This window comes from Schistocerca cancellata, chromosome 2 (genome assembly GCF_023864275.1).
Source record: "Schistocerca cancellata isolate TAMUIC-IGC-003103 chromosome 2, iqSchCanc2.1, whole genome shotgun sequence".
In the NCBI taxonomy this organism is placed as follows: Eukaryota; Metazoa; Arthropoda; class Insecta; order Orthoptera; family Acrididae; genus Schistocerca; species Schistocerca cancellata.
Genome location: NC_064627.1, coordinates 476,553,516 through 476,841,873, shown reverse-complemented (window position 1 = coordinate 476,841,873; position 288,358 = coordinate 476,553,516). Strand labels below are relative to the sequence as shown.

At 42.1% G+C, this 288,358-nt stretch overlaps 1 protein-coding gene across 1 annotated transcript; it reads left to right on the top strand.

Annotated features, from left to right (window-relative positions):
* Positions 1-54,450: 54,450 nt before the first annotated feature.
* LOC126155368 (acyl-coenzyme A thioesterase 9, mitochondrial-like) lies at positions 54,451-236,378 on the top strand. Its single transcript, XM_049916223.1, has 5 exons — positions 54,451-54,540; positions 58,236-58,457; positions 103,608-103,827; positions 178,745-178,956; positions 236,289-236,378. Exons 1-5 carry the CDS (start codon positions 54,451-54,453, stop codon positions 236,376-236,378), a joined length of 834 nt encoding a protein of 277 aa, XP_049772180.1.
* Positions 236,379-288,358: the final 51,980 nt, after the last annotated feature.

Here is a 288,358-nt window from a genome sequence, read left to right as displayed (position 1 = left end):
CCGACTGTAGAGTGTGTTACCTCTGATACAAGGGGTATCTTTGAAGTTATTCTCAGTGTCGAGTTATCTGTGCTCGTTTTCGAGTGTGTATTTGTGTTGTTGGAAATGAAACTTCATTCTGTAAGCTTCAGTTCTGTGCACATTATTTTATATGGTGTGCAAGCTTTACCCATATAATTGGTGAGCCTGAAAATGAAGAAAGAAGTGTGATGAGTTCACTTTGTCGACAGCTAAATATGGCTCCCAGACAATGGAAAATAACCACAAGCGACTGTGGACAATCAGTGACGAGAGTCAAGAAATTCTCAATGAAATTCAGCTTTTGGGGCTCATCCTTCCCACAATGTAAAAAGCGGACACAGTACAAAGAAACGAACGCTAAAACCGTGTATAAGCAAATGCCACTTCAACGAATCCAGAAAGCAATGCCGACTATTTACTTTCGTGTATTTCATCTTTCCACTACGCCAGGTGTTGATGCTAAGCCAGATATGAAAACGTCAACTGTTCGGTCATTTTTTCCGTGTCGTGACCAGACTGAGGAACAAAAACTGCCCATCAGTCACATCAACCGGTTCTTATACATTTGCAGTAATGCGCCCCAGTATTTATGCCCAAACAACCACACCAACAAGCTACTGACGTTCATAAATAATTTAGGCTAGTGATCAGCAAGTTAGACCATATGGCGACAGCACTGGTGTCTGACACTATTGTGCACCCATCACATCAGCAAGTTTACCTTGTTTTAAAAACTGAATTAATTGTTTGCTGCCCCAGACTATCCGACTAAATCTCAGACAAGTGCATTATCAACAAAAAGAGTGACAAAACCCCTTCAGAATTCCGACAGCACCTGCTATGTATGATAGTCATATTTAGTTTCAAACGATTTGTTATTGCACATTTGGCAACAGCAGGCAGCATCACAAGTACAAGTATCATTGCTAGTGCACGACGATCCACCAGTAGACGAGTTAGTAGAAGTGGCTGATAGAATACACGCCACATTGTAGTCACTAGCAACAGTTGCTGTGATGTCATCAGCACTTGGCGCACCAGCTGACTTCACCCAGCGGATGCTAAACCGGTCAACACAGATGACACCAGACAGTGCTGCGATTACTCTCACCTGCTGGTCGAGCATTTTTGAAGAGCTCCACAGTTCACATGCCACAGTGAGATGCTGATGAGTGCAGGTGCAGATGGGTACAGATGAAGCAGCAATGGTGGGAAGGGGGGGGGGGATAGGAGGGGGGACAGACGCTGTAAATAGATACGATCCCAGTACACTACAGTGCTACACCGCCAAGACTACTGGCGACCTTGGGACAATTTTAATAAAATTTGCTGATACCACAGACGTTTTGGTAGACAAGCATCGAAATGCACAAAACCCTGCAACTACCCAAATGACAGTCGCGACCTGAATTACGTACAACAGATTGCAAGTTGAACAAAAAGTGCCGCCAGCCAAGGATGCAAGATAAACAACAGATGGAACATCGTCAGGCAGCAGCAAACAAACCACGCCATAACAATTGGTACGTCCAGGACAGCTGTATGGCGCCTACACAAGCTCCACAAACGCTACAGCCGCCGGCGCATCCCCAACTGCGTCACAGTAGTTGTACGGATCACACAGACATACAGGCAAGACCTTCCTAACCGACACCAGCTCAGATCACAGCACGACGAAAAGCTAGCTGAACATTCACGCTGGACAGTGGTAAACAGCTGTGTGCTCACCACCTTCTTCCATAAGGTGCTGACTACTGATCTAGATCTTGCCAGCAACTTCAGATGGACATTTGCAATCAGCAATGTCACCAAGCAGATATCAGCCGCCGAATTCTTTGCTCATTATACTCTGACAGCTGATCAGAGCGAAGTAAACTACAGAATACACTCAACGACAGCACAGTAACTAGCATATGAGGATGCTCCACCTACTGCTCTGTGCAAAGGATAGACAACAACCAATACCTACAGCAACCCACAGAAGAAGTCTCTCACAGGTTTATGGATACAAGCACGGTACAGTAATATCAAATCCAACGCTGTGCATCAAATCTGTACCACAACTGGCCAAGCCATGTCGCTGTACACTCGCAAAACCTACCTGGAGTGGCTAAGAAAACTGAAGGTCATATTTGAAAAAATGCTCCTAGCTGTGATAATCCATCGTTTGACAGCCTGTTCACAAGAAACACAACTCATGGTGCCCCCGTGGTTATCACCACGCTTTAAACGCCCTGACGGTTTCATGTAGCTATCCTACATCAAACGTTCAAGATTTAACATGTGCATTAAATGGTGCAAATGTTTTCAGTGTCATACACTGTTGATGCAAAGCATACATCCTCATACCTGTGGCAGTGTGTGACATCCTGAAGACGGTGCTGACCTCGCGCTTTGGCATACTTGAAAATTTTTCATGCCATTTGGTGTCAAAAATGATGCAGAGACATGGCAACGTTTTGTGGATGAAGTGTTAAAGGAGCAACTGACCAGGCCATGTCGCTGTACACTCACAAAACTTACCTGGAGTACCTAAGAAAACTAAAGGTCATACCTGAAGAAATGCTCTAAGCTGTGATAATTCGTCGTTTGACAGTCTGTGGTCTTGAACAGCAGCTACCCCATATCATTGATCATCGCTGATTCTTCCACCTCTAGGGGCAATTTCCCACCACAAGGGCAAGATAGTGCATTGAACCTCTGTCCGCTCCTCCGACCTCTTTGACAAGGCCATTGGCAGAATGACGGCTACTTCTCATACCGGAACTCTTTGGCCGCCAATGCTTATGAATTTTTACTCAAAAATTAAGTTGTGCCGGGGTTCGAACCAGGGACGGAAGACATTTTGATTACTAACCAAATACACTACCTCCCCCTTTTTTTGTTGATCGTTGGGTTTGGTCGTTGCGAACGTCACATGGCATCCGTTAAAGTTCGTCTGTTGATCCTTCCACTCAGTTTTTTTATTACAGACGCCAACCAGCTCTCTGACCGAACACGTTGAGCTACCGTGCCGGCTTCACGAGCTCGGGAGAGGCCCAACTTGTGATATCGTGCTATTAGCCAAGGCACTTGCATCGGTCGTCTGTTGCCATAGCCTATTCACGCCAAATTTCACTGCAATGTCCTAACGGATACGTTCGTCGTACAACCCACATTGGTTTCTGCGATTACTTCACGCAGAGTTACTTGCCTGTGAGCACTGACAACTCTACGCAAATGCCCCAGTTCTCGGTCGTTAAATGAAGGCCATCGGCCACTACGTTGTCCGTGGTGAGAGGTAATGCCTGAAATTTGGTGTTCTCGACACACTCTTGGCACTGTGGAAATCGGAATATTGAAATTCCTAACGATTCTCTAAATGGAACGTCCCTTGCGTCTAGCTCCAACTAACGGTCCGCATTCAAAGTCAATTAATTACCGTCGTAATGTAATAAGTAAATGTTAATAACACAAACAATATTATGTCAGTGAACAGCTATTTCAAATGCTTTAAAAATACGTATGCACGTCATTATAACAACGTCGCCCCAAGAATGCAAGTCGATGGGGGAAGTATCATGCCATGAGAAAAATTCACCAGGGCTTCCAAAGGATATGTTGAAGTCGTAGGAGGCACTATGACAGCGAGAATATTTTTCCCCACAAGCGAAGCATTATATGCCGCTCCGACCCCCACCCCCTTCTCCCCCCGCCACCTTTCTTAGACAGAGTTACCTTTCCTTGGGCTCTTGATAAGACTTTTAAATGTAAATACAAATCTAGTGACCGTGAAAGAGGGTTGTTGTTGTACCTTTTAAAATAAGTACTACATAAATATTCCTCTTTAACACACAAAAATTTCTGTATCTCATTTGAGTGGTAAATATTAAGAAAAGACACATTTAATTTGTATTTAAGGTAATTCCTGAGATCCTCACAATCTCTTATTAAAAAAGAAGGTATTACAAGTGCAGGGTGGGTCACAGTTAATAGCGAAAACTGACACTGTGGAACTATATGATAATAGAAACAAAGCTGTTGGATTTTTATGTCTGAGGTCATCTCGTAACTGAAGTACACTCCCACTGATATGGTTGAGGAACTGGGGCCTCGAATTGTGTAGTCTTGCGCAGATTTACGAGATGACCTGAGAATTCGTAACTCATTGCAGAGATGAGTGTGACATTGATCCAAATGCAAGGACACTAACATCTAATATATACGAGTAGTTTGCTAAAGTAATATTTTATATCTTATTGAGGAAGGTCTTCGGTGAAATGTGAACCCAATTAGAGGGCCCTTGGTCGAAAAGTTCATGCCGAGTGAGGTGGTGCAGTGGTTAGCACAATGGACTCGCATTCGGGAGCACGACGGTTCAAATCCACGTCCGGTCGTCCAGATCAGTTTTTCCGTGATTTCCCTAAATATCTCCAGGAAAATGCTGGGATGGCTCCTTTGAAAGAGCACGGCCGATTTCCTTCCTCATAATTACCTAATCCGAGCTTTTGCTCCGTCTCTAATGACCTCGTTGTCGATGGGACGTTAAACACTAATCTCCTCCGCCTCCTCCTCGAAAAGTTTACATTTCAGAAACATCTGGAATAACTAGGAAAACTATTTTACACGGAAGTCAGTGGCGACTCGCAAGCACTCATTCGCATTCGTCTCGCAAACAGACCGTTCGCGGCCCCATGTTTACTAGAGGAGGAGGAGGATATTGGTGTTTAACGTCCCGTCGACAACGAGGTCATTAGAGACGGAGCACAAGCTCGGATTGGAAGGATGGGGAAGGAAGTCGACCGTGCCCTTTCGAAGGAACCATCCCGGTATTTGCCTAAAGTGATCTAGGGAAATCACGGAAAACCTCAGTCAGGATGGCCGGACGCGGGATTGAACCGTCGTCCTCCCGAATGCGAGTCCAGTGTGCATGTTTACTAGAACGTATTTTCTTTTACGAGTATTAATTTATACTTTCAATTGTGTCAATTTTCGCTACTAAGTATATTTGACCTCGTATATAAGTTTTGCGCTTGCTTAGGGGGGGGGGGGGGGGAGGGGGGTGTTCCAAGCGTCGATTTGGACTTCTTTAAACTGGGCCTGGGAGTACGTGAACATTATTGTGGACCACCTGCATTCCTACGTGCTTGTCGAGAGAGGTGATGCAGTGGTTAGCACGCTGGACTCGCATTCGGGAGGATGACGGTTCAAACCTCCATCTGACAATCCGTGTTAAGGTTTTCCATTATTGTCCTAAATCGCTCCAGGCAAATGCTGGGATTGTTCCTTTGATAGGGCACAGATGATTTCTTTCCCGATAGATAACTAACTCTGCCCGAACAAGTCGCGGAAGGTCCAACGGAACCGACCGACCGCCAGGTAATAGGCATCACTGGATGTGCATATCGAGTCGAGGGGCATGTCGTCGGCACACTGCTCTCCAGGCCGTTGTCACTGTTCGTGACCGGAGTCGCTACTTATTCAAGTTGCTCTTCAGTTGGCCTCTCAAGGGATGAGTGCGCTCCGCTTGCCAACAGCACGCAGCAGGTCTGAACAGTCGCCCATCCAAGTACTAGCCAAGCTGACAGCGCTGGTATGACCGGAACTGGTGTTACCACTGCGGTAAAGCCGTTGTATTTCGTTTCCCATCCTTGAAACTATTCGAGCTTGTGCTCCATCTGTAATTACGTCGATGTCGAGGAGACCTTAAGCCCTACTCTTTCTTCATCCTTTATATCTTCCATGAAGGGTGTGACATCTTCTAGTAGGGCAACTGTGCGTGTCACAAGGCCATATCGCGCTAAAGCATGCCCATAAACCACCGTCCCATAATTTGCGAGAACTGGGTGATCTGTGCGTCTACAACTCGTCCCCATTCCTCCGGAAACCTACAAAGGACTTGCCGAACCCATCCCGCACATAATCGCTACTGTTCCGTTCCACTGTCTAATGGTCTATTAAGCAGCATATATATATATATATATATATATATATATATATATATATATATATATATATATATGTGTGTGTGTGTGTGTGTGTGTGTGTGTGTGTGCGCGCACTATTTTAAGCAATTGGGAGTATTAATCACAGATTCCCAGTACTTCTGCTCAGAGATGAAATTTGATTTGTCGTCAGCACGATACGAAATAGACTGTGTTATTAAGAAGTACAATGCAATGTTCCTTCGAACATGTATGCATGTCCATACTGGAATATATTGGAATGCACCCATGCATTCATGCGTGTCCAAAGGAACATTGCACTGTACTTCTTAATAATACGGGCGCTGCTACTTCGTATTTATTCACCAATGCACGGCCGTCGTCTCTCAATAAATATGTTGTCCTTCCTAGAAGAGAATATACGTAACGTACGAGTGCAGGTTGTGACACATAACGGCACATTGAAGTTCGGGGCTGGCCGTGATTCTCGGACGGATAGCCGAAGCGGTTAAGATACTGCTCGCATAAAGCAGGAAATCCGGGTTCGAGTCCTGATCTGGCACAAATTTTCGCTGTCGCCATTCCAACTACAGCCGATAGTGGTTCATATTTGCAGCTGCAAATACGTTTCCTGTATTGTCGTCAACAGTCCATTCCAAAATCTGAGAGTAGTTGGGATTTCACAAACAAATCACTCTCTTTTTTTCTAGGATCTAACGCTGGTACAGAAAGGAGTAAAATTCACAGCTGTGAAACTCATTATAATTTGTCATTGGAAATAAAATGTCTGTGAGATAGAAGTATTTCCAAATGTCAATAAAATTTGTTTTTCGATAAAGGAATTTTAGAATGATAGTAAGAAGTCAATTGTAATCATGTAATAGGCCAGCAAGTACATGGAACTAGGTAACTAACGAATTAACGACACTGTGCTCTAATCGCTCTGATCACAGTGGTGTCGATGAAGGCTTGTAGACTCAAAGAAGTAGGTTCAGTCATGTTTTCCTACTTCGTACATGCCTTTTCTTCACGAAAGCTCACTACGCTTGTTAACATAAGAAGTTTGTGTACCTAGTATAACCATGTTACCATGTTTGTCTTGTCAATAACGATGAGAGAGGGAATGAAATGAATAAGGATAACTTTCAAGTAGCACACATTTTAACGCTTTCACTCGCCAGACGGTTCACTATCAACAGTGTCATATGTCTTCACGTTAAGAGATAATATGATTTCTGGAATTTAATCCGTAACAATGGCGTATAATGTGTTGTTCGAGAACTTCACGCCACTATTTCTTCACCTCTCACCATGATTCTCGCTGGAAGGTCCCGGGTCACTATGATGATTGGCAGACGCACTTAAGACGCAACAACTCCACATCGCAAAGGAAGAAAAGTTTCCTACGAGGCGGTTACACAACCACACAAAGCCTTCCAGATAACATTGTTCTCTTTCCACTCCTCTCACCGAATCTCGTATCCCTAAAGAAGGCAAGAGCATACTGCCCATAACAATACAGTATCACTCGTAGCTGTTCATGACTGATTAGTTGAGTACTTCGTCACAGCACTGCAGCTTACCTCACTTCTGATATACATCATTATAAAGTGCTGTAACATACTATACCCACTCCCTTTATTCTATCGATTCCGCTAATATCTCTGATTTAGTCATAGGTTCAGTCTTTCTTGGCCTTCCTACATGTGGTAATAACGATATATCCAGAGAAAGCACTGAAATACCTTGTACTTTCTGTTCTTCAGTGAGCTGCCCAAAAGAAATTATTGTGTACAGACAGCGTACTTATTTTAGTAACATAAGCCTACTGTTAATTATTCAGGGATTATATTTCTAATTAGAAACACGAAACCTCTTACGTCCCTAATGAAGGAGCACATAATTAAAATTAACTTAATAAACATTAAACCTCTTAAGCGGTAGGGTAGCCTACGTCAGTCATAACTTAATGAGATATGACTGTAATCCGAGGGAAGGCTCGGCAGCGAACAGTATTTGCAATATGTGTGGACATTCAATTTCTCGCAAGATCAGCGTATGCTTGACTTGGCGTCGCTGTGAATCAATTTGAAGAACAAAAATGCCCGTTCTAAAATGAAATTCAAAGTAATAAACCTAATACAGTATATATAGGTGTATCCTGTGCGTGCCGCTAAAACTCAGAAACGAGTCCCGGTACGATCAAGGGAGTTATATGGTCTGGTAGCCCTCTATTCCCAATCCATGAAGAAGATTTCCGTTTTTGCCTGAAGGGTGTGCTTCTGAAGATATAAGGGCTGGGAAGTTTCGCCCTCTAGAAATTTCTAGAACATTCTACAACATCCTAAAGTATTCGAGAACATTCCAGAACATTCGAGACTATTCGAGAGCAATCCAAAACGTTTCAGAATGTTCCGGAATGTTTCACAGTGATCCGGGATGTTCTGGAATGTTCGGGAATAATCTGGAACATTCGGGATGATGCCAGAATGTTCATAAACACCCCGAAAAATCTCAGATCATTGAGGAAGTCTATAGAACGCTCTCGAACGTTGTGGAATGTTCTAGAATATTGTGAAACATTCGAAGCCATTTTGATATGTTCTGGAATTCGGCACTAGTGGGGTATCCGTTGCTAGGGGTATATCATGCAAGACTCCGGGTTTGAACGTCAGTTCCTTACCAGTGACGAAGGGAGGAACCGAAAAAGTAGTGCCATGAATAAATAAAAACAAACAGTGAAGTGTGAGTAGTCAAAGTGATACAGTGACTGCATATAAATCTAAAATAAAGTGTGACAATTGTGTAAAGTGTACTTAGTGTATACGCTAATAAAAAACTGATTTGATTTATATTTTAGACAATTCCCAAACGTAAAAGAGGAGGAGATCTTGTCAGTTTTGAAGAAAAACGGCGAAAACAAAAATAACAGCGGAAAAACGAAACAGACGAAGAACGCGAAGCACATTTAAGTTCCAAACGATCGACAATCAGCACCGTGAGAAGCAGCGAAACCGAAGAACAACGAAATTAACGGTTTAAAGAATAAAGAATTGCGACACAATCTTATAATAAGAATCCAAACTCAAGCCAGCCATGAAAATATCACCCTGCGGGAAGCGCGGACAAGGACAAGAAACAGTGCAACTTAACAAATGTACCATTACACTACGACAAGACGAAACAAACACGTCGCAGTCGGAAGAATGGATAACATCTGCCAATTCTGCAACGCGAAAAAATTCAGTAGATAAACATCAGGAAACTGCTGCATGAACGGAAGAATTCGATTATCACCACTGGTAGCACCTCCAAAGGAATATTTACATTACATGATCGGGGAAACCCCAGAATGAAAGCACTTTCTTCAAAGTATAAAAGCAAACAACGTCTGCTTCCAAATGACTTCTTTCGGTATCACTTCGATCAATACTAACGGAGATGAAATCGATTACGTTTTTCCATCCACAGACAAATCCATCAAAACGTGGGATCATTACTACCACTACCCAACGAAGACCATAAATTTCTACAAGTATATTTAATCGGAGATGAAGGATTGAAACGAGAAGTAGTCTAAGGTGTACAGAGGATCTTGCACAAATACAATCAACTGATTCACATATTCAAAGCACTGGACCGAATGATTTACGATGACTATAAAGTTATAATTCGAGCTGACGAAAGACTATCTAGAGAAACGGAACGTCGATTTAATGCAGCTTAGACAGAAAAGTCACCATCGTAATTGTGGATAAAGAAAACATAAGCCGTGCCATAATTGTACAACGAAGAAGAGAAGGACTACAACGCATTGCAAATACACATCGTCCATATGATGCCCTCCAATATCGATTAATGTTTCTGCACGGAGAGGACGGAAGTCATTTTAATATGAAACAAATCTTAGCTGAAACGGACGTAGAAACAAACAAAATTGTCACATCTAAGGAGTTCTACGCTTACCGCTTATTGATCAGAGACAATGAAACATACAGTCACATTCTCAATACTCACCATTTACTACAAAAATCCCTGGTAGATACGCGTGCAAAAATAGAAGCGGATGCTTTACATAAGACTGAATCAGAAGACACTATGCGCAAAAGATTACATCCACGTTCGAGACGCAGCCATAAATGACGGCACTGGAACAGTGATAATCTTACACTCATACATAGGAAGTTCGAGACACATACGCGAATATATTCAAGATGCCATAACTTACATAAGAAAAATTGGACGAACTGACTTCTTCATAACATTCATATGCAACTCGTCATGGCCAGAAAACAAAGAACAACTAACATAAGGGCAAGCCACCATGCATCGACACGACATAATAGCCCGAGTTTTCCAACAAAAACAAATTAGGTCTATTGAAGTCACCACAACATACAACATCTTTGAAACTGTTAGATATTGGATGTACACAATCGAATGGCAAAAACGAGGACTGCCTCGCTCACACAGTCTCATATGGCTACACGACAGAATTCATCCCACGCATATCGATAGAATCATCCAAGCTGAATTTCCCAATACACAAGAAGATCCGTAACTGTACGACACAGCAGTGAAAAACGTGATCACTGGCGATGCGGACCATTAAACCCCAATTTGCCATTTATGAGTGATGAAAAATGTACAGAAAAATAGTCAAAACCATACTTGGACGACACACAAGCCGGAGTTGACGGCTGTCCTAAATACAGAAGACGAACACAAAAAAAACTATGACTTCACAGCAAAAATACGAATACGAGGCAGCGACGAGCTGAAAATAGGTAACGATGGGTAGTACCATATAACACATTACTTTCCGAAATCTTCCCACACACTTAAGAGTAGAATATTGCAATTCAGTGAAATCCACCAAATATGTCTGTAAGTATGTGAACAAAGGCAGTGACATGGCAGTATTTAAAGTATCCAAAGGCAGCGAACAACAAAGCAGAAACGACGAGGTCCTCATGTACCAAGTGGGAAGATACATCAACAGTAACGAAGCTGCGTGGCGGATTTTGGGTTTTCCACGCACGAACGCGAACCAACTGAGAACTTCTAACAGTACATTTGGAGAATGGACAGAGAGTTTACTTCATAAAAGACACCACCAGAAAAATTGCAAGCGAACCACCTCAGAACACAACGTTAATAGCGTTCTACCAACTGCGCCAAATGGATCCTCTCGAGAAAACGTTACTACATGTCGACGTCTCTACCTATTACATGTGGAATACAACAAGAAAAATATTTCAACGTTGAAAACAAGAAGATCCAATAGGAGATCATTCAGAAATCATGAAAACTGGAGCACTAGGCCCACCGTACATCCGAACAACGCCGAATGTTTCCATCTCCTGATGTTGCTATACGAAGTACGGGGACCAACGAGTTTCACAGATCTCAAGGACATTGACGGTTGGTTACCTATGCCAGACGTACAGAGAAGCAAGCCAACGCTGTGGACTACTGGAAAACCACCGCCACTGGGAATTAACAATCACAGCCTCAACTGAACAAATGAGAGACTTCCTCGCCATAATTCTAACAATATGTAACCCATCGAATCTAAAACAGCTATGGGAATCCTTCAAAGAGAGTATGAGTGATGACATACTGTACCAAATCCGACAATTTCATCCTGAAGTAACCATCAAATTCAACGACGACATCTTCAATGAAACACTCACTCGCCTAGAAGATACATTTTTAGCAATTAACAAACAGATCTTAGTACAACTTGGGATGCAAGCACCACGAAAAGATGCTAAACTTCGAAATTACAAAGAAAAAAGGTACAATATCAACAAACTACTTCAATACATTGCTATCAACAAACTACTCTTCAATGACAATCGAAAGAAAATTTACAGCGTTATTATGGACCGGATCGACAACACCACTTGCGGAATTATTTATTTGGACGCACCAGGCGACACCGGAAAACGTTTCTAATAATTCTGTTGGTGGCGGAAATACGTGCTGCACAACACATCGCACTTGCACTGCCATCATCCGGCATTGCAGTCACACTTGTGGTAGGAGAACGAACTGCCCATAAACTCTCAAGAGCATCTGGACGGGGCGAACTTCCAATGCAAGCTAAAATTATCTTCTGGGACGAATGCACAATGGCACATAAAAATCACTCGAAGCCATGGACAGAACATTACAATACTTGCGGGGAAACTCTGAAATGGTGGGAGGAGCTCTGCTCATACTCTCAGGAGATTTTCGACAAAATCTTCCAGTTATCCCCAAGTCAACACCAGCAGATGAGATCAATGCTTGCTTGACAAAATTTAAAAAATATGAGAGTTGAACTATCTTAAGACGAAGCAACAGCACATTTTGCTCAACAACTTTTACAAATAGGCGAGGGCACTCATCCCACTGACCAGACGGCCGGCCTTATTAGACTCAACAGTGATTTCTGCAACACACCCGCTGCTGATAACGAACTCAACGACCAAATTTATCCAAACATTTTTCACAATTTTACCAATCCGGAGTGGCTATTTAAAAGGGAAATTTTAGCAACTAAAAATTATACTGTCGACGATATCAACTTTAATATTCAAAAGAAAATTTCCGGTGGAGAGAGAAAATACAAATCGATCGACACTTTGAAGAAAGTGTGAACTTTCCTACAGAATTTTGAAACTCTTTGCAAGTACCAACAATGCCTTGCTATGCCTTCGACTTAAAAATGGATCTCCGATCATGCTACTCAGAAATCTCAACTCACCAAGACTACGTAATGGAACACGGATGGACAAGGATCGAATTACACCATGACCGGAATTTATGACTGGAAAGTACAAAGGACACACACTATTTATACCCGGAATATCACTGATCTCTACTGATCTGCCATTCTAATTTAAAAGACTGCAATTTCCAGTCAAAATAGCCCACAGTTTTACAATTAACCAAGTTCAAGGACGAACTTTAAAATATAGCGGCATCAACCTCCTCTCATGGACAACTATACGTAGCTTGCTCTTAAGTAGGAAATTCGAAAAATTTGTACATTTACACCCCGGATAACAAAATGAAAAATGTTGTTTACAACCAAGTATTGTAAATAGTCAGAATTGTTTTCAATAAAATTATTTAACTCTTATACTTTAACAAGTATTGTAAATAGTTGGAAAATGTTTTCAATAAAATTTTTTTGTCTCTCATACTTTAAAGTTTATCCTTTTATTCCAGCTACCACACTACCTCGTATCAACTCCCTGAGCGAAGCCGGGTACCCCAGCAAGTAGGCAAGCTGGCAACGCCGGCCTATTACACAGTTGCTTTCTCCTGCCGCTCCAAAAGCAATGTAAAAACCGTACACGTTATTCTAAACAGGTATAGTCCTGTATGACTTCACTGTGACACGCGCCTGAATGACTCGATAAATGTACTTTACTGATATGTGTAGAAACCACGAATTCATTTTCGCAAGGGTTGTTTCTATGTTTTACATACCGATGGTGTATGTGACGAATGCTGACGTGAGCCATATAATCTCACACCATTTCCACTTATTTTGCTAATGTTAACAGCTACTGTTTTTTCAGCACCGGAATCACTTGAAATTGACTGAAAAGTCGAAAATACAATGGTGAAAATTAAAATAAGTAGTGCGGTCTATGGCCCAAATGCAATTTATAAGTTCATTTAATCAGCAAACCCACGAAAAATGCAATTCTACAAGTAAAAGTTCATTACATAACTTCCCCTTGTTATACCTCATGTAGGACCGATATTGTTAATCTCCGAAGATATTGTTTCACTGTAAGGATAAAAGTATACTCGAATATCGTACGGGGACATTTCTTGTCTGTCACCCAAGCCTGTTGCGCTAACGCTGCTCGTCGCTAGTAAGTTATTCAGTAGGGCTGTAAATATTTGAATATCGATTTCTTGGAAACGTTTGAACAGATTATCCTACCAGAGTAACATTTTGCTATATTTAAGGATGTACTACAATCAGGCGAAAGATTAACAAATTCGGAAGCCTTTTGGGCGAGGAATAAAAATTATAGTTATGTATGAAGAAATAGGCTATACGCAAGATGGAACTTCAAAAATTAATCCTAAATTCTATTATGTCCAATTCCTGACTATTTGAGATGAATAATTTTTTTTCTTGGCAAATATGGCTACAAGAATTCGGTGATGACCAGAGTAGACCAACATGTGTAGAAATGTAGATATCAGGGCATCGCTGACGAACTATGTGGAGTGACAAGTCTCAGACAGGATCATTTTCTGTTAATGAGCGTATTTTTTGAGCCCTTAGTTTATGAGTTATTAGTCTGAGCGAGCATCATTGTTCGTGGTATCCAACGCTGCAGTAGTAGTCAATCGTTTCAGTTACTCACTTGTGAGGTCTTAGAGCTAATACCGACTACAAATATTTGAACTCACTGGTATGAACCTGTTTTACACTGAGGTGAGGAGCAACGGAAAAGAGATGGTATCAATACGCAGCAGTTTCCTAAGACTGGATACCAACAGCACAGTAGCCTCACTGGATGAAGTAACAACCACACCCGCAAAACAGATACTTGGCACGCTTGTAACACAGCATTTAAAACAGAAAGAACTAAAGCGATTAATTTTTTATTTCGTTTTAAATCACAACATTTACTATTAAAATATTTTCTGCAGTAGGATAATGAGAATAAAATACTGTTATTAAATGGATATGTTCTTAAGACACACAAAAAGACAGGCTACATGTTAATATATTCATTACACATATAATACTAAAATGATAACAAGGAGAGTCTCGTTTTATTTGTTCTGTACATGGATAAGAAAAATTTGTGGGCTTTAAAAAAATGAAGTGTGGTTTAGAATAAATAATAAATGAGGTGTGGTGGCCCTCAACTACGTACCCTCCGACTCAGAGCTGAAATATAAAAAGTTTTGTCTGGTTTCGTTGTCTAGGGGCTGGGATACGTAGTTGCCGCATTACAAGCTAAATACTGCTGAATCTACAGTATACGATATGAATAGACACATAAATCGATTGGTCGAAGGTTCCTATCACTCGGAAATTGCAAATTTTTAATGCAGCATAGTAATTTATAAATGAAAGACTGCAGTTAAATAAAAGCTGCAGGTACTATCTTAACGACTTTCAATGATGAGTACGATAGCAGAAGTACCTTTTAGAATGCCGTTTATTACTGCAAAACACTTATTGGTGTCGATGGTCCAGCAATTAAATAAAATATAAATTGAATAACAGGGAAACAATAGATTTCTACTTCACGTAATGAGTTACGAACAACAACATAGCTCGCGAGATATTCACTTCCAAACGCGTACTACGTCTTCACTGCAGAAGCCACGGAAATCTCACAAGTACACAAGTCGGCACTACGAAATATTTATATCTCTCGCGATTGTGCGCAAACTGCTCCACTCCAGGTCATTCCCGCGTCCATGCGTCCGTCGCACCGTGCCGTCCAGGACCCTCCGTGTCCTGTCCCGTACTGTCCCTCGTGCCGCACTGTTCCGAACTCCCCTCCATTCACTTCAGTAGCCGCCTCCCTTAGTAACGAGAGCTGTGATTGGCGATAGCGCTCCCGTCATGTCTCCAAGCCAATGCACACTCACAAACATTTTGAAACACATTGAAAATACTTGATTTACATTTAAATAACTTGAAATTAAATAAATATTCCTTCGGCTGGACCATACACACGCTCTAACACACATTATTAAATACATAAATCAAATTAACATATATCAAAGGAACAGAAACAAAAAGTAGGCCCATAGCCTAATGTTACTGTGCTTTCTAAAACATAGTAAATATTTAACCAATTTCTTCATGAATAGTATATATCAGATATAAACAAAGACATACATGAATAAATATATTTATAAGCATGCTGCTACCGTTTTTTCGTGTGACTGTGGAGTACTTATGGCCTGATGCGATCGATAGTAATCGGCCACTTCGACTTCCAATAACTTATGTACTATTCAAGTTACATGCCTGTAATTTATGCCATTTTAGGTTTACACTAATAGCTTTCTAAAGGGACGTCGATCGACAAAATCGGATGAACCGTTTAGATGTTGGAAATTCCTTGCTGGGTGTTACTTGTACGAGGGTCACTCCAAAAGAAATGCACACTATTTTTATTTAAATCCATCTTTTATTCCACATGTTTGAAAGTTTTACAGTGTGTAGATACATCCTTTAGGAAAAATATTTTCATTTCTCCACATAATTTTCATCCCTCTCAACTGCCTTACGCCATCTTGGAACCAGCGCCTGTATACCCGTACGGTAAAATTCTGGACCAACCTGTTGGAGCCACTATTTGGCAGCGTGCACAAGGGAGTTATCATCTTCAAACCTTGTTCCACGAAGAGAGTCTTTCAGTTTCCCAAAAAGATGATAGTCATATGGAGCCAGGTCAGGACTGTAAGGCGGGTGTTTCAGTGTTGTCCATCCGAGTTTTGCGATGGCTTCCATGGTTTTTTGACTGACATGTGACCGTGCATTGTCGTTCAACAGCAAAACATTCTGCTTTTGCCGATGTGGTCGAACACGTCGAACACGACTCAGTCGAGCTCGAAGTTTCTTCAGTGTCGTCACATATGCATCAGAATTTATGGTGGTTCCACTTGGTATGATGTCCACAAGCAAGAATCCTTCAGAATCGAAAAACACCATAGCCATAACTTTTCCAGCAGAAGGTGTGGTTTTGATTTTTTTTTGTTTCTTGGGTGAATTTGCATGATGCCACTCCATTGATTGCCTCTTCGTCTCTGGCGAAAAATGATGGAGCCATGTTTCATCACCTGTCACAATTCTTCCAAGAAATTCACCTCCACTATTCTCGTACTGTTCCAAAAGTTCGCTGCATACCGTTTCTTTTTGTTTGTTTGTGAGCCACCTTCAACATCCTGGGAACCTACCTGGCACAAGCCTTTTAAACGCTAACACTTTCAGTATTCTGCAAACACTTCCTTCCCCTATCCCAACGTAGTGCGACAATTCGTTCACTGTGATGCGTCAGTCAGCAGTCACCAATTCGTTAACTCTCTGCACATTGTCTGGAGTGCGTGCAGTACGAAGCCTGCCTCAGCGAGGACAATCCTCAATAGTGCCGTTCCCGCTTTCATCACGTAACCTGCTTGCCCACCGACAAACTGTACTGCGATCGACAGCAACATCTCCAAACACCTTTTTCAATCTCTTGTGGATGTTTCCCACAGTCTCGTTTTCACAGCACAGGAATTCTATGACAGCACGTTGCTTCTGACGAACGTAAAGTGTAACAGCCATCTTGAAGACCCTCTGTGATGGCACCACTCACGGGAACAGGTTGAACTAAGTTTGAAAACAAGCGGGAAGGATGTATCTACACGCTGTAAAACTTTCACACATGCAGAATGAAAACTGTATTTTTACAAAAATAGTGTGCATTTCTTTTGGAGTGACCCTCGTATAACTTACAGTCAGATACTAAACTTTAAACTAGTAAAGATATTGAAAATCTGATTACTCCATCAGAATCGTCGTGCAAATAATGGTAATGTGCATGTTTCTTTTTAAGGTATCATGATTCCTCTGGCTACTATTAATTTCTATATGAACTGTGCAATGTCTGCCATTAAGGTTTCACAAAGTCCACCATCTTTGTCACTCCCTGCATGTCTCCTTCATCGACACAGTGTCACCAGGGAATTCCCAGCCACGCAGTCCCTGGACCACGTGCTGGGGCTACCGCTCTTGCTCAGCTAACGTTCGGCACCATGTGGTTACAGCCGGGCCCTGGATTGCCGAGCGACCTGTGCGGCCATGCCAAATCTGAACTTACGAGTAGAATATTTTCAGGGCTCCACAACTCGCCTATTACCTCCCAGTACCATGCTAGTCCTTTGTTGGTTTCTATCCTGGATAAGTTTTGAGAGACTAGTGACACACAGTGCAACAGTTCACATGGTCGAAATGCAAAACAAAGCCACACATTTGACGAGCATGCTGGATAATTTCATTGGTCCATTCTTAAAATGATCGAACGTACCCTTTCGAGGGCCAGTTATATGGCGCACCTTGCAGTGATCGAGGATAGAAAATGGCAAATGTTTTTCATTGGTATTCTTGCGTTTTTCATTGTAAATCTTTTAGAAGAACGATGTACGTGTTACTAGGCAGAAGCAGCGCCCAGCAATTATGTGGGAGGATTAAAAACCTTAACTGATTAATGTGGCGGCTGTGTTACTGATTACATTAATTAGAGGTTTTGTTTTACTGTTAGCTTTAAAATGGTTCAAATGGCACTGAGCACTATGAGACTTAACATCTGAGGTCATCAGTCCCCTAGAACTTAGAACTACTTAAACCTAAGGACATCACACACATCCAAGCCCGAGACAGGATTCGAACCTGCGACCGTAGCAGTCACGCGATTCCCGACTGAAGCGCCTAGAACCGCTCGGCCACAACGGCCGGCTGTTAGCTTTAATTTATCAAGCTAACTAACAGTGTTTCATCATTGTATGAATTATTCACTACTGTTTGAGGTGAGTTGAAATCTACAGCATGCCGAATTTGATGGTGTGAGGGAGCGTCATGGAGGAAGTTCTCAGCTGGGTGGCAGCCACAGCCACCATGCTTTTAAGCAGGAGTTTGTTACCGTAAGGTGTGCGCCTGGCAACACCTACAATACGCTTGCTACTTCCGTAGCTACGTTCTGTGGCACATTTACCAGTTCATTTTAATGGCTATCACCAGGCACCCAACATTCATACTTGGAAAGGTGTGGTACCAATGTACGTGAAAGATTACTTCCAATAAAGCGGATTAATCAACCGGTAAGGATCACCCAACCGTCAGTGTCATACGACTTCACGGCATTCATAGTCCGACGCCCCGCTCTCACAGGAATTATTAAACAACAAAGTATCATTTTCAAAGCGTGCGTTCTTCTTCGAAAAAAACAAACCATCATTAATTGTTTAATCACACAGTATTTCAATGTTTTGGAAGTCTCTACTGTGGATAAGAGTAGTGACGACAGAATAGTTGGACGGCAGTGAGTGCATCTAGGTAGTGTCGTGAAAGAGGCAACAGAATGAACCTACATCAGCAAGAACAGTACGGGCACTACCACAAGAAACGTCCGGCAGATATGGATCCGTCGGTTTGACAGTCATGGTATCGTTATGAATTACCTGAGTTATTTCAATTAACGGTTTCAAATTGCACTTCAACGAGCATTTTTAGGTCTGAGGCAATGAGACAGGCACGACTCGTACACTGGCTGCTTCTTATAAGGATATTACGCACCATTACATAGTCTATTAATGTAATTACTGTACCAAACACTTAGCGAAATGACAGCGAAAAAGAATTTCTTCACAATTCTAGGAGTTCTGAAGACAATATATGTGAAAGAAACTTAACGATATTAATAGATTGAAGTGATAGTGTTTATGTAGCAATCCCTAAGTTCTTGTGTACTCTAATAAATACACTCCTGGAAATGGAAAAAAGAACACATTGACACCGGTGTGTCAGACCCACCATACTTGCTCCGGACACTGCGAGAGGGCTGTACAAGCAATGATCACACGCACGGCACAGCGGACACACCAGGAACCGCGGTGTTGGCCGTCGAATGGCGCTAGCTGCGCAGCATTTGTGCACCGCCGCCGTCAATGTCAGCCAGTTTGCCGTGGCATACGGAGCTCCATCGCAGTCTTTAACACTGGTAGCATGCCGCGACAGCGTGGACGTGAACCGTATGTGCAGTTGACGGACTTTGAGCGAGGGCGTATAGTGGGCATGCGGGAGGCCGGGTGGACGTACCGCCGAATTGCTCAACACGTGGGGCGTGAGGTCTCCACAGTACATCGATGTTGTCGCCAGTGGTCGGCGGAAGGTGCACGTGCCCGTCGACCTGGGACCGGATCGCAGCGACGCACGGATGCACGCCAAGACCGTAGGATCCTACGCAGTGCCGTAGGGAACCGCACCGCCAATTCCCAGCAAATTAGGGACACTGTTGCTCCTGGGGTATCGGCGAGGACCATTCGCAACCGTCTCCATGAAGCTGGGCTACGGTCCCGCACACCGTTAGGCCGTCTTCCGCTCACGCCCCAACATCGTGCAGCCCGCCTCCAGTGGTGTCGCGACAGGCGTGAATGGAGGGACGAATGGAGACGTGTCGTCTTCAGCGATGAGAGTCGCTTCTGCCTTGGTGCCAATGATGGTCGTATGCGTGTTTGGCGCCGTGCAGGTGAGCGCCACAATCAGGACTGCATACGACCGAGGCACACAGGGCCAACACCCGGCATCATGGTGTGGGGAGCGATCTCCTACACTGGCCGCACACCACTGGTGATCGTCGAGGGTACACTGAATAGTGCACGGTACATCCAAACCGTCATCGAACCCATCGTTCTACCATTCCTAGACCGGCAAGGGATCTTGCTGTTCCAACAGGACAATGCACGTCCGCATGTATCCCGTGCCACCCAACGTGCTCTAGAAGGTGTAAGTCAACTACCCTGGCCAGCAAGATCTCCGGATCTGTCCCCCATTGAGCATGTTTGGGACTGGATGAAGCGTCGTCTCACGCGGTCTGCACGTCCAGCACGAACGCTGGTCCAACTGAGGCGCCAGGTGGAAATGGCATGGCAAGCCGTTCCACAGGACTACATCCAGCATCTCTACGATCGTCTCCATGGGAGAATAGCAGCCTGCATTGCTGCGAAAGGTGGATATACACTGTACTAGTGCCGACATTGTGCATGCTCTGTTGCCTGTGTCTATGTGCCTGTGGTTCTGTCAGTGTGATCATGTGATGTATCTGACCCCAGGAATGTGTCAATAAAGTTTCCCCTTCCTGGGACAATGAATTCACGGTGTTCTTATTTCAATTTCCAGGAGTGTAGTTCTGAGTTTTGATTTTGCGTCTGTACTCCATAGCACATTTTTGATTACATCTGAATTACCGAACAGACAAGAGTCACTAAAACGAGTAGATATTTTGATTTGCTTATGAGTCGTACCGTTCATTGCTGGTGTTGTATAGAGTTCACTGGGTAGTTGTACCACAGAGCACAGAAACACTAACATTATTCATTTCATGCTACGTCACGATACTCTTCCCATCTTCCAACCTTAACAATTTGACTGGCCGTTGATAGCGATAAAAATACAACGCATTAGATTTATGTGTTAAGACATTTCCAGGGGCAGATGTGGACTCTGACCACAATCTATTGGTTATGAACTGTAGATTAAAACTGAAGAAACTCCAAAAACGTGGGAATTTAAGGAGATGGGACCTGGATAAACTGACTAAACCAGAGGTTGTACAGAGTTTCAAGGAGAGCATAAGGGAACAATTGACAGGAATGGGGGAAAGAAATACAGTAGAAGAAGAATGGGTAGCTCTGAGGGATGAAGTAGTGAAGGCAGCAGAGGATCAAGTAGGTAAAAAGACCAGGGCTAGTAGAAATCCTTGGGTAACAGAAGAAATATTGAATTTAACTGATGAAAGGAGAAAATATAAAACGCAGTAAATGATGCAGGCAAAAGGGAATACAAACGTCTCAAAAATGAGATCGACAGGAAGTGCAAAATGGCTAAGCAGGGATGGCTAGAGGACAAATGTAAGGCTGTAGAGGCTTATCTCACGAGTGGTAAGATAGATACTGCCTACAGAAAAATTAAAGAGACCTTTCGAGAAAAGAGAACCACTTGTATGAATATCAAGAGCTCAGATGGAAACCCAGTTCTAAGCAAAGATGGGAAAGCAGAAAGGTGGAAGGAGTATATAGAGGGTCTACACAAGGGTGATGTGCTTGAGGACAATATTATGGAAATGGAAGAGGATGTAGATGAAGATGAAATGAGAGATACGATACTGCGTGAAGAGCTTGACAGAGCAATGAAAGACCTGAGTCGAAACAAGGCCCCGGGAGTAGGCAACATTCCATTAGAACTACTGACGGCCTTGGGAGAGCCAGTCCTGACAAAACTCTACCATCTGGTGAGCAAAATGTATGAGACAGGCGAAATAACCTCAGACTTCAAGAAGAATGTAATAATTCCAATCCCAAAGAAAGCAGGTGCCGACAGATGTGAAAATTACCGAACAATCAGTTTAATAAGTCACGGATGCAAAATACTAACGCGAATTATTGACAGAGGAATGGAAAAACTGGTAGAAGTGGACCTCGTGGAAGATCAGTTTGGATTCCCTAGAAATATTGGAACACATGAGGCAATACTGACCCTACGACGTATCTTAGAAGCTAGATTAAGGAAAGGCAAACCTATGTGTCTAGCATTTGTAGACTTGGAGAAAGCTTTTAACAATGGTGGTACCTGAAATTTCGTTAGAACACTCAGTTGTAATTTACAGTTTCCATTCTTATAAGGTTTCAATCAGTTGAACCGACTTTCTAACAAAAAATGTACCTATGAAACTCAACTCGTCTGGAGGACATTAATTTCACATTTTCTTTCGCGTTGAACTTTTTCCGGTTAAGAAGAGGATTTTGTCTTAATGGAAAAGAAAATCATTTTAATTTATCCACTATGAAATAGTGAAATATTCATTTCACTTTAAGGCAACGTTGCAAGTCCCACACGAGGACAGATTTTAATTTTGACAGCAAACGTTACATTTAATTTTCTTCTTTACTTCACGAAGAAGTACTCCTTTTCTTTACTGATACCATTTCTAAAGGAAAACAGATAATTGAAAGGAGGCGTGCTGACAGTACACCGCATCCTTTCTCTGTGGGAACTATAGCGGAGAAACGATGGGCTAGAGAGAGTGGTAAGGAGCCCCGAGAAAAGGAAAGAAAGAGATAAAAGAAAAACATACTATAGCACTACGCGCAGCGGGCTAGCTTGCTAGACAGACAGGTAAAACAAAACGGTAAGCGTCATTGCCTTTGGTGCGGAAGGACCAGAGTTCGTTCCCGTTACCTACTTCGACTTTTGTGAGATGTGGAGGTCTTCAACGATTCCACTCAGCCTCTTGAGGCCAACGGAGGACCAGCTAGAATCTAGAAACAGCGGCGTCTGCAGCATTCATCTATTGGCAAAACGGTTGGAAGGACTGGCGATATGCTGATCACATGTCGCAATATCACCGATCACTCCTCATACTGCTTTGCTAGCAAAAGTCGCGAGCTGAAAGGGGCGTCAGTGGTTTTAGGTTTAGCAATTGTCACAATATCTCATAGCTGAAACGCAAGAAATTGTATATTCCACGATGTTAAGAGAGAACATGCGTTCTATTAGGTTTTTAAATGACTGTGGGTCTGAAAAACAAAGTCAGTGCAACAGCACTTCAGAACGTAAATGATAGCGTTCACCGCTCCCATCCTTATCATCTTACAGTTTACACAAATCGAGTCTATTTGATCAATGAAAGTGGTGCAGTGTATCCACGAATACTGTAAGTAGTTTTCAAATTGCACATTAAACACTTTAACAGACCGTCATCTCAGGTTCAGTTTGCGAAAGGCAGCTGTTATTTTTTAATCGTTTCTCCAGCAAGGATTTACTAGTTGAATATACCTACAGGCTAAAGCGGCCTTTCTCAAGCAGACATGAGAAAGCAGTGCAAGGACGAAGGCCTGTCAGCAGAGGAGCAGTTGATTGGGCGCTGACACTCAACAGTTATTTGCACAGGAGCGCTTCTGTTATCAGCAACGTAGAGCGAGCCTGCGACCTCAACAAGCCTGGCGCTCGCGCACAGATAACGCCTTTATCTGGCTATCTCACCACTATTCTGACAGCCTGGTAAGTACAGAGGCTCTCCATTGCGACTTAAGACGATGTTAATCAGGTGCTGCATGTGCCCTTCCACAAGACTGTCAGAGGGACATAAAAGTGTATAAAATGTCGCTGGACTGCAAACTAGCCGGCCGCAGTGGCCGAGCGGCTGTAGGCGCTACAGTCTGGAACCGCGCGACCGCTACGGTCGCAGGTTCGAATCCTGCCTCGGGCATGGATGTGTGTGACGTCCTTAGGTTAGTTAGGTTTAAGTAGTTCTAAGTTCTAGGGGACTGATGACCTCAGAAGTTAAGTCCCATAGTACTCAGAGCCACTTGAACCATTTTTTGACTACAAACTGTCTTTCTGGCGGCATCGTTATATTGTTTAACAATGGAACAATTGAAGGCGTAGTGCATGCTATGCTGGGTGGTGTGACCCACAACTGCTCATCGTATACTGCCTTCGCAGTGACACACTCGATGTTGATGTTCCGTATGCCACCGGCAGCGAGACATGACACACAGTAACTGCCACCAGTGCTGAATGGCCCGTTCTGGAATAAACGTTGTACTCGTGTTCTTATTATTATGTCACTATGTTACGTGACAGCGAACAGTATCGTCCTTCCTCACATATTTGCAGGATTTCGAAGGCCCCTTAAGTTGTGGTCAAGAGCAGAAACGAGTGTCTTCAGCTACAGAATTCACGAGTGTTACTCCACACTGATCAATAAGCATGGAATTTACTACTGTGCGATTAAAATTACTAGACTGTTGACGTCTGTCACTTGCCTCTACGGGGTTGTCGGCTAACGGTTGGTAAAAGGCGACGCACGAAGACGGCGGGTCACTTCACAAATGCTGTTTGTGTGTAACGCGGTGTAATGTTGGAAGCGCTTGCCGCGAGGTATGACGGCAATGCAATTGCTCTGTCTGCAGCTGACTTTTAAGTGACTAATGAGTGAAATGCGATAGACGACGCGTTTTGTAGCCCTGAATTGAAACTGACATCCTATCCTACCGACAACTTCGTGCTGTGCGATGTATCAGAGAAAACTGCGGTCAACAACCTGCTGCAGAATTAAAGTCACGATCGCTTTGCTCACGGCGAGTAAACCTGACCTCTGCGCGCAAACTCAAGGCAGAAAAATCTGTTTCAAGGGAAAAATTTCTCGCTATCATTGATTATCTGAAACTGTCCTCACACTGGTTATACGAGCCGACGCGTTACCAACCGATGAGCGCTCCCTGCTGGTACTTGATTGCAGATTATAGGAGACACAGGCAGATTACAAACTAAAAAAGGAAAATAAGAGCCAATAAAAAAGTCCATACGATGATGACAATGATGCGGCAAAGTATTACAAACAAAAAAGTTGGCTTGGTTCAAATGGCTCTGAGCACTATGGGACTTAACTGCTGTGGTCATCAGTCCCCTAGAACTTAGAACTACTTAAACCTAACTAACCTAAGGACATCACGAACACCCATGCCCGAGGCAGGATTCCAACCTGCGACCGCAGCGGTCGCGCAGTTCCAGACTGTAGCGCCTAAACCGCTCGGCCACTCCGGCCGGCATAAAAAAGTTACATTAAAACAATTAATTAACTAAAAATAGCGATCGAAGTATTTTGATTAGCTTTAGGAATTAATAAAATAGCAGCAGTAGAAGAGTTTCGATCCTACGATCTTCTGCACGCCACGTTAAAACGTTACTAATGCACTACTTCACTACACTGCTGCAGGTGGTTTCGTTCATGACACTGGTGAACTGCAGTCTTCGAAAATTCGGCTTCACGGAATGTCTTATTTAATGCAAGCCGATCTCTGTGATTATAATAACTGTATTCGTGACGGTGAAACATGTCATGTGTAGAAGTATCCAGTAGAGTTTGGTTACTGCTGTGTATTAAACGTGTGTATTTCGTTAGCATCGTTTTATATGTGTGCGTGTGGTTTTTGGCGAGGTCCTCGTGTGTGATGAAATACGATTCGGGATTCACACACATCAAGAAAGAAAGTCAGACAAGGAATTGGAAGTCAAATGACCACTTATTGTCGCAGGTCGGCAACGGCGAACGGTTCGAGCGGGACGTTCAGCACTCAGATCGGAGGAAACCAGCTTCAACGCGTCAAGTGTCAACTATCAAGTAATTTTATTCGGACTAGGATATTATCTGTTTCACAGGGTATGTCCGCTAATGTAAAACTGGAATATAACACAAATAATTACTTTTCAGATCAATATACAGGGTGTTACAAAAAGGTACGGCCAAACTTTCAGGAAACATTCCTCACACACAAATAAAGAAAAGATGTTATGTGGACATGTGTCCGGAAACGCTTAATTTCCATGTTAGAGCTCATTTTAGTTTCGTCCACCTACGCTTAATGGGGCACGTTATCACGATTTCATACGGGATACTCTACCTGTGCTGCTAGAACACGTACCTTTACAAGTACGACACAACATGTGGTTCTTGCGCCATGGAGCTCCTGCACATTTCAGTCGAAGTGTTCGTACGCTTCTCAACAACAGATTCGGTGACCGATGGATTGGTAGAGGCGGGCCAATTCCGTGGCCTCCACGCTCTCCTGACCTCAACCGTCTTGACTTTCATTTATGGGGGCATTTGAAAGCTCTGCTCTACGTAACCCCGGTACCAAATGTAGAGACTCTTCCTGCTCGTATTATGGACGGCTGTGATACAATACGGCATTCTCCAGGGCTGCATCTGCACATCAGGGATTCTATGCGACGGAGGGTGGATGCGTGTATCCTCGCTAACGGAGGACATTTTGAACATTTCCTGTAACAAATTGTTTGAAGTCACGCTGGTACGTTCTGTTGCTGTGTGCTTTGATTCCATGATTAATGTGATTTGAATAGAAGTAATAAAATGAGCTCTATCATGGAAAGTAAGCGTTTCCGGACACATGTCCGGCCCCATAACATATTTTCTTTCTTTGTGTGTGAGGAATGTTTCCTGAAAGTTTGGCCGTACCTTTTTGTAACACCCTGTATTTGACATAACTAAAGCACATGCAGATTTTGGAGAAAACAGAAAGCGTAAACAATGGGAGCATCTGTTGTAAAATATACTTTATCAGCGTATTGCACTGCTGAATTGTTCTCAGCTGATTAACACAATCTCAGCTGATTAAAATGGTCGCAACGTTTCTGCAAGTTTCGTACTTGTATCTGGAGAAATCTGACAATACATCGATCAGTGTACTCAGATAATATCCCGAGAAGGATTTGGCAGTATCTCTTGTGTCATTCATGAAGTTTGTTCCAGTATTTCATCTCTGAATTTTGTTTGGAATGTTACGTACGCATTTTTAAGATAGTTTTAATAAGAGGTCCGAAAATGAAAGCATTCTAAACTGAAACATTTGGTCCTCACTGGATTGAGAAAGTATCTTAACCCGCCTGTTACTCTGTATCATGCGATTATATGGATATCTATTTTAAATCTGGTAATCCCATTGCGAATAAATTGTAAATATTTATACTAGCCGTCGACTCTGCCCAGTAAGTAGAGAATACGCCCCAGAAGACACAAAAAACATGGTAATTATGACATCATATCATTGGCCTTCGTCATTATATTGATTAAGAGAATTTACTGCACCGGGGAAAAAAATTCAAGATACAACTACGATCCTCAGTGCTGAATTATTACCATTTGTAAAGAATACGAACAAAGTAACGGTGTCGTAAAAGAATCTCTACAACTGTATTGGATACCGGAGCACACAACGTGTTTTTTAAAAAAAGTTATTTATCGTCGGGAATCGAAGCTAATCTCGCTAAATATAATTTAGCTATGTAGCTGAAGTGGAAACTGCGATACGTACATACGAATGTACGTATGTATCAGCAGTAAATCGAAACAGTTATCACATTAGTGCAGTATAAGTATTTACTGGAAAGAATCGATTATCGCAGCTCGATAGATACACAATACGAACTAAAAACTAATCGAAGGTAGTAATGCAAAATACTGTTTAGCTCTACAGATCAAGTGGAGGATGCGATAGGTCGTTAAAGCAGTTCTTATTCCCTTATGTCTCTACAGTTCATTATTAAACTTGGCCTCTTCAACAATTATTCTTCTTCAGTTATCACAACACAAGCAATAAAACTAATCGAGTATCGTAAAGAAGCAGTACAGTTGTAGTGGAGACCGTGATATACAGAACAATTTATTTTAAAAAGTAACTATATGTGGTAAAGGAAAGACTGATAAATCGGCTAAATATTATAAATCAAGTCCAAACAAGAGAGGCAGCATTTCGTTTCTCATAAACAGCAGGGATTAAGAATATAATATCTCTCGAACCGAACGAAAGTATGACAATGAAAATCAGCCTAAAGATATTTAATTCAGAATGTGCATCAAGAGGTGACGTCACAGCAACCATTACCATTCCGTCACTCGTCAAAGCCCCGACGACTCGTAAGTTGATTTTGACCCCCTCCCCCTCATCTATTCCCAAAACGTAAATTTTCATACTTCAGCTGCAGAAGAAAACAGGAATAGGCCTACTTACTTCCTTTCTTTCTTCTAGATCTATCGTTCTGAAATGTCCTTGGACACAGCACTTACTCTTATTTACAAAATCCGTGACATAGTTCAGAACGTCAAAGATAATATGCGATTTAGAGCCAAACGAAACAACTGATTGCTATACTGTCAAATGGGAGCTATGTCTCTCGCTGTTATTAGTAATTACATCGAATGATAATTGTCTTATCAGTGACATTTGATGTTATTTTCAAGAGAGGCTTGCCTAGATTTAGACATAGATGCTGCATTCTGCGCTCCAACAATTTCATCGAGCAGTGCAACGTCGGACAAGGTATTGTGTCACTAAGTTACTCTTCGTGGAAGTTTTTGTATGGAACGACTTGTCCACCTCGCATTCATTAGCTGATTTTATGATTGTTAGAAGTGTAGATCTATATCAGAGTGCAGGCTGAGGTTAGCGGAGAATGTAGAAGTGGAAACAGTGTAATTTTCTCTAATTATTTATTTTTTATTACAACAGGGCATTTGTTTTGACGATGTGCTGTTCCCTGTGCTACGTTTATTCTTTTCTTGGATTTGTTTCCTTGAGCGCAAAAGCACTATGATAAAGTCTCCTACACTTTTAGAGTATTTAGAGTATCACAGATTATTTTGTAAGCAATACGAAAACCTCGGAGTTTAAGTGAATATCTTCATAGGTGCAGTACACACCTCGGATAGGTGAGCTGTAACTGGTTTGCCCAAGACGTTATGCCACAGGGAAATGTACGCTAATTTTATAGTATGTGTAATATGCGACCTGTGCCTAATATATTAATAACTATAACTTCAAGAGATTTAGTAATTATTGAAACATGCATAGTATATTATCAGTATGTTGTTGTTGTGGTCTTCAGTCCTGAGACTGGTTTGATGCAGCTCTCCATGCTAATCTATCATGTGCAAGCTCTTTCATCTCCCAGTACCTACTACAACCTACATCCTTCTGAATCTGCTTAGTGTATTCATCTCTTGGTCTCCCTTTACGATTTTTACCCTCCACGCTGCCCTCCAATACTAAACTGGTGATCCCTTGATGCCTCAGAACATGTCCTACCAACCGATCCCTTCTTCTGGTCAAGTTGTGCCACAAACTTCTCTTCTCCCCAATCCTATTCAATACTTCCTCATTAGTTACGTGATCTACCCATCTAATCTTCAGCATTCTTCTGTAGCACCACATTTCAAAAGCTTCTATTCTCTTCTTGTCCAAACTATTTACCGTCCATGTTTCACTTCCATACATGGCTACACTCCATACAAATACTTTCAGTAATGACTTCCTGACACTTAAATCTATACTCGATGTTAACAAATTTCTCTTCTTCAGAAACGCTTTCCTTGCCATTGCCAGTCTACATTTTATATCCTCTCTACTTCGACCATCATCAGTTATTTTGCTCCCCAAATAGCAAAACTCCTTTACTACTTTAAGTGTCTCATTTTCTAATCTAATTCCCTCAGCATCACCCGACTTAATTCGACTACATTCCATTATCCTCGTTTTGCTTTTGTTGATGTTCATCTTATATCCTCCCTTCAAGACACCATCCATTCCGTTCAACTGCTCTTCCAAGTCCTTTGCTGTCTCTGACAGTATTACAATGTCATCGGCGAACCTCAAAGTTTTTATTTCTTCTCCATGGATTTTAATACCTACTCCAAATTTTTCTTTCGTTTCCTTTACTGCTTGCCCAATATACAGATTGAATAACATCGGGGAGAGGCTACAACCCTGTCTTACTCCCTTCCCAACCACTGCTTCCCTTTCATGTCCCTCGACTCTTATAACTGCCATCTGGTTTCTGTACAAATTGTATATAGCCTTTCGCTCCCTGTATTTCACCCCTGCCACCTTTAGAATTTGAAATAGAGTATTCCAGTCAACATTGTCAAAAGCTTTCTCTAAGTCTACAAATGCTAGAAACGTAAGTTTGCCTTTCCTTAATCTTTCTTCTAAGATTAGTCGTAAGGTCAGTATTGCCTCACGTGTTCCAGTATTTCTACGGAATCCAAACTGATCTTCCCCGAGGTCGGCTTCTACTAGTTTTTCCATTCGTCTGTAAAGAATTCGTGTTAGTACTTTGCAGCTGTGGCTTATTAAGCTGATTGTTCGGTAATTTTCACATCTGTCAACACCTGCTTTCTTTGGGATTGGAATTATTATATTCTTCTTGAAGTCTGAGGGTATTTCGCCTGTTTCATACATCTTGCTCACCAGATGGTAGAGTTTTGTCAGGACTGGCTCTCCCAAGGCCATCAGTAGTTCCAATGGAATGTTGTCTACTCCGGGGGCCTTGTTTCGACTCAGGTCTTTCAGTGCTCTGTCAAACTCTTCACGCAGTATCGTATCTCCCATTTCATCTTCATCTACATCCTCTTCCATTTCCATAATATTGTCCTCAAGTGCATCGCCCTTGTATAGACCCTCTATATACTCCTTCCACCTTTCTGCTTTCCCTTCTTTGCTTAGAACTGGGTTTCCATCTGAGCTCTTGATGGTCATACAAGTGGTTCTCTTATCTCCAAAGGTCTCTTTAATTTTCCTGTAGGCAGTATCTATCTTACCCCTAGTGAGATAAGCCTCGACATCCTTACATTTGTCCTCTAGCCATCCCTGCTTAGCCATTTTGCACTTCCTGTCGATCTCATTTTTGAGACGTTTGTATTCTTTTTTGCCTGCTTCATTTACTGCATTTTTATATTTTCTCCTTTCATCAATTAAATTCAATATTTCTTCTGTTACCCAAGGATTTCTACTAGCCCTCGTCTTTTTACCTACTTGATCCTCTGCTGCCTTCACTACTTCATCTCTCAAAGCTACCCATTCTTCTTCTACTGTATTTCTTTCCCCCATTCCTGTCAATTGTTCCCTTATGCTCTCCCTGAAACTCTGTACAACCTCTGGTTCTTTCAGTTTATCCAGGTCCCATCTCCTTAAATTCCCACCTTTATCAGTATATAAAAAGAATAGTGTAGTTAGATTTCAACTTTTATTATTCCAGTTAAATATTAAAGTGCAAGAATCTCAGTGTAGCATTCGGAACCGATAGCGAAACGGTTGAGAACTGTAGAAAAAGTATTAGCACTGTTGGAGCAATGTAGATGAAAATTTATTCAGATTTACACATGCTAACATTTTTGTCACGTTGGTAAACTGGACACGCGTGCTAAAACGAAGGACACATTGACATTCCTCTAACTAAAATTCTGATCTCATTACATACTTGTAAATGATGTTATGATTCTTGCTGTAAAAAGTATTTATAAAATGTACCCTTTGCTTCTTTAAACATTATTATTATTTTTCATATTAAAATATAGTTGATGGAGATAGTCTTCTCAGTGCAGATAGCGGTTTATGTTTTGTAAATGTAAAGAAACCTTATTTTGTCCACAGGGTTTGCTACAGCACGACCTCAGAACAACCACTGCCAACAATAAGTCAAGGTAAGATTTTTATCGTGTAGCACTTTATTTCGTTTCGTTAGTAAAACTAAAGCGACTCACTTACTATGAATGCGTATGTTTTGATGTATTATATTTTCGCACAAAGCTCCGGAAAAAATAAAATTTTATTCTGCCAACAACGCAGATTCGCACTCGACATTCATGTCGCATTTCCACTTAGATTATCCGTTGTGATGTTACTTATCGATTCGTGATATAATTCACCACGATAACATGAGAATAATTAGCAAATTAGTTTGATTCTTCTTTAGCACGAAAATTAGTAATAATTCCATGACAAGTTGGATAAAACAACATGACATAACGGGTGCCATAACAGTACGTGCAGACGTTACATCTCACATCTATTAACCTGTAAGTTACAACACATGACGCCTTACGGGCGAGAGGTGCAGAACACATGCACAGCCCATAATTGAAGGCACTGGTGTAATAACCAGATATGTCCACTTTTGGCTGAAAATAACATTTTACTACTACTGTATAGTTATAAAATTGCTTGATCGTATAGTGCAAGAATGACACCCGCCCCTGCGACCAATTCAGAGTAACATAGGGAATGAACTTGTCGACTTCGTGTGTTTGGGGCAAGAACCAGACATGTCCAAGGCTTTTTTAATCGTTGTACCAAACAGTAGTCAGATCATGGCGTGTGAAATACATACAAGAAATTCACTGTGGTTGACGTCACACAAAATTTATTTTTAGTCTTCTCGTAACACCTGAAAAAAAAAAACTGTTTCTGTCTGACATGAAGAGTGCTGATAATGAGAATTGTACAGTTTCAGTGTACAGGTTCTTCACTGCACACAAGCATGTGGGGCATAATTATCACAACTTATCTATTATGATTTCGTCATTCAGAAAACGTACGCTACGTTGACTTTACAAAGCGCTTCTGTCAGTTGAATCAGAGAAATATAAAGATGTCATGAAGCTTGCCAAAAGTATGTGCCATCCTCAGACATGGAATTTTATAATAAGGTAGCTTTTTACAGAAACGTTACGGATGCTACATACAGTTCACCAGAGGGTGAAGCGCAATTAACTTCTTATTAACCTTCCAGACCTATGAATTTTTCTAAGATATCTTTTTTTTGCAATTCATAATATTCAGTAACGTGTAAAGAACTGATGAATGTTGTTCTTGTAGTTACTTATTTATTTTTTGATATCATATTCAATAATCAAGGTTTTGGTTCAACAGCGAGACAAGTTCAGTTTTTTAAAATTCAATGAGTATCATAATAAATCTTTATTTGGTTATGTAACAAGCTATTACGGTATGTTGATGTCTTAAGTAAAGGCTGTTTTACTCGAAAGTTTGTAAACGTGGTGCCTTGTCTAGTTATTACTCTAATGTCTGCCATTGAATATTCGTTAAATGTATGGTACCCTACTCGGGGTGGAATAATGTCATGGAGCCTACACGAAGAAAAGCTATGCGAGTGGTCGTAAGCTCGTTTTGCTGGTCAGAGAATGTTGCACAAATGTTGAAAAATCAAAACTGGGAGACACAAGAAGAAAGATGATTATTTTTCGCGATAACCACTCATAAAATTAAAAAAAAAAACGGTCTCAGAACCTTACGTGTAGACGTCGCAGAGACTTTGCACATAAATTTAGGCAGGTAACAGTTCGCATAGAGGCGTACACGTATTTATTCTTCCCACTTTCCATCCATGAGGGGAGCTGCAGGAGACGTTATTAGATAAAACAATAAAAATCACGCCCTTCCCAAACTTCGTGATGATTATGTGTAGGTAGATACAAAAAATACAAAATATTATTGTGATTTAAACCATTTCTGTGCTAAGACAGGAATTCATTCTCGCAATTGTTCTATGTAAGAATACAACTGCAGCCTACATCTTCCTCAAAGATTTCTTATTATTCATGCTTAAGTGTTGATATGAAGTCGCCGGCAGGCAGGTTTACGCGGAGGCGGAAATGCGTGACAGTGAGTGCCAATTCTGTATAATTTAGGCATGTAACAGTTGTTACACGTATTTATTCTTCCCACGTTCCATCCATGAGGGGAGCTGCAGGAGACACTCCTGGGAGTGTAAAATGTCGCGGCATGTGCTAATGACATAACATCCGACAGTGATTCAGAGGATTTCGTCGCGGGTCCTCATGCTATGCTTTTTATATAATACTGAATACATCGTACATCATTACAAAAGAATTGTCAACTTTGTTCGCAGCACATAGTGGTAGTCGAGGTTCAGTGTGGAGGTGAAAGGTAGACTGTGGTCCATCTATATCCAATACTGGCAGAAGTAAAGCTGTGAGGACGGGCCGTGGGTCGTGCTTCGGTAGCTCAGATGGTAGAGCACTTGCCCGCGAAAGGCAGAGGTCCCGAGTTCGAATCTCGGTCGGGCACACAGTTTTAATCTGCCAGGAAGTTTCATATCAGCGCACACTCCGCTGCGCTTATTCTGGATATATCCAATAGCCCCACGATATTGATCCACATGCAGGGATAATTACAGAGGTGGCCTTTTTTCCTGTGGGAGTAACATCATAATATTGATTGATATCAACGATCGCTCTATCCTTTGGCATAGTGTACGTACGAGCCATAGAGGAGCACTTCTGAAGACCAGTCTCACACGTATCAGTAGAGACCGGGAGGTTGCATTAACATAGACATATCTGTTGCCAAGTGCAGGGAATTTCGGAAAATTTGCAGCCGATTGGTGTTGGGGTATTTAACATTCAGCGATCACAATGAAATTTGTGTATAGACATCAGAAAACAGCAGTAACTGCACACACTGAGAGCTTCCTGAAGAAAATTTGACCTGAAAAGGGCTGATTAAGACAGGTGAAGGGAAACAATTGCTGATTTTCCGCTCGAGCGAGTGGGAAAGAGGTACAGGCTGCCTAGAGCATGTGTTAACAAAACTACTGCTGAGGGCACAACTGGGAGCCATCCCAACTGTGTGTCCACGTGTCTCGGTCGCCCGTGAACACAGAGAGAAGTATCTAAAGTGATGGCAGAATGCTCAGACGCTTGTATCAGAGAACAATGACCGTCCGGGATCGCAACTTTCGGTTTCAGTGGTACCGTCAGCAGAAATCTGTCTCTGAAGCAAAGCTATTCAGGGTACGACAAGAACACCAGAACTACATTCATTCGCAATTTGCGCTAGATCTTTGGGGTTGTTGGCATAAATTCCTTTGGAAAAGGATTAAAACAGCGCTGGTTTTTCCAACGCTTACTCCGGGAGATGGAACTATCACTCGGGGATGGAAACAAGTCGTAAATTTTCTACTAGGCAGGTTCCTCTCTGGTGGTTTACAACGCAGATGGGAGCCATAACATCGCAGTCCAAGAGTAAACCTCGACGATATTTACACTTCAAAGGGAAGCACCCCCTTACTCGTGTAACAGGACGTTGCGGTGCCGTTGGCAAATTGTAAGTCAAAGACGTCCCTTCTCGATATATTTGAAACATCCTACGTCTTCCTTTGAACTAAACTGAGTATACAGATGTACGACGTCAGTGACAATGATCACCTTTTTCTGCCAAATTTTGATCCAAGAATGAATATTAACGCGATCTGACTTTATTTTGATTTATGTATCAGAAGAAGGGAGAACCTCCATATCGCAGCGAAGAATATAAGCAGGGCTTGAAACATATTTTTAGTGAATGCGACATGATAATCACACCTAATTTCCTGACAGAACCTGAAAGTGTATTTGTGTCTTCCCTTATAGAAAGAACACATGCTATGAGCATGTAAGGCCTGCTCGCAAATGACCTGAAATACGGCAGCCAGTCCACACATATTCGACATCAGCATGAACCTCTGACGTTCTTGGCAACACTCTTACCTTATACAGGCTACAAGATGCATGAAAAGAATTGAAAAATGTTGCTGCTGATGGCAGCTTGCTTGCAGAACGATTCCGCCGAAGGAAAACTGCGTTTAATAGTTTATGCCCTCATCAAATGCAGATTTAAACAAGAATATGCACATGGCGACAATCCATAAAAGTATTATAAATTTCATAAATAGTTCTGGAATGAAAACGAATCAAGAGAACATTTAAATGACTTATGTCATTATTCAATAATCCAACCAGAAATTGCAACATCAGGGAAGTGCAACGCGAAGAAACTGCAACATCAAGAAATTACAGTCCTCCAATGGACCACGTGGATTGCAACTTCACTGAACATGACAATCAGTACAAAAGAAGACCCTTACAATTAGCAATTCCCGTAATTGTGTTCAACAAGTGCGAGGTTAACGTGTATCAGGTCATACACACACGGATGAAGAAGTGAAATACCGATATTGATCCTTGAACATGGTGCAAAGCTTCTGTCTTTGAATAACGACGCTGATCTTGTACAGAAAAGAAAGTTTATTTACGGAACTGATAACTCTGCAACGAAATACACTCCTGGAAATGGAAAAAAGAACACATTGACACCGGTGTGTCAGACCCACCATACTTGCTCCGGACACTGCAAGAGGGCTGTACAAGCAATGATCACACGCACGGCACAGCGGACACAACAGGAACCGCGGTGTTGGCCGTCGAATGGCGCTAGCTGCGCAGCATTTGTGCACCGCCGCCGTCAGTGTCAGCCAGTTTGCCGTGGCATACGGAGCTCCATCGCAGTCTTTAACACTGGTAGCATGCCGCGACAGCGTGGACGTGAACCGTATGTGCAGTTGACGGACTTGGAGCGAGGGCGTGTAGTGGGCATGCGGGAGGCCGGGTGGACGTACCGCCGAATTGCTCAACACGTGGGGCGTGAGGTCTCCACAGTACATCGATGTTGTCGCCAGTGGTCGGCGGAAGGTGCACGTGCCCGTCGACCTGGGACCGGACCGCAGCGACGCACGGATGCACGCCAAGACCGTAGGATCCTACGCAGTGCCGTAGGGAACCGCACCGCCACTTCCCAGCAAATTAGGGACACCGTTGCTCCTGGGATATCGGCGAGGACCATTCGCAACCATCTCCATGAAGCTGGGCTACGGTCCCGCACACCGTTAGGCCGTCTTCCGCTCACGCCCCAACATCGTGCAGCCCGCCTCCAGTGGTGTCGCGACAGGCGTGAATGGAGGGGCGAATGGAGACGTGTCGTCTTCAGCGATGAGAGTCGCTTCTGCCTTGGTGCCAATGATGGTCATATGCGTGTTTGGCGCCGTGCAGGTGAGCGCCACAATCAGGGCTGCATACGACTGAGGCACACAGGGCCAACACCCGGCATCATGGTGTGGGGAGCGATCTCCTACACTGGCCGTACACCACTGGTGATCGTCGAGGGGACACTGAATAGTGCACGGTACATCCAAACCGTCATCGAACCCATCGTTCTACCATTCCTAGGCTGGCAAGGGAACTTGCTGTTCCAACAGGACAATGCACGTCCGCATGTATCCCGTGCCACCGAACGTGCTCTAGAAGGTGTAAGTCAACTACCCTGGCCAGCAAGATCTCCGGATCTGTCCCCCATTGAGCATGTTTGGGACTGGATGAAGCGTCGTCTCACGCGGTCTGCACGTCCAGCACGAACGCTGGTCCAACTGAGGCGCCAGGTGGAAATGGCATGGCAAGCCGTTCCACAGGACTACATCCAGCATCTCTACGATCGTCTCCATGAGAGAATAGCAGCCTGCATTGCTGCGAAAGGTGGATATACACTGTACTAGTGCCGACATTGTGCATGCTCTGTTGCCTGTGTCTATGTGCCTGTGGTTCTGTCAGTGTGATCATGTGATGTATCTGACCCCAGGAATGTGTCAATAAAGTTTCCCCTTCCTGGGACAATGAATTCACGGTGTTCTTATTTCAATTTATAGGAGTGTATTTCGCTAAGCTGCGTTCGCTAGCAGCTTTCTCTCCTTAAGCTGCATTGTGTTGCAGCATGAAAATGGCTATCGAAAGGGAACATCACACAAATTAAAAGTTCGTGCAACGTCCTCGCAGCGATGATTAAGCAGATCACAGAATCTCTTTGTCTCAGCAGTCAACCTGGGCACGTTATCAGCAAACTCCCGCGCTTTCAGACTCTTCCAAAGTAAGGGTGCAGATGTTTCACTATGCTGCAAAGTTTATAGCATGCTTTAGCACACGAGAACTCAAGCATAACCTTTGCACTTCGTCAACGATATATAACACACGACTGTGATATTATTCGACTGTTTAAGACTGTGAAAGATTCAGGACTCTTGGATAAATTTAAGAATAATAGTGATTGAGAAGCCCGAAGACAGGAATCCAACGAATTGTAAATCCTACCGTCCAGTATGCCTCATCACTGTGCTGGCTAAGGCTCAAGGGTGCCTCTTGTGTGACGGATTTCAGGAATACTGTAAGTTTCGAGACCTTAAGCGGTGTCTGCTTGTTTTCAGGAAGCGGTGTTGTACTAACGATGCCATCAGTCAAGCACTCCACTTGGTGAGTAATTCGGTCCTCTAGTATGCAGTTACAGTATTGATAGACATTGCAGGTGCCCTTGACAACTTGTGGTGGCCTGCAGTGTTTGCTCACTTAAGAGATCTCCAGATTCGTGTGAAGTTATTCTAGGAGCGCTCTCAACATACAAACTTGAGCAATTGGTTAGAAAACCAACTGATTCAAGAGATTGAGAAGGTCCAAAGAAGAGCGACAAGATTCGTGACTGGTACATTTAGCCATCGCGAGAGCGTTACAAATCTCATAAAAAAGTTTGAATTGGGACACACTTGCACATAGACGGTGCGCTAAACGGAAGAGGCTGCTCACTAAATTCTGAAATCCGATCTTCACTTAGGATGTAGAGCATATATTATTACTACGAAATTTCGAATCGCGCAATGATCACCATTCAAAGATAAGGGAAATTAGAGCTCGTACTGAGGTGTTCAGACAGTCGCTTTTCCCTCGCGCGATCCGCGAATGAAACAGAGGGGGGGGGGTGGGGGTGGGGGGAATATGACTTTGAAGCGAAATGTGCCCTTCGCCACACACCGCTTCGTGGCTAGCGGAGTATTTATGTAGATGTAGGTGTAGGTTCCCGATACAGTGTACTGTAGCATCCGACATACTGTCGGTGGAGGGGAGTAGAATAGAAGGCGCGAAGTCGTAAGGGTAATCAAACATATTACCAAAGTACACACACAACGGTCGGTTTGTATCGATTTTTTTGGGACATAAGCAACGCTTCTAACGATTGTGTGTGGGGATCAGTTTACTGAAGTCGTAGTGGCATACGGAGACACTTGTTGGTAATGCTTCCAGCTACCTACAGGACAACTTTGGTGGAGAGGGCAAGTACGGTCTTTGGTCGAAACAGCAATGGTGCAGAGACAATTGGGAGTACCAGTTAACAAGATGACGAACCGCCCCAAAAGGTAATTTTTCCGCTAATAGGAACATGTGTTGGCAGTTGTTAAGCAGAAGATCCAGGTGTCGCATTTCTTCGCATTAATTGTCGATGGCTGGACAGAGTTGTCTGCCAAAGGGTGCTTAATTTCATAATAGTCATTATGGATCCAGTATTATATAAGAAAATACGTCCTGGAGAGCAAAACGCAACTGCCACATATTTTGCGGGTAGGATCTCCGGTGTTATCGATGAGGCACGCAATGAAAAGTTTGTTGCTGTTATGACAGACACTGGTTGAAACATGCCGGCGGGAGGCAACATTTTACACCAACGATATCCGCACAACGCCAGTATACACTATTTAATCGATAATATTCAGACACCCCTATGAAATGCTGAACTAACCACTAGATGTCGCGAGAGGTGGACCACAAGCATAAAAGGGGGCATGGAGTATTGTGTCGTCACTGGAGAAGCAGTAACAGTAGAATGGGTTAGTCGGGAGAGCTCAGTGACCTCGAAAGTGGACTTGTCAACTGAGTAACAAATCCATCAGGGACATTTCATTCTCCTTTTTACAGCTGTCAAAGTCGACTGTTCCTGATATGTCCTATACCAGGACCAGATGGATCACATGTAATACCAGACAGGCACCGCCGAGCATGGCGGAGGATAGCTGTAAAAAATAGCATGAAATCATTGGATGGAATCATTCGTAAGTGCCAAGTGCTGCCAGCAGTCCAACTAAAACAATGGCTGTGCGTAGACAGTTAAAAAGAATGGCACACAGTGGTTGAAAAGATACTCATAAGCCACATATTTTTATTGTCATTACTAAGCGACGCTTGTGGTGGTGTAAAGAGCCACGATATTGGAAAGTGGATGACGGCAAACGAGCGTTTGGAATGATGCATCTCGCTGTACCCTGCGTCAGTTCGATGGAAAGGTTTGAGTTTGGCGAATGCTTGGGGAATGTTACCTGACATCATGTATAGAGCTGCGGTTACGACATAGGGGTATTTTTCGTGGCCGGCCGGGGTGGCTGAGCGGTTCTAGGCGTTACAGTCCGGAATCGCGCGACCGCTACGGTCGCAGGTTCGAATCCTGCCTCGGGCATGGATATGTGTGATGTCCTTAGGTTAGTTAGGTTTAAGTAGTTCTAAGTTCTAGGGGACTGATGACCTCAGAAGTTAAGTCCCATACTGCTCAGAGCCATTTGAACCATTTTTTTATTTTTCGTGGCAAGGGTGTGGTCCCCTTATTGTGCTTCAGAAAGTGCGTAATGTAGAAGGTAAGAAACACGTTTTACAGCAGTTTGTATTGCGTGCAGAAGAGCAACAGACGATGAATGTATCAGCATGACAATTCATCCTGTCACAAAGCAGCATCTGTGAGGCAATGGTTTGTGGACAGCAACATTCCTGAAATGAACTAGCCTGTCCAGAGTCCCATTCTGAACCCATTGGGACACCTTTGGGATGAGTTAGTACGTCGACTTCAGTCCAGAACCCGGGGTCCAGCGTCACTAGGTATGAAGAACCCAAGAAATTCAGATCCCTGCTGGCAGTGCACCATGTCTCAACATACTTAATTCTTAGAAGAGCTCTACGAAATAAACCTGAGCGTAACATTACTAAAGACAAGTTCGATAGCGAGGTTAAAATAAAATTTAGAACAGGACTAAAGGGCAAACCAATAGTTAACAATGTTTTACAAGTGTCGCCAAGAGTACGATTACCGCTGCTTCAAAAAGAAAGCGTTTTTATTCATTTTGAATCTCTGTATATCAACAACTTTTTTGCTGTAGAAAAATGTTTTAACCCATGGGGCCTCGGTCACCCATCGAAGCGTTGCGACAAGGACCCAGTATGTGGGAGACGTGCGAAATTGGGATGTAAAAAGTCAGAATGCAGGCAGTAGAATCGTATAGACTGTATACCATGCAAACACAGAAACAGAATATGCGATAAAGCAGGGAGTGGGGGGAGGGAGGGGGCAGACTGTCCTACATATAAACAGTTCTACGAAACACAAATAGAGCGTACCGAGTAATAAGGAGCGCTACCATTAACTCTCAGAAACCCGCCCCCTAACACACACAGGAGTAGACGTAACTAATAACACAAACAGGCAAAGGTACAAATTGGCGTGGACAAGGCTGAGAGGCTGGCGGCGAGCCGTTACCTGGCGGCAACACATGGCGTTATTGCAACCCGGAAATGCAGATACTAATACCAATGTAATGCCTCAGTTCTGGGAGACAATTCAGTTAAGGTACTTCAGCATTACCGATTATACGATATGTGCATGCAGGGTGCAATTGAATATGAAGTGGCCAGGCACCTGAAACATCACATATTTGATTGGGCCGTCTTCCAGGCTGGTCTCCTTTTACGAGTTGACGAACTGGAAGACGAAATACTGCGAGATAGTACAGAGAAATGTACCGACGTTCTTGAACATCCTGAGAATGAAGATGTCGCAGAGTTCAAAAGAAGTGCAACACCACAGGAAAACGCAAACAAAGACAATTGCACACTACTGCACAACAAGTAGAATATGATACAACCAAATGTAGACCATATATTACACCAGTTCGTTTTGTCTACCGGGGTGGCACACGCAGGCACTACGAAAAACAAAACAGTAAGGTAGCTTAACAGAAAGACACCTCCTGCACCGGCACAGTACCCGGCACAACCACCCCAGAAACGGACATACAACAGTCAACTTCCACGAACGAGTCCCCGGTAGATATAAAAAACAACACGTTACTGTGAGGGGAAACGCTCAGCGAAAACACATCAAACTGCACACTACCAGAAACCATAAAGCGGGAACAACATGCTACACTACAAAATTAATCGGAATAGGAGCAACAGACTAACAGTCGAGAACACCAACCAGACGCAACGAAGGACCCCAAGATTAATACCGCTAATCACGTAAACTACGAAAACTTGGAAGTTAACGCATGGCTTAGCAGACTAGAAAACAAGGATGTGTTTCGAAGAGCTCTTCGCTAAGTAATACGAATTAAGCATGAAAACGGGGATAAAATCTGCTTCCCAACTACAAAACCAACTGACAGGATGATGCTAAGAGTTGAAAATCTCGTAAACAACTCCAAAGAACTATGTCAGTTTTTAGGGGAGGCATGTGCTCAAAGGGGAGAGGGCCTGAACCTAGGGAAAGTATACAAGGAATTCGTGAGAGCACATGGAGTGTGTTTCTGGATTTTAAAGAACCGCACCCAAGTGTTTTTCCTTCACTAGGTACCCCTTCTGAAGGTGACACAAATAAATTGCCAGGGCAGCATCCTAGTAAACATGGAAGACTTTTAGACTAAACAAAAGCAGACATCACCTGCGTTCAGGTACCTTTCCCGCGAGGCGGGAAGATTTCAGTGCTCCCCTTACATTACATCGCAATTAGCTGGAACTTCAAACGATAAAGCCGCGTTAGTAGTAGTTAGTAAAAACCTCGTAGTAACACAGATCACCCAGTTTTGCGCTGAACACGTCTCCACAGCAGAAATAACAGACGGACAGCAGCTCGTGGTCGTGCGGTAGCGTTCTCGCTTCCCGCGCCCGGGTTCCCGGGTTCGATTCCCGGCGGGGTCAGGGATTTTCTCTGCCTCGTGATGACTGGGTGTTGTGTGATGTCCTTAGGTTAGTTAGGTTTAAGTAGTTCTAGGGGACTGATGACCATAGATGTTAAGTCCCATAGTGTTCAGAGCCATTTGAACCATTTTTTGAACAGACGGACGGGATGTATGCCTCATGTCGTCTATTTACGCCCAGTACTCGTATGATACAGTACCTTTCTTAGACAAAAGACATTGCACGACACTCAAAATAAAAGAGCTTCGCATTCTAACCGATATCAACGCAAAATCCCCCTTGTAGAACTCAGACAGAACTGACGACAAAGGACAACTAGTGCTTGACGTGGTAAATGAATGCAATCTCTTCATCCTCAATAGGGAGGGTCAGCCACCTACCTACCGCGGAGACGCCTGTGGTGTAAGTAACGTAGACCTTTCTCTAGGGAACGCAAAATCTCTTCCACTAGTCAACACAAGGACGATATTAGATAGAACCACACACAGCGACCACAACGTAATTGTCATAACCACAGACAGATATGCCAATACACAAGACATGGACCATGAACAGCAGCATTTACTCATAGGAAGAGTTGACTGGCAAAAATTTCGAGATATTGTTGAGGCGTCATCACCACATATTGTTTAAGGCAGTATAGATTACAAAACGCATGTACTGACAGAGGTCCTATAAAAATCACAGGAAGCAGCTATACCACGGGCAAAAACTGGATGGGGACAGAAACAAATGTGATCGACAGAAGTGGGAAGATTAGAGAAGGATTCACGCGCCAAAAGAAAGTGCTGCCAACAAGCAAAGACAGATAAGACTCGACCTGTATCTTGACGCTAAACAGAAGTACCAAAAATAACCAAAGACAACAAGGCAATACTACTGGACCAATTTCGTCAAAACCTTGCTATAGAACGACATCTGGGGACTACCATTGAAGATAGAACGAGTTAAGACACCGACAGTTCTGTCAGCACTAAAACAAGCTGACGACACAACGCCCAGAGGATGGAGTAGCACAGCAGAATATCTCCCGAACAGGCTCCCCACTCCCCTCAGATGACGACCCCACACAAGACGAGCGACACCATGCTGATCTAAGAGAGAGGATGAGGCAACCATACATCAGTGACTGCGTAGCCATACCATTCTCACAAGAAGAAGTCGCGATGGGAATCAGCAGGCTTAAAAACCGAAAAGCACCTGGCCCAGACAAAATACTTTCAGAAACATTAAAACGAACAGTAACACAAATCACACCTTTTATTACTAACATATTCAACGAGGCACTACTAACAGGCAGAATTCCAAACCTCTGGAAAACTGCTAATTTTGTAATAATCAGGAAATCGCAAGACAAAGAGCCAACAAATCTAAAAAGTACCGACCCATCTGTCTCTTAAACACTCTCGCCAAGCTACTGGAAAGGATAATGTGTGACCGCTTGTAACCGCACAGGCGCCTCCTCGGCCTAACGCACCATCAATTCGGATTTAGGGAAGTAGATTAATAGAAGACGCCGTCAGCCAAGCACTGACAGTCACAAACAGCAACAGCGACAAATACGTGGCCGCCATACTAATCGACATACTAATTGACAACTTGTGGTGGCCGTCCCTCTTCGCCAGATTAAGGGAAATCAGGCTACCAGCTTCCCTCTACAATAGCCTCCTCGACGACTGCAGAGGCAGAGTAGCGGAATGGAGGGCTGGTACAGGAAAGGTTGTCAAGAAAGTAACAAAGTGATGCCCACAGGACTCGATCTGTGGACGAATATTTTGGGAAATCGCAATCTAGCCCTTGCTGAATAACCCAGGATGGTGACGACAGGGTAAGAGATGTGGTGGCGTAGGCAGGTGACCTGCTCGTAGTGGTGTCAGCCAGCTCGAGAGCAGCGCTAGAGACAAAAGGCACGCAGCTGCTTCCGAAAGTTAACAATTGGTGCAAAGAAAACAAACTAAAAATAGCTCCCAACAAAACTGTATATTTACTGCTCAGAGGGACACTACAGACGAATCCAATTCTGAAATTAGACAATACAGGCATACAGAGGAAGCAAGATGCGCGTTATCTAGGACTGACTCTTGACGAAAAACAATTGACAATTGGCAAAGACTCCAAAATTATGCAAACACTAGGAAGACTCAATAAACGCAGTACAAATTACGTATTAAGACGATAAGGACCTACCACATTGCGATATTTGAATCCATCTCATACTTCGCCACAAGTGCTTGGGCTCATAGAATGTAAATACAGACTAACAAGACAACTGCAAGACGAGGTCAACGTAGTGTACTGCTGAGAATGAGTGAAGCCTTCAACACCGCACCACTTTGCGTTGTGATGGGCACTTTGGCAGTAGGGGAGAGAGGAGTGTGTCACCCCAAACGTGCGAGGTACCGCCCGTTCAGGGGCAGTGTGCGGGTTGCCTACCCTTAAGGGGCTCTGACGACAGCTGATGACGCGAGTACGTGATGTCACGTGATGTCAGCTGATGACGCGATTGATGTCATTCAAGATGGCTGCCCTGACGCCATCTGATGAGGAGGATACCATTATTCAAGATTGCAGCTTTTGGAGGGAGGTTTGAATTATGTGCTTCTACAGGTCACCTGGCAATTCCCCCCCCCCCCTCCCCCCCTCTCCACTTACCTACTTTTTGTAATATGGCGTATGGAAAACGGGCGCTAAATTTGAATTTTGGAGGGAATACAGCTCTAAGTCCTTACTCTCGCAGCTGAGGGTAGTTAGTGCGTTGTTGACCTAATTTGTGTTATTTCTCTAGACAAAATGATCCTACACAGAAATGTCACGCACGTTTACGCTCGTAAATGCACGTTTACACATGTTACGCTCGCACTGTCTGACAAAATGATCCTATATAGACGCGAGTACCATTACCCAAATAGGCAGGAAAGTGCCACGCTCCATAGGATCCAACGCAGGTATGAAATGGAAAGACTTGATTCCAAATCCCAGACAGCATTTTCTACCGAAAGCGTAGCACTAGAGATCTGAAACGCTAGAGTACATTTCTTACGATCTCAATTAGCATGTCATCTACTGCTGTTTGTGATCCTTCTCAATCTACCATCGCCTATAACCCAGTCGATATATGACTGAGCATCTGACATGAAATCGAGACAGAATGCGTTACAAATACTGGAGAAATACCTAGCGCTAGCGGCGTGAGGGATTTGCAAATACCGGTTTCGTACCACACTCCTTAGCCGAATCACTTTCAAAATTCGGTAATTTTTTTTTATGAGGTTGCACCATCGGCGAAGTGTAACCGCGCTGTCAGTCTGATACTATACACTCCAGCGATCAATGTCTATATCCAGTGTCTCGGTATTTGTCTGGAAGAAAACCACTTCATTCAGAGGTACTGCCGTACCACGATTTGCCGGCCGACGTGGCCGTGCGGTTCTAGACGCTTCAGTCTGGAACCGCGTGACCGCTACGGTCGCAGGTTCGAATCCTGCTTCGGGCATGGATGTGTGTGATGTCCTTAGGTTAGTTAGGTTTAAGTAGTTCTAAATTCTAGGGGACTGATGACCACAGATGTTAAGTCCCATTGTGCTCAGAGCCATTTGAACCATTTTTTTTACCACGATTTATAAAGTGGGTATAGCTTTTAACATGGATACTTGTGTGCACCTGTAGAACCAAGATCGCTTGTGATGGTAATGGTTGTGTTTTTTAACATCTCGCTGTTTGTAAGACGATTATGCCTCTCTTTCTATGACACATGCCCACCCATTGTTGATTTTCGGGCAGTATTATTTCGTATCGCTGGCAATCAGTTACAGACAAAGTATTATACTTAGTAGTAGGGGATATGTGTGATAGGTTCGCCTTGAGCATCATTCTTATAAAGTATGTGTTTGTGTTCCAACATGTGCAAAGGAAATGACTATGTCCAGTCGTAAGGAACGTATGGATTTGACGTGGTATACTGCGATAGCAAAGGGAGGAGTATGTCAGGTCATAAGAGTGGTACAGATATTTCTATTCCTAGAGCCACAGCTGTCAGCAGGGTGTATTTCCGATACTTCGCTCATTGTCGAATGTTGTTCAACTGGAACCGCAATCCTAACATTTAATTGTAAGTGTAGCGGTCATATATATATATATATATATATATATATATATATATATACGGTGGCCTGGTGGCCTGTGGTTGACTAGCGAACTAACACATAGTATGTGCTGGACAGTTTTTGTGATCAAGTGGAAATTTGAGAAGATTCAATATGGGCGCATGTTTGCATTGGGCCATTATTCTCTCCCATGTAAACTGTTCATTTGACTGCTTCTTCACAGTTCGGTTCTTTATTTAGTTGAGAGAACATCGATTGTAGTGTGTGCATCTAGTAGGCAGAAGACATGTTTGCTGGTTCTCTAGACAAGAGAAACATCTTATTTGACTTTGTAAATTATAGGGGTGATTTGGAATATGTTACATCACCCACATTGGTATTTGCGAGTGGAAATATCAGTTGCCTCTATTTTCTTTTTTTGGGTTTCCAACTAAAGGTCTTTGCAAACAGGATAAGTTTCTGTCTGCTGATCACTTGTGATCAGTGGCAATACACTTCACTGAATGTCAAGAAATAATGAGATGCGAGTGCAGTCGAAGGTGAAAAGCTATACCGATTTTACTCATAAAACTAAATGAAAATGGACTTTGTCTATTTTTGTGGAAAGAGGAGATTTTTTATCGTCACGAATGTTTTTTTTAATACTTGCTTTATTATAGGAGTCTAGTTGATGTTAAATAATTGAGCGCAGAATGGCTGGCGAGTCCTCTATGAGAGTGCAGCCCCTGCTGGACCGTCCCACATGACGTTAAACAAAAGTGTTTTCCACCCTAGAACAAGAGGCATTGGGGATCTGTCTAAGTCTATGACAGCGGCGCCTCCTAGCCATTAGCGGCGGCTGCGCCACTATACTTTAGACGACCAAGTTGAATTTGGAGAAAGCTGCCCTTTTATCTCCCAGTTAACTATATCTGCTATGTTGGTGAAGCGCAATCGTATCAATGTGGGCAGTAGCCAGCATGGGCCGTGAGGCTTGTGGGTGAGTAGCTCCATCCCGTAGGTTGTGATTGTACACGGAGGAGAACGCATGTTCAACTGCAGTATTTTAGGATGACGATTTTCCCCAGTACATATTATGCATTATGACCTGTTCAGTACGACATACGACAATTTAGAAGTGTAATTATAACTGTGATGCATTTTTTCCATCAGCTGTGATAGCGTGTATTGGCTTCGGTTAGCTGGGCTGTAGGGTGATTTTTAGTAGGCGTGTGTAGTGAACTCTGACGTCTAGCAGGGATAGATGCTATATGCTTGCATAGAATTCACTTCTTTTTTTAAACTCCTCTCTCTCCAACACCAGCATCTAGTCAGTTGTACGTATTTCCCACAAAAAAGAATAAAGATTGTACCTAACACCCCAGCTTTTTTCCCCCTAGCTTGTAGGTCTAGGGTAGTGTTTGAGTATTTCTGTTTCTGGTTTCGAGTGGTATTGCGAGATATCTCTCCCAGCAGGATAACACTAGTTCTATGGTATCGTCAGTTTTTGTGGCATATTGCCGTCCTTGTGAAGAACTATGCATATAGTTGTGTAATTAGGACCGATCTATGTGATTAATTATGTAATTATGATTGATATTTGCGTCAGTTTAGAGTGGTATTGCGACATTTTTTTTCCAAGTAGGATGAGACCAGTTTTATGGTATAGATAGTTTTTGCGATTTTACTTGTGCAGCGCTATGCATATAGTTGTGTAATCAGGACCAATCTTTGTGATTGCTTACGTAGTTAGGATGGATATTTGTGTCAGTTTCCCGAGCAATACACTAACATAACCTTACTCTCCCGCATCTGGACAGTTTCCATGTGTTGCGGGGGGGGGGGGGGGGGCACTTAGGCTTTCAATCCAGTAGAATCAGGGTTCGAGTCACTAGTGTTAGTGCACTGAATTATTTTCGGGTGTTTAAGCGTTGTGAGCGTGTCTGCATTCATTATTTTGGTGATCTACGAGTAGTTGGCACGTATGTATGCTGTGTACCGGATTATTTCGGTGATTTACGAGTTGTTTGCGTCTCTGCACATCAGCATAGTGCATTATTTGTGAGTAGTTTCCAGGTCTGTGAACTGTATATTGTGACTCCAAGCACTTCAGGCTGAGTGTTTTGCATCAGCTTAATAAATAAACTAAGTGAAATCCGTAGCTAAATAAATTGTTCAGCAGCTCAAAACAGGCAGATTCCTTTTTCACACCAGTTTCCCCCTCCAGAACGCCGGCAGGGTGAGTGTTTTGTATCAGCATAATAAATAAAGTAGGTGAAATCCGTCCCTAAATAAATTGTTCAAGAAATAAATAAAGTACACTCATTCCTCTCACCAGCAGCCCAGAGCAGGCTGATTCCATTTCGCGCCAGTTTTCCCACTCCAGACCACCGGCAGAGTGAAGAGGCTGGGGCAGACTTGCAGCTGAGAGAGAGAGAAAAAAAAGACAAACATGTGATATCATCATGCTCCTATGGACTGAACTGCTCGATCATGTGATCTATCGCGGCACCCTCTAGTGGTGAACTAAGTCAGTTCTTTGGTCTGGTGGATCGGAGGCAGTTGTCTCTTGTGTGGTGGGAGCTTATATGTAGGTTTTAGACATGAGAGACAGTTCAAACAGAGAGAAATGTTTCCATGCATTGTGTAATGCGTCTTTAATGTAGAGCGTTTATTTGCTGGACTGTATTCTTCTTCTTCATATGTTCAAGCATTAATGCTCACTTCCATTCTTCATGCAGCGAGCTATGGATGCACGCCTCAGTTGAATGAGTGCATGTAATACAGTTATTAAAACTCCCCCTGTCTGGCACCAACATATCGCTAATTGAACATCGACTACTCAACAAGTACTGATATCTCAGCCTCTTGTGGTAACACCGAACTAAGCCGCTACTGCTGTAGGTAGATAATAAATTTAAACAAATTTCATCAAATTTAAAGAAATGCATTCAAATTTAAAGAAATTCATACAAATTTCCGAAAATTTAAGGAAATTTAAACATATTTAAACAAATTATATGCGAATTGAATGACTTTATGAGCAGCCCGTAGTGGGGGCAACATCATACGAACTGCCCCGCAGCTGTAGGAGGAAGCGCTTAGAGCAAAATTCGAAATTCACGCCCATTTTCCAAGACGATGACGTGCCAGGACCACATGGTGAGCACAGTTGATGGTGGTACTGCCTCTAATTGTTTAAATAGAGACCGAAAATAAAGACTTATGTCCAGCACGGGTCCAGCACAGGCCGAGTCCTTTTCCCCTTAGTTCCTAGGAAGAGGTGGCGGTCGGGGTTACTTGGGCTAGTAGAGGTAGGCCAAGTGCACTTTCTTTCCCACTATTTTCTTAGGTTAGTAGAGGTAGCCCAATTGACCTATCTTCCCTCCAAAATTCAAACTTCCCACCAGGGAGGGGGGGGGGGTGGCACTTTCCCTCCTATTTTTTGGTAATGGTACTCGCGTCTATGTAAGATCATTTTGTCACAAAATGCGAGCGTAAACATGTGTAAACGTGCTATTACGTGCGTAACATTTCTGTGTAGGATCATTTTGTCTAGAGAAATAACAAAAACACAAATTTGGGCAACACCGCACTAACTACCCTCAGCTGCGAGAGTAAGGACTTAGAGCTAAATTCCCTCCAAAATTCACATTTAGCGCACGTTTTCCACACGCCATATTGCAAAAAGTCGCAAAGGGGGGAGCGGGGAACTGCCAGTTGACCCGTAGGAGCACATTATTCAGTTTCCCTCCAAAATTCAAACTTCCCTCCAAAAGCCGCCATCTTGAATAACGGTACCGCGTCATCAACTGTCATCGCTGCTCCTTAAGGGTAGGCAACCGGCACACTGCCCCTGAAGGTGCGGCAACCCGCGGGTTTGGGGTGACGCTCTCCTCTCTCCCCTACAATGGGCACCTGCCCTGTAGATATAATACGTTATAGAGCTGCACTTCACTGGCTTAAGAGGGACAGGCTCGATAAAGTGACCGAAATTACGGAAACCAACATAATAAACAAAACACAAATGAAACCATGGTGGATTCAGACATGGCAGAGAGGGTAGGACGCATCCGCAAGGGTCGCTGAGTACACTTTTTCTCTACTGACGTACGCGAATGATTACAACTGAAACAATGTGACCCAAGTTTGGGCATGGTCCATTTTCGGACGGTACACTTAAGCCACTTGGGACTAACTAAGGATGAAATACGCATTTACGGAGAAACTGGGACATCAGAACGTGTTACACTGCTATGCAACATGCTAGCACAAATGAGACCTAGACATCGCCTGAATAATACGTAGTCCCGATGATTGGACCACAATAAACAGCGTAGCCGATATTGTATCAAACACACTGTATGAATAATACAAAAGCCAAAACCCATATGGAAGGAGGCGTAGACAAGCACAAACAACACAACAAACCACGTAGGAGGACACAAGCACTACTACAGGTTCCGAAACCGAGAAAGGAACCAACACACAAAGCGACAACACATGACATTGCATGCTAAAACGCAGTCACAAACCTCGAAACATACAGTAACAGTCATAAAACAAACACTGACACCATATACTAAGACTCTAGTAATAAGATAACGTCGCTTGGGAGGAAAAGACTCGAAATTTTCTTGTGAGGCTCCTCCTCCCCAATGACACACCGCGTATTTTTTAAAGTATAGGCTACTGCAGACAGGCAGTAATGTATTATTCGTCTTATTATGTGTAGACAGAAGTATATTATCTTCTCTGTTTGATCTATAATCAATGAATTTTATATATAAAATGTATTTTCTGTATAAAGTATGTACAAAACTAGAAATGCAATGTATTAAGTTATTTAAGGAATAAGGCATTCAAGTAGCAATGAACTACGTTCTGTTTCTGCTAACAGATTTACAACCATAAGTGTATTCCTCACGTAAAGCTAAAATTCATGTATTCCTTGTATCAAATACTCAATCAGTATTTAATCTGTATAATGCTAGGTGTATGTATCTAAGATATTACATAGAATATATCACAACTATCAACAATAAAACAAACAGCTACTGAATATCATGTGTTTTCCTGACTTGCAACACTCCCAGTTATATATCAATACACACAAACATAATAAATATAAATAAACAACAGACCATTCCAGATGAGACTAGCTCTAGGTTCTACCGAGACCTTCTCACGACCGGATAACATAGCTGCTGGTAAACCTTTCAGGATGTGAGGTCGAGGTCCAAGAAACTCTTCCGTTCCTGACGTTTCGCCTAGGACTGCGCTGGACATCCTCAGAGGCGTTCCTCCGCTGAGTCTAGTCGACTGACAGCTCGGACGTCCGAGAGCGAAATATATACAGTAGGAATGGGGGCGTGGTCGAAGAACACGTGATTTTACTACCATTAGGATCGTAAATACGCGGCTAGAAAAACACAAAAGTCTTCGCCGGATAGGAAAAATAGAGAAATCATCTGTAGCAGAGCATTCTCTTTAATCAGGAAACCATGAAGCGAGCCGGCCGCGGTGGTCTTGCGGTTCTAGGCGCTGCAGTCCGGAACGGCGGGACTGCTACGGTCGCAGGTTCGAATCCTGCCTCGGGCATCGATGTGTGTGATGTCTTTCGGTTAGTTAGGTTTAAGTAGTTCTAAGTTCTAGGGGACTGATGACCTAAGATGTTAAGTCCCATAGTGCTCAGAGCCATTTGAACCATGAAGTGAAGTTTTCTGAAACAGAAATTTTGATCTACAATGTCAAATTGTTATCCACGACTATGTAGAGAAGCCATTTAAATTTTTGAGCATCAGGATAATTTTAATAGGAAAGAGGAGGGAATGAAACTCAGCGCCATATGGACAGTACCTCTGCAGAACTGCTACACAATTTTATCTTTGACAAGACGACAATCGATAGTTAAGTTTTATCTTTGACAAGGATTATCCTACTTCGACCACGTCCCCTTTCCTACTGTACATATGACGATCTCGGACGTCCGAGCGGTCAGTCGGCTAGACTAGGCGGAGGAGCGCCTCTGAGGATGTCCAGCGCAGTCCTGGATGAAACGTCAGGAACAGAAGAGTTTCTTGGACCACGACCTCACATCCCGAAATGTTTACCAGCAGCTATATTACACATCCAAATATAGTATATCACTTCCCTGTACATACTGCAACTTAATTTCACCACACTCATTGTATTACATTTTTTAACATTTTTCTTTGACATTTGCACTATGTGAATTATATTCTCATCAACTAGGCAGAAACAAATTATATAGAACCACTTTCACGACAGTTAAGCCTTCAGTTCTGTGTAACCTTAGAGAAATTTTTATATGTTTTGTTCTTTATATTATTTAAAAAACGTTAACAACTGTATACCAATAAGACTGTAATAATGAGAAGTCTTTGCTGTTAGACTTAGAAGCACCTGAGCCACGTTACATTCTAAGGCTGTGGGTTACTTTGTACCGTTAATGAAATAAATAAATAATTAACTAATAAATAACTCACTACCTTCTCTGGTTTCTGCTGCTGAGGAAGTATGAGAAGCCATGCCTACACAGACATTCAGATACCGCATTGAAAGTGTCGCCAGCAGAGCTGAAGCCGTCATAAAGGCAAAGGGTGGATACACTCCTGTTAATGTTGACTAATAGATGTCCGGAGACTTTTGATCAGAAAGTTTAGGCTGCATGGCGCACAACGTCAGTCTGCTGATAACCATCTGACTGGAGATGGGAGTTTATATCTTCGCTTCTTCTTTTGTTTTCTATCGACAGAATAGTTCTTTTTGTACTATTGAGTGTTTTTTTTAGTTTTTGGTTTGTGAACATATTTTTTTCAGTCCTAAGTATCATAAAGTTTTTTTTCGTTTTGCTATAAATACTGCTAGCTATAAATTGATTAAAGTAATGAAAATGATTGCGTGATGCAAAATTTGCAAACACATTAATGAGCTTGCAAAGCGTTTTAGATAACAAGGCAGTGGGTTTAACAATTACAGTAATAAATACATAAACAAACGTCTCAGGGGACTGCATTCTTAGAGAGCATTCAGAAAACATATTATTACCCATACTTGGCATATGCGTGAGTAACATTCTGGACCACGGTGGGATGCTTAGGCGCCGATACTACATCACATTCTTCCTACATAAATCGTGTGGGATCATTTCGGTAAACTTCAACCTCTGTCTGTTTCCGGGATATCATATCTTGTGAACTAGCCAGCTTATTTCAGGAGTCAGTTAATGTGTAATATGTCTTCTTTCCCTATCGCATTAGTCCATGCAGTCCAACTCGGGGAATGTCTTATCCCTCTGATGTGAGATACGTAGGGTGTTCGCGCTGTGCCCCATTCACTGGTTGATGGTATATTGTAATGAAGCATTAAAGTCAAAAAATCTCTAAGCGCACTTTGTTTCAGTTTAGTCCAGTTTTTTTTTTCATTGACTGGTATACTTTACGTTTCCCTGAGTATAAAAAAGTGCATATTATACGAGAATACGATAATGAATCACGCTTCATATTTATGATTGCGGTTTATGGCAGTGTACATACAATGGCAGTAATTTTGAAAACTAGTCTGTTCTGTATTTCTTCCTATACAGTGCGTAAGCGGCTGTTCGAGCAGATGTCCAGTCCGCTTATCGTCAGGGAGAGAGAAAGACCATCAGGGGCGCCTCCCGTGAGTCAGACACAGCTGCCGGAGAGGACGGTGCAGGTACGCCTAGCGGTAGCTAACGATAACTTCACTATGCTTCCGTAACCTGCAATTCATTGTTCTGGGACAGGTGGAGAAAGAAGAGAACTCGTATGTACTGCGGTTCATCATGTCTGAATCTGCTCACTTGGGGAGCCCACAGTCAGCTTCAGAAGTCTCCACTTTTACTTAAAAGACCCATTTCTTACGTGTGGCCTGAATTAAAGATAAAGATTACTGATAAACTTTCTAAATTAAGTTGCATAATTGCCCTGCTCATTCTCCAGTAACTTCTTCATTATTATTTCTCATTCAAGCAGATCAGCCAGACGTTAACAACAGTACCGTTCCACTATGCGGAAGTCAAGTAAATAGGTAACTTGAGATACTGTGTGGAGCATGAATATATGATTTCTAGTTCATCCACAAATACGAGATGGAAAAATGTTTTGCTGTTAACATTTGTTGATGCAGGTAGGTATCATACGAGCGGCGAATACAAAATCTTAATTGGCTATTCGCGTATGATTAATCGGAAACAGTGATCGAACGAAGTCGTGAGGGGAATAACACAGCAGATTCTTTTTCGGTAGAAGCACACTTGTTATCCACTTCCAAATACCTGGATTTAAATTCTCCATGGTATTTCTGAATCAAAAGAGGTGAATGATGGTACGGTTCCTTCGACCAGCTCGTGGCCGATTTCCCGCTCTATGCTTGTCCAGTCTGAGCTTGTGCTCCGTCTCCAATGAGCTCGATGTCACCGTGAGTGAGAACTCTTACTTAGTAAGTCCTCCTACAAAACTATTTTCACTTTTACTCATCTTCTTTGAGATCTAACTGCTCATGTTCTTTTTGTGTGTCTTATTTGGTCCTTCTCAACATGAGGAACATGTAAAAAAGCGAGCTCCTCGTCCAGGTCTTGAAGGACCAAGGGATGTTGACCGGCCGCCGTGTCATCCTTTGCCTTGCGGCATTACGTGGTCCGGTATGGAGGGGCATGGGGTCAGCACTCAGCTCTTCCTGCCGTTTTGCCAACTATCCAGACCACGGTACCGCTACTTTTCATTCAAGTAGCACCTCAATTGGCATTTCGAGGCAGAATGCACTCCACACCAGTTCTCCCACCAAGGAAGAATTCTTAACAATACCGGGAAGCGAACCTGGGCCCGCCGTATGACAGCCATCTAAGCTAACCACTCACCTACGAGAAACATGTGAAGCTTCGTAGTAAATGTGTGCCGGCGTCTGAAGATACACAAAATTTGGTAGAGAAAAATAAATCTTTCAACAGACAGTGTTATGTCTGGTTTAAGTATTTTCTCACTGTTGTACTATTCATTTCAAACTTTAATTCACATTCTTGAAAACCCTAGGTAGGTGGAAGGATGTCAGTGTACTGATAACGCCCTTCATATGCCACATGTGTGTATATGTGACGTGAGAGGCATATGCACATGTGACAAGAGAGCCATGTCTGTGTGTTTATGACACGGGAGCCACCTTTGCGTGACAGGAGAGCCGTGTGTGTGTGTGTGTGTGTGTGTGTGTGTGTGTGTGTGTGAGAGAGAGAGAGAGCGAGAGAGAGAGAGAGAAAGAGAGAGAGAGAGAGAACAGAGTCTCATGTACAAGATGTGATGCAAAGTGCGGCGCATAATTTTATTAGAAACAAAGTAATAAGCTTGCATGAAACTTGATTTAGTCTCCTTCAAAGTATTGTCCTTGGATAGCAACGCACTATATGAACATTGAATCCAAGACTGGGAGCATTCATTTCTCTAAGGCTTCTTTTGGAAGGCTGTTCAGTTGCTCTGCGGTGCCCCCCCCCCCCCTCCCCCCCGTCCCTAATGTCAGGAATGCTGTCAAAACGTTTTCCTTCAAGCATAGTTTTAATTTTTGGCAAGAGCTATAAGACAGGGACAGTCTTTCCGGCCAAACACCTGCGAATCAAAAGCGAGGTGTTGCACCTCGCGTTGCCGTGATGAACAACGAAGTCATTGGCCCGTTTTTCTGTTCTCTCTCTTCGTACATCGTTTCGAAAGCGTTGCATCGGGCCATTTTAAAATCCGACGTTAACAGTTGTTCCCATTCGAACGAACTCTGATCATATTATGCCCTCCGTTTCGAAAGAAACAATGAGCATGACTTTGATATTCGATTTTGACTGACGTGACCTTTTAGGGACATGAGATTCTCTGCTTTTCTATTTGGAACTCTGAAGTTTTGTTTCAGAGTCATTCTCAGAGGCCCAAGATTCATCTTCAGTCACAATTTTGGACATGAAGGTCGGGTATGAATGAACACGAACCTTTAACTCCGTGCAAACTGATCACGATTTTCCTTTTGTTCATTAGTGAAAAATCTGGGAACAAATCTTGCACTCACTCATCTCGTTTCCAAATTATTCTTCTCTAAGATCTCGAATAGTTATTTGCCTGTTTGAACGAACAATTTTTGCCACCTATTGCACGTTGTCTTCTCTTTGTGAGGTTAATGGACGTCCTGAACGTTGCTCATCTTCAACCAACTCAACCGCTTTTAAATCGCTCATACCACTTGTAAACAATCTTCAGAGTTACAGCATTATCACTATACGCCAGTTTCAACACTTCATTACTTTCTACGGCATTTTTTTTTTTTTTGCATTTTGGAATAGAATTTAATGTTCACGCGTTGTTCGAAATCCATGATGCGCGACTGACACGGTAAACACAATCTCACTCTAGTGTCTCTGGACGCTGACAGACAAGTCAGAACATGTTCCATCTTTACGCTGACTGTCTCAATGGACAAGTTGAATCCGTTGGTTATAACGTCAGCAGCTGCTTAAAAAAAAAAAGTTCATTCACCGTAATTTTTTGATCACACCTCGTATTTGTTACAAGAGATCCACTTACGACGTGTACGACAAGAGAGCCTTGTGTACTTTTACGTGTGTGTAAAATGAGAGCTACTTATTTTTGTACGAAGACAATAGTGTTTGACAGAAGAACCAAATAGTGTGACAGGAGAGCAACTTGTGTCTGACAGGAGAGTCATATGTGTCTGGCAGGAGAGACTCATGCACCTGATAGGAGAACCATAAGTGTTTGAGTGGAAGTCCAATCGCGTTTGACAGCAGTGCCTAGCTTGAGTCATAGGAGAGACATGTGTACGTGATTGGAAAGTCAAGTGTGCGCGATGGGAAAGCCACAGTGGTGAGATGAGAGAGCTGTATGTAAGTATCAGGAGAGATACATGTGTGTGACAGGGGAGCCGTGTGTGTGTGTGTGTGTGTGTGTGTGTGTGTGTATTTAGAGAGGCATGTGTGTGTGTATTTAGAGCGCCATGTGTGTGTGTGTGTGTGTGTGTGGTAAGAGAGCCATGCGCCGTTTTCAGGAGAGCCATGTGTGTGTGTGTGTGTGTGTGTGTGTGTGTGTGAATTCGTAAGGGACCAAACTGCTGAGGTCATCCTTCACTAGACTTACACACTACTTAAACTGACTTAAACTACGTTATGCTAAGAATAACACACTCACCCATGCCCGAGGGAGGACTCGAACCTCCGGCGGGAGGGGCCGCGCAATCCGTGACATGACGCCTCTAACCGCGTGGCCGCTCCACGCGGCACGAGAGCCACTTGTTTCAAGAGAGCCGCATGTATATTTCAGGAGAGCCACGCGTTTGTTTCAGATGAACCACACGTATATTTCAGGAGAGCGACGTATGTGTTTCAGGACAGCCTCGTGTCCGCGACGGTCCCTCTGGGTAGCGACGGCGGCATTCGCGACCTCTACCGCTCGTTCCTGGGCACGGTACGTGTCGGCCGCCTCATGGAAGACATGGACCTCTTCTCCGTGTGGACCTGTCGTGCCTTTCTTCTCTATCCTCCAGGGTATTTTCCCCTTATCGTCACCGCCTATGTCGACGAGTTCGAGTTAACGCCCTTTCTGCCACAGGTAATTTCGACAAAGTGTGGTTGCCAACAAGAGCTTTCTGCCTATTCAGTATTCTTTATATCCTGTCGCTTATGTATTTAAATAATAGTAGAGTCTCTTAATGCTTAAGTGCTCCTATAGTATCAAACATTTTCGATGTCAGAAAATGGGGCTGGACAACACACATTGCCTTACAAGACTGTCGAAGCTAGTTTGATGTCAGCTATCCTATGCAACACAAAGCGATCGTCTATAGTCCCAAGAAATCATCGAGGAAAGCTGGATTTGACGACATTCGAGAGATAAAGTTTTGGTAATGTCCGGACAGTGACACTGGAGGAATGGAGTTGAATTCTCGTATCTCCTTCCAGATTTATGTTTTTTGTATTGTTCCTAATGCACCTGAATGGAAGACGTGGTTGGTTCCTTCGGTAAGACCTCAGCCGATTTCCTCTACTAGTCCTGCCTAGCAGTTTCGTAGATGTTGAGTAGAGCTTAAATCATAGTAGTCTTCCCTCCTTACTTGTCGCTTTGTTACTGATGACTATCGAAGCCATGTTCTGCATACCAAAGTCAAAATAACTTCATTGTGACTGCATAGGTTTGCAGGCTGACTATTTTAAGACAAAAGCATTATGGCTCTAGGTTAGCCCGCTCGGAATGCAGTTCGTCAGCCGAGTGATAGTTAATGTAGAATTTTAGGGTTTCGAAACAGAGCATGAAGATTCAAATTGAACATACTGGTTGGTTGGTTGATCCGGGGGAGGGATCAGATAGCGAGGTCATCGGTCCCATCGGACGAGGGAAGGATAGGGAAGAAAATCGGCTGTGCCCATTAAAAGGACATTTGCCTGAAGCGATTTGGGGAAATCACGGAAAACCGAAATCAGGATGGCCGGACGCGAGTTTTGAACCGTCGTCCTCGAGAATGCGAGTCCTGCGCCTCCTCGCTCGGTTTGAACGTAGTGTTTTTCAGGATTGCATCAGTAACGATCGACAGAGCGACTAAGTTTTAAGACAAAATTGTTAAGGCTTTCGTGGCCACATGTTGACAAACTGCCTATTGACTTCTGTCTCGGGTTCTTCGGCCGACGTTCATTTAACATTATTCTGACGTTTCGCCAGCACGAGTGGCTGGCATTGTCAAAGCATCACCCTCCATTGCCGGTGGTGAACTGGAGCCGAGCTCTCGGCCGCAGACTATATGTACCTGGCGCGCCAACGTCCGAGGGCTTCTCCGCGGTCATTTCCCGTGCGGTTCTCCTCTTGCTACCTGCGACGGTCGTTCGCTGCAGTACGGGAAGCCAGGATCCGTTTACCTTAAGGCTTTCCTCTTTCTTGTTGAAACTGTTCGCGCGTTTTTGTGTTTCTACAGCTTCTCTGAACAAGCGCGTGTGATAGTGCTTCTCTACAGCCAGAACTTCCGTGTCGGCGAATTTTATTACGTGGTCGGCCTCATTCAGTGCGTGCTCTGCCACGGCCGATTTCTCCACCTGCCCCAACCGGTAATGTCGCTTATGCTCTTTGATCCTGGTGTTAACTGATCGTCCAGTCATTCCGACATAAACTTTTCCGCATGTGCACAGGCACTGGACTCGGCGACTTGCAAACCTAAGGTGTGGTACAGGTACGTCGATGATACTTTCGTGATGTGGAGCCATGGTGAAGAACAGCTCGGTGACTTCCTAAGACACTTGAACAGCCTCCATGCCAACATAACATTTACGATGGAAGTAGAAAAGGACAAGAAACTGACATTTCTAGATGTGCTAGTCACAAGGTACGGCGAAATCCTGGGACACAGCGTGTATCGAAAACCGACACACACGGGCCGATACCTGCACAAACTGTTAAACCACCACCCGAGCCAGAAAAGAGGCATGATTAGTACGCTCGTAACGAGAGCAGGACGAATATGTGAGCCGCAACACCTCAAACGAGAAATGCAACACCTGGAAACTGTTCTGAGGAGCAATGGGTACTCCACAAATTACATTAGAAGTTTAACAGAGCCAAACACTCGGCGAAGTAAGGAACCAGAAAAAGAAATGTCGGGTACGGCCTTTCTGCCATGCATTCCCAGAGTGACGGACAGAATCGGCCGTATATTGCGCAAACATGGCGTAAAGACGATTTTCAAACCGACAAGGAAGATCAAAGAGTGTCTTAGATCGGCGAAGGAGAATAGAGACCCATTTGCAATGTCGGGAATATACCGTATACCATGCACATGCGGAAAAGTTTATGTCGGAATGACTGGACGATCAATTAACACCAGGATCAAAGAGCATAAGCGACATTGCAGGTTGGGGCAGGTGGAGAAATCGGCCGTGGCAGAGCACGCACTGAATGAGACCGACCACGTAATAAAATTCGCCGACACGGAAGTTCTGGCTGTAGAGAAGCACTATCACACGCGCTTGTTCAGAGAAGCTGTAGAAACACAAAAACGCGTGAACAGTTTCAACAAGAAAGAGGAAAGCCTTAAGGTAAACGGATCCTGGCTTCCCGTACTGCAGCGAACGACCGTCGCAGGTAGCAAGAGCAGAACCGCACCGGAAATGACCGCGGAGAAGCCCTCGGACGTTGGCGCGCCAGGTACATATAGTCTGCGGCCGCGAGCTCGGCTCCAGTTCACCACCGGCAATGGAGGGTGAAGTTTTGACAATGCCAGCCACTCGTGCTGGCGAAACGTCAGAAAAATCATTAAATGAACGTCGGCCGAAGAAGCCGAGACAGAAGCCAATAGGCAGTTTGTCAAAGCTTTAAGATTTACATGTATTGGATAAGAAGCGTGATTACTGAGTTAAAGGTAGTCATAAAGCAAACGAGAGTTAACACAAAACGCCAGTACAAGGAACTGCTGCAATATCCCCACCCGAGGTTCGCAATCAAGGGTCGGAAATAAATCGTGACTTATAGGATAGTGGATTGTACTATCATTATTAAAACATTTAGCAAGTGTACACATCCTCGTCATTTAGTTCCAAACGGTATCTGTTCATTGTCATAGATTTTAATGCTCTAATCAGAAACATACCAATTTAAGGATGCTATGAAAAATCTTTCACTGTAAATTTAGAGGGGACAACAATACATATTAGATTTAATTTAGCTGCTCCTATGACACATGCTGTTATCTTCACAACACTCAAGGCACATGGAATGGCTTGCGGGAATATCACACTCTGTGGAAGATGTTGGACATACAGTGTAATTAAGCATGTCAGTTGTAGATACATTTTGTCCAAAATCATAACTAAATTCACCCGTGTGTATGCTCCATGTAACCACACCATCGATATCTATAGATTACCTCCACATCAGGCTGTAATACTTCGGATACATCTACCTGTACGAGGTTAGAAACTCCCTGAAACCGTTAACCAACACCAAACTAGACGAATTCTTGACTGACTTCAATAAGAGAAATCGTGTAGAAGAGGAATGACCGTAGTTGAAGTGGAATATCCTTTGGAGAGACGTGCACAATCGAAATTTGCCACCATCCGTAAGATCACAACCGTATCTCACTGCGAACATCTAGATTCCAACAAACGAGAAAATGAACAAAATTCGTCTGTGCCCTCCTCGCACACTGGCAGTTACAGGCAGAAGATCATCGAGATCGTATTGACTTGAACGAAGTTATTTATCCCGAGAAGCTCTGACGTCTACCCGCTAAAAATAATGCTGCAACATATTATGGGATTCACATTGACTTACACGATACAGAACCGCTACGCTAACTTCGACGATTATTACTCCTGCGTGGAACTAGAACATCATAAAACAAGAAACGAGGAAAAGTATCAGGAAGCGTACGATAAAATACTACAAATTAAACTCACCGGATAACAAATTAGTAAGCCCTAGAGAAACCATTACAAGCGTCATTTAATACCGTGAAAATCCGCCCCTGGGATAATAACCACCTGAATTCGGTTAGGAAGTGAGTGCACAAGGATGTGCAGGTACGCAGCATCCAGGTTCAGTCACTCACTGAGGATCTGATCACGCAATTCCACCAAATGACTGGGATACTGATGTCGGCGTTTTACCCGCTGTTCCAACATGTCCCATAGATTTCTCGTGGAGTTCAAGTCAGGTGATTTTGCAGGCCAACCGAGTTCTAATAGGGTAGGGAGTGTTCAGAAAACAAGTTAAATATTCTTCCAGTCAAATGAACCTTGCTGCTGTCGCCTTTATGTGCTTGCGTGAGAAAAGGCGTCTTGCGAGGTGACCGACTCCAAATGTTATTTTCAAGCTGTTTCAGTCGCAATGTTCTCTCAATAATAGGTTGGCATGGACCTTCATTCACTGCCTGCAGCCTGTCGGGTTAGGAAGTGATGTCGATTCACAAGCTGTGGCAAGCGTCTCTAGTCTCTCTCAGGCAGGCTCTTTTTCCAACCACAAGTCTGACGTATTTTATGTGACTGGATTTGCGATTTCCTGTCAGAGAGGTCACAGTTCGTAGTAATTGACAGAAAGTCATCGAGTAAAACAAAAGTGATTTCACGCGTTCTCCAAGGTAGTGTTATAGGCCCTTTGCTGTTCCTTATCTATATAAACGATTTGGGAGACAATCTGAGCAGCCGTCTTCGGTTGTTTGCAGATGACGCTGTCGTTTATCGACTAATATAAGTCATCAGAAGATCAAAACAAACTGCAAAACGATTTAGAAAAAATCTGTATGGTGCGAAAAGTGGCAGTTGAGCCTAAATAACGAAAAGTATGAGGTCATCCACATGAGTACTAAAAGGAACTCGTTAAACTTCGGTTACACGATAAACCAGTCTAATCTAACAGCCGTAAATTCAACTAAATACCTAGGTATTACAATTACGAACAACTTAAATTGGAAAGAACACATAGAAAATGTTGTGAGGAGGGCTAACCAAAGGCTGCGTTTTATTGACAGGACACTTAGAAAATGTAACAGACCTACTAAGGAGACTGCCTACACTACGAATGTCCGTCCTCTTTTAGAATACTGTTGCGCGGTGTGGGATCCTTACCAGAGAGGACTGACGGAGTACATCGAAAAAGTTGAAAGAAAGGCCGCACGTTCTATATTATCGCGAAATATGGGAGAGAGTGTCACAGAAATGATACAGGATTTGGGCTGGACATCATTAAAAGAAAGGCGTTTTTCGTTGCGACGCAATCTTCTCACGAAATTCCAATCACCAACTTTCTCCTCCGAATGCCAAAATTTTTTTTTGACACCGACCTGCATAGGGAGAAACGATACTACGATAAAATAAGGGAAATCAGAGCTCGTACGCAAAGATATAGGTGTTCATTCTTTCCACGCGCTGCCAGAGATTGGAATAATAGAGAATTGTGAAGGTGGTTCGATGAACCGTCTGCCAGGCACTTAAAAGTGATTTGCAGAGTATCCATGTAGATGTAGATGTAGATATATTTCGTGGCCATGTGTGTTACATCATATCTTGCAGACCACGATGAAAAGTCTGCTGCGAAACACCAATGAATCCAGAAACTTCAGACTCCGTATGGCCATGAGGAAGGCCAAAACCGATTGTCCCTTTTTGCCACCTTGCCGCGTCCTTACATTTACCCACCTTTACGTACAATGTCCGCTTGAAACAAATGTTTCACTCATCGCTACTGCCTAACGCTCGCGTAGAGGCAGTGCGCGCGTGATTGAGCACGTGACTCGATCGCTGCGCCATGCGTCAATGCTTAACATTTAAGCTGTTGAAACGTCCCCTTTCAACAATTGTACAGGACTATCCTTAAACTGACACACAATATTTTTTAGCGCAACGCAATCTGACTTTCAGAAATCCCTACAAAGGAATGGCCCTGACTAACATTAACCTGTACCTTTCACAAATCACTTACCTCACAAAAATCTTCGTTACTCAAACTACTGCAATACAGTGAGCGCCTCTACTGGCAGCTAAATAAAAGATTCAAACTACAGAAGGCACTAACTACTGATAGGCATAGTTAGCAATTGAAAGATGTTAATAGAGAACAAACAATGTGTTTACCTTAACAGTCATAATATATATAGTAGTTCATAACATCCAGTGTTACAAATTTCAAAACTCCGCCATCTCTCTCCCCACATCCACCACTGCTGGCGGCTCACCTCCAACTGCGCAACGCTACGCGCTTTTAACATCCAGCTGCCCAACACTACAATGGCAGACAACAATGCAACCTAGCCACAGACTGCACACAGCACAGCCAGTGATTTTCATACAGAGAGCGCTACGTGGCGGCGGCGTTACCAATATAAGAACCTAAACAGCCTACTTACATAGCCCCAATGCTCCCCACAAAAAATTTTACAAATTGTTTTGGGCAGTGGCCAATAATGATTTGAAAAAATTTTCATAATTACAATAACAAAGATATCAAATGCACACACTTATTGATACAATGTTGGTCAAAAGCTAAAATGTTCTCACAGTCCATAAAGACAGTCCTGATCATTCATCACAGTGAAACTGCCGTTTCTTTTCTCAAAGTCTGAGCAGTAAAAGACAATGCAACGGAAGTAGTGGATTTCGATCAGTCTTGAAGAAGTAGTGTTGTCCTTCTAACGGAAAGACAGTGCTGACTCTTGACATGCTGACAGGTAATGGGCCACAACAGAGCAAACCCACAGCAGAGTCATTCGACGTTTTGAAGAATATTGGTAGGTAGGTCATCACAGAGCAAACCCACTGTAGTCCTGGTAGAGATTACGGTATTGGTGGGCCACCAGAGGTGCAGACCCACTGCAGTCCTTGTAGAAATAATGGTATTGGTGGGCCATCAAAGATGCAGACCCACTTCAGTCCTTGTAGAGATAGCTAGCAGCCATCTGTTGCGACTGTGCAGGTGCACAATCACCATCGAAGAGTCTTGCACAGAATATAGCAAGTCCATAACCACCACTTGTGCACTCACAAAGTTTTTTGGAATTGTCCTTAGAACCAGCAATGCTGTTATCCAGTCCCTTGCTGAATTATTAACACACATGCAAACACTAACAGTCCCTACTTCTCACATATTGTCCATATACTATGACCAACAGAAACGTGTGCAGTGAAATGGAACTTACAAGTTAATAATATGATGAACTGGTGTCAATTACAATTTTATAACATAAGAATACAATAACAAAGGTACAAAATACATCATTAAAAACATAACAATACAGATAACATTTGTGGTACAGGCTTTACAAAAGAATCAAACTAACATATACATCAGTGTTACAGGAATTATGACATAAGTAAATACATAAAAGATCAGAATAACTTTTGAAACACCAACTTTACACATGAGCATTAAAACAAAACAGAATAAATAATGTCTAAGCATATTTACAAGGTAAATAACATATTATTAATGCCAATTATATTTGAGGATAACAGTATTCCTCATCATAGTGAATGTAGCTTAGTATTAGAAGAAGAAAAAATTCTATGAAACTACACAGACAGGAAGAAAACAAATACACAAGGGTACACAAACACATAGTGGGTTATCACAAAAGGAAAGGACAGGGTTCGTTTTCAGTGTAACATTTTGTACTGCAGTCCAACCCAAAACTTCATTCCATAGATCTTTCGTCTTATTTCGATATTTGCTCCAGCCAAAAAAATCCTATCCAAGTATGCTTTCTGTATTTTTCTCGTATAACCTCTCAGTGCATTTCTTCAAATTCATCGCAACTCATTCTCTTATAGGCTACTCCCTCTTAAGCTAACTTCAATCCACTGAGCTCAGATGCTAAACTAAGGGACGAGGCAATGCAGCAGCACAAAACAATTAACACGAACAGAAATGACAAAAAAATTCAAATTGGCAAAGTAAGCAACAATATTACAACTAATATAAGGCAATGAGCAGCAAACAAGAAAAATAAATCAGTAGTAAACTGGCTTAGCAGAGTAACACAAAGTCAAATTCAGTAACACTATGCCTGGGAAACAGCAGAAGCAAATTAAATAACTCATATCTAAACTTGACATAGCTCAAGCAGAAAAAAACATTTCACTAAAGACAACAATGCAGACAAGGGAAATGTATATTCACATCTTAATGTCTATGTAATTAAAGTGGTGCACCACAAGAAGTTATTCACCCAAAAAAAATTACCAAGTAGTTGAAAAGAAAATTCCATATGCAATTCCTGTGAAGGGAAATGTCTTTGTGCTCCCCCATTTTTGGGAAATGTATTACAAAATTAGTATTTACTGGATCTGTAGACAGAAAATATTTATATTAGTACATCTATAAAATTCCATTTTAACCAATGCTGCAGTGCAGCTAGAAACTAGATATTAAAAAAATGAAAATATGTACAAAGGAAGGCATGAAACATCATTCATTAGCCATATGGCATTTCATAAGGTAGTAAAAAATCTCTCAACTATAAAGACAGTAGTCATAATCAGGTGTATGGACATAAAATATTTCTCGTCATTTCATTAGGCATTTCAGTAAATCATAAATTAAGAGCTCCACAGTGTAATCATCTGTTTTCAAGTTGAGCGTGTTGTATTTGGGATGCTTTCCACAAAGGAATGTCAATAACGAGGATAAGGGCCTCCCTTTTTCTTTTCTACCTGTGCCTCTGAAAACACACACACTAATGGCTTTTTCTCCAGGCGTCTGACGCAGCTGGGTGCCCACAACGCATTGCGTGCAGGTGGTCACTTAACTTTCTTACGGAAATATTTATGACAGCAGTTTCCGCTACAGTGACAGTCTCATATACAAAATTTCACGGGTCGAGAATTTGCGTTGCAAATGTGTAGAAACAAAATCTTATGAATATAACAGTGTCCAAAAAATTTTCGCCGGCATTGTGATACATTCACGCATTTACACACATTTCATAACTCTGAAAGTACGATTCTTGGTTTCCAACATCCTTTTTCACAAGTCAGAGTCCCTAACCACTATTCATTACTTCTTACCTTATTACACATATACATATTCGGCGACACGTCAATCTTGCGACGACACTTCAATATTTCATCATAATAAATACATAGCATAATCAAATTCCTCATATAGCATCAGCTTATAGATCATAAACATACCGCAACAGCATAATACACATAGTCATCGTAATAATAACATCATAACACCTGAGTCAACTCTCAAAATCGTCGTAGCTTCCTACAATAATTTCAAAACCTAAAAAAATTCTCTGCTCATGTCAAAAGTGTCATCTGCCTCAAATGTACTTTAAAAATCGTGATCCCATACCAAATATATCATTCAAAGCTCTCATAATATCACAGTGGGTCCGAAAAAATATGAACAGTTCACAAAGTACAGACAAAATACAATTTCGTAAGTGTGAAGTAATCCAATTCTGTAATTGCGTAAACATGTGTCACTGACGTAGTAAAAAAGTTCGTATCTCTCAGTTAAATGATCAGATAGCTGTGTAATTATGTGTTAGAGAAATATGTTACTGATGTGTAAAGTTGTATAAGCAAATACCATATTAGCTAGGGCTCCTTGTGCTTGCCAAACACATGGTACACAAAGAAGGCGTGTACCCCCCTGAGGATTAATGTAATTATACCCTCAGGTGTTACAGATTACAAGAATGGAATGAAATGTATTACGGAAAACCTTTGTATCATTGTACTTCAAATATCTTTTAAAATAAATGTTTTAAGTACAAAATTAATCACTCAAATATGTGTACTGTAGTGCTAAACTGTGTGTCTTGTTGTAAGATAATCTCTGTGGAAACGTCGTAGTTATCATCCTCAGAAAGCTAAGTTCTGCAGAAGTCAATGTACTTACCTCATGATAAACAAAAGTGAAATGCTTTGCGTGTAGATATCTTAGTTATTACGCTTATTGTTGTGATGAAGAAATTACTGTGCTGTAACGTATTGTTGTGCTACGGAAAAGGCTGTCTCATTGTAGCTATACCACAAAAGTTACTACTAAAACATGTTTTACTTTCCAGAATAATACAGAAAAACTGTGCAGATATGAAACAGAAACACCGCAAAAGCAACATTGCAAATTGTCACTCATTAGTAGCGTCGTGATAAAATCGTGTAGCTGTCACATAAAGTAACCACTGTCTCATCTGGTATCTCACAGAAAGTACCTTAAATCCAGAATGTATTTTCAAGTAAACCAAAATGTTGCATTAGAATCTCATTAGCAGTACCAGTATATGTTCTAAGTATGTGAGCCTTATAGTCGTTACGTAATTGTGCAACTAACAAGCAAGAATGTACACACACAGTAACACTGTGTCGTCTGTTCGCAATAACAATGCATTCGTAATTTCTGTTTAAATAAGTTCTCTTGCTTCTTGACTGGATATTTAACTTCAAACATTGTTGCATGGTAACAGTTTCTAAAGCATACTAGTAACGTGAAGTGAAACGTTTTATGGCAAAGACAAAGTTAAAAAGCAGATTATCTTTCAATAAACGGTTTTACATGTGAAATGTGGTGTAAACCTTTACTCTTCCTAGTACGCAGAGTTTCAACTTCAACGCAATTATCATGTGGTATACGTCAGATTCTGTAAGGTCCATTGTAAACTAGAAAGAATTTGTGACTCAAGTGTTTCTTCTTATGTGACAATGAATGAGCTTTAATGAGAACTTTTTGACCAATATATAATTTCTTTGCATTTGCTTTACCGTGTAGTTTTCTCCTTTTGTCTGCTGCAGATTTTATATTTTTAAGAGCCAAATCAATTATGTCTTTGTGTCGAAGTTTACGTGTATTCGGGAAAGGTACAAGCTCTCTGATTCTGTTCGGTGGTTCTTCATTCTTCAGTACAAGAGTAGGTGGTAAAGCAGTGGAGTCATGAGGCATTCCATTCAGCACGTTTTGAAATAAGTGTAAATATCTGTCCCAATGCTGATGCTTTCTGTGACAATAAAGTCTGCAAAGCTTATTGATTTCTTTCATAATTCCTTTTGAGGGGTTACAATGTGGTGAATACAATGAAATAAAAACAGGTTTGATTTTATGATTCCGAAGCATGCGTGACCAAACAGCAGATCTGAATTGCGGTCCATTATCTGAAATGACTTTAGCAACGTGGCCAACTTCACATAAGAAATTTTTAACAAAGGCGTTGGATACAGACCGTCCAGTGGCTTTACGTAACGGAGTGAAAGAAACAAATTTTGAAGTAAGTTCAACAGCGACTAGAACGTACGAAAATCCATTCGATGTTCTGACAAGGGGTCCAAAGAGATCAACAGCAGCAAATTCTTTTAATTTAGAAGGAATAATAGGAAACAACGGAGCACGATGTGAGATAGTAGATGGTTTCGCCTTTCGACAAAGTTTACAAACACACAAGACTCTTCGAATTCGCTTTTCCATATTGTTAAAATAACAAGTCCTTCGAAGAATATGATAACATTTTCGTGGGCCAAAATGTGCGTAGCTGAAATGAATGTACCAAATGAGCTTATTAACAAAATCGTCTGGAATGCAAAGTACCCATAGCTTGTCATCAACAGTGCAGCGTTTGAAGAGTATGTTGTTTCTAACCAGGTAATAATGCCGAATCTGAGTGTGTGTCTTTTCATGCCATTTACTTTTGATGTCTTTCTAAATCGGATCTTTATCTTGTTCATGAGCAATCTCCTTTAAAGATGTGGTGATGAAGTTTTCAAAGGCGACTTTCTGAATGTAAAGAATACTGAAATTTTTCTCAATGTTGCCTTCTGTGTTACTTTTCTCAAGCCCAGCCGGTGTGCGTGACTGCGCGTCCGCAACAATGTTCTCCTTGCCGGGAATGTAGACTATTGTGAAGCGGAATTCTTGCAGAAACAATGCCCAACGTTTTAACCTGTCATGATTTAATTTTGAAGACATAAGAAATTGTAATGCACGATGATCACTGTATACTTTTACGTGCTTACCAGAAAGAAAGAAACGGAATTTGTTAAATGCCCAAACGATAGCTAAAGCTTCTAATTCAGTAACGGAATAATTTTTTTCAGATTTTGTTAGCACTCGGCTAGCAAAAGCAATGGTTTTCTGAACAGTAATGTCATTTTCTATGGCTTCTTGAAATAAATGGGCACCAAGACCGACTTTAGAAGAATCCGTGCTAAGGCAGAAATCTTGTGACAGATCTGGATGAGCTAGTATTGGCGTGTGAAGTAACACTTCTTTCAAAGAATTGAATTCCAACTGTGCTTGTTCGTCCCAGTTCCAAATAGTATTTTTTCCAGTGAGAGAACAAAGTTTTGGTTTAACAAGAATTTGCATATTCAGAAAACGACGGTAAAAATTTACGAGACCTAGAAAACTGCGGACTTGTCTTTTTGTGGATGGAACTGGAATGGCTCTGATTGCTTCTAACTTTTCAGGATCCAGCTGAATGCCTTCAGAAGAAATAATATGTCCCAAAAACTTCACCTTTGTCCTACCGAATTCAGACTTTTCCAAGTTAACTGTAATTCCAGATTCTGCAAAAATATGTAACACGCTGTTGAGGATGCGATTGTGTTGTTCCCATGAGGCTTCTGCTATCAGAATATCGTCCACATATAAGGTGATGTGACGTTTTAAGAACTCAGGTAATATGGAATTTAGCCCGCGAATGAATGCTGCTGAAGAAATGTTCAAACCAAAGGGAAGTTTCCGAAAGTGATAACATACGCCGAAACAAAGAAAAGCTGTGTATTTTCTACATTCTGGATGAAGTTCGATCTGATAAAAGCTGGATCTGAGATCAATGGAAGACAACACTTTTACACCATTAAAATTTTGAAGAAGTTCTTCCATCGTCTGCGGCCTGTCTGTTTCAGGAATAATGATAGTATTGATTTGTCTCGAATCTAAGACAAGCCTGATCGATCCATTTTTCTTCTCAACAACATGTAACGGATTGTTGTATGAGCTTACTGCAGGCTCAATAATGCCCTCGTCAAGCATAGATTGTATTTCTGTTCTAACACGGTCCCTATAATGTGCTGGAATTACGTATGGTCTAACACAAAATTTAGTATGCTCACGAACACGAAATTGGTATTGAAATCCCTTGATTGTTTCTGTTTTGTGAGTAAAAACTGTGGAATGTGCTTGTAAAATCTCAAAAAGGTCCTGCCTATCAGTGTCATTACAATTCTCAATTGTTTGAATTTTATTCTGAATTAACTCATTAGTTTCAAATATGCCGTCGATATCATCCCTGTCAGTACTTGCAGAGTGATTGTTAGTGTCTAGTTCCGTAGAAAATTCCGAACTGTTGTCTAACAGAAGGTAAAGCCGATTAATTTCCTCATCATGGTTTGAGAGCCAGTCTTCAAATTACCTTACCTTCTTTCTCTAAACTTATTTCAGCATCGTGAAAGCTTAAGATTGCTTTGTATTCATTCAAAAAGTCTACTCCCAGTATAATTTCCGTCGACAATAATGGAACAATAAGAAAGTTCATAGAGAAGCTGTGGCTTTGACAAAAGAAATCTAAGTTGGTTTGTTGGCGTACATCTACACTTTTTCCAAAGATTGCACCTTGTAATTTAATCTTACATAACGGAAGTGTGGGGCAATCGTTCGATTTGTTGCACTTGCTAAAAGCTGTTTCACTAATTACTGAAATGGGACTGCCAGAGTCAAGTACTGCCGTAAATTTTACGTCATTTACAGTAATGTGAATCACAGGATATGCAATGTTGTTAAGTTTTACGTCGTGTTCCTGGAGTAAGATGTCCCTAATGTCTTCCATTTTTACGTAATTACTAGCTACGGCAGCTGCGTCATCAGTTTCATAAGTACGTTTTGTGGCTGCCAGCGGTGTGAGTCATTGCCTATTGTCTCTTTGTTGGCGCGCATCGTTATTGGGATTTGGAGACCTAACTTCTACAAATTCACCGTGACGAGAGGGCCCTGCCCTGTTTAAATCCCGCCATTTCTGATGCAGTTCAGGTCTGTCGTTACGATCATATCGTCTGTCGTCATGTCGGTAGATTCCATAGTTTCTTTCTTGTCGGTCACGTGGTGGAGAATTTGTCCCTGAGTCGTAACTGCGCGCTGGACCATTGCGTCTAAAGTTATTCTGTCTCCCTTGATAATAATTATTTTGGTTCCCATATTGTCTGTTTCTCTGATTGTCTCTGTGATAGTCATTAATGCGAAGAGATGATCTTTCCCTGTAATTATTACTACTCTGCCAACGGTTGTCATACGGGTGGTGTCTGTTTTGGTCACAATTTACGTTGTAAGAATAGCCTTGTCATGTCCATTTATTATTTCTGTCATCGCGGAATTGTGACAGATGTGACCTGTAATTGTTGTACTCCTGTTTTCGCGTTCCGTGATTGTCAGTGTCAATTTCCAGTTCTTGTAACAGTCCCTGAAAAGCTTCAACGTCGTCTTTGCAACGTCCTGCTAAAATAATATGTCGTAAATGTTCAGGCAGTTTGATTAAGCAAATGCGGATGAGTTCTGAGGGGCTGCATGGGTTTGAAAGATACTGATTCTTATGCAACATGTCTTCAAAATATTTCATAAGACTGGAAAATTCAGATTGTTCGAAACGTTTCATCATTATGATGCCATGTTTTACTCGGTCTTGTGTAGCTTGAGACCAATACGCTGAGAGGAAGGCATGATAAAATTCTCCTTCAGTGTGACAATCGTGAATGACCGATCGCATTCTTACAGCTGGTTCATTCTCCAAGTAGCCACACATAAATTCTAACCTCTGCTCCAATGACCAGTTGGGAGGAAAACAATGAGAAAATTGATGAAGCCATGCTTGTGGATGAATGGCGTTGTCAGAATTCTTAAATGTTTTGAATTTACGTGTAGTAATGAACAGCTTATAGTCGAAATCATCGTGTCGGCGAGTCGCACATCCTTCATTGTTACTTCGTTTCGGCGGTTCCATCTCAAAATCCAATGCGCCTTGCCAATTTCTTTCATAATTTCCGAAGTGTCCTGTGTTATTATTTTGTGGTTGTTCCGTATTTCTATGTCCCTCTTCCCGTACTGGAGTGCGAGTGTCCTCTGAAATATGTAATTCTTGTATTACCTGCGTCAACTGATCTTGTACTTCCCGGATTTCTCTTTTGTACTGTGTATTGATTTGATTTTGATTTTGTTTGAATTTTCTAATTTGTTCATACTCTTCTGTGTCAGTGAAGGCTACGGGTCTTTTGTCTTTCAGATCATCATCTACCTTTGTAGATAAGTTAGTGACCTGATCCGAAAGTTCGGCTACTTTCTCCGATAGTGAACACATTTCCTCAGTGTGTTTTTCTGAACCAAGTTTCAGAGTGCCCATTTGTGTTGAAATCGAATCTACTGTGTCCTTTAAGTTTTCCTGAGTTTTTGCAAGTTGCGTAACTGAATCGGTAGATGCAACTGAGTCAATTTTAGCCCACAAGGTCTCATGATTTTCATGAACAATGGTTTGCAGTTCTTTTATGGCTGCTTCGTGATTCTGTAATGCATTTTCATGCCGCGAAAAAATAGGTTGAAAATGCTCACAAATTTGTGTTTTTACGTCATTACAGACTTTTTGACATTTCGATTCAATGTTATGTAACTCAGTAGTTAAATCTTCACGTGTTTGTTCAAGTGTGGTGTCTAACTTCCAAAGATTTTGTTCCATTGTGTCTAACTGTTGCTGTGTTTGTTTCTGGTGTTGTTCCATTGTGTCTAACTTTTGAAGCCTTTGTCCCATTTGTCTCTGATTTTGTTCCATTTGTTGCATTAATTGCAATAATAATGTATTAGTGTCTGGAATCTGTTTCTCTATGCTTTTTGGCAGTGCATTTTCAGCGGCAACATTCACATTTTGACAAGCAGAAAATGTGTCTTGACTCATTTGAGAAAACGGTGAGGACCCAAAACCTAAGTCTACAGTATTTTCAATATTGTGTTCTGTCATTTCGGATTCCTGAGGCGAGCTGTTGCCAACCGATCGATCGATAATGCTTCCTTGTTCACTACCTGTTTCACTGTCTACACCATTATTTGCCGCCCACTCCATTTCCCTATGCACAATTACCAAATTACTACTTCGAATGTCTGTTAATTCACTACACAGTGGTGCTGATAAGCTACGCTCGTAGTCACTATTATTTCTCAGTTTACTTTGAAGCCTAGTGTTACGTTTTTCACACGCCATTATTGTCACAATATTTCACACGATAACACAGAAAAGCACAATTTGAAGAGCAAAAATAAGAGAACACATTAACATAGCACTGAAAATAATATGTAGTTAATTGCAAGCGCAGCTGCGAAATACTTGGTGCAAATCTACATGCATGCCACAGCTGTTTTACTGTACAACAATGAAAGACTGCAACTACAAAGGAGATTCTCTCTACAATTACGCACTAGCAATAAACAATAGCTACACTAATTACACAAACTACAAGAAAAAATCAGAAGATTCCAGTGAGGTATCCTCGGCTAAGGGTCGACATATGAAATGTCCCCTTTCAACAATTGTACAGGACTGTCCTTAAACTGACACACAATATTTTTTAGCGCAACGCAATCTGACTTTCAGAAATCCCTACAAAGGAATGGCCCTGACTAACATTAACCTGTGCCTTTCACAAATCACTTAACTCACAATAATCTTCGTTAATCAAGCTACTGCAATACAGCGAGCGCCTCTACTGGCAGCTAAATAAAAGATTCAAACTACAGAAGGCACTAACTACTGATAGGCATAGTTAGCAATTGAAAAATGTTAATAGAGAACAAACAATGTATTTACCTTAACAGTCATAATATATATAGTAGTTAATAACATCCAGTGTTACAAATTTCAAAACTCCGCCATCTCTCTCCCCACATCCACCACTGCTGGCGGCTCACCTCCAACTGCGCAACGCTACGCGCTGTTAACATCCAGCTGCCGAACATTACAATGGCAGACAACAATGCAAACTAGCCACAGACTGCACACAGCACAGCCAGTGATTTTCATACAGAGAGCGCTACGTGGCGGCGGCGTTACCAATGTAAGAACCTAAACAGCCTTCTTACACTGTGCGTACGCACTGGAATGACTACTTTTTTGCCCGGGGAGCTTACGATTAACCAGTAACGATGCCACTATATTAGACAAAAGGAACTGAAAAATAGAAAGAATTGCGTCAATATGGAGAGCGCTTTAATGCTGTTCGGACTGTAGCCGACGTGATCTGTAGCGTCGAATAGTAACGGTCTCATTGTCTCAGATGTTGACAACTGAATATGCTACGAATTTGTTCACCGGACACTACTGCCTGTCTCCACCTACAGACTGCTGGTTCTCAGTGAATCCAGAATTTTTCCAGTCAATGATGTTTCGTGCAGAAGCAGTTGTTAGTGTTGTACGGATGTGTGCCTGGTATGGACTACCGGTTCTCTGACGGAGGTCTTAGGTTGGCACAGCAGATATAGGCAGCCAGTGGTGACAACAAATTTATTTACTTCTAGGTTGGACAAGCGTAGATACAGTGTCCGCAGGAGGCGGGCGGCCGCGAGAGTCGGCGACCCAGATCGACATGTCAGGTGAGGAGGCGCCCGAGTCAACGCTTTCCTCAATACGGCACAGCGAAACTTTGCTAGCTGTGCAAAATTCGGCACTATGCAGCGTCAAGAGGCACGCATCTGCTCTCGTGCAGCCCCAGTGATGGAAGGCAGTGGCCCAGGATCGGACCTGGGACTGGCGACTCGGAGGCGGTGGTAGACGCTGGCGGTCCCAAGTGGTTCATCCAGGCTACAGCTGGACCCCAGCAGGAGGACGGAATTTGGCGGGAGCCAACTCACACAGCGGATGCTGACTCGAAGCCCGGCTGTCTCGACATACCCAGCCTGGCCGTGCGGCCTGCTTTCCGCCAAACGCCGTCGAGATATCCCAAAATGCTGGTTATTGCCCCCGGTGCCTGAGTCGTGATTACGAAGTTGCTGGCATAGCGTTAGTGCTGTACTTGCAGATCTCGGCAAGCGTTCTGCATCGGGCTCTGGCTTGTGCCTGCGCCGCTACACTACCCATCTGGGCTCATTTTCTCAGCACCCACCTGGGCTCACTTTCTCAACGAAATATTCTTATGTAGTACTGGAACTAAAGTCAGGTATCTCTTTTCTGTAGTGCGTGTAATCTGTGTAATAAATGTAGCTTTTATGAGGAAAAATAAAAGAAGCCCATTGCATCCAATTGTAATTGGACCTCCCCTCTCCTTACAGTTTCCTTTTCCGCACCTATCATGACAGTATGCTTTTGATGTGTCCAGAGTAGTCATTCGGCTGCTGTCAACCATCGACAGACGTGACGTGTCTCCTCCTTCCACAGTTCGATCCTTGTCTTCTCAGGTACATTGGTAATCTTCTTAGTCAGTTGAAGGGAGTTTCTCTGACCCTCAACTGTTCCAAGTATATGACCGTGGGATGGGAGGCATTGTCCGTTTCCACTATGAGCGTCTCCTTATCGGCCCCACTTCTTTACGTACAGAGGATGACGTTATTTCAGTTATGTAACTTGGAGTAGGCAATAAACAGTCTGTTATTTTGCAGAGGTTTCATTCAGACGGTATCTAGAGGCTTGGCATGAGATTTTCTGTGTCACATTGTGGAACCATTTTCAACGGCAGACAAGAGACAAGTATCGTAGGAGCACAGAGGTCCGTTACGAACCTGGTGGTTTGCGAATCAGATGTTTCGCGTAAATATTTTAATTTTGCTACTCATACATTGTTCCTAAGTATAAGTGCACTACCAAGCGATACTTTCAGGCAGTCTGAAGTGTCACAGTCCTGTACCTGAGTTTGTGACCATTTCACGTTGTTTCACACCAAACTTAACTTTTCCATAGTTGGAAGACACAGACTTGGGCCACTGAAGATTTCGCTCCTAGCTGTTTTCCGTCATAAGAGGTTTACAAATTTATAAGGGCAGTGATTAAATTTCTCTGCACAGACTTCGTGACTATGCTGCATGCAACAAAGGCTAGGTCGTCTGAATACAGGAAACGTGTTGTATTTCGACTCAGTGTTTGGTCATGGCTGTATATTTTAAAGAGAGATGGAGCTAAATCAGTTCTCTGAGGTAGACCATTTTTCTATACTCTTCGCCGATTCACGTGGCCGTATTTCACATAACGCACTTAGATTTCATCACACGAAGCACAAAAAACAAGATGATAGTCAGAAATACATTCATTCGGACATTCGTGTCGGAACAAATACATTTAAAATACATTTCGCAATCACGTCAACCGAAATACAGCGCACGGCAAGTAGAACAAACAATGCTAACTGCATATTTGCAAAGTGCAATACAGCGTGATTCTGACTAATATGCATTTCAGTTCAGAGCCAATAAACAGACGACAAAATCTGTAGCAACTGCTTTTTCAGATCAGCACTTCATATACCACAGCAATGTGGGTCACATACAGTACCATTATACAGAACAGAGGAACTATATGAAAGCAGAAACTAAATAATTCACACTGAACTAACAACTTAATTTTGAAATCACTCGTATTCCGAAATAAAAAAAGCATGCGAAGCTACTGAGAGGTGAAGGTACAGTCTGATTAAACACTTATCGGAACTGCAGTGCTCAGCCGAAGGGTTACCGTATCAGCCGTGATGTTTAAGTTGCTGCTAGAGCCTTCAGTTTCGCGCACATATATCTCGAACGCGCCCACCGTAATGTTAGTATTAATATCTTTCCGATTAATAACACGCAACATTATGCCAACGATTCCTTACAACTAGCATTTGATGGAACAGCCACTCGATTCTCTGCAGCGGCTTGCAAGTATATACCTTCTTGACCACTCAGCAAAATACATGCTTTTTTCACGCAAAAATTGCATATTTCGTTCAAAATTCCCATCATACAGAATTTTCATTTTTCATTTTATAACTTATATAAGTAACATGATGCCTCCTGACCGTTGTTTCAGTCTAATGACCAATTTTAGAACCTTGAGTAGTTTCCGACATTTTCTTGTGTTTTTATTGTTGTAGACATGAGGTTGTGTTTTGTGCAGCATTTGCAAATGTTACGAGTTCTAGATGTTTAAGTGCTGTGTAATCTATTAAAACTATTTTGAGGATATTGTTAATTCCTCAGTCAACTGTTACTTGATTGGATTCCTTCCTCCGTGAACTGAGTAAGGTGCAAGTGCTATATTGTGAAAGCTTTTCCAGAAAGACACCTTGCTTACTCGTATGTGAGCAACGGCTGAAATGTAGGAATGCATCTACTCATATTCATACGTTTAAGGTGTTTATAGAGGTGGACTGAAAGGCTAACTATCTAATTTTCGTTTGCCTCTTTCCAGTTTTGCTATACGTAATTCTGTTCTCTCAGCATAAATTTTGTATTTCGAGCCAGACCAACCAGTAGTTGAAGAGCTCCAAAACCCATCTTCTTGTTATTGGGCCAATATTTTAAAATTTGTTTGATTCGGATATTATATAGGGTGATGCGTTCCTAGTCTTGCCTGCCTTGACAACCTTGGTTAGTTGTATTATCATAAATGGGCTAGTAAGATTATTTTTTCCTCCTGATCTTCACGATTAACCTTAGTTACTATTAAATTTTGATTAATTTTTTTATTCATGGTCAGCTGGTGAGGTATCCTGTTTGCAGTGATATCGGAATGTACTGTAGTCCTGTCTGGATCTTCATTGAGGCTGTCTCTGATTAGGTTAAGTTCATCTATGTTTTTGATCATAAGATACGTTTTTGATTTTGTCGACGATGTTAAGAGTTTATTCCGAAAAGGTCCAACAGATCTTCTTCTACAAGCCTTCATAGTATGCAAATCGAACAGCAAGCTGTGAAGGAAGGAATGTTCAAATGTGTATGAATTCCTAAGGGACCAAACTGCTGAGGTCATCGCTCCCCTAGGCTCACACACTACTTTGACTTATGCTAAGAACAACACACACACCCATGCCTGAGGGAGCACTCGAACCTCCGGCGGGAGGGGCCGCGCAGTTCGTGACATGGCGCCTCGATCCACGCGGCCACTCCGCGCGGTGTGAAGGAAGGACAGGGATATATTCTACAAGACAACCATGGTAGCTACGATTTTCTACAGCATATGTTTACAGCTTCAACATGCATCTTGAAGGTAGAATGGTGGAAATTTCAGCACCCAGAATGGGCTTAAACTTTTGCCCGTCAGCTTTCTTGGAACTGAAGCTCCCTCAAAATGGGATGACAGTCGGTTATGTTTGGCAAATGACTGGTCTGTGTCGTGTATGTTGAAAGGGGTTTCAGGTTGTCTTTATGCCCTATTGAGAGGTGCTGTATTTACAGTATAAGTTGCAGTTGTTCTTCCATCTGCTAAAGTGGCAGTTGTTATTACTAATTACTGTTTGTGTTCGTTGGTGTCATGAGTTAGAAGATACCTCGATGAAGAAATAAGCTCCTGATGATTTGTGATTGATTGTAGTTGTTTAGCCTTTACTTTCCACAGTTACAACTTCAAAATAGTTCACTTCATTGAAAGTTGTTGGTATCACTTTATACTGGGTGGAAAAGAGATGGAACTTACGTATTAGTCGTGAGGTTATTCAACAGTAAATAACTGTTTTTATTCACCGGTCACCACATATTACATTAGAGGCAGTCAAATGAAAGCGTTACATGGGGAGATTATGTGACAATTTTTTTTTCGAGTACGGTGCAGAAGTTTCACTGTGAAGCCCTAACATATCCACCATGGAGTTCCGATTTCGCCCCATACGATTTTCATATTTTTGGGCCCTGAAGAAAGACATTCGTCTCCGTTGATTTGCTTCGAATGAAGAGGTGTACGCCTTGGTACAACCATGGTTCCATAGGCAGCCACAAACATTTTTCTGTGAAGATACTCACCGTCTTGTCTCACAGTGCGGTAAATATATTAACAGTTACGGCTCTGTTAAACAGTACTGCCGAAATGCCGGACGGGTCACTCAGTGAAATGCCATCAGTTGATGAACAAATGACTGCAGCACATTAGAATCTCACGCTCAACATTTTGGGAAAAGTCATGACATCGGACAAAATCTTAAAACACAAGCCACACTCGCCTCCTTATCATTTAAATTAGAGAGCACAACGAGTGAGAGTTCCAGACCTGCTCTCAGGTCGTCATATAAAACAAACTCAATTGGAACATGTCGTGTCGCTAGTTGTGTTCCACATCTGTGACGTACTGGGGACTCCTTACGACGTAAGAGAACGCCATTTGTCAATGTGCTATGTCCCACTGCAAGCCTAATATTTGAAGACATGTTACTGTCCCATGTACGGCATTCAGACACAACCAGCGTACTGAATTGTAGATGCCAGCGCTTGAGAGATAAGCACAAAAACTTTCTCATCGTACAGTACGAGAAACCGTGTAAGAATAAGTTGCCCATAAGACAAGTGAAGCTTGGTTGTGAACGGAAATAGTGCCCAAAGACTAAAGGAAGAACGGCGCGACCACGTCCTGTTTACGAAAGGATTGCGCTGTTGCTTCCAGCTGATGCGCCTCGCTCCTAACAAATTGGAACGTCATTACCCTGCAAAGAGAAGTGAATTCCTTGACAGGATGTCACCACCGTTGTCTTTACACCGGAGAAATGGGAGCTGTAGTAGTAGTAGTAGTCTTAACAATAGTAGCGCGGTCACCAATGCACAGTTAAACCTTGACAGGTAATTTTGTTTGACAAAACTGCCTGCACATTCTGACATTTATTAACATGGTAATGAATATGAAACTGCTTTTTGCCCGAATAAACCTCTGGCCGCTTTTATTTTAATGCTTCGTTTTCCGTAAAAATCGAGTATAATATTCGTTTTTGAAACAGTGTCGTCTCGTTAGCACACATGACGGCTCGTTATTCTGACACGATTTAAGACCATATATCATAGACAGAAAATTTTTTCTCAATTTTCTAGACAGCCTTGAGGTCCATGTCTGCCTCGGAATTCCTTACCTGAGCTTGCTACCGATGAGGAACTTCAGCCTGTCGCCACCAAGTGCTGACTATGAACTGTTGCCATCTCCTAACGACAATGAATGCCAAGTCTATAGTGTTAAACACGCAGCACCTTTCGATTCAGCGGTTCGGAGTTAAAAAACTTCTGCTTCAGAAAAGCTGATAAGAAATACACTACTGGAAATTGAAATAAGAACACCGTGAATTCATTGTCCCAGCAAGGGGAAACTTTATTGACACATTCCTGGGGTCAGATACATCACATGATCACACTGACAGAACCACAGGCACATAGACACAGGCAACAGAGCATGCACAATGTCGGCACTAGTACAGTGTATATCCACCTTTCGCAGCAATGCAGGCTGCTATTCTCCCATGGAGACGATCGTAGAGATGCTGGATGTAGTCCTGTGGAACGGCTTGCCATGCCATTTCCACCTGGCGCCTCAGTTGGACCAGCGTTCGTGCTGGACGTGCAGACCACGTGAGACGACGCTTCATCCAGTCCCAAACATGCTCAATGGGGGACAGATCCGGAGATCTTGCTGGCCAGGGTAGTTGACTTACACCTTCTAGAGCACGTTGGGTGGCACGGGATACATGCGGACGTGCATTGTCCTGTTGGAACAGCACGTTCCCTTGCCGGTCTAGGAATGGTAGAACGATGGGTTCGATGACGGTTTGGATGTACCGTGCACTATTCAGTGTCCCCTCGACGATCACCAGTGGTGTACGGCCAGTGTAGGAGATCGCTCCCCACACCATGATGCCGGGTGTTGGCCCTGTGTGCCTCGGTCGTATGCAGTCCTGATTGTGGCGCTCACCTGCACGGCGCCAAACACGCATACGACCATCATTGGCACCAAGGCAGAAGCGACTCTCATCGCTGAAGACGACACGTCTCCATTCGTCCCTCCATTCACGCCTGTCGCGACACCACTGGAGGCGGGCTGCACGATGTTGGGGCGTGAGCGGAAGACGGCCTAACGGTGTGCGGGACCGTAGCCCAGCTTCATGGAGACAGTTGCGAATGGTCCTCGCCGATACCCCAGGAGCAACAGTGTCCCTAATTTGCTGGGAAGTGGCGGTGCGGTCCCCTACGGCACTGCGTAGGCTCCTACGGTCTTGGCGTGCATCCGTGCGTCGCTGCGGTCCGGTCCCAGGTCGACGGGCACGTGCACCTTCCGCCGACCACTGGCGACAACATCGATGTGCTGTGGAGACCTCACGCCCCACGTGTTGAGCAATTCGGCGGTACGTCCACCCGGCCTCCCGCATGCACACTATACGCCCTCGCTCAAAGTCCGTCAACTGCACATACGGTTCACGTCCACGCTGTCGCGGCATGCTACCAGTGTTAAAGACTGCGATGGAGCTCCGTATGCCACGGCAAACTGGCTGACACTGACGGCGGCGGTGCACAAATGCTGCGCAGCTAGCGCCATTCGACGGCCAACACCGCGGTTCCTGGTGTGTCCGCTGTGTCGTGCGTGTGATCATTGCTTGTACAGCCCTCTCGCAGTGTCCGGAGCAAGTATGGTGGGTCTGACACACCGGTGTCATTGTGTTCTTTTTTCCATTTCCAGTAGTGTATTTACACACAACAGCACGAAGAAGTATTAGATGGTGGTTTTCCACACTGTTAGAACAAAAACAAGCTGCTTTTTCTAGTTCTGGCAGTTTATACGTTTCCACCTGTTTTCTAACGCCACGTACGGGAGAACGCTTTTCACAAAATCAGACACTGCATATACCAAATTCACGAAGGGCACTGACGCCAAGGTTGCCAATCGTCCCGATATATCGGGACCGTCACCATTATGGACCTTCTTGTCCCGACACCCTGACAAGACCCAATTTTGTTCCGATTTTGCAAAATACTTTTACGAGTTTGGCTCAAGTACTGACGTAACGGCATCTGTTGGCGCAACATATAAATGCAGCCTCAGTTAGTTTTATTTATGTCAACAAGTTAATGTTGGCAAGGTCATCGCCCAGATGGCGTTGCATGTTGCGTACCCGTATAGACGACGCGAGCACCTGTTGGAACTAGTGTCATCATTCGAGAAAATTCCAGACTTCTCCAGTAGTACGGGACTGCAACAATTTAAGCAGCGCCACGCAGAAGAATTTTGTAGTTCCTCTTTCAAAAGCGATCTCATAAGACGATTCTTTCTAAACGTAATACGAACAATGAGTGCAATTTAGTAATTTTTGAAGTGTTTACTGCGGGTGTATAGGGCGTGATGTGTGTTGTTGTTGTGGTCTTCAGTCCTGAGACTGGTTTGATGCAGCTCTCCATGCTACTCTATCCTGTGCAAGCTTCTTCATCTCCCAGTAACTACTGCAACCTACATCCTTCTGAATCTGCTTAGTGTATTCATCTCTTGGTCTCCCTCTACGATTTTTACCCTCCACGCTGCCCTCCAATACTAAATTGGTGATCCCTTGATGCCTCAGAACATGTCCTACCAACCGATCCCTTCTTCTAGTCAAGTTGTGCCACAAACTCCTCTTCTCCCCAATCCTATTCAGTACCTCCTCATTAGTTATGTGATTTACCCATCTAATTTTCAGCATTCTTCTGTAGCACCACATTTCAAATGCTTATATTCTCTTCTTGTCCAAACGGTTTATGGTCCATGTTTCACTTCCATACATGGCTACACTCCATACTAGTACTTTCAGAAACGACTTCCTGACACTTAAATCTATACTCGATGTTAACAGATTTCTCTTCTTCAGAAACGCTTTCCTTGCCATTGCCAGTCTACATTTTATATCCTCTCTACTTCGACCATCATCAGTTATTTTACTCCCCAAATAAGAAAACTCCTTTCCTACTTTAAGTGTCTCATTTCACAATCTAATTCCCTCTGCATCACCCGACTTAATTCGACTACATTCCATTACCCTCGTTTTGCTTTTGTTGATGCTCATCTTACATCCTCCTTTCAAGACACTGTCTATTCCGTTCAACTGCTCTTCCAAGTCCTTTGCTGTCTCTGATAGAATTACAATGTCATCGGCGAACCTCAAAGTTTTTATTTCTTCTCCATGGATTTTAATTCCTACTCCGAATTTTTGTTTTGTTTCCTTCACTGCTTGCTCAATACATAGATTGAATAACATCGGGGAGAGGCTACAACCCTGTCTCACTCCCTTCCCAACCACTGCTTCCCTTTCGTGTCCCTCGACTCTTATAACTGCCATCTGGTTTCTGTACAAATTGTAAATAAACTTTGGCTCCCTGTATTTTTCCCCTGCCACCTTCCGAATTTGAAAGAGAGTATTCCAGTCAACATTGTCAAAAGCTTTCCTAAGTCTACAAATGCTAGAAACGTAGGTTTGCTTTTCCTTAATCTAGCTTATAAAATAAGTCGTAGGGTCAGTATTGCCTCAAGTGTTCCAATGTTTCTACGGAATCCAAACTGATCTTCCCCGAGGTCGGCTTCTACCAGTTGTTCCATTCGTCTGTAAAGAATTCGCGTTAGTATTTTGCAGCCGTGACTTATTAAACTGATAGTTCGGTAATTTTCACATCTGTCAACACCTGCTTTCTTTGGGATTGGAATTATTATATTCTTCTTGAAGTCTGAGGGTATTTCGCCTGTCTCATACATCTTGCTCACCAGATGGTAGAGTCTTGTCAGGACTGGCTCTCCCAAGGCCGTCAGTAGTTCTAATGGAATGTTGTCTACTCCCGGGGCCTTGTTCCGACTCAGGTCTTTCAGTGCTGTGTCAAACTCTTCACGCAGTATCATATCTCCCATTTCATCTTCATCTACATCCTCTTCCATTTCCATAATATTGTCCTCAAGTACATCGCCCTTGTGTAGACCCTCTATATACTCCTTCCACCTTTCTGCTTTCCCATCTTCGCTTAGAACTGGGTTTCCATCTGAGCTCTTGATATTCATACAAGTGGTTCTCTTTTCTCGAAAGGTCTCTTTAATTTTCCTGTAGGCAGTATCTATCTTACCCCTAGTGAGATAAGCCTCTACAGCCTTACATTTGTCCTTTAGCCATCTCTGCTTAGCCATTTTGCATTTCTTGATGTGTGTAGCGACGTGTAATTCGATGAATAAAGTATTGCTGTTGACTGTTTTCCGTCTAATAAACTTATCTTATCAAATCTTATGAAAATACATAAGGATGGAAAGAGAGAGTGACGCTTTCCTGGTGATTATACAAAAGAGTGGTCTTTTTTCAAGAAAGGACGCACGGATTAGGAAGCATTGTGTGAGATTTGTGGCTGTTTCATCTCACTAACTCATCGAGTATAGATTTAAGTGTCAGGAAGTCATTTCTGAAAGTATTTGTATGGAGTGTGGCCATGTATGGAAGTGAAACATGGACGGTAAATAGTTTGGACAAGAAGAGAATAGAAGCTTTTGAAATGTGGTTCAAAATGGCTCTGAGCACTATGCGACTTAACTTCTGAGGTCATCAGTCGCCTAGAACTTAGAACTAATTAAACCTAACTAACCTAAGGACATCACACACATCCATGCCCAAGGCAGGATTCGAACCTGAAATGTGGTGCTACAGAAGAATGCTGAAGATTAGATGGGTAGATCACATAACTAATGAGGAAGTATTGAATAGGATTGGGGAGAAGAGAAGTTTGTGGCACAACTTGACCAGAAGAAGGGATCGGTTGGTAGGACATGTTCTGAGGCATCAAGGGATCACCAATTTAGTATTGGAAGGCAGCGTGGAGGGTAAAAATCGTAGGGGGAGACCAAGAGATGAATACACTAAGCAGATTCAGAAGGATGTAGGTTGCAGTAGGTACTGGGAGATGAAGAAGCTTGCACAGGATAGAGTAGCATGGAGAGCTGCATCAAACCAGTCTTAGGACTGAAGACAACAACAACAACAACAACTCACGGCGGTAAGACAGACGTGATGCATCACATTTCTACGAAGGATCATACAAATAGGTTCGCGGTAGCATCGACATCATTTCTATTTCTACATTAATGATTGAAGAAAGTGCTCAGGAAGAAATGCTCGTTGCTGCTGCAGAACTAACAAACCTTATAAAGTTGTCAAAAATCATCAGTTCTTCAGCTCTCTTGACTACACCGTAAAACTGAAGGCCGCTGTGTATGCTGACTCCAAAGTCGCCGCTATGCAGTCTACAGCCAGCACCAAAGCTACAGCGCCTGTTAAAAATATTCTCACACTTCACTCTGTGTCCAAATACATAAAACAATTGCAAGAAGTTTTTACGGTGTATGCACCGATGCATCGAACCACAAGTCTGGAAAGATGTTTCCTCTAGTTGTTCACTACTTTGCTGAAACTGACAGAACTCAATAAAAGCTGTTGAAGGTTGATTCGCTGAATAACGAAACATGGAAGACAATTGGGAAGTATTGTCTAAAGACTTTAAGACAATTGTAAATTCCATTAAATGAATTAATTGCTTTTTGTAGAGGCAATACCGATACCAACTTCGGAGGGCTTCATCGACGCGGACAGCCGACTGTGTTTCATCAAATTTAAGAAGAACCAGGAAAACATGTAGAACGAACTGGATGCCCTGCCCATATTCTCCACAAAACTACTCGTAGTAAAGCGCTGCCGGAGTCTTAACTGTCGACAATGAAACAATCATATTGAAAATATTTAATTATTTTTCAGTGTACACAATAACGACAGAGAAGCTGAAAGAGGACTGCTTATGCGTTGATGTCAGTCATTAGACTCTTCTTTCTCATTCAAAAACAAGGTGGCTGTCGTCAGTGCCCTCAGTTGAGAGAATTGTTAAGCTTTGGATTCAATTAAAACAATTTTGTGACGCCGAAGACGGGCAAAAGTAATTTCGGATTTTTTCATTAGTCTGATCAGTGAAATTTACTTTATGTTTCTGCAGATAAACTTGGCTCTGTTCGAAAAAATATGATAAGCGTGGAGAAGAATAAAGTCTCCATGATTGAAGTAAGAAATAATTAATCGACACTCAAAGATGCCTGAATGAATGGAAGACTGCCAGTTTTATTGGTATGCAAACCAAGATTAATTTGAACAAATTACAGAATGAGAACCCTAACCAAGAAATAATTAATTTCATTTCGAAATTTGAGGAAAAGACAGTGGCTTTCTATACCATACCGTCTGATTACTTGGAGAAATGGGCTATTTCTTTTAATAAATATCAAGTATTTGATTGGAAGATGCTTTCTCAAACCCCAGACTGAGTGATGATTGAAAACACTATTATAACCTGACTAGAAATGTGTGAAAATTTCAGGTGACAATTGTTTCAGGAATATATATATCTAAAGAGATTTCTAGAAATTAAGCGTGTCTCTAAACACTCCGTGGAAGAAATGTGGATTTACTTTTTTAAGGAAACCGAAAAATCCTGAACGCAAATGCCGGCTGCTAAAATTATGCGAGTATCTGTTTTCTATTTCTACACAAAACGGCACTGTGGAAAGAGCGTTTTCGCTGATGCCGGTCCAGTTGACTGTTGAAAGAAATCAACTGCTGCCGGGGACTGCGGAATCAGTCTTACAGTGTCAGTTTAAGTACAAACTGACTTGCATGAAGTTTTATAAATACGTAAAAGGGAAAAAAGAGGTATTGGAAAAAGGGAAATCTTCCGAAAAAAAAGTACCAAGTACTTCTGCCACAACCAGTTCCAAGTTACAGTGGTCTACATAAAAAATAATTATATTAAATAAATTTTTTACGTCATTTCTACATATCCATCTCAGACTTTACCGGCGAGGTCCCTGCTAGATATAGCAATCCTAACTGACGCATAACTCACGCTATTACCTGTGATGTCACGGAAATATATCAAATCCATTAATGGAGATTTATGCGAACTGGTGGAATCAGATGTTTGCATGTCGAACAGGTCCTTTAGTACTTTCATTACGACATATCCAACGACAAAGGGCAATGATGAACGTTTAACAGAATTAAGCTACGTTTCTGAAAAAGAAAACTCTTGATGAGCACTCTTAGTCTAAATTTTCAAACTTAGACTATATTGAGTTTTAATTATTATTGAAAGTGGTTTAGGGAAAATTTAAATTTTACTTTTCTAACCAGGCGATACTAGATTATTTTAATACTGGTAGGTGCATAAGGCAATAACTATTAAACACAAAAGGACTTACGTTGTATTTCGAGAGTAACAGCTAGTACTATATGTTGACAGTATGAGCAGGCTATTGTTTTCACCTTCCCTATGAGAGGTGAAGATGGTGTTGTCTGCGAAGTTTCCCACACTGAGAATGCTGGTCTGTCCATATGTGTTGGTACATGAAGGCACCATTAATAAACTAGTTTTCAGAATTCTTTTCACGCTAGAGGTCACTGTTCCGCAATACAGCATGTCGTTACTGCCGGCTGTTAATAGCATTCCACTAAAGAACATTTCTGCACAGTCACTGTTGAAACTGCAACTGAGGACAAAGTGAAATCCACTATTTAGCGAATATTTTATGCATTCGACTGTCGAGATGGTTGTAAGTTTAATGGTTTTGTAAGTTTCATTACTTAGGAATTGCTGCTCAGATGTAGCGCTTCCCTTTTTAAAGGAGTCTGGATACCGCAAAAACTGATTCTGTAGCCACTTCGTCGCCAATTTCTGGGGTCTGTCATCATTGGGGATACGTGTGTGGTGTGATGTAGTGCTGACATAATGAAGTATGTGCCTTTATACTCATGCTTCATATATTTTATTATAGCCCCTGAAGAAGTAAAATCCAAGTCTTTCTTCTGAATAGCAACCTGAAGCTTTAGTGTAGCAATTAATTCTGGTGATAATAACTGCTTCGCATGCTTAACATTCATTTTCTCGAAGTTTTCTAGAAATAAAACTGACAGGTTTATAATTTCAGAAGCTTGTAGTTCGTACAGCTGTTTTACGCATTCCCCAGAAATCATTCCCTCAGTATCAAACATACATCTATCTAGAAAGAGAGACCTCAGATTCTTTAAAAAGTGACACTGGTCGAAAGCTAGAAAGAGCGGCCGTTCACAATTTTCTGGACGTGGCACTTTAGGGGACAGCAATTTAGGTACTTCCACGCAACCTTTTCATCGTTGTGACGTTTATTTTGTGATCATCTGTTACCAAGCCCAGCACAAAAAACCGACATTCTATTTCGTGAATCACAGACAATGTAAGCTTGTGCAGCTGCGCACTAGAGAGCTGATAAGTGAAGAAGTAAGCTGCTGGCAACCTGAACTTTGTTGAAAATTCACTTATCATGAAGCTCAATAAAAGATAGACTAGAATTGGTAATTTACTTTGCACAAATTGTTGTGACTAGCTACATTCTCAAGCTCCTGCGTCTGCATTTTATCTGGCATACTGGAGTTGTTGCTTAATTGACATCAGTTACTAAGCTCCGCCTTTTCCTGCTTCCAATCTTGACTTTACCAAAGGCTTAACTACTGTTTCTTGCGAAATATCACCAACAAAACGAGAGGGAATATGACTACTGGGTAATTTCAGCATAATCTCTGGCATATTTGTAGCTTTTGGGAGAGCAGTATTGCCAAATGACGTACTGTTTCATTGCTTCCCCACTCCAATGAGACGATTTTTTACGAACACTTTATATTTGCTCCAGTAAGAATTTTACTGTAGACATGTTGCTTTCTTCAGATATTAATTATTCCAGGCTTTTCATGATATGTTATTTTCATACTGTGCAAGTCGTTTTGACAGTACATGAATGTTATGTTCCTGGGTCTTTATTTGTTGTTTACTCTCCATGTTCTAATTTTTGTGATCTTAGTTCTTTTTGGCAAGCTTTTAGTTTGGAAAGCACGTCATCTTTTGTTTGAACTGCAACTTCTGCAAATGCATTTAATAGAACAAAAGTACTGATTTCTTGTGCAGGGCTTGCGCTTGTTTTACATTTACGACACACCTGATTATTTGGAGGACGCTTTTCAGTTTGTAGCCAAGATACTATTGCTACTGGAATTTTATGGAGAGGATAATTTGGAAATCTGCTGCAAATATTACCTGTTCACAGAATCTTTTTCTTGGAACCAGATTTATGGTCTGCCTCGGTAAAATGTCAACTGCAAACTACTGATCAAATTAAAGGCGTATTTGGCGTGAAGTAGTCTCGAGAAATCACTCATAACCACGCATCCCTTAGGTCATTACCAATTGGACATTCGTAGTAACTTATGTCACTGCCTTTTACTTTCTCGTTCTTACAGAACGGCACACAACAATAAGACATCTGTAAGGAATAATGAGTGTATTTTGGACTATTGTATAACGTAGAAATGTAGTTACCAATGTAATTTTGTCACAAATTTTCACACTATCAAAAGCATGCAAATACTACAGAATTATTTTCAGCTGTATATGCTTTCTTTATTGGTTAAGTTCATCAAAAGCTGACTTCAGGTAATCATCAAACACAATAAATCCACTAAATAATATACTGATGAGCCAGAACAGTATGTCCACCTACCTAATTGCTGTTATGGCACAGAATAGTAAGGGGTTGAAAAATTAGAAAATTTTATTGAAACTCGTTCATCTTGCTACAAGGAAAGTGCTGTCACGCCAGAGGTGGAGACTGAACCAGGAAATAAACAATATGTTGCAAGTGGGTCAGGCTTCAGCACGTTACAACACCATGCTGTGGGGGAGAGGGCGGGCTCAACAGAAAATACAACCTCTGACAAGTTCGGTGAATGAAGTCGGAACGGTCGATCGGGCAACACGACGACTCACAACGCCGCAACTGCCTGGGGACCGGAGTGGACAACCTGCCCACACCGTAGTCCAGTTGAGCATCGTGTGTGTTCCGTGTTAGACCCGTTGGACGAAGTGCTTGTTCAATGCGTTGCTTCTGAACTGAGAATAGGGCAATGAACAACCAAAGCATCAATTTAAAGTTTTGTTTTAAGCTTAGAAAGACACAGAAAGAAATGCATACAATGCTAGTACGTGTTTATGCGGATCAAGCACTGTCCATGAAGTGTGTGTACAAGTGGTTCGTCCGTTTTCCAGGAGGCCGGGAAAATGTTTCTGACAATCCCCGTAGCGGACGAACGGCGACAGCGACAGTGACGAAATTATTGAGAAAGTAAGGTCATTAATCACGAACGACCGTCGATTAACTGTGCGAATGATAGCGAATGAACTGCAGATGAACCGTGAATCCGTGCGACAAATTCTTACCCAGGAGTTAGGGAAGAGGAAAACGTATTGTCTGCTTGTGCCACATCACTTGACTGACGATCAGAAGCAGGCACGTTTAGAGGCTTCACAGCATCTTGTCGAAACTTTGGATGAGACATCCAGTTTCTTGAACCGTATTGTCACTAAGGATGAAACCTGGTGTATCCAGTACGAGCCTGAAACGAAACGGCAAAGCATGGAATGGCGTTCTCCGACATCACCTCGTCGGAAAAAGGTCAGAGCCGAAAACTCACGCATCAAAAAGATGCTCATCATCTTTTTCCATAGTCAAGGCATTATACACAAGGAATTTCTACCTGAGGGAACGACGTTGAACGCTACACGGTGCGTTGAAACTTTGACCCGTTTCATGCACCTCCCCCCCCCCCCCCCCCAACATGCATAACAAGGTTCCTGTCTTTTTTTTTTTTCCCACGACAACCCTCGCCCACACGCGGCCAATATCGTCAAACAGTCCCTGGCAAAAAAAGGGGGTGGTGCAACTTGAACATCCACCATACTCACCGGATATCAATCTTTCAGACTTCTTTCTATTCCCTCGACTCAAACTCGCTTTGAAAGGAAAGAGATTTGACGATATTCCTGACATCCACCGTAATGTGACGCAGCTTTTGAACTCTGTGCATAGTTTTCAGGACAAGTATCGCAGAGATCAGCGGTGCATAGTTGACTATTTCGGAGGACAGTAAGGTAACTGTAGTTCATAGTTCATCTACGTTAATGTTACAAGACTATTCACCGAACGTTATTGTCAGAGGTTGTAGCACAGGACACAAAGACATCGGAAACGTGGCACGCAGATTCGTTAGCTCGAAAATGAGCATCAGCGAACCTACACGGCAATTAAGAGCCTGTTAAGCGAATATGGCAGAATAAGAAGAACACTTGTGGCCATTACGAACCGAGCATCGCGTCATAGACTCACGTTAGCTCCTCTTAAAAACTCATGTTGATCATTAGGATCGATGGAATTCACAGCAATAGCACTCGATTCCGTGTTTACGATACTGTGGCGAATCTAGATCATAGATAACCCAGAACAGTTTACGAACCAGCCGAAGATGTATCTGAGATGTCGGTCTTCGCCTACCATTGCTGATGGAGAAGGTGACTGTCTTCCGACAACACCACATCGAGGAGTGCTAACAGCACCGAACTTCATCGGGGAAACCGGCAGCAGGGTTTCGGGGGCTCCACGTACCTGTTCAGCACTAACGCGCCTCCGGGTGATGAAACCTACATGACTGGTAGGGAGGAAATCGACTGACCACACGACTTCCGGCAACACCACATCGTGGATGGATCACCAAGAGTAAACATAGAATTGGGAGTGGAATTGAGCACACCCTAATAGCTAGCACGAGACCATTCGTGCTGGACCATAGCAGCGCCGGCAGCGCGTCGCAGCGCGAGATCACTCGTTCGTCGCCTGGGCCTGCAGACGAGGAGCTGACTCGGCAGCCATCAGCGAGAACTTAACACGCAGCTGAATGAGGCATCAGCTATAGGGCCAGTGTGGAACAAGATAACCATAAACATAGTTAATAAAAAACGGAACTTTGACAATGTTTTGCTAGCGTCAGAGACGCTCCACAAGTACCCAACTGCTATCCTGACTTCCTGCAGCGTCATTTCCCCTTGGCCTCTCTGTACCACGTTTTGTACGGATAACAGTAGCGACGCTTCGTGGAATGGAAGCAATGAGTCCTTGATAGGTCGCTGGAGGGAACTGGCACCGCATCTGCACACATAAGTCACGCCATGTTCAATCACATCCCAAATGTGTTCGATTGCGCTCAGATCTGTCGAGTTGGGGGTCCAGCACATAAATTGGAACTCGCCATTATGTTCCTCGAACCGCTCCACCACACTCCTGGCCTTGTGACACGGTGCATTATCTTGTTGAAAAATGCCACTGCCGTCGGAAAACATGATCGTCATGGAGGGGTGTACATGGTCTTCAACCAGTGTACCATACTCTTTGGCCATCATGGTATCTTTCAAAAGCTTCACCGGACCTATGGATGTCCACTAGAATGTTCCCAAGAGCGTAAAGGAGCTGCCGCGAGGTTGTCACCATACGGGTGCTAAGCAGCTGTTCTCGCGGAAGGTGACGGATCTGCGTCCTTCCATCGCTACGACGAAGAAGGTATCGGGATTCATCAGACCACGCAACGTTCTGGCACTGCGCCAACGTCCAGTGCCGATGGTCACGTGCCCATTCCAGTCGTAGTTGCCGATGTCGTGGTATTAACATTGGCACATGCATGAGTTGTCGGCTATGGAGGCCCTTCGTTAGGAGTGTTCAGTGCACTGTGTGTTCAGCCGTTTCACACTACATACTTCTCTTCTTAGTACAGCATATGATTCCCGCTTTGGAAGAGCGCATCTGCGTGGAAACCACTGTTTTCACGCAAGATGGGGCAACACCTCGCGTCGCTCGTCCAGTGAATGATCTGCTTAATGCAGCCTTCCACGAACGTGTTATCTCCAGAGGTTTTCCAGGTGCATGGCCTGCAAGATCATCTGATCTGAATCCATGTGACGTTTGGCTCTGAGATATCTAAAAGAACGCATTTACCACGGACACGTTCGGTCTTTGCCTGATCTGAAGGCCAGTATACAGGAACACATTTCTCAAATTCCATTGGAACTGCGTCCCGTTCCTTTTCCATTACATATGGAAACACATCTTGCATTCACAGAGCCAGATTTGCACCTGGTAGCCAAAATTGGACCTTTTTTTTCAGCGTTAATAGATTTCGCATTAATGCATCAGAATATCCACCAAGCTTCACTGCCATACGACAATTACAGGCCACACTGGTACTTCCTTGGCAACTTTCACAAACAGTGTAAAGCGTTTTCTTTTTTAGAAAAACTTTCTGTGCTAGCTACTCGCCCCGGTTTCGCATGGGCAGTCCTAAGTATCTGTTACCGAACAGCTTGTCTGACGTAGTGGTAATAAATTTTACATACAAATTTTTCTCATGAATCAGTTAATCTGTTAGTTAAAACGATATGAAAGTCCTTACAGGAGTCCCTCAGATTAGCCTTCCATACAGACAGAAAAACGCGATGAGGACTTTAATCCATCATAGTTCAGGCAGTTTTCACTCAATATTTATTAATTACGTACGCAAACCTTCTCTTAAATCAGTTTAACTGTTAGTGAGAACCTTATCAAAGTCCCTACAACAGTTTCTCAGATTGGCGTTCACATACACATAGGAAAATACGACAAGGGAATTTACACTACTGGCCATTAAAATTGCTACACCATGAAGATGACGTGCTACAGACGCGAAATTTAACCAACAGAAAGAAGATGCTGTGATATGCAAATGATTAGCTTTTCAGAGCATTGACACAAGGTTGGCGCCGGTGGCGACACCTAAAACGTGCTGACATGAGGAAAGTTTCCAACCGATTTCTCATACATAAACAGTAGTTGACCGGCGTTGCTTGGTGAAACGTTGTTGTGATGCCTCGTGTAAGGAGGAGAAATGCGTACCATCACGTTTCCGACTTTGATAAAGGTCGAATTGTAGCCTATCGCGATTGCGGTTTATCGTATCGTGACATTACTGCTCGCGTCGGTCGAGGTCCAATGACTGTTAGCAGAATATGGAATCGGTGGGTTCAGGGTTCAGGAGGGTAATACGGAACGCCGTGCTGGATCCCAACGGCCTCGTACCACTAGCAGTCGAGATGACAGGCATCTTATTCGCATGGTTGTAACTGATCGTGCAGCCACGTCTCTATCCCTGAGTCAACAGATGGGGACGTTTGCAAGACAACAACCACCAGACGACGTTTGCAACAGCATTGACTATCAGCTCGGAGACCTTGGCTGCGGTTACCCTTGACGCTGCATCACAGATAGGAGCGCCTGCGATGGTGTACTCAACGCGAACCTGGGTGCACGAATGGAAAAACGTCATTTTTTCGGATGAATCCAGGTTCTGTTTACAGCATCATGATGATCGCAATCGTGTCTGGCGACATCGCGGTGAACGCATATTGAAAGCGTATATTCGTCATCGTCATACTGGCGTATCACCCGGCGTGATGGTATGGGGTGCCACTGGTTACACGTCTCGGACACCTCTTGTTCGCATTGGCGGCACTTTGAACAGTGGACGTTACATTTCAGATGTGTCACGACCCGTTTTTTTTACCCTTCATTCGATCCCTGCGAAACCCTACATTTCAGCAGGATAATGCACGACCGCATGTTGCAGATCCCGTACGGGCCTTTCTGGATACAGAAAATGTTCGACTGCTGCCCTGGCCAGCACATTCTCCAGATCTCTCACCAATTGAAAATGTCTGGTCAATGGTGGCCGAGCACATGGCTCGTCACAATACGCCAGTCACTACTCTTGATGAACTGTGGTATCGTGTTGAAGCTGCATGGGAAACTGTACCTGTACACGCCATCCAAGCTCTGTTTGACTCAATGCCCAGCCGTATCAAGGCCGTTATTACGGCCAGAGGTGGTTGTTCTGGGTACTGATTTCTCAGGATCTATGCACCCAAACTGCGTGAAAATGTAGTCACATGTCAGTTATAGTATAATATATTTGTTCAATGAATACACGTTTATCATGTGCATTTCTTCTTGGTGTAGCAATTTTAATGGCCAGCAGTGTAATTTGTAGTAGGTAGTTATTTATGAAGCAAACAAAATTGGTTTATTATTATGTAAAAGGCGAAAATATTTCACAATTCCCTGATCACCGAGCCTGCACTGTCAGCTACCGGACAGAAAAAATGTCTCGACGGAAGTACAAGGGTTGGCAAAAATGTGGAAATATGGCGAGAAATGCGTGGGTAACATAAATGCGGATGCTAGCCAAGCCTGCAAGTTGCGCTGGTGTGCTTGACCACGAATGGCACCTGAGGAGTGTCATCAATATGTTGCAGGTGTCAGTCAGTTGTGGATGCGTTATATCGGAGATAAGCGAATCCGAACGTGGGCAAATTGTTGGTGCTCGTATGGTGCGTGCTTCTGTTAGCAACGTAGCTGAAATTTTTGGTGTTTCAAGCGGCACCTTATTGAAGGTTTATATTAAATACAGGGAAAGCGGGAAAACAGCATCCACTAAGTCACAGCGCGGACAAAAGTATGTGTTGTGTGATCGTGACATTACGGTTATTGGAGAGGATTGTGGCGGAAAATAAGAAGATGACTGCAGAACTGAATGTCGCACTTAAGAACACTGTCAGCACCAAAACAACATGAATGGAGGTCCATAAGAAGGGAAGTGCAGGGCGTCCTGGAATTCCAAACCACTAATCATCAACAAAAGCAAAACGAGGATAATGGAATGTAGTGGAATTAAGTCGGGTGATGCTGAGGGAATTAGATTAGGAAATGAGACACTTAAAGTAGGAAAGGAGTTTTGCTATTTGGGGAGAAAAGTAACTGATGATGGTCGAAGTAGAGAGGATATAAAATGTACACTGGCAATGGCAAGGAAAGCGTTTCTGAAGAAGAGAAATTTGTTAACATCGGGTGTAGATTTAAGTGTGAGGAAGTCGTTTCTAAAAGTATTTGTATGGAGTGTAACCATGTATGGAAGTGAAACATGGACGATAAATAGTTTGGACAAGAAGAGAATAGAAGCTTTCGAAATGTGGTGCTACAGAAGAATGCTGAAAATTAGATGGGTAGATCACATAACTAATGAGGAGGTATTGAATAGAATTGGGGAGAAGAGGAGTTTGTGGCACAACTTGACAAGAAGAAGGGATCGGTTGGTAGGACATGTTCTGAGGCATCAAGGGATCACAAATTTAGCATTGGAGGGCAGCATGGAGGGTAAAAATCGTAGAGGGAGACCAAGAGATGAATACGCTAAGCAGATTCAGAAGGATGTAGGTTGCAGTAAGTACTGGGAAATGAAGAAGGCTGCACAGGATAGAGTAGCATGGAGAGCTGCATCAAATCAGTCTCAGGACTGAAGACAACAACAACAATCATTGATACAAATGCCAACAACAGGAAAACGGGGTGCTGAAGCTATAAAATCTGGAGCTTGAAAATAAGTAATTTGATTGGATGAATCTCGTTTCACACTGTTTCCATCTTCTGGCCGAGTTTACGCGCTAAGAGTGATACTTGGCGGGGCTCGATGATGATTTGGGCAGCCATATCGTGGTATTCCATGGGTCTCATGGTTACTCTGCTAGGTCGCATTATTACCATTGGTTCTGTGACCACTTTGATTGATCAGATCCATGTCACATTACAGTGTTTGTTCCTCAATGCTGACACTGGTTTCCAAGACGACAGGGCACCTGTTCACGCAGCTCGCATAATCCAGAACTAGTTTTGTGAGCACAAGGACGAATCGTCGCATCACCCATGGCCACCACAGTTACCAGATCTTAATATTATTGAGCCTTAGTGGTCTATTTTGGAGAGAAGGGTGTGTGATAGCTATTCACTTCCATCATAGTTACCTGAGCTTGTCACTATTTTGCAGGAAGAGTGGTTTTAGTTTCCCCATGAAAACCATACAGGACCTGTATTTAGGATTCCGAGACGACTGGAAACTGTTTCGAGAGCCAACGGGTTTCCTACACAGTATTAGGCCTGGTAATGTGTTTTTTTTTGGTGTTTCCATGTTTTTGTCCACCCTGTGTACATGTAAATATATGACAGATTCAATCCTTAAGTGTTCGATAATCGTAACGTAACGAGAATAGTACCCTTGAGTCCTCATGAGCAAAGATATCCTAATAGTCAGCTACTCAGTCCGTTAAGGAGCGGAAAATACGTTCAAAAAATGGTTCAAATGACTCTGAGCACTAAGGGACTCAACTGCTGTGGTCATCAGTCCCCTAGAACTTAGAACTACTTAAACCTAGCTAACCTAAGGACATCACACACACCCATGCCCGAGGCAGGATTCGAACCTGCGACCGCAGCAGCAGCGCGGCTCCGGACTGGAGCGCCTAGAACCGCACGGCCACCGTGGCCGGCGAAAATACGTTCAACACGTGGAAAATAGTCTTAAGGTTTTAAACTTTTTCAATTCCTATCACTACGTATATATAGAGCACTTGTACAGATATGTGTCACACCAGATTCGATACGGTTAGACGAAAATTTGGATACTCTAATTAACTGCTTATTACACATTAATTGCTGTTGGATTACAAGTGAATATCGTACATATCTTAAGCTTCTGGAATGAGTCCCATTGTAGATATAGCGATATATTTGTATCAAGTGTATTTTGCTCTACAATTGTTTGCCACTCGTTAAATGTCTTATGTCATAATGAAGCACCTTTTCACTTCTTGCTATCACTTACCATTTCTTTCGCTAACATTAGGTCACATATGAATCCTAATTATCTACTTAACGCTAAAGCTTCGAGTAAAATCCTAATATCACGAGAGAGTACTTTGCATTAAACAGATATTTTGCTTATTCTGAAGCACGATAGATAAAAATATTGAAACGTCCCCTTAGAAAAATTAATGGATGATTGTGCTGATAAACCCCTACGTTATTTGATTTTCAAACAGCTGAGGAAAACTGAATGTACTGACATTCACTAAAATGGCACACACTATTTTTAGCGCAACGCAATCTGACTTTCAGTAATCCCTACAAAAGAATGGCCCTGACCAACAATAACCTATACCTTTCGTGAATCACATACCTCACAAAAATCTTCGTTAGTCGAACTACTGCAATACAGCGAGCGCCAATGCTGCCAGCTAAATAAAAGAGTCTAACTACTGAAGTAACTATCTACTGATAGGCATAGTTAGCAAATGAAAGATTTTGATAAAGAACAAACAATTATTTACCTTAATAATGTTCAAAAGTCATAATATACATATATCAATTCATGACATCCAGTCTCACAAATTTACTCTTTCTGATGGACACACGTTCAGATCGTCCGCTCTCAAAATTCCGCCATCTCTCTCCCCACATCCCCCACTGCTGGCGGCTCACCTCCAACTGCGCAACGCTACGCGCTGTTAACAGCCAACTGCCGAACACTACAATAGCATATACTCCAACAATGCAAACCAGCCACAGCCTTCGCACAGCACAGTCAGTGATTTTCATATAGAGCGCTACGTGGCGTTACCAACATAAAAACCTAAACAGCCTACTTACAATATCTGCTCATCAAGCGGCGGCATGATAACACACCCATATAAGGGTTCAAGAAATCTGGAAGCTTTCGGAGGCAGTGGCTCCTTCTTTTGGCACAAGGGTTTAAGGGAAACGGAAATGACTGGCGACGTTTGGGAAATAGGAAGAGTTTGGACAAGACGCCCGGAACCCTGGGTCATGGGAGACTTACCGGACGGGATCAGAAGGAAAGACCGATTGCAAGTAGGAAATGAAAGACATAGAAAACCAAAAGGGAATGAAGGAAGGAATAATTACTGACAAGAAATGTTGAGACCGAAGAAATTAACGTAAATTGAGGACAGGTGGGTGGTAAGAACCAAGGACATGTTATAATCCCAATTCCCACCTGCGGACTTCTTAGAGGCTAGTGTCTGGGGGAAGAATCCGAGTTGATGAAACAGGCACTGAAATCACGACTTTTATGTTGCAGAGCATGCTTGGTTCTCGCCGGCTCAGCTTCAGTTTTCCGCTCTTACTACCTATTGCACGATATTTTGTCAATAATCTTTGTTTGCTTATTACCCTGTCTTACACTTCTAAGCTCATAGTCTTTTCTTCTCATCCCGTCCGCTATCTCTCTCCTGATCCACAGTTCTGAGCCACTTTTCCAAACTCTCTCTATTTCCCAGACTTCGCCAGTGCTTTCCTTCATCCATCTTACTTCCCCCTTCAACCCTTCTATCAGAAGAACGATCCACTGGCTCCGAAGCCTTGCAAATTTCCATTAAAGTTTTATAGGTGTGGGTTCTCCTGCCACCGCTTAGTGAACAGATTTTTTATGTATCCAGTTACATTTTATTTTCGTAGATATCTTTCTAACACCCACATAGATAACTGTTTGGAAATCCACGCTTTGTAAATAAAAATCTCTTGCATCGTCTTCTGCACGTTTCTGACTACATGTTATTGGTCTTAGGGTGAATAGTACGTATTCAGTTAGTCCTTATCATTTGTTCGGTGGCAGCACATCTAAACTACGAATACACACTACGTAATTTAATGCATGTTTTCGATTGCTGTCTAGCTAGTAACTAATTTTGATTAGGAGAGGTGAATGGAACCATTCTGTGTTTATTGTAGTGAGGAGATTTTTTTCTTGCTAACAAAGATGATCGTTTGGCTGTGTGGTGGCTGTGTGGCGTCGATATGGTAGGGGAGGATTACTGTAGTGTATCAGGCCGTGGATGCTCCTTCTGGCGTTTGTTCACAATCAAGAAACTTTCGTAACATAATCGACCCTATTGCTTACGGCTCCCGCAACGTCAGAGGAATGTGATCACCGAACAGTACTATACACACCTGTTGCACACGTGTCGTGTTAGTCAATTGAAAGACTTTTTCTAGCACAATCACTGGACCTATCTCCCACAGAATATCTGTGGGACATGATAAGATAGCGTTCGGTCCGGGCAGCATAACAGCATCGTCCTATGGCCAATTCCACCAAGTACAGAATTAGTAGGAAACCCTACCGGCCAAGACCACACTCGTTAGTTCTATGATTGTCCCCGTGCACGACGACAGACTGCATACTGAAATATACTGAAAGTGTTTACTGTTGTGCACCGGGAAAGCCTGAGAGATCATTGAAATTGTTCTACATAGATACTGTCCGTAAGTTGCGCCCTATATGTGGGATGTGATGCAATATGTAAAGTGTGTAATATTTGAAAAAAAAAACTTCATTAGTTTGACACCAATGCTTCTGGATATTCATTTTCTATTTTCAACTATCTTAAGATCAATCTAAGAGGGGCACCTACTTGCACATTTATGATGGTCAAACTGAAAACTGCTATTACTGGTCTATCACTATACACTAGCTCGAAATTTGTGTGCGTGTGTCTGTGTGTGTGTGTGTGTGTGTGTGTGTGTGTGTGTGTGTGTGTGTGTGTGTATGTGTGTGTGTGTGTTTTAGTGAGTGTTTTGTGGATTTAGAGTACTAAGCAGCGAATTTGTTAGCGCCCTTGCTAAAATAGTCCGAGACGAATGTGGTTAAATTAGTTAAAACCAAAAGTGCATGAAGTATACTTTCATGTAATCACAATCACTCTCTCACCTTCACTTTCACCTACGCAGTCGCAGCCAGTCATGAAGAAGGTAAAATTTTCAGCTTCGTCAATATTAAAATGTGCTATTAGAAACCTAACATAGCAATAGGACAAAAGTTTAAAAAATCTCAGGAAAGTGTGTCTGGCTTGTCAATTTCAAAAAAGCAGAATGAGATAGCCACACAGATAAAATATTAAAACATTCACCCTTATGTCACATACCTCACAAAGTGTTAAAAACGTTTTATTATAATCGTCTCATTGTCCGCTAAAATAGAGGATAAATCAGCAGTTATATTCAACTTCTAACCTCTTGCCTGAATATGAAATACGTTCATTTAAAATGTAGTGTACACCACAAGCACCACACAGAGGGTGGTCCTCCCGTCAGAGCAGAAAGTTACGCTTTGTCGGCCTGTGCCTTATCCGAAAGCGAGTAAAAGTACGTCATGTCGCCTCTGTGGAGGGAAGAAGGTATGACCAACGCGAATGTTCGACGTCAACGTGCAATAACCACTCACAGACGGCCGGCGGCAGCACTAGCAGTGGAGGGTATACAAAGAGTGTCTGGTGGGGCGAGGGGGATGGGGACGCGTGAAACAGTGCAGTTGTCGTAATGCGGAGAAGGAGTGATTTATAAGACATCCAGAAGGGCATGATCATTGGCTTTTCCGACACGGCTAAGTCTGTAAACTGTTTACGTGGCGCCATGGTTAAAGTATACTCTGCTTGGAAAAATGGCGCTATCCATTACCGGCGCCGAGAAAACTGTGGTGCCCAGTGGGCGATAGATGAAAGCGGTGAACGACGCCTGCGGAGATGTGTACGGGCGAATATTCATGCAACTGCTGAGCAACTGATCTCCTAGTTGAACCAAGGGACTACCAACAGTGCCTTCTCAACACCACCCAGCGAACGTGCTGCGTATGGGCCGCAGTAGCAGGCGCCTTATTCATGCACCCATCCTGACTTGTTCATCACGGACGAAGGCTGGAATTCGCACGTGAATATCGCAGCTGGCCTCCATTGACTGGTAACAGGTGGTCTTTTCAGATGAATCAAGTTTTGTACTCGATCGGACAGATGAGCTTTGCCGTATAGGCCTTACGGCGTGAAACGCCTGAAAGCAAACACGATGCAGTCAGGCGAGAGCGTTTTGGTGAAAAGGCATAGTAAACAACACAACATCTACACCTGGAGACCATGTCCGCCCCTGCATGCAATTTGTTTTTCTTAGCACAATGGCATCTACCAGAAGAACAATGCAACGTGTCACACAGCTCACAGTGTAAGTATGTGGTTTTAAAAGCATCATGATGAGTTTTCCGTTCTCTCTTTGCCACCAAACTCCCTGTATTTAAGCCCAATTGAGAATCTAAGGGGAACAACCCGATCGGGCTTTTCGCGCCATGGATCCTGAACCGAGAAACCTAGCGCAGTTGGCCACAGCACTGGAGTCGGCATAACTCCACGTACCTGTCGATACCTTCCAAAACCTCGATGACTCTTTTCCTGCACGTCTCGCAGCGGTTAGTGCCGCGAAAGGCTGTTATTCAGGCTTTTGACAGGGCAGTGTAGTATAAAACGGGTCAGTACACTGGGCCACCTAATTTAGAATGAAGCGTTTCTTGGCTGTTATGTCCTCTAATTCGTTTCCCTGCATCCCCTGTGTGTGGTATCCAGCAGAATGACACCTTGCTCCCCAGCCTTAGGGAAGGGTGTTCTGGGGATATTTGCCTGCTGCATACACTCATATTTGTGTCTGTGTGTAAGAAAAGCTGAGTGGCGGTATACTGCCGACAGCCGGACCAGGATATCAGGCTGAGAGGACGCGTAACGTGGACGGGGAAGACGACGCTGGAGGCGGAGGTCCGGATGGAACAGCTGAAAGGCGAAGACTGGCGGGTGCTCACCAAGGCCTTCTTCGTGTTGGCCGCGCGGACCCTTCACAACGAGCCGATGGAGGTCAACAGGCTGCGGCCCACCACACCCGCAGAGGAGAAGATAGTCGCTGCTGGAAACCGTGAGTGCTGCTCAGTGAGTTCAATACCAAACTGGACGTACTGCTCAGGGGCGACATTTGCGGGGAAAACCGTGGAGGTCGCCATACTGACTAGCGGCGTGCACAGTTGTTCGTAGTTCTTGGGCTTGCTACTTTAGATTGACTATTTCTCTCGCATTTAGAACTAAAATGGACAAAAGTTGTGTTGCGTACGGATACAGTAACCGAAGAACGACGGAGAACAGCGTCCAGTTCCAAATTAAGTTACTTATGTTGTATAACAGAAAGGAAATTATACTCGAAAAATACAAATAATACTTATAAGGCTTTATTCCAAGGGAATAATCGTGCCCCATGACGTGATGTAGTCCAGGGCAAAAGGTCAGCATCAGTCGCTATATCATCTACAGGGTGTTACAAAAAGGTACGGCCAAACTATCAGGAAACAGTCCTCACACACAAAGAAAGAAAATATGTTACGTGGACATGTGTCCGGAAACGCTTACTTTCCATGTTAGAGCTCATTTTATTACCTATCTTCAAATCACATTAATCATGGAATGGAAACACACAGCAACAGAACGTACCAGCATGACTTCAAACACTTTGTTACAGGAAATGTTCAAAATGTCCTCCGTTAGCGAGGATACATGCATCCACACTCCGTCGCATGGAATCCCTGATGCGCTGATGCAGCCCTGCAGAATGGCGTATTGTATCACAGCCGTCCACAATACGAGCACGAAGAGTCCCTACATTTGGTACCGGGGTTGCATAGACAAGAGCTTTCAACTGCCCCCATAAATGAAAGTCAACAGGGTTGAGGTCAGGGAGCATGGAGGCCATGGAATTGGTCCGCCTCTATCAATCTATCGGTCACCGAATCTGTTGTTGAGAAGCGTACGAACACTTCGACTGAAATGTGCAGGAGCTCCATCGAGCATGAACCACATGTTGTGTCGTACTTGTAAAGGCACATGTTCTAGCAGCACAGGTAGAGTATCCCGTATGAAATCATGATAACGTGCTCCATTGAGCGCAGGTGGAAGAACATGGGGCCAAATCAAGACATCAACAATGCCTGCCCAAACGTTCACAGATAATCTGTGTTGATGACGTGATTGCACAATTGCGTGCGGATTCTCGTCAGCCCACACATGTTGATTGTAGAAACTTACAATTTGATCACGTTGGAATGAAGCCTCATCCGTAAAGAGAACACTTGCACTGAAATGAGGATTGATACATTGTTGAATGAACCATTCGCAGAAGTGTACCCGTGGAGGCCAATCAGCTGCTGATAGTGCCTGCACACGCTGTACGTGGTACGGAAACAACTGGTTCTCCCGTAGCACTCTCCATACAGTGACATGGTCAACGTTACCTTGTACAGCAGCAACTTCTCTGACGCTGACATTAGGGTTATCGTCAACTGCACGAAGAATTGGCTCGTCCATTGCAGGTGTCCTCGTCGTTCTAGGTCTTCCCCAGTCACGAGTCATAGGCTGGAATGTTCCGTGCTCCCTAAGACGCCGATTAATGGCTTCGAACGTCTTCCTGTCGGGACACCTTCGTTCTGGAAATCTGTCTCGATACAAACGTACCGCGCCAGGGCTATTGCCCCGTGCTAATCCATACATCAAATGGGCGTCTGCCAACTCCGCATTTGTAAACATTGCACTGACTGCAAAATCACGTTCGTGATGAACACTAACCTGTTGATGCTACGTACTGATGTGCTTGACGCTAGTACTGTAGAGCAATGAGTCGCATGTCAACACAAGCACCGAAGTCAACATTACCTTCCTTCAATTGGGCCAACTGGCGGTGAATCGAGGAAGTACAGTACATACTGACGAAACTAAAATGAGCTCTAACATGGAAATTAAGCGTTTCCGGACACATGTCCACATAACATATTTTCTTTATTTGTGTATGAGGAATGTTTCCTGGAAGTTTGGCCGCACCTTTTGTAACACACTGTATATTTTATGCAGACATAGCTTTCAGTACATTATGGGTAGTCATGAACAGAGTGACCCAAAGGTTGCATGGGGTCTTAATTAAATGAATATGATGCAATAATTTTAGTAGCTGTGTGACCGGTTACGAAGTCTCGTAACCGGTTGGCCCTGACTATTATTAGCACGCACTCTGACTCCATAAAATAAAAATAAGGAATGACAAGGAATTTCCATTAACACAATTGATTAATTAAGTCCCCTGCAACTATAAAAGCTACGAAGCAACAAAGCACAAGTGTAACTGTTCTGTGTGTGGTAGTGTGACTCAACATACACGTATCTGGCTCGGTTCTTCCTCAAGACGATAAGATATTTTAAACACCATTTACAATGAACTAATTGAAAAACCAGAAATACTGTAATTGCACGTAGAAACCAGAATTACAAGTCTAATACATGAACACGAGCCAGATGCCTTGTTGACTGTACCTGTGACCAAGAGGCACTGTCATTAAAGAAATCTGTAATACCTTTTTTTTTTACCTCAATATACATTGACGAAAAATACACTGTGATAATTGCAACATCTTCCATCTATACATTACACTAACCGAACAACATCTACTCTCTCACCTAAGAGATCAACAACTGCACTCGACATCCTCTGAATTACTACTGCACTAGTGGAGGCGGCGGAATAATAATCTTTGACGCAATCTCTGGCGCTGTGACTCAGTGTAGCCACGTTTCAAGGTCTGTTAACATTTGAAAGTGTATAACTTCACGGAATAATGTGAGCAGAGACGTAAAACTTGACACACTTGCATGAAATGATGTGGAATTTTTTGAAACAAAAAACGAGTGCAAATATCGTCCAACCGATGACGCTGGACAGCAACTAGTCAGTGACGTCGCAAGAGAATCGTAAATAAAAACTCAGCGTGACGGGTGCGAGGCACACCGGTAAGTTACAGAATCGTACTATCCCTAGCCTGGTTGATAAACACCTGCTGGAAGGTACAACTCTTATGCAAAATGGCGCTCCACTCCATACTGCCACACACGTAAAAGATCTCTTGCGCACATTGTGTGGCGAGGATCGCTTGCTGAGCCGCCAGTTCCTTCATGCTTGGCTTCCCAGTCCCCCAGACCTCAATCCGTGTTATTACTGGTTGGCGCTACCTGAAGTTGCAAGTCTCCCGCGATCGTCTGACCTCATTAGACAAAATGTGACGCCGATTTCTCACCATGCCTTTTGATACGCTGTACAGTGCTATGAACAACATTATCCCTCGACTGTCGGTATTGTTGATGATTGGAGGCCGAAGTAGTGAGCATTTGTTATAAAGAACATCGTCTTTACTAAAAGTCAGTTGTTATGCTAAGTATTGCTCTTGTATCATATGAAGCGCCATCTGTATGTCATTTTGTTCTCTTTGTTTTTGTTTCTATGGAACCCAAAGTAATTTCAAGCATGTGTGTTTATTTTTACCTCTCTACCTGCATTATTTCGTAAAATATTTAATTTTCAGATGTTAATGGACCTTTTGCTGACCCTGTAGATTCACCATAGTTATAATAGCACATTTTACAGTATAATAACTTGTACATGTCCGCCCCCGGTACCTGAGTGGTCAGCGCTACATAATGTCAATCCTAAGCGCCCGGGTTCGATCCCCAGCTGGGTCGGAGAATTTCTCCGCTCAGGGACTGGGTGTTGTGTTGTCCTAATCATCATCATTTCATCCCCAGCGACGCGCAAGTCGCCGAAGTGGTGTCAAATCGAAAGACTTGCACCCGGCGAACGGTCTACCCTACGGGATACCCTAGTCTAAAAATGGTTCAAATGGCTCTGAGCACTACGCGGCTTAACTTCTGAGGTCATCAGTCGCCTAGAACTTAGAACTAATTAAACCTATCCAACCTAAGGACATCACACACATCCATGCCCGAGGCAGGATTCGAACCTGCGACCGTAGCGGTCGCTCGGTTCCAGACTGCAGCGCCTAGAACCGCACGGCCACTCCGGCCGGCCGAGGCCCTAGTCACACGACATTTCATTTCACTTGTGCATGCCAATGTTATATTTAATAGTGTCGTTATAACTATGCTGAGCCTTCATGACTGCCCATAACGCACAGATGATAGCTCCACTGTCAGCTGAAATCTAGATATGCAATAAAATACAGATGACATTTCTACGTATGCTGAGCTTCTTTCTGACCTGGATAAATAATACTGCTAAGAAAAGTGATTCCGGAATTTTCTTGGCGGGCGCATCAAGCCAGTCAAAAGACTGATGAAAAAAGAAAGAAAAAAGAAAAAAAACAGACACACGGAAATACAACATTTGCAGTGATCATTTAACAGCTGCCGAAACGCGACGATGTAGCGGGTTCATGCAATTTTCACGACCAATTTAAGCAGAAAATTAATTGCACAGTATTGAATTTGCCATTGTTAGACGCATTTTATAAGTATTTATGTATTGCGAGAAAACGGTTGAAAACACGAAGAAAATGTGCTATAGGATTTTACAGCGTCCTCCTTCCCGAAAGTTCTTGCTTGCGAACTGTTAACTTTACCTTTTAAGTGATTCATAGTAACGTTAAAAATTTTTTCTTTGTTGCTGGCTAATTTAATTTATGATATAGAATGAGGAGCAAAATAAGCAAAAGTTGAACGGTTTCCTTATTTAGTGACGTTTACAGAATTGCTTCCTTTTCTTATGTACAGAGAGACAAGTATTTCATCAAATTAGCAAGACCCCACCGTGGTTATGTTTGAATAGTTTTTTACCTGAAAGTTCTCTACCCATTGGTCACAATCATATAAACAGAAGTTTCATGTCAATCCTTTGTTCATTTTCTATTAATTTGTTGTTTCATCATGCAGTTAGATATGTAAAATGAAAGCAGAACCTCCCTTGTACAGAAGTAAGATTCCTGAGAAGTTTTATTAGGGAATGTAGCGACGATACGAAAATAACGTATGTAGGATGTCTTTCCTAAGCAACACTTGACGCATTTTCCCTAGTTTTGAAGAGGATATCTGTAATTTCGTGTAATAAATGTATAGCTAGAGTCAGCCCAAAAAATATTTTTGATTATCACGTCTTTCATGCGACGCCAGCGTCGACAGAAAGGTTCGGTTTGTCTCTCTTTACAAACAAAATGATTTTTGAAACGGAATTCTACGTACCCATTCGATAGAGCGGTCTCAGATTACTCCAGTGCAGTACTGGTGTTATCAAAAGGTGTTAACAGAGATGGTAAAACATGACCAATGACCAAATCTCTAGCAACGACGGAGTAGCGCTGCTGCATGGCTGTAGTGACAGTGCAGTTTTAAAATTCCGCTTCAAAAATTATTTTCTTTGTAACTGAACAGAAACCAACGTTCTCCGTTGGCAATGGGTGTCGCATAAAAGATGTGATGAGGAGTATTTGTTTAGCCTGACTGCAGCTGCACATCGCAAAACCGAAATTATAAACATTTTCTGGAGACTAGAAATCTACTCTGTAGGAATCAGCATGGGTTTCGAAAAAGACGGTCGTGTGAAACCCAGCTCGCGCTATTCGTCCACGAGACTCAGAGGGCCATAGACACGGGTTCACAGGTAGATGCCGTGTTTCTTGACTTCCGCAAGGCGTTCGATACAGTTCCCCACAGTCGTTTAATGAACAAAGTAAGAGCATATGGACTATCAGACCAATTGTGTGATTGGATTGCAGAGTTCCTAGATAACAGAACGCAGCATGTCATTCTCAATGGAGAGAAGTCTTCCGAAGTAAGAGTGATTTCAGGTGTGCCGCAGGGGAGTGTCATAGGACCGTTTCTATTCACAATATACATAAATGACCTCGTGGATGACTTCGGAAGTTCACTGAGGCTTTTTGCAGATGATGCTGTGGTGTATCGAGAGGTTGTAACAATGGAAAATTGTACTGAAATGCAGGAGGATCTGCAGCGAATTGACGCATGGTTCAGGGAATGGCAATTGAATCTCAATGTAGACAAGTGTATTGTGCTGCGAATACATAGAAAGATAGATCCCTTATCATTTACCTACAATATAGCAGGTCAGCAACTGGAAGCAGTTAATTCCATAAATTATCTGAGAGTACGCATTGGGAGTGATTTAAAATGGAATGATCATATAAAGTTGATCGTCGGTAAAGCAGATGCCAGACTGAAATTCATTGGAAGAATCCTAAGGAAATGCAGTCCGAAAACAATGGAAGTAGGTTACAGTACGCTTGTTCACCCACTGCTTGAATACTGCTCAGCAGTGTGGGATCCGTATCAGATACGGTTGATAGAAGAGATAGAGAAGATCCAACGGAGAGCAGCGCGCTTCGTTACAGGATCATTTAGTAATCGCGAAAGCGTTACGGGGATGATAAATAAACTCCAGTGGAAGACTCTGCAGGAGAGACGCTCAGTAGCTCGGTACGGGCTTTTGTTAAAGTTTCGAGAACATACCGTCACCGAGGAGTCAAGCAGTATATTGCTCCCTCCTACGTATATCTCGCGAAGAGAGCATGGGGATAAAATCAGAGAGATTGGACCTATACGAGACTGGAATAGAAGGGAGAACCGATAGAGGTACTCAAGGTACCCTCCGCCACACACCGTCAGGTGGCTTGCGGAGTATGGATGTAGATGTAGATGTAGAACATCTTGCGAAACATCAGAAATAATGCTCCTGACAACTCTTAGGAGAAAAAAGCCGTTACAAACAGAGCATCTGCGAAATTCATCTTGCAGGGAACCAGTCAGTACCAACAATGAATCACGAACTAAACCTAGACATTGTCGTGCACCATTAGTAAACAGTAACTGCATTTTTCATTCGTAGCAGATAGAGATGGCCAAACTGAAACACGTAACTGTTTCGAAGCAAATGAAACAGTACAATGTAATGTTTCGATACACTGTTTCGAGACAGTGAAACAGTTTGTGTTTTGTAATTTAATAACCCTACACATTTTATCATCTTGAATGTCTACTGTATAAGTATATCCATATAAACACGAATGAGGTTCGAGAGCGCTAATCATATCGCAGAAAGTATGAAATTATCACTTAGGCGTCTTGGCAGTGTCGTATTTCATGCAGCAAATGCGCTGCTTTCGTGTCGTGTGACTTTCATACTTTTCAATTGGCTGAGGACAGCCATAGCTGAAGACAGAAGAACCACCACGAACGGAACTGGGGGTGGGAGCAAACTGCAGAAACAACGGATATGCCACTGGGATTCCCACATTCCGTTAGTATGGGTAATATACCCATCCTGCTAATTTCCATGCACACATAGGGAATCATTGTGGATAATAGGCACAGTGACTATAGCCTCACAAATAATGCCAAATAATTCGAATAAATAACAAAATATAACAGAAAAAAATTTTGTCTTTCAAGGTGTTTCGTACAGTTACTATAAATTCAACATGCTTCGCAGCCCTTCCCGTTCACCATTACACTATCAGTGATATGTCAAACAGATTGCTTGCAATTATACCTACATCAAATTTATATATATGTCACTACGCCTTTTTTTATTCACAATGTTGTAGGCTTACTTGCGTTTCTTAATATTATTACTGTACATGAACAGAGAAGCGTATGTTATAAAAAAGTGTAATTTAACTGAATGATTTTCACATATTTATTATTTTGAATGTGAATAGTATGCGTTGTTTTATTGTTTGGTTAGTGTTTATAAAGCAGATGTTACGCCATTTCGGGATAGGACAGTCAGCTAGAAACGAAGCTTTATTTTCGGATATCTTAAGCTTCATGCTATTGGTTGTCAAAAAGATTTCGACACTCTTGAAAGTGTTTCCCGAAGTGGTATGTTGTGTTTCAGTACCTGTGCCGAGCCCGAATCTCGTCTGACACAGAGCGGAATGAAACATCACTGTTTCGATACAATTAGTCCGTTCCAAACACAGGTGGACTGAAACAGCCTTATTTCGAAACAACGATACAGTTTCTGTGTCTGGCTCGAGATCGAATCTGGTCCGGTTATCCGAGACAGGGGCGGAATGAAACACCACTGTTTCGAAACAGTGAACCACAGCCGTTCCGAAACACTGAAACAGTTCCACGTATCGATACACTGTATCGAAACATAGAAACAGTGGCCAAGTCTAGTAGCAGAAGAGTTTTGACATCTAGCCCCGACCTATCACACCGGCTGTGATGTAATGCGTATACATTGAGTATTCACTCCAGTTTAGTACTGATCTCACTGATACTGCTTCTTGTTGGCAGTCTCATATTAGCACTGGAACAGCAAAAGCTCTGAAACTATTACTGCATCCTTTCTTTTCGCTACGTGTGGTAGATATTTTTTGAGAACTTTATAAACGACGCCAGGAAACAATTTTTCCTTTATGTAGCACAGTTCTTTTGCGAACAGTTCATCTGCTCGGATCTGATGAGATGTTTACTGCGCCGTCCGAAACATAATCGGATAGAGAAATCGACCCATCACCCCTGGTCGAGTGGGAGACCATTCCAAAGCGAAATAATTTCCGTGGGGCCGATCATAGGGCCTCCCCGGTTCGTTTCACGGACAGGTTTCTGTCGTTAGCTGTGGCTGACGATGTCTCTGAGCCGGATGCAGTCATCCACCCTGTTCCAGAGGAAGCTTCTCGGCTCCCAAGGTCTGGGCATTCACAGAGGGTGGGTTTTGCTGGTAGTTGGGAGCTCCAACGTTAGGCGCTTAATGGGGCCTCTTAGGAACATGGCTGCCAAGGAGGGGAAGGAGGCCAGTGTGCTCTCCGTGTGCATACCGGGAGGAGTCATTCCGGATGTGGAAAGGGTGCTTCCGGATGCCGTGAAGAGTACAGGGTGCAGCCAGCTGCAGGTGGTGGCTCATGTCGGTACCAACGACATGTGTCTCTTTGGGTTGGAGGAGATTGTCTCTGGTTTCAGGCGGCTAGCGGAAATGGTAAAGACTGCCAGTCTTGCTTTCGAGAGTAAGGCGGGGCTCACCATCTGCAGCATCGTTGATAGAACCGACTGTGATCCTTTGGTGTAGAGCCGAGTGGAGGGTCTGAATCAGAGGCTCAGGCCGTTCTGTGACCGTGTAGGCTGCAGATTCCTTGACTTGCACCATCGGGTGGTGGGTTTCCGGGTTCCACGTAATAGGTTAGGAGTCCACTACACACAGGAAGCGGCTACAAGGGTAGCGGAGGCTGTATGGAAGGGACTGGGTGGTTTTTTAGGTTACAGTGTCTCAGGGAACCACAGAAAGGACGTCCGTCTAAAAGAGGGCAGGTAAAACACAGTAAGGTAGGAGTAGAAACGATCGGTATTGTAGTTGAAAATTGTCGTAGCTGTGTTGGGGAAGAACCAGACCTCTAAAACCTAATACAAAGCACTGAAGCTCGAATAGTTATAGGTACAGAAAGCTGGATAAAGCCGGAAATAAGTTCAGCCGAAATGGCCTCAAACGTAAAGCACGTCAGTGGCAAAACGCAATCAATACCTTCACTGCGCGATGACACCGGTGAAGTCACATATGACAGTGCCACTAAAGCAGAGTTTTCTGAAAATCCTTCACCAAAGAAGACGAAGTAAATATTCCTGGATTCTAATCAAGAACAACTGCCAAGATGAGAAACATAGAAGTAGATATCCTCGGTGTAGCAAAGCGGCTTAATCACTTAATAAAGGCAAGGCCTCCGGTCCAGATTGTATACCACTCAGGTTTCTCTCAGAGTATGCTGATACAATAACTCTACATTTAGCACTTACATACAACCGCTCGATCACAGAAAGATCAGTATCTGAAGACTGGAGAATTGCTCAGGTCACACCAATACTCAAAAAGGGAAGTAGGAGTACCCTCTGAATTACAGGCCCATATCACTAACGTCGATTTGCGGTAGGATTTTGGTACATATACTGTGTTCTGACATTATGAAGTACTTCGAAAAAAACGATTTATTGACACATAAGGAGCACGGATTCAGGAAATATCGTTCTTGCGGAACACAACTAGCTCTTTATACTCATGAAGTAATGAGTGCTATAGACAGGGGATGTCAAATAGATTCCATATTTTTAGATTTCCAGAAAGCTTTCGACACCATTCCTCACAAGCGTCTTCTAATCAAATCACGTATCTATGGATTCATGATTTCGTGTCAGAAAGGTCACAGTTCGTAGTGATAGACGGAAAGTCATCGATTAAAACAGAAGTAATATCTGGTGTTCCCCAAGGGGGGTTACAGGTCCTCTATTGTTCCTGATCTATATTAACGACATAGAAGACAGTCTGAGTAGCCGTCTTAGATTTTTTGCAGATGATGCTGCCATTTACCGTCTTGTAAAGTCATCAGATGACCAAAACTAATTGCAAAATGATATAGATAAGATCTCTCTATGGTGCGAAATTGGCAATTGACCCCGAATAAAGAAAAGTGTGAAGTTATTCTCATGAGTACTAAAGGAAATCCGCTAATTTCGATTACACGATAAGTCACACAAATCTGCAGGCTGTAAATTCAACTAAATACTTAGAGATTACAGTTACAAATAACCTAAATTGCAACGATCACATAGATAATGTTATGGGTAGAGCAAACCAAAGACTACGATTCAATGGCCGGACCTACGACCCCTGTCCTCTTTACCTCTGCCTGACCGGTGCTGCCAGTCTTCTAAAAAAAAAAAAGTCTCAGTCGGATGGAGTGTCTGCCACGTAAAAAAAGAAAAAAAATGGATAAGCAAATAATAAGCGAACACTCGCGATAAGCGGGAATCTGGGTTCGAGTCCAGTTCCGGCACAATTTTTCATCTTTTAAAAAAATAGCTCAGTCGGATAGAGCGTCTGCCATTAAAAAAAATGAGAGAACACTTAGAAGGCGCAACAGGTCTATTAAAGAGACTGCTTATCCCACGCTTGTCCGCCCTGTTCTGGACTACAGCTGTGCGGTGTGGGTCTCGCATCAGGTGGGATTGACGGTTGACATCGAAAAAGTACAAAGAAGAGCAGCTCGTTTTGTATTATCCCGAAATAGGGGAGATAGTGCCACAGACATGATACGTGAATTGGAGTGGCAATCATTAAAGGCGTTTTTCGTTGCGACGGGATGTTCTCATGAAATTTCAGTCACCAGTTTTCTCCTCCGATTGCGAAAATATTCTGTTTGACACCCACCTACATAGGGAGGAATGATCATCAGAATGAAATAAGAGAAATCGGGCTCGCACAGAAAAATTTAAGGTCTCGTTTTTCCCGCGCGCCGTTCGAGAGTGGGACGGTAGAGGGACAGCTTGAAAGTGGTTGACTGAACCCTCTGACAGGCACTTTATCGTGAATAGCAGAGTAATCACGTAGATGTAGATGGAGAAGCGATGGACGCAGCTCATTGTGCCATTTTCGGCTGTACGCCATAGGGAGCCATCCGTTGGTTGTACAGCATACGGAAACATTGATCTGTGATACCTGGGAAGGGTTTAGGTATGTTCTACTAGAATGGTAACTCACTGTGGCAGAAAAGCCTATCAGTATCACTCGTTGCAAAAGATACTGGGTGTTTTCCTGGCGGTGATACGAACTTTCAAGGTGGACGGGGAAGGATAATCGTATTATTTTGTTGTAATGGACAGTGATCCGGAAAGATGTGAGTTGGAAGTTACGAGGTCGTATGTGTTGCGTGATAACTCTTCCAGTCGCCGTTCCGGCAACGCAAGAAATTTATTTATTGCGTACACTAAACGATTTTGTTGTCTCGTTACTACGATCACAGTTGGCAACAGTTACTTATTGGAAGTGAGGAGAAGAATTCCATTGATAAAACATGCTTTTGTGACTAAGAAAACCATTTTAACCAGCAAACGTATGAATACACAGTAAACTCCCGTGGTGCTTGTAACATAAAGGGTGATTTAAAAAACGGTTTACAAACTGGTATGGCACATCGGGCGTACGACAAGGATCACTAATCACAGAGTCACAGAGGAAGCGGAGCTCGCAAACGCCACGAGAGGGCGCTACGGTCACGAGACGAAGCTCCACAGCGAGTGTCCTCTTCACCAATGGGGCTCCGTTATCACTCGAGGGCTTCACGTACTTTCACAACTGGAACACGGGAGCGTATGTGATCCCACATGCTACACGTACGTATGCCTCAAAACGGAAATTAACTCTTAAAGTGTGGGCTGGCATCATCAGAGATTCTTTAAGTGCGCCGTACCTCCTCCCGGACCGAGTTGATGGTCGCACGTATCTCGTATTCCTGTGAGAGGTTCTGCTGAACATGCTGAATGATAGTTCCTGGCAGATTAAAACTGTGTGCGGGACCGAGACTCGAACTCGGGACCTTTGCCTTTCGTGGGCAAGTGCTCTACCATGTGAACTACCCAAGCACGACTTACGACTCCTCCTCACAACTTCACTTCTGCCAGTATCTCGTCTCCTACCTTTCGAACTTCACAGAAGCTCTCCTGCGAACCTTGCAGAACTAGCACTCCTGGAAGAAAGGATATTGCGGAGACATAGTTTAGCCACAGCCTGGGGGATGTTTCCAGAATGAGATTTTCGATCCGGCACACAGTTTCAGTTTGCCAGGAAGTTTCATATCAGCGCACACTCCGCTGCAGAGTGAAAATCTCATTATGCTGAATGATGTCCTCATGCCTATTCGTCACTGATATGACGTGAGCACGACTGAACCTCCGCGGATTTCAGCAGATAGGTGAGGGCACACCTGTAAGCAACGTTTCCCGGATTGATCGCGATGGACCAGTCGCTTGGGCACAGTGATCCTATGGGGGTGTCGAATAGCATTGTGTATGAAACACCTGTTACATCGCCGGAGAACGTAGTGGGCAGGATTGTCGCAGAAGCAGGATGTCTCGAGATAGACCAGGTATCTTTGAGAGATAGACCAGCGTCGATATCAGGCCTGTCTCGAAGCCTCTGGACGAGAGTTTGAGCGTCTCCTGTAGCGGTGAAACGTCTCCCTAGAAAAATTTATACACGACTGTGCTGATAAACCTCTTACACTATTTGCTCCTCAAACAGCTGAGCAAAACTGAACGTACTCAAACATTCACTAAAGTGACACACAATATTTTTAGCGCAACGCAATCTGACTATCAAAGATCCCTGCAAAAGAATGGCCCTGAGTATCATTAAACTATACCTTTCAGAAATCACTTACCTCACAAAAATCTTCATTACTCGAACTACTGCAATACAGCGAGCGCCACTACTGCCAGCTAAATAAAAGATTCAAACTACGGAAGGCACTAACTACTGATAGGGATAGTTAGCAAATGAAAGATTTTAATGGAGAACAAACAATGTATTTACCTTAATATCATCACAAGTCATAATATATGTAATTTCAAAACTCCGCCATCTCTCTCCTCATATCCACCACTGCTGGCGGCTCACCTCTAACTGCGCAACGCTACGCGCTGTTCACATCCAGCTGCCGCTGCCCAACACTACAATGGCAGACAACAATGCAAACTAGCCACAGACTGCACACAGCACAGCCAGTGATTTTCATACAGAGCGCTACGTAACGTTGCCAATAAGAAAACATAAACAGCCTACTTACATAGCCCCCATGCTCCCCACAAAAAATTTTACAAAATATTTTTGGGCAGTGGCCAATAATGATTTGAAAAAATTTTTCATAATTACAATAACAAAGATATCGAATGCACACACTTATTTATACAATGTTGGTCAAAAGCTAAAATTTTCTCACAGTCCATAAAGACAGTCCTGATCAATCATCATAAGAGTAAATCTGCAGTTTGTTTGCTCAAAGTCTGAGCAGTAAAATACAATGCACACGGAAGTAGTGGATTTCCATGCAGTCGTGAAGAAGTAGTGTTGTCCTTCCAACGGAAAGACTGTGCTGACTCTTGACATGCTGACAGGTAATGGGCCACAACAGAGCAAACCCACAGCAGAGTCATTCGACGTTTTGAAGAAGATTGGTAGGTAGGTCATCACAGAGTAGACCCACTGTAGTCCTGGTAGAGATTGTGGTATTGGTGTGCCACCAGAGGTGCAGACCCACTGCAGTCCTTGTAGAAATTGTGGACAGGCCCACTGTAGTCCTTGTAGAAATAATGATACTGGTGAGTCATCAAAGATGCAGACCCACTGTAGTCCATGTAGAGACGGTCAGCAGCCATCTATTGCGACTGTGCAGGTGCACAATCACCATCGAAGAGTCTTGCAGAGAAGATAGCAAGTCCATAAACCACCACTTGTGCACGCACAAAGTTTTTGGAATTGTCCTTAGAACCAGCAATGCTGTTATCCAGTCCCTTGCTGAATTATTAACACACGTGCAAACACTAACAGTCCCTACTTCTTACATATTGTCCATATACTATGACCAACAGAAAAGTGTGCAGGGAAATGAATACTTACAAGTTACTTAATTTGATGAACTGGTGTCAATTACATTGTTATAACATGAGAATACAATTACAAAGGTACAAAATACATCATTAAAGATAACATTTGTAGTACAGGCTTTACAAAAGAATCGAAATAGACATATACACTCCTGGAAATTGAAATAAGAACACCGTGAATTCATTGTCCCAGGAAGGGGAAACTTTATTGACACATTTCTGGGGTCAGATACATCACATGATCACACTGACAGAACCACAGGCACATAGACACAGGCAACAGAGCATGCACAATGTCGGCACTAGTACAGTGTATATCCACATTTCGCAGCAATGCAGGCTGCTATTCTCGCATGGAGACGATCGTAGAGATGCTGGATGTAGTCCTGTGGAACGGCTTGCCATGCCATTTCCACCTGGCGCCTCAGTTGGACCAGCGTTCGTGCTGGACGTGCAGACCGCGTGAGACGACGCTTCATCCAGTCCCAAACATGCTCAATGGGGGACAGATCCGGAGATCTTGCTGGCCAGGGTAGATGACTTACACCTTCTAGAGCACGTTGGGTGGCACGGGATACATGCGGACGTGCATTGTCCTGTTGGAACAGCAAGTTCCCTTGCCGGTCTAGGAATGGTACAACGATGGGTTCGATGACGGTTTGGATGTACCGTGCACTATTCAGTGTCCCCTCGATGATCACCAGTGGTGTACGGCCAGTGTAGGAGATCGCTCCCCACGCCCCTACACATCTTGGCCCTGTGTGCCTCGGTCGTATGCAGTCCTTATTGTGGCGCTCACCTGCACGGCGCCAAACACTCATACGACCATCTTTGGCACCAAGGCAGACGCGACTCTCATCGCTGAAGACGACATGTCTCCATTCGTCCCTCCATTCACGCCTGTCGCGACACCACTGGAGGCGGGCTGCACGATGTTGGGGCGTGAGCGGAAGACGGCCTAACGGTGTGCGGGACCGTAGCCCAGCTTCATGGAGACGGTTGCGAATGGTCCTCGCCGATACCCCAGGAGCAACAGTGTCCCATAATTTGCTGGGAAGTGGCGGTGCGGTCCCCTACGGCATTGCGTAGGATCCTACGGTCTTGGCGTGCATCCGTGCGTCGCTGCGGTCCGGTCCCAGGTCGACGGGCACGTGCACCTTCCGCCGACCACTGGCGACAACATCGATGTACTGTGGAGACCTCATGCCCCACGTGTTGAGCAATTCGGCGGTACGTCCACCCGGCCTCCCGCATGCCCACTATACGCCCTCGCTCAAAGTCCGTCAACTGCACATACGGTTCACATCAACGCTGTCGCGGCATGCTACCAGTGTTAAAGACTGCAATGGAGCTCCATATACCACGGCAAACTGGTTGACACTGACAGCGGCGGTGCACAAATGCTGCGCAGCTAGCGCCATTCGACGGCCAACACCGCGGTTCCTGGTGTGTCCGCTGTGCCGTGCGTGTGATCATTGCTTGTACAGCCCTCTCGCAGTGTCCGGAGCAAGTATGGTGGGTCTGACACACCGGTGTCAATGTGTTCTTTTTTCCATTTCCAGGAGTGTACATCAGTGTTACAGGAATTATGACATAAGTAAATACATAAAAGATCAGAATAATTATTGAAACATCAACTTCACACATGAGCATTAAAACAAAACAGAATAAATAATGTCTAAGCATCTTTACAAAGAAAATAACATATTATTAATGCCAATTATATTTGAGGAGAACAGTATTCCTCATCATGGTGAATGTAGCTTAATATTAGTAGGAAAAATTCTATGAAACTATACAGAGACAGGAAGAAAACAAATACACAACGGTACACAAACACATAGTGGGATAACACAAAAGGAAAGGACAGGGTTCGTTTTCAGTGTAACATTTGGTTTATTGCAGTATTTTGCAAACAAAACTTTCTTTGCTTCTTGGAGATCTCCCTTCATTCATCATTATTCCCAAAAAGTCCTATCTATACCTCCTTCCTGTATTCTATTCATATTTCTTTCAAAATAATTATTTCTCATTGTACAATACTCATTTTGGCCCAAATCTTTTTCATATAACTTCGCAATGCATTCTTTACCTATTCTCCATAGTCAGTTTCTTATATAGTCTACCCCTCTTAAGCTAACTTAAATCCACTGAGCTCAGATGCTAAACTAAGGGACGAGGCAATGCAGCAGCACAAAAAACAATTAATATAAACAGCAATGACAAAAAAATTCAAATTGCAAAGCAAGCTACAGTAAATCTAAATTACCAAACAATGCAACATTACAACTAATATGAGCCAAAGTGCAGCAACAATAAAAATAAATCAATAGTAAAACTAGCTTAACAGAGTAACACAATTTAAAATTCAGTAGCACTATGCCTGGCAAACAGCAGCAGCAGACGTGTTAACTTATATCTACACATGACAAAGCTCAAGCGGAAAAAATATTACAGTAAAAATGGCCATGTTTAATACCTATGTCACATCTTAACACTAAAGTGATGCATCACGAGAACTTACACTAGCAGATAAGTTACCAAATCGTAAAGAAATTATTTATGCCATTCCTGTAAAGGGAAATGTCTATTTCTGTGCCCTCGTTTTCTTGGAAGTAGATCATAAATTTCTTATTGACTGGATCTGTAGGCATAAAATAACTATATTAGTACATGTATTAAATTTTATTTTAACCAATGCTGCAGTGCAGCTAGAAACTAGATATTAAAGAAAATGAGCAAATATGTACAAAGGATGGCATGAAACATCATTCATTAGTCATATGGCATTTCATAACGCAGTAAAAATTCCCTCAATTCTAGAGAAAGACGCTTGTCATAATCAGGTGTGCAGATGTAAGCGTGTCGTGTTTGCGGTGCTTTCTACAAAGGTATGTCAAAAGCGAGGATAATGGCCTCCCCTTTTTTTTCTTTTCTACCTGAGCATCTGAAAAGGCTTGTTCTCCAGGTGTCTGACACAGCTGTGTGCCCACGACGCACGTGCAAGTGGTCACTTAACTTTCTTACGGAAATATTTACGACAGCAGTTTCCGCTACAGTGACGGTCTCATATAAAAATATTTCACAGGTCAAGAATTTGCGTTGCAAATGTGTAGAAGCAAAATCTTACAGCATAATACACATCGTTGTCGTAAAAATATCATAACATCTCAGTCAATTCTCAAAATCGTCGTAGCTTCCTCCAATAATTTCAAAACCTAAAAAAATTCTCTGCTCATGTCAAAAGTGTCATCTGCCTCAAACGTACTTTAAAAATCGTGATCCCATCCCAAATACATCATTCAAAGCTCTAATAGTATCACAATGGTTCCGAAAAAATATGAACAGTTCACAAAGTACAGACAAAATACAATTTCGTAAGTGTGAAGTAATCCAACTCTGTAATTGCGCAAACATGTGTCACTGACGTAATAAAAAAAGTTTGTCTCTCTCAGTTAAATGATCAGATAGCTATGTAATTTATGTATTAGAGAAATATGGTACCGATGTGTAAAGTTGTATAAGCAAATACCATATTAGCTAGTGCTCCTTGTGCTTGCCAAACACATGGTACACAAAGCAGGCGTGTACCCCCCCCTGAGGATTATTGTAATTATACCCTCAGGTGTTACAGATTACAGCAATAGAATGAAATGTATCATGGAAAACTTTCTTTGTAATTCAAAAATCTTTAAAAATAAATGTTTTAAGTACAAAATTAATCACTCAAATACGTGTCCTGTAGCGCTAAATGTGCGTCTTGCTGTAAGATAATCTCTGTGGAAGTGTCGTAGTTATTGTCCTCCGAAAGCTAAGTTCTGCAGAAGTCAAAGTACTTACCTCATGATACACAAAAGTGAAATGCTTTGCGTATAGACAACTTAGTTATTACGCTTATTGTTGTGATGAAGAAATTACCGTGCTGTAACGTATTGTTGTGCTACGGAAAAGGCTGTCTCATTGTAGCTATACCACAAAAGTTACTATTAAACATGTTTTACTTTCCAGAAGAATTCAGAAAAGCTGTGCAGATATAAAACAGATACACCGCAAAAGCAACATTGTAAATTGTCACGCATTAGCAGCGTCGTGATAAAATCGTGTAGCTGTCACATAAACTAACCACTGTGTCATCTGACATTTCACAGAAAGCACCTCAAATCCAGAATCCACTCTCAAGCAAACCAAAATGTTGCATGAAAATCTCATTAGCAGTGCTGGTATATGTTCTAAGTATGTAAGCCGTATATTTGTTACGTAATCGTGCAACTAACAAGGAGGAATGTATAAATAACAACACTGTGTCGTCTGTTCGCAATAACAATGCATTCGCAATTACTTGTCTAAGTTACCTGTGTTCTTGACTGGATAGTTAGTTAGCTTTAAAACATAGTTGCATGTTAAAAGTTTGTAAGTGTGACAAAGAGTACTAGTAACGTGAAGTGAAAAATTTTATGGCAAATACAAAGTTAAAAAGCAGATTATCTTTCAATAAATGGTTTTACATGTGAAATGTGGTGTAAAACTTTACTCTTCCTAGTACGCAGAGTTTCAACTTCAACGCAATTATCATGTGGTATACGTCGGATTCTGTAAGGTCCATTGTAAACTAGAAAGAATTTGTGACTCAAGTGTTTCTTCTTATGTGACAATGAATGAGCTTTAATGAGAACTTTCTGACCAATATACAATTTCTTTGCATTTGCTTTACCGTGTAGTTTTCTCCTTTTTTCTGCTGCAGATTTTATATTTTTAAGAGCCAAATCAATTATGTCTTTGTGTCGAAGTTTACGTGTATTCGGGAAAGGTACAAGCTCTCTGATTCTGTTCGGTGGTTCTTCATTCTTTAGTACAAGAGTAGGTGGTAAAGCAGTGGAATCATGAGGCATTTCATTCAGCACATTTTGAAATAAGTGTAAATATCTGTCCCAATGCTGATGATTTCTGTGACAATAAAGTCTGCAAAGCTTATTGATTTCTTTCATAATCCTTTCAGACGGGTTACAATGTGGTGAATACAATGAAATAAAAACAGGTTTGATGTTATGATTCCGAAGCATGCGTGACCAAACAGCAGATCTGAATTGCGGTCCGTTATCTGAAATGACTTTACTAACGTGTCCAACTTCACGTAAGAAATTTTTAACAAAAGCGTTGGATACAGACTGTCCAGTGGCTTTACGTAACGGAGTGAAAGAAACAAATTTTGAAGTAAGTTCAACAGCGACTAGAACGTACGAAAATCCATTCGATGTTCTGACAAGGGGTCCCAAGAGATCAACAGCAGCAAATTCTTTTAATTTAGAAGGAATAATTGGAAACAACGGAGCACGATGTGAGATAGTAGACGGTTTCGCCTTTTGACAAAGTTTACAAATAGACAAGACTCTTCGAATTCGCTTTTCCATATTGTTAAAATAACAAGTCGTTCGAAGAATATGATAAAATTTTCGTGGGCCAAAATGTGCGTAGCTGAAATGAATGTACCAAATGAGCTTATTAACAAAATCGTCTGGAATGCAAAGTACCCATAGCTTGTCATCAACAGTGCAGCGTTTGAAGAGTATGTTTTTTCTAACCAGGTAATAATGCCGAATCTGAGTGTGTGTCTTTTCATGCCATTTACTTTTGATGTCTTTCCAAATCGGATCTTTATCTTGTTCATGAGCAATGTCCTTTAAAGATGTGGTGATGAAGTTTTCAAAGGCGACTTTCTGAATGTAAAGAATACTGAAATTTTTCTCGAGGTTGCCTTCTGTGTTACTTTTCTCAAGCCCAGCCGGTGCGCGTGAAAGCGCGTCCGCAACAATGTTCTCCTTGCCGGGAATGTAGACTATTGTGAAGCGGAATTCTTGCAGAAACAATGCCCAACGTTTTAACCTGTCATGATTTAATTTTGAAGACATAAGAAATTGTAATGCACGATGATCACTGTATACTTTTACGTGCCTACCAGAAAGAAAGAAACGGAATTTGTTAAATGCCCAAACGATAGCTAAAGCTTCTAATTCAGTAACGGAATAATTTTTTTCAGATTTTGTTAGCACTCGGCTAGCAAAAGCAATGGTTTTCTGAATGGTAGTGTCATTTTCTGTGGCTTCTTGAAATAAATGGGCACCAAGACCGACTTTAGAAGAATCCGTGCTAAGGCAGAAATCTTGTGACAGATCTGGATGAGCTAGTATTGGCGCGTGAAGTAACGCTTCTTTCAAAGAATTGAATTCCAACTGTGCTTGTTCGTCCCAGTTCCAAATAGTATTTTTTCCAGTGAGAGAACAAAGTTTTGGTGTAACTAGAATTAGCATATTCAGGAAACGACGGTAAAAATTTACGAGACCTAGAAAACTGCGGACTTGTTTTTTTGTGGATGGAACTGGAATGGCTCTGATTGCTTCTAACTTTTCAGGATCCGGCTGAATGCCTTCAGAAGAAATAATATGTCCCAAAAACCTCACCTTTGACCTACCGAATTCAGACTTTTCCAAGTTAACTGTAATTCCAGATTCTGCAAAAATACGTAACAAACTGTTGAGGATGCGATTGTGTTGTTCCCATGAAGCTTCTGCTATCAGAATATCGTCCACATATAAGGTGATGTGACGTTTTAAGAACTCAGGTAATATGGAATTTAACCCACGAATGAATGCTGCCGAAGAAATGTTCAAACCAAAAGGAAGTTTCCGAAACTGATAACAAACGCCGAAACAAAGGAAAGCTGTGTATTTTCTACATTCTGGATGAAGTTCGATCTGATAAAAGCTGGATCTGAGATCATGGAAGACAACACTTTTACACCATTAAAATTTTGAAGAAGTTCTTCCATCGTCTGCGGCCTATCTGTTTCAGGAATAATGATAGTATTGATTTGTCTCGAATCTAAAACAAGCCTGATCGATCCATTTTTCTTCTCAACAACATGTAATGGGTTGTTGTATGAGCTTACTGCAGGCTCAATAATGCCCTCATTAAGCATAGATTGTATTTCTGTTCTAACACGGTCCCTATAATGCGCCGGAATTACGTATGGTCTAACACAAAATTTAGTATGCTCACGAACACGAAATTGGCATTGAAATCCCTTGATTGTTCCTGTTTTGTGAGTAAAAACTGTGGAATGTGCTTGTAAAATCTCAAAAAGGTCCTGCCTATCAGTGTCATTACAATTCTCAATTGGTTGAATTTTATTCTGAATTAACTCATTAATTTCAAACATGCCGTCGATATCATCCCTGTCAGTACTTGCAGAGTGATTGTTAGTGTCTAGTTCCGTAGAAAATTCCGAACTGTTGTCTAACAGAAGGTAAAGCCGATTAATTTCCTCATCATGGTTTGAGAGCCAGTCTTCAAATTACCTTACCTTCTTTCTCTAAACTTATTTCAGCATCGTGAAAGCTTAAGATTGCTTTGTATTCATTCAAAAAGTCTACTCCCAGTATAATTTCCGTCGACAATAATGGAACAATAAGAAAGGTCATAGAGAAGCTGTGGCTTTGAAAAAGAATTCTAAGTTGGTTTGTTGGCGTACATCTACACTTTTTCCAAAGATTGCACCTTGTAATTTAATCTTACATAACGGAAGTGTGGGGCAATCGTTCGATTTGTTGCACTTGCTAAAAGCTGTTTCACTAATTACTGAAATGGGACTGCCAGAGTCAAGTACTGCCGTAAATTTTACGTCATTTACTGTAATGTGAATCACAGGATATGCAATGTTGTTACGTGTTACATCGTGTTCCTGAAGTAAGATGTCCCTAATGTCTTCCATTTTTACGTAATTACTAGCTACGGCAGCTGCGTCGTCAGTTTCATAAGTACGTTTTGTGGCTGCCAGCGGTGTGAGTCATTGCCTAATGTCTCTTTGTTGTCGCGCGTCGTTATTGGGATTTGGAGACCTAACTTCTACAAATTCACGTTGCCCAGAGGGCCCAGCTCTGTTAGAAACCCGCCAGTTCTGATGAAATTCACGTCTATCGTTTTGTCGGTAGTTTACATAGTTTCTTTCTTGTCTGTCACGTGGTGGAGAATTACTCCCTGAGTCGTAACTGCATGCTGGACCGTTGCGTCTAAAGTTATTCTGTCTCCCTTCATAATAATTGTTTTGGTTCCCATATTGTCTGTTTCTCTGATTGTCTCTGTGATAGTCATTACCGCAGAGAGGTGATCTTTCCCTGTAATTATTACTACTCTGCCAACGGTTGTCATACGGGTGGTGTCTGTTTTGGTCACAATTTGTGTTGTGAGAATAGCCTTGTCGTGTCCAGTTATTATTTCTGTCATCGCAGAATTGTGACAGATGTGACCTGTAATTGTTGTGTTCCTGTTTTCGCGTTACGCTATTGTCAGTGTCAATTTCTAGTTCTTGTAACAGTCCCTGAAAAGCTTCAATGTCGTCTTTGCAACGCCCTGCTAAAATAATATGTCGTAAATGTTCAGGCAGTTTGATTAAGCAAATGTGGATGAGTTCTGAGGGGCTGTATGGGTTTGACAGGTACTGATTCTTGTGCAACATGTCTTCAAAATATTTCACAAGACTGGAAAATTCAGAAATGTTTCATCATTATGATGCCATGTTTTACTCGGTCTTGTGTGGCTTGAGACCAATATGCTGAGAGGAAGGCATGGTAACATTCTCCTTCACTGTGGCAATCGTGAATGACCAATCGCATTCTTACAGCTGGTTCATTCTCTAAGTAGCCACACATAAATTCTAACCTGTGCTCCAATGACCAGTTGGGAGGGAAACAATGAAAGAATTGATGGAGCCACACTTGTGGATGAATGTCGTTGGCAGAATTCTTAAACGTTTTGAATTTACGTGTAGTAATGAATAGCTTATAGTCAAAATCATCGTGTCGGCGAGTAGCATATCGGTCATTGTTACGTCGTGTCGGCGGTTCCATCTCAAAATTCGGTGTACCTTGCCAATTCCTTTCATAATTACCGAAATGCCCTGTGTTATTATTTTGTGGCTTTTCCGTATTTCTATGTCCCTCTTCCCGTATTGGGGCGCGAGTGTCCTCTGAAATATGTAGTTCTTGTATTACCTGTGTCAACTGATCTTGTACTTCCCGGATTTCTCTTTTGTACTGTGTATTGATTTGATTTTGATTTTGTTTGAATTTTCTAATTTGTTCATATTCTTCTGTGTCAGTGAAGGCTATGGGTCTTGTGTCATTCAGATCATCATCTACCTTTGTAGATAAGTTAGTGACCTGATCCGAAAGTTCAGCTACTTTCTCCGATAGAGAACACATTTCCTCAGTGTGTTTTTCTGAACCATGTTTCAGAGTGTCCATTTGTGTCGAAATCGAATCTACTGTGTTCTTTAAGTTTTCCTGAGTTTTTGCCAGTTGCATAACCGAATCGGTAGATGCAACTGAGTCAATTTTAGCCCACAAGGTCTCATGATTTTCATGAACAATGGTTTGCAGCTCTTTTATGGCTGCTTCGTGATTCTGTAATGCATTTTCATGCCGCGAAAAAATAGGCTGAAAATGCTCACAAATTTGTGTTTTTACGTCATTACAGACTTTTTGACATTTCGATTCAATGTTATGTAACTCAGTAGTTAAATCTTCACGTGTTTGTTCAAGTGTGGTGTCTAACTTCCGAAGATTTTGTTCCATTGTGTCTAACTTTTGAAGCTTTTGCTGTGTTTGTCTCTGATTTTGTTCCATTTGTTGCATTAATTGCAATAATAATGTATTAGTGTCTGGAATCTGTTTCTCTATGCTTTTTGGCAGTGCATTTTCACCGGCAACATTCACATTTTGACAAGCAGAAAATGTGTCTTGACTCATTTGAGAAAACGGTGAGGACCCAAAACCTAAGTCTACAGTATTTGCAGTATTGTGTTTTGTCACTTCGGATTCCTGAGGCGAGCTGTTGCCGACCAGTGTCTAACTTCCGAAGATTTTGTTCCATTGTGTCTAACTTTTGAAGCTTTTGCTGTGTTTGTCTCTGATTTTGTTCCATTTGTTGCATTAATTGCAATAATAATGTATTAGTGTCTGGAATCTGTTTCTCTATGCTTTTTGGCAGTGCATTTTCACCGGCAACATTCACATTTTGACAAGCAGAAAATGTGTCTTGACTCATTTGAGAAAAGCGGTGAGGACCCAAAACCTAAGTCTACAGTATTTGCAGTATTGTGTTTTGTCATTTCGGATTCCTGAGGCGAGCTGTTGCCGACCAGTGTCTAACTTCCAAAGATTTTGTTCCATTGTGTCTAACGTTTGAAGCTTTTGCTGTGTTTGTCTCTGATTTTGTTCCATTTGTTGCATTAATTGCAATAATAATGTATTAGTGTCTGGAATCTGTTTCTCTATGCTTTTTGGCAGTGCATTTTCACCGGCAACATTCACATTTTGACAAGCAGAAAATGTGTCTTGACTCATTTGAGAAAAGCGGTGAGGACCCAAAACCTAAGTCTACAGTATTTGCAGTATTGTGTTTTGTCATTTCGGATTCCTGAGGCGAGCTGTTGCCGACCAGTGTCTAACTTCCAAAGATTTTGTTCCATTGTGTCTAACGTTTGAAGCTTTTGCTGTGTTTGTCTCTGATTTTGTTCCATTTGTTGCATTAATTGCAATAATAATGTATTAGTGTCTGGAATCTGTTTCTCTATGCTTTTTGGCAGTGCATTTTCACCGGCAACATTCACATTTTGACAAGCAGAAAATGTGTCTTGACTCATTTGAGAAAAGCGGTGAGGACCCAAAACCTAAGTCTACAGTATTTGCAGTATTGTGTTTTGTCATTTCGGATTCCTGAGGCGAGCTGTTGCCGACCGATCGAATCTTCCCTGTTCACTACCTGTTTCACTGTCTACACCATTATTTGCCGCCTGCTCCATTTCCCTATGCAGAATTACCAAATTACTACTTCGAATGTCTGTTAATTCACTACCCAGTGGTGCTGATAAGCTACGCTCGTCGTCACTATTATTTCTCAGTTTACTTTGAAGCCTAGTGTTACGTTTTTCACACGTCATTATTGTCACAATATTTCACACGATAACACAGAAAAGCACAATTTGAAGAGCAAAAATAAGAGAACACATTAACATAGTACTGAAAATAATATCTAGTTAATTGCAGCTGCGAAATACTTGGTGCAAATCTACATGCATGCCACAACTGTTTTACTGTGCAACAATGAGAAACCACAACTACCAAGGAAATTCTCTCTATAATTACGCGCTAGCAATAAACAAAAGCTACACTAATTACACAAACTACAAGAAAAAATCAGAAGATTCCAGTGAGGTATCCTCGGCTAAGGGTCGACATATGAAACGTCCCCCTAGAAAAATTTATACACGACTGTGCTGATAAACCTCTTACACTATTTGCTTTTCAAACAGCTGAGTAAAACTGAACGTACTCAAACATTCACTAAAGTGACACACAATATTTTTAGTGCAACGCAATCTGACTATCAAAGATCCCTGCAAAAGAATGGCCCTGAGTAACATTAAACTATACCTTTCAGAAATCACTTACCTCACAAAAATCTTCATTACTCGAACTACTGCAATACAGCGAGCGCCACTACTGCCAGCTAAATAAAAGATTCAAACTACGGAAGGCACTACCTACTGATAGGGATAGTTAGCAAATGAAAGATTTTAATGGAGAACAAACAATGTATTTACCTTAATATCATCACAAGTCATAATATATGTAATTTCAAAACTCCGCCATCTCTCTCCCCACATCCACCACTGCTGGCGGCTCACCTCTAACTGCGCAACACTACGCGCTGTTCACATCCAGCTGCCGCTGCCCAACACTACAATGGCAGACAACAATGCAAACTAGCCACAGACTGCACACAGCACAGCCAGTGATTTTCATACAGAGCGCTACGTAACGTTGCCAATAAGAAAACATAAACAGCCTACTTACAGCGGGCGTCCATTTGTAACATATGGCTAAATAACTGCTAACTAACGAGCAGATCATCGACACAGTATAATTCCTGTCCTTACTTCAATATGTGATATGCGCACTGCGGTTCGGCGAATGCCCAACACTCACCGTAAATGTATAGAGTTCCATTTGCTTGTCCACTGAGCTTTTTATAAAAGTGACATTTAGGGCGTCTTGTGCTTCAGTTTAACACATCAAACCAATTAATCCTGTCGGGATGCTACTAGAACGAATCACGAATTGGATACCATAGAAAAAATTTCTCTAAAAACACGTAGAGTTCAAAAAATTGTATATATATGAAGTACAAAATGTCAGATTCTGCCTCATAGATAGTTTGGAGCTTGGCAGAAAGTATATTTGACTTTCTTTACACCGCACCCCTACTTCTTTTAGACGCTCGTTTGGGCGTTGGCTGCTGTACAGACGACGTATGTGGCGTGCCTGTAATTCTCTGCCCACACAGTGGATACAACATGCCGACCGTGAACTCTTAGAGCTGAAATTACCTCAGTACAAGACAGAACACGACTCAAGATTTATGTTTGCTCACCAGCCAGGAACAGAAATTCGACTCAAGTATTCTTCTGGGAAGAAGCACTTCAATGTGTGTCAGACTCCACAGAGAGATAAATAATCGTCACTCGAGCAAACAGAATAACAACTTTATTCACAGAGAAACTACTTCACGCGCTCCTTGTGGAGATGCCCGCATCTCGTGGTCGTGCGGTAGCGTTCTCGCTTCCCACGCCCGGGTTCCCGGGTTCGATTCCCGGCGGGGTCAGGGATTTTCTCTGCCTCGTAATGGCTGGGTGTTGTGTGCTGTCCTTAGGTTAGTTAGGTTTAAGTAGTTCTAAGTTCTAGGGGACTTATGACCACAGCAGTTGAGTCCCATAGTGCTCAGAGCCATTTGAACCATTTTTCCTTGTGGAGAAATCAACACTTATCAAAATCTCCACTGTGACTCTCGCCAGCGACGTGTCCAGATCTATCCCCGGAGGGATGTAACTTTGATCAGTCCCCAGAGGTAAGCCTCTCCACGCCATGCATCCACTCTCTTCTGGACACGTGGCGCCCATGTTTGCGCTCAGGAGACGACTCCCAGCAGCTGTTACAAAAAGATTTCCTCCCACTTCATGGGTCATGGACCTGCCAGCCAATCACTTGGAGCTCATACTCCTTTCAGAAGATTGTATGGAAGTTTTCATTCCTCCTGCTACATCCTTAGCACTCCACCCATCAAATCTACGTCTCTGCTTTTCAGTGGGCAGCGGACCCCTGCATTTCATTTCAGAAGATTCCTCTGAGGTCATCTAGCCACAATCATTTGTGACACTGTGCATCCTTTTGCACAAAATAGGATGTCTTTCCGACTTGTACCACCCCCGATGCTCTTTCGCCAGGTACCTTATTCTGAAATTTTTTCCGCCCACCAGGGGAGTTCTGTAGCCTCTAGCGTTGTAAACCGCCGCCTCCTCGCTCTGCTGTTTTGGAGGGCGGTAAATGTCCGCCTTTGCAGAACATGACTGCTGTCTTCCCCGCCCCTCTTCAGCCGATAGCAGCTTCTGAGGAACGCTTTATCCATTTCACCCTTCGTGACAATGCTCAGCTTTAATTAATTTCAAGACATACCGTACTACAGAAATTGTTAGTATGTGGTGCTAGCCAGTATCAGTCAATGGAATGATTAATAATCCGACTGTGCATTGTAAACAGTGATCTAACGTAAACATAAATCGAAAATAGTTTATAGAATATTACATTTACGGTGACAGTATCTTGCTACCTTATAAAATACGGAAGAAAGTACTTCGTAAAAATCATTTGTATGAAGTACAAACTGTTCTTTGGAAGCGAAAGTTGGACTCGGGTAAATTGGAGAGAAATCGACTTGAAGCTGCTGAAAAGTGCATGTGGCTGTAACAGCCCGGAGGTGAGAGCCCATATGGTGTAGAGGTTGAAGTGTAGCAGGAGCGGAGGTGGTGGTGTCGGCTGGTGGTTGGTGGAAAAACAAACGTTGATAGTGTGGCGAAGTCACGCTCAGGTCCCCTTGTGCGTGTGTCGTGGAGGCCCCGCTGACTGCTGCAGATGTCGGCTGCCGGCGACGTGTCTGGCTATGATATCGGCGCCCAGCGATGCTGAAACTTGTTTTTCCCACTTAGCAATGCGTGCTCCACGTTGCATTTGTCGGCATGCGGCAAGGGCCATTGATGCTCCCATCTACCAGAATTCTTGTGGGGTCCTCAGGACCCAGAAGAACAGCTCGACGAATGGCGGGTGCTGGAACGGTCGTCCATGTGGTGGAGCGCGGAGACCGCACCGGACTGGACACAGACCACAGTCCTCCAAGGCAGAAGTTCGGCTGTGCCGTAGAAATCCTGGTAGCTACTCACCTTTCACGTAGCCTAAAGTCGACAGGTGGGGGGCGTAGCCACTCGGAGATAGCATGATGGAGATGGCTATCCCATCTGGCATCGATTACTTGTTGCCCCATAGCCTCATGATGACTGGCGTGGCCCTTGCGTTGTGGCAGATGCTGCCAGACTGCGCAGATCTCTGCTAAAATTAACGACTATTAGTACTGGTTAAAGCTCCTTTTGTTACGCTAAAGCATTGCTTCCAGCAGTGTACGAATCCACATACTTGTGACTGAACGATGCAGAAACCTTCTGGCTGTCCCGTAGCTGCTCTGCACTTCTACTACGTCCACAGGATCGTGAACCGCAGCTTGGCTAGGCCTGCCTGTGGTAAGTAAACAACCTTGTTAATGAAATCAGTATACCATTGCCTCAGCGCCCTTCAGGTACCCGACAGTCGCAGCGGAGCTGCTGTCTCCACGGTAAAGTTTAGCGGCGGCACTACATGACGGAAAATACCACAAACGATCTGGACGGAAAGAAAAACCAACCTGGAAGTCTTAAGGGAAGTCAAGAAGAGAGAAGATTGTTAAAAGAAATGGAACAGGGAACAATAAAATTAATTGGACATATCCTCAGAAACAAAATTTTCGTTAAAATTCTTGAAGGGAAAATACTCTGAAAGAAAGGAAGAGAATGCCCAGTAGGAAGCATTTGGAGGACACCGAGAGGAGGATAGGATGTGACACTTACATGGTGCTGAGACGAATAGTGACAGGAGAGAGAGAGAGTGAGAGAGAGAGAGAGAGAGACAGAGAGAGAATGGTTCCATCGACGAGGAATTAGCCTGTAGAACATTTATGTATGTATGTACGCTGCTGGCTATTAAAATTACGATACCAGGAAGGATAAGAAATAATGTAATTTAATTTATTGTTGGCAATCGGTATGGCAGAAAGATGGCATGATAGAAATTGTAGCTGACTGGTGATATTCAGGGTGCGAAATACAGTAGAGAGGTCTAGCATCTCTGGCAGCAACAGTGACTCTAACCCATTAGGACAGCGAGTCAGACTGAGCCTGGATGACAACCACGGATACGTTAATTTATGCTGCTTCAAGGCTATGCTAGAGTTCTTCAAGTGTAGTAACTGGCGACTGATGGCGAACCAGTTTCTCGGCAGCTTATGACCCGATGATTTCAATGGATGAGGGAGTTGGAGAACACCCGCGACAGAGTTACAGTTGAACACCTGCAGTTGTGTGCCCAACGACAACAATGATCGTAACAGTATGTGGAGGCTCCGAAGAGAACGAACATTGCCTGATTTCATTCGTGGTCTTCACAATTTCAGTACCTCTAGTCCACGATGATGATGAGTCCATACTTCTTTACAGAGAGTAGGGGAGCGACGCGGGAGACCCGCGCCGCCTTACTAGGCAAGCTCCTAGTGGAGGTGGTTATATATGTTATAGTTCTGGGTGGAGATTTTATTTTGCCGGATATGGACTGGGAGACTCAAACGTTCATAACGGGTGGCAGGGACAAAGAATCCAGTGAAATTTTTTTAAGTGCTTTATCTGAAAACTACCTTGAGCAGTTAAACAGAGAACCGACTCGTGGCGATAACATATTAGACCTTCTGGTGATAAACAGACCCGATATATTTGAAACAGTTAACGCAGAACAGGGAATCAGCGATCATAAAGCGGTTACTGCATCGATGATTCCAGCCGTAAATAGAAATATTAAAAAAGGTAGGAAGATTTTTCTGTTCAGCAAAAGTGACAAAAAGCAGATTACAGGGTACCTGACGGCTCAACACAAAAGTTTTGTCTCAAGTACAGATAGTGTTGAGGATCAGTGGACAAAGTTCAAAACCATCGTCCAATATGCGTTAGATGAGTATGTGCCAAGCAAGATCGTGAGAGATGGAAAAGAGCCACCGTGGTACAACAACCGCGTTAGAAAACTGCTGCGGAAGCAAAGGGAACTTCACAGCAAACATAAACATAACCAAAGCCTTGCAGACAAACATAAATTACGCGAAGCGAAATGTAATGTGCGGAGGGCTATGCGAGAGGCGTTCAATGAATTCGAAAGTAAAGTTCTATGTACTGACTTGGCAGAAAATCCTAAGAAATTTTGGTCTTATGTCAAAGCGGTAGGTGGATCAAAACAAAATGTCCAGACACTCTGTGACCAAAATGGTACTGAAACAGAGGATAAATGTCTTTTTCCAAAGCTGTTTCACAGAGGAAGACTGCACTGTAGTTCCTTCTCTAGATTGTCGCACAGATGACAAAATGGTAGACATCGAAATAGACGACAGAGGGATAGAGAAACAATTAAAATCGCTCAAAAGAGGAAAGGCCGCTGGACCTGATGGGATACCAGCTCGATTTTACACAGAGTACGCGAAGGAACTTGCCCCCCTTCTTGCAGCGGTGTACCGTAGGTCTCTAGAAGAGCGTAGCGTTCCAAAGGGTTGCAAAAGGGCACAGGTCATCCCCGTTTTCAAGAAGGGACGTCGAGCAGATGTGCAGAACTATAGACCTATATCTCTAACGTCGATCAGTTGTAGAATTTTGGAACACGTATTATGTTCGAGTATAATGACTTTTCTGGAGACTAGAAATCTACTCTGTAGGAATCAGCATGGGTTTCGAAAAAGACGGTCGTGTGAAACCCAGCTCGCGCTATTCGTCCACGAGACTCAGAGGGCCATAGACACGGGTTCACAGGTAGATGCCGTGTTTCTTGACTTCCGCAAGGCGTTCGATACAGTTCTCCACAGTCGTTTAATGAGCAAAGTAAGAGCATATGGACTATCAGACCAATTGTGTGATTGGATTGCAGAGTTCCTAGATAACAGAACGCAGCATGTCATTCTCAATGGAGAGAAGTCTTCCGAAGTAAGAGTGATTTCAGGTGTGCCGCAGGGGAGTGTCATAGGACAGTTTCTATTCACAATATACATAAATGACCTCGTGGATGACATCGGAAGTTCACTGAGGCTTTGGTGTATCGAGAGGTTGTAACAATGGAAAATTGTACTGAAATGCAGGAGGATCTGCAGCGAATTGACGCATGGTGCAGGGAATGGCAATTGAATCTCAATGTAGACAAGTGTAATGTGCTGCGAATACATAGAAAGAAAGATCCTTATCATTTAGCTACAATATAGCAGGTCAGCAACTGAAAGCAGTTAATTCCATAAATTATCTGAGAGTACGCATTAGGAGTGATTTAAAATGGAATGATCGTATAAAGTTGATCGTCGGTAAAGCAGTTGCCAGACTGAGAGTCATTGAAAGAATCCTAAGGAAACGCAATACGAAAACAAAGAAAGTAGGTTACACTACGCTTGTTCGCCCACTGCTTGAATACTGCTCAGCAGTGTGGGATCCGTACCAGATACGGTTGATAGAAGAGTTAGAGAAGATCCAACGGAGAGCAGCGCGCTTCGTTACAGGATCATTTAGTAATCGCGAAAGCGTTACGGGGATGATTGATAAACTCCAGTGGAAGACTCTGCAGGAGAGACGCTCAGTAGCTCGGTACGGGCTTTTGTTAAAGTTTCGAGAACATGCCTTCACCGAAGAGTCAAGCAGTATATTGCTCCCTCTTACGTATATCTCACGAAGAGATCATGAGGATAAAATCAGAGAGATTAGAGCCCACACAGAAGCATACCGACAATCCTTCTTTCCACGAACAATACGAGACTGGAATAGAAGAGAGAACCGATAGAGGTACTCAAGGGTACCCTCCGCCACACACCGTCAGGTGGCTTGCGGAGTATGGATGTAGATGTAGGTACCCCCAAAAGTATAACAGCTAAGATAGTAAAGCTTGAGATAACTATGTACAACAATGCTTGATATTCTGCGCAATTTTTGTTTGAAAATGCGCATCGGCATACGTTTTATAAGGATTTGAATTTTTAATTACTGTTGTTTGTATAATGTACCTTTCTCGTAAACTAATCAATCAATAAAACTGGAAGTGCACTGTACACATCTTCATAAGAGTCTAATGAAACGTGTGGTAAAGATTTATTTAAGGTTTTGAAATTAATTTTTATTTTTGTGTTCCCCGGGACTGGAGAATTTTTCTCAAATTTTAAAGGAGAACTTTTCTCAGAGAAAAGGTAACGGAAAAGTTCTGCACACCCGGATTACGGAGTAAGCAATTCTTAAGAATTATGCCAAATCTAAGGATGTTAGCTCTTATAGTTCCTGGAAAAGGTACATTGTAGCTCAAAAAAGTCAGTTTACAGCAATTCGCATTTTAAGTTTTCATTTCAATTTTTGACAATATTGTTGTACCTCTAGTGACTAATGCAGTCCACATCCATAATATTTATTTTCTTCCTCGTCTTCTTGGAGTAATCTGTTTCCCTGTCTCCTTTGCCTACCCAACTTTTGAATTTTTTTTCTTCTGTTGCCTGAGCTTTCTCCAGCCACACTTCATCGATGCTTCTGAGTATCTTTAGTGTGAATGCACCTGGATGGAAGCCTAGTCTCTGCAGGCACTTAACCTTACCAACTTTTCCACTGCTGAAGACTAGACAGACATCACATGCAGCTATCTTCACAACAACTGAGGGCTCAAGAACTGCTTTTGGACAATGCACCATATAAGGTGATTGTAGCTCTCATTTGTATGCTGATATTTCCCATGTGCACATTTTTTCAGCAGTTTCTGGATTGACTAGGTACCTGAAAGTTGGTTTTACAACATCTAAAACAGCAAGTGGCAGACCATGTTTGTGGGTGTGTGGCTTTCCACTGGATTCTGCCTGAAGATGTTTGCACCAAAGCACTGAATCTCCATCACCTAGATACTTCACACACCTAACACCACACTGTTCAACTGACCTTTCGAATATTAGTTTCATCCCAGCTGCATCCATCTCACCACTTGACCCCTGGTAATCCTTGCTGCACACTTCCTTGTGTTCCTGCTGCCACTTTTCTTCTTCACTACTATCGTTGTTTTTTTTAGTATGAAAATTGACAGCAATATTTGCTTTTTACTTGGAAGTCTAAGATTTTCTCCGTATCCACACTAATGATAGATGATACGCCACGAAGTGATGAATGGCCCCGCTTCATCCAGATTCCATCATAAGACACACAGATCTGTCTTCACTAGACAGTGTCCTACTTCCCCTTTACTGTTAATATCTACAGCTGCCTTATCTCTTCCTTCCACTCAACTTCAACAGCACTGAGGATTGTTATGCTGTAATCACAGGCATGTTCATCAAGCCACAAAACAAATTTATGCCTTCTCTGCCTATACCTAAGCATCTCATGGCGTAACACAATCTTGTATTCACCTCATACACTCCTGGAAAAGGAAAAAAAGTACACATTGACACCGGTGTGTCAGACCCACCATACTTGCTCCGGACACTGCGAGAGGGCTGTACAAGCAATGATCACACGCACGGCACAGGGGACACACCAGGAACCGCGGTGTTGGCCGTCGAATGGCGCTAGCTGCGCAGCATTTGTGCACCGCCGCCGTCAGTGTCAGCCAGTTTGCCGTGGCATACGGAGCTCCATCGCAGTCTTTAACACTGGTAGCATGCCGCGACAGCGTGGACGTGAACCGTATGTGCAGTTGACGGACTTTGAGCGAGGGCGTATAGTGGGCATGCGGGAGGCCGGGTGGACGTACCGCCGAATTGCTCAACACGTGGGGCGTGAGGTCTCCACAGTACATCGATGTTGTCGCCAGTGGTCGGCGGAAGGTGCACGTGCCCGTCGACCTGGGACCGGACCGCAGCGACGCACGGATGCACGCCAAGACCGTAGGATCCTACGCAGTGCCGTAGGGGACCGCACCGCCACTTCCCAGCAAATTAGGGACACTGTTGCTCCTGGTGTATCGGCGAGGACCATTCGCAACCGTCTCCATGAAGCTGGGCTACGGTCCCGCACACCGTTAGGCCGTCTTCCGCTCACGCCCCAACATCGTGCAGCCCGCCTCCAGTGGTGTCGCGACAGGCGTGAATGGAGGGACGAATGGAGACGTGTCGTCTTCAGCGATGAGAGTCGCTTCTGCCTTGGTGCCAATGATTGTCGTATGCGTGTTTGGCGCCGTGCAGGTGAGCGCCACAATCAGGACTGCATACGACCGAGGCACACAGGGCCAACACCCGGCATCATGGTGTGGGGAGCGATCTCCTACACTGGCCGTACACCACTGGTGATCGTCGAGGGGACACTGAATAGTGCACGGTACATCCAAACCGTCATCGAACCCATCGTTCTACCATTTATAGACCGGCAAGGGAACTTGCTGTTCCAACAGGACAATGCACTTCCGCATGTATCCCGTGCCACCCAACGTGCTCTAGAAGGTGTAAGTCATCTACCCTGGCCAGCAAGATCTCCGGATCTGTCCCCCATTGAGCATGTTTGGGACTGGATGAAGCGTCGCCTCACGCGGTCTGCACGTCCAGCACGAACGCTGGTCCAACTGAGGCGCCAGGTGGAAATGGCATGGCAAGCCGTTCCACAGGACTACATCCAGCATCTCTACGATCGTCTCCATGGGAGAATAGCAGCCTGCATTGCTGCGAAAGGTGGATATACACTGTACTAGTGCCGACATTGTGCATGCTCTGTTGCCTGTGTCTATGTGCCTGTGGTTCTGTCAGTGTGATCATGTGATGTATCTGACCCCAGGAATGTGTCAATAAAGTTTCCCCTTCCTGGGACAATGAATTCACGGTGTTCTTATTTCAATTTCCAGGAGTGTATATCTTCCCATGGAGAGCAGAAGCCTTGAACTGAACATCATATTAACAAACTTTACACGAAATACGTATATTACTTACAGTGCCAATTCTGTCACTGTCATCATACAGTCTAAGAGCCTTTGACGTACAGTTATCACATGCACATGAAACGTTAATCATACGGGTAAATATTTCTAAGTGAGTGAAACTAAATCCACTGGAAAACTCGTCTTTGGCGCTCTACACAGCATCATAAATTCCGTCATTAATTTTCTTCTTCGATAAACTCAATGGCTTTGCCGAAAATTGTCTTCACACTCAGGAGGAGCATCTGTAGCACTATTATTTAAATTTCCTGTACCTTTTACACATTAAATTCGTCATTTTCTCATTTTTTTGACCCATTTCTAGCAAAACAGGTTCTACATCTACATTTATACTCCGCAAACCACCCAACGGTGTGTGGCGGAGGGCACTTTACGTGCCACTGTCATTACCTCCCTTTCCTGTTCCAGTCGCGTATGGTTCGCGGGAAGAACGACTGTCTGAAAGCCTCTGTGCGCGCTCTAATCTCTCTAATTTTACATTCGTGATCTCCTCGGGAGGTATAAGTAGGGGGAAGCAATATATTCGATAACTCATCCAGAAACGCACCCTCTCGAAACCTGGCGAGCAAGCTACACCGCGATGCAGAGCGCCTCTCTTGCAGAGTCTGCCACTTGAATTTGTTAAACATCTCCGTAACGCTATCACGGTTACCAAACAACCCTGGGACGAAACGCGCCGCTCTTCTTTGGATCTTCTCTATCTCCTCCGTCAACCCGATCTGGTACGGATCCCACACTGATGCGCAATACTCAAGTATAGGTCGAACGAGTGTTTTGTAAGCCACCTCCTTTGTTGATGGACTACATTTTCTAAGGACTCTCCCAATGATTCTCAACCTGGTACCCGCCTTACCAACAATTAATTTTATATGATCATTCCACTTCAAATCGTTCCGCACGCATACTCCCAGATATTTTACAGAAGTAACTGCTACCTGTGTTTGTTCTGCTATCATATAATCATACAATAAAGGATCCTTCTTTCTATGTATTCGCAATACATTACATTTGTCTATGTTAAGGGTCAGTTGCCACTCCCTGCACCAAGTGCCTATCCGCTACAGATCTTCCTGCATTTCGCTACAATTTTCTAATGCTGCAACTTCTCTGCATATTACAGCATCATCCGCGAAAAGCCGCACGGAACTTCTGACACTATCTACTAGGTCATTTATATATATTGTGAAAAGCAATGGTCCCATAACACTCCCCTGTGGCACGCCAGAGGTTACTTTAACGTCTGTAGGCGTCTCTCCATTGATAACAACATGCTGTGTTCTGTTTGCTAAAAACTCTTCAATCCAGCCACACAGCTGGTCTGATATTCCGTAGGCTCTTACTTTGTTTATCAGGCGACAGTGCGGAACTGTACCGAACGCCTTCCGGAAGTTAAGGGAAATAGCATCTACCTGGGAGCCTGTATCTAATATTTTCTGGGTCTCATGAACAAATAAAGCGAGTTGGGTCTCACACGATCGCTGTTTCCGGAATCCATGTTGATTCCTACATAGTAGATTCTGGGTTTCCAAAAACGACATGATACTCGAGCAAAAAACATGTTCTAAAATTCTACAACAGATCGACGTCAGAGATATAGGTCTATAGTTTTGCGCATCTGCTCGACGACACTTCTTGAAGACTGGGACTACCTGTGCCCTTTTCCAATCATTTGGAACCTTCCGTTCCTCTTGAGACTTGCGGTACACGGCTGTTAGAAGGGGGGCAAGTTCTTTCGCGTACTCTGTGTAGAATCGAATTGGTATCCCGTCAGGTCCAGTGGACTTAACTCTGTTGAGTGATTCCAGTTGCTTTTCTATTCCTTGGACACTTATTTCAAGGTCAGCCATTTTTTCGTTTGTGCAAGATTTTAGAGAAGGAACTGCAGTGCGGTCTTCCTCTGTGAAACAGCTTTGGAAAAAGGTGTTTAGTATTTCAGCTTTACGCGTGTCATCCCGGAGTGTCTGGATATGCTGTTTCGAGCCACTTACTAATTTAACGTAAGACCAGAACTTCCTAGGATTTTCTGTCAAGTCGGTACATAGAATTTTACTTTCGAATTCACTGAACGCTTCACGCATAGCCCTCTTTACGCTAACTTTGACATCGTTTAGCTTCTGTTTGTTTGAGGGGTTTTGGCTGCGTTTAAACTTGGAGTGAAGCTCTCTTTGCTTTCGCAGTAGTTTCCTAACTTTGTTGTTGTACCACGGTGGGTTTTTCCCGTCCCTCACAGTTTTACTCGGCACGTACCTGTCTAAAACGCATTTTACAATTGCCTTGAACTTTTTCCATAAACACTCAACATTGTCAGTGTCGGAACAGAAATTTTCGTTTTGATCTGTTAGGTAGTCTGAAATCTGCCTTCTATTACTCTTGCTAAACAGATAAACCTTCCTCCCTTTTTTTATATTCCTATTTACTTCCATATTCAGGGATGCTGCAACGGCCTTATGATCACTGATTCCCTGTTCTGCGCTTACAGAGTCGAAAAGTTCGGGTCTGTTTGTTATAAGTAGGTCCAAGATGTTATCTCCACGAGTCGGTTCTCTGTTTAATTGCTCGAGGTAATTTTCGGATAGTGCACTCAGTATAATGTCACTCGATGCTCTGTCCCTACCACCCGTCCTAAACATCTGAGTGTCCCAGTCTATATCTGGTAAATTGAAATCACCACCTAGGACTATAACATGCTGAGAAAATTTATGTGAAATGTATTCCAAATTTTCTCTCAGTTGTTCTGCGACTAATGCTGCTGAGTCGGGAGGTCGGTAAAAGGAGCCAATTATTAACCTAGCTCGGTTGTTGAGTGTAACCTCCACCCATAATAGTTCACAGGAACTATCCACTTCTACTTGACTACAGGATAAACTACTACTAACAGCGAAGAACACTCCACCACCGGTTGCATGCAATCTATCCTTTCTAAACACCGTCTGTACCTTTGTAAAAATTTCGGCAGAATTTATCTCTGGCTTCAACCAGCTTTCTGTACCTATAACGATTTCAGCTTCGGTGCTTTCTATCAGCGCTTGAAGTTCCGGTACTTTACCAACGCAGCTTCGACAGTTTACAATTACAATACCGATTGCTGCTTGGTCCCCGCATGTCCTGACTTTGCCCCGCACCCGTTGAGGCTGTTGCCCTTTCTGTACTTGCCCAAGGCCATCTAACCTAAAAAACCGCCCAGCCCACGCCACACAACCCCTGCTACCCGTGTAGCCGCTTGTTGCGTGTAGTGGACTCCTGACCTATCCAGCGGAACCCGAAACCCCACCACCCTATGGCGCAAGTCGAGGAATCTGCAGCCCACACGGTCGCAGAACCGTCTCAGCCTCTGATTCAGACCCTCCACTCTGCTCTGTACCAAAGGTCCGCAGTCAGTCCTGTCAACGATGCTGCAGATGGTGAGCTCTGCTTTCATCCCGCTAGCGAGACTGGCAGTCTTCACCAAATCAGATAGCCGCCGGAAGCCAGAGAGGATTTCCTCCGATCCATAGCGACACACATCATTGGTGCTGACATGAGCGACCACCTGCAGATGGGTGCACCCTTACCCTTCATGGCATCCGGAAGGACCCTTTCCACATCTGGAATGACTCCCCCCGGTATGCACACGGAGTGCACATTGGTTTTCTTCCCCTCTCTTGCTGCCATATCCCTAAGGGGCCCCATTACGCGCCTGACGTTGGAGCTCCCAACTACCAGTAAGCCCACCCTCTGCGACCGCCCGGATCTTGCAGACTGAGGGGCAACCTCTGGAACAGGACAAGCAGCCATGTCAGGGCGAAGATCAGTATCAGCCTGAGACAGAGCCTGAAATTGGTTCGTCAGACAAACTGGAGAGGCCTTCCGTTCAGCCCTCCGGAATGTCTTTGGCCCCCTGCCACACCTTGAGACGACCTCCCACTCTACCACAGGTGAGGGATCAGCCTCAATGCGGGCAGTATCCCGGGCAACCACAGTCGTAGTCCGATCGGGGGATGCGTGGGACGAGCTGGCCGACAAACCCCCATCCGGACCCCCACAGTGATGCCCATTGGCAACACTGCCTGAAGCTGGGAGCGAAGGGATGCCAACTCAGCCTGCATCCGAACACAGCAGTTGCAGTCCCTATCCATGCTAAAAACTGTTGTGCAAAGAACGTCTGAACTTATCTACAGAGAGCGCAAACAAATCGACACAAAATTTAAACCGTTATTAAAATACAAGATTGCCTAGTAACTGCAGCAAAGCTGCTACTTGCGCACTTCTGACACACTGCTCGGCGGCGGAAGGAGACTACGCGATTTTACACTATTCGGGTACTAAAATGCGATGCTACAACTCTCAAATACTATAATACGCCCGAAATATATGAATTAAACAATGCAAGTACCAAAAACACGCAAAGAAATTAAGAATTAAACTATGTAACAAATGAGTGAGCTAGGAGTATACGACTTGCTGCTGCAGCTGCTTATCCAACGGCGGCAGGGAGCACACTGACTCTGACCAACCGACACTGGCCGTTCAAAACAAAAACAGAAGACAGACGACTACGCGAATTTACAGTATTCAGGTACTAAAACGCGATGCTACAACTCTCAAATACTATAATACGCCAGAAATTTATGAATTAAACAATGCAAGTACCGAAAACACGCAAAGAAATTAAGAATTAAACTATGTAACAAATGAGTGAGCTAGGAGTATACGAGTTGCTGCTACAGCTGCTTATCCAACGGCGGCAGGGAGCAGTTTCTCTCAGTTGTTCTGCCACTAATGCTGCTGAGTCGGGAGGTCGGTAAAAGGAGCCAATTATATTATATTCGAAACTAAAAACTGAAATAAGTTTGTAGCACGTACAATTAAAAAAAAGGACATTGTAAACAAAGAAACAAGCAAAGATAATCTTTCTGGCAGCCTTCTGAACTTACATGCAGTTCGACTCGATTGCGTGAACGAAAAATTAACACACATAGACTTACTGTCGTAGGGAATGTGTGGATCAAGTTGTCACACTGTCCGTGTGGACACCTGCCTTGCTGCAAACAGGCCCTTTTCCTGACCCAAAGTAAGTGACGTAGCTGTACGATCTTACTTGTTAGACATTCGAGCGAACAATATTTCTGTTCTCTCGGGTACCAGTTGCGTGAGACCTTTTGTATCCCGCCTGGATAGGCGGCGCGTGGGTCTGCTCCTGTAAACTGAAGGTAGGCCGAATGTAGGAAGTGAGTAGGAGCAGGAAAAGGTGAAATGCTTCGGTATGCAATTAAATGTCGGCCCGAGTGGCCGAGCTGTTCTAGGCGCTACAGTCTGGAACCGCGTGACCGTTATGGTCGCAGGTTCGAATCCTGCCTGGGGCATGGATGTGTGTGATGTCCTTAGGTTAGTTAGGTTTAAGTAGTTCTAAGTTCTAGGGGACTAATGACCATAGCATTTAGTCCCATAGTGCTCAGAGCCATTTTTGCAATTAAAAGTGGTTTTACTTAACTTTGGCCGAGACGAGCACGTAGGTGCGAAGTTGTACATCAAGTTACAAAGTTACAAGTAGTGGCTCCCCACTATGAAGTAGGAACAATGTTGCTAGATCGTCTCCTCGGAATCAAGTGGGCTGAATCGGGAGCGGCGCTCGTAGAGTTGCACAGCGCCGGCTAGAGGGCGCTGTCGTCGGTGTCGTAGAGCCAACCTAGCAGAGCGCCCACGTTGTGGCATCGTAGCTATCGATACCGCAAGACCATTGATATCCTGCATATTGTCGAGCATGGACTTTATGAATCCAGCGATTCCAATTCTCGTTTTGGCGAGCAACGCTGACTACACTATGCAACAAAATTAAATGATCACTTTTTCGAAACCCCGTAATTGTTTCCCTTTCTGATGCATAAGTTTGAAATTTGGCCCAAAGGTGCCTACAGCCTTCCACTGTAATGGTGCTGACAGATACATTTTTTAAGTGCTCAGCAAAGGTGCGTCGATGGCACTGCGGGCGTTGTCAAACTTTATGTCCTTAGAGGGACCCTTTGACGTTTTATTTATCGCACGTAGTAATGTAATAATGTTGCACATCTCCATTACAACCCCCCTCCTCCAGTGATCAGGCCATGGGAGGGCACGAAACAGAAGTGCTGAAAAAGCGTAAAATTCATTTTCTGCTTCGGATCACCTTCAAATTTCGTCATATGGTTTTGTGCGGTCTCTAATGATTCTACGCTGTATGTCAGAGAAGAAATTGCGGTCTCACGGTCTCACAACACTCCAAAGGATCCAGAGCGCGTCCAGTAGGGTTACAGACCAACTTTGTTTTGGAGTAAGGTTGAAACGCACAGGGGATGGCAGCAGTGTCGAACTTGGTCAAGAAGATAGTCGTGTTACTCATCGCACTGCAAACCGTCGTTTTCGACAGCGAAATGTGTGGGAATCACTACCTCAAGGTAGGAGGTGGTTACATTGACGCCCTTTACGTCACCACCTGAGGCCTTTACGTCGATGCTGAGGGCCGCTGTGTATGAAATGTTTTCCTCGGCCACATATAAGAAAACCGCGTGATTTCAACGCTAGGTGTCGCGTTTATGACCTCCACTGCAGAGGCGGGAAAAGAAGGTGTGAAATGTCGGTGACAACCTTCCCATGTCCACGGTGGCGTTTGACAGAATTGTGGTGAAAGTTGGTGCCAATGTGACCTTAAAGCTTATATGGGCCTCTGAGCTGTGGCCTTTTTTTTTTGCATGTGCTGACACCTTGAAGTTTGAAGCGTCGCTAAGCCCGAGGATGTAGTCGCAGGGCTCCGCACTTTCACACCATTACAGAGGAAGGTTGTTGCCACCTTTGAGCCTAATTTCAAACTTATGCGTTGGAATGGAAGACAATTACAGGATTTCGAAAAAAGGGTCATTTAATTTTGTTGCGAAGTGAGTAAACAGCACTCTCGGTGAGCTACGACCAACCCCTGTCGGATCCTTACAATTTCTAGCAGGTTTCTCCTTCTTATACGAGGCATAATGCGATATGTATCTGTATCTGCATCTACATTTATACTCAATAAACTACCTTACGGTGTGTGTTGGAGGGTACTTTGTATGTCACGGTCACTTCCCCTTTTCCTTTTCCAGTTGCGGGAAGAATGATTGCTGATAAACCTCCGTGTTGCCTCGAATCTCTCTAGATCTACACGATCTTTTCGTGAGTTACACATAGGAGGAAAGAATACGTTCGTTGACTTTTCTAGGAACGTACGCTCTCGGAACTTTAACAGTAAACCACACCATGATGCAAAACGCTTCTCTTGCAGCGTCTGCCACAGGCGTCGGCTGAGCATATCCGCGACTCTTTTGTGCTTAACAAAGTGACATGTAATGAAACGTGCAACTTGTATTTTGGATCTTCTTTATTTCCTCTGTCAGTCCTACATGTTAAGGTTCCCAGACTTACTAGCAATATCCCGAGACTGAGACTCCTTTCTGCGTGGACTACTTCTCCTGACGATTCTTCCAATGGCACTTAGTCTGGTATGTGCCTTACCTGTTACTAGTTTTATGTGGTCGCTCCACCTTATAAAGCTCCGTACGCATACTCCTAGATATTCGAGTTATTGTTCTGAGAGCGAGTAATCGTACAGTGATCGGCCGTTTTGTCTATGTATACGCAAATGTTTTACATTTGTTTATGTTTAGGGCCAATTGCCACTCACTGCTCTAAGCGCCGATCCTTCGTATTTCGCTAAAATTTTCTAGAATTGCGATTTCTCTGTGTGCAACAGCATCTTTCGCAGAAAGCCTCATGAAACTTCTAGCGTTATGAGTTAGATCATTTACAAGTGTTGTGAAAAGCAATGGCGCTATATCACCCCTTGGGGTACGGCCGAAGTGTTACTTCTACTACTAAAGATTTCTGTCCGTTGAGAGTGACATGGAGTGGTCTGTTTACTAGAAACTCTTCAGTCCCGTCGCAAAACTGGTCTGCTGATATTCCGTACGCTGTTTTTTCGTTCATTAGCTGTCATTGCGGAACTGTATCGAACGCCTCCCAGAGTCAGGGAAGACGGTATGTACCGGTGCGTCTGAATGTACTGCTTTCTAGGTTTCGTGGACATACAGAGAGAGCTGCGTTTCGCACGATCTTTGGTTTCGGAACCTATGTTGGCCCCTACAGAACCTATGGTCTTCAGAAGTATCATAAATACGCGAACATAATACATGTACTAAAATTGCCCAACAGACCGACTTCAGAGATCCAGACCTATAGTTTTGAGCGTATATTGGACGAACCTCCTTGATAACAAGAACGAACTTTGTTTCCTCCAGTCATTTGGAACGCTTCGTTGCCCCAGATAATTCTGGTTGAAAACAAGCAAGTTCTGTCGCATACTCTATGTAGAACAGTACTGATATCCTGTCAGAAACAACGAAAGCCGAAATGCCATTTCTGAATGGAAAACCCATCTGTACAAAATGTAAATGGTATTACTTGTAGCTGCTTTGTGCGACTGCGCTAAAATGCTAATTATTTGGATAACTAACCATTTAATACGCTTCTTGCCTGTTTGACGTATGTTACATGCCGCTGCCTCCATGGCGCAGCTTTAATGGTGAGAAGTGTTTTTAGCTACTAAACTTGCTGCTTGCCCACAGTACTGAATGGAAAGTGAAACAGGTACAACAGCTACCATTTACAGCGAGTGCAAGGTTTATCCCCAGCTGACTTCGGACCTGCCTTCGTGCTGCAGGGCTGAATGGTCCATTCCCGCTTGCATGCGTACATTTCTCGGATTACACCCGTCACACGGAAGATACAAAGCTCAACAGTTTCATCAGTCATATATGCATCATTTAGAAACAGCACGCTACGGTTATGAAGCGCCACCGACACAGGTTCTCAGGGAACATGTCGATGTTTCTATTCAATAATTGGTTTATAGGCCTGTATTTGCTTCCTACCCCTTTACATGTACCAACACCCACTGTTTTTCTGAGAGAAGATATTTCTAAGAGAGATACTATCCACACTGTTGGGATAAATTCTCCTTGACCTTCGTGCATGTTTGTGGTTCAGCGTGATGGACCCCTAGCTTGCTTTACAAATTTTGCTCACCTACTCGTACACCTGCGCCGGATGTTCATTGAAAGATTTATGGGAAGTGGGATTGCTGTGTACAGGACTCCGAGTAAAATCTTAATGAGAAATTATGAAACTTTAGGATACTTGATAGACTGACAACTTGAGTTGTACATCTGTTTCGTGGCTAATCCATTTTCTTGCTGCGACTCTGTTCAATTTCCTCTTGCGAAAAGTCTTGTGTTTGCAACACCGCTCGAAACTAAAGAAGATATTGTGGAAAAACATGTGATATTGTACGAACAATTCGGCTTTTACCCTTAGGTACGACAGGAAGATTTCCAACGCTGTAATGTTCTCATTGAAAGAAGGACATGCGACTCTGAACAACTGATTCAGATCTTGCACCTTGTGAGTTTGTGAGGTTAATTAAAATTATTACGAGAATGTTTCTCCCTAGATTATTGTCATCATCCTTTTCGCTTATAACTTTCGTCCCAGTTATTTCCATACTAGTGATCCCCTTCTAAAATAGATTCATTTGTCATTCTGCATTTGCCTTGAAGTAATGTGTCATCTTTACTGAAGCATCTTGTATACTGTGACTATATAATAACACGCCTATCCTATAGGTTTAATTCCTAATTGGAGTTACACTGTTTGAACAAGGCCTAGACTGCTGCGTTTGACTGACGTGGGGCAGGTTCAAAAACGGTTCAAATGGCTCTGAGCACTATGGGACTTAACTTCTGAGGTCATCAGTCCCCTAGAACTTAGAACTACTTAAACCTAACTAACCTAAGGACATCACACACATCCATGCCCGAGGCAGGATTAGAACCTGCGACCGTAGCGGCCACGCGGTTCCAGACTGTAGCGCCTAGAACCGCTCGGCTAGGGACAGGTACTAACCCACTCGTCCACCATAGTACAATGCATTTCAGAGAGATACATCCGATTTCACAAGACTATACCCTCCACATGAATGAAGATAGAACATCAGTTCCAACAACTTTGTTTTAATTGCGACGCCGTTTCACAACAGTAGTGAAGGCAGTAACTCCAGAGACGCTCGCAAAAGTATGAGAGGAATTTGACCATGGTCCGAATTGCGTCGTGCGTCTGACGGAGGACACAACGAGTATTTGTCAGAAGCAAATGAAAACATTGATCCTAAGTGTGACTTAGGGAGTAAAATAACCGATGATGGTCGAAGTAGAGAGGATATAAAATGTAGACTGGCAATGGCAAGGAAAGCGTTTCTCAAGAAGAGAAATTTGTTAACATCGAATATAGATTTAGGTGTCAGGAAGTCGTTTCTGAAAGTATTTGTATGGAGTGTAGCCATGTATGGAAGTGAGACATGGACGATAACTAGTTTGGACAAGAAGAGAATAGAAGCTTTCGAAATGTGGTGCTACAGAAGAATGCTGAAGATAAGGTGGGTAGATCACGTAACTAATGAGGAGGTATTGAATAGGATTGGGGAGAAGAGAAGTTTGTGGCACAACTTGACTAGAAGAAGGGATCGGTTGGTAGGACATGTTCTGAGGCATCGAGGGATCACAAATTTAGCATTGGAGGGCAGCGTGGAGGGTAAAAATCGTAGAGGGAGACCAAGAGATCAATACACTAGGCAGATTCAGAAGGATGTAGGTTGCAGTAGGTACTGGGAGATGAAGAAGCTTGCACAGGATAGAGTAGCATGGAGAGCTGCATCAAACCAGTCTCAGGACTGAAGACCACAACAACAACAAGTGTGACTATAAAAAATATGGCAAGGTTGTAAGTGCAGGCATATGAAAGATATACCTTTGTAAAATCGGATGGTTCTTTTAAAAATAAAAACTCTATAGTCTTATGACTGTAGCTACAAATTTATCTGCAGTATCTGTCATCATTCATGAAAAGGATATAGTCTTGTGAAATAGAGAGAATCGCTTTGAAATATCCCGCATTATTCACATTTTTATGCTGAATAAACAGTGAACAATTTTTATTTTAAAATCTGGCATGTCTTTTACATACGGATATTATCGGTAAGTCCTCTTTGAAGAGGTTCCATACTGAGAATTTTTGTGTATAAGTTAATTCATTCATTTTTAGTGTCGAAAGCGCATTCCTTTCTATAGCCTCTGGGGAAACTCCTTCAGCACAGGCGCCTTATATGCTCGTAATACCTTCATTAGTTCAGATGCCGTTTTTAACGGTTTCCAAGCCATGCCAACTGTAACTGCCTGAGCATAAACGTATAATCTTAATGCCAGAGTATAGTGAGCTGGATACTGAAAATAGATAAATAAAACAATCACAATCTCACCGGAGATCTACACAGCCTATGCAGATAAGAATAATACAATTTCTAAAATGTTGCAAAATAAGTATGTTTTCCTGTTCAGAACTCTCTACCTGTTCAGAAGTATCCGAACAACACAGTCAAGGGCGGAACTGATCACAAGCTATCACGTTAGGAGGACTCGACAGTATAAAACGAGGCGGGAAGTGTTGTCGTCAGCAGACAAGCAGTAATAGCAGAATGGGTTGGTTAGGATAGTACAGTGATTTCGAACGTCGATTAGTCATTGGATGTCACCTGAGTAACGGATCAATCGGGGACATTTCATCATTTCTAAAACTTCCCAAGACGACTTTTGGTCATATGATTCTGAAGTGGAAACGCGAAAGAACAATCATAGATAACCCCAAGACCAGGCAGAGACTGGAGGACAGAGACCGTCGAGGATTGCTCAGGGTGATTGTAAAAGTTCAGATGAAATCAATGAAAAACAAATTCCGCCTCCATAGCGTAGCGGTAGCGTTACCGCCTACCACACAGGGGCCCGGGTTCGATTCCCGGCAGGGGACTGGGTGTTGTGTGTCCATCATCATTGTCATTATCATTGACTCGCAAGTCACCGATGTGGCGTCAACTAAAAGAGGATTGGCAATACGGCGGACGAACTCTCCGGCATGGGGCCTCCCGGCCAACAATGCCATACGATCATCATAATCATAATCATCATCAATGAAACAAATCACACGTAAGTTCCAAAGTACTACCAGCAATGCATCTAGCACTGTGGCTGTGCTCAGGGTTTTAAAAAGAATGCGGTACAGTGGTCGAGCAGCTCGTCATAAATCAACCATTTTTGTAGGCAGTCCCAAGCGACGCTAGAGGTGGTACGAAGGAGGACGCCGCTGGATATTGGATAACTGGAAACGGGTGATTTGGAGTAATGAATCACGGCATACCCTGTGGCAATATGGTGGAAGGGTTAAAGAAAACGCTAAATGCGGAAGAACCTTTTATAGCATTATGTATTGCGCACAGTAGAGGAACACTTCTGAGAAGATGTTTGTTTGTATGAACATGACAGTGCACCCCGTGATAAAGCAGTCAATGTTTTGCGGACAATAACATTTCTGAAATAGATTAGCCTGTCCAGAGTTCGTACCTGAACCCAATGTAACTACTTTACGATGAGCCTTTCGTCGTCTTCGCTCCAGGCTCCAGCGTTCAACGTCACTTTCTTCGCTGGTCTCGCCTCTTGAGGAAAAGTGTGCTGCAGTTCCTCCACAGACATTCAGACACCTGATTGAAAGTGTTCCCAGCAGAACCGAAGCCGTCATAAGAGCGAAGGGTGGATACACTCCATGTCAATGTCCACTAATGGGTGTCCAGAGATTTTTAATCAAATCATGTGTATACAGAAGAAGAAGCTGCAACTCTGTAAGTTTGTGATTGGCAGTTAGTTTCTTATCTTAGCTTGGTATCAGTGAGGCTAGTGCCGTACAGAATGACCTGAGATCTCCGGATCTTATTTGGATTCTCAGTGTTCTTGTTTGTAACAATATATGGTCACGGATAGTAAGACGTGAGTTGTTCTTTCTAGACCTTTCTAGCTTGCAAATGCCTAGCGTAAATTAAAGACTATTCTTCGCTGTTTGTGAGACCTCTCCCTATAGTCGTATTGTGTGAAATTTACTGCGTTAAGGTCACTCGCCAACAATGTTGAATTTTCACATGTTATGACAGGGAGAAGAAGTGTGACTTACACGTGAGATTTTCATATCTGAGGCATCGTTAAGGCCAAAGGTTACAAAAATCAATAAAACTACCAGGTTTGGGCTAGGAGAAATGAAACGAACTAGCTGAATTTATTAGTGATTTGGTCAAAACGGATCAGTGAGCAAACTAACGAAAATGTTATCGAGTCTTTCAAATATGGTTCAAATGGCTCTGAGCACTATGGGACTCAACATCTGAGGTCATCAGTCCCCTAGAACTTAGCACTACTTGAACCTAACTAACCTAAGGACATCACACACATCCATGCCCGAGGCAGGATTCGAACCTGCGACCATAGCAGTCTCGCGGTTCCGGACTGAAGCGCATAGAACCGCTGGGCCACAGCGACCGGCGCAATGTTGTTTTCACATCAGTGGAATGGTAGTAGATATTCTATTGTGTGGCACTAATTACAGTGTGAGGCATGTTACAATTGTCTGTTTGTACCAGAGTTCGCTCTATCATAAAGAGCTTGACAGTGCCTACAAACTTCACTCTCATTTCTTGCAAATGGTGTGAATAATGAAGTATGACTGAACGGAGTACACAACTGTCTTGTTATTATTTCAAAGAAAAAAAAGAAAAACCTGTATGATATTATGATAAAATAAACCCTCCTCTATTATTCATCGTTCTAAATAAAAATTACGCGCTGCTGCACCACCATCAAGGAAAGCGTAAGCCCAATTTTCGTCAGTTTGAAGGGAAAGTAAACAAGCGCAGCATTTCTGCAGTGTTCACGCTCATAACAATTTTTTCACGAAGAAGGAGAAGGTACTTCATCTTTAATGTACGACGTCGACACCAAAGCTACAACGGGGAAAAATGAATCTGTTGAGCGAAGCCTCAGATGCGGTTACATGTTTATTTGACTCGAAAATTTGTCTCGGCTGTTAGTTACGCGTGTTTTCGTCGCCCATTTTTCTCGCTGTAAAATTCACAAGCTCTGCACTGCTGAGACGATCGGTTGTCCATTTCATGACACAAATGAATACTATATTTATTTTATAGTAATCACTTTCACATAACTTTAAACACATCTGATTCCTATCGAACTCGCTCTACAAATTTCTTTTCTGTTAAATATACTTGATATCCTCTTTATTTTTAATTGATTTACTTTTTTCATCGCTTCAGAATTCGGCGCTGTTTGCATTCGACAATATTTTATATGTTCGTGCCGCTGGAAAGATCTACTTTCATAAATGAGTAACACAGACACGAAAAATAAACTGATTAATATACCGTACGGCACTACATGATGATGATTATAATAAATAACCAGAAGAAATTGAGGGGTATGTTGTGCTTGAAAACTAAAGGTCACGAGAAAAAAATAATAAAGACGGATGAAACAGATTCATGTGGTATGAGGGGCATTCAGTAAGGACCAGCACTTTCTTCGTTCCAATAAATCTTATTTTTCCCTACTCTTTTGGCTACAAAACCCTGTTTTTCAATACAATCTCCGTTCAATACGATGGCCTTACGCCATCATAGTGCGAAGGCCTGTGTGCCTACATGGTAGCACTATACTGGTCGACACTGGAGCCAACGTCTTTTTGCACCAATAACCTCCCCACCATCTAAGTACTGCTTCTTGGGGACTGCATCCTTCATTGGACCAAACAGATGGAAATCGGAATGTGCGAGATCTCCTCGTTTCGATGGATGAGAAAGAACAATCCAGTGAGGTTTTATGAACTCGTCTTGGGTGTGCAGACTTGGGTGAAGCCTTATGTTGTCATGAAGAAATTATTAAATTCGTTTGCATTTTTGTGGTGACGAACACGCCGAAATCGTTCTTCTGTTTCCAACATCGCAAGAGTCACAGCTTTGTGCGGTCGGCCGGCACACGGCTCATCGGACAGCTATGCGCAACCTGTTTGGGATGATGACAGACGCCTGGCCCAACGGCTCACGGTGCTTTTGTTCTCTGCTAGGCCTTCGTAGAAATTCTACAAGCGCCTATGAATATCTGTGAAGCTGTGGTTTTCCGCTAGAACAAAACTCAATGGCAGCTTTCTGCTTGGGACTCATCTTCGTTACAGACGCCACTTTGAAGACTACGTATAGTGCCGCCACCTGTCGGAAGTTCATAAAAGTATAGGAGCTGAAGCGGAAATATTCCACCATGTTCCACAACAAATTCATCATCTTTTCAATCAAAACTGGCCGAGCAAAAATTTGTTGCATTTCTTATTGAAAGCCCCACGCAATTTAATATAATCTCTCCTGCCATACAACTGTTTCGTGTTTTTTATACTCGAAGATCTTTCCAACGACAGCTGCTGAGTCGTTATCAAGACAGTGGCAACTGCTGACCGTAATATGGCTGACTGCTCTTTGTGGTCCACCATAGCCGATTTTGGGACAGGGTAGGAGCAAATGGCACCCATGTTATATCTGCCATTGGGTTATAGCGCTCCCTGTCCACTAAAAAAGCGACCGCATGAGCACAGTATTTAATACACATCTGGTGTTATGAGTCCTTCGTTGACTTTGGCGCCTCAGAAGATGTAAATTCCTTGATAGATACCACAAAAATTGACGTAGCATGGTGTTTCCACTGGATTCCGCTCATTTTCCACGTAACTGAGGCACAGAACAACAGTAATACGGTCTTCTTCTTGTGCTACTTTCCGGTGTTTTTCTTGTAAATCCTTTCCGAGGTGACACGGGAAATCTGTACTTCTTTGTATCCATTTTCTTTCAGCGCTTAACGTTCGTGTTTCAGTTCTTACAATAGGTTAGCCGGCCGATGTGGCCGTGCGGTTCTAAGCGCTTCAGTTTGGAACCGCGTGACCGCTACGGTCGCAGGTTCGAATCCTGCCTCGGGCATGGATGTGTGTGATGTCCTTAGGTTAGTTAGGTTTAAGTAGTTCTAAGTTCTACGGGGACTGATGACCTCAGAAGTTAAGTCCCATAGTACTCAGAGCCATTTGAACATTTGACAATAGGTTATTCAAGTCTGATACAGCTATAGTTCGATACGATATGGTCCTCAGAACAGTGAAAGTCTGCGCCGGACGGTGATGGTTGCGAGTGTGCAGATAAAAGTTTGTACATGTTGATACCTCACACAGACTTAAGCAATCTCTGCATTTACTAGGGTCCAGGACGCCAACGAAAGGCAGAGTGCTATATTTTTCCATTTAGGTTGTGGCCGTAGTGTGGTGATCACTGCCACAGAATGCCACATGCTGAAATCCCCGGTCGTGGAAATAAATAAAAACCCAATAAAAAAGATACAACAATTTTGTAAGTGTGCGCACCATCCAGTTTACGTCAAATACTTATTTAAATCATACGCTACCTTTGCGACAGCCACCATTCTTACAAAATTGTTAAGGCTTTCGTGGCCACTTGTTGACAAACTGCCTTATTGGCTTCTGTCTCGGGTTCTTCGGCCGACGTTCATCTGATGATTTTACCGACGTTTCGCCAGCACGAGTGGCTGGCATTGTCAAAGCAGTGTTTTGGGTTATAATCTTCTGGAGAGTTTCCAAATCTTGTAACGGATATCTTACGCTTGACGTAAGCTCTAGGGAAATCACTCGCTGAGTGCCTAACCTGAAGAATGTGGTGATCATTTGATATTACGATGCAGTGACGTAACTTGTTAGGAAACATTACTCTGAGGATTCCAAGGTAATGACGAGACATATTGGCCCTTGTATACTCTGATTGAAACCAAATATTTTCAGCAGATTTGGTCGATTTGCGACGGACGCCGTATCGGTACCTCAGACGAGAAAAAATCAGAACCGCAGATTTTGAGATGTGATACGATGGAACTTTTGCTGCAGCTGAAGTAATGTAAAACAAATGTTGTATTCACACTTTTAAAATGCTCATAAAACCGTTAAAATAAAGTTCTAAAAAGTCTATCCAAATCCACAGATTACTGCAACCGGTTTTGGGTGCTATTGTCAAATAATGAAACATGCAGGAAGAAAACGTTCCTAAAAATGTGATCACACAATTCCTTATGGTTTCCAAAATCTTTTTTATTTAGTTCTTACGTGATTTTAACACTGACTGGTATATATCTAGTTCTCAGAGAAGAATTTTCGAATAATTAAGGCCGATAGCTGAAAGGGAGCCATGCGTTTCCATGGAGAGTGCTGTGGGGACTGCTCAGTAACTCTCACGGCAGACGTTTTCCATTTCCCAGTCCTCTGATAGTGGGAGGTCGAGAAAGCGATTTCCTTTCCAATGAAAATCTATTTGCCTGAAGCTCAGAAGTCAAAGTGTTTCTCGTTTTCTTATCTGTAGCTGGATGCCGATGACCTACCGCAAAGTGGCCGCGAAATATTCGCTGCTTTGCTATCGACGACCAGCATTTACAAAGCAATCCTCCATAATGAAAGTACGCTGGTTTTCAAATCAAATCGAGGCTGACACAGAATACGGTGAGTCTGTTAATTCTTTTTTTCGGAATTGAGAGTTTATTATGCCTATCTTGTAAGGAGATGTTCCTGAAAAAACTCTCCCAGTTTTACTCGACTATTTTCCCAGACAAAAAATGTACCGTTGACGTAGTGTTTCCTGTGGAACACTACACAGGGAAATGTATTGATTATTCTCCACACTCAGGTCAACTATGGGTGGGGTTAACGGGTTGCCCTTTGAGTTGTAGTCCATTTTGGTCGTAATACTGACAATCGAACAGAAAATACGACGATATCAGAAGTACGCTTTCGTAAGTGGTCAACACTACAGTCAGAGACATGCTAAATCAGGCTGTCCAACAAAAAATTCTTGGTTGGTAACGAAGACATTGCGTTACACTTCTAATTAAAGACGTTAGAGACTCTGAGATGGTGATAAAAATAATGCGCTACATATACTATGGCAGTGAGAGAAAATGGAGGTGTCTATGTCACGGTCTAGTAGGAGCGCTGCAACTCGTCCACTAAGCAAAATAAAAGAACTTATCATCTGTCACACACATAATGCAACTCTCTTGGGCGCTGATGATGCTGATTACCTGATTGTCGACAGCTCCCGTGAGAATATACCAGAAATCAAACCGAATATATTTAAGCCAGTTTGTACTTAAATTTTACGCTGCACCAGAAGCGTAAAAAAAGTGATAGTACTTCTAAAACTGGGAAGAACATAGTATGCAAATAATATTTGAGGGGGAGTTCGATATGGCAATAACAATTAGCCACCAACTGACGTTTCAGAGATACTTTCATACCAATGTTTGCAGAACTCAAATAATATTAATCTAATTCTTCTTTAATTCCGTATAAATACGGACGAAACTGGAATGCCCCTACAGTAAAAATTTTATCTGTTTCTATGATACAAAATAGTAATTAAGAATCTATGTAGAATAACGCATTATGTTGCTTTCTTAACCCTTTGGTGCGGTTGTCCAGTGCAGTGGACAGCTGTTAATGTCACTTCTTTGGCGTTTTTAATCAGGTGTGAGGCTACGAAGGAACGCATGGCACAGAACCACCAGGGAATATCCACTGGAGTGGACTGTATGCATCTGCAGCCTCAGGACTGATTAAAAACGCCGAAGTAGCGACATTAACAGTTGTCCACTGCAGTGGACATCTGCACCACTAGGTTAACACACTTAATCATTTCACTTAAGAGTCAACAATTTACGTCACTCAAGACTTCTAAAAAACGAACCTCATATTATAATTGTGTCTGAAACTGCAACATACGAGTAACTCTTCAGGCAAAACATTCACACTTCTACCCATTTTTTCAAGTTAGTAGTAAATAATTCAACATAAATTTTACACTCCGTGGTTAAGTAAGAGAGGCACGTGAGAAATGTGTGACAGACAAGTATATACAATTTGATTACGGTGTCGTGTACCGGAAGGAGACATCAGAAGTTCGTGGTGATGCTGTGGTATATGTGGCGCCCCTCTGTTGTTCAATTGAAAGCAGACAGGGTGTCCCAAACTCTAAGGCCCAAATTATAAACAGCAGAGGATACTAAACGGTTTGAGGCCGTACGACCTCTTGAATGAACAATGCGTGTAAGGAGTGCACTCACATTATGTTTCATAAGAAACAGATCTCTGCCCCCTTCATGTTTTGGTGTTATCTTGAAAAATGCACTATTATCTTCTAATAGAGCTTGAAGTGATAGTGACGCATCATGGGGGAGAAGGTTCATCAATAACCTGTCAACCTGACGGAGAAACTGTACAGTACGAAGAAGGATGGATGCTTAAGTTTTAAGGATCCACATACAACATGGTCGTTAGAGATGGAAAGCAAGCTCAAACTGGAAAGGTAGACGGAGGAAACCTATCGTTTTCTTCTAAGAAGACATCCCCCCGGCATTTGTCTTAAGCGATTTAGGGAAAATGCTGAAAGTCTGAATCCAGATGACCGGATTGTGAGCGTGTGGGTGCTATTCTGTCATTCTGCGCAACGGATTAATCTGAGATGTACCCTTTACCCTGTGGCTCCTGCAATATGCAATATCCACCCCCACACTACTACAGAAGTCAGACAGACGCTCCTAACGTTCTAAAGAGAAATGCCTGAAAAACTTTCAGCAATTAATATCTTCTGGAGTCGTCCGCTGTAAGGGAATGACACAAAAATTCACAAAATTTCTTACATAACTAGTGGGATACTTGGGTACTGGAGTAGTGCTGGTTAGTGTAAGAAAAACATGAAACTAACGAAAATTATTATTTATTTTGCAAAAATTCTAAGAAATCACAATGGCACTTTTAGTTATGAACTGAACAAGTTATTTCTGGGTTCTTTTCGGAATGTGAAGTTACCTCTTAAGGATAGGATTCGCTAATGAAATTTCTATACAAAGTTTAAGATTGTTATTGACTTGGCAGAATGACTGAGAGCCGCACCTACTCAACTTGAATAATTATCCGTTAGAATGTTGCTAGGTACAGTCGAGGCTGTCGCGTGTGAAATGCAGTGAAGTGTACTGTTGTGGAGGAAATATGGGGCTCGCAAGAGCTGTAGCGCACAATATCGTAAGCTGCGATGACTGCTGTCTCCGCCGCTCGCTGCTGACAAATAAGATAACTCTCGTTCTATCTGGATTGACCTTCGCCAATCAAACTCTCCCTACGCCTTGATGAAGTCAAGGACTAATATTCGCCCCTAGTCTATTGGCGTGTTACACCGGTCGGATAAACAGTCCACTGCGATGCCACTCAAAAATTCGCTCGCAGGCGTTTAAGTATAACTCTGTCCGTTCACAGCGCACAATAAGTGTGGCGGCCAACACAGTGAACAACGCTTAATCGCAAGGACTCAATATAGAGTCGCACTCCGATTCCCTCTCGACAGAGGTGCTCTGCCAGTAATGTACTGAGGAGAGACCAATCCGGAAATCTGTAGCATCGGCGTTTGGCGTTTGCTGTCTCCCGGTGAAAACCTCTGAAGCTGTGTGCTATGTTTGTAAAGAATGCGTAGGCTTGGGCGCTCCCACACAATGTAGCGGAATTTGCTTTTAAGCTGAACATGGGGTCGTTCTGCCTTTCACTTGGGCAAACGCTGTCTGCTCTATGGGCGGTCGCGAGCTGACGTAGATAGGCTGAATCGTCCTCTGAAGGGACTGGCCTCCCGGCGTGCGGTCTGCCTCTCCCGAACTAAAAGCTCCTGTGACCATCATGTCTGAAATGTGTATGTGTACACCAGCCTCGAGTATTTCACTCTCGGTGCCCATTTGCAATTTACTAGTTATTTGCATATCATTTACATGAATTCATACAACTTTGGCTTTATCTTATCGAGTTTGGATTCGAATGAAGCGTCTTGATGTGCGGAATATGATTGTGAGGGCGGAATATGTAAGCAGTGAAGGTCAGGAGACCACAAAGTCTTACAGGATGGAGATTTGAAACCTCGATTGCATCAAATGCGCACAATTCGAAGAACAGACTGTGGCGAATACTTGTGAAACAGCAGTTTAACCCCTTGCTATATTGTGAAAGCAATGGGGTGGAATTATTTTGGATTCAGAATTTAGCTTTGTCAATGAATTCTGCAGCTCAGTACAGCAGTGATAAACAGTTTGTGTCGTTCACAGATGAGATCTCATTTAACCATGGTGGTTGTTTCCCGCTACCATTCCTAGAGTGATGAAAGTCCTATAGCCTGCTACCGTCTTATATCAGCAGGGCTGATTCTCTGGGAACTTATGGAATGAAACCAGTAGAGGATCAGTGAGCATACAAGACCAAATTGCCGACAGCAGCATCAGCATTCCTGGAATAGATGACACCAGTGTCAGCTTCTGTGGTACTGCTTACGCCAGCTTCTGGTGCTTGGGCAGTGATATCTTCCTCTGAATTTTCTTCCCCTCCTCTCCCCTCCCACCTGTGGCCAATGGTGTTACAGCGAGGGACCCCTGGTGCACCAATGGCGTGCAATATCGATCCCCCCCCCCAACATCCTTCAAGCAATTTTTATAATTCGATTACGCGAACACTGTCATTTACCGTTTTTATGTCCGTCCAATATGAAATGCCACCACCACCACCAGCAGCCATCGAATGGGAAGAAGAACACTATCAGTAAGCATTTATTCATCACTAATTCTGTTATTATTATTGTTATTATTATTATTATCATGTGGTTTGTTATCTTAGTACTTCGTTATTATTGTTACACATGAGTAGAAACCAAGTCTTCATGCCTTGGGCATCACAGCAACGGCAGAAGCGTTCGCTCCCCACAGGATGTCTTCCTGATGTTGTAGTACAGCCACAGCACACAGCAGCTACTGGAACTCAGCTAAGTGCTAGCAGAATGCTACTGTTCACCAGTATGTACAATTTCTCTGTAAGCCGATGTAAGCATGTTAATATAGGCCTAGCACCTCGCACTGACTCTGATACAGTGATCACGACAGGGAGATTTCAGTGTCTTGGTACTAGAATACAGTATTCATGGTGTGACTCGACTACTTGTGTTGCAAGACAGAGTTAATAGAAAGAAAGGTGACGACTGTATGCAATCCATATCATACTCCTATTAGCATTAGCATGTTAAAGGGTTAGGTGTCAATTATCGATATGTATGGAGAGGCAGTGCTTGAGCTGAAGTCTGAAGGTGCAGTCATATACACTACTGTTTGTGGAAATTGCAACACCAAGAAGGAAACGCATGAATTCAACTTATTTAATATCACAGGTTAGGTACATGACAAGTAACAAATAATTACCTTTTCAAATCTGCACATTTCCTCTGAGCCCTAATATTGGCCGGCTGGTGTGGCCGAGCGGTTCTACACACTTCAATCTGGAGCCGCATGACCGCTACGGTCGCAGGTTCGAATCCTGCCTCGGGCATGGCTGTGTGTGATGTTAGATTAGTTAGGTTTAAGTAGTTCTAAGTTCTAGGGGACTGATGACCTAAGAAGTTAAGTCCCATAGTGCTTAGAGCCATTTGAACCATTTTTGAACCCTACTATTCATTATGTCGTGTGGCCACCATGCGCTGCAGTTAGAGCTGCTATACACCGTGGCATTGAATCAATAAGGTTCTGAATACGTTCCCGAGGGATTTCCCTCCACGCAGTTTGTATCTAAGCTCACAAATCCGCGACACCAGTTACTGGAGGGTCGTGACAACCAACCATATCCCAGACATGTTCGATGGGCGGCATGTCTGGTGAACGTGCAGGCCCGGGAAGCAATGGTACCCATCGCTCTGCGAAGAAGGCCTGTACATTCCTCACAATATGTGGCCAGGCATTGTCCTGTTGAAATGTGGTCTGTGGAGATGCCTCCAGCAGGGAGAGTACCTCAGGCTCCACAACCTCCGTAAGGTACCGGTTGCTATTCAAAGCGCCCGCTATGTGTACGAGGTGAGATCAGTTGTTATAACCAATGGCACCTCAAACCATCACTTGTCCGCCATGCCGCTCCACAGTGCAGCCCTCCAGGTTGCGCTTACCACTGTACCGCCGGCCACGTATGCAGCCATCACTGTAGGACACGTTGAAGCGAGACTCATCCGAAAAGATTACATGTTGCCACTCAGCACACCAGTGACGGTGTTCATATGCCCATTGCTGTCGGAGGAGCTTGTGGTTTCTGGACAATGTAAGCCGACCTAATGGCATGCTTGCAACCAGTCCAACCTCCAGCAGACGGTGACGAATCGTCGATGCAGGCAAGTACACACCAGTTGCAGTGCTCCAGCGACGAACCTTCATTGTGTATGACGCTGTACGGTGCGTAATGACCATTGCGGACAAGATGACGGCCATCCCGTGCTGTGGTCATGTTGTGTGATCCAGTTCTCGCTCGTCGCTGCGTATGATCTTCCTCTACTCACTGCTTCCACACACGCATCACTGTCGTAGCAGCATGCCCTGTGCGAGCTGATATGTCACGGTATGACAACCCCGTTTCCCGGAGATCGATCATTCTGCTCCGTTAAAACTCGCTCACACGCCGATATGGCTCCCTTTGACGTCGTCGAGGCATACTGGCACACAGTGACCATGCAGCTCGTTAGAATGAAATTACAGTGAAATGAATCCCCTCAGCTGCATAAAGGCGTTGATATAAGTCAACGGGGACAGCTGAAAATGTGTGCCCCGACCAGGACTCGAACCCGAGATCTCCTGCTTACATGGCTGACGCTCTATCCATCTGAGCCATCGAGGACACAGTGGATAGAGCGACTGCAGGGACTTATCTCTGGCACGCCTTCCGTGAGACCCACATTCACAACTTATTGTCCCGCACTATATTCATAGTGCCCCTGCCCGTCATACTCATTACTCGCGGCTTTACCGCCGATTCCCGTAAGAGTTCGGGCATTATTTGTGCATCCGCTCAGAAGAAGATGGTCAAATGGCCGGTAAGCCTTAACTATATATATATAAATGAAGATGGTATCTGTTCTTTCGGACATGTCAGCAATATATTGATTTTTTTTGGGGGGGGGGGGCGGGTGGGTGTCTGTTTTGAATAATACAATGGTTTTGTGAACATAATCCATGACTTATTTTTCATAGCCTCAGTTCTAACGGAACTCGAACACATTGTGTGTACTGTGTTCCGTTATGAAATGCCTCGAAAAAAACCATCTATTAACACATAACCAGAACGGATTAAGAAATTATCGTTCTTGTTAAAGAAAACTGGCTCTTTATTCGGACGAAATGGTGAGTGCTATGGAAAGGGGAACTTAACCTGATTCCATGTACACTGTAGCCGACATATTGGTCGCTAGAGAACAGAAACTTTATTGAAATTTAAAAAGAATGTAATTAATTCTTCAGTCTCACATGCACATGTATGTAAAAATGTGTAACTCAGACTGAAGTATAAATGACAAGTGATACCATATTTCTAGATTTCCAGAACGTTTCTGTCAGTATTCTTCACTAGCGTCTTCTAATTCATTTTTGTGCCTAAGGAGGACTATCGGCTGAATTGTGGGACTCGATTCATGATTTACTGTTTGAAGGGTCACAGTTGGTAGCAACTGACAGTAAGTCATCGTGTAAAACAAAAGTGATATCTGGTGTTCCCCCTAGATGCGTTATAGGCTCCCTGCTGTGCCTGATCTATGAAAACGATTTGGGAGACAATCTGAACAGTCCTCTTAGACTGTTTTCGGGATGATAATGTCGTTTACCGTCTATTAAAATCATCAGAAGGTCATAACCAATTACAGCAGGCAGCGTGAAGTGGCAGTTCATGCTAAATTATGCGTAGTGTGAGGTCCTGCACATGACAACAACAACAACAAAAATCTGTTAAACTTCACTTACGCAATGAATTGAATGTAATAAAAGGTGGGGAAGATCAATCAAAGACTGCGGTTTATTCGCAGTACACATAGAAGTGAAGATGCAAGAAATACACTATAGAGACTTCCTACACTACGGTTTTCCGTTCTCTTCTGCAGTAGTACTGCACATAATAAGATCCTTACTAGATAGGATTGACGAAGGGTAGCGAAAGTTTTCAAAGAAGGACAGCTCGTTTTATGTTATCGCGAAACGTGGAATTAATGTCACGGATATGATACGCGAGTTGGATTGGCAATCATTAAAAGAAAGGCGTTGTTAGTTGCGTTGAGATATTTTAACAAAATATCAGTTGCCAACTTTCTTCTCTAGAGGCAAAAATATTTTACTAACTCGAACCTACACTCCTGGAAATTGAAATAAGAACACCGTGAATTCATTGTCCCAGGAAGGGGAAACTTTATTGACACATTCCTGGGGTCAGATACATCACATGATCACACTGACAGAACCACAGGCACATAGACACAGGCAACAGAGCATGCACAATGTCGGCACTAGTACAGTGTATATCCACCTTTCGCAGCAATGCAGGCTGCTATTCTCCCATGGAGACGATCGTAGAGATGCTGGATGTAGTCCTGTGGAACGGCTTGCCATGCCATTTCCACCTGGCGCCTCAGTTGGACCAGCGTTCGTGCTGGACGTGCAGACCGCGTGAGACGACGCTTCATCCAGTCCCAAACATGCTCAATGGGGGACAGATCCGGAGATCTTGCTGGCCAGGGTAGTTGACTTACACCTTCTAGAGCACGTTGGGTGGCACGGGATACATGCGGACGTGCATTGTCCTGTTGGAACAGCAAGTTCCCTTGCCGGTCTAGGAATGGTAGAACGATGGGTTCGATGACGGTTTGGATGTACCGTGCACTATTCAGTGTCCCCTCGACGATCACCAGTGGTGTACGGCCAGTGTAGGAGATCGGTCCCCACACCATGATGCCGGGTGTTGGCCCTGTGTGCCTCGGTCGTATGCAGTCCTGATTGTGGCGCTCACTTGCACGGCGCCAAACACGCATACGACCATCATTGGCACCAAGGCAGAAGCGACTCTCATCGCTGAAGACGACACGTCTCCATTCGTCCCTCCATTCACGCCTGTCGCGACACCACTGGAGGCGGGCTGCACGATGTTGGGGCGTGAGCGGAAGACGGCCTAACGGTGTGCGGGACCGTAGCCCAGCTTCATGGAGACGGTTGCGAATGGTCCTCGCCGATACCCCAGGAGCAACAGTGTCCCTAATTTGCTGGGAAGTGGCGGTGCGGTCCCCTACGGCACTGCGTAGGATCCTACGGTCTTGGCGTGCATCCGTGCGTCGCTGCGGTCCGGTCCCAGGTCGACGGGCACGTGCACCTTCCGCCGACCACTGGCGACAACATCGATGTACTGTGGAGACCTCACGCCCCACGTGTTGAGCAATTCGGCGGTACGTCGACCCGGCCTCCCGCATGCCCACTATACGCCCTCGCTCAAAGTCCGTCAACTGCACATACGGTTCACGTCCACGCTGTCGCGGCATGCTACCAGTGTTAAAGACTGCGATGGAGCTCCGTATGCCACGGCAAACTGGCTGACACTGACGGCGGCGGTGCACAAATGCTGCGCAGCTAGCGCCATTCGACGGCCAACACCGCGGTTCCTGGTGTGTCCGCTGTGCCGTGCGTGTGATCATTGCTTGTACAGCCCTCTCGCAGTGTCCGGAGCAAGTATGGTGGGTCTGACACACCGGTGTCAATGTGTTCTTTTTTCCATTTCCAGGAGTGTACATAGGGAGAAATGACCGTTGAGATAAAATAAGAGAAATCAGAACTGTACGGAAAGACGTAAGTGCTCATTTTTCCCACGTGTTATTAGAGAACGTAACGGTCATGGAGTAGTCTGAAACTGATTCAACGGAATATCTATCAAAGACTTAAGTGTGAACTGCAGATTCATCATGTAGGTGTAGGTAAATGACCTACACTGCTCGCCCACTTTTTAATTAATTTCTTGTGCGAGTAACTGACATCCTATGGTTACCCACAGCTACGTTCATGGTCACATTCAGACTTTTTGTAACCTGTTTGGCTCCTGAGCCCTGAGCTTAGATTTTACGAATCTGAATTGATGTAAGTGGTCAATCATTGTTCTGGTAGAAAAAATGAGTCTAGAATACTAGCCGCGCGGGTTTAGCCGAGCGGTGTAGGGCGCTGCAGTCATGGTCTGTGTGGCTGGTTCCGGCGAAGGTTCGAGTCCTCCCTCGGGCATGGGTGTGTGTGTTTGTCCTTAGGATAATTTAGGTTAAGTAGTGTGTAAGCTTAGGGACTGATGACCTGAGTAGTTAAGTCCCATAAGATTTCACACACATTTAAACATTTTCTAGAATACTAAATTTTAGAAATTAATATAATCCAGCAAAATTTTGGAATTTGTTGAAAGTGAATACAATTTATGTCAGAAAATAAATGAAATATGTGCAGTATTCAGAAAAATCAATAATAAACTCCTAAACATTATGAGAACTGTGACACTGGATTATGAAGATATAGATCGTTTCTGAAAGTAGAACCAGGGACACAGCACAAAAAGAAAGGAGTAACGCTGTATTATTATGATGAAGTAAATTACTTATCCGTTGTTGTAGTGCCGTATAACAGCATATTCGAAACACTTCATAGTTCAAAGATACTAAAAACAGACAAATTACCTATATTTGTCGAAGTCATTACGACACTGCAACAAGCAACTTTCTTCAAGCATACATTTTAAACTACTGGGAACAAGTAGAAACGAAAACAAGTGATTCACAGAAAAAAAAACGACGCACCACGAATAAATTATCCGAATGGGAAATCGATAGACGAAAAAAAAATGAAAAAAAAGCGCATCACAAATGATTGTGTTGTTGGACGTCCTCCTCATGGATATGGCGCCAAATTCTGTCCAATTGGAGAACTAGATCGTCAAAACGCCAAACTCGTTGGAGGAAACTGCCTATCATGTTCCAAACTTTTTGAATTGGGGAGATACCCGGCAACCTTGTTGGCCGAGGTAGGGACTGGCAAGCACGAAGGCAAGCAGCAGAAACTCTCCCCGTATGTGGGTGTGCATTATCTTGCTGAAATGTAAGCCCAAGGTGGCTTGCCTTGAAGGGCAACAAAACGGGGCTTAGAATATCGTCGACGTACTGCAGTGCTGCGAAGGGGGCCGCGGATGACAACCAAAGGAGTCCTGCTATGAAAAGAAATGGCATCCCGACCATCAGTCCTATTTGTCAGGCCGTACGGTATCCCACCATCGGCTGGGACGTCTACTCTACTCATAGGGATTAATTTCGAAGCGGTATTCGCCATTGAAGACAGTTATACTCCTGTCAATGAGCTTCCAGGCCGAAACGTGTCTGGAGACGCCCCCGACAGCGGTGGGATACCAAACTAACTTTCACCCGCCGTAAGGCCCGAAAAACAGGAGTGATGGTCCGGGTGACATTTCATTTCATAGGAGGACCCCATTGTACGTCATCCGCAGCTCCCTTACACCACAGCGATACGTCGACGATATCCTACTCCCCTTCATGGCAAGGTGTCCTGGGCTTAAGTTTCAGCAAGATAATGCCTGTCCGCACACAGCGAGTGTTTCTGCTGCTTGTCTTAGTATTTGCCATATCACACCTTGACCAACAAGGTATCCGAATCTCTCCCCACACAGATAACGGTTGAGGTCGGGATTTTGACGACAGAATTTGGTACGATATCACTCAGGAGGACATCCAACAACTCCGTCAACCAATACGAAGCCGAATAAGTGCTTGCATAAGGGCCGCAGGTGGACCAACGCATTATTGACTCGCTCAATGTGTGATTTTTATTTTATTCCATGAGCTAGGAAAAAATAAGAATTGGATTTACTATTATCGGTTACGGATGTGAGGTAGCAACTGTCAAGTTTTTACAGTAGTCAACCGTATTTTTGTACAGACAGTTCAAGAACGCGTTTCGAGAGACAATTCTCTCATCATCAGGTTGTGAAAATCCACTTTGTAAAAGTACTGGAGTTCTTCATTCATGTAAAGAAATGTGGCAGTGTTCTGAACGTACAAATGAAAGACAACAAGACGAGATTTCTTAGCGGCGTTGTAGAATTATTTTTGGGCAGATATATGATTATAAATTTGTAATACGTCTTTGACAGAACAGCCAGAGGCCGACATCCTAGGTTTAGAAAACGAGGAAAAGTAGGTGACCAATACGACAGCATTATGCTTGAGCCAGTAGCTGCAGATGCACAGTAATATCGCAGACAAATCCCGGATCCCTGCAGAAACATTGACTAAACACAGCAGAGCAACAGGATGCGGCACGGTGTAGTGTGCGACGTGAGATTGAACGGATACTTACCTCGAAGATTTTAATGAATGACGAAGAACCACAAACAAGTGTGTGTTTTATTCTGTTTTATGATGCTAAAGCCTCAGTTGTTACTGCTGGTAGATCTTTAAGTTTTTTAACTTAATGATCCAAGTTTTACAACCTGATGACGACGGTATTGCCCCTCGAAACACGTTGTCGAGCTGTGTGTAGGACACAAACACGGTCGAATACTAGCAATTGTTATTGTAAAAACTTGGATTAAGAATTTATCTGAGCTGCTGTTTAAAGCTAAGTTGTTTTTTAACATCGTTACTAAAACTTCTAAAGGCAGTTGTATGATTTACTTCTAATTTTTATTCGATGTTCTTATGAATATTCCGACAGTCATAGGCTGTTTATTGTTTAACATATACATTATGTAAATTTATATGTAACATATAAAGAACAAAAGTTGTCAAAAATCTCGAAAATTTCTTCACGGATTTACTTTAAATGACAGTAACTAACATTCAGACTGAGACGAACAGTATATTTTTTAAACGACAATGTACTGTACATGTTTTCTGTTAAAAATTACTGCGAGAATGTAAATCCTACTTTGTGATGCGCTGTGAAAAAGTTAATATTGTCATATTATGCAGAGCATTGGAGTTTACAGAAGAACATGGATCATCCCGCACCACCGTACCAGCAGCTGCGGCTCACAGCATAGACTGCTGGGATATCAAACCCAGTCCACCCTGGAGCTATGGCTCGAATCCTCGTTAGGCTCTTTTTCTCTTTTTTAGTTTTCAGACTTCCGTTCCATAGTTCTCGTCGTTTATAAGCAGGACATCATCTTGTCACATGACAATGCTTACCACATGACAATAACCCATCATATGACAGTGGGATCTATTAAACTGCATACGTGGGTCCACTAACGGCGTAGTGCACAATCATTACTGGTCCTGTCAAGTTCATGTAGGGCGGCTTCCCGATGGAGTAATCAAACACTGAATACGTCGATATACTTTTGGTGCTAGGTGCATCCGATAACCAAGCTGCTGCTAATGGTCGTGCGTATGCTGCTCGTTACCCTCAAAAGCGCTACCCTGATAAGAATGGCTTTGGTCGCCTGGAGCAACGCCCTCGAGAAACCGGTAACCTTCGTCCACAAGTAATAGACAGAGGTCATCCAAGGACTAGATGTTCTCCACAAACAGAGGACACCATTCTTGAAACCATTAACCAAACAACTCTGCGAGGTATCTGTGATATTGCAAAGCAGTTATAGATATCTCAAAGACCGGTTGTTTAAGTTTTGCACGATGAAGAACTGCATCCATATCGTTACACGTTAACTCAACACCAGCGGCCAGAAGACCACCTTCGACGAGTACAGTTTTGTGAATAGCTTTTGCACTAAGTGGAAGATGATGAATATTTTATTAAAAACGTGATTTTCAACCACAACAACAGGCCTTATTGATCACAACACAACCTATGTGTCACCCATGAATGGAGCTTCCAGGCACACTTTGGAATAAACCTGTGGGCTGGAATTGTGGGAAGAGTGCTTATGGCACTTACCTATTGCTGGACATTTTGGAGGCGCCATTGTGTCATACGTTTGTTTGCAATACTTTGCCTGACGCATAAGACAAAGTTTCACTCGGTGTTCGGCGACAGCAATGGTTTCAGCATAATGATGCACTGTGACACTTTGCAATGAATGTGCGTAACTATTTAAATGAAGTGTTTCCAGGAAAATAGATTGGTCGTGGAAGTTCAATGTTCTGGCATCCACATTCCCTGGACTTTAATCTACTAGAATTTTATTTGTGGGGACACTTAAAGGAACAAGTTTATAGTTCTTCACTCACCGATATACGTGACCTAATAGTTTGTGTGCAGGCTGCTTCGGAATGGTAGAAGCAGGTGTGTAGCGCAGGGTCCAGCAAAGTATGACCCAGAGAGTGGCGAAGTGTTTGTAAATGTAAGGTGATCGCTTTGAAGATCTTCTCTAAAGTGAACATTGCTCGTACATCTACATCCCGGCTCTGTAAAGATAAGGCTGGATGTGACATGTACTGAATGGAATTATTGTGAAAATCATAATGTGCAAACAAGTGTAGCCTGTCTATCAAGTTTTTTTGTACCCCACTGAATACAGACGATGTTACTATCCAATATTACACTGATCAGCCAGAACATTATGACCACCTACATAACTCTCGGTACGTCGTCCTCTTGCACGAATAATAGCGGCGAATCGTAGTGGCATGCAGCAGTAAGGCCATGGAAGGTTGCTGCCGGGAGTTGGTACCACATCTGCACCCAACAGTCACCTAACTCCCGCAAATTCCGGGAAGGGTGGCGACGAGCTCTGATACCACATTCAACATCATCCCAGATGTATTCGATCGGGATCAGATCTGGCGAGTTGAGGGGCCAGCACATCAGCTGTAGCTCGCCACTGTGTCCCTCCAACCATTCCATCACAATCCTCGCCTTATGAAATGTCGCATTATCTTGTTGAAAAATGCCACTGCCGTTGGAAGACAGGATTGTCACGAAGAGGTGTACGTGGTGTGCGAGCAGTGCACGATACTCCTTGGCCATCGTGGTGCGTTGCAGAGCTCCACTGGACCCATGGCTGCCAGCGTGAATGCTCCCCAGAGCATAATGGAGCCGCCGACAGCTTGTCTCCATCCCGCAGTACAGGTGTCAAGGAGTCGTTCCGCAGGAGCGCCCCTCCCATGGGCATAATGAAGAAGGTGTCGGGATTCATCAGACCATGAAACGGTCCGCCACTGCGCCAGCGTCCAGTGCCGATGGCCGCATGCCCATTTCAGTCGTAGTGGACGATGTCGTAGTATTAACATTGGCACATGCGTGGATCGTCGGCTGCGGAGGCCTTACGTTAGGAGTGTTCGGTACGCTGTGGACTCTGTCCAGCATTAAAGTCTGATGTTAGTTCTGCCACTGTTGGCCCCCCCCCCCACCCGTCCTGTCCTGTTCACCTGTCTGCCCAGCTTACGACGTTGGACGTCTGTGATGAGGGATGGCCACATTCTGTCCAGCATTAAAGTCTGATGTTAGTTCTGCCACTGTTACCCCCCCCCCCCCTGTCCTGTTCACCTGTCTGCCCAGCTTACGACGTTGGACGTCTGTGATGAGGGATGGCCACATTCTGTCCAGCATTAAAGTCTGATGTTAGTTCTGCCACAGTTCGCCCCCCCCCCCTGTCCTTTTCACCTGTCTGCCCAGCTTACGACGTAGGACGTCTGGTACGAGGGATGGCCACCCAAATGCACGACGTCTGGACGTGGTTTCACCTTGGTTTCGCCACGTGTTGAAGACAAACACAACAACATTCCTCTAACACCCGACAAGTCGTGCAGTTTCCGAAATGCTCGTGCCAAACCTCCGGGCCATCATAACCTCCCCGAGTCAAACTCAGATAGATCGTGCGCGTTCCTCATTCTATACACGGACAGCGCTCTCACTAATATTACATGGACCATGAGTGTGTATGACTAGCAGTCATTCCTCGCCAGGTGACACTGCTGTCGGCTCGACGGGTTTGTATCGATAGTCGGTTTGTGGTTATAATATTATGGCAGATAAATGTATTTTCTATTGGCTTTTTTGTGTCATGTACAAAACAAAGAGGTCGTTTACATCTGTAAGAAGCTCGTTGTTATGCCTTAATGTTTGAATAAAGGTAACAGTAGCAGAAAGAAACACACAAGATAGCGAATTGTGAATGTGTAAATCGGATACATTCGATGCTTCAACTGAAAAAATAAGTTTGGCATGAACGTGACTTGAAGATCGGCGAGTATGCATTTCCATTTCCGAAGGCATTGCTTCGTCTCACTGACTAAAGGGACAGTTCCGGCAAATTGCAGAGTTCGTGCTATCTGTTCTTGTTCACACTGCACACAATTACAGCGTTGCCAGAGCCTTGCTTTTTAATTCGCATTTCTATTAATCGTATTGTAGGAACTAGGTTTTGCTAGAAACACTTTTGTCCTGAATCGGTGTGAGGAATCGCATGTCGAGCGCCAAGTGCGGCATTTTTTCTTCACTATGTATGTTCTTTCTCCTTATGTATAATTCCAAAGAACAATTCCATTCTTAACAATGTGGTGTTTTATTTTCTTCCTTGCCATGGGCTTTACAGAAAAGAGGAAAGGTGTTTTTATGACTTATCAGCTTATGATTAAAATATTACTACGGAATCTGAATTGTTATAAAAAAATGGTTCAAATGGCTCTGAGTACTATGCGACTTAACATCTGAGGTCATCAGTCCCCAAGAACTTAGAACTACTTAAACCTAACTAACCTAAGGACATCACACACATCCATGCCCGAGACAGGATTCGAACCTGCGCCGTAACAGTCTCGCGGTTCCGGACTGAAGCGCCTAGAACCGCACGGCCACCTCGGCCGGCCGAATTGTTATAAACGTTGTAATCTTAACCACCTCCAGATGAAAACTGTGCAAAATACTATCATTGAAGTTATCACACTCAGAGATCCAGTAGCTGGAGAGGTGTCTCTTACACCCTGTACACCATGATCCCAACCGATTTACCTAATAATTTCTCTTTGAGTGATCAGTTTTCTGACTCGTTTGTTGCCGCCCGCCACGAATTCCTCTCCTGTGTCAACCTCTTCATCTCAGAGTAGCACTTGCAATCTACGTCCTCAATTATTTGCTGGATGTATTCCAATCTCTGTCTTCCCCTAAAGACTTTGCCGTCTACAGCTCCCTCTAGTACCACGGAAATCATTTCCTCATGTCTTAACAAATGTCCTATCATCCTGTCCCTTCTCCTTATCAGTAAAAATGTCGTGTGATTAGGGCCTCCCGTCGGGTAGTCCGTTCGCCAGGTGCAACTCTGTCGATTTGACGCCACTTCGGCAACTTGCGCGTCGATGGAGATGAAATGATGATGATTAGGACATCACAACACCCAGTCCCTGAGCGGAGAAAATCGCCGGCCCAGCCGGGAATCGAACCCGGGCCCTTAGGACTTACATGCTGTCGCGCTGACCACTCAGCTACCGGGGGCGGACCTCCTTATCAGTCTTTTCCGCACATTCCTTTCATTTCCGATTCTGCGCAGTACCTCCTCACTCCTAACCTTTTCAGTCCACCTAATTTTGAACATTCGTCTGTAGCACCACATCTCAAATGCTTCGAGTCTCTTCCATTTCGGCTTTCCCACAGTCCAAGTTTCACTACCATACAACACTGTGCTCCAAACTTATATTCTGAGAAAGTGCTTCCTCAAATTAAGGCCCATGTTTGATACTAGTAGAATTCTCCTGGCCACGAATGCCCTTTTTGCCAGTGCTAGACTTCTTTTTATGTCCTCCTTGCTCCGTCCGTCATGGGTAATTTTGCTGCGCCGGCCGAAGTGGCCATGCGGTTAAAGGCGCGGCAGTCTGGAACCGCAAGACCGCTACGGTCGCAGGTTCGAATCCTGCCTCGGGCATGGATGTTTGTGATGTCCTTAGGTTAGTTAGGTTTAACTAGTTCTAAGTTCTAGGGGACTAATGACCTCAGCAGTTGAGTCCCATAGTGCTCAGAGCCAGAGCCATAATTTTGCTGCCTTGGTAGCAGACCTCCTTAGCTTCGTCTACTTCGTGATACCCAGTTATGATGTTAAGTTTGTCACTGTTTTCATTTCTGCTACTTCTCACTACTTTCGTCTTTCTTCACTTTACTCTCAGTCCATGTTCTGTACTCATTAGATTGTTCATTCCATTCAACACACCCTGTAACACTTCCTCACTTTCACTGAGCATAGTAATGTCATCAGCGAATCCTATCATTGATATCCTTTCACCTAGAATTTTAATCGCGCTCGTGAACTCTTCTTTTATTTCCGTCTTTGCTTCTTCGACGTATAGATAGAACATCAGGGGCGAAAGACAACATCCCTGTCTTACACGTTTTTAATCCGAGTACTTTGTTCTTTGTCTTGCAGATTTATTATTCCCTCTTGGTTTTCATACATATTCTACGAGCGATTTCATTTCCGAATAAAGGTTTCGTTCTTTTGAAATAATAATAAACAAGGTTCAAGGTCAGTGAGAGGGGTTGGAGGACAGAGAAGGACATGGACATAGAGAGTGGGGAGTGGGAGATGCAAATAGATGCACAGTCAGAGTGAAGGAAGGAGGAGATGGACAGAGAGAGGAGGGAGAAGATGGGCAGAGAGAGACAGAGGGGAATAAGTTTAGGATGTACGAGGGTTGTTCGGAACGTAAGGAACGATCGGTCACGAAATGGAAACCACAGTGAAATTCCGATGAAGTTTTGCACAGGTGTGTTGGGCAGTGTCTCTAGGATGCCCGCCGATGGCGTTACGACGTTATTTTTAGTTCTGAGCGCACAGGGAACACATAAAGATACCTAGAACAATAGTGTCTCCCATCAAGTACGAGGGCCTGGTGAGAAATTTCGCCTGAAGCTATGCAGCCAACATTACATAACTGTCGTGCGGTTTCTTCTTCAAGACAATTCTCAGCCGCATTCTGCAGGGGCAATGAAGATGCTACTGCATCGTTTTCAATTGGAAATGTTTGATTACCCACAATACAGGCCGTAATTTTCTCCCTCCGAGTTTCATCTCTGCTCACACGAACCGCTGGCTATGAAGACAACATTTTTGGCACAGACAACGAACTGTAGGTCAGCTTAGAGAATTGGCGAAAAGCACTGGCGGCTGCCCTGTACAGGGTGGTCCATTGATCGTAACCGAACCAAATATCTCACGAAATAAGCGTAAAACGAAAAAACTACAAAGAACGAAACTTGTCTAGCTTGAAGGGGGAAACCAGATAGCGCTATGGTTGGCCCGGTAGATGGCGCTGCCATAGGTCAAACGGATATCAACTGCGTTTTTTTAAATAGGAACCCCCATTTGTTATTACATATTCGTGTAGTACATAAAGAAATATGAATGTTTTAGTTGGACCACTTTCTTCGCTTTGTGACAGATGCCGCTGTAATAGTCACAAACATATGGCTCAATATTTTAGACGAACAGCTGGTAACAGGTAGGTTTTTTAAATTAAAATACAGAAAGTACGTACGTTTGAACATTTTATTTCGGTTGTTCCAATGTGATACATGTACCTTTCTGAACTTATTATTTCTGAGAACGCATGCTGTTACAGCGTTATTACCTGTAAATACCACATTAATGCAATAAATGCTCAAAATGATATCCGTCAACCTCAACGCATTTGGCAATACGTGGAACGACATTCCTCCCAACAGCGAGTAGTTTGCCTTCCGTAATGTTTGCACATGCATTGACAATGCGCTGACGCATGTTGTTAGGCGTTGTCGGTGGATCACGATAGCAAATGTCCTTCAACTTTCCCCACAGAAAGAAATCCGGGGACGTCAGATCCGGTATGGCATGGTGCTTCGACGACCAATCCACCTGTCATGAAATATGCTATTCAGTACAGCTTCAACCGCACGCGAGCTATGTGCCGGACATCTATCATGTTGTAAGTATATCGCCATTTTGTCATGCAGTGAAACACCTTGTAGTAACATCGGTAGAACATTACGTAGGAAATCGGCATACATTGCACCATTTAAATTGCCATCGATAAAATTGGAGGCCAATTATCCTTCCTCCCATAATTTCGCACCATACATTACCCCGCCATGGTCGCTGATGTTCCACTTGTCGCAGCCATCGTGGATTTTCCGTTTCCCAATATTATGCTGCATATTATTGCATATTATGCTGGTTTACGTTACCGCTGTTGATGAATGACGCTTCGTCGCTAAATAGAACGCGTGCAAAAAATCTGTCATCGTCCCGTAATTTCTCTTGTGCCCAGTGGCAGAAGTGTACACGAGTTTCAAAGTCGTCGCCATGCAATTTCTGGTGCATAGAAATGGGGTACGGGTGCAGTCAATGTTGATATAGCATTCTCTACACCGACGTTTTTGAGATCCCCGTTTCTCGCACAATTTGTCTGCTACTGATGTGCGGATTAGCCGCGACAGCAGCTAAAACACCTACTTGGTCATCATCATTTGTTGCAGGTCGTGGTTAACGTTTCACATGTGGCTGAAAACTCACTGTTTCCTTAAATAACGTAACTATCCGGCGAACGGTCCGGACACTTGGATGAATTCCATGACACCGAACAGCATACATAGCACACGCCCGTTGGGCATTTGGATCACAAGAGCCATACATCAACACGATATCGACGTTTTCCGCAATTGGTAAACGGTCAATTTTAACACGGGTAATGTATCACGAAGCAAATACCGTCCGCACTGGCGGAATGTTATGCGATACCACGTACTTATGTGTTTGTGACTATTACAGCGCCATCTATCACAAAGCGAAAAACGTGGTCTAAGTAAACATTCGTATTTCTTTACGTACTACACGAATATGTAATAAAAATGGGGGTTACTATTTAAAAAAAAAACGCAGTTGATATCCGTTTGACCTATGGCAGCGCCATCTAGCGGGCCAACCATGGCGCCATCTGGTTTCCCCCTTCAAGCTAGACGAGTTTCGTTCTTTGTAGTTTTTTCGTTTGATGCTTATTTGGTGTAATATTTGGCCCGGTCACTATCAATGGACCACCCTGTATAAAGAGGATATTGGAAAGTTGGTACAACGCTGCGACAAACGTCTACGCCGGATCGGCGACTGTGGAGAAAAGTAGCTGGAAGTTGTAGCTAACTGTTGCAAATAAAACATTTTTGATTTTCACTGTGGTTTCCATTTCGCGACCTATCGTTCCTTACTTTCCGAATAGTCCTCGTGTATGTAGTTCTCATACATTTTTAGCAATATCGAAGCATTGCCAAGTTCGGTAGTGTTACGTAAGGACAGAAGGGGTTGACCAGTTGGTGATGCAGCGAACAGCTGAGCGGGGGTGACGCTATGTACAGAATATGGGAAAATACTCATGTTTGCTGACGACACCACTTTATCAGTTAATAATCTCTCAGGGAATGTGTCAAATGAGGCTGCAAATAAAACTTTTGCAGATTTGACAAACTGGTTTGAAACCAATGGCCTTACAGTCAACCTAAAAAAGACAAATTACGTTCATTCCTCTTCTAACACAAATGTTACTAATGAAATGAACCTAAAAATGGGTCAGCACGAGATTTTGAAGGTTGAGCCCTCCAAATTCTTGGTTCTGCATATAGATAGCAAAATGAAGTGGCACCACCATATTCAAGATCTGTGCAAAAGGCTAAGCTCAGCAACGTTTGCCTTAAGAATAATTTCAGATACTAGGGAAATGAGCACAATAAAAACTGCATATTTTGGCTATTTTCAACAACTTATGGCTTATGGTATAGTATTTTGGGGAAATCAACCAATAGCAAAAAAAGTGTTCCATGCACAGAAGCGAGCAATAAGAACTATGTGTGGAGTACATCCTAGGCACTCGTGCAGGGATCTGTTTAGAGCTGTACAAATCCTTACAACACCTGCCCAATATATTTTTTCCCTGATGTGCTTTGTTTCAAAAAATAGCAACTTATTCAAAATCAATAACTCATGCCACAGTTATAACACCCGAAGGAAACTGGATTCCATTATGAGCTAAAAACGAAAAGCATGGTCCAGAAGGGTGTTTTATACAGTGGCACCAAGATTTATAATGCTGTCCCACCGCATATTAAAGAACTGGTGGGAAACATGCCAAAGTTTAAAGATAATCTGAAGCAGTTCCTTTTAGATTAATCTTGTTACGGTATTGATGAATTTCTTAGCAAACATGTATAGAATCTGTTGTTTGTGCTTAAACCTTACTGTGTGACCTCTACAATTGATTAATCATACTCTGTAAGTACAGTGTTACTTAATACAATACCCAAATTTATGTATGTCTGTATATGACGCCTGTATAACTTAAGAACAATACCCTAATTTATGTTTGACTGTATATTCTTTCAGATGTCCTGTATCTTAACTAATGTTTAAGGGTATATACTAAACTTCACAGTTTCTTTAATCTAATGATAAGATCAATGTATCTGTGCACAAAACAATAATCTGTAAAAAACCTTGACTCGTTCTATATCCAGGGATATGTCCCCATATAGATCTATGGAACACGAAAAAAAAATAAAATAAAAGACCATGGTGTGGCAGAGAGGAGGCAGCGGCGCTTCGAACTGGCGGACGACCGGTCGCTGCTGCAGGCGCCGACCAGCGAGGAGTACGCGATGCTGCACAGCAACTACCTGGCCACGCTGGCCGGCGGCGACCTCTCGGCCGCCTGCCTGCCCGAGACCCCGCGGCGGGCCGGTTGCGAGCGCCTCAGCGAGAGCCGCCTCACCACCACCGTCTTCGCGCACCCCATAGTGAGTACTGAGGTTTCCTGTGGCCACCGAACCACCTCTTCACTCTCCTACATCTACATTTACATCTACATTTATACTCCGCAAGCCACCCAACGGTGTGTGGCGGAGGGCACTTTACGTGCCACTGTCATTACCTCTTTTCCTGTTTCACTCGCGTATGGTTCGCGGGAAGAACGACTGCCGGAAAGCCTCCGTGCGCCCTCGAATCTCTCTAATTTTACCTTCGTGATGTCCTCGGGAGGTATAAGTAAGGGGAAGCAATATATTCGATACCTCATCCAGAAACGCACCCTCTCGAAACCTGGACAGCAAGCGCCTCTCTTGCAGAGTCTGCCACTTGAATTTGCTATATATCTCCGTAACGCTATCATGCTTACCAAATAACCCTGTGATGAAAGGCGCCGCTCCTCTTTGGATCCTCTCTATCTCCTCTGTCAACCCGACCTGGTACGGATCCCACACTGATGAGCAATACTCAAGTATAGGTCGAAAGAGTGTTTTGTAAGCCACCTCATTTATTGATGGACTACATTTTGTAAGGACTCTCCCAATGAATCTCAACCTGGCACCTCTTCTTACGGTTCCGTGTCTCAATCGCTAAAAACGAACCCTTATAAGATCACTTTGTTGTCCGCCTGTCTGTTTGTTAAAATCCATTTTTCTCAGAACGTGGTAGACGTATCTAGTTGAAATTTACGTTACGGACTAAGGTATATAGGCACTTGGTGGTGTAAGCATATGAAGCTTCTACGTTAATACAGCAGAAAGATACAGCTATTTATGTCTCATATTCTGACATTTGCAAACTGTCATCGAATCCTGTAGGGTACTTCCCGTTCACTAGTCTGCGAATCTTTGTTTCACATCCAACTTGAAACGCCATGTCTACGTGCAGTAATCGCTCCTGGATATCTGCTGATGGATAAATTTCGAAACCCGTCATGTCAGCAATAAAGTCAGACTGTTTTAGGTTTCGCGCAGTATAACTCAATATACATTTTAAAACATTCCATAAATCAACACTTTCATGCGGTTGGGACCTGCTTAGAATACTACACAAATATCTGTTCTGGACACTAACATGACATATATCAATAACGTTATTAATTTTCTGCAGCTTTTCTCAGTGACTTCATTTGCAGATTTTTCTCTTTTTAACACACATTGAAGTGCTATGTCAAAACACTGTATAAGATTTCAAAGTTGAGCAAAGATTGGCAACTTGCTTTAAATGTTCAAGAGTGTAAAACTGTGCACTTCACAAAACGAAAAAAACCTAGTATCTTATGACTATAATATCAATGATTCACTGTTGGTATCGGCCAATTCATACAAATACCAGGGTGTAACGCTTTGTAGGGATATGAAATGGAATTATCATAAAGACTCTGTTATGGATAAAGCAGGTAGGCTTCGGTTCATTGGCAGAAAAATGGGGAAGTGCGATCAGTCTAGAAAGGAGGTAGCTTACAAATCACTCGTCCGACCAGTTCTAGAATATTGATCAAGTGCGTGGGACCAGATAGGACTAACAGAGACTACTGATCGTATACAGAGATGGGCAGCACGTATGGTCACTGGTTTGCTTCATCTGTGGGAAGATGTCACCGAGATACTGAACAAACTGAACTGGCGGATTCTTGAAGATAGGCATGAACTATCCCGAGGACGTTTGCTAACAGAGTTTCAAGAACGGGCCTTAAACGATGACTCTAGGAATATGCTACAATCCCCTACATATTAGTCACATAGAGATAGTGAGGAGAAGATTTTAGAATAATTATTGCACACGCAGAGGCATTCAGTCAGTCAATCTTCCTGCACTCCGTATGTGAATGGAATGGGAAGAAATCCTAATGACAGGTACAGTGGGACGTACCGTTTACCATGCACCTCATGGTGGTTTGCAGAGTTTAGATATACACTCCTGGAAATTGGAAGAAGAACACCGTGAATTCATTGTCCCAGGAAGGGGAAACTTTATTGACACATTCCTGGGGTCAGATACATCACATGATCACACTGACAGAACCACAGGCACATAGACACAGGCAACAGAGCATGCACAATGTTGGCACTTGTAACGGAACTGAAATGATGGTGGGCTGACAGTAATTTGGAGCCCGCGCGTCGGAAACGGGCGCGCTTGTGTGAGACTGCCAGGGAGTGCACCCTGATGCCATCTATTGGCGAAACTGGGAATTAGCGCTGCCTGTCAGACAATGCACTAAGCTCTCGGAGTCAAATGTATTCTTTTTCTTGGTAATTATAAGTTATTACTGTATAATTTAATGTGGTAAAGCGCTAGTAGTAAATTATTATGACTGGTATGGACTCCAGGGTAGTAAATATAAATATTCTTAAATACTAAATGATTTCGGTAAAAAGGTGGTAGGGGAACGTCCCCACTCTTGGTGATACGAGCGTAGCTAGGGGTAGCTGGAGACACAGGGACTGAACAATGAAATGGCCTGGGGAGTGTTGACGTGATCGGACGTGCGTAACTGTACTCACGCAAAAGTGATTGTGCAACAGCGAAGAGGCGAATATCGTCGCCGTTTTTGGAGTAAAACGCGACGAATGGTTGTTGAAGCCGCCTTTATGCCACTGGGGCTGATTGTAAGAGTTCCTGTGCCCAGATTTTATGGCGGACGTGCAGTAGCTTATACGAGTGCTACAGCTCATAGTTCCAGCCGCCATTAAGGGCATGAGGCGTGAAGAGCTGCGTTAGCCACATGCATCTCACCACCAGCACCGACACGTCTACCCAAGGCAAGACTGCTTGCAATTGTTAAGTCGAACTTTGTATACATGTAAAAGGAGAATACCAGTTTTCTTTTATGCAAGTGCAGAGGACAGAATATAGTAATGAGTAAAATTACGACGCATGTTGTTCATTGTAAAGTGTAGTAACCTCAAACATAGTATAGTGAAATCAGACTGAGGCCACCATCGCCTCTTTCATTTACAATTCTTTTGGTTGTAGAATACTTTAGCGTATAAGAATGTTGAAAAGAGCAATGGTCACACCAGAATGAGTCGCCTATTTATAGTTACTTAAATTTTTCTGAGCAACCTTTCAAGTGAAGTCACTTAACTAATTCTGTATCAATGGTCCAAAGAGTAATATCCAAAATCATTAAATAAGTTGAAGGATAGAATTTTGTTAACCGAAGTTGCATAAACTGTCTTGGTAGTAATTACCAAGCCAACTCACAGAAATTGAGAGAGTATTTGCTTTGTAGAATCATCTAGAATGATCAGAAATAGTAATATTCAGAATTAAGTTTAAATTCAACTCAAGCCATTTCACTTTGAAACGAGCCAAAAATTGATTTATTCTTTTGCTCCTTCAGAGCTGGCGACCGTAGTTATAAGTATTTTCAGGAGGATTCGACGGTAAGTCTGCTGCTCTCGTCGTGCTGATAGGATTATCCACTGCTGCTAGCAGTGGTGATTGGATACATAAGCTCACTACCAAGTTAAGTGGGTCAGGTAGGCAGTGTTACCGTGTGAACTGTAGGGCACTGTAGGCCGTGGATCGAACCCGTTCAATCATCACAGCTCTTAGGGAAATAGTCCGGTTAGGAGTGTACTAATCATTAGGTAAATACTGGCGAGTAACGGTCAAAAATGTATACGCAAGTGAATTTAGCAAGGTCCACGTAGCACCTAGTTAATGTGGTGCAATGGCGAGGGTAGGAGTGGAGTAAAAGTTAGCTGAGCTTGTGGCAGCTGTGCTGGATTCAAATATTAACTACGTGAATTCACTACTGCCTCTTACCATTGGGACTGAGCTATTTACAGTTAAAATACGTAGTAGTAAGCGCAAAGGCGTGACAGCTACAAGTCCGTATTGGTTTTATACATACGGAATTGGGAAGTGGGTCATTCCGTCAGTGGAGGGGGTTAAAACAACCGAGTCAGTGGAGAACGTACCCCATTTACTGATGGAAAGATTCAGCGGTTCGGTCGCATGTGGCGACCGTGACAGGACTAACCAAGTTTGTAGAATAATGGCTGTAATAAAAGTGTTTTATATAAACTTGTAGTTTCAAGAAAATTTTTAATTTAAAATTCTGTTGTAGACATATATACCACAATTGGTAAGTTCAAGACGACAACCTGCAAAGCAGCAAAAGAAAGTCCAATGGTAGGAGTTAAACAAGTAATACTTGGTTTAATAAACGTTTCTATTAGGCACGAAATACAGCAGCATAAGATGTAGTCGAATAGTAACAAGCAAGACGAAAACATTACAAGGTCAGACCCAGAATTAGGGACCATAGATACTGTTGTAGGGTTGGAAAATCTTATAGATGAATCCACACCCATAAGACAGGAGGAACGGGAAGTGAAACCAAAGGTAGTGAAAAGTGAACCCAATGTATCTGTGGATGCAAGTCACAAGGGAGAGGATATGGAATTAACAAGTTTGTTAAATAGGATGATGGCGCAAATTCAAGAAGGGAATGCTAGTTTGAAAGCAGAAATTGCTAGTCATATATCCCAATTGGATGAAAACCTATCTGGTAAAATAAAAGCCAATTTAGAAATTTTGAATACGCAAAGCCAACGTATCACAGAGGTAAACAAATCAGTAAATAGCATTAGGGCTGAAATAACAAATGTTCAGAGAAAAGTCACAGAAATAGAGAAAAGATTTGATACCGAAATTCAGAGAATAGAGAAATCAGTGGAACCTTTGGTTAGTGAAAAATTAGAACCGATAATTGAAAGTAAATTACAGGTGATAGTACCAGTTCTAAAGAAAGAGATTGTTAAAGAAACGGCAGCTGATATTGAAACACTGCGCAATACCATGTTGAGTTTTGATGCATGTGTGCAGGAGCAGGAAAATACACTGCGTAATGAGATAAAATTATTAAGTCAGCAAGTTCAGAATCAGACGTTTCTTAACTGTAGTGGTATCCCATTGGTAATGCAAAAATCGGAAATACTGAGTAGGGAGGAAAAATACGATCCTCAAAAGAAACAAGGTGGATGGCATCCAATGGATTTTATAAAAAATTGTGAACGTGTCTTACCAACAGACATGTCGGATAAAGAAAAAATTAATTTAGTAATAGACGCTTTAGCAGGTCATGCTAAACGTTGGGGATTGAATTTGGATATCGACAATTTGAAGTTTACAGACTTCAAAGAAAAGTTCCTTGAGGAATTCTGGAGCACACAACAGAGAGATAGGTTGTGGAGAGAATTCGTTGTCGCCAGAATGCCAGAACATGGGCGTGGGCTCATGAAAGAATACTGTGAAGGATGGTTCAAGCGTTTGGAGTATCTTAAAGATCGTAGATCAGAATCGGAGATAGTGTGGGAGTTGTGGAAAAAGCTACCGGACGATTGAAAGCGTTATGTAGGAGGCACTCATCGAACATTCGATGAATTTTTAGAAAAAATCGAGAATGAAGATAGGTGGCGTGAAACTAGAGAGTTTCGAGGTTTCAGAAATCAGAATGGAATAGTAAAAGGTGGTAGGAATGAACCGCAAATTAACATGATGAGAGGAAGAGGTCAAGAAGGTAACTCTCAGCGAGGGAGAGGACACTATCAGGGAAACAGGATGCATTATCAAAATCAGGAAAACTAAATACCGCGCAGGTCAAGGGCCTAACGCGCGCGGAAAGAAAGAAATGGCCCAAATATAGGGAAGATCGGAGTAGGCAGTACTATAGTAGGATAGTGCGTCGTTCGCCTGAAGAGCAGTTACATAAACGAAACTTTGCGAAGTATAATGCAGGGATACAAACAGAGGAGAGAGAGCAGGGAGGAATTATTAAGGGAAATGAAGTAGGAAAAGAATATCGGTCGGATGTGAAGGCTCACGTGAATGAAATAAGTACAATTCGCGGTCAGAGTGACGAATTGATGAAGGAAGAGTCAGAGAAGGCGTTGTTTGTCGGTAGGGATGGCAACTGTGCAGAGAGGCAAGGGCAAGGGAGGAGTGATGTGACTTATGGTAAAAGGTTCGTACGAATAGTCGACGAATCGCATCGAGAAGTAATTAAAGAGGAAAGGGTGGATAAGAAAAAGGGGCATAGTGCAGAGACGCATGCCGATTCAGAAATTACCTCGTATGCAGAATATATACATCAGTTCAAAAGCCAGCCAGCACAATTAGAAAAATCTTCCACTCAAGTGATTAATTTGGACCCGAATATGACAGTGTTAGAGAGCCATACCGATTATGATGTGTACCTAGTGACAGCAAGAGTACATGACTGTGATGAAGATTCTTTTAAAGAAATTAGAGAAAGTGTATCTAACCAAGAGAAAGAGTGTTGTGATCCCTGTAGTACTGAAGCAAATGAGTTGAGTGAGACTGGAATTCCATTAGTAGGGGAAAATAATGAAAGTAAGAGTGGCGAATGCACTATCCAACAAAGGGAAAGTAGAGAAATGGATTATAATTTGCGAGAATTATTTGAACCCGAAGAAGGTCATATTTCTAAGGAGGAGGAATTATCGTCAGAATCATCAGAAAGCATCCAGGGAGAAAAAGAAATAGAGGAAGTTTCCGATTCCGCAACCGAGAGTTCAGGCATGACAGATTCGAATGAGAACGCGATGGCATTAAAGAGCCTAGACGAAGGACTATTGGAAAGAGTGGTGAAAGAATTTAGGATGAAAAGGAGAAAGAAACCTCCGGATGGAATGGTCAGTATAAAAACCGGAAAAATAATATGGCAAGACTTGGCGGTGGAAAAGGATTTATTATGGGAAGATAAAGAAAGTATGAAAGAGGACAATAGGATGCAAACAATCCTACCTATTAATGTATGTGGGTACGATTTATATGTATTGTTGGATACGGGTGCTCAAATAAGTGCTATTTCGCACGCATTTTTTGAGATGATCAAAGAGCAACGAGGAGTAGTCATGATGCCAGTAACAGGTGTTAAAGTGATAGGGGCGACAGGGAAATGTAGTAAACCTGTTAAACATCAAGTGATGATGGAATTTAAGATAAAAAACAAGCTATTTTCTAATGCATTTTTAGTAGTTCCAGAGCTCAGTGCCGAGATCATTTTAGGCATTGACTGGTTAATAAAACAAAAAGTAATTATAGATTGTGACAAAGGGATAATAGTTTGTAAAGTTGATAGTGCGGTATTAGAAATACCATTTGAATCATCTAGAGTAATGGAAGAGAACCAGCTGAGATGGGTAGAATTTAGAGATGATCATGATTCAGGAATAGGTCAAAAATTCGATTGGTTTCTGGTGAGGCAGATAGTTGAAGATGGAAATAAGGAGACACTCCTTCGAAATGTAGTGGATAAAATGGAAGGACTATCTGATGCCCAAAGGGAGGATCTATGGCAAATTCTGAAAGAAAATCAGGAGGTATTTTCGGACAAACCGGGACGAGTGATAAATTATGAGTACTGCATGGAGGTAGAGGAGCATGAACCTTTCTTTAAACCACCATATAATGTACCCTTGTCTAAGAAAGAAGCAGTTCAAAAAGAAATAGATAAAATGGTTTCATGTGGGGTCATTGAACGGAGTTCTAGCCCATATAATAACCCATTGGTGATAGTAGGTAAGAAGGATGGAAGTGTACGAATAGTGATAGATGCTCGTACTCTGAATAAAGTAGTGATGAGGGAGTTGGATCGTCCAGAGAACATAGATAATTTATTGCAGAAGTTTAATGATGTAAAGTACATGACTAGTTTAGACCTAACGGCAGGATACTGGCAAATCCCATTAAGTGAGGAGTCTAGGAAGTACACGGCATTTTTATTCAATGGCAAATGCTACCATTACACAGTGGTACCATTTGGCCTAAATACTTCCGTTTCAGTGTTCATTCGGGCTTTAGACAAAATTTTAGGTAGTGAACTTAGTTCGCTAATCACGGTTTATGTAGATGATCTGTTAATTGCTACAAGGACATGGGAAGAGGACATGGAGTTATGCGACAGGGTGTTCAAAGCTTTAATTAAAGGAGGAATGACCCTGAACCTGAAAAAATGCGAGTTTGTGAAGAAAGAAATAAAGTTTTTAGGTCACATAGTAACACCAGAGGGAATTGAAAAGGATCTCAACAAAGTCAAAGCAATAAGAAATTGTCCGGCTCCCAAGAATAAAAAACAACTAAGGTCGTTTATAGGACTTTGTTCCTTTTATCGTAAGTATGTGGATGATCAGGTGTTCAATAGCCCACATCTGAACAACCTACTTAAGAAGAACAGTGTGTATATATGGACTGAGGAATGTGAAACAGCATTCAACCGGCTAAAAGACAATTTGGCTAAAAACATAAAGTTATGGCACCCTGACCTGTGTGAACCATTCCACATGGCAACAGATAGTTCAGATTATGGATTGGGAGTATCCATATTTCAGGAGGTAATGATAGATGGGGAAAAAACTCATAGACAAATAGCATTTGCGAGTAGAACCATGTCTAAGTACGAAAGAAACTATACAGTTTCAGAGAAGGAGGCTTTAGCTATAGTATGGGGTTTTAGGAAATTTCAACTTTTCTTATGGGGACATAAGACTGTGGTCCATACAGACCACAAAGCTTTAATATTTTTGAAGGACTGCAGATTGTTACATAACAGGTTGACCAGATGGGCACTGTTTTTACAACAATTTGATATAGAGATCAAGTATGTTAAAGGGAAAGAACATGCAGTACCGGATGCTTTGTCGAGATTACCGGAAGGATGTGAGACACTAGAAAGTGTAAAGAATAGGGAAGATGTTTTTGAGGTGAATTACTTCAAAAAAGCGGTAGGAAGAGAAAAAATTAGGGAAATATGTCGGAATATGCGAAGATATCAAAGTGATGATGCACTCAAGTCGGTAAAGGTCAAGTTTGACAATCCGGACGCAAGTAACATAAGGGCTTCATATAAAATACATAAAGGTGTACTGTATCTTCAAAGATTAAATAATCCAGGGAAGTGGAGAGTATGTTGGCCGGAACAACACACTGAAGTGCTGATAGATTATGTTCACTTGGCATATGGCCATTGTGGTGCACGGAAGTGTACCGATAAGTTAGATGAATGCATTACCTTTAACAACATGGCACGAAGGGTAGCACAGAGGATAAGATCTTGTGATCTATGCCAAAAGGCGAAAGTAACAAATGCAACTAATCAAGGGCCCATGCAATCAATAAAACCTGATGAAGTATTAGAAATAGTAGCAGTAGATATCTTTGGACCATTACCGAAAACCATGGGGGGTTTTGTGTACATCTTTGTAGCAGTTGAACTTTTCTCAAAGTATATAAAGCTATATCCCTTGAGAAAAGCTACTGCCAGAGCTGTGTATGATAAAATGGTGTGTGACTATTTTGTGAAAGTAGGGAAGCCAAAGAGAATACTATCAGATAATGGTGTTCAGTTTTGCTCAAAAATGTGGAAGGATGGGATAACTGAGAAACAGGTAGAAGTGGTACATATCTCAGCTTATCACCCATCAAGCAATCCAGCAGAAAGATATATGCGTGAGATAGGTCGGTTATTTAGGACGTATTGCCATAGTAACCACAAGAAGTGGGGCATGTGTGTGAGTGAATTCGAAGAAATCATGAATTCATTAACAAACGAGAGCACTGGATTTACTCCAGGAGAAATCCTGAAAAAGACAAGAAGTAAAAGTCTAGTAGAAGACCTACTAGAATTTCCAAATAGAGTTGAATTAGATTATGATAGTAAAAAGACCTTAGTAAAAGACAAGATGAGAAAACAAGCAGATGCGAGAATTCGTCGTCACGACGAAAAAGTAAGGAATCCCAAATTCAAAATAGGTGATTTCGTTCTTGTAAAAACACATGAAAAGTCAAGTGAAATTAATAACGAGATCAGCAAATTTAAATATATATATAATGGACCATTTAAAATAGTGTCCATACCCAATGTGAATGCTTATTATTTAGAGTACCCATTAACAGGCAAACGCCTGGGAGTAAGAAACATAGTGGATCTCAAAAGGTATGAACCACGAATTCTACCAGATTGAAAATAAATATATAAATAAATATTAAAGTAAACCAATATGTAAATAGTTGTGTTTCTTTTGTTCTATGTGAAAGGTAAATGCTCACTAAAATATATTGCAGTATTCTAATGAAACTTCTAGTTTAAGTAGAGACTAAACGGACTGGGAAAGACTGAGCTTCTAAGAAAGCCTTAATAGATGTGTAAATAAGTGTTGTGGAAGAGGTAGAAAAGTGAGGAGGTAAAGTGAAAAGGACGGGCTACAAAGTAATAGGTGCATAATGTGTGTTTTACTTGCCTGAGATAAAAGAAGTGTATTTAAAACTTTGTAAAAACAAAAAAAAAAAAGATGTTTAAAGTGTACTGTGTTTAGAAGTAAGAAAATTGGAAAGAATATATGTAAATCATTTATGTAATGTTTAGCAGGAAAGAGAGAAAGAATTGGTGTTTCATTTTAAATATGTAATATAAGTATCGAGGTGTATCAGTAAGAAAGGGAAAACCCTTGGTAAAAAAGCTTATCGAACATTTCAGATTCATTATAGGAGAGACTTCTTATTGAATTATCACTGTAAGATACTTCAATAAGAAGTGGGGCATGTGTAACGGAACTGAAATGATGGTGGGCTGACAGTAATTTGGAGCCCGGAAACGGGCGCGCTTGTGTGAGACTGCCAGGGAGTGCACCCTGATGCCATCTATTGGCGAAACTGGGAATTAGCGCTGCCTGTCAGACAATGCACTAAGCTCTCGGAGTCAAATGTATTCTTTTTCTTGGTAATTATAAGTTATTACTGTATAATTTAATGTGGTAAAGCGCTAGTAGTAAATTATTATGACTGGTATGGACTCCAGGGTAGTAAATATAAATATTCTTAAATACTAAATGATTTCGGTAAAAAGGTGGTAGGGGAACGTCCCCACTCTTGGTGATACGAGTGTAGCTAGGGGTAGCTGGAGACACAGGGACTGAACAATGAAATGGCCTGGGGAGTGTTGACGTGATCGGACGTGCGTAACTGTACTCACGCAAAAGTGATTGTGCAACAGCGAAGAGGCGAATATCGTCGCCGTTTTTGGAGTAAAACGCGACGAATGGTTGTTGAAGCCGCCTTTATGCCACTGGGGCTGATTGTAAGAGTTCCTGTGCCCAGATTTTATGGCGGACGTGCAGTAGCTTATACGAGTGCTACAGCTCATAGTTCCAGCCGCCATTAAGGGCATGAGGCGTGAAGAGCTGCGTTAGCCACATGCATCTCACCACCAGCACCGACACGTCTACCCAAGGCAAGACTGCTTGCAATTGTTAAGTCGAACTTTGTATACATGTAAAAGGAGAATACCAGTTTTCTTTTATGCAAGTGCAGAGGACAGAATATAGTAATGACCTTGCCGGTCTAGGAATGGTAGAACAATGGGTTCGATGACGGTTTGGATGTACCGTGCACTATTCAGTGTCCCCTCGACGATCACCAGTGGTGTACGGCCAGTGTAGGAGATCGCTCCCCACACCATGATGCCGGGTGTTGGCCCTGTGTGCCTCGGTCGTATGCAGTCCTGATTGTGGCGCTCACCTGCACGGCGCCAAACACGCATACGACCATCATTGGCACCAAGGCAGAAGCGACTCTCATCGCTGAAGACGACACGTCTCCATTCGTCCCTCCATTCACGCCTGTCGCGACACCACTGGAGGCGGGCTGCACGATGTTGGGGCGTGAGCGGAAGACGGCCTAACGGTGTGCGGGACCGTAGCCCAGCTTCATGGAGACGGTTGCGAATGGTCCTCGCCGATACCCCAGGAGCAACAGTGTCCCTAATTTGCTGGGAAGTGGCGGTGCAGTCCCCTACGGCACTGCGTAGGATCCTACGGTCTTGGCGTTCATCCGTGCGTCGCTGCGGTCCGGTCCCAGGTCGACGGGCACGTGCACCTTCCGCCGACCACTGGCGACAACATCGATGTACTGTGGAGACCTCACGCCCCACGTGTTGAGCAATTCGGCGGTACGTCCACCCGGCCTCCCGCATGCCCACTATACGCCCTCGCTCAAAGTCCGTCAACTGCACATACGGTTCACGTCCACGCTGTCGCGGCATGCTACCAGTGTTAAAGACTGCGATGGAGCTCCGTATGCCACGGCGAACTGGCTGACACTGACGGCGGCGGTGCACAAATGCTGCGCAGCTAGCGCCATTCGACGGCCAACACCGCGGTTCCTGGTGTGTCCGCTGTGCCGTGCGTGTGATCATTGCTTGTACAGCCCTCTCGCAGTGTCCGGAGCAAGTATGGTGGGTCTGACACATCGGTGTCAATGTGTTCTTTTTTCCATATCAAGGAGTGTAGATGTAGATTTCTTGCATGATGTTTGACTTTCATCTTTGCGGCGTGGTCATCCTGAATGGAGAACTACTGATTATTATAATACTGGTCATCTTCCTCCTGCATTACTTTACGTCATGTTTATATTATTGCAATTACAACATTCTTGGAAACCTGCGATAACAGGTAAAGATTGTCGAGATTCTCGATTCACGGGACACACGAACTGTGTATGTACATAACTAAGTTTGTGCAGAACATTCAGCGCGATAGTCCTACTTTGAGCCGGCTAACTTTTATTTGTTGTCATGTCTTCTGAATGGTTTCATGCGGGCCGCCGCAACTTCACTCCTGTGTCAGCTTCCTCCTCTCAGAGTAGCAAGAACACCCAACGTCCTCAGTTATTTGTTGAACATACTCCAATCAGTAAATCCCCGATTGTTTAAAGACTCGAACACCCGTGTATGAATGAGCTTCACGACCGAGTTAATGTGTTAAATATTCAACGTTAAGCATATAAGCGAACATGTAAAAAGCGATAAACTGTTTCCTTTCATAGTTTTGTGCGGGTTGTCAGCCAGAAAAAATTTCGTAAAGCTTGGAAATTATGTTTAACGTTTGTTGGAGGTGGATATGGATATGACTTCATTCCAAATTTTGCTGCTTCGAAACAATACATCACCCGAAACAGAGTGTTATAGAAACCAACACGATGATAACACACATACACACTTACACCGTTGGGTGGCGTGGGTTAGAAATCAGTAAATTGGAATCAAATTGTGACGAAGGAAATCGTTTCAGCTCAAGTGCAATAGTGAAAATTACCAGTGCCCCACAAACATGTCGCCGACTGCACGTGGCTACCTGCGACTGACCCCGACAGCGATGCACATCAGAATGACTCAGACCAACTTTTTCTTTTCAACCCTCCATCCGGGATGGATCTCGTCAGACGTTACTACATGGGACCCACAGCAGAGTAAAGAAATTCTGCCGAAGCGTTTGGCGTTACCAACGTTTCCCTTGTTCTGACCAAGCATTCATGAAGCTTCGCAAATAGAGAGAGAGAGAGATCCACAGACAGAGATGTGTATCTGTGTGCGATGGTAATAGTCTGTGACAATGCAGTTTTGCATACAGGACGTACATTTTCTAATAGGGAAGGTTCGGAAGATACAGACACCTTTCAGGATCTGCGCGCTAAAAAGTACTCTTTGAAGGTGTTCGCCGCGAACATCGTCATACGCAAATGGGGTTTGTGCTGTGGTGTCAGTCTATCAGTTAGGAGCTGGGAGCCTTAAGGGCAAATAGTGATGAGTGTCAGCCGCTCGCATGTGCAAGCCGATTATCTCAATGTGGTTGAGTGTCTTCATATTGTAAATAGGTTTATACTTCGATTAAATAATGATTAAATAATCTTCGACATTATTTTTTTTTTACGACGAGAGAAAGTCTAATTCCTTAATTAACGGCGGCATATCAGCAGTGCTATCGACAACTAGTCAGAATATCGCCAGAAGGACAGCAGCAGCACAGATGAGGTGCTGGGCTGGCAGATCACTGACCAACTAGTCAGTCTAACAATAACACGTCTAGTGGATAGCAACTGAGAGACAACGTGAAGCATCGTGGTTAATAAGTCACATTTATCGCGACGATGTCACAGAATCATATGGCTCAGTTGGCAGTGATCCGTTTGCTAGCTGCAAATGTTGAGCAGTGTGGTCCTTACTGTCCCTCTTCCATAGGGATGTGCTTCCTATCCTCGCCATCATCAGACAACATACTCCCTACTTTCTACACACGTCCATCATATTCACTCACCTGCACACATGAAACGTAATATGTACACTTCGTGAAACAGAGGCTCCCTTGCATTCGAATAAAGATGCTGAAGCTACGGATTAGATGTACCAGCCAACTTTATTATTTGGCTGACTACGGAAGTCTTTAATGTACTTAAAATATTTACCAAGAAAACATTTTAGATAACATTCTATGCTCGAGAAACTAGCAGTCCCCACCCTCCTTTCCCCTCCTCATCACCGCCACCAACAACTCAGTCATCCCTTCTTACAGGGTCATACCCTCTCGTTCGAACTAGGCATCCAGCGCGAACTCCCATGGTCCTTCATGGTAGCGGACATTACCGACCCATTCGGGACGCCGACTTCCTTGTTCATTAAAATCCACTGCCTGACGTAGCAAGGCATTGTTTAGTCCATGGCACAGCCGATAGGACTGTTCGCTGCAGCTCCCATGTCGCCTCCTGGTTGATTGGTTGGTTCTTTGATGTTTAAAGGGACCAAACTGCATGGTCATCGGTCCCACCGCTTCCTATTTCGCCGTGAAACAGCTGGCAGTTTCAAGCCCATATGCTCAGCTCCTTGCAGAATTCCCCCTCCTCATCCAGCCACATAGCGACCCCTAGAATGGTCAGCATGACACTATGCACGACATCGCCAGTACCCCCCACCCCCGTCCCGGTTTTCTACCATGCCCACCTCTTCCTCCCTCACAAGTGCAAAATCGCACAAAAGGAGTTTGAAGAGCTGCTCGCTGCCAACGTACTTCACCCTTCCAAAAGTCCCTTGGCTTCAGCTCTTCACATTGTCCCCAAGAAGAACGATTCCTGGCACCCTTGCAGCGATTACCATAAACTCCTTGCCCACATCAATCCTGACAGCTATCCTGTTCCACTTCTCTGCAGCCACAACAACGCCATCCCGGGAGCTATTATCTCCAGTAAAGCTTACACACGAATCCCAGTTGCCATGGAGGACATTGAGAAGGCAGCCATAATCACACATATGTCCTGTTTGACAACGCATTTAATGACTTTTGGCCTGTGCAACGCCGCACAAACATGGCAGCGATTTTTCGACAGCATCTTCTGGGGCGCGCCAGGGTGTTTAGCCTACCTAGATGATATACTCATCTACTACAGGGATCCTACTGAATTCCACCAACACCTATGCGAACATTTATTCCGCCTACAGAAAGGTGGAGTGATCCTCAATACGGCAAAATGCGTTTACGGGATGAGTGATGTCGAATTCCTCGGACACTTAATCTCTGCCTCCAGCTCCCGCCTTCTGCCCAAGACAGTACAGGGATTAGCAAACATTCCATGCACTACTACCTTCAGAGGCCTCTGGCGTTTCATCAGCATGCCAACTTTTTCCGTGGCCGTCTTCAGGACACCGCTGCCACCAAAGAGCCCCTTACTGCAGCACTTCGTTGCTATAAAACCAAAGCAAAGGCATCAAACTGGTCCCTTAGACTCATGTCATGGTCGAGAGCTCAACTTTTTTTTTTTTAAAAAAAAAGAAAGAAACTCGCCAATGCGGCCTTTTGGGCCTTCCCCATCCTACTGCAAGCCTCGCAATAGCGGGCCAGACAGCTGTTGGGTTCATCCTCCAACAATACGTGGACAACGCCAGGCAGCTGCTTGCCTTAGTTTCGTCCAAGCTCTCTGACGCACAGTGGCACTGGGGCGCACATCACCGCGAGATGCTCGCAGTCAAAGAAGCCGTCCGCTGTTTCCGAACTTCATTCGAGAGAAGCGTCCTTACGACCTTCACAAGCCATTGCCCCCTCGCTTCTGGTTTTTGCAGGGAAACCGTAAGCCAGATCTCACCTCAGCAGTTTAGGATACAGGAGTACGTTACAAAATTCACTATCAACGTCCGGCATGTTGCCAGCATCGATAACATAGAGGCAGACAGCTTTAGCCACTTCTGCACCATGACCTAACCCTTAGACTACAATGCCCTGTTCGCTGCTCAAGAGGTGGACCCAGACCTGTGCCACACCCTTCAGAATGCTGACTCTGTCCTCAGCCTCCAGCTAAGACCCATACCCGGCTCCGACCGTATCATCTGGTGTGACATCCTCGTGGATCCTTCACAGCATGATGAATCCAAAGATGGCTCTCGTATCCTTCCTTCCTCCTGCCTTCCAAAAACCGGCATTTGACATCGTCCATTTGATGATAGCACACGGTGTTTCCCAAAGCAAGCATTGACGTTAGTTGCATCGCATTACATGGGCGACTAAACTCTGAATGCTGCGGGTCAAAACACTTCATATAAAAACTAAGATTAGACAATTGATGGTTGCTTGGTCAAAGCAATTCATTAGACAAATGAAGGATTCGACTGCACCTTATCTTCAATTACCGCTCGCCATCGGCAAGCAAGTGTCACGTGAACGGAACGAAACGGTGGGATGAACAAAAGAATGGATCAGCAACGTCAAATATTTCTCTCTGGAGAGATAATTGTGGCATTATATGCGTCGTCAGCAGAAAAGAACTTTAGGCATTTTTAACGTATTGGGCAAGAATATGTTGACTTCGAAGTTGGTTGTTGTATGACTCTCTTAGAGTGGTCTTGCTCTCAAATGGTTCAAATGGCTCTGAGCACTATGGGAGCCAACATATGAGGTCATCAGTCCCCTAGAACTTAGAACTACTTAAACCTAACGAACCTAAGGACATCACACACATCCATTCCCGAGGCAGGATTCGAACCTGCGACCGCAGCGGTCGCGTGGTTCCAGACTGAAGCTCCTAGAACTGCTTGGCCACACCGGCCGGCGACTTGCTCTCAGCCAGGCTTCCTTCGCTTATAGATCCTTTATGAGGTTGCTCTGCCGAAAAGCGGTGTGCCTTTCCTTTAGTTGTTCAATTGTATTTCTTTCCGTCTAGTGCTTCTTTTCGCTTATGAATCTTAGTATGTGATAATGGAAGCTGTTTGAAGGGAAAAGTGCGTTTACACAGAGCATTTTTTTAAGAAAAAGTGTGAGCACTAAAGGTATAGGCTACATTTTTATATTTACGTAGTTCATAAAACAAGTACAGAAATTAATATTTAGCAGAGCTGTTGACAAATCTACGGAAGAAAAGAATTATGACTACTATCAGAAAATTACAATTGATTATTTGTGGTTATCACACACCTTTTTCTGCTACATTCGACAAAAGTAAATGTAATGGATAATGTACAATGAATATCATGTAAATTATAGGTATATTTTATTTTTAAACATTCCGCTGGAAAGCAATGACAAACAACATCTAGAAAAACTAAGGTTTTAAAAATAGCTCAGAACGTGACAAAAAATAACACCCAAATCGGCAAAAAAATAATAAAACTAATGACAAAAGAAAATCTGTGTTTACTTACTTGTCTGATGTTTTTTGCATCTTGTCTCAGACGACATGGTGGGCGGTTATAAATTCTCATTTCTTTTTTCAACCGTAAGGTCTATATAGATGGAGCATCAAAAAGGGGCTTCCAACGGGAATTGCTCTGGAGGGGATTACCAGTTACGGTATTTTCATGATAGCCAAGTGAAACCTCACGATAATCTCAATCGGAATCGGAGATTAAAGCTGTGTCTATTTTTTGTTTTGATAATGCTTAATAGTGTCCAAGACAGAAATATGGTCTTTGTGTGTACGTGTGTACGCTCGCTCTTGAGACAGAGAGTTAGAGAATGCATGTGCGAGGGTAGGAGTGGCTTCTCTGCTTCATATCGTAGTCACTGTCATGTTACCTTGTTACCTGTTACCTTGTTTACTCACTGGAACAAAACATACGCGGATTTTACTCTTTATTACTTACTTGAGGTGCGTTTAGATATCTCTTCTGGTTTGAATATTTTCACGTTATAGGCCACACAATGTTTGTTTTAGAATGGAGTGTTACAGAACTCCAGCGTGTACAAATGACCTTTCTTTGTGCTTCCGCAGTAGCATATTCTCATCAACATCACGTACAAACAAATCCTAATAAGCTGTGTACTTGTGTTATTTCTCAATTTATGGAGCGCTTTTCGCAGCTAAAAAGAGAAACCACACACTTAGAAACACAACGAGGCATTTAATACGCATAGTAAATACCACATACTACTTGCAGTCTCTGTGTTTAACGATCTATGTAATGTCCTTCAGACATGCATGCTTACCTGAAAGAACAGATACTGCTGCGATCTACAGCTGTAATATACATACATCGAGTGGCTAAAATGTTGAGGGAAGGCACTAGATGTGATATCAGTAGCTAGTCACTCCCCCACGAGACCACAAAACTACAGTAACACATGGATTCCGTTAGGTGTTGCAATCGTTTGGGGACACGTTGATTCACGCATTTATTGTGTAGTTGGTGCTGGGTTCATCGAGCGTACACGGGTGTCGACAGCATCCGATAAATGTTCAAGTGGGATGAGATCAGGTGATCCATGGGGCGAAGCCATGGTCATGAATTCACTGGAGTGTTCATTGAGCCACATGCGTACAACCAGAGAATGGCGAAATGTCACATTCTCCTCCTGGAAAATGACAGCTCCTTCACGGTATTCGAATACGAGGAAGAGATGCAAATGGGCTGCAGGAATATCCGCACATCGTGGATCTGTTGCTGGTACCTGCAGCCGGGCAACAAGGCCTAACTGCGACCGTGTGAACACAGTCGAGATCATGACTGAGCCACCTCCTGCCTAGACAACTTTATTGGGATGCGAGATACATAGCTTCATGAGTAACGCGTTACATTCTCAGATGCATCAAATCGGTACAGCTGAAACAGGGACCTTGTTACACGCCATCAATGACCATACCGTTGTATGTTGAGGTGTCAGCAAAGGAACGCGTGTCGGTCGTCAGCTGCTGAAGCCTATGCAGTACATTTGGCTGTGTGGATTCCTGTTGAGAAATGGGTTCCTGACGTCCCACGCTCTAGTCGGAGGTGTTCTGTCTCACAGCCGACAGTATATTGCTTGGTATGTTTCTGTGGAGGCCCGTTTATCAAACACTTATGATCTTCCTGTGTGGCGATTCCCATGTGTACCACCACAGTCTGTGTGATATTGAAAATCGATCCTATACACAGCTGCTATCGGAAACCCGAATTCTTGTGTAATATCTGGTGTGCTATAACACATGCTTCTTGCACCAATTACCTTTGCATGTTCAAAGTCAGTTAACTCTTGAAATGCTGCAGTGTTCACTACACACCTGTATGTAGCAGACTGCTAAGATGTAGTGTCTACACTGGCACCATATGTTGCATCTAGTTAATCCCTGAAAGTTACAGCGGGCTGGGCACGGTAGCTTCATGGGTCTGTCTCAACCAGTAACGTAACGTGATTTGGTAAACGTGTCTGTGGCAACGCCTCAGTGTTGTCACAGCTCTGTAAATGGCTCCTGTTTTCGTCTGAAGCCATTACCGCTTTGTATTTGAAAGCTGGCAACAGTGCTGTGAGCTGTCATGGATCATCTTGTGCTGTGTCTACTATAGTCACAGCATCAGGGGGTGTTGTGTGGTAAATCTTCCGATGGAACTGTCCTTCCAATTGTTTTTGGCCATTCAGTTTATACGTGGTGTTCAAAAACAGCGTCTACCTGCCAAAATAGCCAGGCACCTTACCATACAACTTCCAGGATTTGGGGAGGTGTGCAGACCCTGGATCAAATCTCTCCAATGGCCTGACGACGGGCCAATTTGCCAGACACTGTGGATTTGCTTTTATGCTGGTTTTCCATGTCTGACTGGGTGAGCTCTTGGCTGGTACCCAAGTCCTGCGTTAGTTACATGATTCGCAGACCTTTAGAAAGAGTCTGCACACTTTCACTTGGGTACATGCATCCCACCTCAGGGTCGGGGAGGAGTGGGGGTGGAGCAGGGGGGCGGGGCTGGGAGTAATGGGATAGCAACAGGAAGGAAACTAACCATGCCAAATCCAATAGTAACCATGCTCATCCTGTATATTCGTACTGTTATTAGTACTGGTCAAACCTCGAAACAGGAGCTATAAACATATTTCTGGAAGGAAATACTTGTCGAGATATGGAGCATTGTGCTTGTTTCAGGAAACATGCTGTAGGCAGTCTTGTTATTGATGGTCATTGCGCATTTCTTATTAGTTGGATTTATCCCTGCAGTTAGTACTTAATTGTCCATTGTTGTTTCTTACATGAGCCATTTCCCACATCTCATTTTCAGGTAGCGTTGACATCACAACAAGAGCAGCAATTCCATGGATTGTGAACAATGTAAACAGTTAGAGTCCTTTTTGTATAAATTATAGATCACAGCAATCAGTCGCCCTTTTTTTGTAGGTTTTATTACGCAAATCCAGATTTTGGCTAGTGCCTAGTCATTATCAATGCAAGATTTTCTAATCTCAATGCGTGTTAGTTCCCTGTTGTTCAAGCACCAGTCACAGATTAGAAAATGTTGCATTGATAATGACTAGGCAGTAGCCGAAATCTGGATTTGCGTAATAAAACCTACAAAAAAAGGGCGACTGATAGCTGCGCTCTTATAATACATAAATCACATGACAGTCGGTGAGTGCACCCACTTTCCCAAAGGAAGGTAACCTGAGTTAGAGTACTACTTTCACATGCCGGAAATGGCAGATTGATATCTGTAACATGATCTCCCCGTTCATATTTCACAGATTTTTGACTATGAGGATATTTAAAGGCATTGGCATTTTCCACACAGATCGACAATGTGCTCAGGCTACAGGACTCTGTTTCCAACACACGAGACAAAATTCGAGGGCAGGCAGATGTGTTCGCACAAGTTCGTGATTCTTTGAGAAAGATAGTAAATGATGTAAAAAATGACCAGTAAACACCTGAAGTACCTCCTGCTGTGAAATTGAACGGATGATTGTCATAGAACAGACTTGCCTGTAGCTCAATAAGCATTTGGTTCTGGGTGTATGTTCACAGAACTTTCTTCTGGTTTGATGAGTGGTATCTGCTATGCATCTCTGTCTTACTACAGATCATGGGACAACAACTGTTACATCTTTATGTAGTATGGATAGCATTTTCAACTAAGTTTAAGGGTCTTGTTTGTTTTTATTTGCAGTCGGGTTTGGTAGTTCATTGCACTAATTTCAGGCACTGAATACACATATCTTTGTCATAACTGTTGGAGTACCAAACTGTACTTGAGAAATGGACATGAAGAGCACAAATAGATGGCATGACAATGCTTGCAGAAGAAAGACTAAATACGTTTGTTCTAAATGTGAGGAGCCACTGTGTCTTAACTGCCTTGAGAGTTTTCACTCAGAAGGAAGCAAGAAATTGAACTTTTGTAGAGGTCCTCGGATGGACAGTGTCCATTCTAATTGAGGAGGTTGTATTTTTTGTTAATTATACAAATTGATAGAATTTTATCTTCTGTATCAGTACTCAATGTATTTCACTTAGTGAAGTCAATTGCAACACTTTTTAAAGTTTATTAATAGATGATGCATTACAGGGTTAATAGTTTTATAAAACACATCAGTGCAAAGCAGAGTCATTATACATGTTGTAATATGCTACACTTGGCTATTTACAGTGTTCCACCTGCTTCACCTAAGTAAGCAGACGTGTGAACTAGTAACTAGAGTGGGAAGTGCTGTATGCATGGAACTCCATGTGTTGAAGGCTGCACTTATAACTGAGCACACAGAATACATTATACACCTACCATTGACAACATACCAGAAACACATGCTCACTCTAATCATCTAATCACTAGATCTATGTCATAGATTTGGGGTTTCTGCCACAGAGAACATTTTTTTAAGATTAAAAGATATAAAATCATGAAGTCTAATTGATTTTATAAATATAGTTCAACCATGAGGTTTTTTCAAAAATTTCTCGATACAATGTCATTATTCTTTTAAATTTACTGTATCCCCTATTTAAACTGTGTTTATCAATACCAATGGAAGAAAATGTTCTTATTACAAAATAAAAGAAACTACTTAATTTATCAGCTAAATGTTAAAAATACAAAAATTCTATAATTCTTTTACAGTTAATAACATGAACCAATCTATCTTCATCACTGTTTCTTGAGTGATTAAAAAGTTTGTTTCTCTAGTCATATATATTACATTGATGGGATAATTTCCAAAAAATTCAATGGACTTTATATTAACATCATTATTTAATTGTATTATTCTTTTAAAATCTCGAAAAGCATCATAAACTTTTAAAAAGGTATTTGGTAGATCAAGGCCCCATATTTCTTGAGGAAAAACTTGTTTTCTTCCATTCTTTATATAGATATTTTGCAATTTAACATGATCGAGTAAAGAAGGACCAATTAACTGATTATTTTTTCATTTAGATTGGAGTATAACGAAAATAAAGTGAGAGAAATAAAATTCTGCAGAATTATTATAATTGGTAATATCTAGTTCAAAATTTCTTTTTCCACTTAATCCTCTAATCTCTATGGTTTGTGATTCAAAGAAAGAAATTGGAATTTTTGAACTTTTCAATTTTTCTTGTTCTAGTTTGTGTGAATATTCTGGTTCATATTTAACAACTGGAACACGGATGTCCATTGATCCTCCAACAATTTTTCCTTGTTTAGGACGTGTAGTCTCATCTTCAAATTCAGCTTGAATATAATCAGACCATTTATAAATAGAATCTCCAGAACTTGAACTACAAGTAAAATTTACTGTTAAATCTTCTTCCCAAATAATTTCTTTAAAATCTTTGAAAATCCTCCAAGTAATTCCAGTGGATAATGTACTTAGTTTTTCTTACTTTTTATTTTTCCATTATTAAGAATATGTCCTTCCATAGTTTATTCATTTAATAGAGATGTAGCTAATCAAATAAGAACTGATGAAAAAATGAACAGGTATTCTATTTTTAGACAGAACATTGTTTCCTTTTTTAACTGTGATAATATTGAACAATTTTACAACATAATTATCGATTAATATTTTTTGGATTTTTCATTGTAACTTGGTAATCTCTCCCAAGAGTTCCAATAACACTAAAACTCATAAAGTTTGTGAATGATTAGGATGAATCCATACATTCTCTTGTTTGGAATATTTAAATTATTTTTCGTTTTTTTTTCATTTATGGGAAAAGAGTAAAACTGCTAACTCTCAATATTATTCATTTATCAATGAAAAAAGTTTGTTACAACATTTTTAAAATAACTGTGAAATAACTGTGACTGTTCAACCGTTAAAGTCAATCAGATTATGATTTCCATTAGTTACAGTAATTTCTAAATCCTGAAATTATCAAAAATTCAAATATTTACAGGAAAATTCTGTTCATAAATTATTGGTCCTCCAAATACTACATTTGGTTTAAATGAAGGAATTATATTAATCTCTTGATTAAAATGATCAGTATGTTTAACAAACACTGAACCAGCCAGATTAAAATTTATATTTATTAATTTGAACAGTAATATTATGGGTAAATTACAACCAACCCTTTTTTCATTTGGTTCAGTAATTTCACCATTAAAATCTAAATTTGTCCAATACTATCTTCCTTACCCACAAATAATTTATCATCACTTTCAATGATAACTTCTAAATTTTATCTTTTTGAATGACTATGTCCATGATAATTATCCGGGCTGTTATGCCATGGTCGGTTGATGAATTCTGTGTCGATTCCCAACTAAATTGCGTTTGTTTGGATGAAGACTATATTGACCAACAAGAATTTCTATTATTTCTTCATAAAAGTACAGTTTATTATTTTTGAACGTAATATTTGATGTTTAGATGCAGCTGAAAAAGACAACTCATTTCATTATTAATAAAACTTTATCTGCATAAATGACTGAGTGGGTGTCAAAAATTAGAATTCCAGAAAAGAAGGAGAATGTGAATATAATTTATAGGTTTATTTCATGGTTTAATTCTTAAAAATCAAGATATATGTAAATTATTTTACTCGAGGCAGACATAAAAGAATAGCCTAATAAGTTTTTAAACATTGAATATAAATGTGAAATATAAGCAATGCATGCAAGTGTTGAACATAAAATGTACCTGATTATCGTTTTTATCCTTTATAAATGTTCACGAAATATGACCCTACATTGTTGAAAAAGCTAAACGAAATATAACAGTAAAAGAACAATTAAAAGAAGACTTTAAAATGGGTAAACAGCTAAGAATGAAATATGAAGAATTGAAAACAGATGAAGTTCAAGAAGTTAAAGAAGGAATTGAAGGAATAAGTGGATTAGGTAGTAATGTGTTCAAAGCGATTGAAGAAAGTAGAGAAGGTGAAGAACAGTGTGAAAGTTCACAATTTGATTATATGTTAAATGAATCAGAAATACAAGACTAATTGAAAAACATGAAGAAGAAATTAAAGATAGAAAAAAGGTAAAAACATGAAGAAGAACCATTAGATATTGAAAAAATAAATAAAAGTCAAGCAATGTTAGAATTGATCAACAACAGCGAAGGTACAGTTTTTGGATTAAGACCTGTTGGTAGATTAAAATACGTTTTAAGATTACCAGTAATATTTGGAGGTGATAACTTAATACTTAGACAAGTAGCATGTTCAGGAACTTATGTACTAATGAATCTTTTACCTAAGAAAGAAATTACTATGGATGATACAGTTGAAAAATTTATGAAATTATGCTGATACATTATTAAATTGGTTCCATTATATGGTGAAAAGAATATGAACACAATTAATCAAGTACATGTAAGAAATATAAATATTTGGTAAAAGAAACTGTTAATCCAAAAAATTACCTTTAAATTTAGATTCAAGTTTAGATTTGAACACAGATGAAAAAGTTGGTGAAGGGTCAATTAAAAATAATTAGGAAAACCAATCGAATATATTTGGATGGATGAAGTCCATCATTTAATCGTTAGCTTATCACTAATTCATGGTGTAGAATTACCTGGAAATAAAAATTATCAAAATGAAAAAGTAGGAATAACAAACATGTTAACAAATAAATTTTGTGATTTTACTATTAATAATTCGTAAGTAATTTCGTATTTGATTAGAATTTTGAATAATATTCCTCACACATTTTTGAAAACAGAAAAATATGGAATATGTTTAGTGAATACATTAACAAACTGCCTTTTAATTAAATAAGCACAGTTATAATTACTGTGGTCCTGAAACAACGTTTAGACAAGGTTAGAAGAAACAATATCTGGAGGTGATAAAGGAGATAATCTGTTATATGAAGCTCAACTTTTTTTCAGAGACAGTAAAGATTTGTAAAAAATACATAAAGCTTCAATTAAGAACATATTCTAAAGATTGCATGATTGGAGGAACAACATGTGGAAAATGAAAATTGATAATCGAAACTGATGATAAAGGATAGGGTTTATGGAACTCTTTACTAATTTTTTAACCATATAAATGAATAATCTACTGTTTGAAGAGTAAAAAAATTTACTGAAATAAATAATCCTGACAGAGTGACAACTTAAAACGGAAGACTGTGAACTGAAGGTCATTGTTCAATCTATCAAGTTAGAATGAGTAAATTCCTTAAAAAATTTTAGGTAATGGGTTGAATACTGTTAATATTTGTGAAGAAATCATGAATGGATTATATAAACAGATGAAAAAACTATAATTTTTCTTTGCATTGAAGTCTAGTCGATATGGATTATGTTAATTTGAAAGGAATTTCAAATATAAATAAAGAATATAAATATTTATTTACCATTATCAATGTTTTTTTTCAAAATTTGCTTTGGCCATTCCGGTTAAAGATAAAGCATGTAAGAATGTAATTGAGTCTTTTGGGAAAATGTTCAAGTCAAGGAAACTGAGAAATTTACTGACAGATAATAGTAAAGAATTTTGTAATAAAGAATTTCAAGAATTTGTGAAGAAACATGTATTAACTGTTATAGAACTTCTCCAGAATTAGAAGTGTCAATTATTAATAGAATTAATAGAAGATTGAAAGAAAAGACACAGAAAAAATGACTTACAGGGAAATTATAATAGGTCCGATTTAGTCAAGTTGATGAATATAATACAACAAAATATTCAACAGTAACAATGAAACCAAAAGATATAACAAGGAAAATGAAAAAATCTTATTGAAAACCATTTATGTAGTGAATTTACCAAATAATGAAACTAGATATAAAATAGATGACAAAGTAAGAATAAGTAAATTAAAAGGAATATTGGAGAGGGGACATACTGCCAATTAGTCAATTGAAATGTTTCTAATTCAAGATGTTATTCATTCTAATTCAGTTACTTAGAATAACACAATTCAACAGAGAAGTAGTAAAACGAAATTTTTATGAACAAGAACTGTTGAAAACAAATTATCCAGATGATAGTATTCATGTATTAGATGATTATCTAAATCGCTATGAATGGTGTATTAAATTCGTATATGAAGAAGCAGTTAGATTTTAAATTTTATCTTCTAAGAAATTTTACTATGAGGTGAACACTATTAGAAGACTATTTCAGCAGTTGTCAGTCTGAAATCAGCTTTAGCAGTCACAAGATTACTTATATCATCAAACAATTCTTCTCATGTATCGTTGCCACAAATATTGAAATAATTTCAATAACAAACAATGCCCAATCTTTCTTTCATTCTTTGAAATAATTTTCTTGGATTAGATACATAATTAATTCTTAAAAAGTTTTCACAATTTGGATCTCTATTTCGAATAATATTTATTTCTTTTTCAAGATTTTTAAATTGTGTTTGAATGATGTTGTAATCATAATTAAAAATATACTTATTTAATCCTAAAATAACAAAAGCTATTCTTGAATTCTGATCGTTTGTTTGAACAACCACATGAGGTAATAATGAATCTTTTTCTCTGTTTGTTGGGTTTATTACATCTAAAGCAATATCACATACTTGTGTCAAGTTTTTTAATAATGCTATCACTTATTTCATCTCATTTTCATATGTAATTATGCTCAATTTTATTTACACGTTTTAAATGATTTATTAGACCTTCATAGAGCTGTTATATATTATCCTTTATTTTATATTCGATCTGATAGTAAATGTTTAACACATTTTTTAAAAGTTGTTTGGCTTCATCTTCTTTTGTCTTTTAATATAATACAATGTAGAAGAGACTCATTATTTAATATTGAAGATTTTTTATTTTCTCTTGACCCCTACGGATTTGAGGGTATTAAATTCTCTGAAGATATTAAAAAAATAACCTTCAGATTAAGGGAAAATTTTGTTGTCAACATACAGCTGTAGAAAACTTATACAACAAGACTCACTAGCAATCAGTGTGAAACAAGTGAAACTGACTGAATTTAAAACTCACACAACCTGAAAACATGACGTCTAAAGGTGCAGACAGGCATTAAAACAATACCTTTCAGACGGGAAAGAGAAAGGCCGATAAAATTCAAATTAATCTTTAAACAGCCAGAATAAACTAGCGCACCATGGTGCTGCACCGCCCCAAATAATGGCCGAGACTGCAAACACTGGGGTGTCACACAAACAGGCCACAAGCACGCTATGATCACGTGAGGGCCCGAACTTCAGGGACACTGTTCGCAAACGCTGTCAACGAGAATACCATAGGCTAAGCACAAATAAATTAAGCCAAGATAACTCAAGGCTGCTCTATTGTTATTCACCAAAAGGCGCCTTTAGAATCTAATGCGTGGAAGCCAGAAAAATAGTCAATTACGCTACTAGAAATGCCTTTCGCGTTTTGACATAACAAGGAGTTTAAACCAAGAAAAATTTACAACACCACTCGCCAATGTATCTCAGAGACCATAACTAACTCGAACCAGACAAAAAGAAGTGAAGAAATGCCAGAAAGTCCAGAAAACATACGTTACGTACAGATCCAGCAAAAGGGCCGTTAGTGCAGTCAGTGTCTTAAAGGATGCATAAGGCTTACCTCTATAATTGATGGTTTTTAACATAACCATTTAGCCACCAAGAAATACATCAAAGTCTTAAGCTTGCACCATAGGATCTAAAACAACTCAACCACATATTAACAATGGCCTGTAAAATCACAATATTTCATTCTGATTCCATAAAATAATGAATGAAATGCAACAAATTTTAAAACTGTCCCTAAGTACTAATTAACCTTCCAGTTTTACCCCACAACTTGGCCCATAAGACCTCATAATTCCCAAAATCACTCAAGGTAAACTAAATATACACCAATGCAATCTGAATAAACTGTGTGGTAACTGTTCCGTAAAATTAAACTGCAACAAATCTCAGAGAGCCATGCGAGGCAGGAACTGAGTGACCAAACAGGTAATCAGTCCAAACATTCAAAATTTCCGTCAACGAATAGATGGCAAGATCCGTAATTACGGCAATCCAATACGATCGGAAACGACTCCCTACACCAATAACGGCGACGATTCCTTTAAGTCACACACTGACTCTCTCGGCGCGCAAGGCTTCTTTTTCAAAGAGCTGGCCGCCTCCAGGAAGCGTCGTACTCCAGGTCTCGGCTCTTACTAACCCCAGTGAGCGAGTAGGGCTTCTTTTTCACGTCGCCACGGCTACGAGAAGTCCAGATACCTACGCTACAATCTCACCACTATCGAGATGCCAGTAAATCAGACAAGTAAACGAGCCAAAGATTCGACTGGAACCGGCACGGCTCAAGTCTGATGTTAAAAAACCTTTTTGAAATGCGTTGCGTGCGAATACGCAGACGGAAAAAATAGCAGCACCAAAAAATAATTAATGAAGCATAATGAAATTTCGGAATATATTTCAGTGATCAACATTGGAAGATAACAGGTTAATGTAAGCACGAAATAAGCCATTAAAAGAGTGAGATGATGGCACAATAAAGACCGGTGTAACCGCAATGTAAGCATGGAAACATGTATGCATTGTGTTATACAGGTGCTGGTTGTTAGTTTGTGGGATGGAGTGCCATGACTGTTGCACCTGCTCAATCAATACAGGGTCAGTTAATACTGTTCTTGGATTACGCTGGAGTTATCGTCCGATTATGTCCCATATGTGCTGAATGGAGACAAATCTGGTGGCCGAGCACGACAAGGCAACATGTCGACACTCTGTAGAACATGTTGAGTTTCAACAGCAGTATGTGGGCGAGCGTTATGCTGTTGGAAAACACTCCCTGGACTGTTATTCATGAATGGCAGCATGAAATTTCGAATCACCAGATTGACGTACAAATTTGCAATCCGACATCGCATCCCAGACCATAACTCCACGTGTAGGTCCGGTATGTCTAGTAAACAGAGAAGTTGGTTGCAGGCCCTGAACTGGCCTCCTATTAAGTAACACAAGGCCTTCACTGGTACCGAAGCAGAACCAGCTTTCAGCAGAAAAAACAACAGACCTCTACCCTGCCATCCAGTGAGCTCTGGCTTGACTCCACCGATGTCACAAATGACTGTGGTTTAGGGTCAGTGGAATCTACGCTATAGGACGTCTGGCTTGTCGTTGTTGTTCAAGTAACTGGTCTGTAACAGTTCGTGGTGCCACTATGGTGCCACCTGCTGCTCAGATTACTGCTACTTGATGCTGTACGATGTGCAGAGCCATATGAAGAAATGCATTGGTCTTCCCTCTCAGTAGTGCCACGTGGCCGTCCGGCGTCCTTCTTGCGACCGTGCATTTTCATGACAACCGCTGTCAGCCGTCACATACAATGGCTATATTCCTGCCAAATCTTTTTGAAATATCGCTGAAGCAACATTCAACTTCTCGTAGCCTTATCACACGACCTCGTTCAAACTCACTGATTTGCTGATAAGGCTTTCTTGACTAACATCAACTCACCACGTCGAATCTCAAAGGTAACTACCGCTCACAACCGTTTCAGCTTGTATTTAAAGCAAACCTAATTTGGATCCTCATAGAGGCGCTACTAGTATCATTCTTATGTGACTGGCGCTAAATTGGAATATACATCATCTTTCAGATGTATAAACACGCCTACAACTTTCATTTATGTCGTACAATTCCTTCTTGATGTTTCGAAGTTTTTGCCGTCAATACAGAATGACAGGTATTAAGAACTATCTCGTTACTGTGTTTCCTGAAATTCAGTCTCCAATTTTTTCTTACGTGTACAAAGCATGGCTGAAGAAAGATACAGATTGTGCTTTCGGATGACTGGAGCACGTAAACCATCAGGATCTAAAGATCATTGTTTAAATGTAGACGGGCTCAAGCTAACTTAAAACTTAAACTCTCTATGGAAATGAGTAAAACTGTTTGTAGTAAATGAGTGCAATGTATCATCTAGTAACGTTGTTTAAGGTTTTGTAAAACTTTTAAGTCATGCATTTGTGAAGTTTACTTCGTTTCAAAATGGTTCTGAGCACTATGGGACTTAACTTCTGAGTTCATCAGTCCCCTAGAACTTAGAATTACTTAAACCTAACTAACCTAAGGATATCACACACATCCATGCCCAAGTCAGGATTCGAACCAGCGACCGCAGCGGTTGCACGGTTCCAGACTGTAGCGTCTAGAACCGCTCGGCCACCCTGGCCGGCTTTGCTTCGTTTCCTAAGATAGAATTGTCTAATGAATGGAAAACCGTAATTACTTCATAATGATGCAGTAGGTGCTGGTCACAGTTCGGAAACGATTAGTAGTCGTACTGTATGTCTGTCGAAGTAACAGTAACGAGATAGTTCTTAATACCTGTCATTCTGTATTGACGGCAAAAACTTCGAAACATCAAGAAGGAATTGTACGACATAAATGAAAGTTGTAGGCGTGTTTATACATCTGAAAGATGGTGTATATTCCAATTTAGCGCCAGTCGCATAAGAATGATACTCGTAGCGCCACTCATTTGTTACATAGTTTAATTCTTAATTTCTTTGCGTGTTTTTGGTACTTGCATTGTTTAATTCATAAATTTCGGGCGTATTATAGTATTTGAGAGTTGTAGCATCGCGTTTTAGTACCCGAATAGTCTAAAATCGCGTAGTCTCCTTCCGCCGCCGAGCAGTGTGTCAGAAGTGCGCAAGTAGCAGCATTACTGCATTTACTAGGCAATCTTGTATTTTAATAACGGTTTAAATTTTGTGTCGATTTGTTTGCGCTCTCTGTATATTAGTTCAGACGTTCTTTGCACAACAGTTTTTAGCATGGATAGGAACTGCAACTGCTGTGTTCGGATGCAGGCTGAGTTGGCATCCCTTCGCTCCCAGCTTCAGGCAGTGTTGGCTTCGGTCACACAGCTTGAGGCTGTTGCCAATGGGCATCACTGTGGGGGTCCGGATGGGGGTTTGTCGGGGACGGCCAGCTCGTCCCACGCATCCCCCGATCGGACTACGACTGTGGTTGCCCGGGATACTGCCCGCATTGAGGCTGATCCCTCACCTGTGGTAGAGTGGGAGGTCGTCTCAAGGTGTGGCAGGGGGCGAAAGACATTCCGGAGGGCTGAACGGAAGGCCTCTCCAGTTTGTCTGACGAACCAGTTTCAGGCTCTGTCTCAGGCTGATACTGATCTTCGGCCTGACATGGCTGCTTGTCCTGTTCCAGAGGTTGCCCCTCAGTCTGCAAGATCTGGGCAGTCGCAGAGGGTGGGCTTACTGGTAGTTGGGAGCTCCAACGTCAGGCGCGTAATGGGGCCCCTTAGGGATATGCCAGCAAGAGAGGGGAAGAAAACCAATGTGCACTCCGTGTGCATACCGGGGGGAGTCATTCCAGATGTGGAAAGGGTCCTTCCAGATGCCATGAAGGGTACAGGGTGCACCCATCTGCAGGTGGTCGCTCATGTCGGCACCAATAATGTGTGTCGCAATGGATCGGAGGAAATCCTCTCTCGCTTCCGGCGGCTGTCTGATTTGGTGAAGACTGTCAGTCTCGCTAGCGGGATGAAAGCTCACCATCTGCAGCATCGTCGACAGGACTGACTGCGGACGTTTGGTACAGTGCCGAGTGGAGGGTCTGAATCAGAGGCTGAGACGGTTCTGCGACCGTGTGGGCTGCAGATTCCTCGACCTGCGCCATAGGGTGGTGGGGTTTCGGCTTCCGCTGGATAGGTCAGGAGTCCACTACACGCAACAAGCGGCTACACGGGTAGCAGGGGTTGTGTGGCGTGGGCTGGGCGGTTTTTTAGGTTAGATGGCCTCGGGCAAGTACAGAAAGGGCAACAGCCTCAACGGGTGCCGGGCAAAGTCAGGACATGCGGGGACCAAGCAGCAATCGATATTGCAATTGTAAACTGTCGAAGTTGCGTTGGTAAAGTACCGGAACTTCAAGCGCTGATAGAAAGCACCGAAGCTGAAATCGTTATAGGTACAGAAAGCTGGCTGAAGCCAGAGATAAATTCTGCTGAAATTTTTACAAAGGCACAGACGGTGTTTAGAAAGGACAGGTTGCATGCAACCGGTGGTGGAGTGTTCGTCGCTGTTAGTAGTAGTTTATCCTGTAGTGAAGTAGAAGTGGATAGTTCCTGTGAATTATTGTGGGTGGAGGTTACACTTAACAACCGAGCTAGGTTAATAATTGGCTCCTTTTACCGACCTTCCGACTCAGCAGCATTAGTGGCAGAACAACTGAGAGAAAATTTGGAATACATTTCACATAAATTTTCTCAGCATGTTATAGTCTTAGGTGGAGATTTCAATTTACCAGATATAGAATGGGACACTCAGATCTTTAGGACGGGTGGTAGGGACAGAGCATCGAGTGACATTATACTGAGTGCACTATCCGAAAATTACCTAGAGCAATTAAACAGAGAACCGACTCGTGGAGATAACATCTTGGACCTACTGATAACAAACAGACTCGAACTTTTCGACTCTGTAAGCGCAGAACAGGGAATCAGTGATCATAAGGCCGTTGCAGCATCCCTGAATATGGAAGTTAATAGGAATATAAAAAAAGGGAGGAAGGTTTATCTGTTTAGCAAGAGTAATAGAAGGCAGATTTCAGACAACCTAACAGATCAAAACGAAAATTTTTGTTCCGACACTGACAATGTTGAGTGTTTATGGAAAAAGTTCAAGGCAATCGTAAAATGCGTTTTAGGCAGGTACGTGCCGAGTAAAACTGTGAGGGACGGGAAAAACCCACCGTGGTACAACAACAAAGTTAGGAAACTACTGCGAAAGCAAAGAGAGCTTCATTCCAAGTTTAAACGCAGCCAAAACCTCTCAGACAAACAGAAGCTAAACGATGTCAAAGTTAGCGTAAGGAGGGCTATGCGTGAAGCGTTCAGCGAATTCGAAAGTAAAATTCTATGTACCGACTTGACGGAAAATCCTAGGAAGTTCTGGTCTTACGTTAAATCAGTAAGTGGCTCGAAACAGCATATCCAGACACTCCGGGATGATGAAGGCCTTGAAACAGAGGATGACACGCGTAAAGCTGAAATACTAAACACTTTTTTCCAAAGCTGTTTCACAGAGGAGGACCGCACTGCAGTTCCTTCTCTAAATCCTCGCACAAACGAAAAAATGGCTGACATCGAAGTAAGTGTCCAAGGAATAGAAAAGCAACTGGAATCACTCAACAGAGGAAAGTGCATTGGACCTGACGGGATACCAATTCGATTCTACACAGAGTACGCGAAAGAACTTGCCCCCCTTCTAACAGCCGTGTACCGCAAGTCTCTAGAGGAACAGAAGGTTCCAAATGATTGGAAAAGAGCACAGGTAGTCCCAGTCTTCAAGAATGGTCGTCGAGCAGATGCGCAAAACTGTAGACCTATATCTCTGACGTCGATCTGTTGTAGAATTTTAGAACATGTTTTTTGCTCGAGTATCATGCCGTTTTTGGTAACTCAGAATCTACTATGTAGGAATCAACATGGATTCCGGAAACAGCGATCGTGTGAGACCCAACTCGCTTTATTTGTTCATGAGACCCAGAAAATATTAGATACAGGCTCCCAGGTAGATGCTATTTTTCTTGACTTACCGAAGGCATTCGATACAGTTCCGCACTGTCGCCTGATAAACAAAGTAAGAGCCTACGGAATATCAGATCAGCTGTGTGGCTGGATTGAAGAGTTTTTAGCAAACAGAACACAGCATGTTATTATCAATGGAGAGACGTCTACAGACGTTAAGGTAACCTCTGGCGTGCCACAGGGGAGTGTTATGGGACCATTGCTTTTCACAATATATATATAAATGACCTAGTAGATAGTGTCGGAAGTTCCATGCGGCTTTTCGCGGATGATGCTGTAGTATACAGAGAAGTTGCAGCATTAGAAAATTGTAGCGAAATGCAGGAAGATCTGCAGCGGACAAGCACTTGGTGCAGGGAGTGGCAACTGACCCTTAACATAGATAAATGTAATGTATTGCGAATACATAGAAAGAAGGATCCTTTATTGTATGATTATATGATAGCAGAACAAACACTGGTAGCAGTTACTTCTGTAAAATATCTGGGAGTATGCGTGCGGAACGATTTGAAGTGGAATGATCACATAAAATTAATAGTTGGTCAGGCGGGTACCAGGTTGAGATTCATTGGGAGAGCCCTTAGGAAATGTAGTCCATGAACAAAGAAGGTGGCTTACAAAACACTCGTTCGACCTATACTTGAGTATTGCTCATAAGTGTGGGATCCGTACCAGATCGGGTTAACGGAGGAGATAGAGAAGATCCAAAGAAGAGCGGCGCGTTTCGTCACAGGGTTATTTGGTAACCGCGATAGCGTTACGGAGATGTTTAGCAAACTCAAGTGGCAGACTCTACAAGAGAGGCGCTCTGCATCGCGGTGTAGCTTGCTCGCCAGGTTTCGAGAGGGTGCGTTTCTGGATGAGGTATCGAATATATTGCTTCCCCCTACTTATACCTCCCGAGGAGATCACGAATGTAAAATTAGAGAGATTCGAGCGCGCACGGAGGCTTTTAGACAGTCGTTCTTCCCGCGAACCATATGCGACTGGAACAGAAAAGGGAGGTAATGACAGTGGCACGTAAAGTGCCCTCCGCCACACACCGTTGGGTGGCTTGCGGAGTATAAATGTAGATGTATGGGAATTAATGGCGCCAGAGGAACAACGAATATCACAGGCTCTGATTCTGGGGTAGCTTCCTGTGATCTTGGCTTGATGTAGCCAACATCACTTCAACAAGAGCGCCACTTCATTCCAAGTGTATGGCATTCATACCAGAACACGATCGGTCTCGAGATTTCACTCACACGCCTGACAAGCGAGTGAAGAACTCTATCTACAAATATGCGACAACTAAGTCGGCCCATTTTTGATCATGTTGCGGGAGCTGACTCAGACAGATCTTAAGAGGCAGACTCGCCACTGCACTTGCTACTCGAAACAGCAGTCTCGGACAAATGACGGATCAGCAGAGAATAATAACAGTAAGTAGAATGTAAACCTTATTCAACAAGAGTCAACAACTGACCTCTTGTTTGGTTTTGAAATAATCTAGAACTCAGACTACATTATTTGTCATTGTAGTAAATATTTTGACCTACTCTGAAGACTACTGATAGGTGCACAAAAAAGCTGGACAGATAATATAGACACTTGAATTGCAGGGTACGTTTGGTGAGCAGATTAAAAGAGGCAGGTGATTCTAAGAAGCACCATAATAGTAAGCGTCGTGAAACAAAAGCGGTTCCTGGGTTCCTTAATCTGATCATACCTAAGTAGGGGATCCCTAGTACGGACGTCTGCTTCTACTCTATCGTAACATTGAGTGCCACTCTTTTTGGGCGTTACACCTTTCACCATATGACATGGAGATGCTGGATCACTCAGATTTCTCTTTATTTTTTGTATTATCACCGATCACCATAAGTCCAATGTCGTACGAAATTTTGTTAAAATTACTGATTAGACCCTTGCAAAACTGACAACCAAAAATTAAGCACGCAGCGAGGAATGCTATGTTTTCTGTACGACTATACAGTGGTGACAGATTACCTAAGAGCACGCAACTCGTATCGGGATTCAGTGCAACTCTTGGCGTCCGTGCAACACGAAAGTCTCTGAGGTAGTGTGGATCCCTGACATCTGAATTTGCACAGAGTGCGAAGGAAATCGGAGTGTAAGACTCGTTTAGACCAACAAGAGATAATATCTGATCTTAATAGATACATCGAAAAAGACGCACTGACTGTATATGGTTCCTTAAAAGCAGAAAACATTAACATACTTCGTTAACCTGATCAACAGGAAAGACCTTTCGTGAGTATTTAGGATGTGAAGCTAGGAAATTGATGAGGAGTGAATAACTGTGGTTTTCCACAGGTAATCAGTCACACAAGGGAGGATGCAATAGAAGTAACTGCATGCTATTTCTTTACAACGAGAGACACTTGACGAGAGGGTAGAAAAAAGTCTGTTAGACCCCATAAAAAATAAATTATTTGGATCAAATGCAATACAGAGGAACATTGTCGTGCATATAGGGATTCGTTGTACTCAGTTTAGTACTATGCAATTGAAGAGGGTAATTAGGGACGCACAGTGGGATCAGAGTCAGTCCGTGAAAACTACACTAATTCCGATAAAATTTGTTAAATGAAATTATAAACATATATATAGGGGTTCATTATGTACATTGAACTTAGCTTATTCTGCTAGGAGGGATTCATAACCGTAAATCACCTCGTGGAAGTTGGTGCCACACAAAGGACTAGTTCGACCTAATGAACGTAGAGTATAAAGACAATGCAAACCAATCGAAGCTGCGCTTGAATAAATGCAGAAAGTTGGCTGAGAGTGATCAGGTGAAATTAGGCATTATGGAAAACACTGAACTTATCAAAAAACGACTGTGCTGAAACCATGTGGTCCGACTGGGACTAAGTACAAAGCATAACTGCAAGATCGTGCATTATTTTTGACTTGTACCGTATACAAAACACGATCTCCACTAAAAGGATTATTAATTGCTAACCCAAAGTAAATGCGTTGTTTCCTTCATCTCCAACGACATTCTAGTCTAAATAAAGGAATCTGAATTTACAACAGATCGTGTTGCTAAGAAGAGGGATACTCACGATTTGACGGTTGCAGCAAGAGTGGTTTAAGAAGCAGTCCCTGGACGGTTGTTGGAGAGGGGACTGTTTTTTTCCCTTCTAGGAGAGCAAACGGCAAAAAAGACATACCCTTTTCAAGCTGTATGCTTTTCCTGGCTATCTAATCTCTCTATAGTTCTGGTGAAACTGTCTACAACGGTGCAGCGGTGTCAAGGAAACCATAGTTTCTGTCTCATACACAGACAAATATTATGATTCCTCCTTTCTTACCCGATACATAGATAGAAACATTAGCTTAAGGGTTGCGATGAATCTCAAGAAATTTTATATACTGACATCAGAATTCTCATCTATCACTATGTACAGAAAGTTGTGTGAAGAAGAGTGACACGAATGTCTTACCTGCAAGAAGCGAATATCAGTCGCTACTAGTGACGATATATCAGTCACAGTTAGGATGCCACTTTAATGAAATCGGTATCAATTCAGAATATGGTAATGTCTGGCCGAAGGTATATAAGAAATATTGATCAAATTTTCAACCGATCTATAGATAATTTCCATCAACAGCTGAGAGACATTCGTTGGAGTAATTAATGCAGCACCTCTGGTTAGGTCAAAACCGGAAAAGTTTGATTTCATTTGGCTTGCTATTGACTAGAGTAATTAAGTCTTTACTGCAGGGATAGACATAAAAGTTCTGGCGAAATTGTTCTGAGAATTTTAAGTGACAGTTGTCTTGAACGGCTGTTGAGGCATTCATCCGAAACAGCTGCGATTCAGAGTCGCTGACAACGAACGAGTTACATTTATCGCTGCGGCTAGCACGGATGCGGAGAAGAGCACTGATTAATAACTGCAAAGAAAGGCCGAATAGGATTTTGTGCAGAAACTATGTCAAAACTTCACTGGCAAGCTGTCGGCAAATACATTGGCAAGCAATTAATTTTGGATGAGAATGTACCGAAGATGCTCTACTTGTTCCAAATGCACGCTGTAAGTTTGCACTAAGGAAGATATTGAGCAATGGAAAGTTTCGTCACGAGTATCAGAAATATGTCAGCAATGAAGCAAGCAGAAAGATCGGTGAAATATTTTGTAAATAACTCAGCGGGTTACGAGGAACAAAAGTTAAATGGGTTTCAGATGACTTCTAAAGATCATACTGATCGGCAGCCGGTTGCTCCAATCGTTTTGCTGGCAACATGTAATGTACGTATACTCTGCTGTGTATGTAAGGTTTTACTGTGACGCATGTACCTAATGTTCCGCTGTTAGTAGAAACAAGGCATCGAATCCGATGATCAAACTTACCCACAGAATATAATAGATGGGTTACAGTCTGATCGCTATCGCTTGAGTGTCTCTTACAACGTTGAGCAACGATCGAAACGTAAAAAATGGCAATAAATTAAAGTTTCATTGTAGTTAGCCGTAATTTTGAATGCCGGAATATGGTTTGAAAGAGTTTAGATTGCAGAATACAGTCGCCAACTCCAAAACGAACAAAAATTTTAGTTTAGGATATAAGTGTAATGGCTCTGAAATCACGCCAGTATCGTGCGAGAAAAACAAAAGAGCAACTAGACAAACTGCACAAGCCTTTACTTACATGTAAAAGGCACATGTGTCACGAACAAAAAAGACGTTAATTTGGAATGCTATGACATTATTCAACTTTATGATCACCAATAATAAACAATGACTTGCAACACTTCATGGAAACTGTACTGTCTCACGTAGCTCACGGTAATACTATTCATTTGTAAAAAACGCATAAACGTGACAAAACTGTTTATCATTCTTTACTTATTACTTTGCAACTGATTGCTTTTCAAATAGATGCCGTAAGAACTTTCATTCGTTGCATGCACATAATATCATTTACAAAATACGACATAAATTTGTAAAACTACTTTGACTACATGAAAGACACCATGTTTTTGTCATAAAATATGAATTTCCCTTTAATTCACTTGTAATTAGAAGTGACTGTCTGCAGTAGTTGTGAAATATTATCTGAGCCACAATGGTTACTAATGTTTTTGAATACAGTAGGTACTTGATTGACAATCTGCTGTAGCTTTAACTAGATTTGGCTTCTTTTGAGTATTTCTTTCACTTGTGGCTTTCTTGGAATTTATGACGAAAGGACAGGATCCTGCTGATGGTTAACGACTCGGGTCAATGGAGTTTCTCTCGACAAGTTTTTCTTTGACTAAACACACTATAATAATCCAAAATGTTACTAAGACTCTGGCATGTCTGTTACATGGTTGCAAAATACTGACTGGATCTTACCTTGCGATGCGCTGCTTGCGATGCGAAGTAGTGCTTATGATGAGGTCCATTATTGGGAACCGGCTCTTCTTAATTAGCGAGCGGTATGAATAAATTTGGGACACACAGTATTCTTCATTACTTCCAAAATCTTCTTGCGACCGTATGCTGTGCGCACACTCTTACTCGTCCACTTATAATTGGCCTGGTCACATATTACACCATTCTCGACGCAAAACACTCTGGTATTTGTGCGTCAGCACATACGTCTGTTCCACATCACAGATACTTCGTAACTACTTCTCTACCTTCACCTCTACGACGGCACGCACTCGCGACAACGATGTTGCTCATAAATAATATATTTACAAAAAAAGTTTATAAACTCGAAAAATCAAGTAAATGAAAAATATGCGAGGGGCTGGGTTGTAGTGTTAAAAACATTGCAACAAAAAACGGGAATATTGACGTATAAAGTTCCATTTCTCCTTTTTGTTTATTTTTCAAATGTAGGAAAGCTGCACTCACCTTAACGAATTCATTTTCGTCAGTGTCACTAGTATGGTCTATGTAACCACGGCTGGCCAAAAAACAATGTTGCTGTACCGTTTGTTCAGCAACTGTATCCAGAAATGTGGGCGCAATTCGTGTTGCCTGAAATTTTGACGGGTAGAACTGCTGTGACCGAGTTTCAGGTAATCTATATCATACCTTCAGAAAAGTCACCATAGCTGCTACACTAAAAAAATACTGTGATGGTATTCTGTTGCATTCGACCGCGCAGTTTTATTCCCATTTAATCTTCCTCATTTTACTTTAAAATGTCCAGTCACAATTTAGCATGATAGCCTATATTGTCTTGATCTCTGCTGGTAGCGGTATTTCCACTGAAAAGAAAAGAAAAAAAAAAAACCACCTTCGCGATTTCTCCATCAATCGTCCTCAATCGACATAGAAACGAGGAGCTCTGGATCTCTTGCCGGATGAGACAAGAAACCTGATAATTTCGATTAAAAAGCGTAAACCTGAAATTTGACAGGAATTAAGATATTGTTTCTTCTTGTCATCACGTTCCTTGTTTTTTAAGATAGCAATCGGGTTATCCAAAGCAGAAACATACAGAATTAAGTACAACCATTTCTCTACTGGTTGACAGTGAACTATTTATGTGGGATTTGTTAACGAAATTTGTCAGATCTAAGCTGACGGCTGCTAACCAAACGCCTGAAAGTTGGAATAAATAAAGTACTACTCTTAAATAAAATATACTATTTACATACAGTACATTATTTAGACACTATAATCACAAAAGAAAACCAGAAATAAGGAAAATGATTGCAACAGAGAAATATGTGTTTTCCCCTAAGAAGACAAGTAACAAGTAATATAATATGAAAGTAAAAAAAATGGGTTATTAAGGTGTTCATCTCGAGCGTGCTATTTGTCATTGAAAGCTAGACGCTGTTGAGAACACATAAGAAACCCTTAAACGAGATGAAGATGTGGACTCGGAGAAAATAAAGACCAGCTGAACAAATGCAAAATATTTGAAGAAGTTTAAAGAGACTTTACGAACTTCCAGCATGCTGGAGTAACTTGGGCCTGCAACTTCTGTTAATCAAGAGAACGAAAAACCAGTCCAAGTTGCAAATATTTCATTTTTCATTCGATGACTAGTTTCGGGCCGAGATCCATTTTCAAATCAACATTACAAAGTCGAAAATGGCATTTCCGAAGATGTCAACAAAATGTGTAAATGCACATTCACATTGCATAAAGATAACAATTATCTGTATGCACTGCGAATATACATTATATTTTTCGGAACGAGACCCATTTTCAAATCAACATAACAAAGTCGAAAATGGCATTTCCGAAGATGTCAACAAAATGTGTAAATGCACTTTCACATTGCATACAGATAACAGTTATCGGTATGCACTGCGAATATACATTACATTTGTTATGTTGATTTGAAAATGGGTCTCGTTCCGAAACTAGTCGTCGAATGAAAAATGTCATATTTGCAACCTGGAGTGGTTTCTCGTTTTATTAAGATGATTTTGATGGAGTATGGATCTGCGCGATACGTATAGTTTCCAGATTATAGTAAAGAACATTCGAAAATACTTCACAGGGTTCGAAAGTACTCGGTAACATTAGTGTATGTTGGTAAAATTTCTAAAACGGTAGAGAAGAATCTCACATATTTTCTAGAAAATTATATTGATGCATAAGAGACGGCCGTCTTGTAACCAGCAAGATGTGATGACGACCACTTCAAACGTTCTTGGACTGTTTTTTCGTTCTATCAAAGTGTATTGTTCAATATACGCATGTAATCTGATACCACATTTTTTCGGCTGTCGGGGAAGTATTTCAATTGTTGAACAGCTTGTCCAACCTTTACGATGCACAAGCACAGCTGTTTCTCTGGTAACAATAGATTCCTTCAGCTGTGGGGTAATAGTTTTTGTCAGTGATATTACACTCATAGCAATATTATTGCCGACTAACTGCCTTTTCGCAGTCGTAATCTCCCAGAAGATGCCTTTCAGCTATCCGCCAACAGTTTGTTTGTATTAATCTGATTCGAGTATAGCGATGATGCTGTGGACGTGTCTGCGGGTGTAGTTGTACTACCACTTCCTTGTTGTTTAGGGTTGTTAACTGCAGTGTTTACTGACAGCGGACCCTGACCTCGCGAACGACGGACTGGATGACGTGCAGCGATGGCTCTATAATTTGCAGAAAACTTTTCTTGTGCTATAGTAAGCTAAATACCTTCTGAACTTTGTTTTTTAATTTTCTAGCTTTTAATTAAATGTCCTTGGCTAGCCTAGAAAATTATTCATTGTAATCATTAATATCAGAATACTACTGATTGCTTTCACCTCCGACATTTGCTGGAGCGTGACCTACAGACCGACTGCATGAGATTTTCAATGATGGACGAGCTTCTACACTGCTGTGATATGTGCAGCGCTGAGTTGAGCCATTTGACAATGTCCCCCATGAACAACTCATCCTTATTCCTCAGTTTCATTGATAATGTTAGATGGTATGTTCTCCCATCTTAACAGATTCAATTTAGTGATGTAGAGTAGATACGATCCACACATTTCTGCATGAAATCCTAAACCACAGGGATAGTTTCTTGTCTTGGAAAAGTTCTTAGATACGTCAAATGTACGAATTATGGTACAGCAATACTGGAAACCATTTGCTAAACGTTTCATTTTTAGCTATGAGGTAGCCTTCCACATAAGTGGCAAGGGTAACCACCAAAGCATTTAGTTAAGGGGTACAGAAATTCTTCGTGTGCAACAGAAAAACGATTCAACGTAAGGCAATGTGTTTGTGCGACGTCGGCAAAAACACTGTTGAGTCATTTTTTCTTCACTGAACTAAGCGTTTCAACAAAGACTTAACAGTACATGTTTGAGCAATCGCCAGTGCCACAGCTTGATACAGATACCGCCTTTCAGCAAGACAGATTCACCCCCCCCCTCCCCCTCCCCCCCCACCTCTCCGTCTACTGAGGTATGGAGGTTTGTACATTTTTATAAATCACTGCCATAAAAGCCGTTGCATCGGTCGTACTGGACATGACGACGCGATTTTTCGCTTTTGACCAAACGCACGGTCCAGCCACTTTAATGTGATCACCGCCTTCGTTCGACGTCAACGTTCAGTAACCACCCACAGACAGCAGGGAACAGTACTAAAAGTAGAAGGTGTGTAAAGCGTGTCGGGGGACGCGGAAAATAGTGCACTTGTTGCGGTAATGCGGGAAATGAACAATTTGTCTGATGTCCAAAAAGACGTAATGATTGGCTTTCGCGCCAAAGTGGAAGCATTTCCTAAACGACTAAGTTAGTAAACTGTTGGCGTGCCGCCGTGGTTTAAGTGCAAGGCGCATGGCAAAATGGCGCTATCCAAAACCGACGCCGAAGCAGCTGTGGTGCACCACGGACCACAGATGACATGGGTGAACGACGGCTGCGCAGATGTGTACGGCCGGATAGGTATGCAACTGTTGAGCAAGTGACTGCCCAGATGAACCAAGGAGCTACCAATAGTGTCTCCTGAACGACCATTTAGAGAATGTTGCTGCATATTGGCATCTGCAGAAGGCGCCCGAATCATGCGCCCATGCTGACTGCTGTTCACTGGCAACAAAGGCTTCAGTTCGCATGCCAGCGCCGCAACTGGATGTCCACTGCATGGCGACAAGTAACCTTTTCAGATGAATCACGTTAAGCTCCAGCGGACAGATGGAAGTTAGCGCGTACGGCATGAAACGTCTGAAAACAAACACCCTGCATGCCTTATGGTCTGGGAAACGTGTTCGTCGCATGCCCTGGGTGATCTTGTTATTCCAAAAGGCACAGTGGATCAACTCAATTATGGATCCATACTTGAGGGCCATGTCCGTCCCTACATGCAGAATGTTTTTTCCTCGGCACAATGACGTCTACCAGCACGACAATGCAACGCGTCCCACTCCTCGCAGTGTACATGCTCGATTCGAAGAGCACCAGCATGAGTTTACCGTACTCCCCTGGTAACCAAACTCCCCGTATTTAAATCCAATCGAGAATCTTTGGGACCACCTCGTTCGGACTGTTCGCGCCGTGGATCCTCAACCGAGAAATCTAACGCAGCTGACCACGACAATGGAGTCAGAATAGTTCCACATCCCTGTCGGTACCTTCCAGAGCGTCGTTAGCTCTCTTCCGTCACGTCTCGCAGCGGTCTGCACTGAAAAGGTGTTTTTTCAGGCTTTTGACGAGTGGTCACGTTAATATGACTGGGCGGTTTATACCTTGGACCTGACAATTGATTTCTTTTCATGAGGTAATGTGAAAGACCTTGCGTCGCCTTTGCCGATATCAGTTCCAGAGCTAAAAAAATGTGCGTTTCTAATATGCTCGGGACGGCGGCTCCACATATGCTTCAGAATGTAAAGTGTGAAATGGATTATAGTTCAGATTCTGTCAGTGTGACCAATGGGAATCATATGTAACAGGTATAAAATGTGTTAAAATAAGCTGAACTTTCTTTTACATTCTCTGTGACATTTATAGCTGTATCGCTGATCAGTAAATAGTTATAGCCGTTTGTAAGCGCTACAATCATTTTGAATTGCCTCATATAATCAAAATACGACTGCGAAAAATACTGACAGTAGTCGATAGTCGAAACCCTTAGTGAGGGAGAGCAATATTCTAATAAAACCAGAAGTTTTAAACCAGCTGACTAAGTGCTAAACTCGAACCTCCGCCGGGACCAGCCGCACAGTGCATGACTGCAGCGCCTTAGACCTAAACATGGGGAAGCTGACAAAGTTGCACGTAGATAGGAAATCAAAATTAGAGAACTACAGTTGTTACGCATGTAGAGATAGTGTTAAAAGAAGCTTGGCACTAATTAATTTTGAAGTTGTAGTTTAGGCTCTCTCTGAAATTTTAACAAACGAATTTTTTTTCGAGATACGATATAATTAAACTAGTCGATATATAACGACGTTTAGGCAAGTTTATTACTAGCATCCGCCCCTGGATCACGGGGTCCCGGGTTCGATTCCCAGCCGGGTTGGAGATTTTCTCTGCCCGGGGACTAGGTGTTTGTGTAGTCCTCATCATTTCATACTCATCATTCATGAAAGTGGCTAAATTGGACTGTGTAAAGATTCGGCCTTTCTACGGGTGCTGATGACCGCGCAGTTGAGCGCCGCACAAACCAAACACCATCATCAAGTTTCTTACCTGGCGTCTTCTGGCGGAGTGTTGGGCTTTCGTACGACACTGATGTTTGTATGTTCCATTTTTCTGGTCTGTATCAACCGAAGTCACCCTAGGAGCATCAAATTACGTAAATCACTGAAAACGTAAGAAGAAAAAATTCAAATGACAGACACACCCATGCCTGAGGCAGGATTCGAACATGCGACCGTAGCAGCAGCGCGGATCCGGACTGAAGCGCCTAGAACCGCTTGGACAACAGCGGCCGGCCTTCCTGCAAAATCGAGGAAATTTCAGATATGGAGGTGAATAGCGATCAAATATCTTTCACTTCAGATCAGACCACAAAGGCCCCACGCATCCTTCCCTCCAAAGCAGACCACAAAGGCCCCAGTGATTTTAAGATAGTGTGAATGTGATGGACAGGGAAGACGTGACATTTCATTACCGTGTCCAGGAAACCGATGCTAGACAATGCGACCTCTGTGAACAGGGGCCCTATTGAGGAACAAACATTATATTATGGTTTGGACCTGATGGTCACGTAATCCTTGGGAGTAATGCGACCTTACAAAGCAACCACGGGGCCCGTGGAATACCACGGTAATGCTTCCAAAATCATCACCGAACCCCAGCCACGTTTCACTCTTTCGACGTAAATTTGGCCAGAAGTTGGAAACGAAGTGAAACAAGATCCGTTCAACCAAATGACTATCTTCCATTGGTCGTTAGTCCAGGTTTTATGGCTTTGGCACCACGTTTTCTGATTACTGGCTTTTCCATATCGCCTAGTGGTTTTCGAATTCCAGCTCGTACTGAAAATCCCTGCTTATGGAGCTCCCTTCGTGCTGCTTTAGTGCTGACAGGGTTCGCGAGCGCGACATTCATTTCTGGAGTGACTTTTGCAGCTGTCTTCCTTTTATTTTTTGTCGCAGTTCACTTCAGTGACCGTCTGTCACGATCACTCAACATGCACTTCCGTCCGCGTTGTAAAGCAGCGGATGATGTATCTCCGCTTTATGTGTATGCTGCATAAATCTTCGATACGGTTTCTCTCGATACGCCAAACACTTCGGCTACGTTGGTTAAGGAAGTACCCACCTTATGAGCACCAACAATTTTCTCACTTTCGAATTTACTGGGATCAGACATTGTTCACTCACTACTACACAGAACACTGTTCCGACCGCGACTGACACTTGCAGCGTATCGACGACGTTGCCCAAGTGCCGTTCGTGGTCAAATACAACAGCGCTACTTACAGGGATGGCCAGCTTATGCATTTATGTTCAAGCATGCATTTCTCGCGGGTTTTCCATATACACTGAAGCGCCAAAGAAACTGGTATAGGTGTGCGTATTCGACTACAGAGATATGTAAAGAAGCAAATACGGCGCCGCGGTCGGCAACACTTATAAGACAACAGTTCTTTGATCGGTTACTGCTGCTACAATGACAGGTTATCAACATTTATATACGATTGAACGTGACGTTGTAGTCGGCGCATGAGCGATGGACACATCTCCTAGGCAGCGATGAAACGGGGATTTTCTCGTACGATCGTTTCACGAGTATACCGTGATTATCAGGTATCCGGTAAAACATCAAATCTCCGACATCGCTGAGGCCGGAAAAAGATTGTGCAAGAACGGGACCAACGACGACTGAAGTGAATCGTTCAACGTGACAGAAGTGCAAACCTTCTGCAAATTGCTGCAGATTTCAATGCTGAGCCATCAACAAGTGTCAGCAAGCGAACCATTCATCCATATGAGCTTTCAAAGCCGAAGACCCACTCGTGTAGCCTTGTTGACTGCACGACACGAAGCTTTACGCCTCACCTGGGCCCATCAGCACCGGCATTGGACGGTTGATGACTGGAATCATGTCGCCTGATCGGAGGAATCTCGTTTCAAATTCTATCGAGCGGATAGACGTGTACGACTATGGAGACAACGTCATGGATCCATGGACCCATGTAGCAGGGGAGTGTTCAAGCTGGTGGAGGCTCTGTAATGGTGTGGAGAGTGTGCAGCTGGAGTGATATGGGACCACTGATAAGACTAGATACGACTCCGACAGCTGATACGTACGTAAGCATTCTGTCTGATCACCTGGATCCATTCATGTCCGTTGTGCATTGCGACGCACTTGGGCAATTCCACTAGGACAATGCGACACTCCACACACCAGAATTGCTACTGAGTGGCTTCAGGAACACTCTTCTGAGTTTAAATACTGCCGCTGGCCGCCAAAATCACCGCACATGAACATTATTGAGCATATATGGGATGCCTTGAAACATGCTGTTCAGGAGAGATCTCCACCTCCCTCGTACGTTTACTGATTTATGGACAGCCCTGCAGGATTCATGGTGTCAGTTCCCTCCAGCGCTACTTCAGACATTAGTCGAGTCCATGCCGCGTCGTGTTGCGACGCTTCTACGTGCTCGCTTGGGCTCTACACGATATTGGGCAGGTGTACCAGTTTCTTTGGCTATTCAATGTATTTGGGCAGTCCCTATACTATACTACAGGCAAAAGGCACTGGAAAGTTCAAAATAAGTGAAAGAGGCAAACTTCAAAAAAAAAAAAAAAAATCAAACGGCTCTGAGCACTATGGGACTTAACTGCTAAGGTCATCAGTCCCCTAGAACTTAGAACTACTTAAACCTAACTAACCTAAGGACATCCCACACATCCATGCCCGAGGCAGGATTCGAACCTGCGACCGTAGCGGTCACGCGGTTCCAGACTGTAGCGCCTAGAACCGCTTGGCCACCCCGGCCGGCAACAACAGAATTTAAACCTCTCATCTGAGCTATACTTTCGTGTGACTGATTTATTAGCTTAGTTCGTTCCTAATAAACGTTTATCATTCACTTGTTTGTAACTATATTGTCTAGTTCGTTAATGTGATCACCTATCAAAAGCCTGAATCATCACATTTTGCAGCGTAGACAGATGTGAGACGTGCAGAAAGAGAGTCAGTGAGGTTCTGGGAGGTACCGACAGGGATGCGGAACCATGTCGACTCCATTGCCGTGGCCAGAAGAGACCAAACAGCGAGGTCATCGGTCTCATCGGATTCCGGAAGGAAGTCGGCCCTTGCCGTGTCAAAGGAACCATCCTGGTATTTGCACAGCGAGGTCATCGGTCTCATCGGATTACGGAAGTCGGCCCTTGCCCTGTCAAAGGAACCATCCTGGTATTTGCCTGAAGTGATTTAGGGAAATCACGGTAAACCTAAATCGGGATGGCCAGAAGCAGGATTGAACTGTCGTCCTCGCGAGTCTAGTGTGCCTCGCATCGGTGGCCAGCTACGTTAGGTTTCTCAGTTGAGGATCCATGGAGTGAACAGCCTGATCGAGGTGGTCCCACAGATTCTCGATTTTCTTTAAATCCTGGAAATTTGATGACCAGGGGAGTGCGGTAAATTCATCCTGGTGCTCTTCGAACCACACAGGAAAAGCAAAGTACATGTGTGGATGGATATTATCCTCAAGGACAGATGCCTTCCAGAATGGCAAGATCACCCAGGGACTGCCATGACAACATTCCCCAGACCGTAACACTCCCTCCTCCAACCCCGACCCTTCCGACGATTATTGCGGATTGTTTACATTCAGACGTTTCATGCCGATGAAGCATAAAATGTGATTCATCTTAAAAGACCGCCTGACGCCACTCCGTGGATGTACACTTGCGGTATTGGCGTGCAAATTTCAACCTTCGTCGGCGACGAACAACAGTCAGTACATGGGGTCATGAACCAGGCGCCTACTGCGGAAGCCCATACACAGTAACGTTCGCTGAACGATCCATAAGGAGACATTGCCGGTAGCCCCTTGCTTAATTTTGGCGGTCAGTTGCTCAACAGTTGCACGTCCATTCATTCGTATGCAGGATGTTACAAAAAGGTACGGCCAAACTTTCAGGAAACATTCCTCACACACAAAGAAAAGATGTTATGTGGACATGTGTCCGGAAACGCTTCATTTCCTTGTTAGAGCTCATTTTAGTTTCGTCAGTATGTACTGTACTTCCTCGATTCTCCGCCAGTTGGCCCAATTGAAGGAAGTTAATGTTGACTTCGGTGCTTGTGTTGACATGCGACTCATTGCTCTACAGTACTAGCATCAAGCACATCAGTACATAGCATCAACAGGTTAGTGTTCATCACGAACGTGGTTTTGAAGTCAGTGCAATGTTTACAAATGCGGAGTTGGAAGTTGCTCATTTGATGAATGGACTAGCACGGGGCAATACCCGTGGCGCGGTACGTTTGTGTCGAGACAGATTTCCAGAACGAAGGGGTCCCGACAGGAAGACGTTCGAAGCAATTGATCGGCGTCTTAGGGAGCACGGAACATTCCAGTCTATGACTCGCGACTGGGGAAGACCTAGAACGATGAGAACACCTGCAATGGACGAGGCAATTCTTCGTGCAGTTGACGATAGCCCTAATGTCAGCGTCAGAGAAGTTGCTGCTGTACAAGGTAACGCTGACCACGTCACTGTATAGAGAGTGCTACGGGAGAACCAGTTGTTTCCGTATCACATACAGCGTGTGCAGGCACTGTCAGCAGCTGATTGGCCTCCACGGGTACACTTCTGCGAATGGTTCAGCCAACAATGTGTCTATCCTCATTTCAGTGCAAGTGTTCTCTTTACGGATGAGGCTTCATTCCAACGTGATCAAATTGTAAATTTTCACAATCAGCATGTGTGGGCTGACGAGAAACCGCACGCAATTGTGCAATCACGTCATCAACATAGATTTTCTGTGAACGTTTGGGCAGGCATTGTTGGTGATGTCTTGATTGGGCCCCATGTTCTTCCACCTACGCTCAATGGAGCACGTTACCATGATTTCATACGGGATACTCTACCTGTGCTGCTAGAACATGTGCCTTTACAAGTACGACACAACCTGTGGTTCGTGCACGATGGAGCTCCTGCACATTTCAGTCGAAGTGTTCGTAAGCTTCTCAACAACAGATTCGGTGACCGATGAATTGGTAGAGGCGGACCAATTCCATGGCCTCCACGCTCTCCTGACCTCAACCCTCTTGACTACCGTTTATGGGGGCATTTGAAAGCTCTTGTCTACGCAACCTCTGTACCAAATGTAGAGACTCTTCGTGCTCGTATTGTGGACGGCTGTGATACAATATGCGATTCTCCGGGGCTGCATCAGCGCATCAGGGATGCCATGCGACGGAGGGTGGATGCATGTATTCTCGCTAACGAAGGACATTTTGAACATTTCCTGTAACAAAGTGTTTGAAGTCACGTTGGTACGTTCTGTTGCTGTGCGTTTCCATTCCATGATTAATGTGATTTGAAGAGAAGTAATAAAATGAGCTCTAACATGGAAAGTAAGCGTTTCCGGACACATGTCCACATAACATATTTTATTTCTTTGTGTGTGAGGAATGTTTCCTGAAAGTTTGGCCGTACCTTTTTGTAACAGCCTGTATATCTCCGCAGCCACAGTGCCTCGGGGCCGGTTTTGGATAGCCCCTTTTTGCCATGTACGTTACCCTTCAATCTCGGTGGCGCACCAACAGTTTACAAACGTAGCCATTTCAAAAATGCTTCCACCCTTGGCCCGGATGCCAAAGATGAAGCCCTTCCGGACGTCAGATAAATCGCTCCGTTTCCGCATTACGACAACGACTGCACTGTCTTCCTCGTCACATGCACTCTCTTCATCTACCCTCAATTGGTAGAGCTGCCACCTGCTGTCTGTGAGTAGTTATTGCACTCTGACATCGAACACAGCCGGTGGTGGTACTGATGTGACTGGACCGTATACGTAAATGCTCAATATTTCATCAGTATATGAAAATAATATGTGGGTTCTTAATGTCAGTACTTCAGTTACTTTATTAAAACTGGTCAACGATGCTAGGTATACCGAAATTCTGGGAAGGGTTCGTTAACTATCATCAGTGTCCTTTTACCGTTCAGAGTAAACTATCTGGCCATGGAGTCTGACTGCCTCACAAAGCAGGCAGAAACCTCGGAGTGTTCTACGTTCCATTAAGAGGCTCTATTTAACTTTTATTTAATTGAGGGGCAGCTTAGTTTAAGAACATTGTTGTCCGACGTTGTAGTATCGAAAGATGCGTTTCTTTCTTCTTATATCTGTTGAAGTGTTTTGCACAAATACAGTATATTAGTAACGTTTCAAGTGTTAGTAGACTGTTTTTATTTTGTTTCCTCCGTTTGTCATCAAAGCTCCACAGACAATAACTCCATATCTCCTGAAAAAGTTCATTATTATGTATAGTTCTGTTTCTGTTGCTATAATTACCACCTTTTCCCTGTTGTCGGAGAGATAGGACCTAAACAGTTATGTCAAAGATCGATAGTCTCATAACAAATATGTATCAGATTAAATGTTAATATCGAGCGTAATCTGTTTCTATCAATGTATCTCGCACACACAATAACTATTTTGTGCTGCACAATGTAAAATTCAAGTAATGGAAAATTTCCGAAATGTAATATTATTATCCATACGTTACGTGGTGTTCATCACATCTGAATTCATAAAAATATTCGGCGATGTGTTTTTCAGGTTTTCTGTTTTTCCCTTTGCATAGCATACTTTCTAGAAACACTATAAATGTTGAATTCTGGTTCATATTTGCTACTATAGCTGCGAGTTGGTCTGTGAGACTTGGGAGTGACCCAATCTGGCTCGAATCCGCGTGCTGGGTTGCTGACCGCTGCCTTCATATACCGCCCAACCTGAGTGTAGTTTTCTAAGAATGTCTACTCTGTTTTCCCACCTCCACCTCTGATTTTCAATACTTCAATGCCGAAAATACGAATATATACATAACAGAAAGATGTCAAAGTCAAAAGTGCTGCTTGGTACAATTCGACTAAAAGAAGTGCAGTAGTTAAGTTGGTAATGGAAGGAAATGAAGAACGTGAAAATTGTAGGAGACCCAGACTTGACTCAAGTTCGAATGTTTTTAGGTTGCGATACCTATGTACAGATGAAAAGGCTTGTGCAAAGCTGAGTGAATGAAGAATAGCATATAACAGGTCTCCGGGCTGAGGACAACAGGAACAATAACAACGGATAGAATGCACGATTAACGGTGAATTGGCACACCCGACTGTCCCACCTGAGATTAACTGACAACTGTAGAGCGCAGAAAGTCAACTGGCCACATAATTAGAATAAAAAGAAAAAAGTTTCTGACTCGTGGATAAGCGGCTGCTTGTGATTAGTGGACGCTGGCACAGGGTAAGAGGCGGGGTGGAAGTAGCAAACGCAGAATAAAAACGAAAAGAAGCGTTTCTGCATCACGTAAATTGATATTTCTACAGTAATATCTCTGGAATTGCTGACAGCAGTTCTGTAGTGTTCAAAGCGCAGTTCATATAGCTAATGTCTCAGCACAAGCAACTGTGAAACTTAGAAAACACTGCCAGCCAAGTAAAGAGTACCGCGATGGGTAAAAGAAGACTAAAATCAGTAGTAGCCTTCGGATAACTAATTAACATGATATATTGCAGAAAATTTGTCATTAAAGCACGCCATGCGCATAAACGTGTTATTCAGGAATCACTTATTTGTGCAGTGAGGCAGAGCTTCATATCACAGCGACAAATTATTCACTACTGAAAATAGCCAATTATAGCGATTAATTTTTAATAAACTGCATAGCGATTCGTCAGAGTTCCGGCAGTTATATTTCAAAACAGCATTATGTGCATATATCCAACGCAAATGTGAATTTAATATCAAATGTCAATAGCTAAAATTAGCGGCAAAGCCAAAGTCGTTCCCAATAAAAGAAGTAAAGGGCTGGCGTTCACATCATACCATCTTTGTAGAGAAAGTGAGAAGCATAAAGCTTATATTTAAAAGAAGAAAGATACAGGAGACTTATGAAAAGAACTGACATGTCCTTTTATTAAGAATAAAAATTGCATTGCTATTAATTGATTTGGATTTGTTCTTTGTTTAACTAACAGAGTCTGGTAAGTTGTACAATAAACAAAGAGTAGTTTACTCCAACTAGCCTCAGTGCGTTACATCTTATATTTTCTAAGTGACTACTCAGACATATTGCATTAACTCCTTCTGCAGCTACTTCATTCCCTCGATAACGCACTATTTTGCTGATCGTAGATTGTAAAGAATACGCCCCGAGTTACATCTTAAGTGGAAACAACAGCGAACATCACGTAATCACGTAACATCGCAGATTTAATATCTACACTGCAGCAAAATAAAAAATTAAATGACCTTTCTTTAAGTTAAAAATGTATGAAATGACAAATCGGACTAGAATTTTTGTCTTTTACAAGGTACGTACTACTATCTGAGCTATCCGAGCCTGAGTCAGAGACTGAGTTCAGGCTTTAATTCCCAGTTTACTGTCTTATACATGACAAGCTGAAACCCTACGAAGATTTTGGAAAAAGCGGAAGGTAGGAGGTAAAATAGTAATTACCACGGTATTTTACGATGTATTTAAGTGATTATTCAGTTTTACTGTAGACAGAAACGTTATCCATTGTATCTTTGGACTAATAACGCAATATTAAAAACAGTTATATGATGCAGAAGGCTCTGTAACGAATGTTCATTAATATTAAAAAACGTCCGAGGCTTTACAACACTATTTAAACTATAAGAGCATTGTGCAATGAAGGACTGTTTTTAATATTAATTACAATACAAGGTTTCTATATCACCGCGCCACAATGGACTGGAATTAAAAAAATATCTATAAATTGACTATTTTATACACTGATTATTAAGACTCATTTGTAGATTATGTTCTGCGGAACATTTTCTTTTTCCCGTTTCTGCACGTCGCAGTTTTCTTCACGTAATCACGGTTTTAGTGTTGCTGTAGGTATCTAGCTATCTAGTTATTTATTATTAGTAATATATAGCTTCCCCGTCGTATAGATATTGATGTGTTCGTTGTTATAAGCATTAATCAAGAAGAAAAGGCAAAACAACCAGTAGGTAAAACGAACGCGTGAAAATAGAGCAAGAATATGTCATGAAACCTAGTACTGGCGTCACACGCTGCTTCACGCCTCAACCACCAGCGAGGTAGCGAGTAGCGCGGGCGCGTTGCCTAGTGGTTGTTTTGTTTTCTAGTATGTCACTTTTTGTTATTGTTATTTCAGAGCCCTCGCCCCTTATGGGTGGGAGTTAGGCTGTCAAAGGTACAACCTTCCACTCTTGAGCCAAAAGCTTACAAATGTAAACAAAGACAAAACAGATATGTTTAAAAAGTGAAAAGGTTGCAGATTTTTTAAAAGATATGTTGATTTTCTTTATTGTTTAAATTAATATCGAAGGACTAAAAGATAATTATATACAGGGTGTTACAAAAAGGTACGGCCAAACTTTCAGGAAACATTCCTCACACACAAAGAAATAAAATATGTTATGTGGACATGTGTCCGAAAACGCTTACTTTCCATGTTAGAGCTCATTTTATTGCTTCTTTTCAAATCACATTAATCATGGAATGGAAACACAAAGCAACAGAACGTACCAGCGTGACTTCAAACACTTTGTTACAGGAAATGTTTAAAATGTCCTCCGTTAGCGAGGATACATGCATCCACCCTCCGTCGCATGGAATCCCTGATGCTCTGATGCAGCCCTGGAGAATGGCGTATTGTATCACAGCCGTCCACAATACGAGCACGAAGAGTCTCTACATTTGGTACCGGGGTTGCGCAGACAAGAGCTTTCAAATGCCCCCATAAATGAAAGTGAAGAGGGTTGAGGTGGCGGTGAATCGAGGAAGTACAGTACATACTGACGAAGCTAAAATGAGCTCTAACATGGAAATTAAGCGTTTCCGGACACATGTCCACATAACATCTTTTCTTTATATGTGTGTGTGATGAATGTTTCCTGAAAGTTTGGCCGTACCTTTTTGTAACATCCTGTATATCACATAGCAGCTTCCTTCCATTATGGGGGACTGATCTGCTTATTATTTTCTTACGATTGCCGTTGCTAATAAAACACCATATTTCTAAAATTTTATTTTTGTTTTGTGAATGAAAACAAGGTCCAAGTAGACTCTATTACTTTTTTTATTATCTATGCGATTGACAATTTCGACCTTTGCTCATTTTCAAGAACGTGTCTTAAGCTTCCAACTTCATTTTACATTATAATTCATTCCTCTCGTCATTGTTGGCGCTTGGCGCTAATGATAGGGCATCAGTCGGAAATGGCTTACCTGTTACATTTATAACTACATCAGGGAATGAGAGCTTTGGAGGGGACGGAGTAGCATCTCATGATATGCGTCATCTTCTACTTTACCTTTTTAAGTGTTCACTAGTGTTTTAGAACTTTGTTCCTGTTTATGTTTTGCTACTTTTTTGTTGTAAAGAAACAGATAGTTCAGTCGTTAGCACTCTTTAAAAAAGACATAAGCGAAAGATCGCTTTCCCTCTCCGATATTTCTGCGGTGGGCGGACAGAATCGACTAGATGGTTTCAATACGTTCTGAGGTCTGCTGGACAGACGTAAACAGTTATCCACAGGTGTCAGGCGCACTGTGTTTGTGGTGGGAACGGAGCTGCTTTTGCGGAGCTAACATGAACTCACAGGTGCGGCAGGTATCCCTATCTGATGCAGTTTTGACGTTCAGTGACAAAGTGAATTCCCGCTGTAGTCAGCGACGGCGGCTTGATAGCGGCTGCGAGCACGTCATTTGTATCGTGTGTCACGTCAACAGCTGTCACTGGTGCTAGATACACAGAGTAACGTGATCCTCAGTTCTTGTGTGTGTACGCCAGTAGCTCCAGCCTGTGATTCCTATCTGACGTTACCCGTTTGAATAAACGACATACAGCGCTGAAGATTATCTGGGCACTTATCTGCATTGTCCTCTGATGTTATGTTTTGCTGCTAATTACGCCTGTCACGTTTCACATCCACATGTTAGATACGTTTCAATTATTGTCGATCTTCAGCATTGTAACTGTTTTAAACAGCAAAAATACTGTAATCTGCTGTCTTATAGCATGTGGTAGTCTCGTAAAATGCTTGTCACTACTCAAAGTCAGCAGAGCATTAGTGGACCTCCGTTCGTTTTAACACATCTGCCCCCTAATCTGTACAGCACAATTCACTTTTATCCACATAAGTAACATTTTGAGTACAGACCATTTCGGCTTTATCTGAGAAGTCCGTAGCTCGTGGTCGTGCGGTAGCGTTCTCGCTTCCCACGCCCGGGTTCCCGGGTTCGATTCCCGGCGGGGTCAGGGATTTTCTCTGCCTCGTGATGACTGGGTGTTGTGTGATGTCCTTAGGTTAGTTAGGTTTAAGTAGTTCTAAGTTCTAGGGCACTGATGACCATAGATGTTAAGTCCCATAGTGCTCAGAGCCATTTGAACCACTTTTTTTTTATCTGAGAACTATCGCACGACTATTGCAAACGACCTGCTTGTTGACGGCGGGCGAGTAGCAACTATAATGATTTAAGTGGAACGTTAACCATCATTATGTGCCAGGTGTCGCTCTGAAGAGTCATCATGTGCCTTCACTATTAGACATCCGATATAGTCACAAGAATGTAGCTAACGACTAGATATTTTTTTTCAATAACTGTTTTTGATATTTAAATATTTTAATTAAAAACAGTAATAGAATTAATGTTTTATCTTGATGTAAGAACGTTATGTAATGCATCCAACAGTATTAAAAAGATGTTAAAAATACAAATATTTGGAGATTACATGTTTTGTATTGTTAAATTGTGTAAGCTGTGGGTGATTAGTATCATGAGCAATTCATTGCTCAGAATTTTATTTTTAAGTTTGTTTCTGGAGATTACATGTTTTGTATTGTTAAATTGTGTAAGCTGTGGGTGATTAGTATCATGAGCAATTCATTGCTCAGAATTTTATTTTTAAGTTTGTTTCTGTTAATAGCGATGGTATCTTATTAGCTTTTCATAAAACCGAATCGTTAATTAATTAACTACTGTGCTATGAGTACAAAATGCTAGTTACACAATATTATGTTCAGTTTTCTAATGGTGTAAGGCATTTTTATTGTCGGCATGTGATTTCACATGCCACTACCATCCGAAGCACTTGTTGCAAATTGGGGTTACGTCATTATTTTCAAAATGGGCTCTTAATTTCGTTTCAGTAAAGACGGAGGCAAAACACTGTTGTTTTGTAGTAATATACTGCATTTGTTTCAGGATAGAAATATGTACAACACCGTGTTCGGCGGGTACATCATGCGGATGGCGCAAGAGCTATCTTCCGCTAATACCTACTTGTTATGGTAAGTACATGTTGCTTGGAATCGGGGCTGTCGGTATCACTGGGTAGTACCACTGTAATTCCAGTATTACAATGGTGTACGGTGAAGATCTATGAACCATAACTACGTTTGTGATGTAATAATACTATTACAGGTAAATTTAGACACTAAAAAACCAGTTAATGCCACCGGTATGCCTCAGTTACCTACAATAATCACAGTGGGCTGTCGTACACCTTACGGTTGACGTAAGCCATGACAACGCATTATTTTGCAAGCAGGTCTTTAGGCTGGGCTACGCGTTATTTGGACAGTTAACGAGTTGATCTGAAAGCCATACCTAAATAAATTGTTCCAAAATAAATAAAGCACACTCCTCCCACTCTCCAGCAACCCAGTGCAGGCTGTCAGTTTTTCCCCACCAGACAGCCATCTTGGGTTACGTCACGGAACGGACGACAGTGCTCTGTGGTGGTGGTGCTGTGTACTAGGTGAGTTGGACTCCGAACCCCATGGTGACCAAACTGTTTCCCACCATAACCCCACCCCCAACGCAATTGCACAAGGTAGAAAATGAGTATCTGCGGATGAATAAAGTTCTGCGTGTATAAAACTCGAGTTGTCAACAGTCTTGATCAACAATAAAATACGTCTAACTGAATTTTCATTGCTGAAAGAGTATATGGATGCCTGATCTAACTGTGGTATAGTGTCTGTATTGGGGACTTATCTATCAATGCCGATATTAGTCAGAAATCTTAGTTGTGGAGATTTTCGCGCAGCGGAAGATTGATTGGTGCCTGACACCACAGATCATGCTTCTGAGCCTTACATAGGATGAATTTCAATTGCACCTACAAAATTTCGGAGGTTGTTCACAGACATTTTCTGAGTAATTTGGTATAGGCTCGTTACGGAGTAATTAATGCAATTATGTTTTGTTCGATTTGTTACAGAAATTAGCTTCGGTTCTGTGAAAATACTTTCGCAACAGCGAAAAAACCTTAATTTGCAATATCCAAAACGTACAATACAAGACACAGAGTGAAGTACAGATGAATAACTACTATGTTTGATGTGATGCCGTCGCTGTGTGAACAGCTCAGCTTGGCGTCATCGTGACCCTCCATTGCGTTCAGTGAATGAATAGCTTATCGCCCACTCTTCAACACTAAACCTATCCATACTGCTGTTGTGGTGGTAAGTTCCTATGGAATCAAACGGCTGAGGTCATCGGTCACTTGGCTTCCACGCTATTTAAACTCACTTAAACTAACTTACGCTGACACACACCCAGGCCCGAGGGAGGACTCGAACCTCCGACGGGGGCAGCCGCGCTAACCGTGGCAAGGCCCACCTAGACCGTGCGGTTCCATACTGCTGTGTATCACTGTTAACGTACTACTAACACTACTGGAAAGCTAACCCGAGTCAGAACCAGACAGTATTGAATGCAAGCGTGAGGGAAGGAATAAAGAGGGCGTTACTGTTACCAGCAGCGAGCAACGTGAGCAAATAGAATAAGTTTGTTCCCAGACATAACGTCTAAATTTGTATTGTTAGGCAAATATTTCCAGTACAAAGACAAGTGGAGGAAGGAAATAAAACAAAACGCAATTACTCCGTAGCTAGGAAATTACACAAAACGCAATTACTCCGTAGGGAGTTACAGGACACCACGGGTCCCACGTACCGCAATACTTAGAAAACAACCCTGGACAGTCTTCGAATTTTTGTCGGTGAAATTCGCGTTCACCATTTAGAATGACCTGGCGCCAGTGCAGAACTTTCATTTGGTAGTTAGCCCCTGACGGTTGAGTAGAGGATATAGGCCAAAGGAAAAATGCTGAACCATTGCTTGAGATTGTAAAAAAGTGATTTTACGTAGAAAGCCGTCTATCAGTTTCAAGGCCTAAGTATGATATCGAGTCACGCCAAGTACGTTCTCTGCCGCCAATGGAGAGTTTGTGCCTGGTCGTGAAACACAGCACGATTCAGCTGCCCCTATCGATGTCGTTTTGTGCAACCCACAATGTAACATTTGGCCTTGAATTCAAGCGTGAGTTCTTCATATTTTCTCGCTCACTACGCGCGAACTACACTACTGGCCATTACAATTCCAACACCACGAAGATGACGTGCTACAGTCGCGAAATTTAACCGACAAGAAGATGCTGTGATATGCAAATGATTAGCTTTTCAGAGCATTCACAAAGGTTGGCGCCGGTGGTGACAACTACAACGTGCTGACATGAGGAAAGTTTCCAACCGATTTCTCACACACAAAAAGCAGTTGACCGGCGTTGCCTGGTGCACCGTTATTGTGATGCCTCGTGTAAGGAGGAGAAATGCGTACCATCACGTTTCCGACTTTGATAAAGATCTGATTGTAGTCTATCGCAATTGCATTTATCGTATCCCGACATTTCTGCTCGCGTTGGTCGAGATCCAATGCCTGTTAGTTTAATATGGAATCTGAATCGGTGGGTTCTGGAGGGTAATACGGAACGCCGTGCTGGATCCCAACTGCCTCGTATCACTAGCAGTCGAGATGACAGGCATATTACACGCTTGGCTGTAACGGATCGTGCAGCCACGTCTCGATCCCTTAGTCAACAGATGGGGACGTCTGCAAGACAACAACAATCTACGAACAGTTCGACGACGTTTTGCAGCAGCATGGACTATCAGCTCGGAGACAATGGCTACAGTTACCCTTGATGCTGCATCACAGACAGGAGCGCCTGCGATGGTGTACTCAACGACGAACCTGGGTGCACAAATGACAAAACGTCATTTTTTCGGATGAATCCAGGTTCTGTTTACAGCATCATGATGGTCGCATTCGTGTTTGGCGACATCGCGGTGAACGCACATTGGAAGCGTGTATTCGTCGTCGCCATACTGGCGTATCATCCGGGGTGATGGTATAGGGTGTCATTGGTTACACGTCTCGGTCACCTTTTGTTCGCATTGACGGCACTTCGAACAATGGACGTTACATTTCAGATGTGTTACGACCCGTGGCTCACCCTTCCTTCGATTCCTACGAAACTCTACATTTCAGCAATATAATGGACGACCGCATGTTGCAGGTCCTGTACGGGCCTTTCTGGATACAGAAAATGTTCGACTGCTTCCCTGGTCAGCACGTTCTCCAGATCTCTCACCAACTGAAAACGTTTGGTCAATGGTGGCCGAGCAATTGGCTCATCACAATACGCCAGTCACTACTCTTGACGAACAGTGGCATCATGTTGAAGCTGCATGGGCAGCTGCACCTGTACACGCCATCCAAGCTCTGTTTGACTCAATGCCCAGGCGTATCAAGGCCGTTATTACGGCCAGAGATGGTTGTTCTGGGTACTGATTTCTCAGGATCTATGCGCCCAAATTGCGTGCAAATGTAATCACATGTCAGTTCTAGTATAATATATTTGTCCAATGAATACCCGTTTATCATTTGCATTTGTTCTTGGTGTAGCAATTTTAATGGCCAGTAGTGTGTTAGTCCTACAGAAAAAATGAAGGAAATTTAATGTAGGAAATTTAATGTAGTTACATTTTGTATGAATACGTTTTTGCTACAAGCCGTAGTTTTCGAGTTAGTCAAGAAAAACATACAAAAGTGACCTTCAAACATACCCACACTGGCACACTCAGCTCCAACCGATCAGGATTTCTAGTACGTTGTTCATGGCACTCCCTGGAACCACTGCACAAGAATATGCTACTGCACTAATTATTTCCCACATTCGACCTTTCTAACTGGGCTTATTACGCCACTGGCTTAATCGAGCATTTACAAATGCTAAAACTGGTGGGTGTGTAAATGTTACCCAAAAATTTTGTGATATTTGACATCATAAAATAAACAATTACATCGTTGTAATCGTCGGGCCTTCTGACTACGAAACAACTGTGCTTGTAGGGGTTATACTTGGATCGAATTGTCAATGCAATTAATTTTAGCGTAACGTTTACAAACGTCGTTTTTCTCTCATTACACTAATGGACACGTTTAAACTAATAGTCTTAATGAAATCACAATTCCATCAGGATAATGCAAAACACCTCTACTAATCTAAGAAAATGGCGGGAAGATAGGTCATTTGGGCTACCTCCACTAACCGAACTCATCCGACCACCACCTCTCCCTAGGGATTGGAGGGAAATTTGAATTTTGGCGGTACAGGAAGGCTACTTGGGCTATCTCTACTCACCTAAGAAAGTGTTGGGAAGGAAAGGGCACCTGGGCTACTTCCACTAACCTATGTCACCCGGCCGCCACCTCTTCCTAGGGATTGACGGGAAAATGATTCAGCCTGCACTGGGCTACTGGAGAGAGGAAGGGGTGTACTTAATTTATTTTGGAGCAGTTTATTTAGGGATAGACTTTTAGAGATAGTATATTTATTACACTGATACAAAACACACGCTCTGACGTGCACAGCCTACAGACCTGTAAACTACTCCTAAATTACCAAATAACGCACTACAAATAACTCGTGAATTACCGAAATAATTTCAGTACACAGCATACAGACCTGCAAACAACTCGTAAATAATGCATTACATTTATGTCCAGAGAGGCAAACTAGTCAGTTGTCAAATTAATAATCCATGTAAATACTCTGCAAACATGCTTTCTAATCGTCAACTGTCCAAATAATGCACAAGTCTTTATTTAAACAATTTGAGGCGCTATTGCCATCCAGTTTGTTTGTCAAGAGGTCTAGAGTCCAACTGACCTACTACACAGTACCACCACCAGATGGCGCTGTCGTCCATTCCATGACGTAATCCAAAGAAAATTATTTAAATGGCTCTGAGCACTATGGGACTTAACTGCTGAGGTCATCAGTCCCCTAGAAATTAGAACTACTTAAACCTAACTAACCTAAGGACATCACACACTTCCATGCCCGAGGCAGGATTCGAACCTGCGACCGTAGCGGTCGCGCGGTTCCAGACTGTAGCGCCTAGAACCGCTCGGTCACTCCGGCCGGCCACGTAATCCAAGATGGCGGCCATGACGTCAGCTGATGACACAAGTACTGTTATCCAATATGGCGTATTTTGATGGAAAACAGTGTGTTCACCACGAAGCCTGGTCCTAGTACCCAGTACTGTCACCAGAGTGCACTGTCATCCCCCCCACCCCCGCACAATTACGTAATCCAACAAGATGGTCTGGGGGGGGGGGGGGATGGTGGGACACAGAGTGATCACCATGGGGTCCAGAGTCAATCTGACCTAGTACAAAGTACCACCACGAGAGGGCACTGTCATCTGTTCTGTGATGTAACCCAAGATGGCTGTCTGGAAGGGAAAAAATGACTCAGCCTGCTCTGGGCTGCTGGAGAGAGGAAGGAATATGCTTTATTTATTTTGTAGCAATTTATTTAAATATGGATTTGAGAGCAACTCATAAACTGTCCAAATAACGCATAGCACAGTCAACAAACCTGCTTGCAAAATAATGTAACAGACAAGCAAAAAACGTGCACAGCCCCGCCCACCACATCCTGTCCACTGGACCACAGAGGAGGCTACCGTCACGCTCCCAGAAGTCGGGAGACACTGACGGCACCCACGGTTGTCAGCTGGCAAACCATGGACAGGTGCCTGTTTGGGTCCCTCAAGCTTGAGGCTGTGGCATCCCTAACATGTTTGCTAATCGTCGACTGTCAAAATCAACCACAGCACACCTGTTCGCAAAATAATGCAACAAACACCAAAACAACACCTAAATCGTCAAAAGGTAATGTATGTGTAACGCTCACAAAGCTTAAACAACCAAAAATAAGCCACTGCACACACACTAGTGCTCATAAGAACCACTACCGAACCATCATCAACCGCAACTATCAGAGGCTCCAACTCACTCTGCAGGGACAGCTCGATGCAAGCCAGTGCAAGAGCACTGCCGACAGCATGTCAAAGTCACATATACAGTTAAAGTTCTTCGAGTGTTGTATTGATGTCACATGTCTATCTAAATAAGCGCCAAGTCACCCTCTGGGCCGCGCGTGCATAGGTTCACCGCTGCTGCTGTGATTCCTCTCTGTATCTGCAGTCCGGCGAAGAGCTAATTGCCGAGTGAATCACCCTCGCAGATGCTGCAGAAATGCGTTCCAGAGTAGCACAGGGAACAGAGATCCAAAGAGCCAAGTCACCCTCTCGGAAATTGTATAGTGTCCCAGAAATAGTTAATGCTAGCTTTTGTAGGAGCTTTCATGATGTCTTGGCTTGTATCATGGACATTCTTGCCCTAACAACCTGTTTACGAAAAAAGTGCAGAATAATGTCGAATGCATTCTTCCTCGTGGTCCTAACATGGCTCCCCATCTATCACTTGTTACCCTTCCTGCTTTCAACATAAGCAAACGTTCTCACTGCTATGCAGAGACTCCTACGTCCCAGTAAGAAGGCTGTCTTGTGAAATGAATGGAGCATTATGATTAGCTCTTATCGAATTGACACTTTGAATTACTGATGCTGCCTTTGTGGAAGCACCATCCACCTATTTTCTTTCTGCAGACCAGACTTTCAGTGCCAAAAAGCTATTTTACACACATCGCCGTATTGCACCAGCAATTAAACCTTAAAAACTACATTACATATCGTCAAATAATGAAAGACTGTTACTCAATTACACTGCTCTTCCACCGAGGACAGGTGCTTGAATATTAGAATGTGAAACTGATCTCCGACCCATCAGTATATCACTGTGTACTGTGTCGATCTAGTAAACATACAATTCATATCCTGAACCACACAAAGTCAGCCCTTTTACATTATTCGTACATGTACCACAAAGACAGACAGCACAATAGGTATACTCGCGGCACTATATATTTGCTGCGAGTTTGGGCTGGCATCCACCCCCTACACATGACCAGAGCGCCCTCAGTGGATCGAAGTCACCCTCAGAACTGTTCTATAGATTCGGCTTTGTGTCCCCTCTTGGCACAAGTTTGTTACTGTTTCTGGTCAAAACCTACTTGCTGGCTCGCTTTTCTACATCCATCTCTATACTCTGGGTGTACGAGAACATATCTAATTTGGCATGAATTCCTATAATATCATACCATTTTCCCGGTACTTCTTGGTATCAAGCATACAGCTGTCTCCTACCAATCGCTCACGCAACGTATTTCTAAAGATATTGTCTGAAAATTATTTCTCTACAAATGCGAAAATCTACCTAGGTGCGACGTGCTGTGAACCACTGACTAACTAGAAGCTTGTTACGTCTCTGAAGACATTTATGCAGAAACTCGAAAAAAAAAAACCCAGAGAAAACGGATATTTCCATTCGCAAATACCGATGTCGGTGATATAGCAGATTCAAAATCATTACTATAATTTACAAGCTCAACTAAGATGTTTCTCATGTCTAGAGAACCGGAAAACGTGTCTTCCACATGCTAGATGCACAGACCACAATCGATCTTCTCTCAACTAAATAAAGGTGCGAAATGTGCAGAAGCAGTCAACCGAACAACTTACATGGGAGGGAATAATGATCCAGAGAAAACACACCTCCATATTCAATGTTCTCAAATCTCCACGCGATCACAAAAGCTATCCAGCACATATGAAGTATTAGTTCGCTATTCAGTCGTCTAGAGGACAACATGATTAATTCATCTACATTTCTACACTCCGACAGCCCTCTCCATTTGGACAACGCCTACCGTTAACGGGAAACGTGAATCACTCCCGCGCATGTCACCGGTGCTGTATACCAAGCACGCACAGGTAGAAGAATCATCATCCTAAGAAATCGGTCACATATATCTCCTATCCCTGTACTTACAACTAAGTGTTACAATCGCGGTCTTAGTTGAACGACATGCGACAGTGAGCGAATTATCGGAAATACATCCTGCTGACGACTCTGGAAACAGAAATATCTCTACCTCCCTTACGATTGGACATAGTCATTCCCTTTCGCACACGTCGGAACACAAACACATACTTTATAAGCCTGATGTGCAGGATGAACCTATCACGCACCCCCTACTACTACTAAGTATAATAATTGGCCAATAAATGACTGCAGACGATACAAAATAATACTGAGAGAAAAATCAGTGATGGGTGGACATGTCTCATAAGTTTTTCTTGCGAGTGCTACCATTGTGCGTTAGAAAGAGAGTTTTAATCGTCTTATAAACCGCCAGATGTGAAAAAAATCCGATCCCAAAAACTACTGTAAGTTACTGTCACAAGCAGTCTTGGTTTTACATGTGCACGTAAGTATCCATGTTATAAGATATACCGGCTTTAAAAATCCACGTATGTCATTACATACCTCCGACTTATATTGGAGGGACCACGTGCGCAAAGCTGCAGGGATTCTAGTGCAGAGTCTGAGGGGGCAGTTGCAGGATGTATAGGGGCTACCTAAAACGAGGCGGGAATTTACTGTAGCAGATAGGTTCGAGAAAGGTGACTCGTTTCGAGATATGAGAGTGCCAGAAATATGATTAACTTGTGGCTGTAATCATTAAAGACCACTCCATAGGATTCAATGCATGTATGTGAATGAATGGAAGGATTTGAATCCAAATCATAGACATCATTTCCAGCGGATAGTGTAGCGCTAGAGATCTGAAAAGCTAGTGTACATTTCTTACGACCTCAATCAACACACAATCTACTACTGTTTGTGATCCCTCTCAATCAGTCATCGCCTATAACTCAGTGTTTACATCACAGAAACTCACTTTCGAAATTCAGCGATTTTATGACGAGGTTGCATCGTGGGCTATGTGTAAGCGGCTTGCTGGTCTGATAATATACACTCCGGCCATCACCGTCTCCATATTTGTCTGGAAAAACCACATGATTTGTAGGTAATGACATACGTGGATTTGTAAAGCCGTTATATCTTATAAGATGGATACTTGCGTGCACATGTAAAACCAAGACTGCTTGTGACAGTAACTTACAGTAGTTTTTGGGATCGGATTTTTTTAACATCTGGCGGTTTATAAGACGATTAAAACTCTCTTTCTAACGCACAATGGTAGCACTCGCAAGAAACACTTGTGAGACATGTCCGCCCATCACTGATTTTTCTCTCAGTATTATTTTGTATCGTCTGCAGTCATTTATTGGCCAAGTATTATACTTAGTAGTAGTAGGGGGTGCGTGATAGGTTCATCCTGAACCTCATGCTTATAAAGTATGTGTTTGTGTTCCGACGTGTGCGAAAGGGAATGACTATGTCCAATCGTAAGGGAGGTAGAGATATTTCTGTTTCCAGAGTCGTCAGCAGGATGTATTTCCGATAATTCGCTCATTGTCGAATGTCGTTCAACTAAGACCGTGATTGTAACATTTAGTTGTAAGTACAGGGATAGAATATATATGTGACCGATTTCTTAGGATAATGATACTTCTTCCTGTGCGTGCTTGGTATACAGCACCGGTGACCTGCGCGGGAGTGATTCACGTTTCCCGTTAACGGTAGGCGTTGTCCAAATGGAGAGGGCTGTTGGAGTGTAGAAATGTAGATGAATTAATCATGTTGTCCTCTAGACGACCGAATAGCGAACTAATACTTCGTATGTGTTGGATAGCTTTTGTGATCGCATGAAAATTTGAGAAGATTGAATATGGAGATGTGTTTGCAATGGACCATTATTCCCTCCCATGTAAATTGTTCAGTTGACTGCTTCTGCACATTTCGCGGCTTTATTTGGTTGAGAGTAGATCCATTGTCCGTGCATCTGGCATGAACAAGACACGTTTTCCGGTTCTCTAGACATGAGAAACACCTTAGTTGAGCTTGAAAAATTATAGGCTGATTTGGAATCTCCTACATCACCGACATCAGTATTTGCGAATGGAAATATCCGTTTTCTCTGTTTTTTTTTTTCGAGTTTCCGCGTAAACAGGTGTGCAGTGCTTGATTTCGGCAGTTGACGATTAGAAAACATGTTAGGGATGCTGCCACCTCGTGCTTGAGGGACCCAAACTGGCACCTGTGCGTGGCTTGGGAGCTGACTGTTGAGGGGACTATTGGTGCATCCCGACTTCTGGGAGCGTGTGTGGGAGCCTCCTGTGTGGTCCAGTGGAAAGGAGGTGGCGGGCGGTGCTTGTACATGTTGTCTGTGTGTCTGTTCCATTATTTTGCGAACAGCTCTGTAGACTGTGCTATGCGTTATTTGGACAATTGACGAGTTCATTTCATGTCTGCGCATTAGTGTACTGCGTTATTTAGGAGGAGTTTGTATGTCTGTATGCTGTGTACTGAAATTATTTCGGTAATTTGGGAGTTGTATGCGTGTCTGCAGAGCATTATTTCGGTAATTTGGGAGTAGTTTACAGGTCTGTAGGCTGTGTAGCGTAATCCCAAGCATGTCATAGCGTGTGTTTTGTATCATTATTATATTTATATACTATCTCAAATCCATACCTAAATAAATTGTTCCAAAATAAATAAAATACACTCCTTCCTCTTTCCAGTGGCCCAGTGCAGGCTGCCATTTTCCCACCAGTCCCAAGGAAGAGGTGGCTGTCGGATGACTTAGGTTAGTGGAGGTAGCCCAAGTGCCCTTTCTCTCCCACCATTTTCTTAGGTGAGTAGAGATAGCCCAAGTAGCCTTCATGTACCGCCAAAATGCAAATTTCCTTCAATCCCTAGGAAGAGGTGGTGGTCAGATGAGCTAGGTTAGTGGAGGTAGTCCAATAGACCTATCTTCCCACCATATTCTTAGGTTAGTAGAGGTGCATTGCATTATTCTGATGGAATTTGAACTTCCCGCCATTTTCTGGTAGTGGGGTGATGAGGGGGGGTTAGGTTAGTGGAGGTAGCCCAATTGACCTCTCTTCCCGCCAAAATCCGCCATTTTGGATGATGTCATGCGCTGTTGCCTAGTATACAGGCCGCATTCATGGATCAAGTCATCAAGGCCATCTTGGATACATCTGGCAACAATGTAGAGAGGGGTGACACGAACTTTGTCCCACTACTGGCCTGTTTAGGTCTTCTGTTCATACAAAGAGCGTGCAGAAGGCGTCTTAAAACACGACCCTGCAGCATTCCTGGATTAGTTACACCTGGTGGAAACGTATGTTATTTCTTATAAAGAACTGTCGCGTTGTAAAGAAGAAATCAATAATCCAGATTATGTGCTCTGGACTTCCGAGTAGAGCTGATTTGTAGATGAAGTCATTGTATTGTACTCGGTAAAAGGTTTATTAAATATTTAGAATACTATTCCTGGAAAATTTCTCTTTTTGTATGGACTTAACAGATATGCTGAGTCAAATTCAGGGATAGTTGGACGGTTGTGTTCTAGGTAAGAAAATCAAAATGTGTGGGAATCAAGATGTTATTGCAGAAATGGAATCACCGGAGGAGGATTATGATTAGAAGATTTTACTGAGGCCTCTTAACTGGAAGATATCACGTACGTTTTCCGGGAAGAGTAGATTTCAGTTAGACTTGGAATGGGTGAGGACTTCTGCAGTTTTTCACGCCGAGGCAATGTAAATGCAAGTCAAATACTCTATAGCGGATGGAGGCAGGCACTTGAAGAGAGAAATGCGGGTGCAGTCACGGCCAGGGGCTTAGTGATTACCTTGGCGATTGATTAAGACTGAAATAATCGGCTCGTTAACGGGCCTGGAGCCTATTGGCGGCCTGATCTCTCTTGTCTGAGTCATCGTAGATGACAATGGTTTCTAATTGCGACTGTAATGACTTAGCCATTACGCTTTTTCTGGCCCGTTTCTGCACATATACGCAATAATCAGCGAGTCGTTATTTTTATGCCGTATGTGAAGACGTTAAGAATTTTATTAAGAACACTGATGTTATCATATTTCATAGACTTCACAGCTCAACACGGGAAAGAGAGAAAATTCAGGAAGATCATTTGATACTACCCAGCGCACAGCAGAACTAATCTATACAGTGAACGACTGATAGAAATTTTTCATGGTTTCGAAAAATGACTCCAAGCACTATGGACTTAACATCTGAGGTCATTAGTCCCCTAGACTTTAAACTACTTAAACCTAACTAACCTAAGGAGATCACACACATCCATGCCCGAGGCAGGATTCGAGCCTGCGACCGCAGCTGGCGCGCGGTTCTGGACTGAAGCGCCTAGAACCGCTCGGCCACCACGGCCGGCAAGGGTTTCGATCTGATATGGCAATCGACAGCATTTAAACATCTTCCAAAAAGATAGAAAACGCTGGTATCTCCAAATGCTCTACTAAGAAAATTTTAGAGTGATCATTTGGCGATCTCGAGAGATATGGGCGAGGAAATTTAAAATTTCAGCGTCCTCAGTGGCGCAAATTTAGGTTGACATAACTTTTTCTTCAAAATTAAGATCAAATTCCTCTCAAGAGTTCAACAAACTTAGAATACTACCCATATTGTTTAAGTCTGATGCAGAGAAATTTAGAAGCAATTTACTGATTGACAGTACGAAGGAAACGGTGTACTATGAGCAAAGGAGGCAAGACGGAAAGTGGTCTGCAGGAGAAGGTAAAACAGTAACAGATTGTCGGAAAGTGTGGTTGATTGATGTTCTGAGAAAAGTCAAGAAAAAAGTAAAAACACTGCCAATCAGGAATCTAGAGAGAAAATATAACAAGGAAAGCTTAACGCAAGTAGAAGAGGACTTTCGAAGGAATAATACGCGAGACTTTCATAGAATATTCGAAAGTAACTTGTTAGATATGCTTCCTCAAATCTCAGCTTCAAAAACAAGGAAGGGAAGCCAGTACACGAAAAACTGTCGGATGTTGACAAAGTACTTTGAACAGCTCCTAAACTGTGAATCACCAATTGCGACGTTCAACCCTAATCACAAAAAACCAAAAGCATAAGGAGAGCCACGAACTTAAGAAGTGGTTTCGGGCATCATAAATATATTGAACAATAAAGCTCCTGGGGAAGGTGGAGTCGTTGCAGAACTGTTGAAGCATACTAACGAGAATGCGATCACACTGGGTGCGGCGCTTCAATCCGGACAAATTTCAATTTGAATTGCTCGCCATATCGTAGTTCCACCGGAGGTTGCGATTGGCGTTCTTGAAAGCCATAGGCATCTAGTAAACTGTCAGAACCTCAAAATGACAGAGATGTTACGGACAAGTGCGGAGTACAACCGAAGAGCCGTGATTGTTGAAAGTCTTCGCGCTGGGCGTTCGTCCACTGAAATAGTTCGATTCTTCGGGCACTCGAGATTAACTGTTTACGATATTGTGGTCACGTATAATGCTTCGGAGAAGCCTGGGGAAGGTTCTGATAACTTGGCGAGGAAACCTCATTCGTGGAAACGCGTGTCACGAACTGCAGCAGTCATTAAAAAGGGTCGGCCGCTGATTTCGGAGGATCCGGGGCAATTGCTGAGGAAACTGGCATCAGTATTAAGGTCAACGAGCGAACAATGCGTCTGGTGGCAGAGGAGAGCCTCATACGAGCAAACTGGCTGTCGGATGACGTTGACATGTTCTGGTCAAAGGATTTATGGTCCCCTAATAGCCCGGAGTTCAAACCTCTCGACTACTACGTTTAGAGCGTAGTCGAAAGAGTTACCAGTAAGATGAGGCACCCTAATGTCTCATCTCTACACACCGCTATCGAAGCAACATTCGCGAAGATGGACGGCGCTGTTTTAAAGAGTGTGTGCAATCGCTTCAGGACAAGGTTGGAGGCGGTCATTGCGGCTGAAGGGACTTACATCGACTAATGTTACTCTTGAAAAATACCACTAAGTTACATGTAAAAGGATTTTCATTTTCATTTGTATTTTGTTTTAATAAATTTGCTTTTTAAAAAAGTTTCATTTGTCCGGATTTAAGCGCCGCAGGCTGTAAAGCTACCACATATTATGTTGTGTCTAGACAAGACAGCCTAGACACAATGAGAGGAAGCCGAAAGGCACGCGCTTAAACTCACGCAGGCTGGCGTGAGGTCTGAAACAGGATACGTTATGAATGCTATAAAGAAAAGTATGTAGCTTCTGGAATACTTAACTTTAATCCACATTTGTAGAACATCGCTCTTCATGATACATTAATAGAATCTCAATATCAATTGAATACGGTGCCTTGCTAGGTCGTAGCAAATGTAGCTGAAGGCTATGCTAACTATCGTCTCGGCAAATGAGAGCGTAATTCTCAGTGAACCATGGCTAGCAACGTCGGCTGTACCACTGGGCGAGTGCTAGTACGTCTCTCTAGACCTGCCGTTTGGCGGCGCTCGGTCTGCAATTACTGACAGTGGCGACACGCGGGTCCGACGTATACTAGCGGACCGCGGCCGATTTAAAAGCTACCACCTAGCAAGTGTGGTGTCTGGCGGTGACACCACATATTATAAGTAAAATTTGGGCAGAAAGCAGCTACCAGAAGAGTGGACGTCGGCACTAATACATCCTATACACAAAATAGAAGATACATTGGAGACTGGGAATTGCAGAGGAATATCGTTAATATCACTGACATATACGAAAGTATCAGTGGAAACGCAACTAAATACACAAATTGGTGAGTGTCAAGGAAGCTTAAAAGAGGTAGATCGTGACTAAACAAATCTTGAATCTGAAACTGTTAATCATTTATCAAAAACAGAGAAGCAGGAATTTCGTGCTCGTATTCGTAGACTTCACTAAAGCCTATGATTCAGTAACTAGGCCACCCACTGTTCCAATTTCGGAGGAGAAGAGTGTGGACAGGCGATACTGTGTTATTGCTGGAATCATTAGAAGAGGCAACTAATGGAACTACCAACTTCTTTCTTATCAAGAGAGCCTCCTGAACACACCTCACGACGTCATTCTGCCAGTAAATCTGTTAAACTGTGTAGAAAGCTACTAATAACATTCAGTGGTTCAGTTTAGTTTTCCAGCCTCGTATACCTTTTTCATCAGTCAAACAGCTTCTCTGCAGCCTACACTTCACTAGCAGCACTGTGGGGCTACTTTAATTGAGTTTGTAGTATGAGGGACGGTGCTGTCGTTAGGAAGGAAGGTGCAGCTGAATTCTGTCGAAGATGAATCAAAGATTTTGTTGCGAAATTATTGCGGTATGATTACGGCGAAACTGAAGTGACTCAGCTAGCAGAAGGATGGATCTACATTTTAACTTAATTTTTTTAAAATTTGAGTCCAGTGTTATGGTGCTGCACGACATGACTTGATAAATACCTAGGCGTAACCAGATGAAATGAAACAAACACGTATCGTATGCTGAAGGGAAGCCGAAAGGCTGACAGATATGTGAAACTGTAGCGCACTTGCAAAGCAGATAGCGTACAGGGACAGGGCGCTTATGTGACCAATTGTTGAGTACGGCTCGAATGTTTGAACAAGAATGACATCGAAGCAATTTAGATGAGTGTAGTTTTTAGATTTGTTATCAAAAATGTAGACTTTCACGGCCGGAAATATCATGTCCATTATAATTATCCGGGCTGTTATGCCGTGGTCGGTTGATGAATTCTGTGGTGATTCCCAACGTTGAAGAGAGTGTACAGAAAGGTCTCTGCAATTCGGTTGCGCTATCACCGAGGCTTTATGGATTGCCCAAAATTCATAAAGAAAATGTGCCGTTAAGACCGATACAAAGTGCCATTGGTTCGCCCACCTACTCGTTAGCCAAGTTTTTGACTACGCTGTTAAAACCACAAGCGGGCCGTTCGGACTCTTATATAAAGAATTTGACACATTTTATCAGCAGATTGAATGGCATAGTGGTCCAGCCGGAGGACATATTGGTCAGCTTCGATGTGGTAGCGCTGTTTACCATGGTTCCACTTAATGAGGTATTGGAACAACTGGATCGAATTTTTCCTGCCGATATTTTAGAACTGTTTAAGTGTTGTTTGACGACCACATACTTCAAGTGGAATGAACAGTTTTATGAGCAAACGGATGGCGAGGCTATGGGAAGCCCCCTAAGTCCCGTAACTGCAAACTTCTTTATGGAGAAATTCGAGGAACAGGCCTTAGGTACTGCCAGCAAGAAACCAAATGTATGGTTCCGATACGTGGATGACACGTTTGTGTTGTGGAGACATGGTAGGGAGGAACTAAGCCGGTTCCACGAACATCTGAACAGTATAAACTCGAGAATTCAGTTTACAATGGAGGAGGAGGTAGACGGCAAACTACATTTCCTCGATGTGCTTGTGTTTAGAAACGAAAATGGTAGTTTGGGCCACTCAGTGTACCGCAGACCCACGCACACGGACCGTTATTTGCACCGGGATTCGAACCACCACCCACAACAGAAGCGGGGTGTTATCAAGACGTTAGCGGACAGAGCTAGAAATATTTGTGAACCTGAGTTGCTCGACGCTGAGATGGAACATCTCCACAATGCACTAACGAAGAACGGATATTCGTCCGTCGAAATAAAACGTGCGTTGAGGCAGCCACGCAGAAATCATACTGACGTACAGGCTACTGCAAAATCTAAGGTTTTCCTGCCGTTTGTTAAAAATGTAACGGAAAGAACAGGGAGGATCTTGACGAAGTGGAATATTACCGTAATTTACAAGCCCACCAGGAAGATACAGGAATACCTTAGGCCTGCCAAGGACGCTCGCAAACCATTGGAAAAATCTTGAGTGTATAGGATCCCATGCAGCTGTGGTGATGTTTATGTGGGTACCACTAAAAGAACTGTTTCTAAACGTTTGGAAGAGCACAAGGGAAATTGTAGAAGAGGAGAAACGGAACGATCAGCTGTTGCGGAGCATGCTTTCCAGCCAGGGAACCACAATATTCGTTTCGAGGAGACGCAAGTACTAGCAGCCACGAGCGGATATTACGAAAAGCTCTACAGGGAGGCAATCGAAATCGCTAAACACCCAAATAATTTCAACCGAAAGGAGGAGGGCGTCAAATTAAACGGTATATGGATGCCGGTGTTAAAGAAGATGTGTATCACTCGTCCACTACTGGGTGATGGCAACGGCGATCGACGGCGACGGAAAGCGGCCAATTCCACTGACGTTTTCAAAACATGTGACGTCACGCCGCGGCGCGGGGGCGCGCGGACATGGAATTTAGCGGCAGTCAGTAGCGAGCCAGTGGGTGTGTTGGACCTTCCATCGAGCTACGGGCCCCCTTGAAGATGTCTCCCGCAGTCGGAGACGAAACGTTGGGAATCACAATAGAATTCATCAACCGACCACGGCATAACAGCCCGGATAATTATAATGGACAAGATTTGTTATCGTCAGTTCGGCCTGCGTGAGAGTGTTGTGGAAATTGCTCAGTAAAATCAATGGTACCGTAGAATATTAGAGAACCAGGCAGTAAGTTATTGTAGAACGATTCTGCTGCCTTCAGTGTTCCATCCCGCATAAGGATTGTAAGGACAAAACAAAGGGGATGAGGAATCAAAAGAAGCATACAGGCAATAGTTTTCCCTTGGTTCATTTTTTAATTGGACACGGAAAGGAATTGCAAGCCATGGTGTGAGGTACCCTGTGCCATACAATGGACAGTGGATTACGGAGTTAAACGTAGATGTTGATGCAGATACCGTATTTTATATCTGTGTAGAACATTTTACTAGCTACTAATTAATACCTCTCAACCTCTCTTCCATAGTCACTGCATCTCTCGTAAATTTGTCCCTTTTTCACTTCATTGCCTTAGATGTCGAGGAATTTGTCCTATTGATACAATGCTGTCATCTAATCATAAATTATATTTTCGAAATCGCTAGTGGCAAGAAACACTAAAACATATTAAAGAAAAATGTCACCAACTTAGTGGTCTGCAGCTAGTTTTAATAACATATCTTATGTACAACTACATAGTTTCATAAGTTCATCTTCTAGCAAAAAATCTTTGTACTTACATAGTTAGGAGATGGAAACTCTAAATGCATTTCAGAAATGTAAAATTAACTTAATGAACATAAAATTTAACAAAGAATATTTTCTAGTGAAAGTTGTGCCACATTATAAATATCAGTCCCAATATAAAAGCAGGAAAATTATTTAAAGTAAAACGTGAGAATTTATGGGTTAAGAGTCAAAGCAGAGCATTTTATAAAACAAAGGATATTCTTAATAGGCAACTACACTACAATCATCTAGTTAATTAGTTAGTTACTTGTTCTGTAGATCATTTGAACGATCTCAATGAAATAACGTGAAGTGAGTGAATTTACAGGATACTTAAACACGAATAATTTTAATTTCAATAAACATATTATCTTTCTGTATTATTTATTCAAATACACTTAAAATTACTTACTTCCTATACAGGCTATCAGTTTATAAAGAAAAGTCCGTTTATAGAATAGAATGAGTTGTCCATAAGAAAATATTTCAGTTTAAATTAAATCTTGCTTTGCTACCTGTCAAACATTTTACGTTATTTCTCATTTATGAGCCACTGAGAGCTTTATTAATGTTTGCTTCTAGTATTGTTGGTATGGACATCACCATTCTTTTCAAATTGTGATGGATTATTTAGGACGAATTTCATCAGCAAATATATATTTGTGAAGATGCATTTAAAATCCTCAACTCCTTGAGAAGGTTACTGCAAAATGACTGCAGAAAAATCACATATTACTCTTACTGTTCGGTTCTGTGTAATCGACACTCTCTTCTTAAGCGATGAATTGCATCAGAAAATTATTCTATAACACGTTATTGAATGAAATTATACAGTATATGCTAGAAGGTTGATTTGTTTACTTCCAAGGCTAGCAATTACACGAAGAGCTGAAGTAGGTGAACTTAACTGACTGAGCAACTCAGTAACATTCTTCTTCCAGTTCAAGTTTTCATAAATATGTATACTCAAAACTGGGAGTATTCTGCCTTATTCAGTAACTCCTTTCATGTGCTACACCATTTGTTGATATGACTCTGTTCTATGAAAGTAAATATATGTTTTTGCTTATAAGTTAAGGAGAATCCATACTTTGAAAAACATCCTTAAAAGTATTTTCTATTGCTTTCTCTCTAATGGGATTTATTATAACACTAGTAGTGTCTGCAGAAAGCATCAATTCTGACTGATGGCTGTTAAGTGGAAGGTCATTCATGTATATGAGGGATCAGGATGGACTCAAACTTCAGCCCTGTGGGACTCACTTTGTGATGTTTCCCCAGTCACTAAAATTTTTTCCTTCCAATGTTACTGGAATTATTGAGAATGACTTTTTGCATTCTTTTCGTCAAGAACGATTCCAGCCAGTTGCTAGTAAGCCTATCAGTTTCTTATAACTTGAGTTTTTTTCTGAGGCCACATGGGATAGCCGTGCGGTCTAAGGCGCCTTGCCACAGTTTGTGCAGCTCCCCCCGTCGGAGGTTAGAGTCCTCCCTTGGGCATGGCTGTATGTGTTGTCCTTAGTGTAAATTAATTTAAGTTAGGTTAAGTAGTGCGTAAGTGTAGGGGACTGATGCCCTGAGCAGTTTGGTCCCATAAAACTTACCACATATTTCCCAAAAAAAAAAAAATTCTTCTCTGAGTGTAATATAATATATATACAATCAAATGTCTTTGACAGCGCACTAAATATACGAACTGGCTATATTTAATTATTTAAGGCTTGTAATATTTGATAAGCACAAGTATAGCTTTCGTTCTCAGTTGAGCAACATGACTGTAATCCAAAGAGTGATATACTAAGTAAACTGTTTCTATTTAGATGTACTCTTGAGTACATTAATTTTTCGGTTATTTTGGAGAAAACTGTTAGTAAGAAAATTGGATGGTAATTAATTATGTCCTTTGTAGTCATATTTCTGAGGTTTAACAATTGCATATTTTAAGCTGTCTGGAAAAAATCACTGTAATTCATTACACACAGAGTAGTCACAAACAGTCTGAAAAGCTTGTAATGGTTTTGCGGTATAGGTTGAGCTGAGAAATCATTGTTAAGAAAAAATTCAAAAGTAGGCGCTATCTCCAATATAATTAGCATTCAGCCTGCTGGACACAGTGTTCTTCATTTGGTTTCTGAAAACTTAATAAATGTAGCTTTTGCTATTCTAGTGTAAATTTATCACTTCCAAAAAGGTGCTTGAATTTGTGTGCATAACTATCTGATGGGCAAACATCAGAGCTAATTAGATTAGAAATGGGGCAATTTATCGATTTTTTCTTGAGAACCATTTCCCAGGACAACCTACCCTGCAACACTCTTACAAGCTTTTCAGACTGTTTCTGACCAACCTTTGTATAACCAAGTTAGAAAATCTTATCAGAATTCTGTCTGAAATTCCATCAATGTCATATGAGCCTTTATCTTTTAGAATTTTGATAATTCTTTTGCTTTAAGTGAGGGATATTGATGCTGCTTTCAGTTCTTTAAATTTTTGTGGAATGATATTTTCCATATATTTTCTAGTTACTTCAACTGAACTATTTAACCCTAGTTTTTCTGTTTCAGAAAGCGATCATGGAAACTACTCCACTTGTGAATTATCAGTCAAGACACTGGCATTAACTTTAACTACAATAGCACCTCGTGTACTGACTGGATTTCATGCCTCTTGTTTCACAATATATAGTATAGTTTTAATCTTCTTAATTGCATTTTTAATTTCTCTCATGATCTGGGCACTTTATAACTTTCCTTAAAATATTATACTGGAATATTTGTCACGTTTGATCTTGATTCATTCTGGCATTTATATAAATTTCCTTTTTCCTCTGAGATGATATTGTAATACCTTTAGTTGGTGATGATTAACTGTTTTTATTTACTGCACTCTCTGGATAGTTTTTTTAGGGAACCTGCTTTCAGATATTGACACAAATTTATGATGCAATACCTTGAATTACACAGTGACATCTGTGAACATGTATGTAGTAGTAGTAGTAATAGTAGTAGCTTTATTCATCTGTAGATCTCTTTTTACAAGGGTATAGGACATGTCAAAGTATTTACAAATTTAAATCAATTTAAAATAAGCTAATTCGTATACACATATATTTACAGACTTCTAGCGAGAGGCAATAATTACATTTACTCCTGGTATACAATACTTTTTTTACAAATAACTTATTAAATAATGTAATGACACTCTGTTCACTCATATCTCACTATCAGTCACTGCACACACTATACACACATTCCTTCATAACACTTCACTCACTACACACACACACACACACACACACACACACACACACACACACATACACACACACACACTGGTGATCTCTGGGCTGTTTTCTGTACTGCAGCTTCCCATTTGCTATCTTGAAAAACTGAGTTAGCATCCCTCCATAATGAGAGATGTTGAGCTCAGAAAGAGGAAGAGGTGTTAGTATTGTACTATGCATAGCTAGGGGGTAAGGAAAAAAGAAGGAAAAAACATAAAGTGAAGGAGTTATGTGGAATGTTGCGTTTTATATTCATTACTATTATTATTTATTTGTATAAATTTTTTTTATCACACCCCTATTTTGTTTTAGCTGAGTAATCCTGCAATGTATAAAAAGTATTGCATAACAGGTACATTTTAGCTGGCATTTTAAATAAGTGTATTTTTGCGATTTCTTTAATCTCTTTTGGTAATTTATTGTACAGTTTTATTCCTTGGTAGAAAATTCTGGTTTGAGTTTTATGTTTAGTTTTTCTTGGCAGATGTAAGTTGAGTCTATCTCTTGTTGCATGGTCATGGACAGAGCTGTTTGTGCAGTGATTACCAACGTTATTTTTGATGTGTACAACTGACTGGTAAATGTATTCAAATTGAGCAATTAAAATCCCCAGTGTTTTGAACAGATCTTTACAATGAGCTCGACTAGTATTTATGGTTATTGTTCTTATACCTCTTTCCTGGAGTTTGAAAATTGTGTTCATATTTTGTGCATTTGTTCCCAAAAAAAGAATGCCATAGCTAAGAATTGAGTGTACTTATGAATAATATGTAACTAAAAGACACTGCATGCTACACACTGATGATAGGATAGCATAACATACTGATGACATTCTGTGTGCAAGTTCCTTTGTGTGTTCACACCACTTCAACTGAGAATCAATATTCATTCCTAGAAATTTTGCATTTGTTTCACAGTCTAGAGAGGTGCCATCTACATTTAATTTAACATTGTTATTTTTCCTCTTCCAGCTGAAATTCATGGCATTAGTTTTCTTTGTGTTCGATGTCACTTTATTGCCAATCATAACTTCCTTGAGAGTTGCATTTGCTTTCTCGGCAAGGAGTTCTCTTGTTTTCTCAGTGATTATAATATTGCTGTCATCAGCAAAAAGGATTTTTTCACCATGAGTAACGCTACTGGGAAAGTAATTGGTGCATATCAGGAACAGTACTGGTCCAAATATGCTACGTTGTGAAACCGCTATTTTAATGTATTTTGGTTCTGATAAGTGTTTTACTAAATGTTTGGATCTATTTGAAGTATGTGTTATCTCTACTCTTTGTACCCTATCCGTTAGGTACGATCAAAACCAGTCATTAGCTACCCCTCTTTTTGCTAATGCTTCTAATTTATTTAATAGAATCTTGTGGTCGACTGTATCAAACGCCTTAGAAAGCTCCAAAAATATGTCTGTGACACACTCATCTTAATCAATAGCATCAAATACAACTTTAGTGAATTCTACTATAGCTGACTCCATATTTTTGCCACTTCCGAAACCAAACTGTGATCCGCTTAAAAGATTGTATTTATTCAGGTAATTCATTAATCTGTCTTACATAATTGCTTCTATGGTGGGAAATGGGCGAGTAATTTACTGTGTCTTCTGCATTACCTTTCTTAAGCAAAATTACAACTATTGCCTTTTTAAATGCTCTGGAAATGTCCCTGATGTGAAGAATTCAATTACTGTATTTGTTAAGAGGCCTTGTATAATCCCTATGTATTGTTTCAGTACGCACACTGGCACTTCATGTAAGCCTACTGACTTTCTATTTTTTAGTTTTAGAACAGTTTTATTGAGTTCATTCTCTGTGGTAGGAAGTAGCATCATTGTATTTAGTGCAACATTATTTACAGGTGCTTCTATGGCGGGAAATGGGCGAGTAATTTACTGTGTCTTCTGCATTACCTTTCTTAAGCAAAATTACAACTCTTGCCTTTTTATATATTTGTTTGGGGGAATTTTTGCTATAACTTCTCTGCAATAGTTGAAAAACACTCGTTTACATTGTTTACTAAGTGTTGTGGCTCATTTATTACCTTATCCTTCTCCCTTAGCACTATGTTACTCTGTGTTTGTTTGCCTCTGTTTCCTTTTTTATAACATTCCAGACTGCTTTGCTTTTATTCTCTGCATTATATGTTATTTTGTCATTAAATGACTTTTTGCAGCAATCAGCACCTTCCTATAGATCTTTTTGTATCTATGATAGAAATTTAAGCATTCTGGATCATTGCAAATCTTTTTCATGGAACTGAGGTGTTTAAGTGTTTGGGAGGACTTCTTAATACTTGCTGTCATCCATATGTTTTTGTGAGATGTTTATACAGAGATGCATACTTTTGGAAATGCCTTTTCAAAGTTCAACTTAAACAATGTGAAGAATTTAGAGAATTTCATATTCACATTGGTTTCCTTATACACTTCATAATTCACTTCATAATAATTTCATATTCACCTTGGTTTACTTATACACTTCATCCCAGCTTTGTTTTTCTATTTCTTTTGATAAATCTTTTATTTTGATTTCTGATAGATGTTGTTTGTAGGCTTGTAGTTCATGGAATGATTAGATGCCTGATTTTACTGTTGTTATTTGAGAGAGATGGTCTGATAGTCCGAGTTCTTTCACAGCTACATCACTTTTTTCCCTGTCCATATTTGTGGCCACATGGTCAATTACTGATGACATAGTTGTAGTAACCCTTGTTGCACTATTGACTAATAGGGACATTCCAAAATTTTGAAGGATGTTTATGAAGTTGCTGCTGGATTCATTTATGATATTAGTTTTGATGCTAATGTCCCCCCACACAATTATGTTGACCTTTGTACTTGTGTCCTTACCTAGAACTTCTGTTAACTTATTGAAAAATGTGTCCACACTACCACTGTTAGATCTATACACACACATAAAATGATTAATTTCTTGGTGATATCGAGCCCTGTTAATTCAATAGCTGAGGTAATGTCTTGATTTGAACTGTGTTCCTCTTCTGATATAAATGCATGATCCTCCACACCTTGAAGTAGTTCTGCAGTAAGAGTTTGCCTTTTCATATAATGATAATACTAAATGTTGGATTTCTGTGTCTCTACACCAGTGCTCAGTAATTCAGTGCCCAGTAATATATACTTTATACTGTACCATTTCTTTGACTTATTCTCAAAACACAGCATTCTAGTATCATCAATGAGATTCACTGCTTTATATAAACATGTCTCAGGGCTAGAACCTGGAAACAGTTTGTCCTTATTCAGATTTCTCTTATGACGAAAAATTTTACATGTTTGGTTAGTAAACAGTAGTAATGTATATTAATACACACAACAAGCATTTAACACCTTTAAATATGGAACAAACAATTAACGATGATATCATGCATTTGCGATTCCAGTCACAGGCGGAAAGTAACATACGTGAAATCAGACAGCCTGCACAGCAACAAACACGTTTCGAAATTCTTGATGAACAGACGGCACCACAAACACATGCAGAACCACAAATGTATGTTTCTAGACAGTCTGGATCGTGCAATGAAGCGGCAACGTTAGCCAGACAAGATACCGAACCAATACATGACAATGGAAAGCCAGGTCGCGAAGAGTACAGTGCAATGCATTCAGTTACACGTTCACAACCGATGGAAGAAAATTATTGCGTACCACTCCAGCGATACTACGCAAGGGTAGGCGAAAGTTACAGTGGACAATATCCAATGGATCTACCACAACCGGAAAGAACAAGGGGAGAAATGATCAAAAAACAAAAGCGACGAAGAATCGCGAATTTCATATGGAACTATGATGAAGTACGACGACGATCATTTTCTAACAGTCAGAAAATTTCAACACTTTCGAGAAGGAAACTCATTACAGCCACGAACTTTTATTGATCAATTCCAAGTAGGATTACCAGAACACTGGACGCTAGCACACAAATTAGACTTTATATGTGCACACGTGTCAGGAACATTCGCAGAAACCGTGCAGAATGTTGCAGCAACATGCCGATCGTACGAAGATTTCAGAGTGAAGTTTCTCTCACGATATTGGTCCAGCGAAGCACAGAACAGAGTGAAGTACGAATTATTACAGAACCCATATTTTGAAAATTCAGGAGAGAAGAGTCCCGTGAAATTTTTCAAAGTAATGGCAAAGAAAAATCAATGTTTAGATGTACCATACAGTGACGGAGAGTTGATTAAATAATGCGCGATGAAGTTACCATTGAAATACCAGCAATCATTAGTAGGTCGCGGAGGCAATGACGTCGAAGCATTTAAAGGTATTCTAAGGGAACTAGGGTTCATATTTTCGGAAGATGACGCAAGAAAAAGACGAAGCGCACGTGAAAATGAAAGCAAAAAGCAGTGGAATCCACAAGACACAGTACGAAGAAACAATAATTACGAACCACGTGATAACTTCGCACCAAGAAACGACAATAGATTTCAACAAAGAACCGGTTGTGGATTTAGAAGAGAATATGGCAATAACTATAATTCACCCAGGACGGGCAACAACTATCACAGAGGGAACAATGACAACCGGAACGAGTATAGGAGCGCCAATAGACCGACAAATTATCAAAAAAGAAACCAATATCAACAAGCGGAGCAAGAAAAGAGAATACAGATAGAAGAGGTGGAGGTAAGACCACCAAACCCCGATAAACGTTCGAATTGACAGCTAAGCGCCCATGCCAAAGAGTATGACTCACCGACCCAGGATAATTGCAGCACCTTGAACATAGAAGTGAATACCTTATCAAGAGAAGAGAAGAAGGAAGAAACAAAACCGCAGGGACCAGATGAAAACGAAGACAGTAAAATAACAATATCGTGTTGGGGCAAAATTAATTGGGAGAATATCTCAATACTTGTGTATGTATATTTCTTTGTCAAAGAAATTCTTGGAAATAATTGTTGAGGAAGATGAATTACCAGATGCATGCACAACGAATGTAAGAGGAAAGGACGAAGTAATGAGTATTGCAGAGCTACTTGAGATGGAAACGTGGGAAAGCGAATTCAATGGGGATAATGCGCAGTCGACAGAAGTTGAAAATAAGTTACTAGTGGGCACACAACCCAATGTATATAATGAAGGAAGTTATGAAGCGATAATTAGAGCATTTAAATGCGATTATGTGGAAGTAGCGACGAAGAAGGAGAAGATAGACGAGGATGAGGAAAAAGTAGAGGATGTTGAAGAAAGCGTAAATGAAGGAAGAAACAAAGAGGGAATAAAAGAGAGAGAAGTAGCAGTCGAAGCTTATCGTACAGAAAGTTCGAATTCACAAGGGAAATTCCTGAAAAGACTCATGTATGATTCACTGGAGGATTCGTTGATGCAAGAAGAAGAAGAGCAGAACCAACCCTTTCAAATTCAACCAATTGTAAAGGCTATGGTAAAGCATATCCCAGTCAATATTGTAATTGATAGCGGAAGTGAACTGACCACGATCTCAGAAAATTTATTTATGCAGTGTAATGCCAATGAGGAATTGCCAGTTCTGAAAACAGATTAAAGTAAGAGGTCCTATTAGAAACAATGCTGCAGAAGTTACGAGACAAACAAGGTTAACTCTTTTGTGCCAAGGTCAAAAGATCGAAGCCAACTTCGTGATTATATCGAAACTAACTGTAGATTTCATTACAGTTACAGAATTTTTAAATGAGAGACGAGTGATAATAGATATGGGGAAAGGTAGCGTAACATTTGGGAATGTCACACTTCTCTTTGAGCAAAAGCTAAAATTAGAAGAAATACCAGTCATAAACAAACAATTAAGAATGATGCGAGATAAAGAGGATGAAGAATTAGAATGGTATGCACAAAACTGGGAATCACCTCAACTCATGTTAGAAGTCCATAAAGAAATCGACGAAAAATTGCAAGAAGTTCAAGTAAATAATTAGCAAAATATTTCAAGTTTATGTTGCAGATACGATCGTCAGGAGAAAGAAGAATGAAGAGAGAGGAAGGTGTGGAAAAGAAAGTAGTTTCAATAAAAATAAAAAAATAACACCAAGAGTACCATAGATTAAGGTGAAGGGATAAAACGTAGATAGTCTAACAGATTGAAGCACTAAAATGCTGTACACCACGACACTACACAAAAATAAAAAACGAATTTGAGGATTCTTGTAGAAGTTAAGACTCAAAATATCTTAGAATTGTAACATGGAAAGGGCGCCAAAATTTTTAAAACTTTTTAAAAAGGCGTAAAACAATGTAGGTACTAGACATATGTTAGATGAATATAAGTAAACTTTTTGTAAGAACCATTGTAAAAGCTCCAGCAAGGACCACATGCAACGACCCACAAGTTGCAACCTGAGAAGTATCAAGAAAGAAAAGGACGTAATTAGCAAGACACGATTCCTACAAGGGAGAAGCGTCGAGAGAAGGGAAATGACAGTGAGACCAACAGAGGGCCCTTGTAGCCGAAGTGGGCAGTAAATCTGCTGCTAAGCAGAACCACAGAGTGGCGGAACCCTGCTGGGACAGAACAGGGATGGCCAAGAGGGCCCTGGAACGCCCCGACTCGGTGGAGCCAGCAAAAAACGGCCCGACGAGAAGACTGCTAGGGCAAGCCATCACTGGCAAAAAAAATATGTGTAAAAGTCACGCTACTGCTATTAAACAGCACACTGACGCACAAAACTGAAGAAAACTTCCACAAAGTAAAAATGACACGTCCAAACAATTTATCAAACTGTTACTAAGAGGATAACTTCAAAGCGACCAGTTATCAATAAATATTCCCATATCTTGCCCAGAGAAGAACCAAGAATCAAGTAAGAAGCAGAGAAAAAGCAGGAAGAACAGAAGTTGAAGATACGCAACATTGAGACCAAGAAAGAAGATGGGTGAAGAATAGACGACATACCTTCCCAAATACCTATCCTATTGCAATCTAGTCGTCTGCGAAGTATCACAATGAAAAAGACCGCTTTAGCGACACATAACGATGACTTTCACGCATACAAAGCCAGTAAACCACGAGATTCTGCACTCACAGCGCCATTCCACTATGGGACCTCCACAACAGCAATACACCATTGTAAAGCCAACAGGGAATGACAAACGAAGCTGTACATCAAATACTTGCCCACATCCATCTCGTTCAAGTCCATCACCTTCATGCAAAAACATTCGCCAACCTCATGCTTAAAAATTCATAGGATTCTGTGAACGTGTGAAATCAAAATATGTGATGTAGGAATTGTGCGAAAGAAACGTTTGAAAAACTAAATATATTAAGCACACCGGACAGATAATAAACTACAAAATAACAGTCATTGACCATGGACTTAAGTAAAAAATAGACTATCGATAAAAGTAAGTCATTAGTTCTGAAATGGACAGTATATAAAGAAGAAAAGTAAGGTATAATAAACACTAAAACTATATGCCACTTATTTTCTCCTCATAAAAGTAAAAGAATAACTATATTTTACTTATTTTCTCCCTATAAAAACAAAGAATAAAAATTATCTTCTTGGATGTTTTCCCTTTTTTTTAACTTTTGTACCATTTGTTAGAATAATATCTCAATACTTGTGTATGTATATTTCTTTGTCAAAGCAATTCTTGGAAATAATTCTTATTTGTTAGTGTAACAATGTTGAAATGAGTGTCTAGAACCAAAAACATTTTACTTGTACATGATATTTAGAAAATTTGTTAGGAATAGATTTTACTTAATTACTAAATTTATAGAAAAAAACAATATTTCTAACAAAATCGATGTGAAAGACTCCTCACTTTCGATAACAAACTTCTTAAAAAACAAACTTTTACACTTAAATAAAGAAAGAAAATAATTAAAAATTAATAATTATAATAGCATAAAAATATTCTTCTCTTGTCAATATAAACATATTTTTGAGAATAATGTGGAAGAATATAAAACTATATATTAGTAATAGAAACTAGAATAGAACCAGGATAATGTGGCTGAACAGTAGGCAACAAAATTTAGATAAAGGAATAATTTTTGACTGACTTAGACAACGATTCAATCATTGCCTAACTTCAGTGCAAAAATTAAGTTCGAAGGGTGGTGATATGTAAGGTGTCAGGTAAATCCAACACCTTCCATGAAAACCCTGACATGATAATCAAATCCGGCAGTATGTGACATAGTTCCGAATAAATCCTGACATTAAATTAACCAAAGTAATACGATCAACTAGTGAGCAAATGGAAGACCACAGACTAACACAAGAATGCCTAAATGCATGTCATACCTTCCCACCGTGAAACAGACGCAGTTCCGAGGGGAGAAATGAGAACAGAAATCGAGAGCAGAACAGTGTTAAGCTAGAAGGCCCTACGATAAGGGACGGACACCCACGTCGCCAGCCAACCGCCAGGACCACCCTCTAGCCCATGTTAAAAGATAGAGCCCTCCAGCCCATGTTAAAAGATAGAGCCCTCCAGAAGAACAGTATAGATCTTACAATAAGACTAAAAGGGCCACACCAGCTGCAAGTTTTAGCGTGAGACTTTTTCGCGTCTCTGTTACGTTGAAAACGTTAAAAACATTGCCCCATCACGAAAAGTATAACGTTTCTCATTGAGAGACAGAATTTTTGTAGGCGGAACTTAAGGTTAACATTGAGACCCTGATTGGTCAGATGAAAACACAGCCAGATAGTTTTTTTTAAACTAACTTCGGTAAATTGTATTAAGGAGAAGTTAGGAGAGAGATGCTTCTGATACGGCGAGCTGTATGGAGCTGCGCCGCCCGCCGCCCCCTGACACTGCCTAACCAACGACAAGGTAATGAACGCACGCGATGCTGCATAACAGCACATAAAGCTTCACTCAGAACTGCAGAAATCTCATCTGTTACACCCCATTTTTACGTAATACTAGTGTCGATCGTCAATTAAATCTCATGGTGTTCATATTTGCTAATTGAAGTAAAAATCTGAAACGCGATGATTTTTCTGCTATATAATTGTTGAGAAGCCTATTAGCTACTGTAATTTACAACAAGTTAGATAAGTAATTAAAGATAATTGAGGATCACTGTAGACCATTTTGATAGTTTTCTCTTTTGTGAAACTTAATTTAAACCTAGATTATAAATGTGATGTGGCACAGGTCATCCTTCGACCCATTGTAGAACTTGGAAACCCATTCAGGGAATATTCGTTCACATTTTTGATGAACGCAGTTGGTTTTAATCATCCTGTATTAAAACATTTCCTTTTATCAATAGTGCAATTTATAAACAATGTTTTGTGAGTAGAATAAAATCCTGTCTGGATGATTTCACTATCCTTCTGATGGGTTGGTGTTTGTACATGGTATACAACTCATGGTTGTATCTCCTCCTCCATCTTCCTCTTTCACAGATTGGCCCAATAATTCGTCTAAGACCTTTCTTTCAAATGCATCCAGTGATTCAATATCTTTAGCTGTTAATGTCCAGGCTTCAGAGTCATATGTAAGCACTGGTCCTATAAGTGATTTATACATAGTTAATTTCGTGGTACGAGTCAGGAGCCTTGAGGATAGAAGTCTTGTTAGGACAAAATAGGCTCTGTTGGCCAGTATTAATCTCTGCTTAATTTCAAAGGAGGTATCATTTAGATGTGTAACTGTCGAGCCCAGATACTTGAAATGTTCAACACTCTCAAATGTATAATTGCCCATTGTTATTACATTACCAGAAACGGTACTGGTGTAACAATTATTCCTGGCACACTGATCAAGCTTTGGAAAAAATGGTTCAAATGGCTCTGAGCACTATGGGACTTAACATCTGTGGTCATCAGTCCCCTAGAACTTAGAACTACTTAAAGCTAACTAACCTAAGGACATCACACACATCCATGCCCGAGGCAGGATTCGAACCTGCGACTGTAGCGGTCACGCGGTTCCCGACTGAAGCGCCTAGAACCGCACGGCCACACCGACCGGCAAGCTTTGGAAAGAATTGGCCTATCGATTCATGTGTGACGAATGGTTCTCACATTGAAAACTTGTGAGAAAAACTGAGTTGGTCTTTCATTTGATGTATTATTTATAATTGTAAGTTGAATTTAATGAAAGCTACAACGCTTTAAAGCCTTTCTATTCATTTTGAAACACCCGGTGTTTAGCTCAACAAAATTACTGTACGGGCAAGCACAATTTTTCTCTCTTGTACACTGGTCAAAGAGCACCATCGGCCACTGAGTGAAGCCCTAAGCAAGGAGATGTAGCAGTGTTGGGGGGGGGAGGTGCGCTGGGGAGCGCTGTAATTTGACGGGAGGAGGGGTTCAGTCCGCATGTGTCGGGGCGGCAGCTGGCGGTGGCGGTTGGCGGGTGGCGTGCCTGTCAGGGGCAGACGCGCCCGCGGCTGTGGTCAGCAAGCAGAGCCGCGGGGACCTCCTCTGTCCACGACGCGAGCGCTGGAGGCACTGCGGTCACCAGTCTCATCTACAAGGTGCAGCTGGGAAGATCCGAAGAAAACTGAAGATGCAAAACAAATACCTTTATATTCCTTTTAATCTCTTCATCGTCAATGACGATGGAGGCATGGAGCCGCAATTTATATTGTTACTACTGACCTACCCCGGTTTCGCAAGCGTAACAAGATTACCTACGACCGGACGACTTGTCTGGCGTAGCGATAGATTTGTTTTCGGGCCTCTGCGTGGAGCTATGCATAAAATTTAGACAAAAATGTTACCTAATTGAATATAATCAGTTTCACATAAGTGAAACGCTTTAAGCAGCGTACCCGAGGAAACTTTTTAGAAAGTATGAATGTTATCTGTTGCATGTTGAATTGTCGTTTAGAGCGACATCACGTGGCAATGATGAGAGCAAATCATGACTTAATTAAAATGTTTAGAATCAATATAGTGGAAAGCTGGGAAAATGGGCCAGGGTAAATTATTCCTGCTTTTTAAGCTGAGTGGCAGTAGATGGAAATGCATAGAAATGAGTGATTACAATCTGCTGCTGTTGAAGTGCTTTAAACAATTCAGTTATCACAAAGTGGCAAAACATCCACTTTGATAGACATGAGTGGGCAGAGTGGCCTCTTGGTTTTAAGCTCAAAAGTAAGGGATAAAAAACTCTTTTAACAAAGAAATAAATATATTTTATTGTAAAACACGATTCTAATTAAGTAATTTACATTTTACAAAAATATACAGAACTCTTGAGTCCAGAGGGAGAAAAATTGGCACTAAACCCATTGAGCCTCTGGCCTCGGATCTGAAAATTTTTCTTCGGAGTACATGCACTCTATGTCTTCTTCGTTGTCGCAAAATGGTTGGGTTTCCTGCTCTTCGCACTCTGCTGTTTACCGTCTTTCCTTCTTTCTACTTTCTTTTTCTCCTCTTTTTCTATTTACCGCTTCTAGGTCACTGTTATAAGGACTTCCTGTAAGTGTCACCCTGCTTTCTGCCGCTGCTTTGCCGAGTTGGCTACTTTGTCCGCGTGGACGTCATTACACAAAAGCTGTATACCATCTAATTGCAAAGTAGGATTGTCGAGTCAAGATATGACACTTTCAACATAATTCTATTAAAAGACATAAGTCACTTTCCCTCTGCACAATAAATAGACGGACTGAGCACTTACCTTACATCAGGATAGTTAAAATCTACAAAAATAATTATAGCTCTGAGGTGCGGAACGGAAAACAGGTGAGACGTCATGAAATGACTGGACCCTGCAGGGAGAATAAGTTAAAGGCATTTACCAAGCCATGTCATCACCTTATAGCCCCCAGGACTCTAACGTAGCCACTTTGTCCGCCATGACCACTTTCCCTGCTCTCCCCGAAGTATTCTATGCGAATCATGGGTGTATGTGCTCATGTGGTTGGATATCATTTTCAATTTGTAGTATATCATATACTGGAGGTTGAAGGAGTGGATCATGTGCGAAGGTCACAAATAAGAGAATTGAAACATATAAAACACGCTTGATGTAGATGCGTAGCCTGTGACAGCACTCCTGTTGTAAACTTTAGTACGCGCTGGTTCATTGTTCAGGCTCATTGCCGTAATTCTTTGTGGTGGACTTATTCGTATTGCCACACAAAGAATCGTGTTTGAATCTCGGTTAGATTCAAGCGAAGCAGAATTTCAAAACGAACAAACAAATAATATCTGAATACATTAAGCAGATTCCGCACTGATCATACTACGTTCCTCCTGTTGTCAATATATGAAATGAAGGAGAGCATTGGCTTGCGCCCTTTGGCCATGGCTGCATCATGCTGCGCAGAGCTGTGGGTCCAGGGGGTTCACCATTCACCGCTAAATGGCAATGACATCGTTTGCAGGGTGGTGTAGACTAATTCATCCTAGTTCAATCATTTTGTTCGAAATAAATTATGCACACAAGGCTTCCTCGTAAATCAGACAACATATTAGTACAAACTGTATCAAAATCACTACAGTAATTCCCGAGATTAGCCCGGATATACAGAAAGAAGCGACTAGGAGACTCAAGTTTACAAACGTAGAGAAGACGTGAAGTATTACAGACTTCCACACGCTGTAATTTGTTGAAAATTATTATTCATACAGCAAACATGATCGGTTTAGCAATAGACATACTGGCAGATTAAAACTGTGTGCTAGACCGAGATTCGAACTCCGGACCTTTGCCGTTTGCGGGCAAGAGCTCTACAACAGGCATCCTGTCATCAAATGGATCCGTACCCAATAAAGCCATCATAAGCAAGCAGTAGTCCTAATAGATGAAGTAACGTAACTCCGTGATGCTTTGCTTTCTCTGTTAGGGATTCAAGAATGGTTATTTTGATTTTTGTCTTGTGAAAGAGGGATGTTCTACGAAGTATTTTTGGCGTATATATTAAAAATATCAACATGTTATTTCTTGAAATTAACTCACAAATAATGGTAGTAGAAGAAGTAATGCCGTGATATTTAAGTTATGCTGTGACAGTGTTCATTTTGCTCTTTAGTAGTATGCTGTTTACCATTAAGAGTACTACTTAAATTTTGCAAAGTAGTTTCCAATGTAATGGAAGTGTTCAAACAATATGCATAAGTATATGGTAGCAGTCTGAAACATTCTACTGTCAAACATTGTAAGAAACACAAAAAAAATATATTCCAAAAAATGTACAAACGAAATGTCTGCTCTTGTTTTAAGTCTGCTGAGCTATTCGTAGTCACTATCTGATTTCTCACACCCATCACACGTAAAACAGATACTATACTCTGGCACTTCAGATGATACCAGTCATTACAGAACTGACACTCGATTCATTCGGCCCCATTCTTCTTCTTGGTGTCATTCGCATAAAAACTACGACACGCGCCACAACCATCATCACCAATTTTCTTTGGTCTGAATTTAGGATTAGGACTAGGCCTATTTATTGATTTTATGGGTCTGACTCCTCCTGGCATCGTTGACTTGTTGCGACGTGGTGAAATTACTTTCGCAGAAGGATCTCATCTTCCCTCCGTGAGACTCTTTTTGGTACACTGGGAGTTTTAGATGGTCTTCTAGAGCAACCGATTTCTTTTCAGATAATTCTTATTTATGTGTTTGCTTAACAAAGGAAGGAGCAAGAGCCTCATCGGAAACAGTATCTCAGTTGTAAGGGAATATCCTAGTTTTTATGAAGTTGTTGCAGATAGCTGTGGTCTGAAAGGCGTCTTGCTAAGCTGTATCCAGATGTTTATTGAAACCGTGACGAACAAGTTTCTCACCAGGACGATCCGTCAAAAATCTAGCCAACTGTTTTCTCCAGATTCTTTAGGATATTTGTAAATCCCGACGTTCAAGGCTGGAGAAGATGAGTCTTGTGGGGCGAGAATCACAATGTGGACATGATTCACAGCTACCAAAAGACAGAGATTCTGGGGTCATATGTCTAGCATGTGAATCCATGAACAACTTTACTGGTCGGTAGGGAAAACTGCATTCCAGGAAATACTGAAATCGTTCCAGAAATAAATCTGCATTAATCCACTCTTTCGGAGAGAGGCAGATTAGTAGAATTTTGGAACACGTATTATGTTCGAGTATAACGACTTTTCTGGACACTAGAAATCTACTCTGTAGGAATCAGCATGGGTTACGAAAAAGACGATCGTGTGAAACCCAGCTCGTGCTAGTCATCCACGGAACTCAGAGGGCCATAGACACGGGTTCCCAGGAGATGTCGTGTTTCTTGACTTCCGCAAGACGTTCGATACAGTTTCCCACAGTCGTTTAATGAACAAAGTAAGAGCATATGGACTATCAGACCAATTGTGTGATTGGATTGAAGAGTTCCTAGATAACAGAACGCAGCATGTCATTCTCAGTGGAAAGAAGTCTTCCGAAGTAAGAGTGATTTCAGGTGTGCCGCAGGGGAGTGTCGTAGGACCGTTGCTATTCACAATATACATAAATGACCTTTTGGATGACATCGGAAGTTCACTGAGGCTTTTTGTGGATGATGCTGTGGTATATAGAGAGGTTGTAACAATGGAAAATTGTACTGAAATGCAGGAGGATCTGCAGTGAATTGACGCATGGTGGAGGGAATGGCAATTGAATCTCAATGTAGACAAGTGTAATGTGCTGCAAATACACAGAAAGAAAGATCCCTTATCATTTAGCTACATGATCCGAGGCATGTTCCCTTTTTAAAAGCAGTTGATTTATCCACTACTGGCTTGCTAGGCCTATCGCAGCTTCACCAGAGCCCCGTTAGCCGTCACGTTTCAGGGTTCCCATAGAGCCTTCTCAGCTACCGTAGCGGTCCTGGGGCACACGAAGTCCCCGCTGTACATCGCCCCTATAGGCAGTCCCCTACTTTGTGCCGTAAAATAATTGTCACAACAAGGAAGACGAATAGGCCAAATGTGGATATAACTTGTGGAGGGGAGAAACTACAAGTGGTAGAGAACTTCAAGTACCTGGGAAGCGTGATTGAAAGTAAGGGGGGAAACGCAATGGAAATAAATGAAAGGTGCAGAAAAGCAGGGCAGTTCTACAAATGCATTAGGGGGCTTATTTGGAGCAAGGAGGTGCCACAGAAATCCAAGGGAATTATATACCGAACCTACTTTGTCCCCATATTGGCATACGGAAGTGAGACATGGGTAATGCACAAAAGCGACAAAAGTAGAATACAGGCTAGCGAAATGAAGTTCCAGAGGAGCAGGTTGGGTGTAACAAGACGATACAGATTGCGAAATGAGTATGTGAGGGAAAGACTAAAGGAGGAACCAGTACAGGACAGGATAGAAAAATCAAGACTGCAGTGGTATGGACACATGAAGAGAATGGATGAGGGAAGAATTCCTAAGAGGATGTTTGATCTGCAACTGGAGGGGAAGAGGCCCAGAGGAAGACCAAGAGATAGATGGGTGAAGGGAGTGAAGGAATGTGTGACAAGAAGAGGAGAGAACTGGACGAAGGTGGAAGAGGGGGAATGGTGGAAAGACAGAACACGATGGAGAGGCTTGTGTTCCCGACAGACCCAGCCAGTGGCTGGAAACTGTCCAAGATGATGATGATGATCATTTAGCTACAATATAGCAGGTCAGCAACTGGAAGCAGTTAATTCCATAAATTATCTGGCAGCACGCATTAGGAGTGATTTAAAATGGAATGATCATAAAAAGTTGATCGTCGGTAAAGCAGATTCCACACTGAGATTCATTTGAAGAATCCTAAGGAAATGCAATCCGAAAACAAAGGAAGTAGGTTACAGTACGCTTGTTCGCCCACTGCTTGAATACTGCTCAGCAGTGTGGGATCCGTGCCAGGTGGGGTTGATGGAAGAGATAGAGAGGATTCAACGGAGGGCGGCGCGCTTCGTTACGGGATCATTTGGTAATCGCGAGAGCGTTACGGAGATGATAGATAAACTCCAGTGGAAGACTCTGCAGGAGAGACGCTTAGTAGCTCGGTACGGGCTTTTGTTGAAGTTTCGAGAACATACCTTCACCGAGGAGTCAAGCAGTGTATTGCTCCGACCTACGTATATCTCGCGAAGAGACCATGAGGATAAAATCAGAGAGATTAGAGCCCACACAGAGGCATACCGACAATTCTTCTTTCCACGAACAATACGAGACTGGAATAGAAGGGAGAACCGATAGAGGTACTCAAGGTACCCTCCGCCACACACCGTCAGGTGGCTTGCGGAGTATGGATGTAGATGCAGATGTAGATGCAGATTAGTGAAGGCGCAGGTGTGACAACCACTTTGTCATTCATCCTTAACCCTTTAAAAACAACTATAGGTGGGAAGCTCATTCCATATGCACTTAAGCAACAAATGACAGTCGTTGTGATTTCCCTTCCTCCGAAGCTTTGCTTATAAATATAATTTTAGCCCAACTGACTGTGAACCTTGCCAGACTTCAGAACATACGAAATCGCTGTTTCATCACAGTGCCATAGTCGAACTGGCTTGTCCCCTGAATTCAGTTTGTCCATTAACTGTTTTGTCTACTCATAAAAATCATCCCACCAAAACCGACCAGCCATCTAAAAGACCGGCTGGAGTGGCCGTGCGGTTCTAGGCGCTACAGTCTGGAGCCGAGCGACCGCTGCGGTCGCAGGTTCGAATCCTGCCTCGGGCATGGATGTGTGTGATGTCCTTAGGTTGGTTAGGTTTAATTAGTTCTAAGTTCTAGGCTACTGATGAACTCAGAAGTTAAGTCGCATAGTGCTCAGAGCCATTTGAACCATCTAAATGAAAGGACTATTGATTCCTTTAGTTTCAGCAACCTTATACCCAATGTTCTGACTTGGTTAACTGTAAACCCGAAACCTAATGACTGCTTCTTGTCATATACTTCACTAACTTTACTTCAAGTTCAGGTGGCATAACTAATGCTTCCCAATTTTTGAAAGAGCCGCACTTCCTGGACTGGATGAAATTTTCGTGTAATAATCCTTAAGCGTACTTCACGGAATACTGAAACGTTTACTGGCCTTGTGTACTGTCCATCCTTCGTTCTTCACCAACCACAAAGCTTCTTTAAGAGTTGCAGCTGTGTAGGAAGGTGCCACTGTGTCCCACTTAGGCGCCATCTTTGCGTTCAACTCAGGGGAAACCAACCCATTGCTAAGGTCACACGCCGTCAATGCTTGATACAAATTTTATATGTGAATGATATGTATCTTACAAATTACTGGTGTTAAAATGGAACTTATACACTGGAACAGTTGTTTGTACGAAATTAATATCTTAGCTAATGATTTCGCTGCCTGCGTGTGACCTGCCCGCACGATAAAACAGCTTGAATAGCTTTGTGAAACTTCTTTGAACGACCAAGAGATGGAGCACGAGGGCGGGATAGATTCCTGGATGCTTCTGCTATCTCCTGGCATAATCTTTGGAGCTGAAATTATGTTGTGACACACGAAATACGACTTATCGCGGGATTACTTGACATAACCGAGTAATTTGACTTTATCCTATTCATCGTACGCATTTAATATACGTGAGAGAGGAGGCAAGTACTTACCTGGGATTTTATTTATGTTTCTCTTTTTTCAGCTTGCATCTATGTTACTGAGGGGTCTATTATGTGTCAGGCCTTTCCTGTGTATTTTTGGATATAGTACGCCGCGCTTGATCTTCAGTGTACGCATATTTTTCGGATTTTGCGAAGTTTTCTCATATTATTTTACCTTCGCAGTGATTTGTATGTGTTTTCCATTGGAGAGGATTGCTTGATCGTTACATATCGACATAGTTCCAGAGCTTATACAGACATCTTTGTATTTGCAGACGTTTGGTTCTTTGCATGCTAGCAATGTAAATATTAAAAATAAAAAAGATAAAAAGATTACTGGGTCCCTCGCTACCAGGTAATTTATTCATGTAATTTATGTTTTGTCTCATTATTTTTTGACTTATCTTAGTCTGAGTCTGTATCTGGAATATGGTAGCACATTTGTAATTTTTACTTTTTAATACGTAGGTTATTATTAGTCTCATTTCATCCTTGTATTAGGTTAATCGCATTATAAGATTTTGTTAAATACTAGGAAAATTTGGAAATCTGTGGTACGTTCCTACGGGACCAAACTGCTAAGGTCATCGGTCCCTAGGCTTATACATTGCTTAATATAACTTCAACTTACGCGAACGACACACAAACACCCTTGCCCGAGGGAGTACTCGAATCTCCGACGGGGATAGCCACGCGAACCGTGGTAAGGCGCCCAAGACTGCACGGCTACTGTTAATACTAGGAATGTTATGTTTTCTGGCGCTTGCTTATTGTAGTTTTATTGTGTGCAGGTACATCTGATGATGGAACGCGTACTCTAAAGTGGAGTCTGAGTATGTCCTTTATATTTTATTTGCTCAATAGGCTTTTGGCAACGTCTGTCATTAGCTTGCTACGGCTTCTTCTTGTTATAGGTAGAAGCGTTGATGTCAAACGTCTTTGTATGTCTGGTATATCTGCATAACGTGTGCCTGCTGAAAACAAGTAGAACACTGCAACCTCTACATCTATGGAGTGAGGTGGACGTTCGTTAACAGTCACAAAACCCTTATCCAAACAATTTCGCAAATGGATCCTTATTTTCTGGCGGAATTTATCGCACATCTGGTTACGCTGTCCACTTCAGAACAAGCAAGATGTGAGACAGCGAACATTTCAAATGTGCCTCGTTCACTTCGAGTTTGATAGTTCCATGAATAGACACGAATTTCTTGGGGTCATGCTGTTGCTGTTGGAAAAGGTGATCAACGTTGGTATTCAATTTGTGGAGATGACTCTTTTCGGAAAATCGACAAATGGAACACATTGGAAACAGCACCAGGTCTAAGGATTTGCGACAATGTACTGTATAAGTCAAGTGAAAACAAGTAAGCAAATCGATATTGTTTCAGAAGTTATCGCAGTGACTGTTAATACATTTATCCCACTGTAAAAGAAGACGGTCAGTGTCTTCATGGAAAAATGTTTGTATTCAGCCGTGAACCTCTTCGTCCGAAGGACATTGACGGCCACGAATGTATTTCTTCAGAGCTCCAATACAATGAAAATCGCATGGGAAGAGATCGGGTCCGTGTGGAGGATGTGTAATGGCTTCCCAGCGAAACTTCTACAGTGTAGCCCAGACGCCCAGGCATATCGACGGATGGCATCATTCTGTTGCAGGATAATGCTCGCCCACATGCTGCAAAGATTGTTTTGATCACGCTGCAAAAGTTTTGCTGGGAAGCTCTCACACATCCTCCATACAGCCCCGATATCTTCCCATGTGATTTGAAGACAAAAGTTTGCTTCGGAAGAGATGCACGTATGGGTACAATCATGGTTCCATAGGCAACCGCAAACATTTTTCCTTAAAGGCATCGAGGACTTGTCTCACAATGGGATAAATGGATTAATAGTTATGCCGATTATTTTTGAAATAATAAGCAGTGTACTTACTTCTTTCCATCTGTCTCGTTTTCATTTGACTGCCCCTTATAAAGATGATGTGTTTGTGTTACACGTATCAACGAAAATTACAACAATTTTGACTTTAGCGACTTTCTCCTCGTCCGTCAATATATGAGACAGAAATCGGAAACAGGTATTTTACTCGAGCAAGTCGTCGTGAATAAATCTTTAACTCCTAACTCGTCAGAAATTAATCTTAGAATCAGAGACAGTCACCGATTTAGTTGCCGCATTTATCGTACCATTTTAGTATTGTTTTTCGTTATAGCCTTTTTCAGTATATTACACTTGCATATTCAATAATATTTCATTTTTTATATGAAAAGTACGTATCTGTGCCATCGACGATTTTAGGAAGGTGGCAATTTATCCCCTTGTCATGTTTTTTTGCAGTTTGATTGAGCACTTTCTTTGCAACTGTTTCACATTTTTATGATGCCAGGGAGGATGATCACGTCAGAAACCGATCTGACTGATTTTTTTGATTTCCTTCTGATTAAATTTGATGCTAGCATCCCATGGACAACTTTAGCCATGCTCCTCAAAATAGATGAGCTCTAAGTTGTGTTAATCTGAGAATGACTGAAAACGCATGTACGCGTTAGACTGAGGTTGGATTTCTTGGGTTTCCTACGTAGCAAGGCCTGGGAAGGGCCGTTGAGTTTTGTTTCTGAAGCGGGCTTGGGCAACTGCCGTGGATGTCTGACTGACCCACGCTTTTTAAACGGTTGGCCGTGGGATTGGACGCCCAGACCAACGTGCAAGAAGAGCGTATGTTCAAATTTTAGACGTAAAACCGGAGGAAATTTTAAGCAGTGTGTGTAGGCGTTGTTTCAAAGGACACCACTGTGGTCCATTTTGCTGATTCGCCGCGTTCGCCTCCACCAAGTTTTTGCTACATCGGTCCACGGACTCATGGGAGGTTCAGATTTTAGTGGCGTTAGACAGAGACGATCTAGAAGTCTGGTGAGTATGACGTGCTACCTCCGTGCGTATTTGAGATGACTGGTTTGAATCTGAGTTAGTTTAATTTTTCGTGTTGATAAGCAGGAGATTCAGTGATCTTTAGTTCGTTTGGAAAAGGAATCAGGTAGTTTTGAGGGTGTTAGTTTTGGCGTTGTGCACTCAGTTTCAGTTATAAATAACATTGTTTCTTTTTCTGCGCACGACTTACTTCATGCATTGTCTTTTCGGGCACATTTTCGTGAAAACTTTGTGGGTCATAAGCCAGTTTCAACTACTGGAACTTACTAGACGTGGTGAAATTGCCCTATAGTGTCTACTTTCCCAACTGCATCGAATGTTCGAATCTCTGTGATTGAATTAATGAGCCTACATGTCTCATTCCCTGATAACGCGATCTCTGCTGGACGACGACATTTATAAAGTTTGTGGAGAACATGTCCACCTTAAGGGATCTTAAAGTTAAGAAGTTGCACATTTGGGTGCTTTTTGTTGACTAGGATAACGCTACACTTTCTGTTAAACGTCTATTTTAAATCAGTTCGGTTCGTGAGACTTTTTTCCCAGTATGCACATTGGCCGGTCATTCTACGTCCTGTGTTTATTAATCCCAGTTACCCTCTGGGAGAAATGTACTTGAAAGCACTAAGTGAATTTCATTCCGTGAACGCTCGATCTGAAATCTTATTAGTAAGTTTCCCATTGTGCATTTCTGCAATAAACATAGGGTCATTTCAATTACTGTTTCGTTCACTTCAAACGGCTTGGCATTCAGTGGAAATCAGAAAATGAGGGGCCCTCCCTGCTAAAGATACGAAGCATATAGGTTCCGCAGAGTCTGTGTGATATCGATGGTAGGCAATGAAAATCTCGAAGCTCCATCTGTCTATGGAAGCCTCGTAATTCTAGTAACCAGTCACTCCATTATCAAAGAGAGATTTGAAAGTGAGTGGATATATCTAATCTGTAAGTAACTAGGCTTCTACCATATAGTTATAAATGTCGCAAAATTATCTGCATAAATGTACATATTTTTTGAGAAACCGTTTTTGCTCCAAAAAATGGAGTTGCGAAGTTTATACTGCCTACATCGATATGGCTAAAGCTCGCCCCACATTAAAATGTACATAACTTATGGTAAACTAAGTGGGCGGCTTTTAATTTGATTTTAGTGTGTTGCTATTGTAATAATCACAGAGTACATTCACACCAAACAAGAAAATGTTTTCTGTTTCTATGCTTCCACCCTAATTGCAACTGGTAGGTCAACACCGTCCAAGAAGCCTTAGTACCTAGTGAAAGTTGTTGATCACTAGTGTATACATTAAAGAGGACTACGGATAACTCCCGGCGGGGTCAGGGATTTTCTCTGCCTCGTGATGGCTGGGTGTTGTGTGCTGTCCTTAGGTTAGTTAGGTTTAAGTAGTTCTAAGTTCTAGGGGACTTATGACCACAGCAGTTGAGTCCCATAGTGCTCAGAGCCACTACGGATAACGCATTGTCCAATCTCTAGTGAATCCGTTAACATGCGGAGACGATATAGCAAATTCGTTTCCGTAAGAGAGAGGCAGCAGTTCTACTGGGTTTAAAAATCCCTTTTTAGACTTAGAAGTTTACGTAACACAATTCAGGTGCGTTAAAAGTCCCTTGTTAGACTGCAAAATTTACGTAGCGTAATTTGGAGTTGTGTAGTATCATAGGCACAAGAAAGATCCACAAAAGCGACATCGGTGATCTAGTTCAACAGGGAACTGTGTTATCTATGTGGCGTCACAATTATTGCTTGTGACTTGCAGTTTTAGTTTGTTTAATACCAGCTTCGTAGGGAATTAGAAGCTACTCGATAAGAGGTATGAGGCTTTGAAGGATCATGTTTTGAAGACCTTATCTAAGTGACAAAATAGTGAAATCGGTAGCACATTTTTCGGGTTAATTGTGACCTTGCTGTGTTTTAGCCTGGCAGCTACTCTAGTCTTTTTTTTAAATTTTTGTTATATCATGGAGCTAGAAACAAGTGTTTAAAAGCGGCAGTATCTATAATTAAACTTATGGAAGAGATGTGTTTGTAAAAGGACAGTATAAAATCCAGGAGACTTCGATTGAAAACTTACCGCATCGAAGCAACTGTTCACTAAATGGGAAACCCAGTCAAACCAGTCAGCTGTTGCTGACGAACGGCACAATGAAAAGATGAAACACTATACAAGAACGTGTAAAACACACCAAGTAAGAAAGCAGTTAACTATAGCAGCCACTAACGTGAAGGAACTGGAGAAGGACAACGCAGTTTGTGATAACTGGAAACATCTGACCCAGAGGTATTCACGTAAAGCAGATCGATGGTTCGGGGAATTATACAACAATTATTACTTTTGTTCGATTTCTGTTTTCAGAAATCGGCATTCCATACATGAAAAAATAGACGTCGGTAGTTTTTATGCAGATATGTTTTCTGATCTCGAACAGTAATTTCTTTGCAGAGACCTAGGCCTGTACACCAATTTCTGCCAGATGAATCTGTTTTGTTGCTACTGGCATAACCATTTAACACAATTTTAATAAAACTGCTTTTTATGAATGAATTTTTGCAACAATTTCTAAGCTTTCGTTGAAGAGAAACACATGTCATTAGACTTCCAGATTGATCCATTACAACATCAATAACGGCAGTAGTCGAGATAGATTAGTGTTTAAAAAAATCATAATACTGTAAACGGAAATAATTCTTTTATTATTGCTTCTTTTGTTCGAAATTTTAACTTGGTCTACAGAGAGAACGTAAACTTTCTTTTCATTGGTATCAACCCTTAAAGTCATGACGAAAACTATACTCACCTATTTCAATGAAAATTGTGTGCACCGTTCATGAAAGATGATTTTTTTTTCTAAAAATGTGCAAGTCGTGTATTAAATTCTAGTTTTCAACCAATATTGATGAATCATCACATTAAAATATTTTATAGCTAAGTAGTCAGAGACCCTTTAAATTCCTTTCACTTTCGTGAAGTCATAACAAATGATGCTATGCTCAGTGAAAAAGCACATTTGAACTTTTCAATGTCACACTTTTTAATCACTGTAACGTCTTTCCCTTTAACTACTGAAACCTTTTTCTGTATTTAAATATTTTTATTTATATCGTTTGTCGATATACTACTTTTATGACGACTTGTTCAGTTAATAACTGAACACAAGGGTGTGTGGTTGTTTCATACCAAGAAACTATGCTATGGACGAGTTCCAGGCTCGCAAAAGTTTTTACGAATTTAGTTTTGTGTTACTGAGTTTTGTTTGCAGCTACCAGCCGTGGCAGTGAGACGTTTTGCGTCTGTTTCAGCAACGAAACTCCCATATTGCGCTACATCAGTTACATCGCCTTCAGACGGCCCATCAAGATAGGGACGCTGATGATTTTACATTCCATGGTAAGAACCGTGTACCTCTCGCCACGGTAAGTGTAATCAGTAACGTACGGGACCCCGGGTGAATGTTGCTCTGCGCTACCTATTTCTTAAGTTTATGACATTTGATAGGACAGGTCGAAGATCTGAACTGTTATGTCTGTATGAAGTGACTCATAAAAGAAAAAAAGGTTAGAGATTAATGATCTATAAACAAGTGTGCAGACCCGGGGTGCAAGCTTGGACTGCGGAAGGAAAGGGACCAAAGTCGGACGAGTTATTTTGTAATGAGTTTGGAATTTTCCCTAAAAGATTTGGGGAGACCACATGAAATCCAAATCTCGATGGCTGTAGGGGGATCTGAACTGCTGTTCTCTTGACAGCGATGCTGGTGTGTCACACTCGATAGCGGCTACTGGGACATATGTGATATCCTTAAATTTGTCTTGTTTGAAGCTTTCCCGACGGAATAACTGCGACTGCGGCTCACGGGCATCGCTTCCGATAATTTTGTGAGTATTTCAGCGAGACAACCACTCGTCATCCTAGATGTTTATTGGTGTGCTGCTGCAGTAGTACGTCAATATATGCGCTGGCTCGCTAGGAAAGAGCAGGCTTCAAGGGGTGGGGCTATAAGGTCATCGTAGATGAATCATAGAGGACGCCGACATCCAGAACCCCTGACGGAGAAACGGGCAATGGTCTTCGAATGCACAACGTGATATGCTTCAAGAAACATCAAATAAAATTTGTCTTCCGCCCTCCAGCGTGGATGGAAACGATGCTCGGTTTTGTTAAACACGTGCTAGACCTAAGGAGACCACGGATATACGAAATCCTGCAGGAATGTCGGGAATAATACGTTGACCAGACGTGTTAAAGATAGATGCAATGAACATAAACGCCACACCAGATTACGTCAGCCAGAAAAGTAGGTTGTTGCTGAAGACTGTCTTGACGTGTAACATCGCAAGAACTATGGACAGAGGAAGAACCTTTCGTCCGCCACCACGTACTTATTTAGTTTCACAATAAAAAAAAAAAGTTTCACCGAGGTGTGTGTATCGAAATATTGTAGCACTTTTGCAACTTCATTATGGTGAGGTGAAAACTCTGTCTAAGGAAGGTATTGTAGACGTCCTGGACAGTTCTAACGTACATGGATCAGAATTTAAAACGAGAATTACCATGCGGGTCAGTCAGTTACGTCTGCACATGCAAAGGGGAACTATCAACTGAAGCGGTCTCGAAGACAGCTCGAAAACACATGTAACACTGTTAATGTCATCAAAACGTTTAGGAATCCTTGTAATTCTTTCAACGCCACAATGAATTCTCGCCTTTTCTTTAACGGAAGTTGCCTTAGGGAACTGGACTGTGTTTGTCAGAATGTGTTCCTTCTAAAACTCTATTTTATATTAAAATGCATCCCGTTAAAATCAGAAAGAAGTTGTTTCTCACCTTGCAATGTCTTACTATCGTCAGTTTGAAGTCAAGTCACTTAAGATACGTGGTCTGCAAGCCATTCCGGTATTTTAATTTTCATTCCTGCACTCCTTTTTCCTGCATAAATTCAACAATAGCGAGTTTTGAATCGAAAAATCGTTACAGGCATGCCCCTTGACTTAATCAGTGTACTTTTCAGTAATAAAGTCTCCATACTCTTCATTGAGTTCCATCGAAAACTGTTGAAACTGATTGCGGACTAATGCTGAGATTTAAGAAATTTCACTGTTCATACCATCAGCATCTTCACGTGCTGCATGCCTGCACATATAGCACAACGTTCTTCTTGAGGTGCAGAACACTGAATCGTATCTGTTGAGCGTTGTAACTTTTTGCTCTTTCATTGTCAACTAAATATTTAAATTCTTTGTGCTTGGTGCTATAATGTCGTGTCGTACCAAATCTGCATCACACATAGGTTATGCGACTGCACGTGTTGAGAATTTTCATCACCCTGTTCTGTATTTCTATTCATTTTTAAAGGCCTGCAAGGATAGATCGCTAGACTGTCTCCTTTGTGCAAGAAACCACTGAACTTGTGAACGTCCTTCACACTCCCAAGAAACAGCGAAGAGTAAACAGTGCTAACACCGCGATTCTGCCGAAATAAAACGAGTTGTGGCAACTGGAAAGCGGCACACCGCTATACTAAACAAAATATCAGGCAGTACTGAGTTCTTCGGGGAAGGAACGAGCAAAGCCGAGCCAGGCTGAGCCTTGGCCCACGTGACTCCCAAACACTTAGCCCATGTGAAGTTTGTCTTGCCGTGGCAGGCCCTGTATATGACGACGTTACAGCCCCACCATTTGGTACTTGCACATTTCAGCTGTCTCATGGAAGAACTGTACAGATTTTACAGCATTACCAGAAGCGACGCCCGTCAACAACTGAAGGTGTCCTTAGATTTGTTTGTCTCACTTCATTACTTTTCATAAAACATTGGTTACATCTATAAATTACCTTTTGTTTTATCTTTTACGCCTGTTAACTTTTACAGTTATTTATATTCAACACTGGTTTTTCTTGCTGAGTAATCATTCATGGCTGACCCTATTAAATACATGTGGTCTTCATTAAAAATAGGGAACATTTTAATAAAATTATAAACAGCCTACCAGTTGCAATGGATAAAGATTTCTTTACCTAGGTTTCAACAAATTTAAATTTGTCGTCTTCAGAAGGTGGCAATTTTACATTAGTATGGACTAATGTACCATCGCCGTTTTTACAATGGTACATTAGTCCATACTGATGTAAAATTGCCACCTTCTGAAGAAGACAAATTTAAATTTGTTGAAATCTAGGTAAAGAATTCTTTATCCATTGCAACTGGTCGACTGTTTATAATTTTATTACGTGGAACCGTTGCTGTTGTGCAGCTATGTTTAAAATACTGAACATTTTAATCTTAAAAGGCTGCATGTTAGCATGATCCTCGGCTACTAGTTTCAAAACAGATAATCTAGAATTTATTTCAATGGGTATACAAATAAAGAAAGTGACTGCAACAATAATAACTTATAACACAAAAACTAATTGTACCATTAAATTCTCAAACATAACAGAGCTGGGGAAATGTAAACTAATTGACTCCAATATGTTAAAGAACGATTATTATGTCGACCACATTATATTTATGCTTATAGATTGTCTACAGGATTGATTCAGACTGGCTGCAAAGCATTAGAAAAGTCTGGGTAACAAAAGAGTTTGTATAGTAAAGGTTAATTCCAAAGTTTCAAGAGCCCGCTTCTAACCAAAGATGTAAAACCATTTTCTTTGCCTGTACACTCTTTTTACATAAGGGTCATGTAGGAAATTACAAAATTAAACAAAGTACAAACACTTTTTCAACAGTCAGTAACATCCCGCCGGTTAGTGAGTAGTTAAAATGGCTTAAATACCTGAGAACATCTTGCCTTCAGTGTCCCTCGACGACTGCATACATGAGCTAAAATATGCTTGTTGAATACATACAGGATACGATAATGGATTTCAATACGGTGATGTAGGCCACAACGGAAGTAAAGTAACCACGTAGATTTAGTCACTTCAAAACCTGTATCTTATGAGCTCTTGATCAATATTTGGTGTAATAAGCCTCATTGTTACTACTACATCTAACCAATGGTAGTACATACTACACTGCAATATTAAATAGTCCAGATGCAGTCATTTGATAGAAATGCGTGTGTGAGGTCCATTGCATTGTTCAACACTAGTACTCAACAATGTACGAATCTAAAGTCACACATCATTCTACCTTTTGTGACATTAAATCAAACTGTTTAACACTCCGAAATAATATGTCACTGAACTGTTCTAATAAGCTGTTTTAGAAAATGTCCAACCCATGAGTAAATTGTAAATACAAACCTGAATCATGCCCCAAGAACTTATCTCAGCTGTACACACAGATGTGTCCTCTAGTGGGTCCAACACTCATCTGCCCTAACAATATTCAAGGCCATGTATTTATACTCTTCCTACAATGTACTACTGGTTATAATATGAAATAGTTTAACAACATTATCAAACACTCTATAATATTCTCTACTTTGCTAGAACAAGTTTAAGACATTTTGTAAACACATAAAAATGACATTAATATTGAAATTGCAGAAATAAGCATTTTAACAATTCTAAATAATCAATTATTTAAATTTTGTTACTTAGGCTTGAGATTTAATTCCTACCATTTACAGATGATGAGAACGAAATATGTTATTCTTTTATCTGAACATATATTAATTTCCTGAATCTGATTTTCATTGTTTATGGTACAAAGTGTATAGTAGCTACTATTGTTTGGTATTGCTATTATTCTTCTAAAAGCCTTTTTTCTATTATCGAGAAGTAATATAATTTAATTACAGCTGGAGATATAAAGAGTATTGAGCTAGTTAGTCAGAATGCAGGGGTGGTAACCATTAATCTGGAATGTTACAAGTCCACTTGATTTAATAGAACATAAAGCATGTTAAATGTTTTAACATACTTAGAAATAGATTAAATGCTTAATTTAAAAGAATTTGGTGCAGCAAATTAATTGTCTCTCGATATAATTAGCCCCTAAAGTTAAAGAAAGAAGGGCATTAAGTGTCAGTGACTTTAGAAATAATTCTTTAAAAGTGGAATACTTCAGTTATTCTTTTTCATATTACAGAGAATAAATCTCTGATGTTAAATTTGTGTCATATGAAATGTTCCTTATACATTTTAAAATGATTCCTTTGTAATAATAACTAACTGGTTTTTTGTTATTCTATATAATTTGAGATATTGAATTAAATTCTGTTGAACATAAGGAATTCTTTAATGTTTAGAATTTTGTTCTTGTGGGAGTCCAAAACCTTTTAAAATTTTTTAATTGATCATTAATTTAGTTACAGGTATAAAAAATACATATAACAATCGAGACTCAGCAAATATAAAAAGATTTCTTTCAGTTGTTGCCTATTATAGCTAAAATCATAGTACATGTTTTATATACCTTAACTTTCTTCTCAGATTTTAGTCCAATATCTGATCACATTTTTGTCCTATTTCTGTTTTTTCTCAACACTTTTTCTATTAAGTCTGAAATGTAATGATCTTTCATTTTTTTTGTATTTTATACATATTTTATGTTAGGTACAGATATCTGTTTCATGGTTTTAATGACATATTGAATGGTCTAGCAATACGTTTGGAAAGGTAACCTTCTTAGGAAATCAAATGCTGGTACTGTTCTGCAATTTTGAATGTAGATATTCTAATGAGAGACATAAATGAGATTCATTGATTTAAACAGTAATGGTTGTTTTTGTGAAAGTGTAGATGAACCGTTTCTCTGAACTGTAGATTATTTTCCTTGTAGCAGCCACTAAGAACTACGTTTTATTACATGAAAACATTTTGTTCAGTATATCAATATTTTAGCTGTGGGTCACTGTGAAATGCAATCAGATGGACAAGATGTATTAAAATGCGTTCTTGATTAATGAGAAATTTTAATATTCTCTTGAAACCTATATACATCAACAGCAAATATTCTGTCTTCCTCATTCTAAATTGTCTTCAAAGTTTTTACCTGTTAGCATATAGAAGCATTCTTTTTAATTAATTTTGAATCCATGAATGTAGTTACATTTACTAGAAATTCCTATTTATTTTCCATTTCTGTAAAATGTTTTGAAACGTCCCCTTAAAAAAATTATAAATGACTGTGCTTAAACTGACACACAATATTTTTAGCGCAACGCAATCTGACTTTCAAAAATCCCTACAAAGAATGACCCTGACTAACAATAACCTATACCTTTCATGAATTACTTATCTCACAAAAATCTTCGTTACTCAAACTACTGCAATACAGCATGCGCCAATACTGCCGGCTGAATAAAAGATTCTAACTACTGAAGGCAATAACTACTGATAGGCATACTTAGCAAATTAAAGATTTTGATAGAGAACAAACACTGTATTTACCTTAATAGTGTTCAAAAGTCATACTATATATATATATATCAGTTCATGACATCCAGTCTTACAAATTTACTGTCTCTGATGGACACACATCCAGACCATCCGCTCTCAAAACTCCGCCATCTCTCTCCCCACATCCACCACTGCTGGCGGCTCACCTCCAACTGCGCAACACTGTGCGCTGTTAACAGCCAACTGCCCAACACTACAATAGCAAATTACAACAATGAAAACCAGCCACAGACTTCACACAGCACAGCCAGTGATTTTCATACAGAGCGCTACGTGGCGTTACCAACATAAAAACCTAAACAGCCTACTTACATAGCCCCCATTCTCCCCACAAAAAATTTTACAAATTGTTTTGGGCGGTAGTTTTTAATTTTTAATTTCGCATCAATGCCATCTGAGAGACAGAAATTAGAACTTCATAAATATATCTTAGTATTACTGCTAGCAGGTGTCATTATAGCCTTATTCATTACGCCTTAATACTCCAATGCCTTAGTTGCATAATTACCTCAAAACCATAGACTATTATACTTTTAAAAAGTAAATACCGTTTGTCATTTATTATATTCCATTTTGTTGTTAAAGAGAGATTCTATAGGTCTCATCTTTATAAAATAAAAAATCAATTATTTAATGCTCTTGATCTTTTGTAAGCGATGAGTTAATTAAAATAATATACATTTCCCAAGACTGGATTTCTAACATTAAGGTGCCTTGATTTCACAATTTATTAAACGTTCTTCAGGAATGAAAACTTGATGTTATTGCATTTCCAAAGTGAAAATCAGTTTAGTCTGCTTCTATACTTCTTTAATCATATAATTTTTCCCTACACACATAACGACAGTTTTGCTGGAAGAATAACAGTTGACTACTCTTTAGAAGTTTCCATTGAAACCATTACCTTGTGGTTCTATCTTGGGAAATATTACTGTTGAAAGTATGTCTGATTAGGTTAACAATTTATTTAGTGTATGTCTTAATCAGTTATGGAAACTGCCATTAGCGACCTCTGTGAAGGAAGAACTTTTTATTGTGTTATCGGATGAGGTCTAATGCCTGAATACATTCCCAATGGTCTGCCTCGCAGATGACG

Coding starts and splice junctions, on each gene's coding strand:
- LOC126155368 (XM_049916223.1), top strand. CDS start 54,451: ATGTCCAGTCCGCTTATCGTCAGGGAGAGAGAAAGACCATCAGGGGCG. Junction 103,828..178,744: donor GATAGTCGCTGCTGGAAACC/GTGAGTGCTGCT, acceptor ATGGTGTGGCAG/AGAGGAGGCAGCGGCGCTTC. Junction 178,957..236,288: donor CCGTCTTCGCGCACCCCATA/GTGAGTACTGAG, acceptor CATTTGTTTCAG/GATAGAAATATGTACAACAC.